General features: G+C 44.6%; 34 protein-coding genes, 4 long non-coding RNA genes and 2 other non-coding genes across 72 annotated transcripts; 25 read left to right on the forward strand and 15 right to left on the reverse strand.

The window, feature by feature from the left end:
* Positions 1–3,928: 3,928 nt before the first annotated feature.
* LOC108154105 (serine/arginine repetitive matrix protein 2) lies at positions 3,929–7,548 on the forward strand. Its single transcript, XM_017284228.2, has 3 exons — positions 3,929–5,157; positions 5,233–5,349; positions 5,413–7,548. The coding sequence occupies exons 1-3, from the start codon at positions 4,544–4,546 to the stop codon at positions 6,110–6,112; spliced, it is 1,431 nt and encodes a 476-aa protein (XP_017139717.1). The 5' UTR covers positions 3,929–4,543; the 3' UTR covers positions 6,113–7,548.
* A 95-nt stretch (positions 7,549–7,643) lies between these two features.
* Positions 7,644–10,065, reverse strand: LOC108154108 (Bardet-Biedl syndrome 5 protein homolog). The gene is made up of 5 exons (XM_017284231.2): positions 9,410–10,065; positions 9,190–9,338; positions 8,933–9,128; positions 8,634–8,871; positions 7,644–8,571 (listed from the first exon to the last, which is right to left on the reverse strand). Exons 1-5 carry the CDS (start codon positions 9,499–9,501, stop codon positions 8,098–8,100), a joined length of 1,149 nt encoding a protein of 382 aa, XP_017139720.1. The 5' UTR covers positions 9,502–10,065; the 3' UTR covers positions 7,644–8,097.
* A 202-nt stretch (positions 10,066–10,267) lies between these two features.
* On the reverse strand, positions 10,268–12,338 carry LOC108154109 (mannose-1-phosphate guanyltransferase beta). The gene is made up of 4 exons (XM_017284232.2): positions 12,108–12,338; positions 11,764–12,042; positions 11,171–11,705; positions 10,268–10,857 (listed from the first exon to the last, which is right to left on the reverse strand). Exons 2-4 carry the CDS (start codon positions 11,941–11,943, stop codon positions 10,457–10,459), a joined length of 1,116 nt encoding a protein of 371 aa, XP_017139721.1. The 5' UTR covers positions 11,944–12,042; positions 12,108–12,338; the 3' UTR covers positions 10,268–10,456.
* A 1,369-nt stretch (positions 12,339–13,707) lies between these two features.
* LOC108154092 (E3 ubiquitin-protein ligase TRIP12) lies at positions 13,708–39,740 on the forward strand. 7 transcript variants are annotated; one of them, XM_017284202.2, is made up of 11 exons: positions 13,708–13,796; positions 23,142–24,003; positions 24,447–25,565; positions 28,953–29,582; positions 30,310–30,396; positions 31,108–34,269; positions 34,333–35,321; positions 35,383–37,242; positions 37,312–37,500; positions 37,561–37,762; positions 37,836–39,724. In XM_017284202.2, exons 2-11 carry the CDS (start codon positions 23,400–23,402, stop codon positions 38,294–38,296), a joined length of 9,303 nt encoding a protein of 3,100 aa, XP_017139691.1. In that variant the 5' UTR covers positions 13,708–13,796; positions 23,142–23,399; the 3' UTR covers positions 38,297–39,724. The 7 variants fall into 7 exon arrangements, with proteins under 7 accessions (XP_017139691.1, XP_017139693.1, XP_017139695.1 ...); XM_017284204.2 differs by having other exon boundaries at positions 30,313–30,396; XM_017284203.2 differs by lacking the exon at positions 13,708–13,796 and adding an exon at positions 19,452–19,541 and having other exon boundaries at positions 37,836–39,740.
* LOC108154111 (checkpoint protein HUS1) lies at positions 13,711–17,238 on the forward strand. Its single transcript, XM_017284236.2, has 2 exons — positions 13,711–13,796; positions 16,302–17,238. The coding sequence occupies exon 2, from the start codon at positions 16,302–16,304 to the stop codon at positions 17,139–17,141; it is 840 nt and encodes a 279-aa protein (XP_017139725.1). The 5' UTR covers positions 13,711–13,796; the 3' UTR covers positions 17,142–17,238.
* LOC117187038 lies at positions 25,572–27,820 on the forward strand. Of its 2 annotated transcripts, none has more exons than XR_004471838.1 (2): positions 25,572–26,412; positions 26,489–27,820. It is a non-coding gene; the product is annotated as an uncharacterized LOC117187038 (long non-coding RNA). The 2 variants fall into 2 exon arrangements; XR_004471839.1 differs by having other exon boundaries at positions 25,572–26,408.
* A 1,060-nt stretch (positions 39,741–40,800) lies between the features above and the next one.
* Positions 40,801–43,973, forward strand: LOC108154096 (coiled-coil domain-containing protein 39). The gene is made up of 3 exons (XM_017284215.2): positions 40,801–41,156; positions 41,212–43,168; positions 43,238–43,973. The coding sequence occupies exons 1-3, from the start codon at positions 40,905–40,907 to the stop codon at positions 43,906–43,908; spliced, it is 2,880 nt and encodes a 959-aa protein (XP_017139704.1). The 5' UTR covers positions 40,801–40,904; the 3' UTR covers positions 43,909–43,973.
* Positions 43,974–44,561: 588 nt separating this feature from the next.
* Positions 44,562–46,887, forward strand: LOC108154104 (zinc finger protein 628). The gene is made up of 2 exons (XM_017284227.2): positions 44,562–46,191; positions 46,264–46,887. The coding sequence occupies exons 1-2, from the start codon at positions 45,090–45,092 to the stop codon at positions 46,764–46,766; spliced, it is 1,605 nt and encodes a 534-aa protein (XP_017139716.1). The 5' UTR covers positions 44,562–45,089; the 3' UTR covers positions 46,767–46,887.
* A 6-nt stretch (positions 46,888–46,893) lies between these two features.
* On the reverse strand, positions 46,894–48,846 carry LOC108154103 (RNA polymerase II-associated factor 1 homolog). Its single transcript, XM_017284225.2, has 3 exons — positions 48,694–48,846; positions 47,668–48,634; positions 46,894–47,606 (listed from the first exon to the last, which is right to left on the reverse strand). Exons 1-3 carry the CDS (start codon positions 48,765–48,767, stop codon positions 46,968–46,970), a joined length of 1,680 nt encoding a protein of 559 aa, XP_017139714.1. The 5' UTR covers positions 48,768–48,846; the 3' UTR covers positions 46,894–46,967.
* An 820-nt stretch (positions 48,847–49,666) lies between these two features.
* Positions 49,667–50,502, forward strand: LOC117187037. The gene is made up of 2 exons (XR_004471837.1): positions 49,667–49,773; positions 50,083–50,502. It is a non-coding gene; the product is annotated as an uncharacterized LOC117187037 (long non-coding RNA).
* A 5,699-nt stretch (positions 50,503–56,201) lies between these two features.
* LOC108154098 (solute carrier family 22 member 3) lies at positions 56,202–75,874 on the forward strand. 2 transcript variants are annotated; one of them, XM_017284219.2, is made up of 4 exons: positions 56,202–56,658; positions 72,321–73,267; positions 73,328–73,651; positions 73,714–75,874. In XM_017284219.2, the coding sequence occupies exons 1-4, from the start codon at positions 56,512–56,514 to the stop codon at positions 74,702–74,704; spliced, it is 2,409 nt and encodes an 802-aa protein (XP_017139708.1). In that variant the 5' UTR covers positions 56,202–56,511; the 3' UTR covers positions 74,705–75,874. The 2 variants fall into 2 exon arrangements, with proteins under 2 accessions (XP_017139708.1, XP_033244623.1); XM_033388732.1 differs by lacking the exon at positions 56,202–56,658 and adding an exon at positions 59,357–59,805.
* A 4,200-nt stretch (positions 75,875–80,074) lies between these two features.
* LOC108154099 (tensin) lies at positions 80,075–84,805 on the forward strand. The gene is made up of 2 exons (XM_017284220.2): positions 80,075–82,326; positions 84,057–84,805. Exon 1 carries the CDS (start codon positions 80,102–80,104, stop codon positions 82,259–82,261), a length of 2,160 nt encoding a protein of 719 aa, XP_017139709.1. The 5' UTR covers positions 80,075–80,101; the 3' UTR covers positions 82,262–82,326; positions 84,057–84,805.
* Positions 84,806–85,894: 1,089 nt separating this feature from the next.
* LOC108154094 (F-BAR domain only protein 2) lies at positions 85,895–97,594 on the reverse strand. 5 transcript variants are annotated; one of them, XM_033388730.1, is made up of 13 exons: positions 97,506–97,594; positions 91,781–92,147; positions 91,156–91,722; positions 90,894–91,089; positions 90,405–90,824; positions 89,343–89,585; positions 88,698–88,803; positions 88,277–88,632; positions 88,043–88,215; positions 87,247–87,980; positions 86,841–87,176; positions 86,548–86,777; positions 85,895–86,478 (listed from the first exon to the last, which is right to left on the reverse strand). In XM_033388730.1, the coding sequence occupies exons 2-13, from the start codon at positions 91,808–91,810 to the stop codon at positions 86,381–86,383; spliced, it is 3,489 nt and encodes a 1,162-aa protein (XP_033244621.1). In that variant the 5' UTR covers positions 91,811–92,147; positions 97,506–97,594; the 3' UTR covers positions 85,895–86,380. The 5 variants fall into 5 exon arrangements, with proteins under 5 accessions (XP_033244621.1, XP_017139700.1, XP_017139701.1 ...); XM_017284211.1 differs by having other exon boundaries at positions 90,234–90,824; XM_017284212.2 differs by having other exon boundaries at positions 90,234–90,824; positions 97,500–97,589.
* LOC108154097 (lysine-specific demethylase 3B) lies at positions 92,828–97,594 on the reverse strand. 3 transcript variants are annotated; one of them, XM_017284216.2, is made up of 2 exons: positions 97,506–97,594; positions 92,828–95,628 (listed from the first exon to the last, which is right to left on the reverse strand). In XM_017284216.2, exon 2 carries the CDS (start codon positions 95,608–95,610, stop codon positions 93,004–93,006), a length of 2,607 nt encoding a protein of 868 aa, XP_017139705.1. In that variant the 5' UTR covers positions 95,611–95,628; positions 97,506–97,594; the 3' UTR covers positions 92,828–93,003. The 3 variants fall into 3 exon arrangements, with proteins under 3 accessions (XP_017139705.1, XP_017139706.1, XP_033244622.1); XM_017284217.2 differs by having other exon boundaries at positions 97,500–97,587; XM_033388731.1 differs by lacking the exon at positions 97,506–97,594 and adding an exon at positions 96,980–97,065.
* Positions 97,595–97,719: 125 nt separating this feature from the next.
* Positions 97,720–98,764, forward strand: LOC108154112 (39S ribosomal protein L47, mitochondrial). Its single transcript, XM_017284237.2, has 4 exons — positions 97,720–97,823; positions 97,890–98,163; positions 98,224–98,501; positions 98,559–98,764. Exons 1-4 carry the CDS (start codon positions 97,720–97,722, stop codon positions 98,707–98,709), a joined length of 807 nt encoding a protein of 268 aa, XP_017139726.1. The 3' UTR covers positions 98,710–98,764.
* Positions 98,756–100,250, reverse strand: LOC108154106 (serum response factor-binding protein 1). Its single transcript, XM_017284229.2, has 2 exons — positions 100,158–100,250; positions 98,756–100,100 (listed from the first exon to the last, which is right to left on the reverse strand). Exons 1-2 carry the CDS (start codon positions 100,185–100,187, stop codon positions 98,775–98,777), a joined length of 1,356 nt encoding a protein of 451 aa, XP_017139718.1. The 5' UTR covers positions 100,188–100,250; the 3' UTR covers positions 98,756–98,774.
* Positions 100,251–100,308: 58 nt separating this feature from the next.
* Positions 100,309–102,839, forward strand: LOC108154114 (ras-like protein 1). The gene is made up of 4 exons (XM_017284239.2): positions 100,309–100,529; positions 101,224–101,444; positions 101,504–101,760; positions 101,846–102,839. The coding sequence occupies exons 2-4, from the start codon at positions 101,306–101,308 to the stop codon at positions 102,017–102,019; spliced, it is 570 nt and encodes a 189-aa protein (XP_017139728.1). The 5' UTR covers positions 100,309–100,529; positions 101,224–101,305; the 3' UTR covers positions 102,020–102,839.
* Positions 102,840–104,461: 1,622 nt separating this feature from the next.
* Positions 104,462–109,573, forward strand: LOC108154100 (heterogeneous nuclear ribonucleoprotein M). Of its 2 annotated transcripts, XM_017284221.2 has the most exons (5): positions 104,466–104,642; positions 104,769–105,413; positions 106,784–106,922; positions 107,875–109,030; positions 109,108–109,573. In XM_017284221.2, exons 2-5 carry the CDS (start codon positions 104,779–104,781, stop codon positions 109,161–109,163), a joined length of 1,986 nt encoding a protein of 661 aa, XP_017139710.1. In that variant the 5' UTR covers positions 104,466–104,642; positions 104,769–104,778; the 3' UTR covers positions 109,164–109,573. The 2 variants fall into 2 exon arrangements, with proteins under 2 accessions (XP_017139711.1, XP_017139710.1); XM_017284222.2 differs by lacking the exons at positions 106,784–106,922; positions 109,108–109,573 and having other exon boundaries at positions 104,462–104,642; positions 107,875–108,068.
* A 326-nt stretch (positions 109,574–109,899) lies between these two features.
* LOC108154110 (SAP domain-containing ribonucleoprotein) lies at positions 109,900–111,196 on the reverse strand. Of its 2 annotated transcripts, none has more exons than XM_017284233.2 (2): positions 111,087–111,196; positions 109,900–111,031 (listed from the first exon to the last, which is right to left on the reverse strand). In XM_017284233.2, exons 1-2 carry the CDS (start codon positions 111,114–111,116, stop codon positions 110,111–110,113), a joined length of 951 nt encoding a protein of 316 aa, XP_017139722.1. In that variant the 5' UTR covers positions 111,117–111,196; the 3' UTR covers positions 109,900–110,110. The 2 variants fall into 2 exon arrangements, with proteins under 2 accessions (XP_017139722.1, XP_017139724.1); XM_017284235.2 differs by having other exon boundaries at positions 109,900–110,962; positions 111,087–111,171.
* Positions 111,197–112,166: 970 nt separating this feature from the next.
* LOC108154117 lies at positions 112,167–114,791 on the reverse strand. The gene is made up of 4 exons (XR_001774931.2): positions 114,714–114,791; positions 113,268–113,353; positions 113,137–113,214; positions 112,167–113,075 (listed from the first exon to the last, which is right to left on the reverse strand). It is a non-coding gene; the product is annotated as an uncharacterized LOC108154117 (long non-coding RNA).
* A 319-nt stretch (positions 114,792–115,110) lies between these two features.
* Positions 115,111–120,434, forward strand: LOC108154113 (ras-like GTP-binding protein RhoL). 2 transcript variants are annotated; one of them, XM_033388734.1, is made up of 3 exons: positions 115,111–115,305; positions 119,504–119,774; positions 119,870–120,434. In XM_033388734.1, the coding sequence occupies exons 2-3, from the start codon at positions 119,529–119,531 to the stop codon at positions 120,194–120,196; spliced, it is 573 nt and encodes a 190-aa protein (XP_033244625.1). In that variant the 5' UTR covers positions 115,111–115,305; positions 119,504–119,528; the 3' UTR covers positions 120,197–120,434. The 2 variants fall into 2 exon arrangements, with proteins under 2 accessions (XP_033244625.1, XP_017139727.1); XM_017284238.2 differs by having other exon boundaries at positions 115,112–115,322.
* Positions 120,435–121,672: 1,238 nt separating this feature from the next.
* On the forward strand, positions 121,673–123,096 carry LOC108154107 (syntaxin-18). The gene is made up of 2 exons (XM_017284230.2): positions 121,673–122,718; positions 122,793–123,096. Exons 1-2 carry the CDS (start codon positions 121,741–121,743, stop codon positions 122,979–122,981), a joined length of 1,167 nt encoding a protein of 388 aa, XP_017139719.1. The 5' UTR covers positions 121,673–121,740; the 3' UTR covers positions 122,982–123,096.
* Positions 123,024–160,110, reverse strand: LOC108154093. Of its 4 annotated transcripts, none has more exons than XM_033388727.1 (7): positions 159,914–160,110; positions 157,543–158,184; positions 126,205–129,853; positions 126,067–126,138; positions 125,271–126,011; positions 124,329–124,472; positions 123,024–124,055 (listed from the first exon to the last, which is right to left on the reverse strand). In XM_033388727.1, the coding sequence occupies exons 2-7, from the start codon at positions 157,951–157,953 to the stop codon at positions 123,775–123,777; spliced, it is 5,298 nt and encodes a 1,765-aa protein (XP_033244618.1). In that variant the 5' UTR covers positions 157,954–158,184; positions 159,914–160,110; the 3' UTR covers positions 123,024–123,774. The 4 variants fall into 4 exon arrangements, with proteins under 4 accessions (XP_033244618.1, XP_033244619.1, XP_017139699.1 ...); XM_033388728.1 differs by lacking the exon at positions 159,914–160,110 and adding an exon at positions 158,690–158,740; XM_017284210.2 differs by lacking the exon at positions 124,329–124,472 and having other exon boundaries at positions 125,313–126,011.
* On the forward strand, positions 143,068–145,446 carry LOC108154102. Its single transcript, XM_017284224.2, has 9 exons — positions 143,068–143,445; positions 143,506–143,669; positions 143,726–143,911; positions 143,972–144,087; positions 144,150–144,243; positions 144,300–144,476; positions 144,533–144,825; positions 144,888–145,033; positions 145,093–145,446. The coding sequence occupies exons 1-9, from the start codon at positions 143,172–143,174 to the stop codon at positions 145,374–145,376; spliced, it is 1,734 nt and encodes a 577-aa protein (XP_017139713.1). The 5' UTR covers positions 143,068–143,171; the 3' UTR covers positions 145,377–145,446.
* Positions 160,111–169,978: 9,868 nt separating the features above from the next.
* Positions 169,979–171,688, forward strand: LOC108155282 (protein FAM114A2). Its single transcript, XM_017285998.2, has 2 exons — positions 169,979–171,089; positions 171,143–171,688. The coding sequence occupies exons 1-2, from the start codon at positions 170,080–170,082 to the stop codon at positions 171,543–171,545; spliced, it is 1,413 nt and encodes a 470-aa protein (XP_017141487.1). The 5' UTR covers positions 169,979–170,079; the 3' UTR covers positions 171,546–171,688.
* A 288-nt stretch (positions 171,689–171,976) lies between these two features.
* LOC108155284 (uroporphyrinogen-III synthase) lies at positions 171,977–172,831 on the forward strand. The gene has a single exon (XM_017286001.2). The coding sequence runs from the start codon at positions 171,993–171,995 to the stop codon at positions 172,755–172,757; it is 765 nt and encodes a 254-aa protein (XP_017141490.1). The 5' UTR covers positions 171,977–171,992; the 3' UTR covers positions 172,758–172,831.
* Positions 172,832–173,198: 367 nt separating this feature from the next.
* LOC108155285 (acylphosphatase-2) lies at positions 173,199–174,135 on the forward strand. Its single transcript, XM_017286002.2, has 4 exons — positions 173,199–173,399; positions 173,472–173,488; positions 173,553–173,662; positions 173,735–174,135. Exons 1-4 carry the CDS (start codon positions 173,222–173,224, stop codon positions 173,847–173,849), a joined length of 420 nt encoding a protein of 139 aa, XP_017141491.1. The 5' UTR covers positions 173,199–173,221; the 3' UTR covers positions 173,850–174,135.
* On the reverse strand, positions 173,878–184,592 carry LOC108155286. The gene is made up of 2 exons (XR_001775040.1): positions 184,503–184,592; positions 173,878–174,068 (listed from the first exon to the last, which is right to left on the reverse strand). It is a non-coding gene; the product is annotated as an uncharacterized LOC108155286 (long non-coding RNA).
* On the forward strand, positions 174,305–183,221 carry LOC108155281 (mucin-5AC). Of its 7 annotated transcripts, none has more exons than XM_017285990.2 (9): positions 174,317–174,495; positions 175,624–176,700; positions 176,780–178,064; positions 178,685–179,166; positions 179,240–179,572; positions 179,850–180,183; positions 180,245–180,361; positions 180,438–181,860; positions 181,926–183,221. In XM_017285990.2, exons 2-9 carry the CDS (start codon positions 175,833–175,835, stop codon positions 182,535–182,537), a joined length of 5,454 nt encoding a protein of 1,817 aa, XP_017141479.1. In that variant the 5' UTR covers positions 174,317–174,495; positions 175,624–175,832; the 3' UTR covers positions 182,538–183,221. The 7 variants fall into 7 exon arrangements, with proteins under 7 accessions (XP_017141485.1, XP_017141486.1, XP_017141479.1 ...); XM_017285993.2 differs by having other exon boundaries at positions 179,853–180,183; XM_017285994.2 differs by having other exon boundaries at positions 179,240–179,518.
* LOC108155283 (techylectin-5A) lies at positions 183,870–185,242 on the forward strand. The gene is made up of 3 exons (XM_017285999.2): positions 183,870–183,959; positions 184,022–184,460; positions 184,524–185,242. The coding sequence occupies exons 1-3, from the start codon at positions 183,933–183,935 to the stop codon at positions 185,228–185,230; spliced, it is 1,173 nt and encodes a 390-aa protein (XP_017141488.1). The 5' UTR covers positions 183,870–183,932; the 3' UTR covers positions 185,231–185,242.
* Positions 185,243–189,152: 3,910 nt separating this feature from the next.
* On the forward strand, positions 189,153–197,426 carry LOC108155098 (serine/threonine-protein kinase PAK 2). Of its 2 annotated transcripts, XM_033389774.1 has the most exons (3): positions 189,153–191,951; positions 192,016–192,088; positions 195,764–197,426. In XM_033389774.1, exon 1 carries the CDS (start codon positions 190,105–190,107, stop codon positions 191,821–191,823), a length of 1,719 nt encoding a protein of 572 aa, XP_033245665.1. In that variant the 5' UTR covers positions 189,153–190,104; the 3' UTR covers positions 191,824–191,951; positions 192,016–192,088; positions 195,764–197,426. The 2 variants fall into 2 exon arrangements, with proteins under 2 accessions (XP_033245665.1, XP_017141215.1); XM_017285726.2 differs by having other exon boundaries at positions 189,153–192,088.
* A 631-nt stretch (positions 197,427–198,057) lies between these two features.
* LOC108155099 (methionine synthase reductase) lies at positions 198,058–199,666 on the reverse strand. Its single transcript, XM_017285727.2, has 2 exons — positions 199,506–199,666; positions 198,058–199,454 (listed from the first exon to the last, which is right to left on the reverse strand). Exons 1-2 carry the CDS (start codon positions 199,608–199,610, stop codon positions 198,189–198,191), a joined length of 1,371 nt encoding a protein of 456 aa, XP_017141216.1. The 5' UTR covers positions 199,611–199,666; the 3' UTR covers positions 198,058–198,188.
* Positions 199,667–199,870: 204 nt separating this feature from the next.
* LOC108155101 (tetratricopeptide repeat protein 1) lies at positions 199,871–200,928 on the forward strand. Its single transcript, XM_017285729.2, has 2 exons — positions 199,871–200,515; positions 200,577–200,928. Exons 1-2 carry the CDS (start codon positions 199,980–199,982, stop codon positions 200,863–200,865), a joined length of 825 nt encoding a protein of 274 aa, XP_017141218.1. The 5' UTR covers positions 199,871–199,979; the 3' UTR covers positions 200,866–200,928.
* A 93-nt stretch (positions 200,929–201,021) lies between these two features.
* Positions 201,022–205,389, forward strand: LOC108155097 (protein CLEC16A homolog). Of its 2 annotated transcripts, XM_017285722.2 has the most exons (12): positions 201,022–201,471; positions 201,528–201,667; positions 201,733–201,881; positions 201,945–202,087; positions 202,145–202,231; positions 202,294–203,078; positions 203,225–203,227; positions 203,322–203,438; positions 203,502–203,963; positions 204,031–204,604; positions 204,661–204,858; positions 204,925–205,389. In XM_017285722.2, the coding sequence occupies exons 1-12, from the start codon at positions 201,266–201,268 to the stop codon at positions 205,241–205,243; spliced, it is 3,183 nt and encodes a 1,060-aa protein (XP_017141211.1). In that variant the 5' UTR covers positions 201,022–201,265; the 3' UTR covers positions 205,244–205,389. The 2 variants fall into 2 exon arrangements, with proteins under 2 accessions (XP_017141211.1, XP_017141212.1); XM_017285723.2 differs by lacking the exon at positions 203,225–203,227.
* A 63-nt stretch (positions 205,390–205,452) lies between these two features.
* LOC108155103 (28S ribosomal protein S33, mitochondrial) lies at positions 205,453–206,001 on the forward strand. The gene is made up of 2 exons (XM_017285732.2): positions 205,453–205,675; positions 205,738–206,001. The coding sequence occupies exons 1-2, from the start codon at positions 205,556–205,558 to the stop codon at positions 205,957–205,959; spliced, it is 342 nt and encodes a 113-aa protein (XP_017141221.1). The 5' UTR covers positions 205,453–205,555; the 3' UTR covers positions 205,960–206,001.
* Positions 205,972–207,202, reverse strand: LOC108155102 (armadillo repeat-containing protein 7). 2 transcript variants are annotated; one of them, XM_017285731.2, is made up of 4 exons: positions 206,992–207,202; positions 206,758–206,925; positions 206,483–206,701; positions 205,972–206,379 (listed from the first exon to the last, which is right to left on the reverse strand). In XM_017285731.2, exons 1-4 carry the CDS (start codon positions 207,098–207,100, stop codon positions 206,009–206,011), a joined length of 867 nt encoding a protein of 288 aa, XP_017141220.1. In that variant the 5' UTR covers positions 207,101–207,202; the 3' UTR covers positions 205,972–206,008. The 2 variants fall into 2 exon arrangements, with proteins under 2 accessions (XP_017141220.1, XP_017141219.1); XM_017285730.2 differs by having other exon boundaries at positions 206,265–206,701; positions 207,055–207,201.
* A 27-nt stretch (positions 207,203–207,229) lies between these two features.
* Positions 207,230–208,896, reverse strand: LOC108155100 (protein farnesyltransferase subunit beta). Its single transcript, XM_017285728.2, has 4 exons — positions 208,706–208,896; positions 208,376–208,632; positions 207,640–208,311; positions 207,230–207,578 (listed from the first exon to the last, which is right to left on the reverse strand). Exons 1-4 carry the CDS (start codon positions 208,802–208,804, stop codon positions 207,332–207,334), a joined length of 1,275 nt encoding a protein of 424 aa, XP_017141217.1. The 5' UTR covers positions 208,805–208,896; the 3' UTR covers positions 207,230–207,331.
* Positions 208,897–210,766: 1,870 nt separating this feature from the next.
* On the reverse strand, positions 210,767–213,157 carry LOC108154344. 4 transcript variants are annotated; one of them, XM_017284608.2, is made up of 6 exons: positions 213,070–213,157; positions 212,875–212,954; positions 212,631–212,821; positions 212,133–212,555; positions 211,150–211,521; positions 210,767–211,091 (listed from the first exon to the last, which is right to left on the reverse strand). In XM_017284608.2, exons 2-6 carry the CDS (start codon positions 212,918–212,920, stop codon positions 210,882–210,884), a joined length of 1,242 nt encoding a protein of 413 aa, XP_017140097.1. In that variant the 5' UTR covers positions 212,921–212,954; positions 213,070–213,157; the 3' UTR covers positions 210,767–210,881. The 4 variants fall into 4 exon arrangements, with proteins under 4 accessions (XP_017140097.1, XP_017140095.1, XP_017140098.1 ...); XM_017284606.2 differs by lacking the exon at positions 213,070–213,157 and having other exon boundaries at positions 210,767–211,067; positions 212,875–213,012; XM_017284609.2 differs by lacking the exon at positions 213,070–213,157 and having other exon boundaries at positions 210,767–211,078; positions 212,875–213,012.
* Positions 211,579–211,652, reverse strand: Trnat-agu. Its single transcript has one exon. It is a non-coding gene; the product is annotated as a tRNA-Thr (tRNA).
* A 6,521-nt stretch (positions 213,158–219,678) lies between the features above and the next one.
* On the forward strand, positions 219,679–219,752 carry Trnat-agu. The gene has a single exon. It is a non-coding gene; the product is annotated as a tRNA-Thr (tRNA).
* The last annotated feature ends 19,635 nt before the right edge of the window (positions 219,753–239,387 follow it).

Below are 239,387 nucleotides of genomic sequence, written 5' to 3' on the forward strand. Positions count from 1 at the left end.
TTCTATTACTCGGTTTAAATTGTTTAAAACTAAATTATTTAAAAGCTAATTAAAACTTAAATTAAATAAACCCTCGGCGGGGATGATGCAGGCACGAGTGCTGTCGGCCACCCCGACGGAGGGCAGGCCGTGCTCCTTGCACATGGCCAGGAGGTTTTTGTTTGAGAGTGCATCCAATTCCATTTTCGCACAAAACGGAAAACAGAAACAACAATCTAGAGCTCACAACCGACTTCTCTGAAAACCAAATAATGCTCCCAATCGCGTCTCGCCTGGAGTATTGTCATCCGAATATAGTATATTCGCATACATTTCGAATGCCACGGCATGGCTGCTGGTCGGGCCGTCGTCCTTCACCTGGGCGGCGTCCTCATCGATGGGCCGCTTAAAAATTGTCTCGAGACGGGAATCGGAGGTCGGCGTCTTGCTGGGCTGCTGGAGCCTGACATTTGCAATTTTTTACAGAATGATTGAATATTTTTGAAGATCGGGCAGGAGTTTGCAGGGCGCCCGCCGACAGCTCCCCTAGCGATGGTGGCAACTGCCCGCTGAATTTTGTTGAGGCCATTCTCCCGAGAATCTCCTCGGCCTCCACGGCCTTCTCCAATATATATATATTATATATAAACGCATTTCCTTACATTTCCCTACGTCTTACCTGTAAGAAGATATTGGCGGGGCATCCGTCGCTTATGATGGCCATCAATCGCGGGTCATATCCACGTTGCCGAATGTTGTCCAACACATAGGACATGCCCATGACATCCTGCGATCCCAGGGCGAGTTTCTGATGCAAAAACTTGAAGTTCGACCCATCCAAGCAAAAAGCTGCTATTGCTAGCCCCTTCCACTTGATGGTTCCGCGCCTATCCCACTTCACATGCAGCTCATCGTATATCACTACGAAAGGAGCATTCGCATAATGCTGGAGGTTCGAGATCAAGTTGATCATGCCACCAGTAGGCCGTACCGAACTTTTGAAATTTCTTTTTCGAACCGCGTCCCCTCCCCCCTCTGACCAACAAGCTGTTAACCGTTATGTACAGCCTGGTCAGCGTTGGCGTTCTATTTCCATAGAGAACCCTTCCCATACCCAAGCCAGGGCCTTCACCCGTCCCAAATAAGAAGTTATTTAAGTACATATGTACGTATATATTCTTTATTTATTATACATTTTTCTTGAATGTGCAATGAATGCAGCATTGAGCGTCCTGCGGGGCCTCATCAGCGGCTGCCGGTGGAGCAGCACGGACCGCGTCTCTTGCGATCGCGGCTATAGCCCTACGCATACGGCGGTTTAGCCCTCCTTGGGAGCCGTGGGCACGCCCTCCACCTCCACGGGCACCTTGGACGTAGTGGGCACCGCGTCCTCGGCCACCATTTACAAAATATATCGCCTGAGGCATCTGAAAGTATAAAAAAATATTTAAATAAAAACATTAATAAAATAAATAAACTTAAACTCACCTCTTAAATTTTTGACATTTTTTTTCTCGCGTTGCGCCTTGGTTGTCGGTTGGCTTTGAATAGAAGACATCGGAATCCGATAGAACCTAATATCGACATACAAGTGCACGGTTGCATTTGACAATATTTTTTTGCAATTTCAATAAAATTGGAATTAAATGGCTTGTAAACAAATCTGAAATGCAAGAAAATAAATTAAACAAAACGTTAGCTGTACCTTAATAAATTAATTTGGTTGTTTTTTGGCAAAATTTTTTCTATTTTCTAATTGGCATATGTGCGGGTGGATCCGATGTCGGTATCGATAAGCACCTTCACCAACAAGTGCGAAAAGCAACGCTAATATTTAAATTTTACTTAAATAACGTGAAAGTGTTAAAAACAAAGTGACAATGTTTAACATTTGGTAGGTTGGAGTTATTTCTTCAATTGGACGCAATTTTTGCATGCAATTTTACATTTTTGTGTTAAAATTTCTGTTTTTCATTTCTGTGTGCATTTTTTTGCGCGTCCTTAGTATGAAAATTTGTGGGTGCGAGTGAAATTTATGCGTGCAACGTGCAATGATGGGCAGAAAAAATGTGGGTGGAGCGTACGCTCCCTCGCACTTTATCAGCAGTTGAAGTAATGCGGATGTTTGTGGCGATGAGAAATAATGTGCCTGGAAGTGTATTTCCTTCCCTTAACGTCCTTGAAGTTTTTGTGGAAAAATCAAACTCAAACCAAAATTAATTTAAAAACTATTTCATTTTACGAATTTTCCATACAACAACTTGCCTTGAGATTCAGTTCGTCTGTACTCAATAAATTAATTAACTTATATTTATTTAAAAGGTTACTAATTAAAATTATGTTTAATTTTTTACATAAGCCATTGCATGAACTTTCGCTCAGCAAAAGGCAGATAAAACAAAAAGTAATTAACAAAATTGAAAATCAACTGGGAATCTGTCAATATTGTCATATTAAAAACAGTAAATGAGGGAAATATTTCCCAAAAAGAAGAAATAAAAAAATTTTCAGTGAAAAATATGTTCACAAAATAAATTAAAGTTGAAGAAACTTGTAAATAAACTGAATTTTACAGAAATTGTGCACTCATGTTTGATGAGATGATCATCAAACCAAAAATCGAATATATGCCCAGCGTTGACTGAGACTCCCAAACAACTGGAATGTTGACATTTGTTATGTTATTTTAACTCAATTTTTGTTAACTAAAACGCAACACCATTACGCCCAAGCCATTGGTCTGGCAGTCAAGTGCTGCACTACAGCCGGCTTAAATATCCGTGCTATAGTTTGCAATCAGGCAAGGGTAAATACAAAGGCTCTTGAAACATTAGACAAGTAAAGATTGCTCAATCCGATTGCGTACATCTGTTCAAGAGTGCTAGAAACAACTTCTTGAAACATGGTATAATTACACCAATATAATTACAAAGCGACATGGAAAGTAATTGAAAAATTTCATGAAGCTTGGCACCTAAGTTAAAGAAAATCATATCAATCCGCAGGGATATGATAACATATAAACCAATTTGGCGGTTTCGAATTTTCGAATACGGTCAGCACAGGAATTAAAATGTTGGCTGATCGTGGCAGTTTTGAAGACAAAGATGCAGATACATCAACGTTTTTAAAAAGTATGAACGATGGTTTTGATGTATTGAACAATACATATTTCCGTGCCAACAAAAAGTGTACCAATTGCATAGATGAATTCGTTGTTATTTGGGAAAGATTAAATTCGGCCTGGAAAGGCTGATTCAAACTCGCAAAAGAATCAATCATATTTCAAAATATCTTTTAGAGATCAAAGATATTGAAAAAGTAAACACCAGTGGTTTCAATCAAGATTCCCTGGAAGAATATTTTGATAGTTTAAAGCGCAAAATTGGGTGGAAATATGGTGGCCCAATAGCAGCTCAGTTGGGTCAGCGCCTGCCTCTAGAAATACCTGAACAGGTAAATTTAAAGGAGAACGGTGGAAACCCAAAAACGGCAAGTTTGAATCGCCCAATTAATAAAATGGCAAAATTCGCTGCCGTGAGTGGGTCAAAAATAAAATAGTAGAAATAAAGCGTAGAGAGGTGGAGGAACAAAGGAAAAGGAAATGGATGAAGGAAGGGCACTTATGACATATTCTGAAAAGAATAGCCCTAATGCCAAAAAGATAAAGTACATAATAAACAATGGCTTCTGTAAATAGAAAATATTAAGGAAAAAAAAACCTGAAAATTCTGCAGAAATGTAGGCTGTCCGGTTTACCTTCATTTTCTTCATTGAGAAAGAAAAGATCGCTTATGAGGAAGAGTTGTGTATTATATGATTTTAAATTGTTATTTCAAAACAACAATCACAAAATCGACTCACTTTCGTCGGTATATTTACGGTATATTTTTAAAACGAGACGGTATATTCCGGTATATTTCTGAGGGTCGATGTCGATAGCCCACAGCTGCTTCTGATGAATGAACGTGTGCGGTAGTAAAAGCGTAAAACAGAGCAAAAAACGGAATTCGCAAAACCGTTTTCTTGTTGCCCCGCAGACATAATTTAATAAACAATTAAATGGTCTCCAATATTAGAGAATTATTTTCTGTTGGTGATAGCTGCCTGTAGAGACAATTTAAGGGGCTTCCTGGACCGGCGACACACAATGGAAATGGATGGGTAAAATAAAGGCAGCAAGCGAGTAGTGTAGTTGTAGCAGGAGTGTGTGTTCGTGTGCGTGTGAGGTGGTAGTGCGTGTGTAGTACGAACGAGCGTGTGTAAGGTAAACGCAAAACGGTGAAGCGAACCAGGGGAGGCAGCAAACACGCAAAAGAAGTCCCAAATTGTGAAAAAGAAAACAAAAAGAGAACTAATTTTGTGTTGGGGAGAAAAAAGACAAATGTAAAGTGAAGATGGAAAATGTGTGGTAAATGAGATAAGCGATTGCAGCCCCACCGCTAGAGCCGGGCATGTTAGTGCTACTGGTCCGAGGAGCAGAGGCAGAGCAGCATCCATCCAGAGCCACAGTCCTCCTGCCCTTTCCCCTGCCACAGCCCCAGGCCCAGCACGCACAGCAGTAATGATGCTGGCCGCAGCCGGTCTGCCGGCCTACGATGCCGGTAAGATCAACAGCAACCCGAGCAACGGGACGGGCGGTGGCGTTGGTGGCACAGTGGGCACTCCCTCGGCAGTGGGTGCCTCGCGTCCTAGTGCTGCCAGTGCACTGATGAAGACCCTATCCGTGCGTCTGCATCGCGGCACCGAATTTATCAAGGATACCGTGCAGAAGGCCCTCGTCATGTCAGCGCCCGCACCCGTGGCCCCGGCCCAGGTCCCATCACCAGCCCCACCACCAGTTGGATCCGCTGTGCCGCCGGCAAAGCCCGTAACGCTGACCAGTCAGACGCTGAAGCGGAAACTGGCCGGAGCGGGCGGCTTGATGGGCTGCGGCCCGAGTCGCATTACATCGATCACCGCCAGCTCGAGCAGTGGACGCTTCATTCTGGCCCATGCCAACAGGAAGCCCGCTAGCCAGGTGCCGACGGAGGCGTACCTTAAGGTCTACACGGTGGCACCCACTGAACTGCATCGCTCGGCAGCGGCCCGCGTACGTAATCCCAGCACTGATAGCTTACTCATGGATCTATGCCAGTTTAAGCCCATCCGGCCCATGCCTTTAACGCCAATAAAAATGTAAGTCTTGTAGATCTATTTGGGGAATCGATCAAACAATATACTCAAAATCTCTATCGCTCTTTGCTCTGGCAGCAACAAATTCCGCGGCTTTGAACTGAAACGACCCAAATTTGTGCCCGCCGTGAATGACAGCGAAGACGAGGACGACGACGAGGATGATCCAGAGTCACTCCAAAAACCAAAGCCTAGGTGAGTATTGAGCATAATCGTCAAGAGCACCGTCTTGAGTAAGTCTTTTGTTTGGTTCCTCAGCTCCGTGATATTGCTGCCGCATAAGGGTTCGGCGTTTGTGCCGATGCCCTATATAGCGAGCCCCAACACCACCGCCGCCGCCGCAATCACCGCAACCGCCACCGGCACCGCCACCAGGAGCAGATCTCGCTCACACAACACTCACACCTCAGGCACAAGCGCAGACGAGCCCAAGCCAAAGCGTCGTCGTCGCGGTCCGCTGCTCACAGCCAGGCGACGCCGCACAAGAGCTGCTGCTGCTTTTGTGGCGCCCTCACCAGTCAACACATCAGCCTCTCCAGAAGAAGTAGCAGCCAAATCTGTAGCTCCTGTCAAACGCAGGGCAGCCACAAAGAGTGGACCAGCGAAACGCAGTCGTGCTGCAGCTGCCAATCCCACGCCAGTCGTTGCCACATCAACCTCGCCGGATGAAGCATCCAAGGCGCCTGGCAAACGCAAATCATCAACGAAAAGGGAACCAGCGAAACGCAGTCGTGCCGCAGCTCCCGCAGCTGCCAATCCCACACCAGTCACCACATCCACCTCTCCGGGAAGAGCACCCCGCGCACCGGGCAAACGCAAGACGGCCCCAGCAAAGGGCCCACAAAACGCAAAACGCAGCTGTCGTGGCTCCTCTCCAGCTCGTCCCTCGCCACCCATGACGCGTCAACGGGCCCGTAAACAGATCTCCGCCAGCAGCTGCCATAGTGGCAGCACTTAAGTTTCATCTACAATCATCTCGGATGTTCGTTCAGTGGAACGTAATCCGATGCGGCAGCAGCAACAATGGGAAAACTCTCCAAGTTCTAAGTCTTTTGGTTCTAGTTACTGTTTATGGCGAAGTCGTCTCCGAAAGCGCCTATTCGTGTGACCTTGTTCTGTAAAAGTGGGAGTGTAATGTAAACCCATCTCCATTCTGTAAGAACCATTTCTCCGAAAGGTTTTTGTTTAAGAGTTTGCCATTCAATGCATTGTTCTAGAGAAGATTAGGCTTTACCACTTTCAGATAGATATTCGGTTTTACTTTCAGCCAAAGAGCGGGCTGAGAGAGATAGAAATCCAGGCCTTACTTTCCCCAAATTCAAGAGAAAGATCCAGGCCTTACTTTCCCACATTTTCACTTTCCTTGAGTAGATAATAGATATATGTGTTGCGGCATCAAAATCATTATGACTTGGTCTTCAAGACTGATATAACAACAAAGAATCCACTAACGAATAACGAATATATGATATGATACTGATAATGATATGTATGCAAAAAAGAAAACAGAAGATTCAAGAATTTATGTTTAGCCACAGTCCTCATTAAAACGAAGAACTTTAAGCAGAAAAAGTATTAAATGTATAAAGAAACAAAACCATGTAAAATGTAAGCCATTCCTGATATTCATATTTCAAATGAACAAGTGTTTTATTTTATTTAATTTTGTTGTAACCATGATTATGATTATTTGTATTTGTTCGATGTACAAACAGAAAAATTGCAATGCTTTCGATTCGATTTTGTTCTATATATGTTGGCCTTTGAGGCAAAAAGATATCGATATCAAGATATGAGAGAGAGTTAGGAGAAAATTGAGAACAGGTAGATGAAGATGAAAAAGATTATGTAAACGCCACAACTACAATTAATTTTCCTACTTTAATTAAGTTTGTTAGAATTTATAGCTTAGAAAAAAAAAGAAAAAAAAAACAAAACTAAACTAAACGATCCATTCATTAATCTAAATATAATAATAATATAATACTACCTAAATCTATCTGTAAGAGCAGCATATACATATATTTAGAGGTCAAATCAACTGTGTGTTGTGATATGAACTAATTTATAATACCAAGCAAAAGACAACCAACCAACCAACCGACCCCCCAAATTATAAATTGCTTGATCCCAGACAACACATATCCATCCCACTCTCAGTCTCGCAGAAACCCCATTCATAGCAGAACAGATGCAGAAAACGTTGATATCATTAAAAAGTAGTGAAGGAAAAAAACAAAATCCAAAATTAAAATTTTCAAAACAAAAACCATGAAAAATTATAAAGAATTAGCCTTAAGCTAAAGACAATTTCCAGAGATTCCAAACAAAAGCAAAATTACTTAAACACACAGCGAGTTGTATGCGATGCGTCAATAAAAATCCCTAAAAATATTTACAACACTATCCATTTGATTGATGTACGGACGTAAGTGTGGTTCCATCTTCAATCTTTTTTTTATACCTTGCTATTCCTTCAAAACCTTTAGGCTTCATTGAATCTTTTCTTGAAATATGCGAAATCTTCGATCCAATGATTGATTTCAATTACGGTCCTTAAACTTTCAGTTTCCTTAAAAGTTCTTTCTTTAAATCATTTCATATCATCAATTTCACTTCAATTTTTGTTCTGGAAGAAGAAATCTTCTTTTAATTACGAAAATCTTTGACGAAATCGTTCCTTATTATCTGTATTAACATTGTCTTCGGCTTCGACTGAACTTTCTTGGATTTCATGCTGAATGCCTTTATCCTTAAATATATCTTTCCAAAATCTTTAGTTAAATCTTTGCTTTCCAATGTATATTTCAATCTAATCTATACTTTATTAACTTAAGAGAAATATTGTTTGTTTTCAATAATATACTTCTATTTATGTAAATATTACCTGCCATTCTTTCAAATTACTTTCCTGTCTATATTTCTTTTGATCTCTCTTCCAGATCACTCCTCGAAAGTCTCCATTTTGGTGGGCATAACATTCCACAGATCCTGCAGCTTGTATCCCTCCCGTATGCGCTCCATTGCAAAGCCCAGCTCCTTGCAATACACCGGCTCCCTGTCCGACTGATCCGTATTGTTGTTCGACACACAACCCTCCGCCAGATAGCTATTCAGTTTGGTATTGATCTCGCGCTCTTGCCGCTCGTCCAGCTCCTCGAAATTCTCGATCTTGAATTGCGTAGCCTGGGCCGCTTCCTCGGCGGCATCCGCCAATCGCTGGCGTGCATCCTGGGCATCGTAGTGGATCCCAAAGTTCGGCTGCTCTATGTATACGGTGTGCAGCGAACAGAGCTCCTTGAAGAGTTCGTTCAGCCGCTCGGCGGGATCGATGCGGAAGCCGAGTACATAGCCGCCTCCAGTCTCGGCTGTTTGGATGACCAATGCAGGACCATACTTCGACTCTCGGACACGTAGCTGGAAAGGGAAATGCAGTGGGAGATTGGGAAGATTCGAGCCAGAAGGATGATTACACTCACGCTTTCAATCTGAAGATAGGGCAGGCTGATGTTAAAGGTCTCATTGGCATCAGCGAACCACACAAGACGTATGTTGGAGACAACAAAGCTGCCCAGATTTCCCTGATCGCTGGATAGATTCCAGACGCCCTGTACCTGGCTATAGACCTGCTCATCGGGCAGGATAATCAGTTGTCCAGAGAGTACGATGGCTCCTCGCAGCTTTAGGTCGCGATAGAGATACGTACGTTGATATAATCTACAGGGAAACATCTGACATGTAGAGAGTTTTATAAGAGATTACCCCGTATTCCACTTACTGATACACATCAAAGACGCTGGCAAAGATGGGCTGTTCACGGCGCGCCGTCTCCCCGGACACATCCGTGAAGAGGAACTCGAAACGCGTCTCATTGCTGATGGCCAGAATGTACAATGCCTGACTGGGCATCCTGCCCTTGGAGTGCATGTGCACAATGCGGGTATTGGTGTTTCCAAACCTAGCAAACCCAATGGCTGAAAAGTGGAGGGAGCGCCTTCAGTCTGATGTCCTAGAATCCCATGCATAGTTACCCACATAAATTGTACTTTTTGTGAACTAAGGAATGCCAAATCACTCGAAGATTGGTGACCATTAGGCGGCCCGTGTCCCCGGGATTACCCTTGCTGTCCTCAATGTGATATATGTAGTCCAGCACCTTCTCTCCGGTGCGTAGTCGAGTGTGCCTGGAATTTATATATCCACTGATAGCTGGGGGATTCTTCTCCACCTCTGTCTCTCTCGCTGGATGACTTACAGATGAGGCGTATCAAACTTGACATCCTTGTCCTCCCAAAGAAGCTGCAGCTGTGGCTGCTGGCCATCGGTCTGTCCCAGAGATTTCAACATTTTAAGAATGAAATTTCCACTTTTGTTGTGTCTTCCTCCTTAAAACCGTTGCTAGGCAACTTTGTATACCCTTTGAAAGGTTATTATTGCCTTTAACAGAAGCTTGTCATTCCGAAACGGCAGCTTTTCTGGATCAATTAAGTGGGGTATATAAGAATGAACCGGTACACGATGTATCTTTAATTCAAAAATCCATATTAATCAAGTCTGTTCATCTCTTCACTATGTTTCCATTTTGATGGCAGTCTAGCAATAACAGCAATATACGAGCGGGAACGTTGTGAATACAATTTCATATCCGAACTGAGTTAATTAATTTCTATGTAGTCTTATGATTTACGTATCCAATAATATATATTATCATGTGTGATGGAAGCCTGTACTACCAAGAAGCCAGAAAAGATTACCCGATGGCCCTTAGACGGTAAGCCAGACTGTTGGCAAGAACGGGGCTGCACACGATCCTCATAGTTGTTTTTTTTTTCCTTTGGAAGAAACTTCCCAGTGAAATGCTTTACCTCCTCATTCCACCTAATGACCTATTTGAATAGAATTTAGAACAATTAATTCCAAATTTTGTATTTTCATACATATATGTACGTATATATTTGACCAAACTGTAGAATAATAAGTAAAAAACTTATGCTCTGCTTACTCGTATCAACGTAGAAAAGGTTCGGCTGATCATATACTTATACTCAGACTATAAGTCAAGATTCCCTAAGAGGAAATGGTGCCTTAATTTATAAAGAATAGCAAAGCTAAATATTGGAAATGTTTCTCATTGTTTTTCGTTCATTGTTTAAAATATTGCAAATCGTTTGGCTTAAACATTAGGACTTTCATTCGGGGGACAGACAGTGGCAACAGAAGGCAATTGGGGTGGACAAATGTCGAATACCGAAACGAAACTAATTCATACTTAGACTACAGCTTAAAGTGAGGAAGATCCCTCTCACATGATGATCTGTGGCTCGGGCACACTGGCCGCAATGCTTTTGTGGGGCAGCACTTGGCCCCCATTCACATAGAGCTCATCCTTTACAATCACATCTTCGCCCAGCACTGTGATGCCCTCGATCCGCACCCAACGACCCACGGTCGAGCGCCAGCCTACGATACAGGAGTCCAGCCAGGAGTGGGAGCGTACAATGGCACCTTTTAGTATGGTGGCACGCTTGATGCACACCCCATCCTCTATGATTACATCCGGTCCGATGGTTACATTTGGCCCAATGCGGCAGCCTTCGCCTATCGTGGCTGTGGGATCCACCAGTACATTGCCGACGACTCCTGGTCCAGTGTACAGCTTAGGTGATTGCTTCTGACGCAGCGAGCTCAGGTAGAGGCACATGCCTAGAAGAGATATGCAGGAAGAGGGAGATCAATAATTGTCTTCTGTTCCTATCTGGAGCAGGGGTCTTCCCACGCGCGTAATCTACGTAATGAGCCTCCACTCAAACACTCAAACAAAAATCGCTCTATCAAACATTCTACGCGGTATTAGCTCTTCCGAGAAACATACAAGGAAAAGATAAATAAAACTCGAAAGAAACCAAAACATGATTAAAGAACGCACGACACTACGGTTGGCGATAAGGGTAATGAGGCAATTGAAGATAGGCGCCGAGACCCAGTCCACCACCAGTAATTCAGTGAGTCATCCTACCTGTCAGAAAATCTTTGGGCTGCCCAATGTCCATCCAGAAGCCGGTCAGATCCATGGCATACAGCTCCTGTTGCTCTGCCATGGCCGGAAATACCTCCTTCTCGATGGATGTGGGCTTGACCTCAATCCTCTCGAGCACCGATGGATTGAAGATGTAGATGCCGGCATTGATTTTGTTGCTGACAAACTCCTGCGGCTTCTCGATAAAGTTCTTTATGCAGCCGTCCTCGTCGTACAGCACCACACCATATTTGGAAGGCTCCTCCACCTTAGTCACGACAATTGTCCCCTCTTTGCCGTGATTTCGATGAAACTGCACCAGCTGCTTGAAGGGGAAATCACAGATCACATCCGAGTTAAGCACAAAAAAGGGTTCGGGACTGGCAGACAGTATCGATTTGGCCAGGGCCAGTGGTCCTGCTGTTCCTAGGGGTTCCGTTTCATGTGAGAATATCAATTCCACGCCCAGTTTGTCTGCCTCCACCTTCAACTCCTTCTCCATTTGCTCAGCCCTATAGCTGACGGCGAGTATGACCTGAATGAGCCAATTATTGGTTTATATAAATATATTACTCATAGTATTGCTCACTCACCTGACGGCAGCCGGCATCGACAAGCGCCTCCAGCTGGTGCAACAGAATTGGCTTATTGGCGAACTCCACCAGCGGCTTGGGCGTGCTGAGGGTGAGCGGGCGCAGACGGGTGCCATAGCCACCGACCAAGATGAGGGCTCGGGTGCCATTGCCGACAGTTGTGTTTGGAGAACCGCACATTTCCGTTTTTAATGTTAAGGTCTGTTCTGTTGAGCACTTGTGACACGTCAGAAATTCCGCAAGCAATGTTTTCCTCCGCACTGCTCGGGCGGATTGGGCCTGACGAGCAAGTGAAGTGAGCGGGGCGAACGTTTTTCTGTTTGACTTTAATTAATATCACTTACTGTATTTTGTTGTTGTTTCTGCTGATAAGAAGCTGATTCGTTTTTTATGACCTATTGCATTTGTTGGCGCTTTCCTATTGGGGGTGGACGTTGTGGGTGTGTGCGCCTGTAATCTTACTTTAAGCTTACTTTACTTTATGCTTAAAACTCTAATTTAACGTAAGGACACTTTGTTCAATTTAATATCAAGTCTGTTGCTAAAACTTCGGATTTTCGAATTTTCGGATGAAAAACAAACTAGAAAACAATTAAATAAATAAGGACATCGATACTCACTAGGGCTGCATTCCATCCATCGATAGCAGAGTCGATGGTATCGATTGTTTTGTACGTTTTTTTTAAATTTTGTTAGTACATCTTTTGAAAACTTATAAACTTTATAATCAAATTGAATCGAATTGCTCTCTTTTACAGCGAAACCCAAGTTTCGAGGGCCGTAGAGGATTAACAGAGTATTGGATAGTGATCGTTATGAGGTTGTCGTCTTTGAGGACTGTTAATGGACACAGATGCCATTCCGAAGTATACTAGAACCAGCGAGGCTTAAACCCTGTGTAGAGTGTAACGCTAAAACCATGACCTTATTTTTTTAACAGAGCAGCATTGTCCCGCAACATGGTCCGCATTCTGCATACCCTAGAAAAATGTATATTATGGAGTAGAGGAAATGTTTGTCGTCGCAGGCTCCAATATATGCAGAAACTGTCAGTCTCTGTTTCAAAGCTATTAAAAGGATATTTTGCAGTTTATTGTTTTCTTATGGAGTCTTATGTATATCGGGATCAGGATGTATACAGGAAACTGATCAAATGATTAAAGAAAATTTCTTTATTATTTACGTTTTAAAAACAGTTTGTAAAACAATTTCTTCACAAAATTAACTAAATAGGGTATAAAAACGCCCCTACTCCGTTTTTAGTATTATTTAGTATTTTAGTATATAGTATATTTTAGTATTATTTTCCGCGGTTTATATCAAGTTGTTATCTTGTTGAAGTATACAGTATAAGTTTACAGTATATTTCGGTATTTATGTCAGTTGTCAGGTGCTCGGCAGGGTGACCGTTTACGGTATTTGCATTAGTTTTCGGTGTTTCTTGAGGTCAAAATTGAGCCGCTGGTATATTTACGGTATATCGGTCTATAATGCTATATTTTGTCAATTTCATAAATCTATTAAATTTCATTCTCAACGGTGTATAGAAATCGAATTAAAGCAAGTATTTAGAATAGGCCAGTCAAGTAGAATATTGTTTCACTAATCGGATAAAATTATGTAGACATGGCTGAATGTTATATCTAGCTAATAATATTCGACGGAATATCAAAATTAAACAATAGGAACCTCCTTTTACGCAAAATGCAATAAAAGAAAGTATTTAGAATAAGCCAGTTAAGTAGAAAATTGAGTCATTAATCGGTTAAAATTATGTGGACATGGCTAAATGTTCTATATAGATGGTAATATGCCACGGAATCTAAAAATTGAGGAATATGTACAATAGAACATGAGCTCGTCAGTATATTTACGGTATATTTTTAAAGTATGACGGTATGCTTGGGTATATTTCTGAGGGTCGGACCGTATAATTTTTAACGATAAGTCCGCGGTCACACTGTTGCTCGGGTCGTCGGAGGTCGGGGAATCTGTGAAAATTGTGCAAATAATAATTAAAAACTAGCTCAAAGGTAAGTGGAATGGCAGGGAAACGTGAATAGACCAAATGTGTTATGTAAATTGCAGTATCAGCAGTTGTGGGTGCTGCGGCTGAAAGTGGGGGCTCCGCTGGGCAGAGTCTCAGGAAACGAGATACACATACATTCTCATACGGGCATACATATTTCGTCAAATAAGCAGCAGCGAGACAGAAAACAAAATGTCGACCATTTGCATTTTTCTTGTATTACTTTTTCCGACCAATTTTTTAATAATTCGAGTGCATTTATGGTTGCTAAAGGCCTGTCCCAAGTACTCCTTAACATATTATCCAGACTCGGTGAAGTTTCAACGTAATAAATTGCGATTTAAGAGTGGGTAATATTTTGATATTGATTTTTACAATGGCTGCCTCTTCGGACAGTCAGGCCCCTGCCCTGTGGAAATAGCCCAAGGAAAACCTATTGGTCATTGTATACATTATGCATTGGGTAACAAGTATTCCGTCTGGAATAATGCCTTGACGCGTCGTCACATGGCTCTACAATATCTGTCCAATCCTGCCTGCCAACACTTTTCAGCAGCAGCAGAAGTGCGGCTGCGGGTAGTGTAGGGTATCCAGGAATGTATGTGCTCTTTTTTATTTGTTCTATTTCGAATTGATATTTCCTCTTGCTGTGGTGAGGGCCTATACGCATCTTGTTAAGTTTTTACTTTCTCTTTTATTTTTATGTTGCAAACTTCATAAGACCCGCGGGGGCAGAGAAAAATAGTTTACTCTCATGTGTGTGTGTGTGATTTGTGCGTTCGTGTGTGAGGGAGACAGTGATAGTTCTTCCAAGCACAGCATTTATTTAATTCTTTGGCCTCTTGTCAGCATTTTGGTATTGTTCTCTTCTCTTTCTTCCATATACTACATATTTGTTTGGCCATTTAATATATTCGAAATTGCATTGAGTTTCGTTTTTGGGGCCTGGCGGAGGTTTTTTTTTCACAATTGGCAGCTCTACGCCTCGTGCTCGGGCACATTATTTTTTTTGCAAGTAATGCAGCAAAAAAATAAAAATGAGTGAGAACATCTCTCGTCCAATGAGTGTTTCTAGGAATGTGTATGCTTGCGTGTCTGGATGAAATAAGCTATATAGATGAAGTATGTGACGTCATGGGTGGTGTATAACAGCTGTTCCGAGTGGACAACACTGTCTGTAGTACTATCATTATCGACTAGCTGTTTGCGCATGTAGAATCGAGTCCCCGTGTTACACTCATCGTTTCTAGAAAGGTCCGTGTGACGTCATTATTGGATTTCCAAGCTTCTAACATCTTCTAGAACAATGGCCGCATGATAACGTCTTGAAGACCAAAGGCAACCTTGAAAGTTGATTGAACTGCAGGAAAGGAAAATATTTTGACCCCCAAGCCGGAGCAGGGCCTCTTCCCCCTCCCTATGCAAGACTCGACGCCTACGGTCGGGCCACATAATTTGATTTCCCTTGCCATCCCGCTCTATCAGTGTGTGAGTGAGAGAGAGAGAGAGTTGTGCCTGGAGGCCTGCCTGCCGCCTCGCCTGTCTCGCCGCAGCCTGCCCAGCCCCATTCCTTAAACCACACAACTCCTCTGCCAGTCCGTTCTCTACTCTCCCTCTCTCCTTTAATTTGCTAGCCAGCGCAGCGAATAAAAAAATCCTGTTGTGTCTGTCTGCCCTGCCTGCCGCTCTTGATGATGACTTTGTATGCAAGGAGGAGAGAACCTGGCACTGTGTATCTGTATGTGTACATGGTGTATGTGTGTTTAATTTCGTTCGAGTTGCGTTTCGTTTGCTCTTTGCACACCGCTTTGCTCCAACAAAAAAAAAAAGAAAAGAACAAAAACAACAAAAAGCCAAAACACAAGTCGGAACTTGCTCTGCGCTTTGTTTGCCCATCGCCTGGCTGACTCTCTTCGAGTGGTGTGTGTGCCTGTGTATGTGTGTGCGATTGATGAGTGAGAGTGTGTGTGTGTGTGTGGTGTGTACATTGAACTCCATGAGTTTTGAGCCGCCGCCGAGAGGAGAACGACAGAGCTGCTGCCACCTCCACTCCACTCACTGCCCTTCTCTCATCAAAGGGTCTGATTTTGTTGGCAATTCTCTAACTCTGTTTCGGGTATAACAGTTTCTCTACTCTTGGTGCAGTTGTGTGGGTAGATTAGCCGCCCTTCTCTCTTCTGAGAGAGGTCCATCACGTTGACAGGGATGAGATGACCATAGTCTCGTTTTTGTTGTTCTCTGAGCTGTGTTTTCACAGAGTATGTATATGTGTATGTTAAATATGCGTCGTAGAGTATGCAAAATCCGCTCTCGAACTTTCTTCTCTCGTTTTTCCCATGAAGGGAAAGAGTGCAAAAGAGATCGGTGGATAGAGACCAGAGCAGAGGAGCTGTAGTTGTTGTTGGCAGCCGTGTTTGACTCCTTTTTTTTGTTTTGTTCTCTTTTTCCTTTTCCGTTTTCTTTGTGTTGCCTCCTGCTCCTGGTACCGATATCGCTTCCCGCTGTGCAGATGAAGTTCCGCGCCCTGATGCAGGATCCGCTGTACATGCGAGAACTCCAGAATATAATCGCAACCCTGGCAAAATTAGCCAAGGATTGTATCATGATACTGGGAGCACAGCAAATGCACTTCATTGTGAACGAAGACCAGAGCTCCACGTCATCACCGCTGGTGTGGGTGAGCATCGCGGCCAGGGACTACTTTCCCGAGTACAAGATGGAGGCCGCCCGCGCGGATCAGGAATATATTGTGCTGACCATGTCCTCGGCGAATCTGGGCCGGGCTCTGTCCGTCCTTCGTGGCGGAGGCGTCAACAGCTGCAAGCTGAAGCTGCAGAGGATTCAGTTTCCCTGCATATCGGTGATCGCCTCGGTGCTGTCCACCTCCTCGACGGAGGCTCGAGAGGTAGTCCACGATGTGCCCGTCACCATAATCCCCGCCAGCGACTGGCCCACCTATGTGGTGCCCCGCGTGCCGGCCTCCCAGCTGGCCCTGAGCCTGCCTTCGCTCCGCCTGCTGCGGAGCCTGATCGACAAGCTAAAGAATGTGTCGCCGAGCCTAGAGTTCCAGGCCAGCTATGACGGGGAGCTGAATGTGGTGGCCACCTCCGAGATGTCCACGGTCACCAGTCGCTTCAGGCGCCTCCTTCCGCGCTTCCAGTCGGCGGATGAGGAGCGTGAGGCCTCCTGCTCGGTGGATTCGCGCAAAGCCTCCGCCTTCTTTGGGGCCCTGCAGTTGGCCAACGAGGAGCTGACCATCGGCATCGATCGGGAGCACTCGATTCACCTGCAGATCGATGTGCGTGAGGATGTGGTGCTGCACTCCATTCTGCCCGCTGTTTGTGCATAGAATTTCATTGCGAGTGAGCCACAAAGGCTATAATAGTTTAGTTTAGTTAGTCGATAGTTGCCGAATAAATATACTCCCCTTTTTGTGTTATCGATAAGCGAAAGCCTCTCCTCTGCTACTCTTCTTTTCGCCCCAAATTTGCCAGCAGCCGTGGCCCCATTTCGCACTCCTCTCCTCTCATTGAGAGCTGAATTTCCATTGGACTTGCAGTGTGTATGCCTGCACTTGTGTGTGTGTGTGCGAGAGGAGTGAGTGATACGTGTAGTATGCATATTCATTATTTGGCATTGTTGTTACTGGTTTTTGTTGTTGGTTTTTTCGAAACATCGTGCACATGTTTGCTCTTGCTCACACTTGCAATTGACTTTGTTGTTGCTTCTGCTTCTGGGAAGGCGACGTCGACGCCAGCGCAGGTGAGCGAGCGAGCGCTGCCTGCTGCACGCTGCCTTGCTGTCAACTAGGCCAGCTGAGACGTCAGCAGCGACGTCGACGTTGTTGAGCAGCTCTCTGCGTGGGCCGCTCAAATGCTCTCCCCATCCTCCATCGCAGCATGATTGAAAGTGTACACAGACCCAACAGCTGTTTGGATTTTGAGGCCAGGCCAGCATAATGCACATTTAACTTAAAACATATATGTATGGTGTTTGAATGTTTATAATCAGATGTTTCCTTATCTGTGTATGTATTTCCCTCACTTTCATGATTGCGGTCAAAAGTTGGTTTCGATTCTGTCCCCTGCTTTGGTGGACAGTGTTATCGTTGTCTAAGCAAATGGCCGACCATTTTTATCAGCCAAATGGCAGCCCTTGATAGTGTGGTGGTTCGGTTTGTATGCATCGTCGTGGTGTGGTAGATACGTGGTTTCTTTTTCCCTTAAATGTTTAAAATGCGAGAAGAGACGAGGTCAGCTGAGTACATATGGTGCTACGACCCTATTAGATTTTTCGTTAATTGGTGAAAGACAGAGTGAGACTTTTCTCTTTCTCACTCGCAACTCGATCAGCTGATATAACGGACGGACTCACAGGTAAAAGGAACAGAAGCGAGGGCTAAAGAAAGCAGCAAGAGTGAAAGAGCCGGACAGAGCAGCGAGTGTCGGCCAACCAACCCCCAAGTATAATATGATTTCTGACAGTCACTCTCTCTCTCTTTTTGCCTCTTCCGTTGTCATTCTCTCCTGGCCACACAGCCATTTTGAGTGGAAATGAATCAGGAATTTCAGCTTATTTTTGTACATTCTATATATTATGTATGTTTTTAATTAATTAGTTTACCACAATGACACACATGGCACTGACTAGCGTGTATATTGGAGACCAGGCCAATGATTGAGAGTTGGTTGACCTCATTATCAGGGGTTGAGTGACCTGTTTTCAAAACCACACCAAGTGACACTTACTCAACAGGAATGGAATGTATTGTCTGATGTATCCAATACTATATTTTTACTAAAAGAAGTATTTTTTGTTTTATTAAAAATTGGTAAATAATAAATCACATATGGGCCGGCTGCCCCTCTCAGAACAACTCTCATTAAACGCTACTCGTTCCACTCAATGCTCTCTCGCTCCCAGTCGTCGCCATAACTGCACTGCGTTCACTCTCGCTTAACATGAGTTTGTTGTTTCGTTGGAATTGAGCACAACCTAACCAACTCACTCATGTTAAATAAAAACTGTTATGTTAGGGATTACGCGGTGCAATTGCAACTACATATATATAATACATGCAGTATAGTGGAAATTCGTCTTAAAATTGAACTTAATTTTTGTACAAATGTTGGCCAATACATAAAGTGTAGCAATTTTTAGTATCCGGGAAAAAAGTTAGACTGTCATCCCTGCATAGATTTTAACATAACACAGCACTGTAACTCAATTCTGAGAACTGTTAAGGACGGGAATTTTAAGAGAGAGAGATAGAGAGTTTCTTCAATGCTTCAATCTGTTTCTTCAATATTCCATCCATTTTGGCGTCGAAATTGAGTCGCAGTTATAATGATATATTTTATCAATCTCATCAATATATAAAATTGGCAGTAATATCCTTGTCACTCGTATCTAGTCGATAGTATCGAAAGCCGGTTGTTGGGATCTGCTCATTTTCTAGGTGGGATATCCTCTCTTCGTCAAGGGATTTTTCATCGCAGCAATGTCCCTACATTCCACACTCACTTACACTTTATGAGGCTGGCAACATTCAGTTTGTATGGACCAGACACATGTGCCGAGAAGTGAGCAGCAACATGAGCACGAGCAACATCGTCGAACATAAAGTAAATAAATAAGTAAAAACGTTTTAGCCAGCCCAGAGAGTTTCGTCAATGTTTCAATCTGTTTCTTCAATATTTCATCCACTTTTGAGCTGCGAGGTTGCTGCGCTCCGCTCGTCGAACATAAAGTAATACATAAATAAATAAGTAAAAACATTTTTCTTTGGATCCACTTCGCAGGCATCGGTATTTTCGGTTCGTCTCGAATTATTATAAATCAACACCCTCCTCGTCTTGATATCGTGTCTTGTTGTGCCTTAAAAAATAAGAAAACGCAGAGAAATGGAAGGAAAAGGAAATTAAATGCAAACGAATGTATATTTTTTCTGTATATACTTGGGTACATACCTGAAAAAAGGTGCTGCTGGTGTTTATATAATTATTATTAAATTATTACGCTGCGATAGCATGCAAATTGTTGAAATTGTGTATGCATTACGTTTTTTCCTTCTCATTTTGATTTCGTTGTGTATTTTTTACTTCTCTACGCTTTTATAATCGAGTCTTTGTCTGTATGTGTGTGTGTGTGTAAGTGTGTTGGTGTGTAACGTCGTCATGCGCTTGCCCTCGTGCGTTCTCTTTCATGCACATGTTCGAACATGCAGCTCTGCCAGCGCTCTTTCGCTGCTGCGGGCTGCCTTTTTCTGTTTTCTGCGTTCAATTCCGTAGGAAGGCTAGCAGCCCGCATAGCAGTCTTTTTTTAATATTATAAATTTGTAATATACATATGTTCGTAATGTATCTAAATTAAATTAAATAATTTCCTAGAAAATGCAGCAGCACAGCTAAAGTAAATTTCGAAAGCATCTTCGCGTGTGTATAACTGTATATAAGCAGTGCCGCTGCCTGCACGTGTGGCTGTGTGTGAGTGTGTGTACATAACGAGTTGTGTTGTGTAAAAGGCTGTAGTCCGTCTCTTTCCTATATTTTTCTATTCTTGCTCTTTGCAACAAGTTTTTTAGGGAACTTTTACTATTCGTTCTCGCCCTATTTGCCCCTGTAAAGAATTGGCCTTGTATGAAATATATTTCCCAACCTTCAAGAGTTAGAAACTACAATTGCCAGCCGACATCCAGGGTTTTTCGCTTTAATTGTTGCATGTTGCCGCTGCCTTGCCACGGGGCCATCGCCACCCCCCGCGAGCCCGTAGTAGGGTTGCCAAGTCAACCATTTCTATTGCGTTCTTTCTTAAGGCTTTCTCTTCCTGTGTAATTCCTTTTTTGGGGGAGGGAATGTATCAGTAGGGTAGCAGACAAGAGGAAAGCTGAAATGTCCCCATTTACAGTTAGCTGCAGAGTGAGTAAGTGCTTGGCATCCCGCTCGCACGCTCAGCTGTGCGTAGGCAGGTTTCGTAACAATGGCGGAAAACGGGGAGAGGGTGGGGAAAAAGAAAACGACAGGGGAACACTATCCAATATGCTCGACTGAGCTTTTACAACAACGATATTCAAATATGTTCCAAACAAAGCCAACAACACGCACAAGGCATAACGAGAGGAGGGAGAGCACACACACTCTCTTAAAATTGTTATCATTTATGCTGTTTAGGGTTGTCATCATACCTCATGAGGGTTGCCTAGTCTAGCCCCCGATACTAGAGGTAATTACATTCGCGTTTCTCCTTTATTTTTTGTTTCTTTGCTGCCCTTAACTTTTCCCCATTTTCAATTGTTGATAAAAAGCAGCAACAACAATTGAACCCGCTGCCGCCATATGTTGGAGTTGCCACACGCAAAGCAGAAATGTCTCACACACCCGTACTCAAACACACACACACACACAGACAGACGAATCCAAAACAAATACAACAAAATAAAGGCGCTGCCATATTTGTGGCCTCGCATATACCACAGTAATTTTTGTTCGTTTCGTCTGTGCTTTTTGGTGTGAAAAACTTGTGGCATTATAGGCTATAGCCGAGACTAGACTAGTGGTGGGTCACGATCAGAGTTGTTCCAATCCAATAACTCCATGTTAGAAATATATAAACATACAAGCTAATGTATAACAAAACCTTCAACATGATGTCGAAGCTCTTTTTCTTGATTAGTTTGAATTTAACCTCTCGCTGTACTCTTGCTTCAGTGAACATACTCTCTTTTTGAGTGTAGTTCGTGTCACGCTCCCACCTCTCGCTTGATAAAAAAAAAATGTCGACATACAATTGAAAAACCAAATACAACTAATTTTCCTCAAAAGCTGACGTCGTCGTTTGGTTTGCTGGTCCCATTTTGATGGCCTTGAACTCGATTTATTTTTTGTTGCAATTTTGCAGCTTTGGCAAATGTTTGGCGTTTGTTTAAGCTATTTTTTGTTGTTGGTTCATGTCAAATTTGAGTGATTGTCTGTCAATGTGGAACCACAAAAAGTGGTAGTGAAAAACCGATACAGTGTCGTGTCAGATTGAATCGTAAAAGGGCAGACAAGTTGAAACTACGCATTTTTATTTTTTGTGGTATGTACTTGATTCATATCGCTTTACATATGTAACGTTTTCCCCCTATATGTACATAATGTAACACTGCCCTGCGCTGACGTCGACGTTGCAAAGGGCACTATATACAGCAGCCGCAGCACACGTTCAGGTCTTATTCGCTGCCTCTCCAGCCTACACACACACACAAACACACGGACACACACTTTTGCTTTGCTGCCTTTTCATTTCATCTTCTATTCTGGCAGCGAAACAAGCATGGCAACTCACACATACACACACACGCGGCTCTGTGTGTGTCAAAACTTGTTTCTCGCTCGCACATAAATAGGAAGAAGGGGGACACAACCACAAGAGCAAAGCAGCTAGCACCTTACTGGCAGCAGCAGCGCAGCGTAGGATTACGAAAAGCAAAATATAAACAAAACTGCGGAAAACAGCTGACTTGGGCCAGCTGTGAGCGAGTGTGAGTGAGTGTCGAAAATTTTCCACTCAACGTGACACTCTCACGTTGCTCTCCCATGCTTCTCTCTCTTTGACATTCAGACTCACTCGTTCTCTCTTTCTCTATCTCTCGCTCTCGCTCTGCACGTGTCGTTGGCTGCTGGCGAACAGCTGTTAACTTATTTACAGTTTTCATATGTTGTCCCCCACCTCTTCTCCGTGGTGATTCTTTGAGTGTGGTGGTGCGTCGTGTGTATTTCCCTGCTTGGTGGTGTTTTCCATTGTGCTCGGGCAGTTTTCATTTTCCGCTGGGCTGGGTGCGTGCACTTGGTACCTGTAAATCTGGCTCTTTGTGCGTTTCCTTATTTTCGCCAAGTTCCTTTTTCTTTGTATCCCTCTCCGTGCACACCCTTGATTTGTGCTAAGCCGGTTTTTATATTTTTTTTAATTCATTGAACTGTGAGTGTTGCCACTCTTATCTTTGGTTTGCTGGCAGTCGGCAGTCGGTCTCTCTTTCTCCCTCTCTTACCTACATACATCGCTGTCAGCATTTCCTGTCTGCGCCCGCTGATCGCGCTTCGCTGCCTACTGCGCTGTTTGCCTATTTGCTATCTGCTGATGTCTGGCTGCGTCTCCATTTGTATTCCTCGAATGTGACTCTCTTTCCCCTCCCTTTGTCTCCTTTGTGGCTATTTTTAAGAGGGTGAGCCACAGAGAGGAGGGAGAGCAACTTCTGACACGTTCTAAAAGCTTGCCCTCCTCTCTCTCTCTCTCTCTCTCTCACACACTCTTGAATGCAACGTGACTACTTTTTCTAACCTTATTTGCCCGTCCCTTTCTTTCTTTGCAGCACAAAACTCTACCCTTCGAGCACGCACATGAACGCACCCAAAAGCAATATCGGAATAAACCAACTGTAAAAGTGAAGTGCCAGATCCAGCATTAACAATACATAATTAAACAAAAAAAAGCGAGGAAAAAAAAACATTGAAATATTAAACATTAGACAAGTATTTTTGTGAGTGAAACAATTTTGAAATCAATATACCCGTTGGTTGTGTGTTGGCATGTTCAGTGTGTTCGATGCCGGTTCGGTTAAGTGTCGTCTATGGCCGAATCCGTTAAAAGTCAATCGCTCTCTGCATTGACGGAGGGGCAGCACGACGGTAGCACAGCAGCAACAGCAGCAGCAGCCAATTGCAGTGCTGCCGCAGTCCATACCAATTCAAATCACGGCTCGCATAAACAGCGCCGCAACAACAACAATAGAAGCCATAATCGCAACAAAAAAAGCTCCACCGCCGCAACAACAACAACAACAACAAATAATAATAATAATAATAATAGTACCAGTGCTGTCAACTCCTCCGTCGCAGCTGGAGCATCCGCAGAAGTAGCAGTCTTCGAAGCCGCCTCTAATACTACCTCCGCCTCACGCCGTTCGCGCAGTCAAGGTCGCGTCAGCAGCAAGCAGCAGAAGCAGCATCAGGATCAGGATCGGGAGACGTCGGAGCTCGCCAAAAGGTCGTCCGCTTTTCGAGTAACCAGCTCACGTTCGCCCTCTTCGCCAGCGAACGCCAATAGCGATCAATCTATATCGCCCGGCAATCGAAAGCGCCAGCATCACCGCCAGCATCAGCAGCCGCAGCAGAAAAGCAGCAGCAACAACAGCACCAACAAGAAAGATAAAACCAATCGCAGCAGCCATCAATGTAAGTAGTCCATCACCTGTAACCGCTCTACCTCGTTCGTGGATGCCATTGCTGGGCTCCCTCTCAGAGAGAGGGATATTGTCCGTCTGTCCGTTTGTCACGTTAATCGATATTAACCCATTCGGACCCCATTAACCCTCTCCACCCTGTGGGACCTACTACTGTAAAATCCTTCAACACAGCAGCAGTATGAGTTTTCAATCATTTCCAATCATTCATTCACTAATGTCACACTCTGCCGACAGTATATCAACCGACTAAAATATATATAAAAATAGCTGAGCATTATTTTCGACGTTTAATTATAAAAGTTTGTCTAAATTTGAAACACCCGGCGGGCGCCACATAACCACAACAATTATTCAGCCCCAGCTGCAGTTGCATCTTCTTCGAGCAAGTATTAATCCCATTTTGGGCCTGTTTCCCCACAATGCCTTTTTCAGCGGCACCCGGTGGAGATCAGCTGGTGGAGATCACATCGCCGCCTAAGAAGCGACGCCTCCAGCCATCAACGCCCTACAACAACAATAATAACAACAACGAGCCCGTATTTGAGAGAGGTGGTGGAGGAGGAGCAGCAGCTGCCGTCGCAACCGTAGGGGACGGTGAGCAAACCACACGCCAGGCATCCGGCGGCGATTGTGTGGCCCAACGCACTCGCTCCAAGACCGTTTCACCGGAGGAGCGTCCCAGCACCAGCAGCGCAGCGGCCGCAGCACGCCAGGGACTACTCGGGTGCAGCCCCAGCAGCACCTCTTTGCCAGCAACCCTCAAGCGCAAGTCCAACGGAGGACTGGACAATAGCGCAACTCCCTTGCGCGGGGCACACACAACTGGAACAGCAGCCCCTAGCAATCTGCTGAACTACTACCGCAAGACGCGCAAGGTCAGCCACAGCCGCTCCAAGCAGCCGCAGGACCAGGACCAACAGCGAGCCAGCAGCAGCAGCAGCGAGAATCGTCTGCAGGCAAGCGGTTCAGCTGTGATTGCAACAGCAGTGGCCATTGAGGCCGCGTCGAGCAGCACCACCGAATCGCCAAAGAAGTCGTCACCGTCTTCGTACACCATTATCAAGCACGGGAATAACCGCAAGAGCTTGCGCCACTCGCAGCAGCAGAACCTGGTGGAGGCCGGGGGAATTGACCAGGAGGTGGATAACAAAGACGGAAATCTGGACGTTGATAGCCTGCCGCTCCCGAGCACGTCCGCGGCGGACAGCGCCGAGGTCAAGCCAACGTCGTCAACAACTGGCGCCGAGGGAGTAAACAACAGCTTTGAGGCGTCCAATTCAGAGGACACTTCGGAGGATCAGGACGACGAGGAGGAGGAGGACGAAGACGAGGAGGAGGAGGTGAGCTTCTACGAGATTGTGAACTCTGCCGACTCTTCGTACGAGGAGGACGCCCAGATCGTTGCCGAGGAGGACGAGATCACCGAGGACGAGGACGTCGACGAGGACGTCGACGACGAGGAGGACGACGATATTGAAGAGGACGAGGATCTCGAGGAGGAAGACATCTCTGAGAGTGAATTTGCCCAGCAACTGATCGGGGAACTTGGTGGTGAGTCCTCCCCTTGACTACATTTTACAAAGCGCACACACACACTGCATCCTGCATCCATCTTCTTTAGTTCTAAGACTTGGTCCTTGTAATTGTATGTCTATATGGTTGAATTTTCTGTGATATTTCAGTTGTATATAAGTAGTATGTAAGCCGTTGCTTCTCCCTCTGTTGTAGCCATAGATTGTAAACAGTTTTCTTTTATTTTTAGACCGAATTTATACTTTCTATTGTTGTGTCCCCCTCCCCTCCCCCGTATCCTGTGTTCTTCTTCCCCTGCATGTTACCATTTGGCTTCGGACCTTTTCCAACACTTTTCTGTGAAATTCTAACGCTTTCGTGTTTCAGTGTTGCCACACTGCTTTCGAAGGGCAAAATTAATTGCACTTTCTCGTAATGTTTTTTTGTTTTTCCATTTCTTTATTGTGTATCAGTTGGCGCATTTCTTATCAGTAATGACAAAAGCAAAAACAACAAAATAAATCGTATACATACTATATGAAGAAGCACTTCTTCCACGAGTACGAGTGCGCCGCCTCGTCTTGCCGTGCTATTCCCCGGTGTCTAGTATATTGTTTTTGCAATTTTGATAAAACAAAAAGGCAACCAACCAACCCAACCAATTGTTTTTTTCGCAATGCCAACGCACTCCAAATGCCAGCAGCGACAAACAATCGGACCCTCAGTCTTGAATCGTGCATTGCGCTGTCTAGAACAATAAGACAATACATAATCTATATATATATATTCCGCTGATTAAATACGGAATACCTCCGCACTAATGGAAATACGTGTGCTTAAAGTCTAGTCCAATCGACATTCCTTTTCCTTCGAATATTGCATGTATGTACGTAACTAATATTTAACAATGTCCTAGTTTTGTGTTGCGCGAAATGAATAATTTAGGGGAACCTTTTCTACAGTTCTCCGTGCTGCCACCACACCACCTCTTGTGCCCCTCCACACGCTTTCCACTTACTTTACGCCTATTCATCGAACTACTGAAATATACGGCCCACATTGTTTTTACTTAACCCCACATCTGTTACACATATTACCCATACACCCACACACACATCCATCCTATTTGTACTATGATATATATTATTTGTTGATTACTTTTAATTATGCTCTGCACTCGATGGCTCGATAAAATCCAGTGCCCGCCCAGTGTGTCCCCATGCTATGCCATAGGATATTGTTTCCTCTTTTGTTCTACTGCTGGTCGGTCACACTGTACCCCGAGTACGTTGTAGAACGCGAAACATGTGCAACAACGAACATTTTTCAATTTCAAATACGATTAAAACCCACCCCCCCTACCCCGGAAACCCCTTACCCCTCTGCCGAAAACACACAAAATTGTTTTATTTTGCACGTTCGTTCGTTGTTGTTGTTGCAAATGTAGTTGTTTTATTTTCAAAATCAAATTTAAATAAAATCAAACTTTACATTTAAATTAATTTCTCATTGTTGAAAGAAAGTTTTATATGGTTTTTTTTTACAACTAAAAAAAAAAAAACATTTCTTCTTCTAACATGATTTGAGTCGTATTACATAAATATTTAATGCTGATGCTTCTCTTGTGTTGTTGATGATGATGATGATGATGTTGTTGTTTTTGTGCGGGAAACAATACAATAGAAACAAAAAAATTAATCACCATAATACAACAAAATTCGGTGTTTACAAAGGAAGGAGACGGATGGCAACTGTGTGGCACAGGCACCGACACCGACACCGAAAGCCAGCGATAAACAGAGAGACGAAGAGACGAAGAGACGGAGAGTCGGAGAGAGAGAAGCAACTAGAGCAACACAACATTGTAACAACAACAAAAGCGACGAAGCAAAGGTGTTTTCCAGCACTACTAACTGAAGGAAACGAAAAGATAGAAAGCAATGGAATGGAAGATGGAGCTTGTGCTTCTGCTTGTGCTTGTGTGGGTGTATGCGTGGTTCGTTCACGCTTTTGCGTGCTTAGATTAGTGTGTGAGAGAGTGACATCAACAACTATATAGCTACATAGCAACATAGCTACAGGATTTAGCTAGAGAAGGCAACAGCGACAGCAGCAGCAACATCATCATTGTCAGCGACAGAAAGTCGTGCTCAGTGTCCCCCGTTCCCGTCCCCATCGTCTCTCTTCCACCCCTTGGCCTCCTACTCTACTATCCACATACTGCGCTCAAAAATACAAAAAAAAACCAATATTTTTGTTGCATTACATTACAAAAAAAAAAAAAAAAAAAAAAAGAACAACAACAACTAACTCCAGTAGTGTAGATGCAAGAAATAACAAAATAAGACAAATACAATACCAAAAAACCATCCAAAAAGAATGACAAAAATGAATGAATAAAGCTGTTTAACTGTTGTCTCCCACTACTCTCTCTTCTCTCTCTCTTTCTCTCTATCTCTCTCTCTACGCCCCCTGCCCACTCTCTCTCTCTCTCAATCTTAATCTCTCTCTCTGTCTGAACGTGAATTGTAAAAGGATCTAACAACAACAACAACAACAACAATAAACCACAAGACAAGAATACGACGACAACACCAACAACAAAGGCAAAAAAGCTTTCAACAGCAGCAACGACTACAGCAAAGCACCATTCAGCGATAGGTGCAGAAAAGCTTTCAACAACACCAACAAAGGTTACAACAACAAGTGCAACAAAGTTCTCAACAACAGTTGCAAAGCATTCATCAACAACAAGTGCAGCCATAAAGCTAACAACAAATTCAACAACAGCAGCGGCAAAGTTTACAATAACTTCGACAAGAACAACTGTCACAAAGCTTTCAACAACAACTGCAAGCAGGCATTCAACAACAACAACCACTACAACAGAGTCAATAGCAACAGCAAAAACGTCGTCAGGCTATCACCAACGTGCCGCCCCCCATGGACAGGGGGCGGGGCCAGCTCCAGGTGCTTCATCAGCTGGTGGTGGCGGCGGAATGCTGCCACGTGCCACACGCAGCAACAATAGCCATAATAGCCACAACAGCCATGGCAACATAAGCAATGCAATTGTTGATTATAGTATTATGGGCACGCCCCCGACAGTAGTGCCACACATGACAGCCACGCCATATGCCTTGACAGTGCAACAACAGCCACCTGGGGCACCTGGAGCACCGCCCCAACCACCGCCACAATTGTTGCCCACACATCAGTTTGCACATTTGTCTTCCTTTGTGACACCCACGGCGGCAGGGCATTATCCTCCCTACTTTGCACAGCAGCCGCCACCGCCGCCGCCCCAGCAGCAGCATCATCATCATCATCATCATCCCCAACCGCACCAGCAACAACAGCCGCACTACTACCACAGTTCTGTGGCAGTATTACACCAACCGCCACCACATCATTATACCTCCACAGGGGCAGGACCACCGCCGGCACTGTATCAGCAGCAGCCGCCGCCACAGCTGGCGCGCTACACGGGTGGTGGAGGCGCCACAGCTACAGCGACAGCAGCCACATTTGTGCCACCGACGCAGCAGCAACAGAGCTACAATCAGCAGCAGCAACAGCAACAGCAGCACTCGTCCCTGCGACGCAGTTCACGTGGCAAGACGGGTTCCTGTGTGAGTTCGGCGGCAGCGGCACAGCAGCAGCAGCAACACCAATCACTCGGCAACGCTGCTGCTGCTACTGTTCAACAACAACAGCAACAGGCACACCAACAGCCGCAGTTGCTGCCACCGCCGGGCACCTATCAGTACCAGCAAGTCGGTGGCAACACCGTTGTTGTGGCCGTGCGACACCAGCAACAGTTGCAACAGCAACAGCAGCACTTGGCTCTCCAGCAACAGCAACAGCAGCAGCAGCAGCAGCGTGCCACAATCGTGCAACCGGGATTCCTCTTCAGCTATCGGAGTAACCATCCCCAACAACATCCGCCGCATCCTGCGCACCCCTCGCAGCAGCAACAGACGCTAGCAACTCAACAACAGTCGCAGACAACTCAACAACAGATCCATCAGGGGCCCAAAGCGACGCATAGCAGTGGTAAGAAGACGATGATGATGAAGAAGGAGGAGAAGGAAGAAGAGGATGAAAGGATGAGAAACCGCCAGCAAACGAAAGCAGGGAAAAGCGCCCCAAATCATTGTTTAGGATTGGGATTAGGGTTATTTTGCCGGAGGGGGGGGGGGGGGGGGGGGGGAAAAAGGGAATTTCCCATTCGTGAGCAGAAAGAATAAGCTAAACACACACACACACTCATGCACGTACTCTCTCTCGCTCTCTACCTCCCTCCCTCCCTCACACACACACACTCTCACACCCGTACTCTGCCCTAGGATTTAATGATACCAGAATACAGTCGTGGTCCGCTGTAAATATATACATATGTACAAATGTAGGTGTTTAGGGTCTCTCGTCTCCTATTTGTGGTGCTGGTTATGGTCTAGGAAAAAGCCCAATCCCCCCACCCCCGCCCCGAACTGCACCCCCAATGCCCTGTCCTACTCTCACACTGTCGCTCGAAGGCTGGCTCTCTCTCTCTCTCTCTCTGTCTTTGCTCGCGGTGTCTGGCCCACTCTCCTCCAACCAATTCTATCCGCAATCTCCCGTTAAATAAGAAGAAAAACTAAATACCGTTTTGCATTTATATCTCTCTCTCTCCCCAACGTTTTTGCTCTCTCTCTCTTTCTCTCTGTGTGGCTGTCGCGCCTCCTCCCTCGCCTCCACCTGTGTCGTGTCGTGTGGCATAAACAACAAACATTCTGATTAGCAGCTTCGGATGCTTTAACCTATAGTTTGATGGCACAACAACCGCCAAGTGGACCGCCGCATGCAGGTGGACAGCAATTAACGCCAGGTAAACCATATATCCGATCAGTTATTGCACACACACACACACACACACCACGCACACACAACACACCCATTACACCCATTACACATTTTGTCTTGATTTTGATTTTGATCCCGCACCCCACACCCCACACCCCACACACATTTTGCTTTGATTTTGATTTGTACATACAACCCTCCCACAAAATCCACGCATTTACAGGGTGACCCTCTCCCCCTCTACCCTCCCCCATCCTCCAGGTGGCAGCACACTTAATTGTTATCGAAATTCGACCAAAACTATGCTTTAATTGCCTTATTTTGTATCATTTTATCTAGTTTTTATTCTTTTGTTTGGTTCTTTTTAGTTTTTGATTTTAAGTTCTTTTCGATTTCTACTTTTATGTATCCTCCAATCGATTAACAGCTTATCGATTGTTGCCTTGCCTATCGAAATTCGTACATATCTTATTTTACCACGCTTTCCAACACTGTGAAGTTTGAGACAAACTTTAAATTTGAAATTTTCCAAAGAAAAATAACGAACAAAAAATGAAAAAATGGAAAAACTTGATTGCCTAATCCCCCGTTCCTTTCATTTCACTGTCGAAATTTCTGTTGAATGTTTTTTGAAAACCAAAACTCAAAACTCAAAACACAAACACAAACACACACGTCATGTCGGACTATGACTATTCTAACGATGAGTTTTCTTTGTTCTTCGATGCCATCTTAGGTTCCAACTCGACCAACCTCAGCATCGTTGCGGCCGCCTTGAGTGCCGCCCGGGACGTTCGCGAGTCCATAGCCGGCGTAGGAGGAAGCAGCAGCGGCAGTGGTGCCTCAGGAGCAGCTGTAGGGTCTGCTACAGGAGGTGGATCGTCAGCAGGTGGAACCAGCGCGGTGGGCGCTACCAGCAGCAGCAGCGGCGGTGCCGGCTCAGCCAGCCAAAGCAACAATGTGACTTCTGGCGGCGGATCAGTGGCAGGCGGTGGCTCTGGCTCGGCCACCACCTCGACCACGAACAGCACCACCACCCAGCATGGAGCCGCCGACTCGGAGAGCGATGACAGCGAGGTGGGTCGTCTGCAGGCCCTGCTCGAGGCCCGCGGCCTGCCGCCGCATCTGTTCGGCGCCCTGGGGCCCCGCATGACTCACATCCTCCATCGCACGATCGGAAACAGCAGCAGCTCCAAGGCCAACCAGCTGCTCCAGGGACTGCAGTCGCACGACGAGTCCCAGCAGCTGCAGGCCGCCATCGAGATGTGCCAGATGCTGGTGATGGGCAACGAGGACACCCTGGCCGGATTCCCCATCAAGCAGGTGGTGCCGGCCCTCATCAATCTGCTCCGCACGGAGCACAACTTCGATATCATGAACAACGCCTGTCGCGCCCTGGCCTACATGCTGGAGGCCCTGCCCCGCTCCTCGGGCACGGTCGTGGAGGCTGTGCCCGTGTTCCTGGAAAAGCTGCAGGTCATCCAGTGCATGGACGTGGCTGAACAGAGTCTCACGGCCCTCGAGATACTTTCGCGCCGCCACAACAAGGCCATCCTGCAGGCCAACGGCATCTCGGCCTGCCTCACCTACCTGGACTTCTTTTCGATTGTCGCGCAGCGCGCGGCCCTCTCGATCACCGCCAACTGCTGCCTGAACATGCACTCGGAGGAGTTCCACTTTGTCTCCGAGAGCTTGCCCAACCTCGCCCGCCTGCTCTCGCAGCAGGACAAGAAGTGCGTGGAGAGCGTCTGCTCGGCCTTCTGCCGGCTGGTGGAGAGCTTCCAGCACGACAGCAAGCGCCTGCAGCAGATCGCCAGCGCGGATCTGCTCAAGAACTGCCAGCAGCTGCTGCTGGTCACCCCGGCCATCCTGAACACGGGCACCTTCACCGCCGTCGTCCGCATGCTGAGCCTCATGTGCGGCAGCTGCCCCGACCTGGCCATCTCCCTGCTGCGCAACGACATTGCCGCCACCCTGCTCTACCTGCTGACAGGGAACGCGGAGCCGGCTGCGGCCAGTGCCACGCACGTGGAGCTCATCTCCCGCTCCCCCTCGGAGCTGTACGAGCTGACGTGCCTCATTGGGGAGCTGATGCCGCGCCTGCCCCTCGACGGGATCTTCTCGGTGGACGCCCTGCTGGACAGACCCACGCTCAACACCCAGGACCAGGTGCACTGGCAGTGGCGCGACGATCGCGGCGCCTGGCACAACTACTCGACCGTTGATTCGCGCCTCATCGAGGCCGCCAACCAGAGCAGCGAGGATGAGATCAGCCTCAGCACCCTAGGACGCACCTACACTGTCGATTTTCATGCCATGCAGCAGATAAACGAGGACACTGGCACCACCCGTCCCGTGCAGCGTCGCATGAACCACAACTATGTGGCGCCCATGGCGGCCGGACAGGATCTGACCACAAACTCCTCAGCGGCGGCAGCAACAGCAGGAGCAGGCTCAGACCCAGCTGCAAATGGAGCCTCCACATCGGCCCAAGCAGCGGCAGCAGCAGCTTCTGCATCAACGTCCACGTCCGCATCCACAGCGACAGCTACATCCTCAAGCAATGCCAACAACAATAATAATAACAACAACAATAACAATCCACCACGAAGCCAGTCGAAACGTCGTCCCTCGCTGGACGCAAGGATTGCCTGTCTGAAGGAGGAGCGCGGCCTGGCCGCCGAGTTCATCAAGCACATATTCAACGTCCTGTACGAGGTGTACAGTTCCTCGGCGGGGCCCAATGTGCGCTACAAGTGCCTGCGGGCACTGCTCCGGATGGTCTATTACGCCACACCGGAGCTGCTGCGTCAGGTGCTCAAGTACCAGCTGGTCTCGAGCCACATTGCCGGAATGCTGGGCAGCAACGACCTCCGCATCGTGGTGGGGGCCCTGCAGATGGCCGAGATACTGATGCGCCGGCTGCCCGATGTCTTTGGCACCCATTTCCGACGCGAGGGCGTCATCTATCAGTTCAGCCAGCTGACGGACCCCAACAATCCGATCTGCTCGAATCCCTCGCCCAAGCCCCTGAGTGCCACGGCCACGCCCACGGCCAATGCCAATGCCAGTGCCGGAGGCTCACAGTCGGCCCCCGCCTCGGCCAACAGCCTGCAAGTGAACCCCTTTTTCATGGACAGCAGCAGCGGCAGTGGCAGTGGCGCCCCAGGCTCGTCGAGTGCCTCGGCCACGCCGAGCAGCAGCAAACATCATTCGTACAGCGTGAAGAGCTTCTCGCATGCCATGAACGCGCTCACGGCCAGTGCCAAGTCGTCACCGTCACCCGTGCCCGTGCCGGTTTCCACTGGATCTCTGGATGGCACAGCCGCCTCTTCCACGTCCGGATACAACTACAGCAGCTCGGCCCCATCCTCGTCGTCTTCGACGGCGGCCGGACCGCAGACCGCCTACTTTGTGTCCACGCCGCAGGGGGATACGCGCCATTACGTGCACTTCCAGCAGCCGGCAGCCCCTGGACCGCCGCCGCCACAGCTGGACCTGGTGCCCAGTGGCATCCAGCAGATGTCCCAGCAGTTGCTGTACACACCGGCGTCAGCAGCCGCCGCACTGGGAGCACATAACAATTACGCATCCAATCAGATGGTGGTGGCCTCCACAAGCAGTGCCGCCGCCTCCGGCTCCACGGCCGCAGCTGGCAACAACTCATCGACATCGTCCTCGTCGTCATCAGCCACGGCCCTGCAGCACAAGATGACGGACATGCTGAAGCGCAAGGCCCCGCCCAAGCGCAAGTCGCAGAGCAGCGGACGGGTCAAGTCCCGGCAGGAGGATGCCGTGGTGGCAGCTGCCGCCGCCGCTGCAGCAGCAGCAGCATCCGGAACGGGAGGAGGACCACCCACCAGTTCGGCCATGCACGATCTGCTCAGCCGGGCCACAAGTAAGTCCTAGGAATTCCCTTCCCGCTCTCCTCAGATTCTAAATGATTCTACTTTCGTTTCAGGTCTCGGCGGCAGCTCTGGGGGTCGCGGTGCAGCCAGCTCGGGCAGCGGCTCGGGAAGCTCCAAAAGTCGCTTCAATGCTGGGAACGCCACCAACGCCGGCTCTACGAAATCTTCGTTCTTGGCCTCGCTCAATCCGGCTCGCTGGGGCCGCCAGACGGCCCACCATCACCACCATCACCAGCAGCAGCAGCAGCAGCAGTCGGCGCTGCAGCACCATGGACTGACCAAAGATTCCGGCAATGCCAACGCCAGCGTAGGAGGATCCTCCCCGGCTTCGGCCCTGGCCTACTCGGTGAGCCAGCACGGCGGAGGAGCCGTTAGCGGATTGAATGCCGCCGCCGTGGCGGCCAGCATCAGCAAGAGCATCTCCCATGCCAATCTCCTGGCGGCGGCCAATCGCGAGCGGGCCCGCCAATGGGTCCGCGAGCAGGCCATTGACTTTGTCAAGCGCTACACGCAGCAGGAGGCGCGTCGCAGCAAGGCCTCAAGCGGAGGAGCAGCCTCTGAGAGCAGCTCCTCGACAGCCTTAAACAAGCAGCTGTCGACGGCGGGCAGCACTAATGTCCTGGAGCGTCTGTCGAGCATCCTGCTGAAGCTGAACGGCAGCTACCATGACTGCCTCGACGCCCTGCTCGAGCTGAAGACGATCCTGCTGGAGAGCGACATCTCCCCGTTCGAGGTGAACCACTCGGGCCTGATCAAGGCAATGCTCAACTACATGACCAGCGAGTCGGGTCTGGTGGACCGCGACGCGCGTCTGCGCAGCTTCATGCACGTCTTTGCTGGACTGCCCCTCGAACCCTTGACCCAGAATGTGGGACAGTTGCCCGCGATCGAGTCGGTGGCCTTCGGGGCATTTGTGGCCAAGCTGAATGGGTGCGTCACCCAGTTGGAGCAGTTCCCTGTGAAGGTGCACGACTTCCCGGCGGGTCCCGGCGGCAGATCCAATCAGAGCGCGTTGCGTTTCTTCAACACGCATCAGTTGAAGGTGAGTCTGGAGGCTGCTCTTACTCGTGGATCCCTTTGTAATCCTCCTTTTCTCTTTCCAGTGCAACTTGCAGCGCCATCCACAGTGCAGCAATCTGCGGCAATGGAAGGGGGGCACCGTCAAGATCGATCCTCTGGCCATGGTCCAGGCCATCGAACGCTATCTGGTGGTCCGCGGCTATGGAGGCATTCGAGCCGACTCTGACGATGACAGCGAGGATGACTTGGACGACAATGTGGCTGCCGTGGTGATGACCCAGGCAGGCTTCAAGCACAAGCTGCAGTTCATGATCGGGGAGCACGTGCTGCCCTACAACATGACCGTATACCAGGCCGTGAAGCAGTTCTCGCCGCTGGTCAACGAGCAGCCGGAGACCGACAACGAGTCGGAGACGCTGCTGGGCAACGCGAGCATCTGGGTGCAGCAGCACACCATATACTATCGTCCCGTGGAGGAGGAGGCATCAGCTGCTGCCCCGGTCTCCTCTAGCAGCAGCTCCTGCAGCAGCAGTGCCCAAAAGCACCAGCAGCAGGCGACCAGCTCCAGCTCCTCTACCCCGAGCTATGCCAATGCCTCGTCCTCGTGCTCCTCGTCGGGAGCGGCGAGCGGCTCCTCTTCGAAGAAGTCGCACAAGTCGAGCAGCAAGTGTATGCGCAAGAAGACGGAGCTCTGGCACGAGGGCATCGCACCCAGCGTGGTGTCTGCCCTGAAGCCGTTCCTCAACAGCGTGCTGCCCGCCGACGTGGTGACCGTGCAGGACGCCTCTCTGGACGCCCTGTGCATGCTGCGCGTGATCCACGCCCTCAACCGCCACTGGGAGCATCTGTACGGCTGTGTGGTGCGCCAGAGCATCATTCCGCAGTCGGAGTTTGTGCACCCGAAGATCACGGCCAAGGCCAATCGCCAACTGCAGGATCCCCTCGTGATCATGACCGGCAATCTGCCCCAGTGGCTGCCCCAGATCGGCATGGCCTGCCCCTTCCTCTTCCCCTTCGAGACGCGCCATCTACTGTTCTATGCCACCAGCTTCGACCGGGACCGCGCTCTGCAGCGCCTACTGGACACCACACCGGACTTGAATGCCGCCGAATCATCGGAGCGCGTGGCGCCGCGCCTGGACCGCCGCAAGCGGGCCATTTCCCGGGCCGAGATCCTCAAGCAGGCCGAGCACATCCTCCAGGACTTTGGCCATTCGAAGGCCCTGCTGGAGATCCAGTACGAGGACGAGGTGGGCACCGGCCTCGGCCCCACCCTGGAGTTCTACGCTTTGGTCTCTGCCGAGCTGCAGCGCACGGATCTGGGCCTCTGGAACGGCAGCGACAGCTATCGCCAGAACTCTGTGACCATCGTGGATGTGGTCAAGTCCAGCAATGCTGTGCTTCACATTGAGGATGCCCTCGAGGCAACCACCATGGATCAGTCACCGCCGGCTGCCACTTTAGTCAGCAGCAGCGGCACCACCACCACCAGCACGACGACAACAGCGACAACCCAACAGCCGCCAAATCATCCACATTCACATCCCACCCGCTCCAGCAGTCGCTCGCACTCCCTGCGCAGTGGAGCCGGACAGCAGCATCAGCAGCAGCAGGCGGAGCACAGCTCCTCCAATGCCGGCTCCAATGAGAACGCTTTAAATATGATAATCGCACAGCAAATAAGTGATATGGCTGTTCAGAATCAGAACGATACAGCCACTACGACGACCAGCACAACAAACACCAACAGCACCACCGTGGCAGCGGAGCAGCCCCCACAGACAATCACAACCACCACCACGATGAGCTATGTGAACGCGGTGCATGGGCTGTTCCCCCTGCCTCTAGGCAAGTCCTCGAAGGTGCCGCAAATGACGAAAGCCAAGACCAAGTTTAAGTTCTTGGGCAAGTTCATGGCCAAGGCTGTGATGGATAGTCGCATGGTAAGGATATCCTTAAGGCCCATTCCCAACTGTATCTAAACTATAATTAACCGTGTGGGTTCTCCTTAGTTGGATTTGCCCTTCTCGTTGCCCTTCTATCGCTGGCTGGTCAGCGAGGAGCACTCGATTGGCCTGGCCGATCTGATGCGTGTGGCACCGGAGGTGCAGAACACCTTGGTGCGTCTGCAGGATGTGGTGCGTCAGCGCGAATATCTCCTGTCTGATCCCAATCTGGATGCCATGGAGAAGACAGAGAAGGTGAGTGTTGATGCCAAATGAACCCGCAAATAAGAGTTCTAATTGTGGATATACTCGTAGATTGAGCAACTGGATCTCGACGGCTGTCCCATAGCCGATTTGGGGCTGGACTTTGTCTTGCCTGGTCACGCCAACATTGAGCTGTGTCGCGGGGGACGCGACACGCCCGTGACTGTACACAACTTGCGACAGTATATCTCCCTGGTGAGCTACTGGTTCCTCATCGAGGGCGTACAAAAGCAGTTTGAGGCACTGCGTGAGGGTAAGACTTGAGACAAATGCGATGAAGCCTTGAGCGTCGATCTAACTTGTTTCCCTTGTGGTTTTCGCGATAGGCTTCGATTCCGTCTTTCCCATACAACGCTTGCGCATGTTCTATCCCGAGGAGCTGGAGTGCGTCTTCTGTGGATCGGCCAATGAGCAGCAGCACCAGCGCTGGGATGCCAAAATGCTGCAGGACAGCTGCCGTACGGATCACGGCTTCCACCAGGAATCTCAGGCCATACAACATCTGTACGAGATACTCTCCTCGTACAACCGCGACGAGCAGCGCGCCTTCCTGCAGTTCGTGACGGGATCGCCACGCCTGCCCACCGGCGGCTTCAAAGCCCTCACCCCGCCGCTGACCATTGTGCGCAAGACCCTGGATGGCAATCAGAATCCCAATGATTATCTACCATCTGTGATGACCTGTGTCAACTACCTGAAGTTGCCCGACTACTCCAACCGTGATGTGATGCGGCAGAAACTGAAAGTGGCCGCCAACGAGGGCAGCATGTCCTTCCATCTCTCTTAAGCAAATCAAAACCAGCAAAGAGCGGCAAAAACACTACCAACTAAGACAACACCCAAGACCAGAGAAAGCAACTACTAAACAAAAGAAAACCAGGGCATAATGGCATACTACATATATACCATATAATATGTAGTCGGTCCTCCCCCGCCCCAAAGTCCACGGGCACCATTTCTGAATTCGTTTCGGTGCCGTTTCACAAATCTTATTTCTGATCGTGTGGCTACTGCACCCCCTTCTCGTGTCCCTCTATTCTTCTCATTTCCTCCAGAGATCTTTCGATAGTAGCATCTCTGACTCGGAAAAATTCGCCCAGCTTTCGGCAAATTTTGCTAAATTTCAATATATGGATATTTCTTTTGATGCTTCTAAATTTCGGGAAATTGGGAATAGAGGGAAGTCCCAATCGACCATTGAATTACATGAGACACTGTTAAGCACCCCCCCCCCCCACACGCGAAAATGTTCTTAAATAAATTGCATAGTTAAAGAAAAGCGGTTATTCGGAAGACGGTATATAATTACAACCCCACACCCCACTTAAATTCAGAGCAGTTTATTCTTTTGATGTGAGAATAACGCTCGCGTTGTAGTTGAATTTGTTTTGGGATTTTTCTTATGCTTATGGTAATAATTTCATTAAGTTTATTTTTATTTGTTATGTCAAACAATGTGCTCTGGCGTTTAAATATGAGTTTAATTAATTTCTAAGCATACCTACCATGTGCATAAACGCTTATTAGTACCGAAGGATCGTAGAAGAAGGGTGATAAACGGAATACAAGGAAGTAGTAGCAGGAGGTAGAAGCAGTTGTAGCAGGCGGCTGGCGATCTCTGGATAGATCTCGCGCCAAGGCAAATGAGGATTAATTCAGTGAAGCATAGACATTTGGAGGAACACGAGATCCACCCTTGAGAAGTTACACTTAATGAATACATAATAATCTAATATATCTTCTAATCGATTGAAAAAAAATTCTGTGTTACAAAAGAAAAGTGAAGAGAAAGGCAGAGGATAATGGATAATGGAGTAATAGATAGGCAGTTTTTGTTTAATTTTGAAAAATCTATGAAAAGAAAAAGATAAAGCGAAAGGAAAAGAAAACGCGTCAACTGGAGTTTAGAATTTAGTACTACATCCCCCTCCCGTCTTATACCAACTATGCATATAAATTACTTATATATATATATATAGAAATCAATATATTGTATCGTAAATTGTAACATTACATAAACGTATTGTACTGGAAGAAGAACCCCAAGCATAGAGAGACGCACATTTCGTGTGATCTGAAAACAGCAGTAGTAAAAGAAACGGAAGAATCCGAAGAATCAGCAGGAAAGCTAATAAATAATGCAGTTTAATATTAATTAAAAAAAAAAAAAAAACAAAAAAACTATCAAATGCGAAACCGATCTTACATTACAATATAGAAACATAAACCTTTTTGCAGTACTGATTACTGATTTGGTACGACACGACGAAGCCCGATACAAGTAAATATATATATATAAATAATATATGGATAATATAATAATAATTATTATTAACTGAATTCAATGGCATCTCCTGGGATGCTGGTCAAGTTACATATATAACAAACAAACATGCTAGCATTAAATTATCAAATAATATTAATATTACATATTACATTATGTAGTAGTTACACCAACAACAAATACAACAATTGCTATATAAATAATAACAACAACAACAAGAAGGAACAACAACAACAAGAAAAATCAAACAACCAACAAGCAAAATAAATAAAAATAAAACAAAAAAATAAATGCAATTTTATTTTTAATGCACTTTCTAGGTCCCGAAGTCTCAAAGGTGAGAAGTACAGATTGAATGATATGGAATATCTTCAATATGGTCAATAGGGAATTCTCTTTTGCAGCATTCGCTTGGTCGTCTCGAGTCAAGCATCAATGTATCGTACTTGATGGAAATGACAAGCTTTTTTGGCAGACGAGAGCGTTTTAACGAAAATGTCAGTGTTTGCAGTACATAGGTGGATAATTATTGAGTTATAAATCTATAATCTAGTTATGTTAACATACAGTAATCATAATGATTCTTCGGCGGCTGGCCCAAAAAAAAAAATTATCTAGCTCTACTGAAAAAATTGTCACCCTCAACTGGTGAGATCTCCTACCATCACTCCTTCGTGGTTTACTTAGTAGAATCTAGAATCGGGAAGCAGCCTGTCTATTTCAATTTCTTGAGGTGATTGCTTTGGACCCTGGGTCTCATTCTTTGCTCAACTGTCACTCAGTTTTTGAGCAAAAAGAATTGAAAGTTAAACACAGTGGCTATTGTTGATGGATTGTTGATTTTATGTTCTTTATAGATACTATAGCAACCAAGGAAGGGCTCCACTCGAGTAATCGATCCCTTAGAATATGTCCGTTTTTCCTAACAAAAAGTTTCCCTGGGTAACAGTTCTGTGGAAACCTGGCTTCCCTTTGAAGCAAACATGGATACAAAATAGAAAATCAGAAATACAAATCAGAATAGTCTCTAGCGCCACATACAAACCGGAAATCCTAGAAGTTTTAGAATATTATATATATTACCCCCGAGCAGGCTCTATACGCAATAAAGATGAATGAAACGGACGACATGAAGACGTCATCGCTGAATGACTTCAAGATGGAGGCAATGGCCTCCATGGGGTGGACAGTGGATGCCGATATACCCATGGCTAATGCCGAAAATCTGGCCATACTGAAGGAGCTGGAGGGCATGAGGCTGCTCAAGCTGGAACTGATGCATCACATGAATACGCTGGATGAGCGGGATCAGGCGGTAGTTAGGCACACCAAGAACATTGAGGGAACCATCCAGCAGAATCTGGTAAGTAGACGGCAACAGCGCAGCAAATATAACCAAATAGTCTGCTCCCTTGCAGACGCTGTACAATTCGATGAAGAAGGACGTGGTCAGGGAGGCGCATAAGGTTCAATTGGTTATACTGGAGCACAACAAGATCAAAGAGGATATGCGCAAGACGCAGAAGGAGCTCGAAGAGTACACCGAATATGCAGAGTTCACTCAGCGCAAGATCTGCCTAAACAAACGGGAGATCGATGAGCTGACATCCCGCATCAAGAGCGCCAAGACCACGCTGCTGGAGTGGACGGAGGCCATGGAGGATGGCAACAAGGGCTACCAGTTGATCGAGAAGTACTATCTGGACGATCAGCAGAAGGCCCGAGAGCTGAACACGAAGCGCCAGCAGCTCCAGGCGGACATTGACAAGCGTCGCAAGTTGGTCGTCCAATTATACGACGAGCAGAACACCCTGGAGAAGAACCTGGAGCGGACGGCGTGCCTTTATAGGGCTGCCCACCTGGAGCGCCGTCAGATGGTGGACACCTGGAAGAACGCTGTCAACCAGATGACCCAGCGCGAGTATGACATCCAGCGCAGCGAGTCGGATTGCGACATGCTGATGGAGGAGGCGGCCGTCGTTACCCAGAAGTACAAGGAGCAGGACCAGCAGTTGGACGAGGTCATCGAAAACAATCGCCAGGTGGAGTACGCGATCGAGGGTCTGAACATCGAGACATCGGACATGAAGAACATGATCCAGCAAGTTATTGATGCGGCTATACTCAAGGATCGCGAGATCGACTCGCTGCGCAAGGAGCTGGAGAATCTGTCCAACAGGGTGCACGTGCAGCGCATGGAGAACCGGAACTTGGTCGCACAACGAGAGGCCAAGAAGCTGGAGATCGAGGGCTATTCGCTTGTCCTGGAGAAAGTAGAGGCGCGCCTGAAGTCAATCGAAAACAAGGCTCTGAATGCCGATCAGCGACTGAAGATACTCGAGGATATGATGGAGAGCGAGGAGGAGATGCTAAAGAATCTAGAAAAGGAGCAGCAAAACGTCAACGATCTACTCTTCCGCACCCAGCGACAGGTGTCAGAGCTGCGGGACGAGGAGAAGACCCTCCACATTCAGAACGAATCCCTCGCCTGCACACTGGCGGCCCTGAAGCGGAGTCAACGCCAAGTCACCCACGAGCTGCAGCGGCAGACCGAGATCCACTACAATCTGTGCTTCAAGTTTCTGGAAGTTGAGCGAAACTACGCCCTGATGACCGGCTCCCAGGAGGATCCAGAGGTGGAGGAGCGCAACCTGAAGATCCTGGCCAATTTGGAGCTCGAATTCGAGAAGCTGCAGCGCCTGATCGCCACCACGGAGGCGCAGAACAAAAAGCTCAATTACAACATGAACAACATGGTCATCCAGTACAACGCCGACGAGAAGGAGCTGGACATGGGGCGGTTCAAGATCAAGGAGGCGCAGGTCTACTGCGAGGGCACCGTGAAGCGACTTCGCATGAATCGCTTCGAGAACTCGGAGCGGATCGTCGAGTTGAATATGGTGAAAATGCGCTGCAGCGACCTGGAGATCGGCATCAACGGCTGCGACCAGGGCGCGTTTGATTTGGATAAGCATCGCCTCACCTTCCGGCGGGCCATCAAGGACCGGACCGTCGAGCTGCGCAGCCAGGAGGATGTCCTCCAGCTTAAGCGCAAACATCTCAACGAGGAACTGAGCACCATGAAGGCCGATCTCGGTGAGCGCAAGAAGCATATCGAGGCCATGCGATCGCGGTTCGAGCTCACATCTCGCCTGTTGGGCAAGAACGATGATGGTACTCTCGTGACCAGCACCCAGCTGAAGGTGGAGAATGCCCAGAACCGACAGCTGATGGCCGACGAGGGGGACGCCTTAAACAAGAAGGTACTCCAGGCCGAGCAGGAAGTGACTGCCTTGGAGAATACTTTGCGTCAATTCGATCGCTCAAACAATAAATACCGCAAGACCTTCGAGCCAACAGATGAAAACTCAAGGGGTAAGTCACCATACCGATCGATAGTATCACCTCTGATCGTCCTAATCTTCATTATCTTAATCTGGCTAGATCGGGAGCGGATCGAACAGGAGTTGCAGCTGATAGAGGAAGCCTACGCTCGCGATGTGGCGACTTTGAAGCATCTGCGTTGCAAGAAGCATCGATATGACCAGAAGTTCATGGCCTTGAAGGCCGAGGAGGATGAACTGCTCACACGCCTCGAACAGGCCAAGAACCAGCGGGCAGAGCACTCCGATGAGCTGGAAAAGCTGAACCGGGATATGGACGATCAGCGTTCGAAACTGGAACGGGCCAACCGCGAGATCCGCATGGAGCTGCGAGAGATCAACCAGCGTCCGATCAGTGACGATTTCCTGGCCAATTTCGAGCGGGACCTCAACCTGCAGGAGCTGGAGGCGCGCAACTCCAAGGGGCTGAACATGCTGGTGGACATGGCCAACAGAGATGAGAATGGCCCCGAAATCATTGACCTTATACTGCAGAAGGGTCTCAAGCTGCCCCAGCACTTGAAGCGCACCCGCAGCTGCGTATCCTGGAAGACTCCCTCGTCGTCGTCCCAGGATGCTGGCTCCTATATCAGTGTCTCCGGCAAGGGCTTCCTGGCGGGCATCAGTGCCCGTTCCTCGGTCTCCGATTTGAGTTCCCTCAAGGACGACAGCTCCAACGCCTCTGTCTCGGGTGTCAGCATTGTATCCCTCGAGTTTCCCACGCAGAAATGATTTAATTCCAATTACCTTTCTTTTGTTTTGTTTGTTTTTGAACTATGATATCATAATTACGACTATATACATTTGTTTTGGTATTATTTTCTCCGGGCCTGGGCTTCACGTGCTTGGCCATCGAACTGTTTACAAATGGACCGTCCAAACGGAACAGCAGGGAAAATGCGTTGCCAAAGTAGGCCCAAACAAGAGAGCAGCCATAAAAATAGCACCCCAACAAATCCAATGGGGCTACATAGGTACTATATTTGTTCGAGTGCCTGTACGAGTATTGGTGTCGCCTAGGGTATGCACATTTCTTACAAGCCACATCCGATGGATACTCTACTTCACGGCAAAAATCCATTCAGATCATCAGAATTGGTTTAAGAGTTCATGAATTTCTTAATAATTGATCGCCAATAAATTTAAAGGGACAAATCCATACTTGTAAAAGATAAACATCAACAATATATAGCTTAATATGGATGCTGAGAGTATTGTTCATTATAATTCAGTCTCTTCTCTAGTTATGAGGACTAAGAACGTGTGGTTATCCCCTGAACGCCTTGAGCCCCATAGCAGAGTCACTAATAGAACCATCTGTCTTAAGTTATAAATTGCGGGTGGCTTTTAAGTAATCTGACAAATCTGACATACATACGAGTATATCATATACACATTGGCCCCTTGATGCGTTACAAAGACAGCCACAAAGGCAATGAGGCCGCAACAACACAATATATCGGACAGATACTATATCTATATATACTGTCTTTCGAAATACGGTGCCCGCCGTAAAGAGAGAGGAGACAGCGAGAGTCGGATCGGAAAGAAACGGAAATGTTGGAGAGATGTGAGCATGAGTTTTCAGTGTGTTTTCGAAATTCTTTCTGTCGATTCGGCGGCGATCAGCACCGGGCATTTCATTATTTTTCATTATTTTGCCCCGCTGGCATCATCGGGGCCGTGAATCGGGCGGAGATCGCTCGCTGTGATCGGTTGGGCCTGAAAGTTTTTAAAAATTTTCCTTGCAAGTATTTTTAGAAAATATTCTGAAAGAAAAACCGATTGGGCATTCAGTGTTCGCGTTGTGGCATGGACTCCTGAGGAACCGAAAATCCCCAGAAAAAACCAAACAAAATTTGAAAGATTTGCATAAGACGCGTGTGAGTGACTGAGTGAGTGTTCGGGTCGCTATGTGCTCCACATCGGTGCTGTGTCCACTGTGCGCGGTGCCCAGTTTCGGGAGCATCGATGCACTGCAGCAGCGACTGATCAAAGCGGCCAACGGCCCCTTGGCTTGTCCCTTCTCCAACTGCAAGGAGCTGTTCCTTGGCCTGGACAAGCTGACGATTCACCTATTCACTCATACCAGTCTGATGACCGAAAGTCCTGCTGCCACAACCGCAACCACAACCACTGCCCCTGTTACCCCGCCAGCAGCCCCAACAACGGCTGCGACTCAGACGCCGACTGCGACTTCTGCACCCAAGCGCAGGGGCAAGCGATCGAAGGCAAAGGCTGTAGAGCCGGCGCCCGCGCCACCTCCACCCCCACCAGTGCCCGAGCCGCCGGCCAGCTGCGATATCTGCGAGTTCAGTTTCCGGAACAACGAGCTGCGGGACATGCATTTCCGGCTGGTGCACGAGAACGGGGATGCAGAGGAGCAGCAGAGGACGGGTCCACAGCCGGAGAAGGAGCCCCACCAGGAGCCCTACAAGTGCCACCTATGCTCGAAGACGTTCCGCATGAAGGGATCGCTCCGGGTGCACCTCAAAGTGGTGCACATGATGGGGGTGCCGTGCTCTAGCCAGAGCGGGAATGGCAGTGCCACTACCAACGGCAGTAATGCTCCCTCGCCGAAGTTAAACATTTGTGACCGCATCCGGCACAAGGAGGCGTCGGCCAGTGGCAGTGGCCCCGCCTCCAGCAGCACCAGTTCCCAGCCGTATGCCCTCAGTGGAGCCCTGAGCATGCTCCAGCAGTCGCCAGCCTCGCCGGAGCCCGCCAGCAGCACGCCCAAGGTGTGGGAGTGCGATGTGTGCACCAAGTCCTTCACAACCAAGTATTTCCTGAAGAAGCACAAGCGCCTACACACCGGGGAGATGCCATACACGTGCGAAATCTGCGCCAGGACATTTACCTTCCAGCAGTCGTACCACAAGCATTTGCTCTACCACAGCGAGGTGAAGCCGCATGTGTGTGGAGTGTGCGGACGAGCCTTCAAGGAGCTGTCCACGCTGCACAACCACCAACGCATCCACAGCGGCGAAAAACCCTTCAAGTGTGAGGTGTGCGGTGAGTACAGCTGCAGAATATTAACCTGATCCGCCAAGAGCTAAAAGAAATGTGTACCATGTTTTTTTACAGGAAAATGCTTCCGCCAGCGGGTATCCTTTCTAGTCCACACCCGCATCCATACGGGCATCATGCCCTACAAGTGTGAGCTCTGCCAGAAGACGTTCCGCTACAAGGTGTCGCAGCGCACCCACAGATGCCTCAGCGACAACCAGACACCGGAGCAGCTGATCAAGGCATTTCTCGAGGGCAACGAGTCGCCGACACAGCCCTCGCCGGCCAGTGCCGAGATTGCGGACATCAATGGCTGTGGTGTGGCGGACCCGGACCAGGAGGCGTTGCTTTCCCAGACCATCGACGACATCGTTGTGGAGCAGTGCCAGAAGCTGGGCATCTGTGGCGTTGAACCACAGCTTGCGCAGCCAGTGCCCCTGGATGTGGCCGGCATGCACTTCAATGGCAGCAGCTCGCCACTGCAGCAGCTCCAGAATCTGCGCCTCTATTCCCCGCAGCAAATGGAGATGCCCAGCTCGGATGGGGACATCTTCAAGCGCTTCCTGATGGACGCCACGTAGTCGGCCGTCCACGAGATTTTCTTTTCAATGTTACTGTTTCACTTTAGTGACTCGTCCGTCTTATTGATTTACATTTCGTTATGATTCTTGAATGCCCAACGATAAATCGGAACAGACCCGACTTGGCTGGGCTTTTACTCCTTGAATATATTTAATATTTACTCATTTATTTTTTTCTATATTTACTTTTTGAAAATATCTTCATTCCTCGTCTGAGGCGCCGCTGCCTGAACTGGAGCCGGAGCCACTGGGCGATCCACTTCTCGAACGGCTGGGCGTACGCGAGCCAGAACCGGAGCGTGAGCGAGAGTGGGATCGCGCTTTTGAGGGTGAGCGAGAGCGGGAGCCCGCCTTGGAGGGTGTGCGAGAGCGGGAGCCGGATTTGGAACGTGATCTTGAATGCGACCGCGATCTCGATCTGGCAGACCCGGCGCCGGACTTCTGGGATCCCGCTGGTGAATTAGTGCGCGATCGGGAGCCACTGGGTGAGCGTGTGCCAGACTTGGAGCGGCTGCTTGCCGGTGATCCAGAGCCAGAGGCAGATCCCGACCCCGAGCTGGAGCCGCTGCGACTGCGAGTTCTAGTCCTGGATCTAGACTGCCGGTCCCGTGCCACCTGGGCAGGAGAATCGGTGCCCCCGGCTGGCTTGGGAGTAGCAGGGGCAGCTTGTGCAGCCTTCTCTTTCTCTACAGTGGGCGCTGGGGTCGGCTCTTCATCCACATCCATTTCCTCGTCCACCTGCACCTCCCCCTCTTCCTCCTCTCCGGGAACCTCGAGTTGACGCTCGCGATATCGTTGCATACGATGCTCCACGGCCTCCAACGGGCGATGGTGGACCACCTGTGAGGAGGAGAAATTAATTATGATTGGGTCTACACGAATTATTCTAGCTAGTACTCACCAGCTTCGTATTGTTAGGCTGCTGGCCGACTTTGACGCGTCGCTTATTGAGACGGACACGTGTCTCCAGCTCATTATAGTAAATGCCATCCTGCCGCATGACAAAGAAGTAGTTCTCCTCGTAGCCCTTGGAGGCCTTCGTCTTGACATTCCAGTTGTACTCCCGGGCAATCTTGTATTCGTACTCCGCCTCCTCGTTGTACAGTTCCCCGGCAATGAAGTCGGCGCGTCGCTTCTCGAGGGTTTGCTCTGTGGGCAGGAAGTAGGCGACAAACTGTTCGCCACTCTCGTCCATCACACCACGAATCATGGCCTGGGACATCTCCTCCAGCTGGGATGGCACGTTCTTGCCTACCGGAGCAGGATCGCTGTCGAAAATTACCTGGGCGCAAGGATACTTCCAGTTGATGAAATCGGGGAAGACGGGTAGCACCTCCACGGGCACCACATTCGGCTTGGAGTAGTGCTTGGTAATATCGGCCTTTGTGTCGAGGAAGGTCTTCTCGATGGCCTTGATTTGGGCATCGCGATCCAGATAGAGCGTCTCCTCGCGCAGAGATTTCTTGACATTGTAGCCCACCTTGGCTTCGATGTTCTCGAGATTTTGCGGCTGGAAGCGGGTCTGTTCCGTGGAAATGTACTCGGACTTGCGCAACCAGGACACGGTACGGGAATGTTGGCGGGAACGCACGGAATCCGTGGGCGCCAGGGTCTCTTCCTCCAGCAGCTTCTCATCGGCAGGATCCAGCAGAGTCATGGAATCCGCCTGGTATAGCTCGCGATTGATCAGGTCCACCGTAACGCCCAGATCATGCTCCGTCAACACATCGTACTTGAAATTCCTCTCCAGGGACGTGGGATTGTACTGCACGAAACGGTGACTATCGAAGGGGTATTGCAGAAACTTCAAGTCGAAGGGTATGTCTGGCAGATTGTTGCCATATTTGACACGGCAAATGATTTCAGATCTGCAAAAAGAAACATTTTAGCTAAATGTTTTGTTTCTGCAATGGATTTTTTCACGTACTTGCGTTCCGTTTGCCGTTGCGGACGTTTATCGGCAGTGCTATTTACCACTGAATTGTTGATAGTGGGCGGCATGTTGGGTTTTCAACTCTCTTTTGTGTTAAAAATGGATAAAAAACGCATATAAACTTTAAAAAGAAAATTTTTATTGGCGATAAAATATACCGTGCAACCCTCAGAAATATACCGAAACATACCGTGCATATACTGACGAATTCAAGTTCCATATTACATATTCCTCGTTTTTGATATTCCGTGGATTATTACTAGCTATATAGAACATTTAGCCATGCCCACATAATTTTATCCGATTAATGAATCTATTTTCTAATTGACTAGTTTTTTTAACACATGCTTTTATTGCATTTTGGCTAAAAACCAGGCGCAATGTTGCTGGTATTTTAAAAATGATGCGCACATAGGCCTTTGTATACCCTATTTCCTTAATTTTATATGAAGATAAAACGTAATTTATAAAGACCTTTTCTCAAATCGATATGTTTTAGACATATTCATGTATATAATTAGTATCTTGTATATATTTGTCTCGATCCTGATACCTACGGAGCCTTGGATGACAAACATTTTCTCACTTCTATAACATCCTTTTCCCTAGGGTATGACCATTAATGTTGCCGGCAATCATTGTTGTCAACCGGTTATTTACTCGTTTTTTATTTTCCGTCGAATATTCCCAGCTTTATAGAACATTTAGCCTTGCTGAAATAATTTTATACCATTGATGAATCAGTTTTCTACTTAACTGGCTTATTTTGAATACTTGCTTGTATTGAAAATGAAAAATAGATTGCTGAAATTGACAAAATATACCATTATATACCGATATACTGTAAAAATACCGTCGGTTCAATTTTGACTTAAAAATACCGAAAAGTAAAAAAATACAAAGTATGAAAAACAGTGTGACCGTCAGAAAATACCATAATATATACCAAAACTCTGATACCCACAAAGTCACTACATATTAAATACATTTTTTTCTAATTTTCAAAAGCAACAAATGAAGGAAATTCGTGAACGTTTGAAAAAACGTGGCTCTTAATTAGTGTGTTGCTCATAAGTGAGTGAACAAAAAAGAGTTGTTCACTTAAGTGAGCAACTAGACTTGTTCCTTCCAAACTGTTCTTTTTTGTTCACTTGTTCTGTTTTGCTCACTTGTTCTTTGTTGCTCACTTGTTCTTTGGAAGTGAGCAACTGAGCAATCTAAGTGAGCAAGTCAGCAACTGAGCAATCTAAGTGAACAAGTGAGCAATATAAAAATAACTAAAAAACGTACTAAACAAGAACAAGTGAACATGTTCATCAAAATGAGTTATGTTTACCCAACACAGATGTTCTGATCCTAAAAAATATATCGTCTCGTTTTCAGGATATACCGAGAAGTATATAATATATCGCAAATACTCACCCAGTAGAAAAGTGCAAGAGTGCGATAGTATCGATATCGATACTTACGCGGAATTTAGATTTTGAATTAAATTTTAAATCGAGCTGCAAAATATTGTTATATAAATCAATCTGTTTAAATCAATTCGATTCGGTTATTTCAATGCTGGCACATTTCAAATGAGTTAAATCAAATCGATTTTTAATCTAATGCTATATAATAAGTAGGTTCAAAATTCAAGAATGAATACATTTTTCAGCGCTGTCAATGATAGGATGATGGGACTTTTGGAATTTATTCAACATTTGGGCATCTGTTATCTGTTCGTTATGTATCATCCTAGTCAAAAGTGGACTAAAAACGCAACAATAATCTTTTAATAAACCATATAAATTGCAATAATTAGCAGATCATTTGTTTATTTTTTTCCACAATGCCGTGACGCCCTTTTTTTTTAGTGACAAAAATGCCTCGATTCTTGGCAAAGGTTTTTATTTGGATAGGACTTTGCGTGGCCTTTCTTCCTGCTGGACTTCCTGTCAACACTGGAATCTTTCGCCGCCAGAATACCATGATGAAAAATCCTAACTACATCAGTACGAACAGGTTTTTCGATGATTTAGCGGATCTTGTGGACATGGGACCATTGCCACCTCCGCATCCAGGATTTCGGACTGATGAGTAGCAATTTTCCCTGTTAGCCTTTTACATTATAGCCCATATATCATAATGATCTGTGAAACGGCAAAAGTAAATAGTGCCAACCCGACAGATTCCTAAAGCAAATAAACACAAAAGATCGCTAACTAATTGAATTATCGAAAAATATTATTTATTTATTTTTTGTGGAACAAAATATTTCTGTCACCTATTTCTTCGTGTATCCACAACCATTTAAATTTTTTCTTTGCACATTCCCATCGTAAAGCGCGCGATTGAAAATTGTTTTGAAATAAATGTAAAACTAATTTCATATATACATACATACATACATATATACATATGTATAAATATTTATTTTTGTATATATATTTTTTTTCTTAGATCGTAAACTATTTAAATATATCATTATTTTAGTTCAAATCACTTTTTTATATGTGATAAATACCTATACATTCAAATAAGTTGGAGGCACAAAATAAAACAGAAACCCAGAACAAAATATTTTTATATAAAACAATCTGTTCAAATCAATTTGATTTGGTTATTTCGATGCTGGCACAATTAAAATAAGTTAAATCAATTCGATTTGCAATCTTATGCTGTATAATAAGTAGGTTTGAAATTCATTTTTACAGTGCTGTCAATGATAGGATGGTGGGACTTCTGGAATATATTCAACACTTGGGCACCTGTTATCTGTGGGTTATGCTTGGTCCAAGTCGAAAGTACTTTGAAACCTCAACAATAAACTCTTAATAAACCATATAAAAAGCAATGATTAGCAGATAATTTATTTATTTTTTCCTCAATGCCGTGTCGGTCATATTTTTTTTAGTGACAAAAATGCCTCGATTCTTGTCAAAGGCTTTTATTTGGATAGTACTTTGCGTAGCCTTTCTTCCTGCTGGACTTTCTGACGACAGTGGAATCTTTCGCCGCCAGAGCACCATGATGAAAAATCCTAACTACATTAGTACGAACAAGTTCTTCGATGAGTTAGTTGATCTTTTGGACATGGGACCATTGCCACCTCCGCATCCAGGATTTCTGATTGATACTGGGGACAACGTTGATAAGGGGACCACTCTTTAACGGAGTGGTAACAATTTTCCCTGTTGGCCTTTTACATTATAGCCCATATATCATAATGATCTGTGAAACGGCAAAAGTAAATAGTGCCAGCCCGACAGATTCCCAAAGCAAATAAACACAAAAGATCGCAAAATAATTGAATTAGCGACAAATAATATTTATTTATTTTTTGTGGAAAAAATATGATTGTCACCTGTTTCTTTGCGTGTCTGTAATGGGTATCACCTACATACATACATACACATGTGTATGGGTACTGCGAAAAAGTTCCCTCCTGGCGGGTTCAATAACAAGGTTAAGCATATCTGAAGGCGAGCGCAGAGAAATATTGTATCTGTGCGATTTTAAAAATTTATTTACATCGAATATTAACGCTGACAAAATAATCGTCACAAGGAATTAGCAATGGCTTGTTGATTGATAGCATATCTGAAGCAAAAAATTAAGAAATCAACAAAACAGAAATCAAAAGGGAATTTGTCATCGATGAGCATAGATCTGAGAGGTGAAGGCTGGGGGATTGAAAGAAAGAAGAAGGAGAAATATGTTTTTCGTTAAATGACATGGGTAGAAAAATGTGTATTTAACCTTAAATGATATAATTTCTAATAGTATGCTTTTGAAATGTTTATGCAGATGCCGAGGGAGACGTATTGAATAAGTAAATTGAGAAATACAAAGTATGAAAGCTCAAAACCTGTACCAGAATGTCAGGAGTTCATAAATCTTTGTATATAGTTTCTGTCGTACGTGTCTATATCTAGAGTATTAAATGTTATATGTACTGATTATATTGATTCTCTAATAAACGTGAGTGTGATTTTTGTACATCCCCCTTAAATCCCATGTACGATTTTTCCCCTAGTTCGCTTGAAATTATTATAATTTTTCATTGATGGATAACATGATTATTCCAAGCAATTAAATTCAGCTCTCTTTCATATCAGAAAGGCAGGGAGAGAAGTTTATTCAAATATATCTAGAACAATGGGATACTTGGGCTTGATTATTTATAGTTTGTTTGGTCTGATTGCCTACGTCATCAAATTGTGTTTATTTCTCCTTTAGCCCGTGGAAACGTGACCCGTTTTATCTCTTGTGTTTTGTTTTTCGGCGTAATTAATAATTACTGTCAATTAGTAATTATTGTTTAATCAATATGTCACATGATGGTCAAGACACTGAAAGTCAAAATGCAAAAAAACCGAACCAGTTAAGGTTGAGTTTTTCGAAGATCAACCGTTCAATCAAATTAGTCAAAGTAACTAATCAAAGCAGATCCTAAAAAGTTGCAAATCAATCGGGCATGCGCAGCGTGCTGCCAATATAAAATATAAGAAAATTTCCATGCTCGTTACCAATCCACGAACCCCAGACTTGCTTCGTGATATGACGACGATCCCGACGATCGGCGTTCTTCGGTTCTCCAGATCGCAGTCTCTACAGATCTCAATCCAGATCGAGTGGCGCGCGCTCGACTTCAGTTTCAGAAACGGTTTAAATTTTGCAACAAGCGCTAAATTTGTTGAGCAAACAACAACGGGCTTTACGCGTATTCGCAGGTTCACCCCGAGCGCCGTTCTTTTCGATCCGCGTTTATTAACATACATATTTGCTTAATATATATACTAAATACACAAGCCAGCTGGGCGACATGCCCGTGTCGGTGTGTGAGTGGAAACTACTAGAGTTTTTGGCACTTCAAGTGAAGTGTGAAGAGAGGCCACGGATCTGCCATGAGTTCAGTATCCGTTTAATGTTCACAGCGAACGGTAGCAGGAGTGAATCCCCCTCATCAACTATCAGTAGTGCCCGCATATCCTACCCAAATAATGATTACCAGAATAGGAAACTCCTTCTGACTGGATATCAGTGATCTGGAATAGGTAAGCTTGCTGTGCCTTCAATTGTTTTGAAAGTGCATAATCGTTTTAATTAAGTGCATTAAATTTTTCCATACAAATTTAAGCAAAATTAACACAATTACATATTAATTAATTAAACTTTCGTGTGTGAACAGTAAATTTATTATACATTTATGAAGGTCGAAATTTCAAGTGTTTTCGGGACTGATAAATAATTTATTGTCCTGCTAAAAGTTATACTGTTAGCGGAGGAAAGTTTTAAATATTTCTCCTGAAGTTTATTGAATAGGATACATACATTGAATGATTTATTGATTTTAGTAGTTTACATGAAGTTAAGGAATCATTTGAAGTGTTATATTCCTAGGCTTGCAAGGTGTAAAAAAACTGTTTCCATTGAAATATCATGTGTAGTCCCGTATAGTAGTACCTCTTCTTGTAAATATTAAGTAGTTTGTACAATGTAATATCATTTTAACGATACTACTTAGACCGCCTGCTGAACAATATGAATCACTGATCTACAAGTAACTGTTCCCGTAAACCTGCACTTTACTTGATCTATTGCCACAATAAATCGCTGATTTAAGGCTTCTTAAATATAGATGCGGCACAAGTGTAATTAATTATGCATCAAAAATTTATAAATAACTGTGGGAAATTACAGGGTTCTGTCGAAACCGACCTGGAAATTCTCCTGAATAATGCATAGTGGAAAGTGAAGTGTGAATCTCTGGTTTAGTTATTGTTTCAACTTGAGAACGGCCGGACAAAACGTGTTTGAATTCATTATGGGGTCAGTGGACTATCAGTTATGGGGGAAGTCCGCATGCTGCATTGCGTTAGTTGGGTTAGTCGATTCGATTTGTGGCTGCCTTTTACCAGGAAATTTGCCCAATCATTGGAAAATACATATTGATGTTTATAAAGGAATTATACGAGTGACTGAATTTTAAGTACTAGCAAAAAAAACGTGGGTACAGTGTGTTTCGAAAATATAAGACCAGGGTTTTTACTGTGTAATTGGAATAAAATGATAAAGTAAGAGGAATCCCTAGAATATAGAGCAGTTCCCAGAATGGTTACAATTTTCCAATTAAATTTTATAAGAAAGAGAATCACATCCGATTTTTAACCGATCAAAAGGTAGAACACTCGAGTGGATTCTGGAAGAATATTAATACTGACCCATTCTTATAGCTGCGAAACGCGCTGTATGTACAGACGTCTGTGAACAGGTGTCAGGGGAACGCTTATAAGTGGCAATAACCCTCAACGTCACTAGAATTATGCTTTTTTCTTGGCACTGACTCAGCCAGCTACTGGATCCATTCCCTTGCTGATTTTTCAGTAGTCTCATAGACTCGGACTCACTCTGATTTATTCCCATTTGATTAATGGCAAATAGCCCCACTACAATGTATACTTAATTTGAGAGAGATTATGAGGTGCTAGCATGTGTTGGATGCAAATGAAGAACATTTGTAATCAATGCTGAATTCTATATTCTATGTAAATTGGCGAACGGCTAAGGAAATTTCAGTTGCAATCAGCTGTGGGAAGCTCATGTGGCAAAGAGCGTAAAAGATTCTTGGGGGAAATAACTAAACGAGCATGTATTTTATAATAATATTGTATACACGCAAGAGCAGGCAAGGTACTGCTCTAGCTTGCGGTTAATTATAAATAATTTCTTTAGTTTTCTTTATGCCTTGTTTACATTTATTCAGATGAAGCAATATTTTTACCTGATATATGTCTAAATATTAGGTTCAATTTTACAATAGATCCCGCTTTAGGCCACCTGAGGAGTCTGTTGAAACATACGAATAAACAAAATGAGGAACAGTCCGAAAGAAAACACAAATAAAGTGTCAAATAAATACAATTTTGGGTGAAATGAAATAAAAGCAGAATGGAGGAGGGAGCGTAGGAAATAAAATAATGAAACACTTAAGCAAACAGAGACAGAGAAAAGCGAAATGAATTGCGGGTACGACATGGCGTATGAGTGTTTTTTTTCTGTTTCTTTATTTCTTTTTGGCAAGAGTACATAGATTCTGTTGGCAGACCTGAGAGTGATACTAGTATATGGGATGCTAGATACTATATCGATGAGCACAGGGGAACTCTCGTTCGGTGGTGGTGTCTCTCAGTCTTGTTAAACTTGAACTTGACTTTTGGTGAGCGAATAAATCGGATGGGATGGGATGGGATGGGAAAGAGCCTGTGGACAAGTGCAATTGTCAGAGCATCTAATCGAATACTGATTTGGACACTACACTACACAACTACACTACGGCCTATTAATAGAAACCCTCGTAGTGCGCCAGTGCTACTGGCGGTGGCAGTGCTACTCTTTAGGCGTCAAGCGGAAATCGAGTCAACCCGCAAAAAGCCAAACGCCAAACGGCAAACGCCAAAAACCAAAACCAATGAAATTTCTTTTCCCCATTGCGATTTCTTTTGTAGTTCGAGAACGGCCCTTGCCTCCTACACACATACCACAGAACAGCGAGTGCTCTTACGGATAAATCAGTTTCGTTTCGTAGCGTAGATTTCCAAAGAAATCATAAATATTCAGCACTTGAGATATTCCCAATTAGCGATTGCTTTACCCCGCCAAAACGAGAATCGCGTATTCGGTTGATTTGACTTGATTTGTGGACTGGCGTTCGTGGGTGTCGTGATTATATAAATTGAAATTGCACAACTAACGCGGCGCAGCAGCGGCATTATGATTCCCTGAACCGAAAGGTTCCGCAATAATCAATCAAATAATTAACCAAAAATGAGTTTCATCCATCCCGATGATAGTTTAATGGGAGGTTCTAGAAATGTTCCCCAACCGATTAAGGAGTCCCCTGCGGAGGCGCCTCATCCTAAGAGTGCGCCCAACGATCGTGTGGAGATCAAGATTGTGATGCTGAAAGTTCAGGTGATTTATGAAGACTATACTTCATTCTGTGCTCGTTTCATACTTCAAAACATCAACAAATGAGTTTCTGAATTGGCCTATCATAATATCACGCATACGCCATGTATGACAGGGACTAAAACCGAAACAACACGCAAGTTGCTAATTTTATTTAAACTTTTTGTCTGCTTCCAACTTCAAAACTCATTTTATTTTTTCATAAAATGTTTACATGGGTAAAAGCAAGAAAACTTTTCCTTTTGTTTCTCTTCGCCGTAACACGCGGCGTATGCGTAATCAACGTAACATCCACATTCAGAATAACAAGGCGGAAAGGCTGGACTTAAGCAACGAAGACTTACATACCCTTGTTCATACGGGTCCTTTTGTCCTTTTGAGAAGGATCTGTACACTGTTTCAGTCAGTTTTGTATCAAAACCTGGCCTCTCGTTAAGATGGAAACAGAGAGAAGGCTAGATGGATATTTCTATATCTTCTCAGATATTGATGGAAATATACTATAGAAACCATTGTACCCTCCTGTAAGGGTATCAGCCCTCAGCCAGAACTTTCCGTCTAATTTGTTCGTTGCGCGTGCCAATCGCGGGTCTCCGTTAAAATAAAGATACACGCGTAGCCCTGCCCTATCTCCGAGCTCTCCGAGCTATTGTTGATGTAAAATTTATTAGCACTCTCGTTCGAACAATGATTATATGACAGCTGGCGATGCAAGGCGGCCGGGGGTGCGGCTGTCGAATTAGATTTGTAAATAAAGCAACAATACGAAGGCACACAAGTGCATGACACTAGAGCTTACACCAGTCGATGCTAATTGGAACAATAGCAGAACAATAGCTATCTGGAGCAACTTCTGACAATAATTGTAAGGGAGGTGGCAACAAGTTTCGAGAGAAATTGGCTTGGGAACTTTGTTTTCGAGCCCTGCAATTGATTTACGGGTGTGACTTTCACTTCCAGTTTTGGAGGTGACAACATTGAACTTGTTTCCTTACATACCCTTATTATTGTTTTAAGGTTTTGACTAGTTAGAAACTGGCAAATCTGCTACTCAAAAAAGTCAATTAAAGAGTCAATTGGTTGAGATATGTGTCTATTCTAGTCAAATGCCTAAAATCATTCCGAGAAACTCGTATTGAAATCTGAAAAGATCAGTCAAATTCGAATGGCAGATGGGTGAGGGAAATCCTCAATGAATCTAGAAGTTATGGCAACTCTTGGATACAAATCTTTTCAACAATCATTTCATACATTTTGCCTAATCCCTGAAAAAGTTACTTCAAGGTTAAGGCACGTTATTAAGCACGTGTTTCACTACCTGTCCAGCAATCATCGTATGCCTCAATCCTAAGTGGTCTTTTAACTTTAACTTATACCCCATTTAGCCTTTTTTTAGACCTATCCTGCTCTTATTACCATTTTTATGAGCTAATGAGCGTTGGGAGCGTAGGGAGATGGCACAGAAACAGACACAGTACGAGGCACGCAATGGCACGTGCGTCATCAGTTTCGGTGTTTTATTCTTCCAATGACAGAACCACAAAATTAGCAATTAATTGAGTCAATTGGTTGAATATGTATATTTAATTTGTCAAACCATTGATATGCCCAAATAATTGCTGCTAAATGAAATAAGTGATGATAGAATAAGCGCATTAATAAAAGTCTAAGGGAAGGTCCTCAGCAGGATTAACCTACACACGAGGAATGGATGGGGGACCAGAACTGGGACTGCGACATCCAGAAACAAGTTGAGCAACAGCTGCTCGGCAAACCTCGGGCTGTAGTTTTAGCCCCGGATTAGGGAAGGAAACAGGATAGGTGCTCGGCTAAAGGTGCAGGAGTGGGGAGCTGCCGGGGAGTGAAAGTGAAATAGTTTCCAACACGTGACTGGCCCCATTGAAACATTGCTCGTGAATGAACTCTGGTCTGAAGTTTGCCGGAGCACCTACTGCTGGCCGAGCGCGGAAAAGCTTTCGCTTTCGTTTTCGCTTTCACTTCGGCGCGAAAAACTGCAAGGAAAAACGAAGTTCCGTGCCATTTAGGTTCAGCTGTGGGAGCTTTTCCCTGTGTTTCGGAAAATCAGTTGCGCGTTGGGCGAACGCCAGCACCAGACGAAAGATTTCACGGCGCGGACCTCGCAGCGTTTTCCGTAGTTAAACAGAGAATTAGTTCTCCAGTTTCTTTTGTTGGCCCAAAACGTGTTTCATTTAATTGTTGATTTTTTGTTTTAGAACTTTTTATGCATTTTTTGATGGTTGTTTTTTATCATGGAAACTCGACGAAAATGAATTAAAAACTACACGATTCAGTGGAAGATAATCGGCAAAAATCTCACAAATCTAATTGCTTAAAATGTTTAAAGTTAAATTAATATATTTTGAAATATTATTAAACCTAAAAATTGGTTAATGTTAAAACCTAATGGCTTAAAATTCGTCATTTTTAAATTTGTTGTATTGCTTAAACTATTTTTAAATATTTATTAAAAATATGAAAAATATTTTGTTAGTCCCTTTTAGTTTACTAATAATTTAAAGGCTTTTCCAAGAATACTTCTAAACATTTTAAAGATTTGTATTCAGTTATGTATGAGTTTGGCCGAACCACGCATCGTATGCGTGATATTTTCTTCATATCAAGTATACACAACGTTGTTTGTATGTGTTTGCAGCGTTTAAAAAGTTAAAAATGTTCCTCAAAATGAAATAAACTATTTGAAAAAAACTAAGACACTTATAGTCCCACAAAATTGTGAATTAATTAAACAATCAATCGATAAAATTGTGCAAAAGTGTGAAATTAAATGCCCTGACCATATTTCGAACCCTTGTCGAGCTGAACATTCTCTCGCACTAGAGTTCATATTTCGAACCGGCTTCAGAGCGCAGTATGCTCCCGGACATTGGCAACAGTAGCGGCGTTAACGGTAATGGTAGCCATCATATTGGCAATGGTCATGGCCTAGTCAGTGGCATCCACTCGAGCGACTCCTCCAGCGGCATCGCGAGCGGCAGTGCGAGCAGTGAAAAGTTGGCAGCGCGCACAGATGAGGCGAGCCTCGATAAGGGAAACGATGAAGGAGACGCCGATGAAGATGGAGATGATGACGATGATGATGATGAAGATGAGGATGAAGATGAAACTACGGTACATACTCGTACACACATATATGTTATGTTATATCTCTCTATATTCTGTCGTGGAAATTAGCTGTACTTAAGGGAATACGTAATTTTATGCCGAAAGATAATTAGAAAGTCTTAGCCCAAGAGCAAATGGTGTGTGTAAGGAAGATAAGCTCTAAAAAGGAGTCAAAGTACGGGATAAAAGTACTTCCGAATGAAAACGGAATATCCACCACTTTTAAATGCTTCTATGCATTCAGAAACACACTTTCCCACTGAAACATTTTCCAATTTGTATCCAAAAGTGGAGGAGGGAACGGTCGTCATCTCTCAAAGGAGTACTAGAATGTCAGATATGGTTATTGGAGTGTAAACTCTACTAATGTATCACTTCAAACCTATCCCAAATTTATCCCAAGGGATAAGCTTGCTCTCAACCCATTTGCTTGGCTAATTTTCCTGCCTTCGCTGACCAAATAATTCATCAAATCCATTCAATTATTCAGACAATCATTCACAGATGCGAGTGAGCACCCATTGGGGAGCATTTTCAGTAGGGTTTTGGTTAGAGGAACATTTCTGAGAGATTTCTTTGGGGTGTGAAATCAGAAATCCAGAAGGGCAGCCAGAAAAGAAGAAGAGCAATGAAAATGTGGCCAAAGGCAAAAGCTAAATGAGGCAAATGACCATTTAGGCCTGCCCTCGTCGTCCTCTGTGATGTATAAATTTCCCACAAGAGTTGTCTTGTTGTTTGCTTTGACTTCGGCACGTATATCTCCTCCCCGACATCTACAGATATTTCGCATTTATTTTGCACGTTTCTCCTACTGTTTTTTCCTTGCGGAATTTTTTAATTAAATTTAGTCATTGATGACGTCAGGCAGGCCCCAAGTGAAGTCTGTTTTGGGTGCTGGGTGGTGGAGCTGCCTAATTAAGTTCAAGTTTAAAACTAAACATGTTTTTGTGCTCCCTTCTGAGCAATTATATAAGGTGTCTGAGCTGTGGTTGCGATAACGCGGGGTTACGATGGGGTATACTTTGGGGAAGTAAACGTAAGCCCAGTCCCAGTCACCAGTCCCCAAAAACACGACTCATTAAGGTAGCCATAGGCCCGACACACGTGCATTTCAAGTCGTGCGTATTGACTTAAGAAACTGAAAAACGAGCCGAAACAGGTGACTGATAGAATTTGTTTAACATGCGAATGCGATAAACGTCAAAGTTGGAAGCATGTATGCCATACCATACACTCCCCAGATTATGCAAATTTTTGCCTCCTTTTTATTTTAATTTTCCCAGGGAGCCTTATGCAAATTAGTCAATACAGGACACGCGCCTCGGTCGTGTGAAAATAACCAGCAAAATATCTATATGTACATAAATATATGCAAAGTATATACATACCTATGTGAAAGAGATAACATTGATAAATTTGTTGAGCTTGAAGGGTATACATTTACAGATCGAAGTTCTTGATGGGATGGGATGGCTCTTGGCTTAAGGGAAGACAAATCTTAAAGAAAATGCAAACTATTTATATTTATTGAGGAAACTTAAACTTGACATTGGGGAAGATGTGGGAGCTGGGGACAGGAAATCCACTCAGATTTTTTATTGATTCTATTAGTTAACCAGATCCATCAGTGATAGGCGTCTCTTTGCCCTTATGATTCATAAGAACTTTTTGAGGATCTGAATCGTCTCTCTGATCCTTCTACTGCAAAAAAGATTTAAATCCCAAGTCAAGTTCAGTTCCAGTACCCCATTCTCTGATAGCTGAAAAAATTAAAACCCTCTACAACCTTTGAACCCAAGCCCGACTCCAATTTGTCACCAGGCAATTTCCTCCAGACAGGCACGCAAATAATTCCCTCTCCGAAAACAAGCAATCAACGAAAAATTTCCAATTCAATTTGTACGACTTCAGGGCCCGCAAAACAGTCGCGTGTCTCAATTGGCCACACTCGCCCCCTCCAGAGCACAAAATCATGTATTGATGTATACCCATGTCTGGCCGAAACTAGCCCTAATCGTCCAGTCAACTGAACAATCTCTCAAATATCTGACTCTCTGAATGTCTGACTGGAAAACAAAGCAATTTGCATGAGGCTGTACCCGAATGAATTTGCATTCGAGGGAAAGCCGTGGACCTGAATCACAGTTCCTGTGTGTTAACGAACTTTCCCCACATCAATTAGAAATATTTTTGGTCTGAAATATTGTCTGGGGGAGTATGGGTATAGGCGGGAGTTCTCCCTTCATTTATTATACCATTTTGGTTCTGGGCCGGAAAAAAATGATAAAGTTTATTCGGTTTGGCGGGATGCGATGCGATGGGATGCCGGCCAAATGCTACCCAAATAAACGTAAAGCAAAGTATGTTATAAAAGACAAGTCGTAAACATACGGGCCACAAATCTCAGCTAACAAGGCACAGTGGACGTGGACAAGGGGAAATGGTGGCATAAATTGTCAGGAAATTGTGGTATTTTCTAATGTGAAGTGGATAGTCTGGAAACCGCTTAAGATGAAGCTCTGTGAATGCTTTAAGATTGTAAACATATCTTAAAAACTTTCTATGATTTCGAGAGGTCACTTTTCCACTCCTCGTCTTTGAAGTTTATTTTTGAGACAATAAATTCAATATTCTTGATTCAATTTCCGCTTTAAAATGTTTTCTCATTTTTCCATTCCACTGTATTCCTGTGTTTCCGCTGGTCACTTTTTTCACAGCTCACAAAATGAAGCTTTTATTGGGCAACGAAACCCTTCAAAGGGTTCGGTTCGGTTCGTTCTCTTCCTGTTTCTTCTTCAGGTCCGCATCACAGGCTCTGATTCCAGTTAGGGATTGACCACTTTAAGTCCTAAGCTGACCAAAAATGAACAGAAAAAGTTACTCGGGCTTGACCAAGGTCAAAGGACAGCCCAGTAAAAGTTCGGGCGGGTTTTAATTCGACAAAATCGTTAATTATTTATTAAAATTGATAAGCAGACAGAGGGAAGGAAGAGATGGGGTTGTAGAAGGCTCCTCTTTCAGCGGATTTTAATTGGTTTTCTGGCTCGAGACGGGGACCTCTCGAATCTGCCTCATTTGCATTTGTAAAGTGCCTCGAAGAGCGTGGCGTGGCCTAAGTACAGCGAACTTGAGGCAGGAGTGGAATGGCTAGACTCGAGTAGAAGTTAAGGAAGGTAAGTGCTTGGGTCAAGGACTTTACGGGGTTCGATGTGGACTGAAAAGTGTCATAAAAACTGCTCATAAAGTTTCCAAGTGCCAGCGTAAGCGATAATCGCTTTTCAATTACGATTCAAGGCAGAAGTTTCTCCCTTTGATTTGAGAAAGTTTAGTAGCCATGGATTTCTATAAGATTTATGTCAATGTTTTTCAGCTTTCACTCTCACTCTCACTTTCTCTTCCCGCTTTCTTTCTTTGTTTGCTCGGAAAATTTCTCATTAATCAGCAACAATTTTCGTCAACTTTAATCAGTGGCTCTGCGTGCCCTTGGGGCTGTTAAAAAGTCTGAAAGAGAAAACAATTTTCAAACTATTTGAAGGAGTAAACGGAAATTTGATGCCCCAGTTGTTAAATTAGTCAAGAAACGAAGAGAAAATTAGGGAAACTTTCCCCCGGAAAAGGCAATTCAAGACTAATTGCCCCTGACCTTTGCTCAAGTTCAGCCACAGTGCAAAGACCTCTTTAAGGTTCAAACCCTTTAGTTTTCTTATGTTACGGTCTTTTTGTGGTATTTTGGGAAGTAAACAAAATAACATAGAGCACGCCTCGCCTGCTTCTCAAGTACTCGTATTAAGTGCAGTCAGTACACAAAGTAATTACAGAAAAGAGGAGCAGAAAGAAAGGGAATGGAGGCGGAGCCGAAGCTTGGGATACCTTTTCGGAAGTGAGAGAGTTCAGGAAAGATAACCGAAGCCTTAGATACACTTTCGAAGGTGACAGATAGGTCATGGTATCGTCTGTTGCTTTCGATTAAAAATTCATATACATATGTACATGCTTTTTAGATAAAAAAGTACTTCCTTCTTTACGTTGCAATCATCTTGTGATAAATATTATCCCCTCTGCAAGTGTAGTCGTATACAAAAGCAGAAAACCAACGCAAACAAAAGACAATTGTGTAAATAAATGTGAGGAAATAAAAACAGAATGGAATAATGACAGAATGGGGAAAAATGGGGATTATTGGCGGGGCTGGTCTGGCTTTCGGGGTGGGGGAAAATACAGCAATTAAGCTTGTCAGCGTGTCCGCAACGGAAGTGCCTCCAACACCCATAAGGCAAATGCAATTGGGCGGAGCTCGGGTGTTAAAATATCATTAAAATTCAATTGGATGGGTGGCAGCAGCAGTCCTGGAGATGAGCTACTTCTGGGGCTGCTGTTGACAATAATGTTTTTTGTCTTCCATCTAATTGAAATTATGTCATAACAATTTTATGTAGCATACATTTCTGCTGCGATGAGCAATATTTCTATGGAGAGACCTAATAAATATAAACAAAAATTCCAAGAACACGGAAAACGTTAGGAGACAGATTCCCGGAATGTCCCCAATTGATTGATGGGAACAATTCCTGCATGAATGCTGTAATAATTTTGTGAAATTATCTATTTTTCTAACAAGATTTCGGAGTAGCGTCGGAACATGTGTTCCCAAAGAGGAGATTCCTAGAATTTACCCACATATATGTATGTCCAATTACTCCATTAAGCTGGCGAATATGTTAACTAAGGGATTCCTTAATTTTCAGTAAATTTCGATAAGGGTATCTCCAAGTCCCTCCTTTGTTGAGCTTCTGTGCTTTTTGTTGTTATTAATAATTCATGCCGAGCACTCAAGTGTGACACATTCTTTTTTCTGGGATCTTTAAGCGTTAAAATGAAAATTCAATTTAAATATTTTTCCGCCCTGCCAACAAAAAAACCACATTATTGGGGATAGGCACGCAGCACTTTCCATTTAATTTGGTTTTCATATTTTCCTTTGCCACCTACGTCCAGGACCCAGGAACCTTCTTTATCGGGGATAACAACAGTTATGAGGGGGAGGATATTTTCTGTGACAGATTCCGATTAAGGCGATTGACTGTGGGTGGAAAAGCCAAAGCCAAACCAAATTCGAAGGCTTTCCATGGCGAAGGCCAACTAAATTTTGTGCTCCAGGCCTATTTATGTTTTTGTCTTTCTGGCTGTCTCACATATTTGCCCTGTAATTCCCGTCGCTTTCGGCCAATATTCCTCACTCTTTTAGCCACTTTTTCTCGTTCTCGTTCCCTCTTACTCATACTCGTATGTGTATTTGTTTGTTTGATAAGCCGCTTAGTCGTAGTCCTGAAATGGAAACAGAACTTCCATTTATCTGCTTAGGAATTGAACGGGACGGTCGAAAGCGCCCAATTGTCGAGGGACAGCCACAGTGGTTGACAGCTGAGGAAAAGAAGGAGGAGAACCCTCTAGGATTAATAATGATTTCAAGTATAAAAACATATGCGTTCGGTCCCTTGAAGCAGGTCCACTTTTTACTGATTGGTTGTTCCGTCTTTCCCCTTTCAAATAAATGGAGTTCCACTGTTCCCGCTTGAGGGCAAAGGTCAGCCATCTGGCAGTTTATGAGCTATGACTGGACCAGAATATAATACAATTGCTAGCCATATGAGAGCCAAATTGCATATGGTATAGAGGTAATCAGAAAGCAATCAGGCGAATATCGTTTCAGAGGAAATACTAAACAAAAGAATATATATATTTGATATACATACATAGTTCCCGTTTTATCATTCTCTCCCAACCGGCCAACGAATACTGTACAGATATACCTCTATAAGATATAATAAAATTCTAATTGAAAAAGTCTTTCAATTTATACGGAAAATATTTCATTGTTCATTCATGTGTCAAAATCGGATTTTTCCTGTCAACGAATTCCCCAGCTTAAATCACAGAAAATCCCCACCAAAAAAAAAATAAACACCCACAGATAAAAGGAGATACAAAGAGGAAAAGCTTTTCCGCCAATTGAAATGTATTCGTTGAGATGGAGTAAAATTGCCAAAGGAACATTCGTACGAGTAAATGTAATGTATGCAGACGCGTATCCCTCATCTAAGAAGGAACAAAATGGTAACCATTCCGCGTCGACCAAAGGCAAAGTCCGTAATTTCAGGCATCTTATGTAGAGCCCCAGTCTCCAGGCATTGAAATGCCTTGGGAGACAACCCCAAACGGAACAACAACGACCTGCCCCAAATGGGCTTCCCGTGGGCGAGAGTTGTCGGATTCAATTGTTGGGGCACATAAATCAGAGACAAAACTGAAGAGGGAAGCAAGTCATAAATTGTGGCATGAATTTGCTGGGGATCACGACGTGGCAGGAGAAGGAGATTTCACTTACTCTCAAGTTAATTGCCGAAAAGAAAAGGGGAATATACCTTTCTCGAAGTGTTTTTGGAAATCGCTTCTGAGAATCGTTTTTCCCTTTCAAATTTAAGTCTGGAAATAGTCTCTTCTGCCCTTTTTCCATCCTGAGTGTGCTTTTCTCTCTTTTCTCCTCATTTATTTTTGGTCGCAGCTGGCAAATGAAATTTTTATAACATTGAGAAATGATTTTTTGTGTCATCGTCGGAGCAAACACAATTCACAATTCTTATTCAGCAACTTCCATTTGTCACCTTGAAGTTTTGCAAGTTTTATACATTTATTTAGAAGGTCTTCTGATGCTCTTTTTTTCCATTGATTCTCTTCTTTGGCCATGAATGAAGTTGGTAGAACACTTGGTTAAACAGAAGGCGAAAACAATATTAAAACACTTTATAGTCGAGACCATAAAAGAGGCAATTAAGGAGATAATTAAAGTGAGATATACCCAAGATATGGACGACTTTTATGGCGCTGATAAAAGTTGCTCGGCTTAACACTTTTTGGGGGTGAGCACACATATTAACTCCTGCGGCTTCTCACTTATAGGGACTCCCGCTCGAATCCTTCAATATGCCATAACCAAACACTTACCATTCGAAGCAGCATCAGCAGCAGCAGGAGCTGGAGCATCAGCAGGACCACTACACCCACGCATATAGGAAGACCCATTCCATATAAGGCCGCATAAAAACAATCTGCAATACATTACGCATACGCCATGCTGTGCCAAATGGTTTCGACAGTTCTGAGAGAATGTGTATCACTCTCCGCCATAGAAAGCATTTGCATACACGTGCAGATGAATACATACATATATGTATATATATCGAACCATCCATCAATACTGTATACTACATATGTGTATTACATACGTGTCAGACACTCAACTCCTTAATATTGAAGGGTATTCACACATTCTGTCCAGAGTCAGAGCCAGAGCCCACTCGAGGGGCAGTCGAACTAATCAAATATTTATGCTCGCTTTCGTCTGGGCCGAAGTCTAGTCACGATATGGTGACGACACTTACTCAAATAGCTCATATAGTCAGAAGTATCTTAGGCATACCATAGTCACAGTGTTAGCAACAAGTAATGGCAGTCTGGGCCTGCGGACTCCATTGCATGTCTCAAGCCTGAATATAATTGGATTTAGTGTTTGCCATAAAGTGGTATAATATTTTCCAGGACAGTTAATTAAAGAGAACCGAGCCTATATTTATCGAGAAACTTTCTTTTGTTTTTTTGTTTAATGTAGAAAAATAGGTATTTAACAATATGTAATAATCTTCAAATATGTCACGAATGTCCAGCTAAACAGCACCCAAATAATTTCTTAGTAAGGTCTTTTTTTCTACACTCCAATAAAACGTCCCAGCTCTAATGTCTCATCATATTACCCTTATTTTATGCTTACTTTCCTCGACCTATTCGGCTTCCCAATTATGAATTCTCATCATTATTTCTCAAAATGAACAGCACAACTGTACTCCGTTCCTATTAAGAGTATTAAGCAGGGTACACAACTGTACTTTATGGCATAATCCTAACCTTGGCCCAGCAGGAACTTCATTGATGCTTAAACAATATTCAGCAGACGGCTGTCAACAGCTTGGACATGGACTTGGATTTTTTCCAACGAATAATACATAATACCCCTTCCACTGGCACTCTCGAGCCACCTGCTATTCATTCACCTGTTAGCCAGGGGGCACAAGCAGCAATTTCTCTCTCTGGCTTTGCCCCAATTAACTTTGGCGTCTATTGTTGTCAACGCTTCATATTTGATGGGGGCCTTTCTGTCACTTTGCCTCAGCTAATCCTGCAACATCAGGCATCACACTCCTTTCTTTACCTTCCCTGAAACATCTGCTTCTGTTGCAAGTTTCCAAGTATAGGGGTCTACATATGTACATGTTGTTGAGCGAGGAAAAGTCTTGGAAAAGCCAAGCTGTTGTCATCGTTACCTGAATACTGTTGGACCAAAAACAATTAATAAATCATCAGGCAACGCTAATGGGTAAATGATACACTCACTCAACCATGAGGAAAATGTTCTTCTTTGGGGTTTCCTCTAACCAAATGTTATTGTTAAGGGTTGACTTTTGATGGATAGAACTGAGAAGAGAAGAGCTGAGAAAAAGTTTAGTTGACTCAATAAACAACAGTCAGCAATAAATCATTGAAATTTTTTTTGGAAGTAGAACATTTTATGTTTCCATTAGCTATTGAATATTTATTTATTGTCTGGAATACATATTCTAATTAGGAGAAACCACACTTGCGTCAGGGATTATTTGTACAAGGTGAACAAGATTTAATAAGCAAGCAAATTTCCCTCGGGAAATTAATTGATTGATAAATATGAATAGAAAAGTGTGTTAATTGTTAGAGAAAATGTTTGCAGCACGTGAAATTATAAAAATAAATTTTTAAATTAAATATTTAAGAGTTAAAGCACCTCTCAGCACCTCTGAAAACAAATTAAATATATAAAAAAAACCATCTTTAAATTTCCTTGAAGTTGTTTTGTATTTCTTACTTCCCTTTTAAGGACAAATTAATTTGCGTATCAAATAATGAACAATGTATAAACAACATTTCCTTTGAATAAGTCTTCTGTTATGAGTTTTTCCGCCATTACAACGCCCTCGAAGAAAACTCGTATTACCAGCCTTCAAGGCAACAGAGCTTTTCTCCTTCCTTTCGGTTTCAATTACAAATTTTCTTTTATGGCACACAATGGAACCCAGATGGAACATATGCCCCCAAATGAGAGGAGCCTGCTTCCTGATAAACAATCAATTTCCATGTCCTAACATTGTACATTGAATTATGAAGAGCAATAAATAAGTTAATGAAATATAAAGGGACGAGAGAACTCCCCCAGGATGTGGGGGTAGAAGGAAGAGCTTAAATAAAAACAATTTCCTGTTTGTCTCCTCAACTAAATGCTTCTCATCAGGGAGCTAATTGGAATAGGTTGTGGGCAACAAATTTTCCAACTGGACAGTTAATTAAAGTAGATAAAACAGAGCCTCAAACGGACTGAAAGAAATTGCTTTAATTATGGACTTGGCTTGGCTTTAAGGCCCTTCATCAGTCATCGACCCATGGGACAGCGAACCTCAACCTCAAGCTCGGTCTCATCTTTAGTATCAGTCTCAGAATCAGTCTCCTCCAACCAGTCATTCATGCGACAGGGACTTATGAATAATTTATAGCTGGATTTTCTGGGCTTTGTGCTTTATTAAAAAATTTGTTGTAACTGGTAGATGTTTGGGTAGATACCCTTGGGTGGGGCATAATCAATGGTTTAAAGATTGGTCAGTCATAGCAGGATTCATCATCATTGAATATTCTTTGGTTTGAAATTGTATACTCTATTTGAACGATTCTATTCCTTAAGTAATTCCCCAAATTCTTCATCCGCCTACTGTTGAAATATAGGGTACAGAGACTTCCTTATGCCATGTAAAGTTTCTACTCTGTTTCCTCTTTAAATAATTTTCTTTTACACAATCGCTTCATCATAAATTATTCTTTTCAAATTTTTAATTTAACAAAATTCAATTACAAGTTTTGATAAGCAAGTATAAAATCCTCAGCAAAGAAATTGATTAAAATATTTCAAGGTTATTTGAGAAGCTTATTTAACAGACTTTCAAGTCAAAACCCTATAAATAAAAAACTGCTGTTCTCATAGGGTTTATAGCCCCCTATCCTGCCCAAAACGAAATGAAATGACGTAGGAGAATGTTATACAATCTGCAAGCTGAACAAACGCCTATTACATAAGTGATTCACCTCTGCGGTTAGTGTATTGAACCATCCGTCACGTGACTATAAAATTGAATACGAGTATAGCCGTAAGCCTTTACCCATCACCGAAAAAAAAAAACAAAACCCGAACAAAAAGAAATGAATAACAGACGCAGGCAATCGGCATTAACCTTGGCCAAAAGTATTTGCACAACTGCTGACAGTCGGCAAAACAAAAACACAAGCCGAAATAAATAAAGAAAAAGAAACGAATTCATTTAATTGACGCATAAAACTAGACAAGAGACACGGCTCTGTTGTCTCTGTTGTCTCTGTTGATGTCAAGGAATATCATAGCCGACTCTGCTGACTAATAAAATTATTGCATATTTAGGGGCGTCTCCAAAGTTTATACCTCTCCGCTTGGAGATCCTTCAGCAGTTGCTGGTCCTGACAATAGAACGACCTTCAGGTTCAAAATCAAAGTTATTTCTGTTTTGCGAATTGTTTTTCCGTTGGAAAAATGTATGCAACGGCAACAATCGGAGAGCGCAAAATCGGATTAATGCATTATGCATAACACTTCAACCGCTACTACCATCGGGCCACAGCTTTGTGTGGATTTCTGTTGAGGCTACCATTCTTAATGGTGCCTTTGGGTGCTCTTAACGCTTTCAATATTTAATATTCCGTCAAAGGGCCTTCGCCTTACCAGTCTTCTGGCACGTTCATGCATGAACACGCTTGGCGACAGTGACACGCATATACGGTCACATTAAGTGACGACACAACACGAATGGCAATACTTTAAAGAGAACATTTGTTCCAGTCAAAATGGGGAGACGACAGCTGAAAACAACAGAAAAGAAGCGAAACACAATTGTGCGCAATTGTTGGTCATGAAATTCGGAGGAATGGTGTGTTGTGTAGGGTAGCAATGAGATATTTAAGTTGGGAAGGTCCTTCTGCTGCTGTTTTCCCCTGCTTCAGAGACATTTGTCAACCCAAAAATGCTAAAAACAGAAGTCGTAAATTGTTCGGAGGATTCTCATTTGGGGGTTTCCTTTTTATTAAGGGAAAGTACTGGTATATATTCTGGTCAAGATAAAAAAGATACAGCAGTGTTATTAATTAGAGATGGTAATTAGTCTGAATTATGATTTGTATTTTGTTAAAATATAATTTTACTTTTCCTTTAGAGGTCTACATAATTTGCTTTGCAAATTAAATACAAAGTTTGGTTGAATGAATTTCGCAGTAATTCGCAATGATATGCACATCTCTCACTTATGTAAACCAGAAAAAATTGTTTCGGTTTTGTGGTCAAAAACTCTGTGTGTGTTGTACAAATTTCGTGTAAAAAGGTAATTAATTTTTTTGTGGTCATTCTGTGGGGTGACATTTCAGGCCAGATGCATATAAGCAAGCAAATTAACATAAAACAAGCTGGTGATGGAAAATAAGTAGTCATATGCAAAGTCCCCCGTGTCGTATACGTAATGAGTGCAAAGGCAGATGCCAGATGCCAGAAATACTGTGTAGACGCTTCCATTTAAGCAACCCGATGAGCGGCAAAAGGCTGCAGGAGCTCAAGTTTAGCCATGAATCGGATAGATCCCTCTACACATAGATAGTTTGTTCAATTACCGCTGTGTCTGCTCTGACTTTGGGGGATTGAAATAAGTTGAATGGCAGGAAAAGAGGAATAGTTGGAAAAGGAATGGGAATGGGAAAGGGAAATCAAGCATCCAAACCACTTTGCAGTGCAATTTATGTTCATTATACAGCCAGCTGCATCCGGGGGATAGCCATGAATGGATAGCACTGGATTGGCATGTGTGCCATGTAAGTGGGCGACACATTGCGAGCTCCTGACACTGCAGGCTCCCAGCAATTGCTCCACTCGGGCTCGAGTGCCATCGCCTCAAGGCCACTCTGGGATAATCTGGGGAATGCCACTGAATTATTGCCTTTTGTCTGGGGTATTTATGGTCTCCAGTTCAAGCTGGGTCAGAGCCATTCCTTTCGAGTGGATATCGAGAGTGAAATGAGTCGGAATTGATTTCAAAGAAATTTTGTTTCGAAATTGAAGTGCTGGAAATCAAATGAAAAATGAATGATACACGGGTGCACAAAAACAACCTGAGCTAAACCAGGTTTGTTTGGATTTTCGTTTGTTAAATAAGTGGTAGACTAGAACCTAATTTTCGTTTAACATTTTTCCATTTAAGTGGTGCAGAGACTTTTAAAAAGCCTCGAACAAAAGCTTCTTGTTATTGATATTAATATTTCTTCAATTGTTGAAGTTAAATGCTGATCTAATCTTTATCAAATCCCTCTGTATTTTACAGGCAGAATCGCCCTTACTGCCCCTGAAGGAGAACGACGCGACACTTCCTAGAGTCCACAATTCCTCGCACATATCAGCCACTAGGTCACCGCACGAGTACTCCTCCTTAGCCAGAGATTCCGAGCCCGCCCTCACGCCCACATCCACGACTGCCACGCCCAGGTCGAATGAGTGCAGACGTCGTAGCTCATTGACCAACTGTCCAGCACCCCCACCCGCCTCCACCGAGGGAAGTTCACCGGGCGAAGCCAACAACAACACCAGCAGCAGCAACCACAACACCACGGAAGACTTTTACACGACTTTGGGAAGCAGCACGCCCAGCCACAAGCACGCCCACGAGCACGAGTACAAGCTCTACCCCAACGACACATTCGCCCAATTGGAGGGAAAAGCACCAAAGCCAAACACCAAAATGCAGACCAAAGTGGACGCAGTGGGTCGCATCACGGGCCAGTGGGGCAAGTGGCAGCTGCGAACAGTGCTGCTGATCTTCCTGTGCAAGATACCATCCTCGTGGTTCATGGCCTGCATCATCTTCACGGCTCCCGCACCCAGGCACGGGGAGTTCTTCTGCAAGCCCCCGAACACAGTCGGGGCCCAGAACCAGACGCAGTGGATTAAGGTTTCGCATCCGCAGAAGGAGGAGAGCGAGGATCAGGAGTTCAACATTGACTTCTGCAACGTCTACCAGGATGCGCAGGAGCATGCCCATCACTACTACAACTACGAGAATAGCGAGCAGGAGCCGCGCATCTGGGAGAAGCCCCTCAATCGCAACTCCAATGTCATACCCTGCACGGAGTTCCAGCACGAGTCCAGCTACCACTCGGTGGTCACTCAATACGATCTGGTCTGTTCCCGGGACATCCTCGTCTCTGTCACGCAGTTCTTCCATCTGTTTGGTGTTCTCACCGGCGGTATACTGGCGAATCAGCTGTTGAAATAGTAAGTTCTTCGAGAATATCTCTCTCTTTAGTAGCTCACTGTTATCTCTTTTCTTTCCAGCTTCAGTCCCCGGAATGTGATGCTCTTCGGCATGATCACCCAGATCTTCTGTGGCAATCTGACGGGTCATGTGGCTTCCTATGAGCTCCATGTGTTCTTCCGCTGCCTCTCCGCCGTCTGCTGTGCGCAGATGTACACCGCTGGAGGGATGATCATGGCCGATATAACGGGTGGCAAGTATCGCACTTGTGTCTCCACTCTCTTCGAGCAGTTCTGGTCCATTGGCGTGATGATGCTGCCGGGCGTGGCAAGCTTTTGGTCCAGCTGGTCGCATCTCTACATGGCCATATCCTGGCCAACAGTGATACTGATCTACCTGTGGCAGTGAGTACTACAAAGACTCCCCTGTGAGTGCTCTCATCTAACTCGTGTCCTTCTTCTTTCAGATGGATACCCGACTCCCCACGCTGGCTTATCGCCCGCGGTCGTGTGCAGGATGCCAAGAAGATCTTGCTGCAGTGCGCCGATATCAATGGCACTCGGTACAGTCTGCCCCATGACATTGATCAGCAGCTGGAGCTGCAGGCACAGACTGCCATGGATGCCCCACCGCCGAGTGGCTGGTGGTCGATGTGGAAAGGAGAGCGGGCCGTGCGTCACATGATCTGCGTCCATCTGGCCTGGTCCCTCTACATCGTGGTCTACTATGGGATGCTGCTGAACATCCGTTCCTTCAGTCGAGAGCATCTGTACATCAACACGTTCTTTGCAGGCTTGAGCGAGATGATCGGCACCTTTATCGGGCTCTTTCTGATTATGAAGACGACTAGGAAGTGGCTCTGGACGGGACTGTTCAACATGATTGCCGGATGCATTGCCTATTGTGGTTGGCTGGTGCCCAAGCCAGGCGTCATTCCATTCGATGCCAATGTGGCCCTGCTGATGTGCTCCGCTATGGTCTCCAAGATGGCTATATCCACCACTCTCTCCATACTGACGACCTGCACCGTGGAGCTGGTGTCCGATGACAAGAAGAAGATCACCTCGTTCTCGACCATCTGTTGGGCCCGCTTCTGGCTGCTGGGTGCACCCTTTATTGGATCGACTATCTTTTTGGGCCAGCTTGTGCCCCAGACGGCCTTCGCGTCCCTAGCCATTTGTGGTGGCATCTGCACCGCTCTGATCACCAGCCCGCGCACGCATCCCATCTCCCGGCCGACATCTTCGCCGACCGCCCAGGGTGCCCAGAACATGGCCTCTGCCTCCCAGTTCACCATCATCGACGGAATGGACAACAAAGGCTATACGCCAAGCTCGAAGCCCATTATCTCTAGTAATACTATTAGGAAACTGACCACACCACAATCGAATCTACCTCCACAACTAATGCCCGGGATTTGGACGACCAAGATACACGAGGATTGCCCACCAAAGTGATATTCCCGGACAGCTGTGCCGTAGAATGGTGTTAAATGAAGTGACGCGAGTGAAGGTTAAGGTTGGCTAGAATATTTGTTTTGTACACTTTGGTGGGGCTGTGACCTTGCAAACAACTACAGTCTACAAAATTTGATATACTATACTTATATAGCCTGTACAGTACTTTAAGGCCAAGGCCATCCCTTTTGTAATGCACATAGGGCAAAGTTTATTGAAAGTAAAGTGAAATATCCGCTCTTCTCGCACACATTCTATGTAGGAGCTCAACTTTACCCCAAGACCGCAAACTAAATGCTCAAAAAATGAGAAAAAAAATTACAAAACAAAACCGTGACAAATGCTACATTTTTAAGTAGGCAAACTTTAAAGCTTAGAGCTTAAGAGAATGATCCTTAAGCAGTTTCAACTAAAAGGAAAAGACGTTCGCAAAGGAAAATAATATTTTTAAATTAATCTAATTTTAGATCATAATTAAGTAGAGCCTTAGTTAACCCTCGGAAGGGCGCGCAGCCATACAGTAGTCTCGTAAGTAGGTCGAATGTGGAACACAAGCCCAGTATTACTCAGTTGTCGCTAATGATCCGAACCGAACCGAACCGAATAGGACCTCACATACCGCACTTGATTCCCTATGGATGTAGAACCAATAACATAAACTACACTTACTCGCATAAACACAAAACCAACTGATAATGATGATCCTTTTAAAGGCCTGTTTCGTAAGATCCCCCAAAAGCTGTTCCACATTTAAGTGATTGTGTTGTAAACACCTGGAGAGAATTACACGAAAAGACATATAAAATCTAGTTACACAATAATTATTGAAAATTTTAATTAATTATCTCTCGGTAAACAAAAACAATTAATTAATTATTTAAAGAAAAAGAAAACAATAATTTTAGTGTACGCATAAATTACTTTAATACCATTATGTATTATGTATTACCAAGCTAATTTAATATAAATCAATTATAAATTAGTAGTGTTTCAGGTCTTACCTACTTAATTATTGCATATGATACATATATTTTCAACAATTGAAATATTTATCTAGTGAATGCGCTTAGGAACTCGTTGAATGTTATATGATAATGGTTACTATATGAAAGGAAATGTTATGCATGGCAAAAAGAGCAATATTTTTCTAATAAAGCATCCCAAAAAACATTCAAGCTCTTTAATTTAAAATTATCCTTAAATACGTGTTTCTTGTTTCATTTCATTAGCTGGAAACAGGCTTTCCGGTCCCGCAAGATCTGGGTCACTCCCTGCTCGTTCTTGCTGAAAGCGTGCGCCAGCTCAACTTTTAACTCAGCTCCTCAGTTTTCTCGCGGCTGGGTATGCAAGTAGGAGAGTTGGCTAGACGTACACGGATCCCGATGCCTCTCGAGCTCTTGGACTGTTTGACCGGACTATACTACGCTAAAAACTTGACTGCCGTATCAACGGGATATTCAGATGCTAGCAACTTCGCCATAAGAGCAGGAGTTGCCTTAGGGAATATATTGCTGTAATTTCGCTTTTCCATAACCATGTAGAATGCGTTTTAGTGTTGCCATCGGACGTCTCTTCTTCCGTGCTTATTTGTTTGGGTTTCGTTTTCTTGTCCGCGTACTTTGCAATGGCGTAGAAGGTTACCGGAAAAATAACTTTTCCTTTCTGTCAATGGTCGAGAACTAGCCAAAAATGTGTCATACATTTGATTGTACTTATACTTACTTGGCCTATTCATGCTGAAACTCTTCGGGCGAATCATCCTCTTCCTTTTTTGGCATACTGAACAACTTGTCCTTCATTCGTTGGGGACAGGCGCACACCTTAAACTGGTATCGCCTTGGGACCTGGGGTCCTTGTAGAAGGCATTGTGTTAGTGGTAACCTGGCACACTCGACCAGAGTCTTTTCGCTCCATCTTCATCCGCAGCTTGATCGCGATGCACCTCAAATGCAATATTCGGCAGGTTCTCATTACATTTTTAAAGTCTTTAAAAGGGAGTGCTTGACCTGCTTCCCGCGAGGACAATACACTTCAGTATGCAGAGATTTTCAATCATTTTTAGCTATGCTTCCTGCTTACTATTTAATTTCTTCGATGGAACCATAAGAGCTAGATTCTTTGGCTCGGTGCGCGAGAATATCCGAGGCAGGGCCATGCGCCGCAATGAAAAAAAATATCGGGCAAATCGTCTGCACCATCGGCACAGGGCACATCATCGTGGACATTTCACAGTTGTTACAGGTGGTACCATCTTAGATCAGAGCCTTGTCGCTGCCCTCGGCTGACTGTCAGCTGAATCCGCCGGGCAGTCCTTTCGTCACAGCGCTAGAAGGCGGATATACAGTCGTTGTTCATGTCTATACTCCCGCCACTTAAAATTATCTGGCCGCATACACGCCGTAGTTCTCCTTGTATTCCAGTAGCATCAGATGCTTGGGGCACGAGCAGACGTCTCACCCCGCTGGCCATGCAGATGTGGAAACACTTTGTGCGACTGTGCCGACATCTGTCGAGAAGAGCAGACGCCTCGCCTTCATGCTCCAGTCGCTCCAGTACACGTCGTCCTAGCTGCCAACCAGTAGAGGCGTCTCGGCTCCTGTTCGAATATAAGCTCCGGGCCATGATTGCTTGCAGCTCGGATTCATCCATCGTGGCGCGGCGTATGGAGTCCGAGGCGACTCTGTCCATGTATGTACATATGTACATGCACCCGCGACGCGTCGCGTGCTGTTGCTGGTCAGTCCAGTAAATGCACCCCTCAGCCAACGACACGTTTAGGGCGTGCGCATCGCCCACATCCTTGAAGGGTATCCGCTCGTCGCCGTGGTTCCGTTCCCCTCGCTGTATTCGGTCGAGAAAATACTGTAAACGATCACTCTGGATTAGTGTTGGGTAAACATTGCTCATTTTGGGGAACATGTTCACTTGTTCTTTTTTAGTAAGTGAGTCAACTCACTCATATTGCTCACTTGCTCACTTGTTCACCTAGATTGCTCAATTGCTCAGTTGCTCACTTGCTCACTTGTTCAGCTAGATTGCTCAGTTGCTCACTTGCTCACTTAGATTGCTCAGTTGCTCACTGTTCACGCACAGATCACTAAGCAACACAGATTTTGACACAAATAAAATACGTTACACTTAAATTGTAATCAAACATTAAAAAATAAAAAAAAAAAAAATTTCGAGTAGAGTAGAGAACAAGTGAGCAAAAAAGAACAAGTGAACAAAAAAGAACAGTTTTGAAGGAACATGTTCGCGATGTTTCGTGTAAAATACATGTACAAATCATATAGAAATGTAAGTATTTTACAATGGAGTTGCCAGACTGTGGTCTGAGAAAAGAGGTGGCAGCTCATCGACTTACTTCGCGCCAATCTGCTATTTCAAATGTGCAAAAAAGTTTAAGCTGTATATACTTTCGCTGAATAAATTAAATTGCCTCTTTGCCGAATTTAAAAATGAGATAATCTTATACAGAATTAATTAATTTATCAGATATCATTGAAATTTATATCAATCTTAGCGGTTGGCGCATCTAATTGATTTAAAATTAATTGAATTTGTCCGTTTCAGTCCCGAAATCCGCATTCATAAGAGACTTGACCATCTTTGTGACTGTTTCTCCTTGTTTTAACAACATTAGATGCACGCTGGGATCTGCAATCTCCAGTTGGCACAGCATATGGCATAGCGGCTAGCTATGATTGGCATTCCCGAATTCCACATGCCTCGACTCCGTTTCAGCGGCCAGATTTTGCAACAACAACCAACAACTGGAACAGATGTTCGCAGAAAAGCAAAAAAAAAGGTAAACGAGTTGCCAACTAGGGACTAACTAAGGCCGCTCAATGAAAGAGAGAGAGAGAGAGACAGACAGGCAGTCGGGTCAACGGAGAGAGCAACTTGTTTGTGTGCCAGTGCCAGCCACAGCCACCCACCCACAACTGAATGCTGGAGAAGATCACCTCTGCGGGCAGCGTTGCTGGCATTGGCAGAGCATTTTTGCAGCTTTTTCAAGCGAATAATTTATTTCATATTACTTTTTTCCCTCTCTGACGTCACACCGTTTGTGGTTGTTTGTGCCCACCGCCAGCCACCACTTTCTACGAGAAAATGTTGAGAAATCAAAAAAGATGCGACTGTTTCTTCTGTGTATGTCCACATCTCTGCACGTGTGTGTCTGGCTGCTTCGTCTGTTTGTGTGTGTTTCTAGTAGCCGCAGAAGTTCATTGGGAAAGTGCAACCTGAACCTGCTGGGAAAATGGGCAATTCACTGATAAGAAAACCCATTTGAATGCAAACAAAGTCATCTCATTCAGATTTAATTGTAGGAAAATCATAGAGATGCAGTCGAGAAACGTGCGTGGCCTGCACACTGAGGGGGAGGGTCAGACGTAAACAGTGGGTATGGCAGGAGAGAGGGAGATCCACAGCTGTTATCAATTGAATTCCGATTCGATATTTTCGGTGTGCAGCTGAAGAGAGACTGCTGCGCATTCGAAATAATATTCGAAATGCAGCATAAGTGCAGGTTTTAGATCGAAATGTGCGGGGGATCGGGATCTGGGGGGACTCTAATCGGTATGTGCTTCGATTGCCTGTTTTGATTAGTTCGCCTCTTCTGTGTGTATTCGTAGATTGGTTTGGATGACATCACCGCCACTTCTCTCTCTCTCTCTCTCTCTGGCTCGCTCTTCCACTCTCGCTTGGGGATCTCTCTCCTCTCGGCATCCAACACCTTTGCAAAGCAGCCAGCCTCATGCGTGTGTGTGTGTGTGTGTATCTGCGGTACGAGTACAGTGGTCCAGATCTAAAGAAAAATCTTGAAAGGATGTTTTGCAGCTCGAGATAAATAAATATAAATAAATAATAAATATACATATAAGCACAATTTTATTACAGATATCATACCAGATATTAACTAATATTATCCTAATTCCGATACTTAATGAGAATTGCCAGATTAAACTAACTGAAATATCTATGATTTATTTATGGCATGATTGTATCTTTCATTGTTTAATTAAAGTATTTACATCTATTCAGTTTCCTAAGAGCCCTTCACTGGTTTCTAGGCCCACAGCCCCATAGTGCACCGCCTATACAGACGCAAGCGACTTGAAGAGGTTAATATTTTTGTTGGCCGCGTCTTGGACGGACCGAGAGAGACACAGAGATACACAGAGAGCGCGCATAGCGCCATGGGAGCGAGAGCGAGAGAGCGTAAAAAGCGCCAAGAGCGAACGCCAACGCTGACTTTACATTTTGTTGTGTCTTCTGCTGGTGTTGCTGTTGTTGGTATTGCTGCCGCTGCCGCTGCCGCTGCCACCATAGAGTATCTGTATCTGTGTTTCTGACGAAGCTAAATTTTTTCAGTCAGTTCGAATTCGCGAAACAATGCGGTCGCCGTACGAAGATAGTGCTGCCGTATCGACGGACCACAAATACCAATACAGCAGCGCCAATCATAATAATAATAATTACTATAAAAACTATAATGTGAACGGCAATGGCAATGGAAATGGGAATGGGAGTTTGAATGGGAATGGAAATGGAAATGGCATACCTTATCACGCGCGCGAGAACTCTCTGCCATTCAGCTATGGAATTGCCAAAACGTCGACACCGTTGCGCAAAACACCGACACCGACGCGAGCGGATAGTTTCCTAGACTTTGATTTCGGCAGCCATAAAAATAGTAATACTAATAACAATAATACCAATGATATGATAAAGCCCCAACCTCGGCTGACGAGCCCTTTGCTGGTGCGCAAAACACTTGGGAACGGAACGAATACTACACCAAACGCGGCGGCGAGCACCAACACCATAGCCAATACGTACCACTACAGGTCGGGGAGCACGACGCCAACGCCATTGAGAGATGACTTCGAGCAGCTGCTGCGGGAGAGGCGCGATAAGGTGTTTAGCGAGTACCGTGAAAGGGACGGCAGGGAGAGAGTGCCGCCCACTCCGCCGCAGCGCCACTATTACCCCAGCCCCAACGGGCAGGGAAATGGCTATGGAAACGGCTATGGCAGTGGAAACGGATATCGGAGCAGTCATTCCAACGGGCAGGCCAGCAAGTACAACTACGATTTCGAGTTCAATCTCCACCTGGATGACCTGAGTCCCGAGCGTAGCTCTCTGCCAGCCCCGGCGCCCTACAATACGCGCACCATTCAGTTCGAGGATCAGCGGCGCGAGCACAGACACGATCAGGATGTGCCAGATGGCGTGGTGAACCGCCGCTTGGCATCCACAGCTGTGGAACGCAATTATCACACAATTAACAGCATGGAACGACCTCCATTGGAGGCGACATACAAACGACAGTTGGAGCCGCAACTGCAACTGGGTGCTGTTTATGGTCAGAGCAACCTGGAGACACTCACGCGCACTCGTCGCGAGGTGTCCACAGCCACCGCCACAGGCAGCTCCACATCGCCATTGCCATCGGCATCATCGCCCATCTATGCCACCAGCACAAAGAGAGTGAACAACCCAAATACCAATGGCTATGTCTATGGCCAGACGACGCCTAGTCCCACAAGCAGACCAGAAACGCCAGCCTTTCCGGTCACTCCTCGGACGCCATTTGGGGGTACGGCTGGTACGGCGCTCACCCAGTTGGGAGCCGAATCCATCTACCAGACAGCTCCCAGGCAGCAACAGCAGCAGCGCCTCAGCTCGCCACAAGAGCAGGCACTTTCGCCCATGGAGGTGGCCGCCGACTCTGTGCGATTCGCCCGCAGCTCCGCCAAGTTTTGGTACAAGGCCAACCTGTCACGGGAGGATGCTATTGCTCTGCTGGCCTCTGCACAGCCCGGAACCTTCTTGGTGCGCGACTCGACCACGTACAAGAATGCCTATGGCCTGGTGGTAAGGGTTGCTCAGCCGCCGGCTGGTTCCCAGGAGTTGGTGCGCCACTTTCTCATCGAGCCCACTAGGGGGGGCGTGCGGCTTAAGGGCTGTGACAACGAGCCGGTCTTCACCTCGCTATCGGCCCTGGTGTTCGAGCATTCCATCAACCGGTTGGCTCTACCCTGCCTTCTGCGCCTTCCTGAAGAAGATATAGTGCCGGGATTGGTGGCAACACCAGCCCAGCAGCATCTGCTTACCCATGGGGCTGCCACCAATGTTCTGTGGCTCTATTCCTCCGACACGGAGTCGCTGACCGGAAACGAAGCCATCCGAAAGGCTATTCGGCTGATGTACGCACAGCAGAAGCTGCCCGAGCCCACTGAAGTCCATTTCAAAGTCACGTCCCAGGGCATCACCTTAACGGACAACACCCGCAAGAAGTTCTTCCGAAAGCACTACACGGCGGACGTAATCTCCCACTGCGCCATTGACCCCGAGAGCCGGATGTGGACCAGCGAGGGGCAGACGGAGAAGAAGACCATCTTCGCCTTCGTGGCGCGTCGCTCGCACAGCTCCAAGGATAACCAGTGCCATGTGTTCTGTGATCTGTCCGTCAGCCAGCCGGCGGCGGCGATTGTATCCTTCGCCAATCGCACGCTTCCCACCGAAAAGCTGCGCAACTATGTCCTATAGAGTGGGGCGTGGCAGACAGCAGGAACACTCTACAGAGGAACCCAACACACACATAGCCGACACAGGTAAGATGATTGCTGGGGGCGCAGTTTTGTTGGCCATAAAAGAGCATTATATGATGGGTGTGTGCCGGCCTTGGGAGTCGTGACTGTCGAGAACAGTAGTTATTCGAAACGGTGAACCAATTAAGTATTTTCGGATTTCCTCGTCCCTTCGCCAAAGCACTGCTTGTTTTTAAGCCTCTGAAATATAAATTAAAAGAAACAAACCTCTACGATCCATTGAAGATACTTTGGCTCAAATAAAGTTTGAAGATTCTAAATTCATAAGCGGGGGTTGGGATTGGTTTGCCTTGGATACGTATGGACAACAATCCAACAAATTTGATCCATTTGTGGGTTGAGCTTTTGTTGCGCTACCGAGAACTATCCGTATATGCAAATTTAATTCTTACCAGGCACCCACTGTATCCATTCAATCATTCTCCGCTCAAAACGGAAAACTATTAAAAACGTTTCAGTTTCTTGGGCCCTTCCGTTCGGTCGTCTTCGTTCATTTGTTTACTTTACATAATGCCTCGAACTTTGTTTGTTTGTTTAACGGTTTCCATATACTGCTGTGCACACATTCTCGTATGGGTATAGATAAAGATATACCTACGTTCATACATATGTATCCATAGATACTTTCATATGTATAGATAGAAGCATTTGGCTAACGTTTCTGACTATACATTTTTGCGCAACGGAAGTTTCTGTCATGAGTCAGTCGTCTATAAATGATTGAGAATTCCAATCGAAGAGTTTTTTCTAAATTCTGGAGAGCCACACCTACATGCATTCCAAATATTTTATGTGTATTTATTTGGAGTATTTATTTTGATTTGATTAATTTCCCCATTTCAAGGCCTACTGCTGAGGTCGCCTGATAAGAACAGAACGCTTAACTGTGCATTGCCATGCCATGCTACTAGTATGCGGAGATATTTTTGTGTCACTCATTTTCGTTGAGTGGTTTATCAGTCGGCTGGGCGATCGATCCAGTAGTGCCGCACATTTGTCTGGAAATAACGTCTGGAGGTGGTTGATTTGTCTGGAGGTGGGGTTTGACTATGGAGAAAAATATCGTTCATGAGGAAAACTATGTTTATTCTACACACATTCTAGATCGCTGGCTCGTTTCCACCTTGAATTTTTGTGGAATTTTTCGCTCGAACTATAAAGAGAAAATATGCAAATAAACAGCCCAGCCGTTCATAGAAATCGATTTTACGTGTGTAGCACAAAAGTTTAAATTAATTCATTCGAACCGGCGGGCGTCAAGTGCGCATTTCTAGCAAAACCTCAGCCAAATAAATATTTATTCCAGGCGCGTTTGAGTTTATTTTGTTAGCATTTGCTGCTACCCTCTACCTTTCCTGATAAAAGTTACCGTAAATACAACTTTAAAAATAAAATAATATTAATATTTATAGATACGTCTTTTATATAGAGTTGGAATGTATTTATCCTCTGTGTATCCAACAGATGTGCAAAATCAGTATATGTACCTCTTAAGTGCGAGTGAATGGGGAAAATGTTAGCTCTCCGTCTCTGCCGGACTGTCTGAATTGAGGCCTGGGGGCCCCATTGGTTGTTCTATCGATCAAGTGATCTATTTGATCTGCAATTAAGCAATTAAACATGCACAATAGTGCTTATAGAGTACATTGAAATTTATGACCTTGTTGTTTGCAATTTAAAACATATTTCCTCTTTCATTTCACTCACTCTCTCTCTCTCTCTCTCTCTTGCAGGCAAATCAAATTTGAGTCTGCAATGCAGTACAGTAAAGGCCAGTTGTAAGATCTACTACTAAATCTGTTTACGAAATGTGTCGCCTTGCGATATGGAGGTTTAACTGCGAATATGTTAACAGCAATGATGTCAGCTTTAGTTTATTTAGAGACGCACACACACCGCACCGCACCGCACCGCACACCGGCAATCGACCATATTTTTATGGCAGAGCTAAAACGAATATTCGAATGTACACATGTGTATTATCATCATGAATTGACTAAATGCACGGTGGGACAAGAGCGTAAACGTCAGAGAATATTTTCGGAAATTCCCCTTCATATCGGTTTATATATCCAAAGTATAGACCTCTGAATGAAGTTTTTTGTGAATTATATAATGAAAGAACAGCTCTGTATTAGGGCAAAAACGCTGTACCCATAAAATGTGGGTGTGTATTTCTTCATCGCTATGGCTACAGAGGGTGCGTGCTTGTCAGACGAAACGAATTAAACTTATCCAGCTAATAATTTTAAAATGATTAACCTTAAGTAAGAAACTTGTTGAATAAACTCAGTTTAGGGCTAAAGAAACCTTTAATACAAATCAAAGTGCAAGCCGTAAGAAACCCAGCTTGTCACCCAATTAATTTATACCAGTAATATCTACAAATAAATATAATTCTAGTACATGATGTATGTGTATGTATTAAGCTCTACTAATGCAGTCAATCTAAATAAAGTGCAATGTTGTTAAACAAAATTAATGGCATATTACTCTTTCCTTCTTTCCTTTCCTCCAGCATCTGGTAATAGTTTGTTATCTAATTGAAAATACAGACACTGCGTTATATGCATTTTAAGCGCTTCAGGCGACTGTAAATGACATACATCAAACAAACAAATAGGCGAACTGTTGCTTTTGTTAAACAATTAATTGTTTTATATTCATACAGCGCTATAGTAGTACGCTATGGGTATGTAGACATACATATATAGAGTCTGCTCCAACTTTTGCACACAACAATTGTTTTGTAATTTAATCTTATCGTGTGACAAGAGATGTTAATGTATAGCACACACACGATTATTGTATATGGTATATATGGTTAGGCGCAACAAAACAAAATTGTGGAGCACTCTTCCCATCTACAAAGAGAGCATCATCATCATCATCGCATCCCGAAGTGCCTCGTTTTATGAGTAAATGCAATTTATTCAGGCATCCACTGAAGCAGCCACAACAACAACCGAACCCTCCCTGGCTATAGAGCAGCAGCCCCAAGTCAAGTGTGCCAAGCAAAGCCAAGTGAAATGAAAAGGCGTCCGACGACTCGACCTTGAGATCAATTTGTTAAAGAGTGACGTCATCGCCTTCGTATTTCAGAACAGCGTCGCGACGCGACGCGACGAACGACAGCAGCTGTTGCTTTCATGCTATCCTATCCGAAATTCTTACAAAAGTTTACACATACAATTTGAGGCTAATGCCTCGCAGATTTGTGTTTTATGTGCACCCACAATTAATTGATCGGATTCCGTTCTTCCAAGCAGCCATTTGTGGTACGCGCTCTTCTACATTTTATTTGACTTTTTATTCTATTCCGAACTGATTGCTAATTTCATATATGTATACATATCAGACGCACATATGTATGTTTGTACATGCTTATACATATATGTACCATTTGTCACGAGCCAGAGAAGCCGAAACCTGTTTCGTCATATTCATTGCCTAAATTTGATAATTAATTGATCGACAAAGAAACAGCAGTCGTTCGTTTCGACAAAGACAAAGTCCGCAGAGCGAAGTTCATGTCGTATCCCCCCCCCCCTCCCAATAAAATCTCTCCAAATGAGACGCAATGCAGGTTTTGTATCTTAAATTTAATACATTTGGATTTGGTTGTGTTGTTTGTGTGTGTGGTGTGTGTGTGAGTGTGTGTGTGTGTACAAAAGTGAACATAAAATCAACGTTCTGTGTGATTAGATATCTACATACATCTACGTTTACATACATCGTATTCAGTTAAACATAATAAATACATAAATTTCAATATATACTCGAACTTGTATATATGTATAACAAATAATACCTTCCAGATCGGAACCATTTCCACTTCCAGATAGATTCAACATTACGCGTGAAACAGAACATAATGAAAAGCTCACAAGAAAACTCGAGAGGCGCAACGCTACTGTGATAAGTGTTCGTTTGTGTGGGTGTTTTTGTGTTGCTTTAGTTTAGTTACAAAATTTCTCTATGTTTTCACGAGCCTATTGCCATATTGCCATTTTTCATTCCCGCACGATGTCATGTCGATATTGAATTTGGGGAAAAACTAATTTGATTTTGCCGAATACGGACTTGTAGAGCCCACCGATGGGGGTGTGGGTGTCGCTCCACTACGTATACCATCGCCCTCGCACACATATTTTCCTGTAATCCGATAGAGAAAGAACAAATGTTATATCTTAAACATTCATCATCATTCGCTTAAAAACTTACCAGAAACAAAGCGCCGCTTGACCAACGATAAGCGATATCCACTCCCCTGGAGCTCGAACTCGATGCCCGACAGAGTGGTGCCCTCGCAGTTGAACTGAGTGGCCAACAGGGCTGGTGTTGAGGGACCATCGTTGAGCTCAAGGCGAGCTCTCAACGTACCGACCCCACCGTCCTGGGAGTTCTGCGATATGTCCGTAAAGTTCCATACCAAACGATTTGATTCGCCCAACCTAACAACACAATATAAAATAACCCGAGTTGTGGGATTTGCGGATGAGAGCGGTCTTGCTTACCACGCAGAATGGGGTTTGGACTGCACATTACGCACAGAGCCATTGACGGGCACGGACAACGTGACGTTCAGGAGAGGCGAGGCACTGGCCATGGCATGGTTATTGTACTTGTAGTCTACCTTCAGGGCTGTATAGCTGGACTCGCACTTCCAGTAGCTCACCAGCTGGAAGGGACACGAGCTGGCCCCCGGCTTGGTTCGCACTTGGTACTTGAGTATGTCCACATTGAAATAGGAGGCCGTGGGGTTGTTCTCCGCCTGCCTTCGCAGAAGGGCCGTCAACGCTCCCATATTAAACTCTAGCATGGTGCTCAATGCGCTCGACTGCTGTCGATCTCTGGGAGGAGGAGAATAAACGATGTTGAAACAGGAACGTAGCATGAAGAAAAAACGCAATGGATACTCACATTTGCACCAGTTTCCCATTGGGAACAAGATTCTCAAGATTCTGTACATGCTTAATGCGAAAACCCAGCTTGGCTGGATTGGGATTATTGGCTAACAGGCCGGCAATGCCGGCTGGGAATGATAGCATCATATCACCGGACACCTTCACCTGGCACCGCGACTCATCACTGCCCCGGAAGTAGGCATGTATAATCTCATGGAAGGCCACCGCCAGCGGTATTGTGTCCGAGATACCAATTGTCAGCGGAGATGGGCCCCGGGAGGAGCCCACTCCCCCAATGGCCGTGCGGAACTCCAGGCTGCCAATGCTCTCGGCTCGATTCATCGGAGCTCCCGTGACGGGAGCCGGAGACATACGTCCGCGTCCAGGGGCCGTGTTCGTAGCGGCTGGTCCAATTGCAATCATATCGGAGCGACGGGAAGGCGGACGTGGTATGGCTATGCTTCCACCCGCGGACGTTGGTGTTGGTATCTGGCGTCCCCCTGGCTTGCCCAGGGTGGCCGATGCCGGGGCAGACATGCTCATGTCGCCAAGCTCCGAGAAGATATCTCCCAGATCCGCATATCGATTGTTGCTGGCATTGTTTGCGTTGTTGTTCGACAACGTGGGACTCTGCAGCGGTGCGTAAGGATGCACGCTGGCCGTGGGCGTTGAAGCATTCGAAATCTCGGGAGATTGCTGCCGCGAGGCCGGAGCACCTCGCGCCCCCTGCTGCAGCTGTTGGCTGTGATGCTGTTATAATGGAGGTATATTGATTAGAGAGTCATCTGGAATAGAGAGTGGGCACAACTCACTGAAAAAACTCCAGTTGGAGACAGGGAAATGTTCTCGACGGTGGCCCGCAGCTCATCAACGCTTGCCGACATCGGCGCCTGGCCGTTGTTCAGAGGCTTGATCTTCACATGAATCCGCCGCTCCTGCTTGTCATTATCAGAGTCCGTATCCGAGTCGGAATAGAAACTGCCAGCTAAACGGGTTTTAATCATTAGTATTTGTTTTTGCAAGGTAACATTACTTGAAATTCTTACACTTATCTTGGCCCTCCTCCCAGGCGATCTCTTTGGCCGGCTGTATGCTGAAGCCCTCCTCATCCACCTCGTAGCCAGTCCCAGTTCCAGTAGCGCTCGAGCCCCCCGCAGGAGCTGTGGTCGAAGCCGACGTAGTAAGAGCCGCTCCCGCATTTGGTAGGCTGCCGCCACTCGCCCCGGCAACTCCTCCACTGCCACCCATGCTGCTGGCCCCAGCCGAGTCCACGCTGCCCTGTGCGGAGGTCACAGACAAGGCTGCCAATCCACCGCCAGCGCTGCTGCCACTGGAGTTCTGTGTCTTCATGCTGCGTCCGTGATCATCGTAGTCGAGCAGGGTGTTATTGGCCCTATCCACGCTGGCAGAGCGAGAGTTAGAAGAGTGTTAGCAAAGAAATGAGGTCGATTTTATCTGGCTCCCTACCTGGTCAGACGCTCTTCCTGTATGTGCTCGGCGGCCTCGTTGTCTTTCTTCTTTTTGGATTTTTTAGTTTTCGTCTTGTCACGGCGACTCCTTAAGATGCCCGACACTGCCAGCGAGATTTGGATTATAATTTTTGTTAGCTATGAGATGACTTAGGATAAGGCAAGCTACAGGCTAATAGAACACATATTAAATACATAATTGAGGGGAGCATAGTGGAGAAGAATATGCCCCACTCGACAATGAAAAACAAATACTTTCGAGATATTTCAGGACACACTCGAAACTTTACGCAAATGGTTAGTTCTTATAGAATAGTTTATAGTTTACATCGGAATCTTAAATGCAACTATTTCCTCGGAACTCGTGACTCAAACACCGCCGTAAAGTGCTCAAAATGGTTTGGATGTTAATCAGGTATGAGGGTACAAGCTGGTGCACACAGAAAAGCCTTTGAAATTGTACATATTTAACCTAAGCTTAAAGCATGCGTTTCGGATGGATGGTACAGGTACAGCTACAGGTACCGGGTAAAAGGGTACAGGGTGTACAGGATCTTAGTGGACAGGGCAAGGGCAGGGCAGGTCTGGGCAGGGCTGGGCAGGAGCAGGACGGGTTCAATCACTTTCATTGAGATAAATTTACCCTGAGAGTTTGATGTGAATATATTTAAAAGTGACGTTGCACGTCTGGACGTTGTCGTTGTGGTGGCTGCTGTCGTTGCTGCTGCTGTGGTGGCGTTTCCTGCTGCCGCTGTCTGTTGGAGATGTTCTTGCTCATTTAATGATTTCGATAATTGCTGCTCGCTTGTCGTTGCATTCAGTATTTGCTTTTTGCCGCCAGCTGCACTGGCAGTTGGTGTTAAGGCCTCGGCCGGCTGTTGCTGATCTAAAGTTTTTGATTTTGATTAGTCGATCAGTGCATGGTATGGATGATGGGTTTTGATTTGGGGTGAACGATGATATAGAGACGATGGTTGATGATGGAGGTTGTAGACAAAGAGAAGAGAAGCATAGAGAACAGATGGCGATAGTTAGATAGACTCTTGGGCGTTCATGTGATGCGGGGTGTGCTTGTGTGTATATTTGTGTGCATGTTCATAGGTAGTCCCTTAGTCTCTAATGTATTTGGTTGATTGATTGGCTGGTGTTTGAGTGTACCTTTGCATAGATTGATTGATAGAAAGGAAGTAACTAAAAATAAAAAAGGAATCTATAAGCTGTAGATATAAATGAAGGACAGATGGACTGGGAAAAGTTCAAATACAGATTAATTTACAACATTTAGATCAAGAAATGGAACCAACAGTAAAAACCAAGTACAAGAAAATTGGAATAAATGAATATTGAAGCATGACTGAACAAAGGTTACTCCGGTATTACGCCCAGTGTCACGTACATAAATAGTTTTAGGCACAGATGTGAAACATATTACAAACAGATCAAACAGTATAGAAATAATGCATATAATCGAAGAACTACAATCATAAGCAACAAAAACAAAATAAAAAGTAAAACAAAATCAAAGAGAATGAACCTTGATTGCTATTGTCCTCAGAGATAGGAGAGTTTTTGGTGATATTGGTGGTGAGATTATTCGTGCCAGTTGTTGCTGTGTTGCTACTGTTCGTTGCTGTAGTTGTGGTGGTTGTGTTGGTGGTATTGTTGTTGTTGGTGGTGCTGTTGATGCTTCCACTGCCACTCATACCGAATGTTCCAGCGCCCGTCGGAGGCTGAGGCTGCTGTTTTGCTGTGGTCATGAACCACGAGCGCAAGCTCTTCACCGTAGAGGTGGCCCCGCCAGCTGTCTGTGGCTGGCCCACCACAGAAATGTCTGGGGAAGTGGGACGCGGCGACGCCAGTGAGCCGGCTCCGGCCCCGAGTGTGGCGTCCTCGGCATAAGGAATACTGCCGCTGGCCGCACTGCCACTGCCCAAAGAGATGGCAGCCAGCGCATCTCCTCGCTGATCCATGGACACAATGCTGCCAGAAGCGGCTGCTCCACTGCCAGACCGGAGAGCTGCTTGAATACTGGTGGCTGAGTTCGAGTTGGATGCGGTGGCAGAGGCTTGCGGCTGTTGCAGCCGGGATCCACTTGAGAGAGCAATACATTCTAGTTCAGGCATTTCTGTCAGATACAAGACGTATGAGAGATATAAGAGATATGATTATATTGGGATGCTGAAGCTGGTCTTACCTGGCTTCTCCAGGCCCGTATACTTGTTGAGTACAAACTGTTCCAACAGTTTGTCCACAGACATGTCCACAAACTGGCGCTTAAAGTCGGAGTGCACTTGCCCCACCATGTCATGATTGTTTTGCAGCATTTCCAAATAGGTGGACAGAAACTCTTTCATTTGCCGCAGATGAACTTCCTCGATCTCTTGGAAACGCTGAAAGGAGAAACTGTTAGCCAGAAAACAGGAAGACAGAAATACAGGAAGGAGGGTCGCCTTTACCTTGCAGGTCTGCGTCATGCGTCGCTCAAATTCGTTTTTAATGGGATTATGCTTGTCCAACAGCGACTTGTAGTCCTCGTGCAGTTTCTTCAGTTTGCTCTCCAGCTTCTCTGCATCCTTGTGTGAGCCATTATCCTTCCGCAGCTTCTCCAGCTCCAGGACCTTGCTGGCATAGAGATCGCGCAACTTCTGCACCGCCACCGTCGACGTTTGGATCGCCTGAACACACTCCAGGGTCTGCGACTCCTCCTCCTTGACGGTCTTGTGCTTCTTGTGCAGCTCATCGGCATACTTGGCCACGTCCTTGACCAGCTCCGTCAGCTTCTGCACCATTTGCATGTGAAGGGTGGAGAGCTTCTCGGCAGAGGTGCGCAGTATTGTCCAGACCGGGGCAAAGGTGCTGTTCAATGTCCCAGTGCTGGCCTTGTGCGCCAGCTTGGACATCATCTTCGAGTTCTGCTCCTCAATGTTGGACTTCTCGCGCAGGAACTCGGACAGCTCCTTGCTGGCCACCAGGCCAAATTTCATGTTGTGATATAGAACATCGAACCCATTGTTCTTCTCGCCCTGTAAACGTGATAAAGTTGATCAGAGGTTCTTCAAGTTGCTGAGGCCTGAGGCATACCCAAAAGTAATCATTGAAATCCACCGTCATCTTGTCTGTCGGAATGCTTTCCGTCACTTGTACTTCTTAAACTTTAGTTTACTATTATTTCCTTCTCCCCTCAGTCTTCGTAAAGGCTTGGCTTGATTGCTTTCTAATTGACTTTGAAGTTGCAGCAGCGGCAGCTCCCTAGTGGCTATTACTCATGTGCAGCACCATGAACGGATGTTGCTGGTAGTGTTTGTCTGATCCTGGCCCTGGGCAGGAGTCCACATCAGCAGTTTCTGTTTCCGTTCCCGTTGCGTCTTCAACATGCATGGGCACTGGTCTTCATGCGATGCTGATGCTCTCTACATGGACGTTCCCACTCTTGCTTTCCACAGTCACTCTAAAATAAAATGAAGTAGATCTTTAGTTGTAGGTGATTGGTTCCTTTTCTCTAAAATCTATTAAAATTTGGAAAAAATTAGAAAACTTTGGAAAAACAAATTTGCGTTTCAAAAATGTCTTTACCAAACACGTCTGATTGCATTGATAGGTTACAAAATACGAACACATTTCTCCTTAAAAAATGTAATCTCCTTAAATTTCCACAAAAAGGGAATTCCCCTAAATTTTTGCTCTCTAAAAATGGTTTGACCAGTAAATTACATACTATATTTGAGCATCCCAGAAGATTAATATACATACGTAAGAAATGACACAGACTGACAAACTTCAGATAAACCTCTTTTTATAACTCAGAGAAAGACATAGCTGTATCGAGTTGCCTTTTGATGCTGATTTAATATACTTTATACTTTATGAGGTCGGAAGCGCTTCCTTCTGTGTGTTACACAGATCCACCGCAAAACATACATAAATCCTTCGTATCGTTTAGACAAATTAAAAATTTGAAAAAAGCTCAACTTTATTCTTATTTATATTCATGCAAAGTTTGGAAGTCGCTATCATTAATTTAATAGATCCAAAATATTGTGCATTGGAGTAAGGTTGTAATCGTTCATTTTAGTGTTTCTTTTGTCACTATAGTCCATAAAAGGAGATTCAATAAATAAAATAATAATATATTTGGGTTGATTATATTTATTGAATGCAAATCTTAAACTTTAAGTTGACAACAGACAAGTACAGAATTTTTTGAGACACTTACTGAATAAAGTTCAATTCTCTTGATTGCCATATTTACTGAATTAAACTTTAAATCTTAAGCTTAAAAAAAATGTAAATGATGATGGAGAAATCTAATCTCCCTGTAGCTTGGACATTTCCACTTCAATGCGTTCGTCCAGTGCCCGCGTCAAGATGTGGCAGCAGTCCTTGATGGCATGGTAAATAATATTCTTGATCTGCAACTTGTCCTCGTGGTTGGTGTGCGAGTGCGAGAGGCGTCGGAACTCGTGCGTTAGATGATAGCAGTGAGTGATGTTCTCCGGCGAGACAAAGTCCTCGGCCACCTTGATGCAGTTGTGCAGGTTCTGGACCTGGTGCGGGGCCCCAGCGGGTATGAAGACAGCATCCCCCAAGCACTGCACAATGGGATGACCCTCCACGCCGTATTCCTTGAACAAACGGGCCCGCAACTTGTCGTCCAGATACCAGTTCTGATCGTGTATCGGATCATGATCGGGCTCCAACCGGAAGCCGTTCTCCAATGTGACGCGATTAAGTAGATCGCGGATTTTGTCGGCATCGCGAGCCGGGAAGATGTGCCACAGCGCTCCGGGAAGTACCTCGCTAGACTGGCACCGGGCCCGCGTGATATAATCGCATCCGCCCATGGCAATGGCTCGCTGAGTGGCCGCCAACTGGGGTTTGCTATCCTCGTCCTGGGGTATTCCCACATAGACCATTATGTTGACGGCATCCGAGATGTCCAGATGGAGGTTGGTCGTTCCCTTGTCGGGATGAAGCGCCGATCCATACGCATTGTACATCTTGGGCCCAAGATCGGGCGGCACAAACATCTTCGGCAGGCAGCTGGCAATGTTCAGATTTCCCGTTCGCAGCGTGTACTCCGGCATGGGCAGCCCCTGCATGAGATCCGCAAACCGAGTGGGCAGAATCTCGGCAAAATCATCGCCCGGCGGCCAGTCCTTCAACTTTAGCAGCATGGGCTTTCCATTGGAGTCCAGTAGACGCTTGCTCATGCACTGGAATCCCTCCCAGAAGTGCCGCATGGGCTGATTGGGCACCAGGTTGCCATTGAGGCAGTTGATCAAATCGTTTGGCTTGTCGCCAAAGTCCCGACAGAAGGCCTCCGGACGCCACAGATCCAGGTTCAATGAGCGAGCCACCTCTGAGATCATCACGGGCTGGCCACACTTCCATACCTCCTGATAGAGCACACGATTGTCCGGATGCATTGCATCCGTGAGCCTCAAGAGCTTGCCATCGCACAGCCATTCGTGGGGCACGCCCGGGGCCAGCTGTGTGGAATGGGCCAGGGTCATGGCTCTCGGAGGCAGAAACCTCCTCAGACCGGCCAGACCCTTTCGCAGAAAATTTATGTGCTTGAAGTTATCAAACGCACTCGTGATTGGATCCTTTCCGAGGGTCTCTTTGGTCCAAACCCGACCCGGGACGTAGTCTATGCCCCGTTCCCGGGCGAATTCGAGCTTCTTGGAGTGCAGCTGCTCCAGCCTCTGCTGCTGGTGCAGTTTCTGCTCGGTGGCCAGCGAGGAGAAGCTCGTGTGCTGCTTCAATTGCGACTCCTTGATCATGTCCTGTATGAAGTCATTCAACTGGGGGTCCTTTACCTCCTGCTTGCTGAGCAGGCAGCCGCAGACCTGGGGCACCTGCCACAGGGTGCGCACCTCGTGCAGCAACCTGCCCAAGACGTTCAGGGCATCACCGGCAATGATCTGCGTCAGCATCAGCTCGGTTATGGCATGCTGCTGCGGACCACTGGGATCGGTGCAGAGCCCCCAGTGGTATTCGTCGCATCCCTTCTGCAGGGACGTCTCCACGCGCCGCAGGCGCTGACCTTCCTTTCTGTCCTTGAAGCAGTCCAGACAGACGCCAAAGCCGCACTTGCAACAGGTCCAGTGATAGTTAAACAACGTGGTGTCGCAGACGTCGCAGATCTCCCGAATGCCCTTTACAGCCTTCTTCCAGGCGATGGTCCCTTCGGAATTCTCGTGCAACTTCAGAGCCTCCGCTTCCTGGCGCCACAGATAGCAAAACTGATCGCCCGCATGAAGGAGTATGTAACGACACACTTGTATGTCCATGAAACCACTGGTGGGTGCCGTCGTACCATCCGGCTGCCAAATGCTGCAGTCCTCCTTTGTGGGCTCGATGTAGGGGTTCGGGAACCCGGCCACACTCAGCTCCCCCTTGCCGCTGTACTGGAGGCGTCGGAATTCGTAGAACCTGCAATAGACATCGTTGTTGGTGGCGTCGCTCTCGCTGGGGGAAGGCGCGTCGTGTCGCTTGCGGCATTCGCGACACTTGGGAACCTCCGCTACCGCTACTGCTGTATCTCCCGTGGGTTGCTGCTGCTGCAACTTAAAGCAGGGCAGGTCCTGTAAAAAGATAGAGCAACTCTCTCGGTACTGCTTATGCCGGAGCTCCTCCTCATCCGTCAACAGTGTTTCTGCTTGACTACTGCTGGAAGGTTTCAGCTCTTGGTCCTGCTTCGGCTTCGCCTCTGGCGTTCCATTTCCACTCTGCGTCTCCAAGCATAGTTTCTTTGTCTTGTTCTCATTCGAAATGTGTATCTCAATAATCGATTTCGGATCCGATCTCATGGACAGACAACTTAAAGGGGATGCCGTGCGCTTGCGGCTTGCGGTGGCAGCAGTTTGAGCAGCAACAGCTGCTGCCGCTGCCAGTTCGTTCTGTGACATTCTGTGTGTATCTCTGGCCTTCGAAAATAAGAAAAAGGAAGGAAGAAAAGAGGGTGGGTTGAGCTTTTCGGTTTCTGTCGGGCCTTCTTTTTCCCCTCTGCACTGGTAATGCTTCTTGAGTGAAGTGGCTGATGCTGCGTGCTCCTCCATGCTCCTCAATGCTCCGTGCTCCCGATCTTCTTTTCTTTTTGTATTTCTTTATCTTGATGTATATTGCTTGCCATCTTGTCTCTTATTGATCTTTTGTCTTCTGTTTAACACTCTCGGCGTGGTTGCAGACTGCAACTGCATATCCGGTAATGTGGCGGACAACTTTCGTTGGCTTTTCTTCTTCAATGCACAAGCACATCTTTCGTGAACGAATCGAGCAGAGAGCTTCAAGAGAATACAGCACAACTACTCACTGCCTCCACATTACCTGGCGCAGCGGAGAGCCTTACTTAATACATAGCATGCATCAGGTTAATATAGATTTTAATTAGCTTGTACTATTATAGACGTTATCCCACATCCCACACACACCGATATACACACATACATGCATACATTTGTATCCAAAAATATATGGTTATTTCGATAGGACGCGGTAATAAACCTCGGTAATAATTTGACTGTCCATTGATCAACTACGCCACAAATTGGGACTGTGGGCGTCGTATACACCCCTTTCTATGCGAGTATATTATACGCACAGTCGACACAGAAATGCAACGGTGGGCAGTCTTTTTGGAGCAGTCAACCACAACGAAAAATGGACCCTTATCAGCGAACCACGATACGAGCATCAATGTGCACACAGTCATGTACGTTCCGAGTCGGGCATCACTCTTTAAGCGTTCACTGTACAACAAAATTTTTCAACTATTTTTTGCTATTTTTAGGAAGAACGTGATAATCAAATTAAAAGCGAATCATAGTCAAAAAGGTTTTCGAATGATATCTGAGGGGCTCTGGGTCTTAACAGCTCTGTTAATGCTAACATGCCAATTTACAGAATCAACAAGTGTCGCTGGGCAGGCAGGCAGACAGAAATTCCGGGCCGACGGATATGGAAGGCAAGTGCCTTCCAATTATATGGTCATATAATTGAGGGGACATTGGGAATTGACCCTGGATGACACAAGAACAGCCGTCCCGTCCCGTCCATATGTACACACGAACGTGTGTACGGTCGGGCGGGTTTGTTTGTGTTTTTGGGCGTTCACCGCAGAGCAGAGCCAGCACAGAAGTCTTACGAAACACGGCGAAAGAGAAATGGGGAAAAACATGAGAAGCGACGACAGAAAACCCTACAAGCGACTCGCTCTCCACACCTCTTCCCCCTTTTGCAAATTGATCAATCAATTCACTTTATGGGCGCTTGCCTGACCTTTTAATTCAATGAAAGCCCGCACTTTATATAACACCACCACTGCAATCAATAAACAGTAGAGAACAATGGAAAACACGCACGACGTGCAGCGAAGTTTAAATTTTTAAATTTACTCAACGCCGTCTGATAACGCCGACTCCAGATAAATATTTGTGTACATTTACTACTATTTTGAGGCGCTGTGCGGTGGCACGGCAGCACTGGCCGATTACTACATCGCTCTAGATTTGTTTTTTTTTCTTCAATGAATTTGTTTTTGCCCCGCCTTTAGGAGGTGCACAGTCCATGATTTAGGTTTGTTAAAGAACAATAATAAGCACTTTGGTCACCAGGAAACGTTTTCGTTGTTGCATTTTTATCAATTTAAATTTGTGTACTGAGCATTACAAACACCATCGCATTACACTACTCACGCACACACACACACACCACATAAAAAACTTGGCGTTCAAAGTGGATAGAACAAACAAGCTATCAACAGCTAATTTATACGCTTTGGAAGGTCATTGCAACTTACACTTACTACTTATTGCATGTTGGGAAACAGTCCGCCATTTCTTTTATAAAACTCTACTCGTGAAAATCAGTACTTTAATAAAGAAATTCGATTTTTCATTTGCACCAGTGACTTATCGGTAAATCGGTATCGGTCTGACGAATGGAATAAGGAACTTAGCCCACTTAGGCCCCTTTTTTTAAACAACATCGATGATATCGCAGAGCTCTGTTGACTGAAAATGTCGACTATTTTAAAGAAATGTTTTAATTTGGCTAAAACTGTGAGAACAGCGACGATAACGAGTCTTCTTACTGCTCCAAAGCAGCAATGGCAGGCCTTGAGGTGGGTTTAGGCAGTTTTAGTGATTTTATTGGCGTACGCTCATCTTTGTTTTTATGTAATACGTAGTGCTGCCGCCTTCCAAACGCCGCATGCTCAAATGATGCACACCAGCCCGATGCGGCATGGTCTGATGGAGTTCTTCGATGACCCCAAGCACTGGAGCGAGAACGATATAAAGGTGGGACGGGCCTGGAGGACGGATGAGCTGCGCATCAAATCCAACAAGGAGCTGCATCAGCTCTGGTTTATATTGCTGAAGGAACGGAATATGCTTCTTACTATGGAGCACGAATGCAATGACAAAATGGAGATCTTTCCCAGCCCCGAGCGAGTTGATAAGGTAACTGCCCAACCTTTAGCTTGTTGAGCATGTAAAATATAAAAAGCCATTTATTCATAGGTGAAAATTTCCATGGACAATCTTGAGAAAGTGGTGCGGGAACGCAACACGGCCTATCATTTGCTGGAAACGGGTGAAACAGGCGAGCGACCCCAGAAGAGGGTAAACAACGCGTTTGGCTTGCAGGTCAACTATAAATCCTGCGAGCATGTCCTGCCACCCTTCATGAACCTCAAATGGATAAAGTCCCGCAATATTGGCTTTGGCGGCAGGGCCGTGAATAGATTTCTGCTCAAGTACCGCGAGCAGCTTTACAATGCCAAGCGCAAGGCGAAGAAGTATGCCATGGTATAGCAACAAATAAAGACGATATCTAATAATATTCTTTGTTCCAGCCGCTCTCGCAACGAGGTAATGATGATTCTACGCCGCAATCCCAACTTTGATCTGGAAGTGCTGCGCCGTAAGTTCCCCGATGTGGATATCGACAAACTACGCAGTGCGGATAAGGCCCGAGGACACTATGTGCCGAAGGTTGGCGTCTAACTTTGCATTTTCAGTTATTTAGTCATTAAATCGAAAAAATACTGTGTAAATTGAACATCTTGACTTTAATCTTCGTCAAACTTAATTTTAGTTCCCTGGAAGGCGGCTATTTTTGGTTTCCACTTTTGTTTGGCAATCCAAGAGGGATGCATGCCTTCCATGGAAGTGGGAGCGGATGCAGGAGCAGGAGCAGGATGCTTAAAAGCTGGAATATCAATTTCTGCGGCTTGCCCGTCGTCACCAAACTTGATCTTTTTCCCCTTAAAGTGCCCGATAACTGGCTTCTGTTGCTGCTTGGCTATCCAGGATGGATGGAGGTCCTCTGTGGGTTTCTTTTTATTGATCTCCGGCCTCCGCTCCCTTTCCCCCCGGTTGTCGCTATGTCGGTGTTCGTTCCGCTGGCGCTTGGCAGGGTAAGGCATCGGTTCTTGCTCGTTTTCGCTTTCATTATCCTCTGAAAGAACCACAGCGGTGGATAAATACGGCTGACCAGATTCTGTGATGAAAAATGGATCTATGACATGCGTTGGACGATCTTTTTCAGCCGTGGTCTCCTCCTTTTCAATGCTCGGCTCCTTCTCTTGTGGTCGCTTTCGTGTCTTTTCTTTGACATCAATGGGTTTCGGACTAATTTCGGGCTTCCTATCCTTTTGCTGTTGCTTCTTTTCTCGTACCTTTGACTTTTCCTCTTCTTTGACATCAATGGGTTTTGGTTTAATTTCGGGCTTCTTTTCATTTTGCGTTTGCTTCTTTTCTCGAAGCTCTTTCTTCACCGAGGCCACTTTAGGAGTACGCTGAAGCTTTTCTTGTTTGGGTTTCTTCTCTTCCGCTGTTTCCACCTCACCAACCGCTGGCTCTGCCGCTGGCAATACATCTGTTCCAGCCACGTCTCTATCCACTTTGTTCTGCTCCAACCATTCTAGTCGGTTGCGCGTCTGGGCCTTCTGGTCTTTAAGTTCCTTGCGTTGTCTTTTCTTCGCCTCAGTGCGCTGCAGCTTCACGCGTCTCTTGCTCGTTTCCAGAATCTCTTCACGCCACTTGGAATCCTTGTCACTCTCCAGGCCCAAAGTCTGGCGAAATGTGTCAACCAGCGCTTTCATCAGTTTGTTGAGCCCCAGCATCGCAAGAACAACCTCATCTGGAGTGGACCGGCCATTGGTGAGCACTGCGTTCGGATTTTTACCATCCTGTAGGAGCAGCTGGCGCATTATGTCCAGACTCTTCAAAGCCTTCAGCTGGGCCACGCATTCGCTGCTTTTGCGCAAGCGTTCCTTGTGTTTCTCATCGTCCGGTCGTTTGGCCAGGACATCTTTGACATTCCTCAGCTTCTGAACGAGCTTGGAAACCGTTTGCGCACGTGCTTGCTGGATGACTTTCTTGTTGGTAATTACCTGTGTGTACGAACGGAGTAGTTACTATAAATAATACGTCTTTTTTCATTTATTTACCAAATTATTGAATTTCAGTTTATCAAGCATGGTACTGCAGCTGGAGAAACATTGAAGTTCCGCCTATCGCACCAAACTATTCACAATGTATATATCGATATATTGATTCAATATATATTTAACATCCCTAGCCAAAATGGCGACATAGTGCTGAAGAAGAAGCAGCAGCTGCAGAAATAAGTTACGAATTTATTGTTTTCTTTTAGTGGTAAAAGTTTAAAAGTCGCGTAATTGCCCGTAGTTGCGTTAAACCGTAAATTGTGACCCCGAAACGTGCCAAGTGAATGCGCTGCGCGGTTCCGCGAACGAAACTCGACAGACGCAAAGAAGAAAAACAAGGAGGAGCTAATAGAGAAGGCAGCAACAAAGAAGGTCTGCATTTGTGCAGCCCCGGCAGGAAAAAATCAGAACAACAACGTTCACAGCAATGTTCTGCATTAATTGGCTGCTTTTTAATTAATAAAATTGTGCAGTCCTCATCAATATTCCAAATCGTGACTATTCCGATGCTCGGACGCATGAAAATTAATATCCATAAAGAACCTGAGGGCTGCAACGCGCTTGAGTCATTGATCTCTTTTATTGTGTCTGTGTGCATACTCTGCCTACAGTGGCCGACAACAGTCTGCGTGCGACCCCTTGTTTTCAATTTCCTGTCTCCTGTCCTGCGTGATTTCATTCCACCTGGAGCGGGATATTGTGAGGCATGAATAGATGATTTTAATTACAAATATACATTAGCAATTATTTAGGTATACACATGCATGTACATATGTATGTATGTATGTAGGTATAATGGATAAAAATCTGATATCACCGAATATGAACTTATAGCCTTTCTTTATTTTCGTTTTTTGTGATACGTTTTTGAAGTTGAAGTTCTGTTGGCATCTGTAACCTTTTTCTCTCCAAAATGGGGTCGTGCGCACAAATTTGTCCGCCACTGTATGCATCTGTGGTAGAATAATATGGAAGCCAAGCGGATACAGTCTTGCATTAATTTGTGCCTAATTATGCGTTTAATTTATTTTAATCATTTTTAATTATTAATTTACTTTACTTGCAGCCCTGCGGAGACATAGACATCCAGACACCACAAGCACCCCCAAAGACTGCAGACACAACGGCTAATCAAAAGCGGAATACAAATGACGGAATACAAATTGGTTGTTGTTGGTGCGGGAGGCGTTGGCAAATCGGCGTTGACCATCCAGCTAATTCAGAATCATTTTGTTGACGAATACGATCCCACAATCGAGGACTCGTACCGAAAGCAAGTGGTCATTGGTGAGTTTTTTCACTCGCTGCGGAGTGTGACATGTTCTCTGATGGCTATGATTTGGCAGATGGAGAAACCTGCCTTCTGGACATCTTGGATACCGCTGGACAGGAGGAGTACTCGGCAATGCGGGATCAGTATATGCGCACGGGCGAGGGCTTCCTGTTAGTCTTTGCGGTAAATAGTGCAAAATCCTTTGAAGACATCGGCACATACCGCGAGCAGATCAAACGAGTCAAGGATGCCGAGGAGGTGCCAATGGTGCTAGTGGGCAATAAGTGTGACTTGACCACGTGGAACGTTAAAAACGAACAGGCAAGAGAGGTGAGTGGTGGTCAGTCGAGTAGCTCGTAACTCGCATCGTTGGATAGATCATTTTTAAATACTCTTTTTTTTTTTTACTCTCAAGGTGGCCAAACAATACGGCATTCCATACATTGAGACATCAGCCAAGACGCGCATGGGCGTTGATGATGCATTTTACACACTCGTGCGCGAGATCCGAAAGGACAAGGACAACAAGGGGCGAAGGGGTCGTAAACTTAATAAGCCGAATCGTAGATTTAAATGTAAAATTCTCTAAACGGGCTTGCAGTGGTTTATTAACTTTTTATTTTGTTCAATGTCGCCTGTTGTCTGTCTGTCTGTATGTATTCAGTGCTGTTTTCGTTGGGCAATCGTGTCAATGATCGTGACAGGATTGTGGATCCCCCGCGAGTGCAGCAGAATAAAAGCACACACACAGAACGAAAGCACACACATTTGTATGGGAGCGAGTTAGTCGGTGCAATTGTCAGATGAAGAGAAGAATTGTAATTAATTTAAGTAACTAGAGTTTTATGTACGGTGAAATGATTTTTGTGAATGTGTGTGTTTTGTGTCGTTTGAAAGGCTGCGTGGCGCCCTTTTAAGAGTATTAACAATAACGAAAATGAAAACGAAGGAAAGCGAAACGAAATGAAATGAATATGTACCTCTCTACATATAACTATGAATACTGTTGTAACTGCCTTGGTTCAGCTGCTTTAACCATTTGTTTTCAATCACCACCAACCACTAAACTGGAGTCAATGTCGTTTGTATTTTACCGTAGAGGAGACGGAGAATCTGATCTGTGCTAAACTCCGATACATATACCGCTATGCATGCAAGACTAGTTCTAATTACTCTAATTCCTTGAGCTCTGTTGTAAATGGTTTGTTTTAATGCGTTTTTAGCGTAGCCCGTCTTCTGATTCAAATTTTCTCACACATATACGCACGAACAGAATTCCATTAGTATTTTTCACTAGTAAAGAACAAACAAAACATATGAAACGAACGGCAAAGTAATTTTCGCACAAACGAGCCGGTTTGCTTGTCTATGCTGCCCAAACTAAATAAATTTATGTTCATTAAACACAATCAATTGTTGTGGTGCTATAACGCAAACATTTAATTCATATGAGTTGTTCTTAGAAAGCATTTCTTTCTACCTACCTTATTGACAGATCAATCAGAGAGAAAACAAGCAGCCAATTAAATTTACATTATATAGTTTGCTTTAAGCTTTTTATACATACATTTAATATTTAATTTTTTTGTATTAATTTTTGCCATACAAAAAGGAACGAAATAAAACGATTGTGTGTACTATTTAAACAGAAAAATAGTTTTGTTTTTCTCTGCTTTTTAAACACTGAAATATATTTAAATGACAAACCTGCATATATTTGAATGAACCGGTATATACGTATGTGTCTACCACATCGTCTAGATATGGGCAATTTAAATGATCGAAAATTAATAATAAATCGAATGAAACAGATTCAAAGTTCAAATAATAATGAATAATAATTCAATGGTATACTTTACCAAAAATAAAAAATAAAAACGGAAACATTTTCCTCGCCGAAATGAGAAGTAAATCATATTTTATACAACAAAACGAATCAACCCAACCCCAAGTTTGGCTTGGGCAACAATAGTTTGAGTCGTGCTAACAGCCTTGATCTTTAAAAAAAACTTTATTTTGTTCTGTTTTTAGTTTTTTAAAACGGCCAAAACGTTAACTGTCAACTGTTTTAATCCTTGTCGCTGACATTAAAAAAAGTTAGATTTGGCGCGCACCACTCGTAACCAGTCGATAGTATCGATAACCGAATTTGAATCGGGTAAGGACCTCTTTTACCCGATTGACAGCAATGAGTCCCATTCCATGCACACATACCCTGGGGGAAATGGATGTTATAGAATTGTGAATATGTTTGTTATCCCAGGCAAAACCAATTTATTTTCAATATATTTTAATATTATTCAATATTATTTAATATTATTTTCAATATTACAACGATATTTTAAAGCTTATTGTCTTCTTGTAGGGACCAAGAATAGGTATCAGGATCGAGATATATATATACAAAACACTCATCATATACATGAATATGTCTAAAAAAGGTCAATTTGAGAAGAGGTCTTTATTAGTTACGTTTTATCTTCATATCAATATATACACCTTCATATACAATTAACAAAATAGGGTATATAAAGGCCTATACTACGGCTTACACGCAATATAGCGACTCTTTTTTTGTTGATCTTTTTCGTTTAAACCTTTTTTTACAATAAATACAATAAAAGCAAGGATTAAAAACTATCCAATCTTGAAGAAAATTTATTCATCAACGGCCTAAAGTTATGTGGGCATGGCTAAATGTTCTATATAGCTAGTAATATTCGACGGAATATCAAAAACGAGGAATATGTGTAATAGGACTTGAGTTGGTCAGTATATTAACGGTATAATTTTAAAATGTGACGGTATATTTTGGTATTTGTCTGAGGGTCGGACCGTATATTTTATCGATAAGTCCGCGGTCACACTGCTAGCGCCATTTTTGAAAAACCCCAGGAAAGTGTGCGTTTGAAGTCGTTGAACTGTTTAAATATAGGGGGCTTAAGTGGGCTAAGTTCGGTTTTTCATCGCTATATTTACGATATATGCTGACACGATACCGATATACATCGGTATTCTTGATTGATAGTTCCGTGGCCATATCACAATGTGATAATCACATCACTAGCGCCACTTTTTGCAAAAAGAACTCCAGGAAAGTGTGCGTTTATTGATAAATTGTTGGCCTTCGATATAGCCAAATACTTGATTTAATAGCTTGGACAAAGGAAGCAGCGTTTTGTTCGTGTTCCTGCAGAAAAATCATCAAAAAGGTAAATTATGTAAACAATATGCAAAGCAAATCCAATGGAGTCGGTCGCCATTTTGTTTTTCCTGACGCCGCTGCAGAAAAAATGTTCTGTACATGACGAAAAGTAAATGGTTTGTTAAATTTGCAGTCCAACAACCATGAATATGGATGCGAACAATGCAGTGGAGAATCGGGAGAAGGAGCGCGACCGTCGCGGCCGTGGCGCCCGAGGATCTCGGTTCTCTGATGCCGATGGAAATGGAAATGGAAATGCCGGTGGCGGTGGCGGTGGCAATATTGGCGGCGGGGGTGGAGGTGGTGGCGGCAACAATGTCCGAGACAGAAGCCGCGAACGGCGCAATTGCCGAGTCTACATCTCGAACATTCCCTACGACTATCGGTGGCAAGACCTGAAAGATCTGTTCCGACGCATCGTCGGCTCCATTGAGTACGTGCAGCTGTTCCACGACGAGAGCGGCAAGGCACGCGGCTGTGGCATTGTCGAGTTCAAAGACCCCGAAAACGTGCAAAAAGCCATGGAAAAGATGAATCGATATGAGGTCAACGGCCGTGAGTTAGTCGTCAAGGAGGATCATGGCGAGCAGCGCGATCAATACGGAAGGATTGTCCGTGATGGCGCCGGCGGTGGCGGTGGAAATGTCGGCGGCGGCGGAGGAGGTGGCAACAACGGCGGTGGCAACAACGGCGGTGGCGGAGGAGGCGGCGGCAGTGGTCGCGACCACATGGACGACCGGGACCGCGGCGGCTTCTCCAGACGCGACGATGACAGATTGTGAGTACTTTATGTGTTCGTCTATCTCTATTGTTTTTCTCGATGTTCTAAGCAGGAAAGCAAGGTTCGTAGCACGCAAAAAGTATTGAATCCTTACACACTTCTCAATCGGCAGTCGTTTCTATGAAGGCAAATCAATCGAATCGTATCAATCTGCAGAAGCGGTTTTTGTATCCACCCACGAGTACGAGTACACGGATACTTCGCATACTTGTCGAGCGTAGGCTCTAGGAAGAACTCTTATCATCATTTATTTATCTGCCATACAATTCCAAAAACTGTACACTAGGATCTTTAAAATACCAAATACTCTTAAAATACCTGCCACGAATTGAAAAACTTATCATTAAAAGGATTTTCGGATTTGTCCAGCGTAGGTTGTAGGCTCTTTTACTTACCATAAACGTACGAGTATCTGCTATGAATATTCCATTCCCATATTTTTGTCCAGCTTAGGCTATAGAATATATTACCTACTGTTGAGAGGATTCCGAACTGTAAAACGTATGTCATAGGGTTCCATGAACAGTTGTACATTTAAAGGATTTGTGTCGGATATCTGTCGAGCGTAGGCTGGTAGATCTTTTACCTTTCGTTATTGCAGCAGTTCCGCAGGGAATTATTTTTCTATTTCCAGTCGAAGTAAGAGTACAGATAGTCTTCTATTGCAAGAGCTACCGTATAATCATATTCATATGTAGACTAGGATGATGGCAAGTCAATCGCAATCGCATTTTTGCGCGTGAAAAGAGAAGTTAATTTTCCAGTAGAAGAACTTTTATATTATGAATGGGCTACTACCAGAGACTTTAATCAAATAGGATCTGCAGTTGATTTTGTATTTGTCCTATATTGCTATGGGTTTTGAAGTAGCATAACTTTTTGATCGAGAATTTATTTCCGGCTCGCACTACTGTGAAGAAAGATCAGAAAGGCACTTTCTAATATATGCTACCTATGGAACATGGTCTCGTCTCGGCATGTAAATATTCTGTTAGGTAGTGTGGGACGGAGGAGGAAGGAAATAAACGTTTAAGGAGGAGACTGCGACTGCGACTCCGACTCGTTTTGTCATCGGTATCGGAATCAAAATCTTCTCAGCTGAAATTGTATTTCGAAGATAGACAACATTTACATCAGTGCATAATTATTTTCCATCATTTGCAAAGCTGCTATTATATCAACTAAGGAATTGTGTGTGATGCGGTGCGATGTTTGATAGAAGAATGGGAAGGAAGGTAACAAACAACTTTTAGACGTCTGCAATCGTGCCGGCTTTCTTGGCATCTCTCTCATTCTGTCGTAGCTGAAGCTTATCCTTGCTATCCTTTTGTTATTTTTCTCTCTGGATCTTTGGCTTCTTTTTCTAGATCTGGGCGTAATAATTTTAACATGATGTCAAATGATTATAATAATTCGTCGAATTACAATTTGTATGGGCTTTCTGCTTCGTTTTTGGAGAGTCTGGGCATAAGTGGACCTTTGCATAATAAGGTTTTTGTTGCTAATGTGAGTATATAGTAATTTTAATTTCCAATAATTCCAATATGTATTCTGTATTCGACCTGTACCCGAACCGAACCGCACGGCAAAAGATGTGCGGAGTGTGCTCTGCTGTGCATATGGAAGTTTCTTATGGGGTCTCGTCTGTTTCGTATTTATAACCCACCCAAACATAGGCCATATTTTTGGGGCTCTGTTTATTTTTCCTGCCCCTCGTACTGCTGATATTTAAACTGAAGAATAACTGAAGACTGCAACCCTTTAATCCCTTTAGTTTTGATCACGAGCATCCCCCGAATGCGGGTTTGGAAATGATTTACTTTCTAAACTGCCCAAGAAATAGTTGTTCTGGATCATGTTTGCGCATAGAGTATTGGATAAAACATAGATTATTGGACAATGTCTAATAATATAAGGAGCTTCATTCGTACTTTGGTGTCTAAAAAAATTCAATTAAAAAAAATAAGAGAGTAATTTCGAGATTCTCCTTACCCTCCAAAAGAGCAACGGCATTGCTGTCTCCAACAAATTTCGTGTTTCCAAATCAACATTTAAAGATTTGTTTTAAAATTATTGGGCTTTTCAAACAACCTCTGTCCTCTGTCATTATTCTATAGACAGAAAGGTAATGGTGTGTCCTTCGCGTGTCCTATTTCCTATTCCGTCATTTTGTTCATCAAATGGGTTATAAATATGAAGCAGTTGCGGTTCGTACGGCAGTTCAAACGTCGACTTCTTCGTCTTGGGCTATCGACTATTTTGCTTCCAGTCAACTGGAATCAAGGCTGGAATGATTCAGTGTGTCCCTGGTCCTGATCCTGCTCCTGCTCCTGATATTGTTATCTTTTCGCAGCAAAGCTTCTGGTCTTCAAGGTCGGCTTTTGATACGATTTCAGGGGCCGAGATACATGTATATGTAGATTGCACGTGACTAATTCGTTTCAAACACTCTCTTCAGCTGGACTACAAGGTGGATAACAAGAAGCTCAAGCAGGTGTTCAAGCTGGCCGGCAAAGTGCAGACCGTGGATCTGTCCCTGGACAAGGAGGGCAATAGTCGCGGCTTTGCTGTGATCGAATACGATCATCCCGTGGAGGCAGTGCAGGCCATTTCCATGCTGGATCGTCAGATGCTCTTCGATAGACGCATGACCGTTCGTCTGGATCGTATTCCGGACAAGGGTGAGGGTGTCAAACTGCCCGAGGGACTGGGCGGTGTGGGCATTGGCCTAGGTCCGAACGGTGAGCCACTGAAGGACGTGGCCCACAATCTGCCCAACGGCGGAAACCAAGGCCAGGGCCAGCTGTTGGGAAATGTTCAGCAAGGCGGACAGCTGGGCTCTGTGGCTGCTGGCCAGGGAGGCGGTGGCGTTAGCAATGCCAGCAATCTTCTGGGTAGCCTGACGGGAGTGATGTTCGGCAACAATGCCTCGTCCATCCAGCCCACCCCTGTGGCCCCAGTGCAGAAGCCCAATCTGGGCAACAACTCGGGCGCCGGCGGGCTGAACTTGAACAATCTGAACCCCAGCCTTCTGGCCGCTGTGGTCGGCAATCTGGGAAACCAAGGTGGCAGCCTATCCAATCCTCTGCTCACTTCATCCCTCAACAACTTGGGCCTCAGCCTGGGCAACTCTGGCGGCAATGATGATCCCATTTCTTCGGGCATCGTGGGTCTTTCCAATAACTATAGTAGCGGCGGCAGTGGAGGTGGCAATAACTACAGCTCTGGCGGAAACAATCCCTACAGTGGCGGCGGAGTTACCGGCGGGAACGTTGGATATAATGCTTACAGCAGCTCTGGGGGTGTTGGCGGCGGCAATGGAGGAGGCGGCTTGGGCAACCAGCAGGACGGCAACGACTACAATTCTGGCAACAATCTGGACATTTTTGGCGGCGGTAGCAATGTGGGCAATGCCAATTCTGGTGCTGGCAACGCAGGGGCTGGCTCTCGCAAATCGGATACGATTATCATTAAGAATGTGCCCATGAGCTGCACCTGGCAGACGCTGCGCGACAAGTTCCGTGAGATTGGGGATGTCAAGTTTGCCGAAATACGTGGAAATGATGTGGGTGTTGTGCGATTTTTCAAAGAGCGCGATGCCGAGTTGGCTATAGGTAAGTCTTTTGCAATTATGGACTGAAAGTGCAGGTGAACTAATTGTGGTTTCTTCTACCCTGTTCCCCCTTTGCAGCGCTCATGGATGGCTCTCGTCTAGATGGTCGCAACATTAAAGTAACGTACTTTTAAGTTAGCGGTTTAAGTTTAAAGTGTATTTACTCTGTAATAGTTAAGCGAAAAAACATGAAAATGAACCACAGCCGCCGAGCGCCGCATTGTTTGATGACCAATGAACGGACTTTCTTTATTCCACAAGCAATACAGCCATGCAGCCATACAGGCATATGTATGTGAGGCACAGACACAGAAGATTTCATCCCATATACATTTTATTCTCGTATAACTTTTATATATATATAAATTCATATTATTATGTACTCTAATATTAAAATAACTGACGTTCCAAAACCACAGCCCACAAATCCGAAGACGCAATTCTAATGTTATTTCTAAGCGATTGAATTACAGCCAATAAAACAATGTAAAATCCCATTGTTAAACATTGTTCACGTTCAAGTTAACAATTTGTGGAGTACGAATGTTAGTTGAAATGTTTTATTATACTCAAGGAAGTAAGGATTGGATTGTACAAGTTATTGATCTCGGAGCCTTTTAGATATTTAAGCCCTCGTCTGCAGGCATGGCTCCGTCTCTCTCAACGAGGCCTTAAGGGCAGTAAAGGCATGGTTTCCATGACACTGCCACTGCTCTTTCACCCACCGCTCGGTAAGTACAGTTCACACCCGGAAAAAAACAAAAAATAATCCCACCATCGTAGTCGCTCCCCAGATATAGAACATCTCAGATTCTCTACGTCTATAGCACTATTGATCATGTCCGTCTGAACTCTCTTAAAGCAGTAAAATACATTTGTATAGTCGCATAACAACATTGGGTTTGCGGTGGGGTGACATTTTGTGGAATAGTAATGTTGAAATGTTATCTTTTTATTTATAATGGTTTCTTAATCTCTACAAGCATGAGTGACTTGAATGGTCATACTATAAGACTGTCTACAGGGTTTCGGTCCATGAGGATTCCATCGCTTGTGTAAATGGGAAAGGTATACGATGTTCCTACTTTGTGGGAGCGGCTGCCGGCGCAGTCTTGAAACGTTCCAAGCGTGCGCGCGCCTTCTCAGAGTAAATGGCCTTTGACTCTGGCGTAGCAGCAGCAGTAGCTGGAGTCCAAGAAGCCTCAACTGCTGTGCCAAAACGCTCCTTGCGCTTCAGCAGGCGCTCGTCGGCCAGTGTCTTTGTGGTCTTCTCGGGAACCACACAGCCAAAGCGTTCGGCGCGACGCTTAAGAGCTTCCTTTTGCTTTTCGTCCGTTTCCTTGTTTCCTTTATTAGCCAAAATTGATGCGCTCGAGGACTTGTTAATTTCAGTAGCAATAGACGCAGTTGCGATAGTGGGGGTGATGCCGAATTTCTTGGCCCGGAGGTTCAAACGTTCTTCTGCGGTTAGTTCAGTGAGCTTCTTGTCCGCGGACTTTTCGCCTTCCTTGCTTCCTCCAACTAAAATGGGGATGCGTTTGGTTTTGGTTGGAGTTTCCTCTGGCGCATCCTTATTAGCTGTGGGAGACCCGTTCTCCTTGGATGCAATGGTGGGCGTCGTTTTACAGCCTTCTGTGGTCGATAACAGCTGAGAGTTATTTCTTTTGAGCACAATCTTTTTGGCAGGCAGGGCTGCTGTTGCAATCGTTTCCTCGTTGAGGGCGCTGTGTCCATCCAACAGCAAGTCGGGTACTATTGCAGCTGTCGGCGTGCCCACCGGGCTCTTGAGTAGCTCATCGTCATCGTGCTCGTCCCCCAGCAGCTTGTCCTCATCATCGTCGGCCAGGGAAACGTCATCATCGTCTATGGCATCTGCTACGGCGCTGTCGTCAAGCGAGATATCACCCTCCAACAGGGCCGTCTGCAAGCGATCCTGCAATTCATTTTTGTTTCCATTAACAGGCAGCCCACGCATTTTCAGCTCGCGCTTCAAATCAGCAACCTTAGGGACGCAAGCAATTAGTTGCATTTTTTTATGGCTTAGCTGGTCAACTCACCTTCATTTTGGTAACGTCGCTTTCCGGCATTTTTCGCTGTTTTTTGCTATTGACAAATGTGAACTAGAGAACTAGCGATGGCACTATCGGCACTATCGATGGTGCCAACTGTCGATTCATGTTCAAATCGTCTCTGATAAGAGGACTCGCCTTAAGGAACAAAATATTAATATGTTCCTTTTCTTAAACGAGGTGGAACGTTGTGAGTTGCTGCGGACTAAGTCAGTATGGCTCTCCTCCGGCAGACGCCGCTAATATTGAACCACACGACAAAGAGTGCGTGCGAGAGAGACAGAAAATCAGTCTGAGCGTGACGTCGGGCGCTGCGTAGCCACTGAAAATTGATTTCTTGCTTTTGGCTACAAAAATGATCCGATCTGATCCAGATTCAGCAATCTGATAGATATGGTCATTATCTATGATTCTGCGTTTTTAGTTTTCTCGAATGTGCAATATTGTGGATGCAACAGATTTTCGTCTTTTGTGGGGGCGGAAGGGGGTGGGGCGAAATTCTGAGATATACGTTTTATAGTGAGATCTAACAGAAGTGCGGATACCAAATTTGGTTACTCTAGCCTTACTCGGACGGACGGACGGACAGACGGACAGACAGACAGGGCTCAATCGACTCGGCTATTGATGCTGATCAAGAATATATATACTTTATGGGGTCGGAAACGATTCCTTCTGGACGTTACACACATCCACTTTTACCACAAATCTAATATACCCCAATACTCATTTTGAGTATCGGGTATAATAAGAATTTCTGGCTTATAAAGAAGTAATATTGCTTAAAACAAATAATTAAATTTAAAAAAAATTCTGTAACTCAGCTCGAAAACTATCTATAGACTATCGATGTTTTTATAAAAACTATCGTTCATTATCGATAGTGCCAACCGAAATAAGACGCTATATTTTTAAAATATACCGACTAAAATATACTGACTAAATCAAGTTATATTTTACATATTCCTCGTTTTTAATATTCCGTGGAATAAAATAGCTAGATAAAATATTTTGCCATGCCCAAATAATTTTATCCGAGCAATGAATTAATTTTTTACTTAACTGGCTTATTGTAAACACTTGCTTTTATTGGATTGATAAAATTAACAAAATATACCACTATATACCGATGAAAAACACAATCTTAGCTCACCTAACCCGCCTCTATTTGAAAAGGCGACCAACTTGGGTTAAACCACGGAAAATCCAGTACAAACCCAAACCAAAAATGTAAAAATAAGTTTATATGGACATATTATAAGTGGTGTATACCAGTCCGTCCTGGGTCAGTAAAACTGACCAATATGGCATGAAGGCAGAAACGACCACGGACAGAATGTTTGGATGTGTCGTGTTAATATTCCCCAATAGTTGAGGCATATTCACCCTTAGCGACACTCTTGTCTCTAGTTTTCAACTATTCAACCAAACATTCAGGGCTGGGCCAAAGTTCACTTTTCGCCAAAAAACATTCTGAATCTGTTTCAGCTCCTGAATATGAAAATCACGTACATTTTCCGTTGGGTTCACCTTTTCAATGGTTGGGAAATGCAGTTCCAATCACCACCATAAGTCGATCAAAGTAGAGTATATAAGTACATCATTTAAAAGTATGGAATAAGACTCATTGTTCAAAGAAAGCGAAAAAGAGTGCATTAACCGATTTGAAAAGAGCCAATAACCGTTTCGAAGGAAGCAGCTCGGCCATCGATACTATCGACTGGATAATCGATGGAGCTGCGCGCCAAAGTCGAATTGTGTGAAAGTGAATGAGAGTCAAGTGATTTAGAGTGGGAAACACTTCCTGCGACTGTGCAGACACGTGTGATTGCGCATGGCATGGATGTCGGCGATCTGCGGCAGACGCTGCAGCTCCGCGGAACGACGACGTTGACAGTGATCCGGATCGCAGAGTGTTCAGCCTAAAACGCGGTAATGTTGATCTCCTGCAAGATGTGCATGGAAACAAGGGGTTTCCTGTAGAGAGGAAACAGGAGATTAAACATGGGTCCAGAGGATCGCCATACTCGTTGCTAACTTGTCCTAAGTTGGCCAAGAGGCTGACCTTTGTGCCATTTGCCAGCGAACGCTTGATGCAGTGAACTCTTCTTTCGATCTGGAAGAAATTAAAAAAGGATAAGGGGCGCTCAGCATCTTGGTAATCCTTACCTAGTAAATATAATGCGCGATCGGATATTCTTGACGGACAGCGGGCAGCCTTTCGTATTTTAAAATGTTCATTGGCGTGAATTAAACTAACAAAATATCAAAAATTTAATTATTCAATCAGCTTTAATAGTGTCATATCAGCCAGATTTGAACAGTGTCATATCAGTCAGCTTTATTAGTTTCATAGCTTCTGACCCTTAAGTCAGTGCTAACACTGAAGGCGCCAATTTGAGACGCCAATTCGGCAATAAATAAACAATCGTATCTCACATTTTGTTAGATTTTTTAGATTCGCATATCAACTACCTGGAACTGAAAGGCTTTATTCCAGAACACTCGTATAACTTTGTACTGTGGATTGTTATTGGATCTCATAATATTTGTTTTTGTCACTTCAATTTCGGTCGCCCTCCCCCTCATGTTCTCGCCGATGCGGACGGAGACGGATCCCGTAGATAAGATATAATATATGAGTGCCGTTCAGAAATAGCACCCGTACACCCTACACTCCACCCATCGCCCGAGCAAACGCAAGCCCCGACCGGAAACGGGAAATGGAAACGCAATGCAATATTATCTTTTGTCGCCTGTTTCTGATGCTATTCTTAATCCCTGTCCGTCCCTTCAGCGAATCGGATTCGTTGTGTCTGGCGCTGAAGACACTGGTGCATGGCCTTGAGAACAGTGCAGTTTTCTCGCTTACATCAATTCAACGTTCGCCAAGTGCTCCTAGTAGCTGCACCTGCTGGCTCTCCTTTAGGTACGCCTACCCATTGCTCCTTTTTTCGTCTCTCTTGGTATTTCCATCCCCACGCTCCCTGTTTCTCCGTCGCAACTGCACACATGGCATGGTTGCAACATGCTCAGATGCAGAGGCAGATGCTGGCGTAAGTAAGTTCGAGTGGCTGTACCTAATTGGCACTGCTGCACATTCATATTTATTAATAATTTTCCGGCACTTCTGTTTGCTTTGACCGCCAGGCTTGGAGGTCGCAGCCTTTGTCACTTAACCCTCGTGCCTCCAAAGAGTGGCACGGCCAGTGCAGTGGTAGTTCTAATTAATGTAATGCTCCATCAACGTGTTTCCTAATTGAACTCATTTGCCGCCGTTCCACATAATAAACGCCACGCCACTCTTTTGGTCATACTCGTAGACGGACAAGCCAAGTATGGTGTTCTTAGCTTTAATTACAGTTACAGCCGCCCGTCACAAAGCTTTGGGCACACACGCACTCGCTGGACAATGCCGTTGATTAATGGCTTATGACAGATATTTGAGTTTGGGCTTGGACAGAGCCAAGCAGAGGGATTACGCAAGCGGATTTACTCTGTTCTGTCCGGTTCTCTGCAAAGATACTCGTACAATTCGTTCCCTCAAACATTTTAAACCCTTTTACAAAGCGTAACCCCTGCGTAACCAGAAGTTAAGTTCCTTTCCTTCCTTACCATCGATCCTCACTACGGTGGCAGAGGCATTTTTGCAAAGTATCTCAACTCTGTTCTGCGTGTAAACAATGACTAATTGATAAGTGCAATCGGCTGATAAACTCTTATTTCAAGTAACATTTCTCTCACTCACTCTCTCTCTCTCTCTCTCTATCTTTCTCTCAGCACTTCTTAGAAGCCCGCCCACAACCAACAAAAAAGAGGAACGACTGTGCGCTTACTTATCAGACCTACAGCATACAGTTCGCTCCCGCTCTGGCCAGCTGATAAAGCGAAAGAAAGCCCCCAGAGGCAGGCAGTCAGGCAGGCCAGAGCCAGAGCTAGAGAGCCGAGCCGAGCCACTGAAGCAACTGGTTCTCTCTATTTGTGGCGTCGTATCCGTCAGATACAAAAACGGCTGCCTCTCAGATGGCTTGCGACTGCACGAGTGATCGGTTGTGTTGTGGTTTTGTGTACGTTGATTTTTCCGCTCTCGTTCGCGCCGCTGTTTGTACGCCTAATCTGCAGCTCCTCCGCCCGTTGGCTGCGATCAGTTCGGACGTCATCGCCAGACGTGTCGCTCGATTGATTATTGCAAAAAGAAAAGCTTCGAGTACGTCGTATCTAAAAGTACGTGTCTGTGCAAAGTTATACGCATGTGAAATCAAGTTCACTTTAGATGCAGCTTGGCCAAAAACAAAGTTTACATCATTCGATATTCGAAATCAACAGCCTTCGACCTTGCGTGCTTTTGTGTGCTGTTCTGTGCTCTTTGTGCTCTCTGTGCCTGTGTGGCTATAATATTGTGGCTATATTTTGTGTAAACATTGTTAGCATAGATCAGTGGAATCAGTGGATGTGGATCCGTGGGAAGACGAGCTCCTCAAAACTGGCAGGGCCAGCGCCCGTGCCCGCTCCCGAGAGGCTTTCGTGATCGTTTCTTTATCACCTGAGTCACTTTGTATGGCGCTCACGTCACAGCCAGCCCCCCCAACGCCCCCGCCTCTGTCTGGTCTGGTCTGTGCAGCTCTGGAATGTCTCTCTCTTCTCCGCTCTTCGCTCTCCCCTGCCGACTGTCTCTCTCGCTCACTAGATCTGTGCGCCTTTATGGGTTCGTCCGTTACCATTTTTAGTTAACAAACAATTATATGGTTACACACAGCCATTTAGAGGCCATTGCAGGAAACAAAATACGTGCCTCCACACCCCCTACTCCACCAGGTTCGACCCCCACCCCCCACTCCCCACTTCAACAGGCCCATCCGCAGAGACACATCAAATCAGTAATCAATTTATTCCGACCTATGGCACAATAAATACTCCGTATTAACCTCAATTAATTTAGCTAATTGAGAGCGCGTGCCCTCGCAATCTGCCATTTGACTCTGTTCTGAATGCGTCGTTCTCTATGGTTCTCGCCTTCGACCAGGTAACAGTAACGGCAACAGTACGGTAACCATAGCCGTAGTTCTAGTTATCGCCGTTGCTTTTTCAAGTCCAATTCCCTATATATGCACACTCACACCCATACGGATCTATTATCTTATCTAATCAGTTTATTAAATACGAAAACACAGCGAGAAACCATAAAAGAACCCACACACACACAATTCCTCATTTATTTTTGCGAAAAAAGAGGAAGACCGCTCCGCTACCACAGCTAAACTTTTGTGCACAAGTAGGGGTAGAGATTGGGTGGATAGCTTTGGAGCACCAATAAAATCTAGTTTTAGAAGTGCAGATTGTGCTTGGCCTAATGAAAGCACTTCAGACTTTCTCCTGAATTCCTGGGATTATCCTCAGCTATTTAGCTTCTAAAGAATAGTTTCTCCTGTCTCTCATACGTCAAATATGACTACTCTTATTCTCAGTTAATCCAAGAAAGATAAGTTAAAATTAGAAAAATTGTGATATTGAGTAATCCCGGTTGGAGATTATGGAGTTGTGAGTAATATATTGACTAGCTCGCTGTTGGAAAACTGTTTATTTATGGATGCTGTATATGGGAAAGGGGAACGGAACGAGAGTCTAGCAGCTGAATGATGCACCCATTTACTGAGACTCACAAGCAGGGCGCTGATAAGGCGCAGTCCACAAAGGACTGAAGTGAACCGAGCTGAACCAGACTGGCAATTGCACATGAGTCTGCTCTATAGTGGACATTAAGTGTCGTTTAAGTCAAATAAAAGCTTCAAGACCTCCCTCCTCCTCCTCCTCCTCCTCCTCCTCCTCCCCATCATCATGTGCAATGTCAGTGGTCTGGCCAACGAAAGACTGCAGCTAGAGTGTGAAATGTTGCAAGTGTTCCAAGAACACTCCAACAACAACAAATACGTAACTTGATATGTAAAGTAAAGTTTACAAGAGGCCAACCCCACAGCAACAACAGCCCAGAGTAGCCCAGAACAGAACAGATAACAAAGCGACGGAGCGGAGAATATTGTATATGAGTTATAATACACTCCCTCCATACAATACACTCTTTATATTGTATACAAGGGTATTACAAAAAGAGCTCAATTATGTTTAAATAATTTATTATGAGTATTAATTACAATGCAAGCCGGAGCGGCTTCCCGGCTTGATAAACAGTTTCCGTTTATTTTCGGCTCTATGGGAGATATGTATGTGGTATGGTACTCGGATTATTTATAGGGCGTATGGAAATTCTCTGCAGGAGTTTAACTTGCACTTTCCATCCCTTGCCGTTGGCTGTTCTCACACCTGTTCTCTTATCCCCAAGCTATCCGAAACAGTATTGGGAATGTTCCACTCATTCAGAAGTTTTCGGCGGTATTGCTTAATCAGCTGGTTGTATAAATAGCAAAGCATATGTATGCCTGGTAGCATTGGGACTTAATTATTTGCACGCTCTTGTAGTCACTAAAACAGCTCCCAAAAAGCTGTTCTGTTTGTTTATAATAATTTAAAATGCGTCCAAAAAAAGAGCCAAATAGAAGAGGCTAGGTTTGCTGTTTATTTAGTTTCGTTCCTGCTCTCGGCCCCAAGTTTGTTGTTTTGTGATTTTTGGTAGTGCTGCGGCCTCTACCTAATGGCTAATTGTTCGGACGCAGTTTGTTTAGATTTTTGAGCGAAAAAAACCTGTTTCTATTTGTGGATCGCTGTTGCTATTTTTCAGGCACGAACTCGTCCGATTTACTGTTGGTAACGTCATTCAATCAAACTTAAGCACATTAGTGCATATTTGGGTTCAAATTTCCATCAATCGAAAATATATCAAACTTTATCGTTCATTGAAATATATTTTCCAAAAGCTAATGCAATAGAAACACAGCACTTAACCTTAACTGCAAATGAAGATCCCCCTCCATCAATGATTAGACTTAATTGTGCGGACCCCGAGTATCAAAGTGCTCCCAGTCAAAGTTCAGACTCTGTAGATCGCGTGCCAATAAAGCATAAAGCAAGAGTACAACCCAATTAACCCCAAGTTTGCAAAGCACAGAAAATGGATCTGAATAACTAAGTTTACTTATATACATATATCTTCCCCGACACTGATCAACCGATCGGTTTGATTGCTAGAAAGAGTGCTTAAGGTGATTTTTCAGGGTATTGTAGCTGTGGGTGCTTCTTTCCAAAGTTTTCGGATCGAATGGGCTAAAGTTCAAATGAAATCATTCGGGTCGAACGGTAACATGTTGATGAATGTCACAACGGAACCGGTTCGGTTCTGTTGTTTTCCTCTTTGTTGTATCAGCTGTGATGCGGCAGGCTGCTGGCTTTCATGTGTGGGCTGGTCTTCCACCTTTCCGTGGGATGAGTCACTACTACAATCTGAGGAACAGCAAGGCAAGTGTGGTCTAGGCCTTCTATTAGAAGCTCCACATTGAGTGTGTGTAATTATATTCGGTTTGCATTGTCCGAGATTCCATCCCAGTGACAGGGATGAGTCATATACCTACAAGATAAATAATTCCCGGAATTCCGATGAGTTTTCTGCGTACGGAGAGACCGCAAGATTCCCCAAGCCCAAGCCCAGGTTCAGGCCCCGGCCCAGCCCCTAGTGACAGCCTGGAGTGCATACATACGATATGTAAATTGGCCTCAAAAGTCTTTTGATTTCGGTGTTATTTATACGGAGTATCTGTTTTGTTTTGTTTGGAGGCTGGTGGGGAAATCTAGTTTATGTTTTGGGTCAACTGGAAACGGAAAAAACCAGTTTTAATTAAAAAGAAAAATTTATGAAACGAATGTTGGTTGTTTGCTTGTTAGTGGTAGTGTTTTTGTGGCTTGACAGATGGTGAAAGTCTATTAGTTTTAGCTGTGCTTTTATTTAATTGTTATATAAGCCCGAACCACCATAAAAGTGAACCTATTTCCATTGTGGAATCACCATTCGCAGAATCAATTGCGGCTGATAGAATTGGAATCCAGACCAGACCTCGATTGTCGTCGTAAAAGCTCAAATTGCTGTCCCATTCTGGCCTTCGCTACATTTTTTGTCGTTGTGTGGCCTTTTTTTAGCTGTGCTGTCGATTAGATTAGAACAATTTTGAAGTTCAAGTGTCTGTGGCGGTACCGAGAACTCTGCTACCATCAAGCAACCATCGGCCTTAGAAATGGAAAGAGTTGTATGTATGGATGATGTATGGGGCAGGGCCAGAGATTTCCGGTTGCCACAGCCGCAGGATGAAAGCCGTGCACGCGGGTGTGGGTGTGTCAAGATAAACAAGCAGAATCAACATCTGCCACCAAATGGTGCAATATCGCAGACAGAACTGTCAAGCAAGCAACAGCAACAGCAACGAAGCAACCCGCCTGACGCCTTTATTTTGCTTTCTTTGCAGTTTCTCAACAAAGACTTAATCCGGAATGACGTCGACGATGTCGAAGAGTCCGCGCCCTCTGAAAATTACTATCGTGGGCGATGGCATGGTCGGTAAAACCTGCATGCTGATAACCTACACCCAAAACGAATTTCCCGAGGAGTATATTCCAACAGTGTTCGATAACCATGCCTGCAACATCTCAGTGGATGATCGGGAGTACAACCTAACGCTGTGGGACACGGCTGGGCAGGAGGACTACGAGAGACTTCGGCCGTTAAGCTATCCAAATGTGAGTTGTGGCTGTGGCTGTGGCTTCGGCTGCGTCGTAGGTGTTATGCAATTAAGCGGGGCTAATCAATTTCGTTTCGTTTCGGGCTCTCACAGACGAACTGTTTCCTGTTGTGCTATTCGATCAGCAGTCGCACCTCTTTCGAGAACATCAAGAGCAAATGGTGGCCAGAGATTCGTCATTTCTCAAACAACGTGCCGGTGGTGCTGGTCGGCACTAAGCTGGACTTGCGCATACGGGACTCGGAGAAATTTGTCACCACACAGGAGGCGAAACGATTGCGTAAGGAGATCCATGCCTCCAACCTGGTCGAGTGCTCCGCCAAGAAGAAACAGAACTTGCAGCAGGTGTTCGAGGAGGCTGTCCGCGCCGTCGAAAAGAAGCCAAGGTCGTCACCCAAGCCATCCTGTACATTACTGTGAACTAAGTGTATGCTTAATGTTTAATATTGTTATTATACGTAATGTATTATGTAACTAATTTGTCTGACTCTTTGTGCTTCGTTTTCCAAACTCTATGTAGAAAATGTACCGTTAAGTTCATATTATTTAAGTGCTTGCTGTGTAAAAACAATCCATTTTCCGTGCGACCAAAGTGCATTTCTGTGTAAGAAAAACAAAATCAAAATCAAAACAAAAACAATATAAAATCAAAAACCAATATATACATATATATACCATAAAATATAAATAATTGAATTTAAATGCATATGAAATGCAAACAAAATCGTTATTGTACATATTCAATAAAAACCTAGTCATTAAAATCAGTTATTGGGTTCTAGTTTTCAAAAAGTCCCGCCAATCGAAATAGTTTCGCTGCCAGTCAGTCTTTTGTGTTTTTTCTTTCCTGCCCTGGAAAATCGTACGATAGTATTATCGATATTTGTGTATATATTGGGGACCTCCGCGAATGTACGTTTTGATGTACAAAAGAGATAGAAAACAAAAATTTTAACTGTTTTAGGCGATTCGATAGAATCCAATTTTAGTTTTAACGCGGAAATAGCTGAACGCCAAACCGAAGACCCTGGGATCTAATCAAGATATTTCGTTTGTGACATGTATGAACTGGCACTTCTATGCATGGTTAGTGGTGTTATTAAAACATTATTTCAGACACAATCTAATAAAAGGGAGTCCCTTGTGGAAAATAGAAAACGGACAGAGATCGATTAACCAATTACACTCCACGAAAATTATGAGACTTGAAGAATTTTAGCGTAAGTGAAAGATATTTTGGAAATTTTGTTAGTAGGGAACGACAAATGATGAATCTGCAAGGGAAATTTAGACAACTTAGACGTGTGAATGCAATATACCTGAAGACAAAAAGCCGATTTCATTTCCAAAGTATATTATGCAAAAGGCTTGGATTTTACCTTTCTGGGCCGTTTTGTCTGTTGCCATACCCCTTTTTCATCCCATTATGTACCAAATTTGTTGTTACTGTGTAATTGCAGCAAATGTAATCATAAAAAAGTAGAAACAACAATAATTTACGGAATCTCTCTCAATCGTACATCCGTGCATAATTTTTTCTAATGGATTGCATTTAAGTCCATTTCGCTTATTCACTTTCAAGCAATTCGACTTTGGCGCGCAGTTCTAGCGAACACTATTTACGTTTAATGCTTTGACGTTTTTTGTTTAAACCTTATTTTGGACAAAATCCAGTAAAAGCAAGTATTTGAAATAGACCAGTTAAGTAAAAAATTGATTCATAAATCGTATAAAATTATGTGGGCAGGGCTAAATGTTCTACATAGCTAATAATATTCGACGGAATATCAAAATCGAGGAATATGTGTAATAGAACTTGAGTTGGTCAGTATATTTACGGTATATTTTTAAAATGTGACGGTATATTTTGGTATTTGTCTGAGGGTCGGACCGTATATTTTGTCTGTTTACAATTTGCAGTGATGATGTGGAATTTTAAATAAATTAAAAAGTTAGCAAATAGGATGGACATAACCCAGCACTTTAAGGCGAGTGTCATGGCGGTGCGCCTGCAGCGTAAGACTGAGCTGGCTTCGTCCGGCAAAGGCAAGCCCACGGCAGGACCATCGAAACCTACTGGGCCCCGGGATGACTTCGCCATTGAGGCCAAAAAGGTGTGCAACAAGATCACAGATCTGCGCAATCTTCTCACAGAGAATCGCACTGCCTACATGAGGATTGGCCAGCACTTGAAGAGTGCGGCGCACATGACAGATGCCCAACGCAATTTAATCGATCGGGAATCGGAGAAATTCGTTGCAGTCTACACGCAGCTTCTGGCCAAGATGCGTATCGAATGGAAGAGTGTGAAGCGGAAGCCCCAGGAGCAGCAGCACATCGAGGCCGTGCTCGACTTGTTGGTGAGCTATCTGCACGGCGTGGAGCAGATATATCTGGATCAGAAAAAGTACCGTGTCCAGCATGAACTAGAGACATACAGACTGCTCAAGCTGGCGGCAGACAAAAAGAAGATACCCGTCCGTCCAGCGGGCGGACAAAGTGCTAAGATCGGTAAGCGCCAGCTCAGCAATGGCAGCGCCAAAAGCAATGAGGCGTCGCCGTCAGACGATGGCGATTGGAACACCGATGGGTGGGGCGAATGGGATGACGACGAAGATGAGAATGTGAATGATGATGATGGACAGCTGGAGAGCAGTGCACCTCAGTCAACGCGACACAAGTCGCGAACGCGTAAGCACAGCAAGGACAAGCAGGCTGCCCTAAACGACTCTTCGGCCAAGGTGGCACTGGATGAGGATATTCACAAGTCCGCACAGGAGCTGGGTGACGAGGAGGATTCCCTGAGCGCAGAGGATGTACAGCTGTTTGAGGCTGAGAATGTCCACATGTATAATTTCCTGCAAGGGCTCTCCGAGGAGGTAGAGCAGATTGGGAAGAATGTGGTGGACATAGCCCAGCTGCAGGATATTTTTACCGAGAAAGTATGTCGATTCATTCCACAGAAGATGAATACTCTCTCAGATCTTGTCTAACACTTAATACAATGCACTTTCAGGTCGCCATGCAGCAGCACAACATCGATCGGATCGTCAGTGCCGTTGTGGGCAGCACGGAGAACGTCAAAGATGCCAACGAGCAGATCCGCCAGGCAACCCAACGAAACGCCTCCGTTCGTGTCTATTTCCTGTTCTTTTTGATTGTTATGTCGTTCTCCTTGCTGTTCCTGGACTGGTACTACGACTAGTACAGGCCTGAGGAGAGCCGCAGTAAAACACGTTTTATGTAATCGTTGGATCGTACTAATCGACATAATTCGTTTATTGTATAGTTTATAAATAAAAGGAGAAATTAAAGTGTGATTCAATTGCTTGGTTTCTTCAATGAAACGATGTCAAACAACTTGGAATTAAAATAGATTTGAGCTGAAATCGAACTTTTAGGCTTAAGGTTACACGCTTAGGGGTTTAAGTGGGGGTGGCGGGGGTCGTTTCTTTTATGATCTTTTATACCTAGGTCTTACAGTCTAATGAAGTAATTTGTTCGTTTAATTAGTGGCTTCTCTATATCAAGGAATACGTGGTTCTACTACGTGGAAACGTTAACTCAGACTATGCATAAGGCTTATTCCTAGAATGCAGAGTCCGTTTCATTGACCTCGACTGATATTCATTGCATGAACGTCTAAACGTCTAATTTCTACCTAACTTAACATTTATTTATGTGTTACCTGTGGATTGTTACGGAGTGTTGTGTGTGTTGTCTGTGTGTTTGGGGGAGTGTATTCATGGCTTAGTCTCTAGGTTTTTTATGTGCAATTATGGATTGCATTCGATGCAGTCTGCTGGTTGGTTGTTGGTTGGTTGGGCTGGTCTGGTCTGGGCTGAAGAACTCTTAAGGTTGACTCCAATGGAAGCTATCCGCTAGAGCCACTAAAAGTAGCAATAGTAGTAGGAAGGCGCCGCTGTAACGTGGCTTGGTTGTTGGTAATTGTAATAAACGCAATTATTGTAAACTAAATAATAATTCGGCCACGTGGGTTATGGCGTTGTGGCAATCGAATCTAGGCTAGGAAGACTACGTCCAACCAAAGCACTGCTCTCCGCCGAATTGGAGATCGGGCAGCATTCGTCTGAATTGATATTGATATTGCTCATCGGGGTCAGCGGTGTCTCCTCCATGATGGGTGTGGCTGGCTTCTCGCTGGACTTGTCATTGCGGACGATACTGATGCTGGTGGTGGTGCTGCAGTTGGACGACGACTTCAAAGCGGTCTCCTCGTTCAGGAACACTCCAAGAGGCAGATGGGAGTTCATGTGAGCTAGTGATTGGAAGTGTAGCAAAAATCAATAAGTGGCTTGTCTATTTCGTCAGCGATTAAATGGTTTATAGGTGCATCTTAGGGCTAGGCCATGCAGGAAGGCAGTAAAGCATTCTAAGCGTGCCAAGGATACTACTACTACTACTACTACTACTACTACTACTACTACTACTACTACTACTACTACTACTACTACTACTACTACTAATATTATATCTAGGACTAGTGCCAACAGAATGTTGGTTTTTGCTTCTTATAAACGAGAGTCTTTACCGCGGAAGCCCATGAAATGCAAGAAGGAGCGTGGACAGAACTCGCACTTGTAAAACAATTCGCTGTTGTGGGTGCGCCGGTGCTTGCGCAAATCTCTGAGATACTCGAATGCCTGATCGCACTCGTCGCACTGGTAACCGAGCTCTGGAATAGACAATTAATTGGTGGCCTTCTGCACATAGTAATTGGGAATAGATGGGAACTTGGTGCAGATCGAGTGGGAGCACTCGGTAATGCTTGGGACATCGTGAACACGGCACAACAGAGGTTGGAGGAACACCAAATACATACGAACACAGTGAGGTATGTAATTTGTTATTTATGGAAAGTGCGGAACATTTGCGGAGTAACTTCTCAAAGGTTGAAGCACACGTGCCGCGATATAGTGATACTTGGGTGCTTGGGTGTTGAAGCGTCATGAAAGATCCGATCATGGAATTCATTTCCCGTAGGATCAAGGCCATGTTAGTTTTACAAAAGTTCTTATTGGAGCTTCTTCCATGTCCGTGTTACAAAGATACAACTACGAGTGGATTTTTTACTTAATATTTCGATTTTAAATACGTTTTGTAGGTGCACACAATTGTTGGCAAGCATTTGCTGGGTTGGGGGTTAGTTCATGCAATAATGGATTCATTGTTCGATTCAGTTCGGGAATGAATCGAATCGAACAAGGATCAGAGGTCGAGAGTGGCTTTACCTTTGGAACATACGACCACGGTGGAATACACTGTTTCAACGATAACGATAACGTTTTGGTGGGGATTAGTAAAGGGTTACGGTTGCACAAAGACAATCACTACGACAGAACATAAGATTAGTTAAGACTAGGACTAGGACTAGGATTAGGACTACAAGCTACTAGCTGCCGCTCCCGGGTACCCATTCCCTTAGTATGTTAGGCCACCGCATCCGCATGCGTGCGAGCACCCAAAAACTTACCACCGTGAAACTTAACGTGCGTCTTTAGGGCGCTCTCCGTACCAAATTGTTTGCCACACTCGTCGCAGGTGTGCGGCTTCGACAGCAGATGGACGGTGATCTTGTGCAGCGTCAGCTGCGAGGGTCGCGGGAACCGCACATGGCACAGGTTGCACTCGTACGGCCTGCCCTCCACATCGTGCGACTCCATGTGCCGGTGCAGGGCCGTCCGCATCCGATAGCCCCGCTTGCAGATGGTGCACACGAAGGGCATCGAGGTCTGGGCCCCGTGGGCCAGCAGGTGGTGCTTCCGCAGGGCAATGTCGTTGGTGAACCGCTCCTCGCAGTACAGGCACTGGTGGCTGGTCCGCAGTTCGCTGACCTGCACGGAGGCCGAGGCAGAGGCGGAGGCGGGCGTGTTTGGAGCCGAGTCTATCGTGGAAGAGGACGGCGACGACGAGGGCGAGGGTGTGGGCGAGGCCACGGGAGTGGCCAACTGCAGCGACTGGCTGAAGGCTCCGGCTGATTGCGGCCCCCCAATGACGCCTCGTTTGCGGAACTGCCGCAGCGTCGTGGTGGAGTCCGGCTCCGACTGCTCTGGCGAGGGCAGGGTTATGTGCTGATGTGTGCTCGTCAGGGGCTGCGGGGAAGGCACCGACATGATCGTCGAGGGCGGCGTTAGCGACGTTGGCGGTGCCTGCAGATTGATCTGCACCTCCTCGTACTGTCCCTGTCCATGGCCGTGACTGTGGCCAGAGGTGCCTGCAAAAAAGCGGTATTTATATGGGAATCCTCTATAAATCGGGCTTCCACTTACATTCCTCGCAGTCCGGACAGCAGAGAATGCGCTGCCTGCGTCGTCGTGGCGTGTTGCCGTGTAGCTCGAGAGCTACAGGAGGATAGAGGGGAACATTAGCGGGGATTCTCCCTTGGAATGGGTTCAAGTAGGGCTCACCTTTTGGATGCGGTGAGTGCTGCTGCTGGTGCTCGTTGCTGATCTGCAGTTGAACCTCCTCCACGCGCACACCAGCGCCCTTCTCTGCGCCGCCCGTGTTGCTGGTGATCTGCATGTGGAAGCGCTGGATGTGCAAGTCCAGGGCTCGCTGGGCGGGAAACACCTGCGAGCACTGGCCGCACTGGTACTGCTGCACCACGTGCTGGTTGAGGATGTGCTGCGAGCGCTTGCTGCGCGCCGCAAACGCCAGCGGACAGTGCGGGCAGTTGAATGGCGCCACCGCCGGATGCAGCTCGATGATGTGACGACTGTACTCCAGGCTGTTGGAGAACCTCGGTCCGTTCTGGCAGAAGCGGCACTTGAGCGACACTGCACGGCCCTTGGGCGTGGTGGCAGGCATTGGAGAGGCTGCTGCTAATACTGACTGATTTTGTACTTGATGCTGCTGCTGTTGTTGCTGCTGTTGATGCTGCTGCTGTTGCTGGAGTTGGTGCAACTCGTTGCTGATGGGCGCACCGTAAAAATGCATCGGCGCCTGCTGGGGATTACTGGCCGAGGCCACTGGCTGCTGCAGCTCCGGCTGCTGGATCAGTATCATGATGGGCTGCTGTTGCTGCTGCTGCTGCTGCTGCTGCTGCGCCTGCTGTTGCTGTTGCTGATGATGGATATGCTGCAGCTGCTGCTGCTGCTGATGGGTGGCCTGCTCGAGCATGTAGTTCTCGTTGGGATCTAGCATCGTGTAGGTGGTCTCCAGTGGCGCAGCCTGCTGCTGGTGCTGGTAGAGATCCCCGGCACTGATGTAGTACGTTGTGGTGCTTTCCGATGGACCAAAGCTGCCCTTGATGGCCTCCAGTCCGCCCACTGCTGACCATTGCAGATGTGTCGTGTGCTGCTGCTGCTCCTGGGACTGATACTGCTGCCATTGCTGCTGCTGCTGCTGCTGCTGCGGATCGATGGGAGCTGGCATCAGTTGCAGCTTGCTGGCCGACTGCTGGTGATGATGGTGATAGATCTGCTCGTAGGAAACGGTCGTTGTCGTCTCCTGGTGATGCACTTGGGGCACCTGGACCAGCTGAGGCTGCTCCAGAGCTTTTGCGACCGTTGGCTGCTGACGGACATGAATATGCTCTAGAGGTGGTTGCTGCACCTGAACCTGAACCTGAGGCTCCGCCTGAGGCCGTTGCTCGACCAGAGGCGGCTCCACCAGATGCTGCACCTTAGGGGGGACTGCGACTGCGACTGCCTCGACCTGAGGTGCCGCAACCTGCACCTGCACCTGCACCTGAGCCCCCGGCGACACCTCCGTTGCCTGTGGTCCCTGCTGGGGCTGCAGTTCGTTGAGGAACTGCGTCAGCTCCAGATGCAGACTCTGGTCGGGCTCTGGCGAGGCCTCGATGTTCTCAAAGCAGGGTATGTCATTCTGGAAGCCAATCAGTTCGTTACTGAAGTTGCTGTTATCGAAGAGATCCTCCTGCTGCCTGGCCCCTGGTTTCTCCCGCAGCGGCGATACGTTATCCTCCGTGGCTGCCACTGCCACAGGGCTGCCGTCGCGGGAGGACTCCTGCTCCTGCTCGGGCTCGGGGTCGCTGAGGGAGGCATAGTCGGCGGGGGTGAGGAACTCGTCGATGTGCGGACAGGTCGGTGTGTACATGTGCTGGTCCTGCATCTCGTTGAGGATGCCGTTCAGCGTGGTCTCCACGTCGTTCATCTCCACCTCGAGCTGCTGCTTGGCCTCCAGGTCGTTGAGGGCCAGCGGCAGGGGCTCGGCTCTGGGCGTGGGCGGCGGCGATGGGGCCGGTGTCGTGGCCCCGATCTGCTCGAGACCCTTCTCGCAATGCTTCTCGAATTCGGCCAGAAAGTCCATGGGCGTGGGTCCTGTCCGTACCACTGGCAGCTCATCCGAGGACGAGAGCGAGTCCTCGTCGACATCCGCTGCTGGTGGTGGTAGTGGCGCCCCATCGGGGGGGCGGCCTGCGTTTGCTTCAATTTCGTTTGTTTGGAGTGCCACAGCAGAATTGAAGCTATCTGCTGTAGCACTCTGGCAAAAATTCTCATCGTTGGCATTGTTGTTGACGTCGTCGGGGTGGTCAGGGTCCTGCTGCTCCTTCTTCTCCGGATCCTTGTCCTCCTCCTCCTCCTCCTCGTTGTCCTGCTCCTGGTCCACGCACAGTCTGCGCTGCAGATCCTCGTTGAGGGCCTCGAGGGGTATGCTCACAATGATCTCTGGCTGCTCGGACTGTCCTGCTCCATCCGGAGATTCCTGCTCCTCCTCACTGACTGTGGCTGTAGCCGTGGCCGTGGCCGGGGCTGTGACCTCTGTGGACGAGGTCAGCTCCTTCGACTGAACCTCCATCGAAGCTGGACTGGCCGTGACGGCTCCATTCAACATTGGTTCTCCTTCAATTTGTTGAGGGGACGGAGTCTCCTCCTCATTTTTTAGGGTGCTCTCGTCCGAGGCATCACTCGATGACGACAACTCCTTGATCGATACTGCCGATACTGGGTTCTCCCGTATCCCTTCATCGCCGCTGGTCTCATCCTTGCCTTGACTTTCTTGTAGGACCTCCACGTAGGATGATTCCGTATCCGCATCTGAAGTACTGATGTCGCTTGCCTCGCCGCAGGAGGAAGACGTCTCCACTGGACGCAGCGGAGTTGGACAGTTCTCATCGATCTCGGACTGCGGTTCCTTTGGATCCTGGCAGGAGATTTCCTCATCAGACTTTGTGCTCTGCTCCGGACCGGACTCAGCTCCAATCTGATGATGGAGTAGTTCCTTCCCCATCGACTTATTGCTCACGGATCGCCGCTGCCGCTTGACGGGCATGTAAACGGGCGAACTCCGGGGTCGACGGCCGCGTCGCAGTGCGGGCACCGCTGTGGGCGATCGTCGGGGGAACTTGAGGACCGATGGCGCTGAGGTGGAGGAGGGACTGCTGTCGCTCTCGAAGCCACAGAGTGGCTCCACCGACAGATCGCTCAGATGCTCTGTGGCCGCCTCACTGCTGGTGCTCCTTCGGCCCTCTATCTCCGAGGAGGGGGCCGGCGAGGAGCTGGACCACGACTCGGACAGCTGCTTCCTCGCAGCCTTTGTCTTCCAGGGCATGCTGCTGGGATCAGCGTGGGTCGCTGGTCGTTCCACTGGATCGGGAACGGCATTCGCATTCGCATCCGCATTGGTAGCCGCTTCCGGAGTTCCCGCGGACTGTGTCCGCATTTTGCGCAATCTCAGCTGCAGGCGGCGCTCCTTGGGCGGGGGCAGGACCTCCTCCGTGGCGGGCTGCTCCGTCTTTACGATTTTCGGCCGCGACGTTCGAGGGGATAGGGATTCACCCTCCGATTCAGAGAAGATGCGACGCTTTCGCTCCATCTGTGACTCCGGCAAATGCATGTAGTCCGACGAATTCGCATCCGTGTCCATATCCTTCGCCTCCTCTTCCCTGGCCTGCTCCTGCTGCAGTGCCTGCCTTTGTTGCTGCTTCTGTTTTCGCTTGGCCTGTCTGGCGGCCTGCCGGTCGGATATCTCCTGGGCGTAGTCCTGCAGGCGATGCTGCATCCGCACGCATTTCCTTCGAAATTTGGCCACCATCAGGAACTGGGCCATGCACTGGCGGCAGATCTCCTGCGGAAGTCCATCGTCGCGGCTGACCTGTGTGGAAGGAGCGAAAGGAACGAATCATTTATTAGATATCACAGCTTTTAGATGTTAAATTTCGCTTAAAGATTGATCATTGAGCCCAAAAAAAGGATTGGAATTTCTATAAAGACATTCCTGTAAGCCTCGTGCACAACCATTACTCCTATTTCTGACATTTCACAGACCCACAAGCGAAAAGAGACGGAGAATGCTAAAACAAACTACATGTCGTGTGCATGATTTAGCTCAAATCGAGGCTGGGAACGAGTGAAAGTCCAGAGTTGTTATTTTCTGCTGTCCCCAATTCCAAAAGTGTGCTTTAATCTGCTGACACGTGTGGAGTATCAGTATTATCAGTATTCATGAGTGCTAAACCCTCTACTTAGTGCACAATAGAGACAGGCACAAGTAGTTAATGACTATTGGGGTGAATGGAGGCAATCGAACGCTTGGGCAAAGGGCAGGGCGATTCCTTTCTTTCCAGTTTCTTCGCTTTCGTTGAAACTACGAATCAATTAACTGCCATTGAAATTGTTAAACAATTTGCCTATTAATAACTGTAGTAAGTAGCAGCCTAACGAGCAAATTGGAATGCGAATGGGTTATGGCCAGTTGGTCAGACAATCCAATGGAGGAAGGCTGCTGGTGGCAGGTGGAAGGCGGCACACCACAGGCTGGTGCCCCCATTGGAATGCCAACAAACTCTGGCGGTGCTGGCCGTGCTGGCGGGGCCGTCGGCACCTTCGTTTTCCGTTGTGTTGTGATTTGGAGCAAATAATTTGCTTTGTTTTCCAAATGAACGACTTCAGTAAAGAGACGTAGGCTGAGGCATGCCACAAAAAGAGCCAAACCAGACACGAATGCTCGGCATAAAACAACAACAACAACAAAAACCAAAACACATACGAGTACTGAAGACCTGACCGTAATGAAATGATTTCAATTAAAATTTCAAATGCCTGTGGATCCTGATTGATATTTTGTTGAATATTTATACGGCCTTCTCGTGTCTTTCGTTTTTGTTTGGGCTTGAGGGCATTGAAACAACTCAATACAGTACTATATACATAGTGTAGATCAATTGTTTTAAATTGTATTTGAATTATGGATTTTAGGAGATCAACAAAGGTCAGAACGGATATGCTGGACACTGTTTTATTCAAGTGGGAGGCAATTCTTGGCTTTGAAACGGAAGCAAGCAGTGTAAGCAAATGCAGGAAACGTTTATCTTTAACAGAGACAAGAAGCAGTAAAGTGAATCATGTGGGTATGAGTATTACAGAGACTCCCAGTATGGCCTCTCCTTTAGCAGGGAATACACAGAATACACAAACATCAACAATTCTACGAATAAATTCCCCTGTTCCCCAGCAGAATATTCCTCAGAAGAAAACAGTAAACTGAATGTCATACGGGTATGGAGTGAGAGCACTTCTTGCCGGCCTGCAAGCAGTTCATTTAACCCCAGACAAGCAGTAAAAGAATGTAAAAGTGAATGTCATATGGCTATGATTATGAGTGAGAGTATTACCGCTCTTTCTAGCGGCGGAAAGGGATAAGGGGGATTGAAAAGAAAGAGCATAAAAAATCAAATCACAAGTTCAAGATCTCTTTCGTAAATAGTAGACAACAAATTGCTTGGGTAAGGTGAAAGGCGAGCGCACACAGAACTAAAGAAAAGCAAACAAAAGAAAAGGTGGAGAATGCTGATACAATTTTCGCGAAGCAACAAAAAATAAAAAACTAAAGAAATAAAAGAGGAGCGGAAAAAAAGCTGGCAACGTGATTTGGTTGGCGATCATTGGGTAAACATAGTAGTGAGGGGTAGGGGGTGGGGGGTAGGGGGATATGCTTAGGCTATGGTAATGCAAATACAGTTCCGAAAATGACATAAAGCCTTCCACCGCACAGCACCACAAGAGACGAGACCCCCAGAAATTTATGCACAGCTCGGCGAAAGATCGCCAGGGAGCCGGCAGGGACGGAAATTTGAACGATTTCGAATGCACAAGCTGCCGACAATGCATAACTGATGAGAGAGCTGCTGCCTGGCCAAAACAAAAACAAAAATAAAAAAAAAGATCAAAACCTCGAGCCTCGGTCTGGCAATGAGAGAGGGGAGAGAGAGAGGAAACCCTCCACCGCGACCCACCGAAACCCATCGGCCCGACGAAACGGACTACTGCCGACGGCCGACCGCCGACTGCCGTCAGAGACGTCGTCAAGTGTAAATGACAATTGAAGTAAATGCCGTCCGGTTGCGTTGCGCTGCGTTCATCTGTCCGCGAGAGTGTGCGTCGAAGGAGGGGGGAGGGGGGGTGGAGCGGTGTCTGTTGCCTGTGTAACTGTGTTCGCTGCTCGAGTGGACCAGGCGCATAAAAATAGACGCAAATGCGCTGAATACACTGAAATAAATAAATAAATAAATAAACTTGCATCGCGTCGCCGTATCTAATAAAAATAACAATCGAGGGAGCGAGCACCTAGCGCGCACCCAGAGGCCGGCCACCGCACACCAAGTAACGGAAGAAAAGGACGGGGGAAAGCGGAGCGAATCGAACGAACGAGAATCTGCACCGAAAAGCAAACAAAACAAACACACACAAAATGAAAGACCCAGAACTAGAATCCCCGATAGAAGGATGCAACAGATTTGTGTTTTGTAATGCCAAAAACGAATACAAATTGATTGATTATCACCAATAAAACATCTTAATTAGCGGTTGAGATCTCGTCTCGAAACGTAATACATTTCTTCATTAGTCATAAGTAAAAAAAAATACCCAGAAAATATATATAAATATTTATTGTAAATACCGCGATGGGGAAAAAGTACCCAATGGCTGTCGGAAATTTTTACACTTTTTGCCATTGACAGCAAAATAATAATTGTATACAAGTAATAGAAATATGAGAACGAATGACTGAGTACAAAGGCTACAAGAAGATCTACTCCGCGAAAAAAAAACCAAATTGGCAATCCTTCTTCTGGTTTTTGAACATTGAACTTTGAACAAATACCCAAGAAATCTGCTGTTTTTTGAAATAGTAGAACGATGGACAGACCCGTAATTTTTCGACGACTGACTTTTGGATACGACAAAACGTCTATCTCTTCGGATGCAATACCTAGCGGGTTTTTTTGAGAGTATTTTTGGAATCATTCTGAAGAAAAGAGTCAACCAATAGGCACAAAGAATATTGTTACAATGCGACAAACATCGACTATCATTCGTTCATCAAAGTTCCACCTCGAACATTACGCCGTACCATTAATCAGCACATTTTGAGGCTGAAAGTGGTTAAACGGCAGCTACAGTTTTTCCCAGTTTATGCAACGCGAAAAGTAAATAGAGTTCCACAAGGCTCTCTTATCTAATAAAAATTAATAATATTATCATAAAATCAATACCCGATAACTGTTATTACTGAAATTCGACTAGATATTTCAATATTTACCATATATAGGGTATATTTATATGTGGATCTATTACTGTGATTATTCATTCTTTGGTTTTAGCCACAGTCTGGCCATTGAATGCCAAAGAGATCGGTTCCCAAATGGTTCTTAAATTGTTTAAAAATTGTTGGCAAATGCTGAGATAAATGCAGACAGACAGACAGACAGACGGACGGATACATTTTGCTGTCATAATCTATTTTCAGACGGATACGGAGCTCCGTTCCGCAAGTAAATGACACAATCATCGATTCTGTTTTTGTCTTTTGCGAAATTGCAGAAATCCAAAGCGGACAAATAACCTAGAAAAACAGAGCCACAATTGAATGATTAGTTCAAGATAAATGCAATAAATGCCTGCCCCTCGCCCCGGAGACCCCGCACCACACAAGCAACAATCATTCCGATCCATCGGCAGCATGCCCTCAGACTCGATTTGTCTTGGATTGGATTGGATTTGGATGGTGCTGCCTATGGTGCCGGGGTCCCCATTAGATTCCCCCTCCACTCGCTTTCTTGGGCAAAGAAAATTGTACAAGTGGTGTGCCCTTTCGCTCGCTTCCTAGTTTCCCACAAGCGAGAGAAAGGGGGCGGGGTCGGAGGCGGCTAAACTGAAGCAAATGGGAGGGAAACTTCAAACACGCCATACAAATTGTGCTAATTTGCACTCAATGTGCAACAAATTACAGTACTCGAAAAACTCAGCGTCAAAAGAAAAGGAAATTAAAACCAACACAAGAAAGAAAGCAAGAAACAATTTCCACCATCGAAACTTTTGATACCGCTTAACAATTATCAATGTTTCAAATGGTATATGGTATAAAACTATTAAACTTCACTTCACTATTAGTAAAGATTCTGCATTTTTTGGTGCGAGAATCTCTGGAAAAAAAACAACAGCATTCAGATTCATTCGCAGCATATTTACTAGATGATAGTTTATCCATTTTAATGTAATTAAAAAAAAAAGAAGCGGTATTGACTATACAAAATAATTGCTAAAAACCAATCCATTCGCACGAAACAAATACAGAATAGATCCAACGATGCAAAGGCCGATTTCAGCGATACCTGAGGCAATATTTCTGTGTGAATAATTTTAGAATATTGCGCACTGATGTCTCTTAAAAATGGTTTTGAATTTACCCAAAAATGATTTATATGTATTTTTATTAATTAAAATTATCTTGCCAAAAAATACTGCAAAAATCAACCTGTGCGGATTTTAATAGGTTTTAGACATCAAAGTAAATGAAATTATATTTAAATCTAGAAAATAATATCGGGACAGAATTATATGGCCATCTGATTTTATTGACTTTTAAATTTTAAACTTCATGGACATTTCCCTGAAAATACTCATATTTAATCGCTAATTAAATGAGTGGCACTTAAAATTTTGACGCAACATATTCTAGAATTTTTTCACATCCTTCGCATTGGAAATAAGATTATAACTCTCTATATATTTAGTTATAGTTATTTAGTATTATATTTATATTTAGTTAGCAATTAAAACTATCTAGTAAATAGATGGAATTAATGGCAAAAAAAAAAAATTTATAGTATGCAGTTCCACCGATATTTCGAAAGCGTTTCCTTCTGCGTGCCGACACGACTATACTTTCCCTGGTTTCTGCTAAAACTATTTTATGTGTGGTCTATGGTCGTATATCGTCTCTTAGAGGGGTTATAAAAACGGAATGACAAAAGGAATGAAAATTAACACAAAAGCAAACCCAAAAGCCGTAAAATCTTTTCTGTTTTTTCCCCCCATTTTTTTTAACGGCTAGATTGCAATTCGAATTGATGACGGTACAGGAGATGAAGCAGAAGAAGAAAAATTAATAATAACTGTAAACTGTTGCGAGGAGAGCCAAAGCCGAAGCCATAAATAAAGACGGAGCGAGTGGGATGGCCATAGACAGAGCATAGAGCCGCAGCCCAGAGCCAGGGAAAAGAGCGAGAGTGAGAGAGATAATAAATCGCTTGTATGCAAACATAAATTTACATTTTTGATGATAATTCTTGCCACCCGGTGAGCCGGGCCCCCCCTTCCATTCTCCTGCCAGAGCTGCGCAAATTAAAATCGAAACAAAAGTCAACAGAGAAGAGAGACCAGGACATGGACCATCCAGCCAGTAGCCAGTGTCAGCCAGTAGCATCCAGCCACTCAATGGAAAAGGTTTAAGAGAGTTTGACAATGGCAATGTTTAACTAATTAAGAGATGAGACGAGAGCAGAGCTTTTCATCTGGAACAATTTGCGACTCTAATGGAGCCATAAAAAAAACCACAACGGACAGCTGCAGAGACAACGAAAATTTGTAATCAAATTGTAGCGAACATGGTGCCCCCAGGGAGAGAGCGAGAAGGAGTCAGGAGAGGTGTGGGTGAGCGAGACCCCAAAACAGGCACTTAATAAATCATACCCCCGCCGCAACGGAAAATTAGACAGGGGCCCCCGAAGAGCAGAGAGAGAGAGAGAGAGACAGAGAGCACAGTGTGGATGAGCGGAAGAGAGCGGTAAATGGTTAGCATTTTGCCAGCCAACCCAGAGACAGGGGGCGAGCGGGACTTTGTGGGGGGTGCGAGCTGCTGGTGTGGGATGTGTTGGCTTTTCGCACATAATCCAACAACAAAGCAACCCACTTGTGGAACTTGTTGGCTTGGACAATTTTGGCTTAATTGCAGCGGACGCCGGGCGCAGAACCGAAAGGGAAACACCAGAAAGGATGCCGAGTGCGAAATTGTCTCTTTCGCACACCGAGCTGTGCTGCCGCTGCGTGTTCGGGCGCGTGTGTATGTGTGTTCCTGCTCGAGTGCATCTGTGTGTGTGCGCTAATAGGCGGAGCAATAAAAGCCACAGCGAAACGGAAGAGTGGACGACAAGTGGACAAAGAGGGAGGCCGGCCCGGCCCGGCCCGGCGAGACACAAACCAGGCCACCAACGGGATTCGGGCCAGGGACGGACGCATCTGGGTGGGGAAGGGGGTAAGGTAATTGTGTGTGCGCGCGGTATAATGAAATGAAGTAAAAGTGGCCTGGGGCATATTGATTAAGAGAACGAACGCCTGCCTCTGGAAAGTGAATCAATGGAAATTCTCAAGTGAATTGCAGCAGCCTCAAGTGCAGCCATTTAAAGCGGGGCGGAACCAGAAATAAACCCTAATGTATTCAAATGTACAAAAAAAGACACAGGAAACAATCAAAAACAACTAAAGTTTATTCGGAAAATAACTATCTTTGAAACCAAACAAATTACGTGCCAAATACTTAAAATATACTATAAAAAAAAACTTAAATTTAAAAATATAGAAAACACACCTTTGAGAATAAAAAATTTAATGAACACCCAACAAAATAAATAAATATACTTTAAACATAAGGAAGAATATTAAAAACCATACTGAAAATGTACAAGCGCACTAGATATACTAAAAAGATACTAAAAGTACTAAAACCATACCGCAGATCTATTTAATGAAAAAATAAGAATTAAAGTAACGTTATCACGGAAATAAATGACTCTACAAAAATATACTCGTACTGAAAATTGTAATACAAATTTGGAAACCACTATACCATGTTTGAAGCCCCATTGAAGGGTGTTTAAATCAAGTAAAAATTCCTGAACTGTGAATCAAGTGATTCAGTGGAATAGATTTCTGTTGTGTTTTTATTAGAGTTCTGCTGAATAGTTAACATTCATGAATATAAAATGTATATATTCGACCCTGAACCAAATCAGAACGAAATCAGAATTTGAAAACTGAAATTTATTGTTGAAATTCTTTCAACACAAATTCTCACTGAATGCGTAATCTTAAAAGCAACTGTATATGGCATTACATTTCCAAAGACCCAAACTGAATCGAATGATACTCAAAAAAGTACTTTACTTTACCAATTCCTACAAATTATAAACAATAGTATTTTGGGAACTTCAAAATAACAAACAAAGAACAAGGAAGGTCCAATCTAATGGTTTTAGGAAATTTCAAAAGGAAAATTTGGTCCGCTCCAAAAAACGATCTCAAAATGCCATTCCGAGAGACACACAAAATTTGTTTAGATTAGCAACTTAATTTTAAAATTGTTGTGTTATCAGTGAACCCAATGATCTCCCCACCGTTTTCCCACCGTTGAGATGAGTCGGCCCTCACCCTTTTCTCCTCCCTGTAAGGCACTTTGTCATCTGCCTCTGAGTATTTCTCTATTCCCCCTATTCGGGCATCTGGCTTATCTAATCTGCTGCTTTTGCTTCGTTGCCTGGCTCTGCCGTTGCGACACTTCCTAGACACTAGCGAGCGAGATCAGCAATTCATATGAGCAGCGGCAGCACTGCTTCTCTACTGCTCTGCTCTGCTCTGTGTTTCCTAGGCAAAGGTCAGTTGTAATTATTTCTGTTTGCAGGGTATTTGAATGCCCTATAGCTGGAACTGGAGCGTTAACGGAAACCGAAACGGAACTCAGCTCTCCTCTCTGCTTTGCCGACGGCACAGCAAACCTTTTTACTTAATTTGATTGGAATATGCGCACAGGAGGGCCGGGCAGGGCCAGGCAGGGCCGTCCGTCGGACGGTCGGTCGGCATGTCAGTGGGGGATTATCACGCAGCAGCATCCACACACAATTTGCTCAGCTCTCCCGCACACTCACACTCCCGCTCTCCCGTCGGTCTTCTGTGTGTTGTCTGTGCTGCTGCCGCTGTCAGGTCTGGCTTGCGCTGCGCTTTGGTTGGCTGATTGTTTCTCTGCCTCCCGTTCTCGTCCTCGTGCTCGTGCTCTCTGCTACTTCCTCTCCCTTTCGACCGCTCTCGCTCTCTTCCTTGCTTCGGTGGCTGCCAAATGTCAAAAGCGGTGAAAAATGAAGCCCTCGGCTTTTGATGTTCTCCTGGTGTGTGGCGTGTCGTACTCTCTCTTCTGTCCTCTCTCTCTCCCCCCCCCCACCCGATCAGTCACCGTGGCTGGCACCCTCTGCATTAATTTTTCATTGGCGTGTGTCCGACGGACGGGGGGCGGGGGCGGATGGGACGGGACGGCAGGCAGGCGAAAAACCAACAGACGGCATGGGATAAATCCATAAAACAATTTGAGAAATTAAACAATCAAAAGGCGTTAAGTGTTGCTGACTTTTCCTGAGGGGTTGGTTTTTCTCGGTTTGGGTTCGGTTCGGTTCGGGATTTTCTGGTTGTTGCTGTTGATTACCGTTGTAGCTGTGTGGCTGTGGCTGTGTGGCTGTGTTATTGTGACCCAGCTGCTGGTAATGTCCTTGTTTGCTTAGTTGATTAACCCGACTAAACGGGGGGCGGGGCGGCAGAGAGTACTGGTGGTAGACGGAAGTCGGTGGTAGTCTCAACAACTGCCGGAATAGACAGCTGCGAGAGCGAAAAGCATTTGGCTTGTCACACATCGTAGCGGTTTATGTTTATATTTTTATATGTTCCCGGACTCATCCAAGCCGACAGGCACTTCTACCCACCACTTGGGCATCTCATCACTCTTCGCGGGAGTCGAGGAGGGGTGTGAAGCAGTTTACTTTTCCGCATTTTATTAGATTTTATGATACACTTGACTGACCCGGATTCGGTCTGAGCCTGATCCCCCCGATGGCACATACACCACTCCATACCAACTCCACTCGGCAGCAATTGCAGCATTATTTGATTACATTTGCCTTTGATTGAGATAAGTGGAATATTCTGTTGCAACATGATAAACGGCGGGGTGGGGGCTAAAAGGTACATACTCTTACATAGTATTTAAGGGCATGCCGCGCACCCTTTTTTTCGGTAATGCCGAATGACAGATGGCAAGGCTAAGGGGAAACGATTAATGATAATAAAAAATCAAGAAATGCGGCAAACTTTCATATACTCGTACCACTAGCCCATTCGGATTTATGTGTTAATAAAATTTAGACGCGTGACCTGAGACGGAAAATGGATTGAGTGGAACGGGCAGCCGGGAGGGCGGGGGGAAACGATGGTTTAAGAGGTACTCCCACATGTACTATAATTGTATTAAAAATACATAAATAATGAAGGTGCACGGTGCACAGTGCAAGTGCTCTAAAAAAAACAAGCAATAAAAAACCAATAAAATACAAACAACTGTAATGATTTTATGGTAACATCTCAAAATTAATAAAACATACAGCACATACTGAAATGTAATAAAAAATAACATTGTGAGATATACTAAATGTAGTAATAAATTTAATACCAAAAACATACTCAAATCTATTGAAACGTTTTAAAAAGGACTTTAAAATTACTCGAAATACATAAAAATACCATAAAAGGCAAGAACAAATATCCTGAAATCTATTAAAGTTCACAACAAATGCTGAATACCGAAGAAAGTCTGCATAAGATAATGAACTGATAGAAAAATACCGAAATGCGACAAAAATATAATAAAATATATCAATACAAACTAAAACAATTGAAAATATAACTAATTCTGAACAACATACTGAAATATAAAAATGATATACACCGAGAGTATCTAAAATACTCTGCAATAAACCAATATGTACTGAAAAATACTGAAAAACTCTCGCACCTAACCAGAAGTCTGCATAATATACTAAAATTTAGTCGAAATACCATAAAAGGCAAGAACAAAAATCCTGAAATCTAATAAAATTCATAAAAATTGCCGAGTACTAAAGGAAGTCTGCATAAAATACTGAACTGATAGAAACATACTGAAAAATGCACTAGCCAACATGTACCGCGATATACCAATGTGTATTTTTTGTAGGATAAACCAAAAGCTTGTTTATTAAATGTTTATGCAGAAAAGAACGTGTTTATACAATTTCCACTTCCGTTTAGAGAACAGAACAGAGAAACATCCATCGAATGATGCTCCCTATACGCTCCCAAACAAAAAGCATGCCACGATGCGACGCGACGCGACGCCCTTCCGCAAGTCTTCTTTGGCATTCTTTGAATTCTTGTTTCATCTAATTCTGCTTCTGTTTGCCACATTGTTGACATTAATCACATTTTAATTATAAGGCCAGATCCGCAAAGAGCGTGCCAGAGCCAAATTCGATTGTTTATTTTTTTGCTGTATTGTTGCTTCTTTGGGAGGTTCAACATCTCATTCTGCGCAAATGCTTCTAAATTGAATGTGCAATTGGCCGGGCGCCCAACTTAATTAAACAAACAAATAGAAACAGAAGCAGACAAAGTACAAGAGTACGAGGGTACGAGAGTATATGGACTGTATCTCTGGCTTTTCTCTGCAAAATCATAGAGTGAAAATGGATAGTGCCGCGCCCCCCACAATTTTGTGGCTGCCACCTGCAATTTGTGTCGCTCTCTCCCCCCACTCCCACTCTCTCTAGGGGCTTAACACTTTGCTACACAGACTCGACAGACTCTCCAGCTGACATTTGGGGATTTGCGGGGCTCTAGGCAAAAGTTTGCACAGAGAGAAATTGGATAAAGGCTGCAGGAAAACGAGAAGTGGAATTACTTTCGTGGCTTTCGTAGGAGCAAGTTTTGCTCTAAAGATGTAATAGAATTCATACCCCAAATTACACACAATCCCAGGCCCAATCCCATGAGGGAATTTTCTGTTCTGGACGCTTTGGAGCCGCTTTATTTGATTACGAAAATAGTTTTGTGTCCAGCAGCAGCAGATGGCCAAATGGGATAATGTGGGCCAGCAGTATTAGCATACAAATTCCATACGACAGATCCCCTTGGCCAAGCATATCTCAACAAAGTTATTTAAATAGATTTGGTTACTTTATTTAAATGGATTTAACTGCAAATAAAAGCATATTTGGCGGGGAGATTGGCTAATGGTCGTATTCCATTAGACTGCGCTGAAAGGCAGAGGATAGAAAGGAATACAACGAGAAATGAGTGTTGGTAGCCTTCGCCGTTAGTCCAACACTAAACGATGTTTACCAACACTAAGTACTTCTCTCGCTCTTCCTAGTTTTTAGTCTCAACCGTCCTCCAGTTAGATCTACAGTCATAACCGCAGAACTTCTCAAGCGGTAAACAGCTTTTCCTGCGGTGATTAATCTTAATAAATTATGCATTTATTATTGCTCTTGAAAATACATATCTGTTAACAAAGGAATCGTTCAGGCGAAAACCATTTTTACCCAATTTATTCAAACGAATTTTTTGAGTAGAAGCAAGCGTGGCGAGACACTAAGATACATCCGAAAAGACTCTTCTTTTAACAAGTTTCCTTTAATACCTCATTATCCATAAGAATTTAGCAACGTTTTCAGTGATAATTTACATAGAATAAATTAAAGTAAGCTTTAGCGCTTAAGTACATTAACAAATGTCTCCTTTAAGCCTAAACAGACTGTGATTTTTCGCAGTTTCAAAGAATTTTCACCTTATCCTCATTAGGCCGAGTGCTAAAAGCTGATGAAATGTGCCAAAGATCAACATTGACATGAACCAAATGTGACAAAAAGCGCTTTACACCTCCATATGTGTGTACCATACCATGCACTATCCAACGACCATTTGTTTTAGCCCCTGGCTGTAGAAGCTGCTAACAGAAAAATGTGCTAAAAATTAAATTAAACATCCACGAGATATTTATGTTAATACCATTCGGAATAGAAGAAAAGAATGGGAAGGAAGCCAACAAGTTCGGGGGCCACAAATTTTCAAGAGCATGACGTAAAAACATTCTAATTGCTGCGCCCCTTTCGAGTTCTTTACGGGGAAAACATTCCCCGAGTACATATTTTAATTGAGTCTGAATTGGCCTTCTTACTCGGAGACTTCCAAAAATGTTTATACAATGTATCCCATAAAAAAAGATCCCATCAGATCCCCTCGGAGCAGAGTGAAAGTGTCGGCTTTGGGTTGGGTGTATCCGATATGCCAAGATATATGGCATTTAATATTATTTAGCAGCTGGCAAACCGCTGAAAAGAGACTCACGAAATCCCGAAAATAAGTCAATAAGAAATCTCTTTTCTCTGAAATGTTTTCTCGCGAAATATGTACATGTCGTCTTTTTTCGGGGTATAAAGAGACACGGCAGAACTCTGGATATTTATTTATTTTTTTTGGTGACTGAAAGCTGTCGCCATTGACCTTAGCTTGGGGTCTGGGGATCCGAAAAATGCTACGGGTATGAAACGATGACGCAGTGGAATCGACAACGATGATAGCGTCATTAGCATTATGGAAATGAGTACAAAAACGTTTGGCTGTTGTTTCTTTTGGAACTTGTCCAAGTGGGTTCTTCATCATCGTCTGCATGGATCAGAGGCTTGGCCATCGTCGTGATCATCATGATGGTTCGTGAATCGTCTCCATTGATTCACAAAAAGGGGCATCTGCACGTGTGAGGGGAGGGTATGTGCCAATGGCCAGTGCCCAGACTTGGCTTTCATGCGGTCTGACCAGCTTCGGAGTTCAATAAACTATGGCTCCCAGCCAGATATCGGTTGAGCACCGAACTTCTTGGGCAGCACAGGCTACACTTTCTCTCTTCAGAGAGGCGACAGTTGAGGGGAGGATACCCTTGCAGAGGGCAGTATACGTTGCACAAATTTCCCATTAACGAACGGATACCCAATCGTTTCTGGAGCTGGAGTTTCCGACTCCCTTTTACATTTTTGAGTTATGACTCTCCTTAACTTGATATAAATCGGACAGATATGTCACGTGGCTGTCGTTCTGGGGGCAAAGAGTGTAGCATTTGATATAAAGTCATTTTTTGGACATTGAAAATTCATTTTAGTCATTATGTTCTAAGAACTCATACAACACACAACAAACAAACCAACAAAAAAAAAACACTAAACACGAAAACAAAAATACACAAAAAGAAATAAATTTTAAAAATTAAAAAATAAAACCCGATAATGACGTCAATAGTTCCGACACCGCCGGCAGGAATCGGAGCTGCCGTGCCAGTGTGGATGAAAATCGATTGGAGTCCTGAAATAGAGCATGACATTTACATGGACTGGGGCTCGTACTACTCCCACCGGCGGAGGGAGAACATGGCCATGTACTACTACAACAAGGCCCTCTCCATGATGCCAGAGGACTATGTGACCCTTTACCACCGGAGCCAGACTAAGCGGAAGAATGCCCAAACAGAAGGCGCCCTAAAGGACTGTGGAGAAGCCAAAAGTATGTTCCTGCTCGGAGAATGTACGCCTAATACTGATTTATGGATTTACTGATTTACAGGAATTTTAAAGAGACTCAAAATCGAAAACGCTCCGATTAATCTGGAAATTTGTGATGCTCTCTACGAACTGAATCAGTTTGAGAATGCCAAGGCGGAATTGCACGATAATACTCGGCTCTTCAAGGGAAACAAGATCAAAGCCTTTGAGAACCGTCTCGTTGTGGTATGATTGATCTTCAATGCGTTCTCCCAAGGATTCCGTTTCATTTATGGTTTTAGGTTGACGAAAATATCAAAAACTGTTGTGGAGAAGAGCTGACACAGTTTATATCTGCGAATGAAAAGCTGTTGATCCAGGTGAAGGAAATGGAGCTCAAGGCCCGAAGTCAAGTGCAGAACAAGCCCCTGTGGAAAGTCCTAAAAGAGCAAAACAAATGCGATGTTTTGAGTATCCTGGAAATCGAAGTAAGTTCAAGACCTTTGAAGTTTTTTCGCCCAACAAGACTCTCTCTCAATTCCTTTAAGGACGAATTACTGTCCCCACTGGAAATCGCAAGACGAAATCGGGCATTCAATGTCTTTAATCAGATCTACATGGACAAGTCATGGATTGACGTGGTTTTTTTGAAGAAATTGCTTAGGTAACTTCGTTTTAAAACTAAACCATTGATCGTCTGATCATCTGGTCATCCACTTTCTTCAGGAACCCCACTCTACTTCTCGAACAGTGTCGAAACTCGAAATATTTTTTGGGAGCTCTAAACAAGAAGAAATATGAGGAAATCAAAATTTTCTTGGTATGTATACATCACGCCTGGAAATATTCACAGATTGTACATAAATTGTGTTACAGAAAATGCTTCATGCACGTGCTCCCATGTACTACATTCAATACAACAAATTCACGAACAAAAAACTGATGGACAAATTCCGGGAGGACTTTCTGTTCCGTAAGCAGTACCAGACAGGTCGGAACATGCGTTCGGTGTTGAGGAACATTCGACATCTTCGGGCCGTCGGTAACGTGACGGTGAGTTTTTCATAATTTTTGGGAGCCATTGAGGAAACCATTATTGCTGTCTACAGAGACTCTCGAAGTACGTGGAGGAGGTTATGGGAGACTACGTTGTCCTGAAAACTAGTCGGATTATGCCCTGGAAATTTGAATTCATGAACGAAGTGTACAACACATTGGCTCTGGCATTTGCCGAACAGTGTGTAGTCCCCCCCGACAAGAATCGTCTGGAGGACAAGGCTGCTCTTCTCAAGCTGCTTCGCCTTCCCACCGACAAGTCCTGGGATGTTCAACATTTCGTGTTTGGAGACCGCTCCACTCATCAGGCCTCCGATGTGACGGATCTGTCCATGTCGAAATCGAGGTAAGAGTCTCCCTCCCACCAACCCATCAATGTCACTATTCCAGAAACTCGTAATCCTCCAGGCAGTGGATATCCCGACTGGAAAAACGAATGCTGTTCGCCAAGTACTCGATCGAGAAATGCTATCTATTGCATCAGATTGGCAACACTCATCTCAAATCCAATCGCTACGATGAATGCTGCTTTATAGCTAGAAAGGGCATAACAGGTAGGGCTTCTTCTTCGTAGTTATAGCCATATCTGACTCAAAAACTCATTGTTTTCCAGAAACCAAGAACTGCAATAGCTTGATATGGAAGTTTCTGTGCACTCTTCTGATCATTAAGTCCAATGCAGCCCTCCACAAGGTGGAACGGACCAAGGAGTCACTGATTAAGGCTCAGAAAATTATAGAAGAACTTGCTTCTCCCAAGCTTTCCCATTTCGTGGACGTTTGCATAGCCTGCAATGAGGAAGAATGTAATCTAAAGAAACAACGCGGTAGTTTCTCAAGGCGTCAAAGTCCGGAGTCCATGCACAGCCTGGACACTGAGCCAAGTTTTAATAATTAATATTCACGGCCTTCAATTGAATACAGTATCAAATACATGACATACATTAAATATCCATATTCCTCCCATATTTCTCAATTCAATGTTACAGAAACGAGCGGTAGCGTTGTGAGGCGCGGCAAGGGCCGCGGCTCTTCTTTCAGTCTCTTTCGGTACTCAGTCTTAAATAAGAGCTTATGATTTCGGATTAATCTGAGCTGACGATTGCCGCATGATCTCTCTGTAAGGAAGGGGGGAGCTCTCTGCATTATATTTGAAACTCAATAGCCAAAAAGGTTTTCTATGGGACCCCTGATATGAAACCATGAAATGAAAACCTATTAACATCTCAACTTTTGGGGAGGGATCCTCGGAGATCTCCTTTCCAGCTGACACTAGAAAAACGATCGCTGTAACAGAGGGTATATACAGTGTCGATCTCTCTAGCCTTTTGCTTTCGCGCCTTGCTTTATTTCCCATCTTTGTCTGCAGAGAGTTCGAGTACCTTCGTAAAAATGGCTGTTGTGTGTGAAAGCCGTAAGAGGCGTATGCAAACAGACGGAAACAGAGATATTTATCAGGCTGTTGTGTTGTTTTGGCCCAAAGAAGCTGCAAATTGAAACACAGACTCCACAGACTTTTGTACATATTTAACAGATTTATGTACATATAGACCGTATAAAAGTTTTGGAGCAGAAAATGTCTTCTCAGCGCTTACCAAAGCGGAACTCTTGTCTTTTGGTTTATTAAATCAGAGTCGAAGATAGAACCAGCCAAGATCCCAAATACGAGTGTTTTTGTACCCTTTGCGGGCACCGAAGCCTAACCTGATAATCGTTCTTTCACTTCGGGAGAAAATGACATCTCTACGAGTCCCTCTAATTGGCAAATTGTGCAGTCACAGTCGGCAAACCTCCTCGTGGCGTGGTGGAGAATTAAATTTCTTTGGCGTGTGATCCACTTATTTTTGCTGCCTCGAAAATGACATAGAACTTTTGTGCAGAGTTCCATTGGATGCACATTATGTCTGGATTCGCTGTGCGAATTTCACACAAGCGATCGGACACATTAGTTTCAAACGACATAATAACGAGATCATTCGCTATGAGCGATATGGGATTTCTTTGGATTAAATCCGAAAAATAAATGTAAAATAATAAGTCCAAACACCGACTGGAAGTATTTTAATAATATTTTCTTCGAAACCTTTTGGTATTTTGAGTAATTTTCTAGTATTTTTGTGGTAGTTTAATGCGTATATGTTTTAAATTTAGAATTTTGTATTTTTTGTATTTTGTGGTATTTTAATGATGATGTTTTAAATTTAGAATTTTTTGGTATTTTCTTAAGTATTTTTTATTTTATTATTAAATCCGAAACAAAAATATAAAATAATAAGTGGAAGTATTTTTATTATATTTTCCTCGTAACGTTTTGCTATTTAGTATTTTTTCTTTATTGTATTTTCCGTATTTCTTGTAATTTTAATGAGTAAATGTTTTAAATTTAGAATTTTGTGGTATTTTCTTAGGTATTTTTTATTTTATTATTAAATCCGAAAAAAATAAATATTAAATAATAAGCACAATATTTTTAGTATATTCTCTTTGGAATTTTTAGCGATTTATTATTTTTCTAGTATTTATTTGGTATTTTAATGAGTATATGTTTTAAATTTAGAATTTCTTGCTGTTTTCTTAAGTATATTTTCACTAAACCCCGAAAAAAGGAAGAAACAAAGAAGAATCGTACAGTGATACAGTGAAATACCCCTCCGAGACTCCAATTTTCTCCCTTATTCGATCATAGTCCTAAGTCGTTTAATACCTAAGTGGTTTACCAACGCTTGAAATGGACGGACGGGTGGTGCCATGTCAGTTATGTTCTCGGTTTCAACAAATTGATCATCAAAAATGTACAACTGTCATGATTTAAACACTACATTATGGACAGAATGGACATTAAATTGTACTAAGAGGCCCCATTATTTACTGTGACATTAAAAATGGTATCTCTAAATGGGTGACCAACCAGTCCGTATAAATGGACTAGCACTTAAACTAACTAAACGTCGAATTTAGCTCTCCTTCCCCCTCCAGCCACTTCCACTATTAGCATTCTTTATTTGTTGCCATTTGTTGCCTCTCGGCATAAATCATATTATGCTTTTGTCTTATTAGCCCATTGACATGTGAACAACATGAAAGAGATAATTTATACGCTCAAGTCCCCGGAAAGTACTTCAGAATCAATTTGAAGAGGCCAAATCCCAAGTGCCTGGGGAGGGGAACCATTGAATGGATGGAACAAACCTCTATAACACTCACACGATGCCGACCGATACGCCCATTTGATCAAAAAATGTGGGGTGGATGCGGTGTCGGGGCTGGGCTGCGCTTCCGGACATCGCACAATTGAGTGTCTTTGTGGGGGGCGTCCAAAAACGAACCAAAAAAAAAAAGGAGAGACAGCCCCGCGAGACAGGAGGGGGAGGGTGGAGAGTGGCGACTACGGAGATCCAAGAGCCGAGACCCAGACATGAGACAAACGTATAATGTGGCTTACATTAACAGACACGCAACTTAAATCAGATTAACATACAATATAAAGGCCACCACCGAAAAAGTGAATTCAATTTCCACTCACTTTCCTTATCGTTGTTGCTGCCCCCCCCCCCCCCCCCCCCCACCACTCCTCCTTCGCCTCTCAAATGGGGCTTACAATTGATCAGGGAGGGGGGGGGGGTGGAGCTGCAGATTATGTAATTTCTTCTCTTCTACTTCCATCTTCTCGCTCTCCGGCTTCTGTGCTTCTTTTTATGTGTGGCCATAACAAATTAATTAAGATAAAAAGAAGTTTACGATTTACGGTCGGGCACATGAAGATCTAGTCCAATAGATTGCCGCAAGAGAGAGGGGGAAAGAGAGATCTGCTACGGGGCTAACCCCAATTTCTCCCCCCAACCATATTTGGTGAGCTCAGCGTCAATCGTATTGAGAGCATATTCCGGACAAATACGAATACAGCCCACGCACGTACTATCCCGGAAATAATCACAGCTACTAAAAATAGTCCAAGCAATCTGCAGTCGAGCATCTGTAAACGGAACCTAGGAAGCACTTCATTATCCTGACACACTTTGAAACCGTTGTGCGAGAGGGTCCTTCAGTTACCAGTTCCCCGTTCCCCCTGGGGTCCCACTCCACTGGGGCTCATTAAGTGGGCCAAGCGACACCAGGCCGAAGCTTGAGACGAGCGAACTGCAGGTGGAAATGCAGCACAGCCGGCCGGAGGGCATTGTACATAGTATCTATGGGATGTCCTACCATTGGACGGGCAGTATCCCTGCATCTTATAAAGAAATCATCAGCCAAAATGTTGTCGAATATCTCCTAGGAATGTTGTATGCGCTGTCTTTTCGATTTATCATTATTTGACTGTAATTTCTTTTTACTTTCCATCTTCCATCGAAAAAAAAAAACATTAATCATGGAGATATGGAGGCGGAAATGTGAGCACTAATATTAAATAGTAAAAAAAAAAAAAAAGAAAGAGAGAGAGAGAGGGAGAAAGATACACCAACAACAACTTAATGGCTCCTCTAGTGGCAAATGAAAAGTAAAAGTCAAATAGAGCGCAACAAATGCAAAAAGCCGCCAGACAACCAATAGACTACAAACCAACAAAAGCAACAACAACAATTTCAAAGTTACGTATACACTGTAACTGTAGATATAAAGTAAACGTGCGGCGACTCGGCTCTGTAAACCGGCTCTCGGCTACAACAACATCATCATCATCGACGGCGTCGTCGTCATGTAGAGGAAACAGCATTTGAGAAGGAACTGAAGCGGAAGGTGTGTCCGAAACCCAAATGCCCTGGCAACAATAGATTAATAGAGATATACTCTGAAAGTACTCGACTCTGCACAGGGGGCCCCACATACTTATTTATTATTAATGGAGGGAACTTCGACTCAACCGATCGGGTGCTTTCAGTGGAAATATGGTGGCACCTACGTTTCTGTATTGATAATTTCCACAACAATAATATTAAGTGTTTAGCGATGGCTCTTTAACGAGCACATAAATCTGTATAGTTCGGTAGTTTGGATATTTTTGTGTTAATATTCCTCTATTAATTTGTTTACAGAGCCATAAGCATCTTTGCGCTTCAACTGACAGCCGCTTGAAAATTGTAGAGCAAGCACAACACAAATTTCAGGGTGTGCCGCAGCAACGCAGATTGATTGAGTTGTTTGGGGAATACAAAACTCTCCAAAATGAAGGGGAAAATATATAATGTAAACAAAAGCAACATACGAGTAGGCATGTTAACTAATCGGGTAAATCTTCAATCAATTTTGAAGCATGTTGTGTGGCGACTAACCTTCAACAGAAACTCAATTAGAGCAGAGAATCAGTTGAGTGGAACTAATGTTCCCATTTTTTTTGTATTTTTTTCGGGGAGGAGAAATAAATCAAGTCACACAAATTTCCCAAAGTTCATTACTATTTGGTTGTCATACCACTATGACACTTACTGGACACTTGAGTTGATGTGAAAAACTTGGTCGGGCGAACAACTATAATTATGTTAATCGAGAAAGTCTATAGAATTCTTTTGGTACATTATAGTCCAGCCTTAAGTGAGTGTCATACGTATATATTATTTTTCAGGCGAAAGAGAACAGTAACCATAGCAGGAGGTAATTTGCATGCACGCATGCGAGCAAATATCCCTCATATCGATCCCCAGTAGCCAGTAGCCTTGGGGTAATTTACATACATGTACATCAGTGTGTGCGGAGGGAATATTTTTGAAAAGTCCCCTAAATTGATCCCCAGCAGCCTTGGGGTAATTTACATGCAAGCACGCATACGAGCAAATCAGTGTGCGCGGAGGGAATATTTTTAAAAAGTCCCTTAAATTGATCCCCTAGTGCAATGCATTCCCTGGTTACAGTTAAATTGGCAAAAACTGATCCCCCTAGTGGATTTCCCGCGGTCCCGTCCGTTCCCGCTGTGCGAGCGAGTCACGAGTTCAATAGCCTTCACTTTTCAATTGCCTCTCTTTTCATTAAACCCCCTAAATCAATGGGAAAATTCAATTCAAAAGAACCGGAAAAACAGTACAGGCTCTGACTAACCAAGCGCCTAAAACCAGCTAAGGCACTACAAATAATAGGGGCAACAAAACGAATCTCAGCAACAAAAAAACAAAAACCAACAAGCACTGAAAATGCCAGAAAGTAAGTGAACGGACAACAGGAGGCCTGCGGCAGCAGCAGCATAACCACGTGGGAAACGAATTCATTCAGCAACAAAAAGCAAAAGAAAACCAGCAAATCAAGAAACGGCCTGCATTTTATGACCCGGCAACAATTACGACAACAAAAAAACACGAAAACGAAAAGAAGAAAACGAAAAAGCTTTCGATACCCTTTTTGTAGATCAGATCGGACATTTCTATAGAAAAGGTATGAGGAACAGCGATCCATTTGCATTATGGAAACTCCACAGAAACATCACAATACCCCCGGAAAGGGTATGGGAGCTAAAATATCATCTCCAATGACAAAACTGTTTGAGCCTGGTTTAAAGTGGGGGGAGGGATGGAGGCATGCAATAATAATACCGTGGAAAATGGGTTAATCAAATAATTCGCTTCCCTACGCGTGAGGTAAAACTAAACAACGAGAAAACGAAATTGCAAAATAATATTGTGCGAAAAGCTTGGATTATTAGTTTTGGACTGTTTGCCGAGCGGTTAAGCCTAGGGCTAAGCCCCAGCCATATGCCTTTGTTGGCAAATCGCAAACATAATAATGCAGAAAATCGAATACCGATCGGAAAAGGGGGAAACCAAAAAGATATACCGTTGAGAATGAAGAACAAATAAAATGCACGGCTGCATGCGCCCCGTTTCGTCCCGTTTCGTTAAGTGTTTTTGTGGTTTTGACAGGAGAAAACGAGATGGATAGAGGACATTGAAAAATCCCCGAATCAAACCCTGCCGACAGCACGTACATCGCACCCCTGCCCTGCCCATGAGAGCGGATTTCACCTCATCCATCGTCCCCCCCCCACGACCGTCATCCGTCATTTGCCCTCTCTCTCTGACTCTCTCGCTCGGGCAATTCCCATTTCGATTGCAATATTTATGAAAAAGAGCACAATTCCTTTTGTGCGTGTCCGTGCGTGTATCTCGCCGCCTTTGTCCGTATTGGTGTGTGTGTGGGAATTGTGGATTGGGCATTACGGGATTCCAATTCGTTTGCGTGTCCCGCCTTCTGTTTGCCTTTCTGCCGCCTAATTGAACCGTTCAAATTGCACTATCAGATTAAACAACAACAACAAAAAACAGCAGCAGCCACCACCTGCGAAAGTAGTCCTCCCCCTCTTAAGTTCCCCCTCCGCCTTGTTTGCGTTTGATTTTATTTTCGGCAAAATTTTATAGTTCCCGAGGTACTTGGGATATCTAGCCGGTACTCCAGATCTCCCTGATCCCCTCTTTATATTTTTTTTAGATTTCCTGTGATCAATATTAAATGAGATGCAGCCATGGCTGTCGGTACGGACAAACATTGAGATCTACGGGTTACCTTATACCTCAATAGATAGTAGGGTACTACAGGCGATACATTCGTGATTTTGTATTATGAAACCCCAAAAAGATATCAATTTTTCTCCAAAATATGTTTCTTCTTTTGTAGAAGTATCTCTTTAGAAGAATACCGATAAGAAATTTCCACTTTTATAGGAAAAATACCAACAGTAAATATTTAAGAGATTTTTTTTCAATTGAATCGATAAACCCTTTAATACTGCGCTCAGATGTTGCCTTCCTTTTATGTTATTTGAGAGAAGATTGTTTGAATAATTCGCATTTCTTATTAGACCTTTTATTCCAGGAATCAATCCGACGGATGAGATCAGCTTCACGGCATTACAATGAAACTTGAACTAGTGATAATATACATATGTGCTTATACTCCAATGGCATATCTGATATTCGATTGCATGTTTTGTTGAGAATGAAAAAGTCGTGTTTGTGTTTTGCATATCCATCCGTCAGATTGAATTTCGGAGTAATAGTAGACGACAAGGGTTTGTACTTAAATGCATTAAATGCCCAATAATATATAATAGCACACATGTAGGTGGATCCAGTGTTTAATTAACACACAAAAGAGATTTCGTTTGTAGGTTCATTGACAAAAAAAAAAAAGGTCTTGCTCACTCATACCCATGCGCTTTGATAAGCCCAAAGGCAGCGCCCGAAAGCAGCCAAGTACGCAAATAGAATCATTATTAGTAACTTGATCTTGGCATGAATTTGACATTGTGTTATCGTAGTAGAGCTCTCCCTATCAGCGGCCTCTATCGCCAATTGCCAAACGGCAAAAAAAGTGTCGCCCCGCAGTTCCTCAAAGGAGGTCACCAGCAGCGACACATCCACACAACCAATAACTCATGACGCAACGCAAAAACTGTTTTGATTTCATCTGGCTGTTTGTATTATTTATTTTCATGACTTATTAATTTATGCGACACGTTACGAGCCACCAAATCAAACGGACGGGACGGGACGGGACGGTAGCATCTATTTTCATATTTAATAAGTCTGCAGCAAAAATGCAATAGATGCCGTCAAAAGTTGCCAAATTCCACTCAACTTTAAACTGGAGCAAACCAAAAACACAACACAACACGAATAACTTTCATAATTTGTGTGGCGATCCCGAGATATGTTGAAAAATTTTCAACTCAAGACTTGTTTATACCGAAATTAGCCGATAAGTGGCGGCGGGCCCCACAAGGAGTGGATTTAGTGGCGTTGCCAGGTCAACAAAGTCTTTTTGGAGGAACAGATAAGGGGCCCTGCCAGTCATTGAGTCGAGTGCGCGGGCTACCATTTAAACTTGAACTGAAATGTGATCCGAATACAGGCTGATACATCCGAATCAAGGCAATAAATCTAATACAATCTGGAAAGAGGAAACCCATAGTTTTTGCCAGATTTAACTGCGAAAAAGCAAAAAAGCAGGCCTAGAAATTGTGCGAGACCTTTGATACGGATTTCAGTACTTTTTAAGGCATTTCAACGATCTTTAATACCACATGAAGAAACAATAAGAGATAGAAATGCCCTCTGCAAACCTATTAAAATATTCCTCGCTTTTGCATCACAGAGATAAAGAGCACCCGAGAAATGCAGATATAAAGATAGATGGGCAGATAAGCAGATAGAAAAATTTCAAAAATTTCTTCACTCAAATCTGTGGGATCTGTTTAGGTTATGCTAAGTATAGCACCAAATACATTCACACCTATTGCCTAGACGCTCTCTTTTTCGTCTTTTCGCGGGCCTCGTCTTTGATTTGTGGAACTTTTCTTCACTCGTATACGGTACTCGTACCTATAGTATAAACTTTTATGGCGCGATTTGTTGTTGTCTAATCAACGAACACGTGCTTGGCAATATGATAAGAATAGTGCTACAGCTCTAGATTCAATTTAATTTCGAGTGGAGGAAAGAGAACAATCCAATAATAGATGCGTATTATCCAACAATCTACCAAACAGAAGCCTGATAAAGAAATAATAGAATAGAGTTGATTCCATGAGCAGCGAAATAACCCGAAATTAAGTTTTCTTCAAGTGTTTTGATAAGAAACTGAATTAAATTTCGTCAATTAGGTTTTGTGGGTTTTCAGCTTCCAAAAAACCCAGAACCGCAAGTGGCGTCAAGGTAGTGGCATTCTTAACGAGTTTATCCCTTCGCTTATGGGAAATTTTAACAGAGAATCAACGTGCGTCATAGTGGAACAACGGACCTACCCCCTATGGTGACATTTCGGCTTTTCGCTCTTAGAATTCCATGAGAGATTCGCACGAATACCTGGCAAATTCGCAAAATTCTAAATATAGAAGGCCTACGATTTGTTGCTTTAAAATTTGTGAGATATAGGGTTTCATTATAGCATTTGTTACAATTCTTGATAATATATTTTCATTGGTAGTGCCGTAGTAGGAGGAGAACCAAGAACAAAATCGGAATGTCAAACCCTCAGGGGGGCAAAAATAGAAATTGTATCCAGTGCCTACATATAGTATTTTATCTGCAATCTGTATTTACTCACACACTTGTTCTGATTTGATTACAGCTTAGTTTATTAGGAGGCCGAGAATTAAGCCCAATTGTTATGCGTGGGGTGTACTATTGGGGTGTCGTAAGCGTAAACGTGGGCTAATTGCCGTTCGGCCTAATTGAGTTTCTCGCTCGACAATTAATTTGACAATGGAAAAGAGTCGCTGCTAATCGTTTGCCTCGCTCTAGGACAGAGTGAAATATAGGTGAAGAAAATCATCATCATATCAAGGGGGTGTCACGGAGTCACAGTCCATCCGTCCGTTTCCGGAATCCAGGCAGATGGAGATATAATCTTTTCGAAACAAAAAACCACTTTAAAAGATTGCTGGGATACGGATATCCTTCCATTTGCCTGGACATTTCTTGGAGACCTCTGTAAATTTTGCTTTATTTAATCAATTCTAAAAGTTCAGTCATAAAAGAACGAGTAACGGGATTGAGTAACGAGAACGAATAAAGAACGAGTAACTTCTTGAAATGGGCCCCATGAAATGGGGAAATTTAGAATGGGTTTCCAATGAAAAATAAATCATAATTACAATTGGTTTTTCCCCCCATTTATCAAATTAAATTAACAACAAAAGTTGAGGGGGGGTCAAGGGTTATTCGATTATCAAAAATGTTTTCAAATTACAAGAGATACTCGCAATGAGAGATGCTTCTTGGAACCTTCTTCTTTCAACCTCTATTAAAACCGAAACAATACGAAAAAATGCCCCTCGATAAATCGAAAGTGAGAATTCAATGAAATAAATCATAATTACAATTTTTTCCCATTTATCAAACGAGCGAGTACGAGTTCAGGGGTTAAGTGTGCTTGAGGTTAAAGCCATTATAAAATTTCTTTGAATTCTTTTGAGAGAATCTTCAAGCCTCAATTTAAACCGAATCAAGAGGGAATCCCAAATAATTGAAAGTGAGAATCATAATTATCATTTATCAAATGAAAGAACAATACAAATAACCGATCATCAAAGATTTCGTCTGGAAACCGAAAAAAAGATATGAATTTCCTATTTTGTGGCGATTTTTACAAAGTTTCATCATTTGTGCCCCTTTTTGGGGGCTTTGTTGGGCTTTGTAACCCAATTATGATCCACAGCTGCCCCTGCCCCCCGCAGAGAAACGCCTTCTTTGAGAGCATCATCATTAGATAAGAGCACGCTCTTGCTCTCAAAATGCTAATGGTATTTTTTCAATCGCAACAGCCCAAAAAAAAACGACGATGCAGTTGGACTCATTTTTCATTTCGCTTTCAGATCGGACTGCTCTACTACTCGTAATAAATAATGGACAAAACGAAAATGAAATTGTATAATGAACGACTCAGACTGGGGACCCGGCCCGACCCGCACGAGTCGGCGGAGAGTTTCTTAAGGTCAAACAATTTTTCATGCAACACCTTGAGAATCAGCGAGGCACCTACAAACCCCCGGCCAAAGGCGCGGACCGGCGCGCGGCGTCTCTCAAGAAACCAGTTTTTTCAGTTTCAGGCGTACGCCTCGGTCTTTTATTGGTAATGGGTAATGGTAGCTGGGGGAATGAATGGCTAAGAGGTGTGCTGGTGCCAGTGCCAGTTCGGGGTCCGTCAATGGGCCAAAGCAGTAGTCTGGGTAGCGGCAGTAGCGGGTGCCGTATAATTGGCCGGAAAGTAACGTTGACGTTGGCCACTCTTTGCAATTAAAGCTTGGCCATAAACTCGATTCCCAAGCCCAAAAGGTTCTCGGAGCCAGTCCGGACCGGACTCTTCCCAAGAACCATACGTGCAGGCACCTCGTGGCTTGTGGCACGCAATGTGCCAGAATGCCAAGAATAGCAAATAGCTCTCACACACACACACACACAACATTATTTACAATGGAAAATCAGTAAAAGGAAAAGCAATTCAAGCAAATGCGTTTGCCAGACCATTTTTGGATACTCTTTGCGGAAATGGGGATGAAAAATTAGACATAAGAGTTTCCTCTTCAGGTGTTCTTCATTCTGATAAAGAAAACCGACAATATTTGCTAAGAAAATAAAGAAAAAGAAAAGTTCTATCTAAAAGGAAAAGATAAGAAACCAGAAACCACACAATCTATGGAAGAAAGGCTATCTTCGAGGGCTGTAGCTTCAGAAGTTCCCCTCAAAAAGGAGAGGAATGCAATATTTTCTCTCAAGTGTTTTTGAGTCACTTTTGGTAGGGGGGGGGGGGGGGGGGGGGGGGGGGGGGGGGTGCGGGGTGCAGTGCCTCTGTATATGGTCGGCAATGCAGCGCAGAACTTTCTCTCTTTTAATAATTTTATTAATTGCCGTCCACACCTCTTTCTTTGGGCACACATTAACAAATTAGTATTCAATTGGGGGAGCCCATATTTACGATCATTAAAATTTATGGCCAATTTCGGTTTAAAAGGTCAGCCCAAAAGATCATCGTAAAAGACCAGCAAATATATGGACCATATCCGAATCAGATACGTACCATCAGGGGCGTAGAGCTCTTCTAATCTAAATGGAGGGTCATAAAATGCGAAAGCAAATAAATGAAATGATATTCCCGGGCCTTGATTACGATAAGATAGGAGGATTATCTAAGTCTAGATACTCGGATATGCATTCGTACGTACATATCTATCCATTTATACATTGTATATTATATTAATTTTTTGGCTGTAGCGCTGCCTACTCTGGATGGGGGGGGGGGGGCTTCACTTAAACGATGCCTTTTTCACCGACGGACATTTAACACTTTTTGATCCCGTCGGTGAAATGAACTGCTGGAAGAGCATTGAGGTTTATTTATTATTTATATTGCTCTTTCCTTCGCTTTGTTTTGTGAAAATGTCCAGACAATTTAATTTATTTCCCTGCATTAAGGACAAATAAAATATAAGAGGGAGGGCCAACGGTACTTCAAAGTAAATGAGTCCGACACGTGTGTGTGTGCGTGCAATAAATCACATTAAAAATTAAACGCAAAGAACAAGTTTCGAGTGCGTGAGAGAGAGAGAGAGAGAGAGAGAGAGCGGGAATGAGAGCTACTTTACTTACATTGAGCATCCAGATGATCATCTCCTCGAGGACAATGTCCATGCTGCTGTGGGCACCGCTCAAGGCGTAGTCCACGGGATTGCCGTTGGTGCGATCACCCAGGGCTGCTGTGGTGGTATCGCGGCGTCGCATCTTAGACGTGGCTGTGGCTGTGGCTGTGGCTGTTTCTGTTTCCGTCGTTTCTGGGGAGGATATGGTTGGTTTGTCGGCCCCAAAGAGGCTAAGGAGCTCCAGATCCCGTTTGCAGCAGCAACGGCATATGCGCGGCATTTCCAGCAAACCACCTGCGACGTCATCGTCCGCCGGCAGAGAAAGTTGCGCCGCCGGCTGCTGCGGCTGCAGCGGTTGCTTTTCCGACGACCAGCTATTGCTGCGTCTCCTGGTTCTGCTGCTGTTGGCGTTGGCACTCATCCCGGCGCTATTTCGGGTTTTGTTTTGTTTTGTTTTTATTTTGTCGAATTAATTAACTTTTTATCGACCGCAGAATTGCAGTGGATTTGGGGTGGCTCGGCCTCGGCTCTTTCACTTGGCCGAATCTCAATAGAATTTTTCACTTCACACACTATAAAATGCCTTTTTCTGGCTATTTCTTATCTGTTTTATTTGCTTTTGGCGCTTTCGTTTTGACCACGAGTCGGAGACCTAAAAAAAAAAAAACCAGAACAGGCCAGAAAGAAACATGTAAGAGAGCAGATTTGGTAAGAGACCTTTCGCGCGCCGCGCTTGCCTATGTGTGCGTGTGTGTGTGTGTGTGCGAGCCACTTTCTTTTAGTAGGCCAACAAGAATCGGACGCGGAATACCAATCAGAATGAGAAATCCACAGAAAATGATGATGCCCTTGTGAGGATATCAACTATAAGCAGCAGACCTTCCCACCCCTCCCCTCCTTCCACCCTCTCCCGCCACGACAGGTATTTTTCTAGCCTTTTTAAATGGCCAGGGCCGCATGCAACGCGTTAAAAAAACAAACAACTAGAAAGAAAAGAGGCCGAAAGTGTCACCTCCTCTCTCTCTCTCTCTTTGGCTCTTTGATCAAAAATTATTTTTGGCGGCGGCAGTTCCGTGGCGGCGCCGCATTCAGAAGGCACTCTTACACACACACAGACAAGCCGTTAAATGAATGAATTTTTGTATTCTAGTACGCACACAAATTCACTTAATTGCAACTTTTGTTTGACAATATATTTTTTGGTGTAATTTTTTTACGGAAATACATCGGATATTTTTTTGTAGCATTTATAAACTTTAGCGCCGTACCGCTTTTCTGAATTCAGAAAATGTACACAATTTCAGTTGTTTACTTGTCCGCGAGTGGGTTTGTTTTGGGGCGGCAAGGCCGTTTTCAAATACGCCCGCCTACGAATGTTGCTAGGGCCTAAAAATGTTGTCCGGCAACAAACGAGTGTTGCTAAGGAAAAAAGGGTATGGACAAGAACCAAAACGGGCCAGGAAATAACACGCATGCAATGTAAAATCCACCCCAAAAACATACCTTGATTGTTAGCAGAACTTGTATGCAATCACAGCATATTGTTGATCAAAGTGGGTAAGGTAAGATTCGGATGAGCCTTGGAATGTTGCGAGGCGGACTTTCCCCATCGAGCATACCTTTCCATGGCACAGTGGTTCGAGTTCGCTCGGCTGGTTCGATCAAACCAAAGCAACTTTCGTGTAGCCAGAAAGCATGTTGCCGGCAACAATGTAAAACAAACATTCATCATTTCAAATGAATGGGTTTGAACCCAGTATTGGGAAGGATTAATTTCAATTGTAGCGTAAGACCTAGAGCAGGATGCAGATTGGGGAAATCAACTTATGGAAGATTAACCGGAATAAATATTTCCAACAAACCTAGCCTCCTTAGGCAAGCAGCCTCACCTTGTCTATAATAATACCATGGAATCAGCTGTTCTCGGAGGGAAGATAAAAAGAGAGAGAGAGAGAGCATCTCCATCACCATCTAAACGACAATTATGCAAAAGGGAGAGGGGCTGATAATAACTGGTAGCATTGTACAGGCTCAGGCTCAGACTCGGAAAATTAATTTGCATGCTGCGCGTTGCTCGAGCTTCTGAAACGGCGTGGGAATGCAGGCGGCATGCTCTGTTATTGTTCCCCCTTACACTTTGAATTTCCGCTTCGCTCTTTATGTTTGGGTTCTGTTCTGTTCTGTTGCTTTGCCTGTCTATCCGTAGACCAAAAAAGGGTTAAAATGGAATCTTCGAGGACAGGACGTTTACTTGGCACACATTACAAACACACGCACAGAAAAAAGCTAAATATGATATATTAATTGTAAGAACCCACGTTTTGCTAGTGCCATTTTCATATTTCACACAATTCGAAGTGCAAAGCGCTATTTTTACTTACATTTTTACCGAGATCACGCCGCCAGCATAGCCGGCGGCACAGTTAGCTTCGCCCATGCAACGATAATTTTATATATTCTTTCACTTCAAGTAAAAACAAATTAAGCCCGGATTTATTGTGAAAATTTTGTTTAGTCAATGTTTTTGCTGATTTTTTTCCCGCAGCACCGCGTTAGTGTTGTCGACCGTGTGACCGACCCTCAAAAATATACCGTCACATTTAAAAAATATACCGTAAATATACTGACCAACTCAAGTTCTATTACACATATTCCTCGTTTTTGATATTCCGTCGAATATTACTAGCTAGATAGAATATTTAGCCATGCCCACATAATTTTAGGCCGTTGATGAATAAATTTTCTTCAAGATTGGTTAGTTTTTAGTCCTTGCTTTTATTGCATTTTGACTAAAACAAGGCTTAAACCAAATAGTTCAACAAAAAGAACAGTCGCAATGTTGCTGGTATTTGAAGACATGATGCGTGTATAGGAATTTTTATACCCTATTTAATTAATTTTATATGAAGATTAAGAACTTTTCTCAAATTGATATGTTTTAGACATATTCATGTATATTATTAGTGTCTTGTATATATTTATCTCGATCCTGATACCTACGGAGCATTTGATGACAAACATTTTCTCAGTTTTATAACATCCTTTTCGCTAGGGTATGACAATTAATGTTGCCGGTAATCATTGTTGTCAACCGGCTATGACGATTAATTCTTGGTTATTCTTTCTTCCGTTGAATATTCCCAGCTATATAGATCTCTCAGTTTTGCCCAGATAATTTTATATTATTGCTGAATCAATTTTAATCAGGATTAACTACTTTTAAGTACTTGCATGTTTTTTGTTTTGACAAAAACACGGTTTCAACAATAGTCGCAGGCTGTGACGTCAATGTTGCTGGTATTTGCAGACTCATTTGTTGTCAACCAGAGTGTGGTCATTTGTATACCCTATAACCTGTTTTCCAACCTGCTTTCAAACGTAATTAGTAAAGACCTTGTCTTAGATTACATTTTTTTTGGTCTATTCATGCATTTGATTAGGTGTTTGTAAATAAATCCTTGTAAGTATTTTATTTTGACTAAAATACGGTTTTCAAGTAAATGTTGCCGCAACTTTTGTGTATGGAATGGGACTCATTGCTGTGAACCGGTTATTACCGATTCATACCCGATTCAAGTAAATACCGAAATATACGGTCTCATTTTCAAAATATACCGACGAATTATTCATATTCCTCGATTTTGATAATACGTCAAATATTACTAGCTAGATAGAATATTTAGCCCTGCCCACATAGTTTTATCCAGTTAATGAACCTATTTTCTAGTTGATTGGCTTATTTTAAAGACTTGACTTATTTTCCTGCTACGGCGATTGCTTTGATTGTTTTTGCCTTAATTTTGGTTCCTTAGCATGAAGAAACAAGCTTGACCCACTCATGCCCCCTCTTTTTAAAGAGTTCAACTATTTTAGGTAAATGGCGAAAAATATTAACGATATTAAATTCTTCTTGTAGAGCCATGCCATCTTTCATCTGAAATTTAAAAAAAAAAACACGATATCTTTAATCTGAACTGCGCTAAAATGATCAAATTTGCATTATTTTCAGTGGAATGTTAAAATACCCCCTTGGTTTACAATGGGTTAATCGTTCTCCTTCAAGGATTGGAAACCATATTCCTCAATTTTTATATTCAATTTGATCTTAATAGCTAGGTAGGACTTCCATACTTGAATACATAATTTTATCCAATAGATAGATCAATTTTCTACAAGATATTCTTATTTTAGGGACTCCTTGTTTTTGGATTTGGTAAAAGAAAAGAGTAATTGTTCCTATTGCTTAATTTTGGTATTCTGTAGAATAATGCTGGGGAAATAAAACCTTCTGCTCTGCCCACATAATGATGAGTAAATTTCCTACAAGATTAATTACTTATAAGTACTCCCATTAACATATTAAGACAGAGCCTTTAACCGATTAAGAGAGAGCGAAAAAGAGCCGAGTGGCGCCGCCACAATATGTGCTGTTGGGCGCCAAAACTTTCATCCAAAATTTTGTAGTGGACAACGGTTAGTAGGACTGATGTTTTCCTCAGAGGTCGACCAGCACGCTATCATTCCGGCTACTGTCTCGTCGGCAAAAGGGTGGTGTTCTTTTTATTTGTCTATTAGCTTCCCCTTGTTTGTGGTTCCCCTCTGCTGTGCCTTCCCCTTGCCAGGTGGATTTATGTTGAAGCGGTGCTCTTTTGCCTTGATATTACACTGAGATTATTATCGCCTCTGCTGTGCTCTAGGTTCCCCTTGTTTAGGGTTCCCCTCTGCTGTGCCTTCCCCTTGCCAGGTGGATTTATGTTGAAGTGGTGCTCTTTGCCTTGAGATTTAACTGAGGCTGGGGCGCCAAACCTAAGGGGTAGCAAAAGTTCCGACTGCTTGAATAAATGTACTGCTGCGGCGCTGCAAAGCTCTCCTCCACTTACCCGCGGATCTGCCCCAATTTAGCAGTGGAATTTCTTTGCTGACTGCTTTTCTTTCTCTTTTTAGCAAGCTCGCGCACTTTTCCGAATCTAAGCAAAAAAATTGTCCTTTACTCTTCACACTTCACTTTAAACCGCTAGGTTGATCAACGTACCTACTTCCTGAGCTTCACTAGAAGCTACCAGTTGGCTCAGTGTCCAAGACGAAAAAGAGCGAATGCTATTCTGCCTCGACACTCGGACCCTACTTTCTCTGCTCGACCCTTCAACTGTCAACTTCCATTACTCTTTCCTCAGATACGATCCTTGACCTATAGGTGGCGCGTTTATTTTTTCTTTTTCTTCCACCCCCAGTGCTGTTAGGACGCACAGATGTACCTGAATTTTGGTCTGCCGAGAAGCTATTCTATTCCCCGAGTGAATTTCCCCAAAGCTACAGGGCACTTTACAATTTTAGACCTAAAAAATTCAAAAATTATATTAAAAACCTGCGTACAGACTGCACCTGGAGCCATGTCCCAGGCCACATCGAATACTAATTCGTGATCAACATCGATAGTGCTTTCTTCTTTATCGGGTGCAGCCTGCCAGATTCGAATCTCGGAATCTAGCCCTGTGATTTCCCACTGGTCTGACACGCCCGCATATTTCAATTTCAAGTTTAAAGTCCATTTACTTACTGCTGCTGCTGCCTCCATTTTATTGGGCGAGCTGCTGTCATTCGCGGCCACAACTAAAGTGGGTTTCGGGTTTGCAGTCTCATAGATCATTATCAAATGATAAGATGGTGTCGTGGGTGCCTGCTAGTGTTGCACTTGTACTTGCTGGGCCGTCTTCTGTGCCTGAGCCTGCACCTTCGATTGACCGTAAGTCGGCAGATGCTGCTGCTGCTGCTGTTGGTGATGTGGCGACTGTTGGTGTATGGGCGATTGATGCTGCACTTCTTGTTGCTGCTGTTGTTGAGCTGTTCCCACTCGTGGTTGCGGCTGTGCCGCCACTGGTGGCACAACCACTTGTTGCTGTCGCGTTGGCTGTGGTTGCTGCTGCTGCTGTGCAGCGGGTAGTCGTGCCTGTTGCGCCGCCTGTTGCTGCGCCGGCGATTGGTTTTGCTGCTCCTCTGCAACGGAACTCCAAAAAGCCATCATGTCTTTTACATATAGTTCACTGACACTCCGAGCAGTGTCGACGATATGTTGCCGATAGCTGTGGGGCAGACCGGCTCCCGGTGGAGCTGCGCGCGGCACATACGTTTGGGCGTACTCCGCTCTCACCGCTGACGGAGGCAGAAGAGGAGCAGGGCACGGGTAGGATAACAGATCCAAGTTTTGCGGACGTGCTGCAGTCCAGCTCTAAGCTTCAACAACTCTACAAAAGACTGCTAGCGCGGAAGAAGATAGGCCACAAGATGAAATCGAATGAGGTATGTCTACTATGCACCGGAGCTATCAATATGTACAGAAAGGAAGGACTTCAGCTGATATTCTCCCAATGTAATGAGCTGGGCAGGCAGCTGTTGGAGCTGTGTCCCCACGAGGGGGACGTTTGGTGCCCGAAGGTGGGAGCTAATTGTATATACAATCGGATTCGTACTCTAAGGAGAACCCCGGAACAAAAAGAACGGGTAAGTTGTAACTGTAACAACAAAATCGTACAAACAATTAATGCAAATTTTCACCAAGCAGGATGCCTTGCGGAAGCGAAGAAAGCGTGAGGAAGAAAAACGTTCCTCTGCCACATCTGCCATGACCAGCGACTGGGATCCTGGGACATTGCAGGACACGCCACTTTCGTAATCTACCTAGGAATACCTAGGTAAGATGTTATTTTCCAAAAGTTCTTGGAATTCGAATTTTTGTAGAGTTTATTTAAGAATATATTTTTGATATTTTGTGCCTTTTAAATGGCCATATACATCTGCAATCTAATTGTATCTGTGCTTAATTATTATTTTCAAATAGATCTAAATGATTGTTTGCGATGTCATTTTCAATGAATATATTAAGATCTCAGGAATTCTCCGTTTTCACTTTATGGACAGAAGTATTTAATTTATGATTTTTTTAACGTAATCCAACTCTGAAATAAAGATATGAATTATACCTTAAAGGGTAATTATATTGTATACATGTACACATACAGACTGCAGGGGTCGATCAATTTAGCCTCCTCTTCATCGGAAAATTCTTTGCGCTCTGCCACCAGAAAGCCGTTGCCAAATCGCACCTGATTGATCTCGCTTATCGTCGAGTCCACGTCCGCTCCTGACTTCAGGTGAACCATGCAGTAGCGCGGCTCCAAGCGACTGGGCACACCTACATCTCTGATTGCCGGGGATAGTCCAGCCACCATGGCTGTGGATATTTCAGGGTCAGGAAAAGGAATAACCAGTACAACAGAGGCGGTATCTTCGCAAGACTTCGAGCCCAACTCGCGCTCCAGCTCCAAACACTTGAGCGACTCCATTCGACGTACTCTTGCCATCTCCCGCCGCTACAGTTTGTTCCCGTGAATATCTGAGCCAACAAAATGGTACTCCTCATTGGTACTCCGAATCTTGTACCCAATTATTTATAAACACAATCGTCACTGTCGATGCTTCTTGATTAGGGATCGGATATAAGAATACATATTTATTTCCACTGTCACTGGTTGGGAATGGGCCTGCTATATCCATTGCGATCCTCTCAAACGTTGCTCCTGATTGTAATAAATGCAATCGGCCGTGTCACTCGAGAGGGGCATTCCCATGATATGGGAGTTGGTGTGATCAACTTGATCTCCAACCTCCACCATTATGGAAATGCTTAACGACGAAATACATTTGAAGTGGGACGTGCGTGGCAACAAGTGGAAGGTGCTAGCGATAGCAGCCTTCAACTTGGATGGAAGGATTTTCCATTTCCTCCACGTGAAGCTGGTAATATTCATTAGAATGAATATTTTTTGGTATTCTAATCAATTAAATTATTGGCAGGCCCTCGTAACGCATGAGGTCTTGGGCAGCGATCCGATCCAGTCCGGTGTGTCCTTTGTCCTCGACAACATTCGTCGGCGAGGATATGGCCCGCGACTGATGGCCATCATATGCGATGGATGCCTCGGCAGGAGTACCCTGTGCTATGGGATAGCGCGTTCACCTGCGCAATCTATAGGCGGAGGAGATCTCGGTGACGGACACGGTGCTGGAGCAGCTGTACTACCTGACCTTCACAGCCAACCACTGGCAGGACACTATCTATCCACCGATCCCGACGTACCCCACAGATCCCGACAACGTCGTACGGAACCGGCTTACCACGGAGGTGGCACAGGTGAAACGCCTTGTTCAACGGGTTGTTTCGTATCCGGTCGCAGCTTTCACCACCTTGTGCAGGCTGGACAGCACAAACATGGAGCTGCACGAAGATTTCACCAGAACCCCTTATAAAACCGAACCTTGCTACGGCTCGCGTATTTGATGGCCCCAATAAAAATACAGGTGATGTCAATTTTAAAAGAACAAACTGCTAGAGGCAAGAGACAGGGGCTCAGGAGGAGTGCCACCACTACAAACAGCAATAGCATCTACACATCCGCATGACGATGACAACGACGACGGTCAGTGGACCGACTACGATCCTTTCTATGAGCTGGATGGCCTGAGCCAAGTGTGGAGGGCGCAAATAAGCAGCGCGCATTCCATCGACGCTATACTGGAAGGAAACAGCAGAAACTCCTCGCCAAAACACAGGGTACCGTTCGAACTTCGAACTCTCGCCACAAATGTGGCCGCGACCGGTGGGCGTGTCGCCAGCAGTCAAGAGACCTCAATCGGAGCCGAAAACAGAACCAATGCCGCAGACTAAACCGAAGCCACAGACAGAACCGAAGCCGAGCACGAGAACGACGACAGCCTGCGAATGTGCACTATCACAATCATTTGATACTGGACGGAGGTGAGTTCACCCAACCGGGAACCTATGCCGATCTCGTCGAGGATATGCAATTCTCCACCGGCTCCACAATAGATTGCATTCTGGATGCTCGAGATCTCCAATTCGACTCCGCGTGCAGTGTGTTGTAGCTCACGTACCAGGGTGCATTATTGATTGCTCTGAGGGCTTTGTGTTGTAATGTTTGCAATTTGTCCATTTTCGTGCTTGATGTTAGGGGTCCCCAGACTGGCATGGCATACTGCCACATTGGGGCAACCAGTTGCTTGAATATACTAAGGAATGTGCCGAAAAGAAACTGCACACTTACAATCGTCAATTTCTCGCAGTGCGAGCTTTCGATCATGCCGTTCGATGCACCGTTAGAAAGCTTGAGAAATTCTGCGTTGTTTGCATGTTCCTTTTTCACTATTCGCTTATCAGTTTCAAGAGGAAGAGGAATTGAAGAGGAAGTTCGCAAAAAAATTGTGCACAATTATTGCACAGAAAAAGGTGTGTCTTACAGACAATTAGCTAAACGCTACAAAGTTAGTGTTAATAGTGTTAAAAATATTATAATTAAGTTTGGAGAGACATGTTCTTTAAAATATTTACCAAAAACTGGGAGAAAAAAGGGTCCAAGGGATCAAAATATTGATGAAAAAGTATTAGCCTTAATCCACAAACATAACACGATGTCCGTTCGAGAATTGGCAAAAAAAGCGCGAACAACAACAATTCAACAACAACAATTCAACAATTCAAGTTGATAAATTTGGGGAGAAAGTGCTAATATGGCAGGCCATTTGCACCTGTGGCCTAAGAACCAGTGCTTTTTTCACAAAAGGGACAATCAACGCCGATGTGTACATGAAGGAGTGTTTGAAAAAGCGTCTTATACCTTTTTATGAAAAACACAATGTGTCAAGAATATTTTGGCCAGATCTGGCGTCCGCGCACTATGCCCGCTCAACTTTAGCGCTACTTGACTCAAAAGGCATCAATTTCGTGTCAAAAGAGGAGAACCCACCAAATTGCCCAGAGCTCCGGCCAATTGAGCGATATTGGGCATTAGTTAAAAGAAATTTAAAGAAGGATGGTAGTCTCTCCGAAAACATGGAAGATATGAAAAAAAACTGGATGCGTGCGACCCGTAGGATAACCAAAGAGTGTGTGCAGAACTTAATGAGCGGTGTTAAGCAAAAAGTTCGATCAAAAATAAGAGGCTAGACATTTTTTTAAATTTATTAACAAAATTGAAAGTTAATGTTTTTCTCTAAAATTAAAAAAAATTAAAATTGAAATCGGAACGAAAACATCGAAGTTATAAGAAAAACAAAGTGTGCAGTTTCTTTTCGGCACATTCCTTATATTCGCATATATTTTCTGGAAGCAAGTGTATCGCTTACAGTTTTCATCGATTCGTTTCCTCAAAGGTTTCAGCAAGAGACAGCCGGAAAGAGAGACGAGAGATGCGTGCAAAGAAAAAAGTTGTAGGCAAAGCTAAAGCCGGGAGTGGGGATACAGGATCTGCAACCACCGCGACCAAAGGAGCGAAAGGGGAAGCGTCCAGGAGTGCGAGACAGTCGGACCGATTTGCGGCGTCAAGTAGTGGACCGCAATTTAAATTGAACAGCACAACGATGTCATAGAGCAGACAGCCGAAGCCACAGACAGAACCGAAGCCGAGTACGAGAACAACGAAAGCCTCCGAATGTGCACCAACAGATTTTTGTTTTTGTTTTCCGTTTTGTTATTGTGCGGAAATATCGGAGCTCTCGAAACTGTAGACACTTTCAAACAAGAACCTCCTGGCCATGTGCAAGGAGCACGGCCTGCCCTCCGTCGGGGTGGCCGACAGCCCCGCCGAGGGTTTATTTAATCTAAGTTTTAATTAGCTTTTAAATAATTTAGTTTTAAACAATTTAAACCGACTAATAGAATCAAAAGCCATGCCCCCCGAGAAGAAGATTCGTTGCGGAGGTTCAATTACGCTCCAAGAAGTGTGGTTGCGGAGGTTCGATTACGCTCCGAGAAGTGTGGTTGCGGAGGTTCAATTACGCTCCGAGAAGTGTGGTTGCGGAGGTTCTGGGGTGCCATGGTGCGCACGGTGCTGACTCCCTCCGCACTAGGTTTAGAAGAGAAGATGTTTACAGTAAAAAAAAAAAAAATAAAGTGGCGTGGATTCGACTGTGCCTTTTTATAGCAATTGGCAGCGCCGCCATTTGCGAAAATGACTTCGAAGTAGCGCAGTCGCGCCGCCGCAGGTCTGCCTTGCAAGAGCGAGAGAGATATATCGGCTGTCGCTGCATGTGTGAGATTTTGTATGTGCTTGCTTCTGAGTACAACAAAAATACGTCAGCCGACAGCGCAGCCGCAGCTGGTGTCTCTCTGTCTCTCTCTCTCTCTGCTTTTGCAAGATAGCAGAAAAGGGTGGGTTTTGTGTTATATATTTATTGTATACTTACAGTGCCGCTCAACTGAATAGGTTCAACAATTTTCCAAAGTCAAACCGCTATATCTTTTTAACCAGCTTACCGATTAATATGAAACAATTGTTTGTGCATAGATTGATTCATTGTTAATAAAGCAAGAAAGTTTGTGGTTTCCAGGACACGTTTTTAAAGCTATTTATTAATTTTTTCAAAAACATTACAAACGAGGGGGAACGTTGTGAGATAATGTTAAGCGACGCGACAAAGAGTGCGTGCAAGAGAGACAGAAAATCAGTCTGAGCGTGACGTCGGGCGTTGCGTAGCCACTGCAAATTGATGTGTTCCTTTTGGCTTTAAAAATGATCCGATCTAATCCAGATTCAGCAACCGGATAGATATGGTCATTCTCTATGATTGTGCGTTTTTAGTTTTCTCGAATCTGCACTATTGTGGATGCAACAGATTTTCGTTCTTTGTGGGGGCGGAAGGGGGTGGGGCGAAATTCTGAGATATATGTTTTATAGTGAGATCTAACAGGAGTACGGATACCAAGTTTGGTTACTCTAGCGTTAATGGTCTCTGAGATTTGTGGATGTAAGCCGTAGTATAGGCCTTTGTATACCCTATTTTGTTAATTTTATATGAAAGCATAAATATTGATATGAAGATAAAACGTAACTAATAAAGACCTTTTCTCAAATTGACATTTTTTAAACATATTCATGTATATGATGAGTGTTTTGTATATATATCTCGACAAGATGCTCAGTGAAAAACAGGAACAAAAGAGAAGTGAAAAAATCGGTCTTTGCTTGAGAGAAGAGCGAGTTGAGCAAAAACAGATTTGATCGGGTCTTTTCAGTCCATTTTCTCAATGTGTCCGTCAATGAGAGGTTTTTATCAGACACGCCGAAAGTGTCAACAGTTATTTGCGAGCTATGAATGGGACTCATTGTTGTGAACCGGTTATTACGACTAATTCTTGGTTAATCTTTCTTCCGTCGAATATTCCCAGCTATATAGATATCTTATTTTTGCCCAGATAATTTTATATGATTGCTGAATCAATTTTGATTAACTACTTTTAAGTACTCGAAAATCTTTTATTTTGACAAAAAAACGATTTCAACAAAAATTTTCAATGTCGCATATATATTTTTAAAGCGGAAATAGTCGGCTGTTATGTTGTTGTTTTTCGCAACAAAGTCGGTACTTTTTACAACAGTGTGGCAACTCTCTTCAACAGCTGTTCGTTTTCAAGCACACTGGCAGCCCCAGCCATTGGACAGCAAAATCTACGTGGAGCAAAGTGATTTTCGAAATTATGGCAAATAAACTAGAAAAGCATGAGGAGGCGTCTAACGATTGGAATCAGAGTGATGAAGACGACAATTGGGATGACTGGGGCGATGACGATGATAAGTTTGTTCACGTGGAGAAGGAGCAACCGCAGGAAAGCACTGACGACAGAAGCAACGCAAAAGGAAAAGAGGAGAAACCACTGGAGCAGCTAAAATCGCAGGCGGAAACCACAGCTCCAGCTCCAGAACTTTCCTCATCTTCCTCGTGGGGCCTGTGGGGAGGAAAACTGAGCTCTGTCCTCCACACGGCCACCGAGGGATTGGGGAATATAACCACACAAGTGAATCAGGGCTTGAGTCAGATTATAGGTGTACCCGATCCAGAGGAGCTGGCACGTTTGAATGCCGCAGAAAAGGCAAAAGAGGAGACGACCGTCGTCAGTCCCAAAAAAACACCATCAGCGACACCAGTCGATCCCAATCAGGAGAATGCATTTGGTCTGGGTTTCGTCACGAATCTGGGTTCCAAAGTCCTAAACACGGGACTGGACACCCTCGAGGGCATTGGCAAGAAGACCATGACCATACTGCAGGACAACGATCCCAAGTTGATGAACAAAAGGAAGCTTCTGGGTCTCGAGGCGAACAAACCCAATTTGAGTGCATTGCTGCTGGAGGCCAAAAAGGATGCGGATCAAATGGAGGAATCGCTGATGCAGCTCCAGTTGGAAAAGAAAAAGGCGCAACTACGCTTTGAGATTCTCTTCGAGAACTACTGCGGTCTGGTGCACTACGAGGCATTGGAAATCTTATCCAAAGAGTCGCGCCTGAAGCTGGACACGCTCTTGGATGCGGTCAGTGGAAATGCCCTGGCCGATCTGAAAGAGACCATTAGCGAGGTGAAGGAACTGCTGGAACTGGAGGATCTGGAGTGCGAGAGCGAAGGCGACTATAAGCCCGAGGAGCTGGGCGAACGTCTGTCGGCTACCATAGCAGACGCCGAACTGGGGATTCAATTTGAAGAGGTGGCAAAGTGAGTATCTGGCTGTCCCCCAGGAAAAGCTTTCAATAAACTCATTTTTCCAGCCACTGGAAGCAGTCACTCACTTGGTTAAAGTCGGAAGAGGCCACCACATCAGATCTGGAGCAGGCCTATGCCAAGAGCATACACGCCCTGAGCGAAGCCTGTGCCTTGGAAATGTGTAAGCTGCACAAGATTGCCGAACTGCTGCTGGTGAAGCAGCATCACAGCACCGCCAATGAGGTCGACGGCATTGTCAATCTCTGCAAGCAATGCAATGGCCATCTCCAGGGTCTCAGCCATCGCTATGCGGCATTACTGAGCAGCAAGGGTGCTTCTTCCCCCGACACTGCAGAGGAGTCCAAGGAGAGGGTCAACACATTCTTTGCCGAAATGTTTGCCGCCGTGCAATACGTCGAGCAGGCCTACAAGCTCTTTACGCCCATTTTGCAAATGGGGGCGGTCTAGCGGGAGATTCTGATTGTTCTGATCTATGAATTTTATATTTGTTGTAATTCATACAATTATTAATATGATTGTTTAGTTAATCTCTCTGTAAGTCTTATTTGTTTTCCATAAATTACTATAAATGTACACAAATTTTGAATCTATGCAGATTATTGTGATAACACATTCCAAGACGACACATTTTGAAGAGTTTGTTTTTAGAAATGATGTATGTATTATGGTAGTTCTAAGAAAGAAAGGAATATGTTCCCCTTCATATTACATTCCCCTGTCATAGATCACACTTTTTCAACATCATGAGTGCTATGACAATTTTCAAACAAACAACAGATCCGATACCCATCTGAAAACTTACAATTCATTACAATTCAAACAAACAACCGATCGGTTCTGTTTCCAAACAAAAATTAACGTTTTTTTTCGAGCTCTAAAAATTGTATTACAACAATGGCTAATCGCCAAAAGCGAATAGTTATCCTATTGAAGGGCCACACCGCGGACTATGATCGGAGCCAGGCAATGCGTCAGAGTAATTTAAGTCCCATTTACATACCCCCATCGCAGATTGTGATGAAGAACCTGGGCTTGCTGAAGGCCAAACTTGAGGCGCCGCACAGATATGCCGGAATTATCTTCCCCGGACCGCGCAGTGTCCAGGCCGTGTACGAGGCACTGGGCAATAATGGTGCGATGCCAAATTGCTGGCGTGCCTTGCATAACTATGCCTTGGGCGCAAGTACCCATAGCAGGGCATACATGACTCTACGAAAGTTTCCGACGCTTGGAGATCGTGTGGTGAGTGCCCACAACCTGTGCGACCTGATTGTGGAGACCATTGGACCGAAAAGAGACTTGCCCTTTCTCCTGCCTTACGGGAATGAGGCCGGCAATACGCTGCGTATCCGACTGGTGGCTCAGGGGTTTCGTGTGGATTCTTGTGAAGTGTACGAGAATCAAATCCATCCGAATTTTACAAACGACATGAAAAAGGTGCTCAAGGCCAAACAACTGGAGACCATAGTGTTCCACAGTCTGGCCAGCGTGAGGAGTGCATCGGAGTTTTTCAGCAAATATAAGGTTTCTGTGAACGATCGCAAACTTATTGCTGTGGGAGCTGCTGCCCAAAAGGCCATGGCGGAGGCAAAACTTCCTGTGAGCGCTGTGGTGAACTCCTATAGCGTAGATCAGTTGATAAAAGCCATCAAACACTAATTTAGATGGGAAACTGTTGCCATATTTCATTAAAATTTTAATTGTTTTCATTTCTGGTATATGCATGAATGTAATCGAAATTTTATTAATGTATCAAGGAAAGATATCGCCAAAAGACATAAATTATAATCCAAAGAGATAAACACTTAAATTTATCGTTATATTTGAAATTCGGATTTGGTTGGTCATTTTAGAATCGTAAGGTAACACTGTTATTAACCCTTATGATGTGTTATTCTAGTATTACTATTATTACAACAGTAAATGAGATAATTGTGCTTATGCGCTTGCCCTACTTTTTAATTATTTAATTTTAATGATTAACTTGCAGCAAATACGTCATTACGAACATAGTTTCCCCAAGCATTTCTGATCAATTATCTCCGTAGGCATACGTCAGAGTGAATAGAGAACTGCTGCCCCCCGAAGGGTTAAAATTGATAGAGCTGCCACCGCCGGTCACTATGGCATCGCACTATAATTCTTTCGTAGTAAGTTATATATTTTTGTCGCTGCTGACATTTCAAGTCAGCATTTGCTTATCCCAAATCCAAATATATTCGAACGAAACAACCATGGCAGCATCTGCAAGCGCCAAACCGCTGTTTGCTTGCAATTTTGAGGTGTTTGGACGCGTACAAGGTATTTCTGGCGACCTGGTTTCACCAGATATCCGCCTGGCCATGATCTAATTAGTTTCTCTTGCCATTTCAGGTGTTTTCTTCCGCAAGGTAAGTGATGAATGGCTTAACTGGCCGATTGACTGATCAGCGGGGTCACTATCACCTAATCTAGCACACGGAGCGCCAGGCAAACAGCCTGGGCGTAAGAGGTTGGTGCATGAACACCAGAGAGGGCACTGTTAAGGGACAATTGGAGGCACCCCTTCCCCAGCTGAACGAAATGTAATGCAGGTTTTTGGATTAGTATTATCTGTCTGATGCTAACTATAGTGTCCCGACACCAATTGTTTTCAGGAAACATTGGCTAGAGACCAAAGGGAGTCCCTCGTCCAGTATCGAAAAGGCAACATTTACGGCGGCCAAGGAAATTCCCGAATATACTTTCAGTGGCTTTTCCATCAAGCGCTAGATCGCAGAACACTTTTCAAGCTAAACACTTAATTTATATTCGGTTTATTTAGAGTTCCTTAAACTATATACATATGTGTTGTGGTTGCATCGACCACCTCTCCTATCCTCCATCCAGTAGACACAATTTCAAAATGTACAGCATATAACGGCCTCTCTCGTCGCCCAGAAGTGCTTCAGCACAAAGCAGCAATTTCAGTCATTCAGTTCAAATCGGCGTCTGAAAAAAAATAACAAATATTATTGTAACAAAACAAACCAAATACAAATCGAGAGACACCGCCACAGGGTTGCGTTTAAAGTAGTTAAATAGTTAGCGTTGCCACATGCCAAAAAGTACCGATAGGTATTTAATTCAAACGACATCTCGCTCGCACGCACGAAACTACTCGTACGCATTTTCAATTGCCGCGGCATAGGTGTGAGCGGGACAACCGGTTGTTTGGCATGCGTACTTTGCTCTGCCAGGGCATAAACGAGTACAGCTTCGATACACGTCGTTTGGCAAAAAGCGTATCAGCCAGCGATGAAAAAAAATAAATGAGGAAAAAATTGTGCGAAGTGAGAACATTGAGACGAAGTCCACGCCATTGTGTAAGACGAAAAAAATTAACAATTGAGTGTACATCTTGCAAAACGGTTAGATTGTGCGTACAACCAAAAATACTACATAAATTTTAAGCAATTTACAAATTCTTGCGTGCTTCTGCTTCCATTGGTGAATGTGTCTGTGTGCCTGTGTGAGTACTTCGACAATACTTTCGCGCTGAAAACGTTTTTCTACTACCTTTTTTTTCCGCTCGATTCTAATCGTCCCAAACAGCAACAAATGAAAAAGATTACAACTAATTAAGCATTTGTAGGGCATTTCGTGATTGTGAGATGTATAAAAAATGCGATTGTGTAAATAACCGAAAATAGTGGAACATTGCTAGACCCGCACCCACACACATAAGCGCGAACACTCTTTGTATTTGTTTGCGTGTGCATGCATATTTTTGAGTCTTCGTATGTGTGTGTGTGTTGTAAAGGCGCGAGGTGCTGTTTGCCCACTAATTGTGGATCAAAAAAAATTCAATAAAAGAAATTATATAAAAACATGGAAGCCGAACAGCATCGCCCAGCACCATGCGCAGAAACAGAATGCATCTGCTAATACGTTTCTCAAGCATGATGTAAAGTTGAAGGAAAATTGTGATTTTCATCTAGGGAGCAAAACGATTCCGTCAGTATGCAAAGATGTGTGTTCGTCTGTCTTCTATACAGTCTTTTTTTTTATTGCGCATCATTGTGAATGAGCAATAGCAGCAATAGCGCGCATTCTGCCAGGCCTGCTGTGTCCGCACGCTCGCGCGCTCAGTCTCTCTCTCTATCTCTCTCTTTCTTCGAGTATTTGTTCTCTCACTATCCGTATGTGTGTGTGGCCCTAGAGTGGTGTGAGTATTTTGTACATAACACGCCGGAAAAGACACTTTTTATTTTATTCCCATAAGAGCTGGATTGAGATAATAAAAATATTTGGTATATATCAAACAAATGCAAGCGGCTTTTGGTTTAAAAGAGTAAAAGAGTGGGATTGATATGACATTACAGTTAACGCAGTATGCTCTGTCAGTTCATATGCATGTGTGTATTCGGTGTGTATGTGATTTGTTGGGCATGTATTTGTGAGCTGCCAAGCGGAGAGAACGAAAAGTGTGCTTAGCATTTTCCATAAAAATATTTAATTTTCAAAATCATTTTGGATAAAATAATATTTGTATTGCGTCCAAAAGCGAGTTGTCGTCGAATCGGAACGTACCTTCAACGGAAGATCCGGTAGAAAATTGAAAGGGAAAAGCGAATCAGGAATCGGCGTGCGAGCCCCTTGGCTACCATTGGAGCTCCACTCGGGACCTGTGGAACCGATGCGAATGCATCACCATCACCAGCAAAAGCAGCAGGAGCAGGAGAAACAGAACTGGCCAACGGCATCGAAACTACTATGGCACCAGCGCTCACAGCCGAGCCATTAAGTACAAAGGAGAAGCTAACCAGCGCAGCATCGCCTTCGGTGGTGGTGAAGAAACCAGCGACAGCAACGCCGGCAACGGCCACAACGCGTGTGACGCGTTCCTCCAAGGAGGCGGCCGCCACAGCAGCAGCCACAGCTGCCAAAGCTGCGGCTGTAGTCATCCCGCAACGCGTTCCATCGAGCAGAATCAGCAACAAGCGTAAATTAAGCGCCGGCAACAACAGCAGCAACAAGCAACAAAATAATGATCCAATGGGCCTAAGCACAGCTCCTACCCCACACACAACAACAACAACGACCACTGGATCGGGGGTCGCAGAAGCCGAAGCCGAAGCAGAAGCAGCAACAGGAGGAGGCGTACCACCCATCGTTGACGCCGCTGGGGCATCAACCAGTGCTACGGGGCTCCTTGAAAGCCAATCGCCTGCTCTCCCACAAAGCGATTCCCAAAGCACTGACGTGCCTTCTGTAACGCCTACCATCGAGAGCAACAACAACAACAACAACAATAGTGGTCGTAGTCCAAGGAAGGACAATTCCACGGCACAGCTGCTGGCAGGTCTGACCAGCAACTTTGAGGAGACGATCTCGGCTGAGATCTGTCTGCGCAAGACCCTACCCGAAGTGAGTCTCAGCAAGGAGCCAGCAGCACCATCCGCTGTGGCAGAAACTGTAGTTGTAGCAGAAGTTGAAGCAGAGGTAGTAGTCGTAGGGGAATCCACAACGGGTGAGCCACAAATCGATCTGCTTGAGCCGATGGAATTGGAGCAACCAGCGAACACGACGACGTCGGCGCCATTAGAGGAGTTGCCAAAGATCGAAACGGATGATATAGAGGGTAAGTTAGAGAACGGAAAGACGAGAGAGAGCACTTTCCATTCATACTCTCTTCTACTCCATCTGCTCGATTTTCACAGAGCGCCTCAGCCAGTTGGATGGCAATGCTAGTGCCATTTTGCCTGCAGTGAAGGAGCAAGAGCCGGTGCAGGAGCAAGAGCAAGTGGATGTGAATATGGTCGATGTGGTGGATGTGGTGGAAATGGTGGTTCCAACAACTCCCACAACGCCCAGCCGGCAACAGGTGCAACAGGATCCAAGATCCGAGTCATTGCCCGCTACCCTGGCCTCGCCGCTGCCGGGCCAGAGGCAATCCACAGCTGCGTCAGCATTGAATGCATCACAGTTGACGCCTCAAAGTACTTCCAGCTCCACAAATTTTCTCAAAGATGCAGCAGGCGGCGAGGTTCTGGAGGACACCGACATCGAGGAGGTCCTCAAGGCGCTCAAAACGTTTGAGGGCAATCACGTCATCAATTCGGACATTAATCCGGACATGTGTGATTTCAATTTCTTCAACGAGGTGTGGGAGGAGCAGCCGTCAGCGACAGCTTCGGCCCCTCACCCATCCGAAACTCCACCGTATCCGAATCCCATTGGCGGCACCATCGGCAGCAGCAGCACCCCTCATGTCCTACCAGCAGAATCCATGGCGGAGGGTCAAAAATCAATAGAGCAGCAGCAACAAATTCTTACGCGAAAGATCGACCATCTGTTCCGGCGTATGCGGAAGTTCCAGGCTCGCTATATGTGCAGCCACACCAGCGAGGAGGTGGCTGGGATTATGGAATGGGCGGCACGCACCTCCCACAAGACCCCGAATCCTGTGAGAAGTGATACGCTCAGCGAGCAGGAGACCACCGTGCTGTCGATCGTCTCCGGGCGACCGAAGCCCGACTTTTGGGAAGACCAAAAGAAGCATCCCGTGCCAGCCACCCAGATGGGCAGCCTCCTTCGTAGCATCGAAACGGCTGCACGGCACCAGCAGATCTGTCATACGCCCAGCGTTAGTTCCGCCACCTTGGCCCCATCCTCGACATGGTACAAAAGTGCCGGCAGCACTGCAGCAGTGCCTGCCAAGGTACGTCGTGGCAAGAACCTGCTGGATACATCAGCAGCCGCCACTTCAACAGCAGCATCGTCTGCCGCGGCCATCGAACAGAAAGTGCCCGGTTTGCATGAGATTATACCCTGCTTTGACACACATATAACCAACGAGCTGACCCACGTCTCTGGGCTGCTGCACAATGAGATGCGGGAGATACAGAACGCCCTCGATTCGGATGCAACAGAGTCCAGCTCTGGCGGCGAGTCTGCCGACGAGATGGTCATCTACAACAACACCCATCAGAAGCCGCTGACGATGTAAGTAATTCCTCCTTTCCTTCCATATTCGCTGTGGGAGATATTCACACTTTAAAAATAGTTTAAATTATGAGGGTTTCAATTTTGTTTGTGTCAGACTTTTTTTGTTTTCTAGCAGAGAACTTAATGACTTTTATGACATTACTTGAATGCTTAAAGCATCAAATTCTATCATTTCTGGCAGCGATTAAGAGTTTTAAGTAGATTTGTAGACAACCATTCGAACATTCCTTTGGCACGATCAGGATCGTAAGACCAGTCATTTGAAGGGGAAAAGATAAACCGAAACAAGAACAGACAACTTGACCAGGTCTAAAAGATTACATATTAGATTTGGATCAAGTCCCCAAGAGTCCCTAAGCCTCGCACTTCAATGTCTCTACGTTTCCCTATGTTTCGAAGACTCACCCACGCACCTACATTCCTGTATTTCCTGTCCTCCCGCTACGTTTGTGGAACGAACAGAATTTCGAAATATTCAAAAATACCCGAAAATAAAACACAAATCAATAGGACACATAACTTTCTTTAAAAAACCAAATGAAAAAGACTACTTTGATTCGGTATTGGCTGTAGATAGTAGATTTGATAGTAATTTGTATCTGCTGGATGTATTTCAGCGCCCGTCGAGCCGTGTGGACATACTCCAAAGATCGAGCCAGTATTGCACTGCGCTGGTCCTGGCTCTGCTCACAGATGGCCGAGTTGGAGGGCAGGAAACGCCAGTATCGTGATCTGTATATGGATTTGAATCACTCAAAGGGCGCCGTGGAGCTGGAGCAGCTGCAGGTGCAGCAGCCGGCGAATGGCTACAAGGAGGAGCCATCCAGCGAATATCAATGCTGCCGCGCCCGACCTCTGATGCTGTCCAAGTTTCGGAAACGCAGTCTGTTCCAAACCACGGGCATTCACGCGATTTCCAAGAAGGCCGCACGCCCCAGCAACATCAAATGCGGCTGCCAGTGGCCACAGATACCGTGTGCCCTGTGCACGGGCCGATCAGATCCGACAGCGCCGCGCGAATCGGCCGAAATGATGATGCCGCCAAATCGAGTGGCGCTCCTCGATCCGGGCTATCATCCAGTGCTCAGCTTTGTCACGGGTAAGGGATACACAATCCAGAAATCCATACAAATATTCAATAATCGATCGTCTTCCCCCCCCCCATCCCCTAGATGTCACACAATCTGTGCATTTTGAGGCCATTTGCCGGCAATCGGACTGGCAGCAACGTATGTCGCGCACCCTGGCCAAGACCGTTGTCAAAGGTGTCTATAAGGCGGAACGCGAGGCCATTGCTGCCAGCAATAGTGCTGCTCGTCGTCCCGGCGATCTGATCAAGCGTCGCTACATACGACGCAAAGAGCGCAACAACAATAATAATAATTCAAACTCAACTAAAGATGCAGCGGCAGCCGGCACGGCAGCGACGGGTCTAGGGGACAGCGGAAACGGTACAGCAACTTCTACTTCTTCTACGCCTTCTACAACGCCACTTGTGGCCAACAGTAAATTATTGTAAACATGACAAACATTCGATATTTGTTATTAACATACAACAACAACAATCTTTTGCATCTCTTCTTCTGTTTCTTTCCATCCAAACCAAAATCGATATCAACATAAAAAACAAAAAAAAAAACAAAAAAAAAAACAAAAAACTGAACCGAACCGAACCGAAAACCGATACCGATCCTTCCTCCAATCACCAATCACCAATCAATACAACATCATCAAATTGTTTATTATGCCCTTCGTTTCTCTCCGCACCCTATGGGGATGCAGCAGCTGCGAGCAGGAAGAAACAGCAGCATCAGCAGCAGGCGCATCAGCCACCAACTGGAGTGAACGGCTCCAGATTGCCGTGGCCCGACTCTCGCCAACGCCAACGACAGCGCCTCCACAGTCCCTCCTCAGCATCTCAGATCTCGAACAGCGACGCTAAGCGGCGACGCATATCCAAAAACAACAGAAACAGCAGCAACAGCAATTCCAACACACTAAATAACAGCCATATGAATGGGTATAGCGATCAAAGCGGAGGAGGTGCAGGTGGAGATGTGAGAAGCGGTAATCGTAGTCGTCATGCCTCGCCCACGCAAAATCAACGTTCGGAGAGGTAGGGAAAATGGGCAGCTTCCAGACCAAAGGATCTACCAACTAAAACTTAAAACTTTCAGAACAACAGAGCGTCGTCATCGTCCCGTTTATGATATTGATAATATTGTTATACCCTATAGTATTGCGGCCCAAACGAAAGTGGAGATACTGCCCTACAAAGAGATACCCACACCCAAGTATGTCCCCCCCTTTTATCACTCTTTTGCTGTGCAATCATTCTCATATCATCTGTACTCTTGTTGGTTTTTGTAGATGGCGCGTTGTCGACAGCGAGACTGATAAGAACACACCAGTACAACCAGCAGCATCATCATCTGATGATTCAGCAGCAACAGCACCACTAGCAGCAACACCAACAACACCAGCACCACCACCACCACCACAGATCAAAGCCGGTGGCAATGGCATTGTGCCAGCGGCAGCAGCAGCGTTAAATGAGCAAAAGCCGCAGCCACAACCACAGCCACAGCCAGTGCTGGTGCCTGTGCAACCTTTAAAGGTGAATGGCTTGAAGAAGTTACAGCAGAAGACAAAGCAAAAAATAAACAATAATAACAACAATGGACTGGTGAATGGTAATGGCAAGAAGGAGAAGGATGCTCTCCTGCAGGCAGAGGCTAGTGAGAAGAAGGATATTCCCCCAAAGGAGCTGGAGAGCGCGAAGGAGGCTGTCGTCCAGGGGCTGGCTGTGCAGGCGGAGGCTAATGATAAGAATGATATCCTGTCAGCTGTCGGCTTGGAGAACGATGCCCAGTCATCATCAGCCGCTGATAAAAAAGATATCCAGTCCTCAGATGCTGAGAAAAAAGTTATCCCTTCACCAGCCAGCGACCAAATGGACATTCAGTCAAAAGCCAGCGATCAAAAGGACATCCAGTCCACAGCCAGCGATCAAAAGGACATCCAGTCCACAGCCAGCGATACGAAGGACATCCTCCCATCAGCAGCCAGCAGAAAAAAGGCTTCCAGGGCTAAGAAAAAGGGTCTCAAAAGAAAGAAGCATAGGCCCAATGGGAAAATCGAAAAGGCAACAGCAACTACAACAAAAGAAGCTGCCGTTGCCGTTGCCGCTACTCCTTCCGCTTCCGCTTCCGTTGATGCTGCTGCTTCTGCTGCGATAAAGGGCGAAGCTAAAAGCAAACCCCATTTGATTGAAGGCGTCCGCATCGCCGTGGTGGAGCCAATGGCCAAGCGGCCCAAACTACAGCTGGCCAAGGCCGGAGAGGGCGACAAACCCAAGACGAATGCCGGCCAAGCAATAGCGCCTATCGTACAACTGGATCCGGAGGAGGACGAGGAAGATGAGGACACCTCCGACGAGGCGTACATTGTGCGACATCAGCTTGCCCTGATCGAGGAGCGGCAACGCTTCGAGACGTATCTCAAGTTTCCGTGGAGCACGCGACCCCGAGCCAATCGCCGGATAGACAGTCGCGCCGAATCGAGCGGCGCCAATACGCCGGATTCGGCCTCGCCAGCTCCACATCTGGCTGGTGGTGCGGGAGCGGGCGATAACGAGAGCATACCCTCGCCGTTGGCCCATCCACTTGAGGGTTTCAACGAGAACGGCGAGATGTTGGGCGCGACGTCACAACCGCAGTTACGCCGCAGAACCACGTCCAGCAAGCTTAAGGATCAGGCGGAACGCCGTAGTGCCACGCCGGACATAAAAGATGTAAGTAGAAGAGATCAGAGCGAGGTAGGGAGGAACAAGCTTTACAAGTTATATTTTCCAATCAGACTTTTGTGGAGCCATCACCCTTCGAGCCGCTGATTTTTCCCCTGTCCGAGGAGGTCTACCAAAAGATGCTGGCCGAGCGCTATGCCCCGCCCAAATATGAGGTGCTGAAGCCGGAGGTGAAGCGCACCAAGAGCAAGTCCACATCCTCCAATGGCGATGGGGGATCAACGGGTGCTGGGAAGAGCAAACGACGCAGCAGCAGCAAGTTGAAGAGCAAGCTAGTCAATGTTCAGCAAAATGGCCATCCAACGGCGGATGCTGCTGGGAAGGCGGCGTCAGCATCCAGAGCGGGCAAGGCAAAGATCAATGGCGGTGGCGGCATTGAGGAGGAGGTGGAGGAGGAAATGGACGATGGCGTGGACTACGATCCAGAGCCGGAGGATATGCTGTGGGAGGAGCTGGAAGAGGACTATCCCAAGCATCATTTGGCACCGCTCGATGATGACGAAATGCTTCATGGCTCTGACGATCTCCACAACTCTGCGATCGATTCTTATTTGGATGATCCGGAGGCCCTAGAGGAGGACATGGCCGATGATCCGTTTGGCGACGATGACCCCAATGATCCGGAATGGAAGACCCGCAGCGATGGATCGCGCAAGCGTCTCTAAAAAAGCCAACCCAAAATCCAAAGCAAATAACTTTTCATTCTCCATATTTAAAAGCAGAAGAAGATATTTTATCAATTTTAAACAGAACACACACACAATCCACACCCACACCCACACCCACAGATGAGATGACATGGTGCGATCGAGTATTTTAACTTGTTTTAAAATATGTTTTTTGTTGGTTTTGCCGAGTTTGTTGTCGTCCCCGCTGGGCTGATGACCGACAGCATAGCAAGGCGTACTCTTAAACAGTCTTCTAAGTTATTTAGTTCTACGACACACACGACACAACACACACACTCACACAAAATATGCGCCGAGATGATGGAAGAGAAGAAAACGAAACAAAACAAAACTCGTAAATAGAGAGAATACACATGTAAATAAAAAGCAACAAAATTATAGCGAATAAGCGGATTAATTCTAAAGAAACGAAAAACAAGAAAAAAACAAACTGTAAACTATAATGTAATCGATAATAATAGAGGTACGTTGCGAATGCGATTTTTTTTTCGGCGATGAAGAATCGAACACACCCACCACTCTGGCACTCTCCAAATGCAACACTGTCTTGTGTATGTGTGGTGGTGAGTGCGTTCGGTTTTTTGGAGCGCACCAGCAGCCACCCACCACTTGGGCTACAAGCCAAAGTGCGTTCAAGAATAAAGGATTTAAGCTAATCTACATATAAACAAATACACTTATAAATATATAATATAACAACAAAAACACACACACAAATATCTATATATATGTACACATATATATATATATATATAGATATAGATGCCGTTAGAGCAGATTTATAAAGCAGATGATAAGAAATGTAATCGCGCGCACGTGCACAACAACCAATCGACAACCAACAACCTTCTCCTTAAGCGGGCATTCAAAAGGCTTGCTTTCACTTTTTATTTGTTAAGAGAAAACGTTATGTAAAAAAGGAATTCTGGCAGAGAAGAATCGAAGTAAGCGAGGTGAGGAGAGGAGAAGTGTGAGGGGTGCAGTGGAGTGCAGCACGTATATGTATATGTAATGTATTTAGTCGCTTAGTCGTTTTCATTTCTACCTTAAACGTTAGTAGATATTAAACATAACAAAAACAAAAAACAACACGAAAACGGATAATATGCGCCGTATAAATGTTTATTCTAATTATTTTTTCTCTCGTTAAATACTTGAAGAAAGCAAAGAAAAAATTGTGAAAGATTTACTAAGGATAGCAGAAATACAGAACTCTATATTCGTAAATTACGAGCCAGAGATTGTGTTCTTAAATTTGCATGCTTTACTTTATGGGGATATATGCCTAGTGGGTGGAAGGGGGGATAACAGATGTGGTAATTATTGTCACCATGTGTTTCATTCTACCAATCCATCAGTTGAGTTCAGTTGATGATCGAACAACGCCACGAGATGATGGTAAGAGAAGAGCTAATCGCCGAAAAAAGAGAAGCGTCTAACGTCCAAACTCCCTAAACCAGATATCATTGCTATTCCTGCTGGCACTCAGCTCTACTTTCCATAGTGGATCCCTAATGCTGACGACTGCCAGATCGGAGCCCAGCATCAGACAGTTGCTGAACAAACAGCAGCTGAAGCTGACGAATCTCGAGTTTACTCTCCGGCATGTCCTGAGCAAGGTTGTGTTTCTCAGCGATGCCGATGTGCATGCCCCAAGAAGAGGGGATTCCGATCCCCTTGTGGAGCTATCAAAGCGTGTGACTCAACTGCTTCAGCGACTGGCAGAGAGTGAAGAGAGGGCCGCAGATATTCTCAGCAGAATAGAAGAAAAAATCAGTGCACCGGGAAGTCTGGGACCTGCTTCAAATGAGACTTTAGGGGTCAACAAAACAGAGGTACAGTTGGTAGAGGTAGAGGTAGAAGAGGTGGAACCCAAACAAAAGGAACTACCTAAATTGGGTAAGCGAGAATTTGATAATAAAGGGAATCCTTCGAACTCACCTGACAATCAATCCACTCCAGATCCAATGCAACCCGCCAAGGCCGACTGCTACGAGCTCGAGGACTTGACACGACGCGATGGCATCTATCGATTTCTAGTGCCAGAACTGAACGAAGTCGGCCGGGATTTCAATGAGCGCTATTGCGCTTTCACTTTGGATGGCCCCGCCTGGACGGTGATACAGAGTCGCGGACCCTACCAAACGCAGGAGAACTTTAATCGCACCTGGGACGAGTATCGCACAGGGTTCGGCAGTTTGGAGAGGGACTTCTGGTTTGGCAACGAATTCATACACAAGATTGTCTATCGCGACGATCACATGCTGCGCATCGAGCTGGAAGATCAGGAGGGGACGCGAGATTGGGGCGAGTACGCGGTGTTCCGGCTGGACAGTGAGAGCTACAACTACCAGTTGGTTATCGATGGCTACCAGGGTTCCATGCCCGATGCCCTGGAGTACCACAACAAGATGGATTTCAGCACTTGCGACCGCAGGAATGACCAAAGCCCGCGCGAGAGTATCCCCTGTGCGGTGCGCTTTGGCAGCGGCTGGTGGTTCGATCGTTGCCAGGAGTGCAACCTCAATGGGATCTACACAGGATCGGGCAGTTCGGGTTTCATCTGGGCAGACTGGCGGAGCGGTAATTATACCTTGAAGACGGCCCGCATGATGATACGACCCGTACGATTTGTTCCGGCCACCGCGGAGGACATTTACGACGAGTAATCCTGGAGCACTTTTAAAATTTAAATAGAGTTTATCATAATTTTGATCGCCTTTTTGATCGTTACCGATAAGTTGTTCCTCCTGATAAACGTTACCGATAGGTATCGAATCTATTGGTCTAAAGTCCATCGAACAGATGATCTAAAGTCTTTTTTGTTTGACATTTATTTTGAGTTACAAGTTCTGGCGGAAAAACAGTCCGAAAATATACATATATTTCAAAATATTTGACAGGCTTTTTTTTTTTGTACCTTCATTGCATTTTTAGGGCAATGAAATAAATTTGTATATATTATGGTTGTACTGCACTACACTTCTGTTTTAATCTAGTATGGAGGACTGAGATAGCACAAAACTAGTATTGGTACCTGTCTGGCCACTAAAAGTACAGTAAAGCCGAAAAGTTCTGGGATCTGTCGCAGTAATTGTGCTTGGACGTTTTTGTTGTGTGAACTGGCATCATAAACTGGTATAAATTTCTGCGTTCCCAGTAGATCGATTTCTCTCATTCCCACTGCATCTCTTATCAGAGATGAAGTGTAACTATTTATTCCAATGGATTGCCTTTATATCTGTGTCAATCATTCACTTTCAAATCATATCTCTTTGGCGCGCACCACTCGTATTCAGTCGATGGTACCGATATCCGTTTCGTGGTGACAAATACGTAATTTATTATATATTTATGTATATCACATTATAAATATATACATACTTTTCGTACAAAATCCTTTGCGGTTAAAAAAACTTATGGCCATCTTTAATAATAACATGAATAAAAAACACCGAACAATTATGCATTGAAATCATCAAACGATTCAAATTCAACAAAACACCCATCTCTTAATCTCTTTTATCTATTTTATAATGCTAATTATTATATTCGCGAATATAAATGGCACGAAAACAAATTTTCTTACTAACTCTATCGACGCTAATATTTAAAAGAAGAACATTCTGCATACCCTAAGAGAAAAGGATATTGTAGAATTAGGGAAAGTTTGTCATCTCAACGAAATTTTGTATATAATAAAATAAGGTATACAAATTGTAACAATAACGTTAACATTTAAATTTTATGCATCGACCTTTTTGCTTAAAAGGAATAAAGGAAGCATTAGGTTAGGTTAGGTAGAGACGGCCGCCAAGCTCGCTCGGAGCCCAGCACACTTAGGCCGGTTTCGGCCCGTTGTGATACCGCTTGGGATCATTCCCTCCCTGTAGATGAGACTTCATGTCAACAGTTGTCCCATCCAGATACCCTTATAAAGTTGACGATCTTTCTGGGACATAGCGTGGACATCTCCGAGATGTCGTTCAGAAAGGCAGAGCCCAAGTGATGCAGCCTCCTTCTGCTGAGAGCTGGACAGGAACAGAACAGGTGTTCCACTGTTTCCTCCTCGTCCTCGTCTCTGCAGCTGCGGCAGAAATCATTGTATGGGGCACCCAGCCTGTTTGCGTGGGTGCCTACTAGCCAGTGTCATGTGAGGGAACGTATGACTGCGCTGCACCTTTCCCTGCCTAGTTTTCAGAGCTCTGAGGTGCGCTTCTTATCTATGGTCGGCCATGTTTGCCGAGCTGTGCGACAACGTGGCCCTATTTGCCACTTGTCTATCAGTCGCGTGTACTGCTCCTTTATGATGACCTTGCAGGTGGCCATAGGCATACAAATATCCTCCTTATCTTGGAGAAGGGGGGTTGTAGTGCCAGATCTGGCCAGCTCGTTCGCTATGCAGTTGCCCTCGATATCCCGGTGGCCCGGGACCCATATAAGGCTGATAGCAAATTGCTGAGCCATCTCGTGAAGAGATCTGCGGCACTTCGCCACAGTAGCCGAGTTCGATGAGATCGCGTTAAGTGATCTGATCGCAGCTTGGCTGTCGCTGTAGATGTTTAGACTGGTTGCCGTGGTGGTAACCGTGTGAAGGCAGTACAGAGCCTCCCTGCTTGCTGTAACTTCCGCTTGGAAGACACTACAGTGATCCGGAAGCCTGAAAGATTGCCTTATGTTAAGTTGTTCAGAGTAGATTCCTCCTCCAACCCTGCCGTCCAGTTTTGAGCCATCCGTGAAGATGCTTATGGCCCCGTCTGGGCCGGGGAGTCCCTCGAGCCAATCGTCTCTATGAGGGATGATTATGCTGAATGGAGTCTCCGTGTGCTCCATTGGAACTTGATAGTCCGTTCTTGCTGGGACCATGTTGTTTTTATTTAGTATAGATGAGTGACCTATGTTCTGGGGTACCCATTGTTCAGAGTCCCTAAGACGTATTGCTGCCTTTTTTGCCCGCTCCTTTCCTGCAAAGTCAAGGCTCTGAAGGCATAACATGGCGTTTAGCGCATCATTTGGTGTAGTTCGAAGAGCTCCACTGATGCAGAGGGCGGCTGTTCGCTGAACCTTGCCCAGCTGATTGGTGATTGTCCTTTTTGTTAGGGCAGGCCACCAGACAGTAACTCCGTAGAGTATTATAGGTCTGACTATTGCCAGGTATATCCATCGAACTATGCTTGGGTTCATGCCCCACTTTAGGCCGATAGCTTTTTTGCAAGTATAGAGTGCTGTCGTTGCCTTCCTCACTCTATCCTTGACATTCAGGAAGCATTTAAAATTAGCCAATCTTGTACAAAATTGAATCATCAATTGGATAATGTGTAAGATTAAACTACAATATGTTCCAAACCGTCTTTTTTCTCCCATTATGTTGAAAATGTGTAATAAATTGGGCAAAATCTAAATATTTCAAGAGCTGGAAACAGGACGACCGCTTTCGGTATTTTAAATACTTTTCGGTATTTTTAGTTCAAAATTGAGCCGGCGGTATATCGGTATATAATGGTATATTTTATAAATTTCATCAATCTATTAAATTTCTTTCAACATTATATAGAAATCCAATAAAAGCAATTATTTAAATTAAATCAATCAAGTATAAAATTGATTCATCAATCGTATAAAATTATGTGGGCATTGCTAAATGTTCTATATAGCTGGGAATATTCGACGGAAGATCAAAAACGAGTATTTATTGGTGAATAACCGGTTGACAACAATGATTACCGGCAACACTAATTTTCATACCCTGGGGAAGAGGATATGATAGAATTGAGGAAATATTTGTCATCTCAGGCTCCGTAGGAATCAGGATCGAGATAAATATATACAAGATAGTAATTGGTTGTAGTGGGGCGGATCGCTGCTCAATTCTCCAACGACGAAGTTGACGATCCAGTGAAACCTCCTAGTGGCCGTCGCAAGAAATGAAAAGCCGTTGTGTGTCGTGGTATATATGTATATGTAGGTGTGTTTATTGTTTGGCGGGGTCGCGCGGTAGATCGGCCGTTTAAAGCGGGGGTGAAAACGTAACGCCGGGTGGATCGCGGATCGTAAATCTCCCGAGCGCCCCTCCGAGCGCGCGAGAGCGAGTTGGGACCGGAGCGCACGGAGCTGGCACAGTGCTCGTCAATTATTTGCTGCTGGCCTGAACACTAATAATATACATGAATATGTCTAAAACAGATCAATTTGAGAAAAGGTCTTTATAAATTTCGTTTTATCTTCATATAAAATTAACAAAATAGGGTATACAAAGGCCCATGCGTGCATCATGTCAGCAAATACCAGCAACATTGGGAGTGTTTTTTTTTGTTGAACTATTTTGTTTAAGCCTTGTTTCAGTCAAAATGCAATAAAAGCAAGAGTTTAAAAAAACTCGTCAATTAGAAAATTGATTCATTAATCGGATAAAATTATGTGCGCATAGCAAAATGTTACATTTAGCTAATAATAATCCACGGAATATAAAAAACGAGGAATATGTAAAATGGAACTTGAATTCGTCAGTATGTTTACGGTATATTTTTAAAATGAGACGGTATGTATCGGTATGTTTCTGAGGGTCTGACGATATATTTGATCGATAAATAAAACTTGTATTAAATTGGGCAAAATGTAAAAATTTGAAGAGCTGGAAAGTAAAGAACTGCGGCGCGTCGTCGAAAGGAAAACTTAATATTATTAACATAATATGTGCGTTGGCGTGTGTGAGTTTGTGTGTAAAGAAACAAGCAGAGGCAAGAAGCAGAAATAGCAAAAGGACACGGCAGCTCCAGGCCGATTGCAGCGTATTTTCAGTATTTTTCAATTAAAAGAAGTTTTTTAATTATAAAGCAGAGCTTTACTCTAAAAATAATAAAATTAAGTGCCTGCCGCCTTGTATTTGTTCTGCTTAACCATGGCCTACACGAATGGTTGAATATAGCAAAAGGATTCCTCGGCACTGCCAATTTACAAGAACAAACACTGAAAGAACGACGGCCACTCCTTTTGTGTCCGACTCCCCTTGATGTGGATGTGTGTGCGTGTTCGTGTTCGTGTCCGCGTCCGTGTCCGTGTTTGTGTATTGTAATTGAAAATTGTGATTACTGTATGAATTAAGGCTGCAATATCGTAATAATTAAGAAAGTGGCCGGGCAATAAAAAGTGAAAATTTGCTGCGTTTTTTGTGTGTGTCTGCAGAAACAAAAACAACAACTGCAACTACAACTACAGTTAGAGATAAGAAGCTCTCACTCACACATACACACCTACGCTACATTCACACGCGAGCAGAACAGAACGAGTGTAGTGTGCGTGCGTGTGCCTGTTTTTATGACTCACGGCTGGGCCAGAGTGTGGGGGAGCGAGTGAGAGACCGATAGTAGCTGAGCTGCTTGACTACCTACGGCAACAAAACAGTTAAATTTCCCAAGCTGAGAGCGTAACTAATCGCGTTTGGAAGAAAATTCCAAAGTCTCCGCCGGAGACAAAGGAAGAACGAGAAACGAAAGAGAGTGAAAAACCGACAGCACAGAAACCCAAACAGAAAAACATCACGAACATGAGTTTCGCCAAGTGGTTCAAGAAAAAGGAGCAGATCTCCGAGATCGGTGCACCCACAAATTTCCAGCGGCACTTCCATGTCTCCCGCAACCAGGAAACGGGCGATCTGGAGGGTCTGCCCGCGCCCTGGGTGCGGCTCATGAACTCACAGATCACCCGGGACGAGCAGGACAAGAATCCCGATGCCGCCTACCATGCCGTCAAGTACTACAACTACTCGATCAAAAAGAAGGAAACCGAGGTGTTCAAGCCCTTCATCACCGAGGATGTCATTCATGAGGAGTCAAAGGAGATTGAGAACTATGTCAACTACAAGAACAAACACAAGTCCCAGGATCCGGAGAAGTCGGATGACGATGGTAGCTCCACGGCCACCGAAACGGAGACCAGCAGCGGCTGCGGCTCCTCCGCGGGGAACAGCAACAGCAGCAGCATCAACGACAGCAGCCAGCAGTCCCATGGTCCATTGGACGGCCACAGGCCCCTCGATGAGATGTTCAAGGAGCTCAAATCGAATCTGGAGCACCGCGAAACGCTGAGGGCCGCGCCAGCCATGTCCAACAGCCTACAGGAGCCTCCGCCAGTGCCGCCCAAAAAGTCCACGCACACGATGCCGCCCAAGCCACAGATCAAGCCAAAGCCCCGAGTCACCCAGAAGTTCTCGCGCTCCTCCGACCTGCGGCGGGAGGATGACGACCACAAGATCAACACAGACACCATCATCATCAAGCCGGCGGCGCCGGGCCAGCATGTCGACGCCTCCGAGGACAATCCCGACGAGACGATACTGCGCCGGTCCAAGGAGAAGCGGGCCCAGAAGACCGATGCCGAGATCTACGATGAACTTCGAGCCATCTGCAATCCCGAGGATCCACGGGAGCGCTACAAGACCACCCAGGAGGTGGGCAAGGGGGCCTCCGGCATCGTGTTCATTGCCGGCGATCTGACAAACGAGTCCCAGGTGGCCGTCAAGACGATCGACATGAAGAACCAGTCCTCGAAGGATCTCATACTCACCGAAATCCGGGTGCTTAAGGATTTTAATCACAAGAACCTGGTGAACTTCCTAGATGCCTATCTGCTGGAGCCCGAGGACCAGCTGTGGGTAGTCATGGAGTACATGGACGGCGGCCCACTCACCGACGTCGTCACCGAGACTGTGATGAAGGAACGCCAGATCGCCTGCGTCTGCCGCGAGGTGCTCTATGCCATTAGCTTCCTTCATGCGAAGGGCATCATCCACCGCGACATCAAGTCGGACAACGTGCTGCTCGGTATGGACGGGTGCGTCAAAGTGACAGACTTCGGGTTCTGTGCCAATATCGAGGGCGACGAGAAGCGCCAGACGATGGTGGGCACCCCCTACTGGATGGCGCCCGAGGTGGTCACGCGAAAGAAGTACGGCAAGAAGGTGGACATCTGGTCTATTGGCATTATGGCCATCGAGATGATCGAGGGCCAGCCGCCCTACCTATACGAGACGCCGCTGCGAGCCCTCTACCTGATCGCTGCCAACGGACGGCCCGATGTCAAAAGCTGGGACAAGCTGAGCCCCAATCTGCAGGACTTCCTTGATCGCTGTCTCCAGGTGGAGGTCGATCGACGGGCCACCGCCGATGAGCTGCTGAGCCATCCCTTCCTCAACGACTGTAGCGAGGTCAAGGCCCTGGTGCCCAACATTAAGGCAGCCAAAAAGGTCCTCCGTCGCAACGTATAGTTAATGTGCAATCATCGGGCGGCGAGGCTGCTCTATGCGTGATCGAGACCACCACTACAAAAGCCCGATCCCGATACCCAGAGCGCCCCCTGACCAGCCCAGCCCCCTGTGTATAATGAGTTTTCAATGTAAATTTGATTTTGTGTCGAAGAAACTGGAACTGGAATAGAATGCTGATTATAGTCTTTGTAGAAACCCCGTAAAATAGCAAAAACAGGAACTGCAGCAGCACCTAGGACTGGATGAACTCCCCCGTTGAAAACAGGTAAGTCCCAATTCCAATCCCAATCCCCTTTTCCCAGGTAGCTTGGATTCACACACATGTTACCCTAGTTTTTCGGATTATTCATGCGCGAACGAACCCATCTCCATTTCAATGGAAACCTTTTTTCGCAATACCACAAATGAGGAAACATTCCATTTGGGTTTATTGGTTGCTGCCGAGTTAGTTTTAAGTGCGTTGTTCGAAAGTTGTCAAAAAGAGCCCAGGCAGAGCGGCCCCAAAGAGCGGCAGTTTGCTATTTTTATAGGTTTAATCAGTATCTGGAGATTACCTTCGATCAAGGTTGAACAGTGTGTGCACGAGGTCTGAATGTTGTTTGGACACTTTGCAGAGGGTATTTGGCGTTTGTAACAAAGAGAAGGAGTGGACAGGCGCTATTTCTTTGCAGAAAAGTGGCTCAGATTTACAGAATTCAGTTTTAAATAATAAAGGGGGAATGGATCAGCCCTCAGATGTCTTTGTGAGGAAAATAAAAAAGATGAATCACCTACAGAGCAACTAAAGGGTCGACCACTGAAGTTCTCCCTTTTTTTCATAGCCTAACAGCCATCTCCCTCCCACTCTGTTGCATACTCTCTTGCATTCACATCAGCCCGGAGAGCAGAGCGAGCATGACCCGTTAGTTTACGTGTACACACATTTGTAGTGTCATCTCTTTTCGTTTGCCTACAGTATTACGTATGAAGTTTGGTTTGTTGCTGAAAAAGCAAGAAAAATCCCATTGAAAAATGACAAACAATACAATCAAAGAAAGAAGAGCAGTGGCAGCAGCAGCAGCAACAACAAACAACGCAAAGTACGCAATTTAACACGCTCGTTCGCATTTCCTGTTTGGAATATCGCTTTGTCTGGCCAAAATAATATTCATACATAATAATAATAAAAAAAAAACTTTAATTCACACACATATGCAGCAGACGGACAGAAAAAACACCCACACTCTTCCGGACTTTCAGCAGAAAGTTATCTTTCTTTTGCTTATCACACCATTCTATAAATGCTATTGTAAAGCCCCCTGGCTGGAAATCAACGCGAATTTGTCAAATTCTTAGGACAATTTTTCGTGGCATTTCAATATATGATAAGAACAAAGGCGATCGTAGAAGAGAATATGAGAGATAGCTGGGAGAGAGGAAGGGAGCGAGCAAGTCGAAGTAGAGTCGTCCATGCGTGTGCGTGTGAGCTGCACAAAGAATGAGAGTCTGATTCTGATGGCGGTTGCTCCGTCTCCGTCCCGGCATTCTGTCTTTCTCCATGTCTTCGGCTCTCACCCTCCCACTTATTCAATTTAATTGCTTGTGCAGCAGTAGCTGTCAGAGGGGGGAAGACAGCGACCGTCGCGACTTTACTGCGCTATTTATACTCTCTCCCACTCCCACTTTAGACAGTGTTCTTCCCTCTCCTATCCAGAGTTATTTTCCCCTCGCCAGAGGTCTTGCCTCGCTTGTCTGCGTGCCTCCTCTTCTTTTTCTACCGGATCTCCTCTAGGCTCTTTATTTGTTTAGTTTACTTTTGCTTTCCGTTTTGCCTCACTCAAATGGGGTGGGAGGGAGAGCACACAGTAGCCGATTATCTGTCTACTTCTTGCTCACTTTAGATGCGGATATTGCGTTTTTTTGAATGCCAAGAAAATAAAACCGAAAGAAGGGATAAGAATATTGCAAATATTGCAGTTCTATAGGAGCGTCGGCGGCTGCTGTTCCTGGTAGTTGCGCCGCCTGGATCCCGCCCCGCTGCATGATGCCGGGGTTAAAGTACAATTCCACGCGTGCTAAATGTGTGTGTGTATGAGTAAGCGAAAGGCAGAGCCGCTCTAGCATGAATAGATTTGTCTCTGAATCCCCTTCCGCAGTGCCAAAACGTCTTGTATTTTGACCAAGAAAAACGCCCCGAAAACACAACCAGACCAGAAATGACTAAACCCCATTCACATTTAGTTCGATTTCGAATGGCGCCTCTAAACGATAATTTTTCACCTTGCGCAAAGGTTTCTGTCTTTCCTCCAGTGTATGCGTGTCTGTGTGCTTCGTTTATTGAACCACATTGTTTGTTGTTTTTGGTGTAGCTAGTGTGCGGAATTTCAGATGATTCATTCATTATTTTTTCGGGGCTTCGCAACGCGTACGGACTCAGAGGGCTCTTTTTTTCCTTTATTGCCAGACGGGGGTGTGTGTAATATCCCCCACTTCCCACTCCACTCTGTATCACGCAATAAAACAATGCAAAACTTGTGTGTTTTAATGTAATGATTTTCAGCGACATTACAAACGAGTATTTTGTCAGAGTTTCCAATGTCTGGCAGCGGCATACTCATCCAAACTCATGCACACACACACACACACACCCTGTCAGAGCGCTCTCGCATGCATTCGTTGCATTCACAATTACAGTTACGATGCACATTTCTTTATTGTGCGACTCATTGGATGCTATGTTTTGTGGTATGCATTTTGTAGGTACATGATCCACATGGACTCCACACATGCACTCCACATGACACAGGCCGTTGAGGTGGGGATGGAACTTCTTTTGGCCGCCCCAATCGAATCTGGAGCATGCTCTCATTTGCATTCAAACCCAACAATCAGTTAACTTTTAAGAGAGTGGATAGAGGGTGCAAGTACGAGAATTATATATTGCTATGCTATACTACTTGATGCAAGAATTTCCGATCAGCATCAAAATCTCTTTTTCCCTTCTTATGACTACTTGCATATAAGCATCTAACTTTTAAGTATCGGAATACTATATAATTTAGCTCCCATTGAAAGAGAGTATTTTTTTGTGAGAGTATCCAAAGCTTCGGTCCCCCTCTTTTTGCCTTTCTTTTTTGTTTTGTTTTTGATTTGTCGATGGAAAATTGTGTGGAAAACTGTTGGAACAATGCCACAGGCCCCAGTCAGATATTGTCAGACGTTGTTTCATTGAAATTTAAGCGTGACTTTTTGAGCTGGTGCGCTGTTGCTTGCTGTTGCGCTTCACATGCTGATAAATATAAACAATTATTGCGCTGATAATTGACTCCCCATTGCTCTCCCATGGCATAACACAGTTCTCTCTCCCTTCCTCTGTCTGTTTCTCCTATCTATCCGATTTATATGCAGCGCACTACGTACATATACATATACATATATAAAAAAAAACTGAAATACAAAACTTGGTTGAATGATACCAAAAGATTATGCAGATAGCCCAAGAGAGTATGTGGCTTGGGGCTATTGAGGGGATGGGGTGCCATAAAGTGTCAATGATAATGCATTATTAATTATATTATGCAGTCGCACCTGACCTGTAACCGAACCCCAATGGCAAATGGTCTCCTCCCCTGAGTGAAGCAGTCTATTTTTAACCAACTTTGCCTTTTTCCCCCAGTACACCTAATCAGCTGTTCCACTGTTAAGAACTGATAACGCAGGTCTCTCGCTGATAACAAGAACAAGTTGTATGATTAATACACTTTACGTGGTTTGGTGTGCTATTGTGTACACGATATACATATGTGCATACCACACGAGGGTATGTTCAGGGTGATGGCAATTATTAGAGGTCGAAATGTTAATTATGCCCCAATTGTTGACTGTACTGTTTTCTTTAACAAGTTGGCAGCCCCACAAATATTAATAATATCTCTTTTCTCTCTCTCTCTCTCTCTTGTAGCATCAGCAGCACGTGTGACAGCCGAGAGCAAACCATCGCCGTGCCCGCGCACTGGAGTCTTCGTTATCGCTCTCTCATGCAGAACGGCGGATGGAGCGGGAGGAGTTATCGCTTAGATTAGATTGTCCTACGGCAAAAAAATTAGCTTATTTCGTACATTGTAAAAATGTATGTGACCACAAACACACACATATGATATAGATATTGTATTATTAACTGTTTTGGACATAAGTTGGATTAATCTTGATATACCCGTATATATACATAATTGTGATTTAAGCGATTTTATCAAATCTGCATTATGCAATTCTACATAAAATTCGTCGTAGTCTCTAAGTTAAAACAAAACCCTCCCACACATATACGCGCAAACACACACAGTAAACCCCTTGCAATACTTGTTGTAAATTACCAAAAAAAGAAAAAAACAAAAAAAGGAAAAAGAATGGAGTAAAGCTTGAGACATAGCAAGTGGAGAAAAGAGTGTAACAAGTGCCATTAGGACTAGAGCTAGCAGCAGCAAAGCGAAAAAAACTAACTAGAAGCAAACAACAACACAACAAAATTATCAATACAATTTATGTCTTTCGCGTAACGAAAACACAGATATCAGATAGCATTACAGAGATTAGAGAACTAACAAAGAAGCATATGTACTATACGTATTAGCTGATATCCGCACAATGTTCGATTGATTGTAAAACTTGTTCGATATTCCATTTTAATTAGTACAAACATAAGACTAACGACAAAACAGTTTAAATTAGATATCACCGTTCCTCTTCTCGATCAAATTTGCCATACGCACAAGCAAAGGTTAATGTAGTTCCAAACTGAATAATACGATGATAGACCAGGAATTGTAATTCGGAAGATGGAGAAGCTGTTTTGATATCAGTAATGTGTGTGTCAAAGTTATAAAAAGAACAAAATATTAACAAAGAATATCCTTAAAGAGAGTATATATGCATACATCCATAGATGTGGTATCCATACACTAAACCTAATCCCAGCGGGAAATTACGAGCAATGCCAAAAGAGTAATTGAAGAAAGTAATCGTCAGCGGCACACCTTAGCCTAAATATGTACTTCTGTTTGGCATCCGTTTTGTGCTTAGTTTAATTTACTTGAGGAAGCTCTTTCCGGAAACTCTAGATTTATCCGAAAACTTATGCCCCTCTCCAGCTAGTCCCTCTCAACGAATGGAAAGAGTACATTTGAGGATCTTTGGGTTAGCTTTCCTTACTTGTTATACATACACGTACATATACGTACATATGCCCATACAAATTGTGTGTGTGTGTAGGATTCTTAGTAGGGATTATTCTTTTACTTGCTATTCTGATATTAGTAGCCAATCGACTGCGACTGCTGCTGCTGCAGATCGGTTCATAGATACAATTTTATACAAAACGTAATACCATTCATGATTTTGAAAGAGCTTAACCGATTTAACGAAAATTTACTTGATTTTCTTAGTTTAGCTTAAATATGATGAGTATTAATTAGGCAAGGCAACGAACGGAAGGGAAAAGAAAGTATTCGATGGATGGATGGGCCCCTGGAAGAGAGATAGATGGGCTTTATTGGAAACACGAGACATACCCGACCTTACATATTCGCAAAAAACGCATTTAAGACGAAAGCAAAGATTGCAATTAATAACGTAAATATATATTATAAAAAAAGAAAGAAACTTAAGTCTTACAAAAAACGAAAAACAAATGGTAGCATAAATTTTTTATACGCAACTTTTATTGCAATTGTAAAGAGACGACGAGGAAGGAAGTGAAAGTAGAAGCTGACATCAATTTTGATCGATTCGTAATTATACATAGTAATATATACAACAAGAATTGGCGCTATTTCAATTAAAACTTAATGTAGTTCGAGACACAGAAAGCATATTAGAAAAGAGCAAGGCCTGGACATGGCTTGCCGATAAATAAACAGTATGATAACAGTACGAAGATATGGATATTGGGGCGATAACGATAGGCGCTTTGATGGTAGCTTCATTGTTCGGTTACCGTTACGTTACGCACCGCAACGCACAAAAAGTAAAAGAAATTCCACAATAAGTTTTTATGTTTTTCTAAAAAATGCACATGTATTTTTTTGCTTGCAAAAAACCTAAGTCGTAATCGTATATTGTCTACTCTTATTTAGAATTATTTTGCAATCTAGCATTTAAATGTAATTTAAACACACACAGAAAAACATTTAGTTCTTGTCGTCCCACCACTTTAATCATTGAGGCCGACAATGCCGAGATGTGCCCCTCGCACCATTGTATGTATTTAGTTTAGTCCGCTGCACTGTAATTTTTATTTTGTGTTGTTAAATATATCGTTATTTACTTATTCGACCAAAGCAATAGCATTATTTTTGTGTTTCTCATATTGTTCTCCACCCACCCATCCCCTACAACCATAGATCCTCGCGGTATTTTCCCTGTTCGCGTAGCTCTTTCAGCTGACGAGTGGCCTCCGTCTCGTCCAGATGGAGAACCTTCTGCAGGCAGAGGCAGAGTCCGCTGGCTATGGACGTGGATATCTTGGCGCCATCGGCACAAATGTAGAGCACTGTATCCGGTTTGAGTAGCAGCTTCACCAGCTCCTCTGCGTCTTCTTCCAGCAACTGTTGCACGTAGCTGGGAGATTCCCCGCGAGAGTGGCACATACGTAGACGCTGTAGCACTGACGACTGTTGCCAGGCTAGCAGTTTATTTCGTTTGAGAACAGCTTGCGGGGTCTTGGCGCCCACATATAGCCAGGTTTGACCCTTGGCCGGTTGCTGCTTCTGATGATGCTCCTTGTGGGCCAGAAAACCGAGAAAGGGGGCCAGTCCTGTACCCACAGCAATGAGTATTTGGTTGCTGCATAGATCCTTCTCTGTGTAGCGGAATGTATTGGTCAGACGTGGATAGATGAACACCTTAGCTGGTTGCTCCTGCCGCTGGCATTTTGCCTCCAGCATACTGGTCGTCACTCCAGCCTTGGGACTCAGTACAGAATAGATGATACGCAGCTCCTGTGTGCCGCTCTCCAAAGGACTATTGGCTATCGAGTAGGGACGCGGCAGTAGGCGTGGCAGGTGCTCCACCAGAAACGCCAATGGAGGCTGACAACAGGCACACAGTTCGAGAATGTCCGGAAAGCGTAGACCTTGCTCTAGGATCAACGAATTGTAGTGTGCGGTCGCCTGTTTGGAGGAGAGGCAGGCCAAGAAACCGCGCTCCTTGGCGTCGCTGGTGTAGCCCGCCAGGGCGCTAAGGAACTGCTTCTGGAGAACACCATTGAGAGCCAGGCAGTGGGTGAAAATCTCGCGTGGGCACGTCGAGTCCGGTATGTGAGCGGGAATCTTGGCGCTCTTCTTGGCACACTTTAAGGCAAGTTTTATTTGGCAAATGGTGTCTGCCTGATCGATCAATCCGAGGCGATTCAACAATTGCTCCACCACTGCCGGTGCATTGCTGGGCAGTACGCCGATTGTGTCCCCTGGCTCATAGTCAAAGTCGTCCGACTCCAACGTGAGTTCCACCACACGCTTAGTTTCTGTTGCCTTATCAGCTTCCACAAGAACCTGGCTGTGTTTTATGCTGGCCGCTGTTAGTGAGCTGCTCGCCTGGGCAAATGGGAATTTTAGAATAACTCCGCATCTTCGCTGTCCGCATTTCTTCGACTTTGGCTGCAAATTATACGTTTGTTTGAGGACTCTATTTACGCTGGACATCCTTACCTGTTTCCTGAGGGTAAAGTCCACCTCTAGGTTGCTGTCTAGCGGCTTAGCGGGGATAAATTCATTCAAAATAAAGGCCTCAATGTCGGTCATTTCTATGCCCATATCGCGTCTCTCTCTCTTCACATTCGCAGTTAGCGTGACTTCAAACGAGAGTGCTGCCAACTTTTAAAAAGAAAAATAGAAGCAAAAAGCTTTAGGAAGAGCCAACTTTTTTTAGCAAAAAACTTTCTATCTATTCATAAAACAGGCACTATATTTTTTCTCGATGCGAATTCACGGATCGAATTGCTAAACTTGTATATTCAAAGTTTTCTGGAAACGAACCCAGAATGACACTAATCAGCTGAATTGGCATCACTAAATCAATCAGTTTGATAATCGATTACCAGATCTATCGAAAGCATGCAAAACACAATTCATTGCTAGGAACGAAATTTCGAGTAATTTTATTAGACACACGATCCCAACAGCATGGCAGACAAGGGCAGCAGCGATGACGAGTTCCATGATGCTCTCACCGGAGAGACCACCTGCGAAAAGGAGGCCAAAAAATCCCAGCTGAATGAGAAAGACATTGACGAGATTGTTGAAAAGCAGAGCACGCTCCAGCTGGACGATGACGAGGAGGAGGGTGCAGCCGCCGCCACTGTTGCTTTCGGCGGCGATGGCGACCTGGAGGTGAAACAACCTGATGGTGAAATAAGCCTCGAGGAGCTGCGCGAACTGGAGAAGCATCTGAGTGTCGAGGAGCTGGCGGCAAACAAAGAGAAGGCCGCCAAACTCAAATTGGAGGGAAACGAGCTGTTCAAGAACGACAACGCCCAGCGAGCCATCGAAATCTACACAGAGGGCCTTAACGTGTGTCCCTCGGACAGCAGCAAGGAGCGGGCCGTGCTGTATGGCAACAGAGCAGCTGCCAAAATTAAGTTGGAGTCCAACAAATCAGCCATTGATGACTGCACAAGGGCCATTGAACTGTGGCCGGAGTACGTTCGAGTGCTATTGAGGTGAGGCTGCCAGATCTAAAGTTCAAACTCTATTTGGAGATGCATAACCATCCCCTTTCAGACGCGCCAAGCTCTACGAACAGGATGACAAGCCGGATGAGGCTCTGGAGGACTATAAGAAAATCTATGAGATTGATCCCGGACAGCCTGAAGCGCGTGAGGCTCAGGTACGTTTGCCGCCCATAATCAATGAGCGGAACGAGAAGATCAAAACCGAGATGATGGCCAACCTAAAGGACCTGGGCAATATGATATTAAAACCTTTCGGCCTGTCCACACAGAATTTCCAAATGAACCAGGATCCCAACACGGGTTCATATTCCTTTAATTTTAATCAGAATCCAAGCTAGTTAAAATGTGTGCGTGTTATTGAGCAAATAAAACTGTTTCCAAGAAACTAAAAAATCGCGAGATTGTTTTTGACTTTTTATTTCGACCAATATCTCAGTCGGAGCATCACTGGCAACAACCGATAAACGATAGCGATGAAGCAACAGCTGACACTTGTGTGGGAAGAGGAAGAAACATTTTTGGAAAAATCGCAATTTGCAAATTACAAAATTAGAATCGTGTAATTAGTCAATTTGTATGGCCAGACTCTGTGGCGCCACTGCTACAACCGTTGCATGAAAAGTTCGAACAGAAACGCGACGCGGACTACTTTGATGCTGCGCCTGCACTGCTATTAGCTGAGTATTAAACAATACGATACACCCGCCCACTAGCCAGTGGTCAGTAGCCAGCCAAGCAATGTTCCGCAGTCGAAGCTGGTTCGGCGGCCCCTGGGGCGGACGACCCAAGAATCGCCTGTCCCTGGATCATCTAAAGTACCTGTATAGCATTTTGGAGAAAAACACAACCGTGTCGGAGAGCAATCGTGGCCTGTTGGTGGAGTCGCTGCGCTGCATTGCCGAGATACTGATCTGGGGGGATCAGCACGACTCCCTGGTGTTTGAGTATGTCCCCAAACTGTCGGCTGTAACCTTGGTTAATTTCATGTTTGCTCTTGCAGCTTCTTTCTGGAGAAGAATATGCTCTCGTATTTCCTGCACATAATGCGACAAAAGAGCGGCGGCTCGAGCTTTGTATGTGTGCAGCTGCTGCAAACGCTCAACATTCTCTTCGAGAACATACGCAATGAGACGTCTCTGTGTAAGTTGGGCCTCCTAAATGTCTTTGTTTTTGACTCCTCGACTAAAGCTCATATTTATCTTTAGATTATCTGCTGAGCAATAATCATGTAAATTCCATTATGGTGCACAAGTTTGACTTCTCCGATGAGGATGTTATGGGCTACTATATACTCTTCCTGAAGACGCTCAGCTTGAAGCTAAACACCCACACCATTCACTTCTTTTATAATGAGGTTTGGTCCGCGCTTTCTTTTCGCTTGTAAGGCTCCATTAAATCGTTTCATTTATGTTTGCAGCACACGAATGATTTCCCTTTGTATACGGAGGCTATCAAATTCTTTAATCATCCCGAGTCTATGGTGAGGATTGCTGTGCGGACCATTTCCTTGAATGTCTACAAGGTGCAAAACTCCAGCATGTTGCGTTTTATCCGAGACAAGTGAGGATTCCTCTGAGCACTTTTAGATGTTAGGGCTAATGGATTTGTATCTTTCAGAACGGCAGCTCCTTATTTCAGTAATTTGGTGTGGTTCATTGGCAAGCACATCCTCGAATTGGACACCTGCGTGCGCACAGATATAGAGTGAGGCTTACCTTGCTTCAATCTCCCCATCGGAACTTACCTTTCCCCTATCTTCTTTTCAGCCATCAATCAAACCAGAAGCTGTCGAACCTGGTGGCCGAGCATCTCGATCATTTGCACTATCTGAGCGATATTCTACTGCTTGACATCAAAGATCTGAATGCAGTGCTCACCGAGCATCTGCTACATAAGCTCTTTGTGCCTTTGTATATATTCTCCCTGACGCCAGCACCACCACCGCCCTCCCTGGCGCTCGTCACCCAGAATCTGGCGGCTGTGCTGAATCGTAATGTCGATATTGACATCCAGGAGATGCACAATCCGCGCGTTAGTTCCATTGTGGCCCTCTTTCTGCTGTCGCTGGTCTTCCTGGTGGTCTCGCATGCCCCACTGGTGCACGCCCTGGCCTGGGTCATCCTCAATGGCGATCATAGTGTGTTCAAGGAGGGAGCTGCCGAGATTCTCAATTCGTATGTAGAGCATCGTGAGGTTGTGGTTCCAGGCTTTGGCGAGCCCAATGAGAGCCTCGAACAAGCACTGGACACGGTCACGGGACAGTCCAGTGTCTCCAGCTATGCCTTGAGCGACGACAGTGGTGTGGAGTCGTCTTCTCCGGCCACCACAGAAGTGGACGCGCAAGCGGAAGTGGATGCGGCGACAAAACTGCGCAACATCACCGATGAGGAGAAGGAGCTGTTGCAAAAGTCCTCAGGCTCTGGTAAGGCGGACTTTGGGGAGCTGGCGAAACCGTTTCTGGACACAGTTCTGCAAGCTTTGGACTGCACCGAGAACGATTATCTGGCTCTGTTGTCCCTCTGCCTGATCTATGCCATGTCGCACAATCGAGGTGAGGTCCCCATCATCTTTCTGTGTCTTTCTGTTATGTCTGGGCTAACATTTCACTGCTCTAATCACCCGATTCATGCTCCATTTCAATTACTTCTTTGTGTGTCTTGAACTTTCACATTGTGGTACCATGTCCTAACCCTTCAGATGGTATGTAAACTTGTCCATTTGCTTTACTAATCCATTAGTTTACGGTTCGCACTGTGGGTTTTCTAATGCTTGATTTTATTTTCTCCTCTAACAGGCATCAAGAACGAATGGTTCGAGCAGGTTCTGTCAAAATCCACGCGTGGCTCTTTCAGCTACAAGACAGCCCTGATTGAGCACTTGTTGAATATAATCACACAGTCCAGCCAGCCGTGTAAGTAGCTCATATCACTGCATCTTTCTTTTATCTTAATTTATGCCAAAATCCTTTGTTCAGCCTGTCGCATACGCTTGATTACTGTGGAGATTGCCCTGGAGCTGTTGGTCACCTTCACCAAACCCAGTTCGGATGAGGCGCGTTGCATTACGACGGGACAGCAGGATCTGCTATTTAGTGCCCGCAATCAGTCGATGCTGGTCCTGCGCAACTTCTACAAGTCTGAGGATATATTCCTGGACCTATTCGAGGACGAGTACAACGAGATGAAGAAGGCCCAGCTGAACGTAGAGTTTCTGTGCATGGACTCAGCTATTCTGCTGCCGCCCACGGGCACGCCACTCACTGGCATCAATTTCACACGCCGCCTGCCCTGCGGTGAGGTTGAGAAGGCACGTCGAGCGATCCGTGTCTACTTTTTGCTCCGTCGTACGTGCCAAAAGTTCCTCAACGAGAGGGAATCACTGCTGCCGCTGACGAATGTTGTGACGCTGGTGCAGGTGGACAATACCCTCGATCTGAGTGAGTATAGCAGGGATTGATTGGATGGTATAATGACTGACTGACTGAGAACCTTTAATCTTTACAGACAACAGCGACCTGATTGCCTGCACTGTGGTGGCCAAGGATAATACCAAACAGAGGCGCTTCCTGGTCATCGATGCTTTGCAGTTGATACTCGTTGAGCCCGATGCCAAGCTCTTGGGCTGGGGAGTCGCCAAGTTTGTGGGTTTCTTGCAGGATGTCGAGGTCCAGGGCGACAAGGATGACTCCCGCTGCCTGCACATCACCGTCCATCGCGGAGGTGTGACACATAACCGCACGCCGCTGCTCTCTGCCAAGTTCCTGTTTGATGATCACATCCGCTGCATGGCCGCTAAGCAGCGCCTGACGAAGGGCCGCAGCAAGGCGCGCCAGAAGAAGATGTATCAGATCGCGCAGCTTATAGAGATACCTGGACAAATGGACTCGCCGGTGTATGCTGTGGGTGGCACAACGGCGGCGCCCAGCGGCAGCAGCAGTGGGAGCAGCTCCCGAAGTGGCCATCATCGCCCCATCTTCTCCACGGCCAATCGTGTGCCCGGATTCGCTGCTGTCTTAAGGAACAGCAACACTGCTGGTGTTAGTCGCACACAAATGGCCCAGAATCGCTCCATAGAGGGGTAGGTCTTCAGTAAACAGAACTAGAAATGGAACTTATTTGCGGTATCTCCCACAGCATTCGAAATGAAAGCGCTGGACGCTCACGTCGTCGCAGTCCCAATGGGACGACTCTGAGGGCGGACCCCTCAGATCGGGACAGATCGCCCAGTGTGAGTGCTGGCAGCCACAGTTCGTCGCAGTCGCGCGAGAACTCTCAGCCACGCAGCTCGGGCAACCGATCGCGTGAGAGCAGCCCAAGGATGCCCAGGCCGCGGTATATAATAAACCACCAATGATTGAACCAAAAATTGACTTCGAATGGGTCTTGTTTTCCTTCCAGGTCAGAAGAGATACCCCTGGAGGACTTCCAACACTCGCGAAACAACAGCCCGCACTCGCGGGGGAATGCTTCGCCTGCCTCCCGCTCGCATACACCCGTCCGGGTGCTCCAGTACGAGATCTCTGTGCACAGTGGATCGCCCAGAGAACCTTCCCTGGTGGGCACGAATGCCTTGTTGAGCCAACTAAACGGTGTGCCCCTGGCCCGAGAAGTCCTGCCAGTCCAAAGCTCTGAGGAGACCTCATTTATAGGCAATGATGCGACTGACGGCGGAGGCGGTTCAGATAGCAGGCGAAAGGGCGCCATAGAAACGGTTTAAATTAGTTGTAAAGTTTAGTATTAACGTTTAGATGGTTGCTAAAATTTTATTATTCCAATTGATTGATATGGTGTGGTGGCACATGCTCTAATTTGATTTTTTGATTTAAATCGTTACAAATAAAAAGTTGATTTGACGAATTTAAATTCAACCGCGTTGGCAGCTCTACTCGTTAAAGTCAACGAGTTGGCATCACCAGCCAACAGCTGTGGCTTGTTTTTGTTTAATGACATAACCGCAATTTTGGTTTCGACACAAAAAGAAATAAGTTAATGAAAATTGTGTTTGAATCAAAGATAATACTAGTTAGAGATGTCCCACAAGTACACGGAGCTCATTAAGCTCGGCACGCAGTATGCCCGGCGCATGAATTACCTCTCAAATCGCATTTTCGGTGAAGTGGCACGCACCACCAACGAAAAGTCAATGAAGGTTTGACATTGTTTTTTTTTAAGCAACCAACGTGTTTACTAGTCTTTTAATATGCTTTCCAGGTGGTTCGCATGTTCTCCGAGGAGCCCATCCACAAACGGGACTATGTCGTGAACTGGTATCCCCGGCATGTGGAGACGCATCTGCTGATGAAAAACCTGCGTGATTACGGCCTGTTCCGTGACGAGCATCAGGACTTCAAGGAGGAAATGAAACGTTTGCGCAAGTTGCGTGGCAAGGCGGCTCCCAAGAAGGGAGAGGGCAAGCGTGCGTCCAAGAAGTAGACATAAATAAAATAAACAAAACAACCTTTTTATTAATCAAAATCAAAACTTAATCTATGTGATTACGGGTCAACAATTTGGCATTGCCCGCAAAGACAATTTCATCGTTTTGCCGACAATCGTATTCCGCGGTTGAGATTTTACGCGATTGCAGCAGTCGCACAGTCACCACTGTGTCGGTTTCTATGCGACAGGGTTTTAGGAACTTGAAGCTCTGTTCCAACACCACAGTGCCCGGTCCAGGAAGCTTCGTTCCCATAATGCCTGCCACAACGGCATTGAGCAGGGCTCCGTGCACTCGTCGCTCCTCCACGGGCAAGTCCAAGGTGTGTATGTAGTTGTGGTCCCCCGTAAACTGGGCAAACTGCTCCAGATCATTTTGCGTGAACCGTTTAACCACTTGGAACTGCTGCAGACTGGCTGCTGCTGGTGCACGGCTGCCCAGGTGCCGGTAAAATTGGCGGAACATTTTGTAGCTCGATTATCTCTGTGCGCCGAGCGAAGTCTTCCAGCAACAGTTGACAGAGCTTCACAATTCGTTGGTCGTGGGACTTTTGCCGCCACTCTTGTACCCCTTTGAGCAGTGGGGGTGTCAGCAGGAGCTCTTTGTCGACTTGACCAGCGTTAAGGAGCTGATAGAAGAGCGCCAGACTATGGAGCACTATTTCCGGGTGATCTGTGCGTACAAACAAACCGCTGATGATGCTCAAGTGTTCCCTAATCAATGCGGCTGCAGCTTTATCTGCAATATAAAGAAATTATGCATCTTATGTAAAGAAAACTGTTTCCTTGTCATACCCAAGCAGATGTTGCAGATAGCCGCAATTCCGTGCACTTGAAGATTTTGATTTTGTACTTTTAACGATGCTATAAACACATCGAAGGCCTCTGCTTCATGCAGATGCGGCCAGTTGATCGGATCGTAAGCAAAATTGGCCAAATTCGCAGTGACCTGCTCGAGGGCCTCTGCAAAGCACACAAACAGCGGAAGATGAGATACGAGTTCAAACAACAACCAAATGGACGACTCACCGACGTTGGTGGTCGTGTAGTATTCATCAACCAAGTGACCAATATACTCCCTGCGATCTATACCCTGGTCCGGTGTGCGTCGTTTCAAATGGCGGTGGCTGGAGAACATAAAAAGGGAGCAATTCTTTCGTTTTTAATTTAAAATTTTATAAATATCCATTCACAGTAGTGATGACATTTTGCCATGCATTCCTGTACGCAGCGATTACAGTTATCGAGAAGAAGAAGCATAAGCCGCTACTATTTGAAATAGATTTTATTAAAGAAAATTTAAAGTTTTTGTAAAATGTATAATTTTGAATCATCTGTAGCTTTAGAAAGTTTTTATAGACCCTAGACCCTAAATATCCTGTTCTTCCTCTCTATGACAGTTTCCATCGGAGGTGCTGGCAAAATCTGTGTCATTGGAATTCTTAAAGTGGCTAACGGCCGCGGCCACGGACTTCGGTGGGATGTTAAATAGTGGATGGGTGGGTAGCAGTTCGTTGATGGGGTCGCCCAGGACTTGTGGACAACTGGCGGATTCCGAGTGCTGGGCAATGGAGACGCCGCTTAGGGTATAGCATGTATGATAGAGATCTTGTGGTCTGCAATCGAGATAAATTCCAGATAAGAGATGTACAGCAAAGCAGGGCTCACATTACTTACTTTCCCGGCTTGTCGATCAAACCTCCGTTTTGCTTCTGGCAGCAGATTAGAATGTACTCCTGCAGGGCCTCAACATCAAATAGACTGTGCTCCATTTCCTTATCGCCTCCAGACAGCGTGGCCTGCGTTATGGGTATGGTGGCTCCTACCCAAAAGGAGTAGCAGCCATCGACCAGTTTATTCGTTCGGCCCTGGAACCCTCCTTCGTAGCTCATCTGACGTAGCAGTGTCCAATGGAGCAGCGCCTTTTTGTTGCACTTGTGTGCCTCGTTCAGTAGCGCCAGGCCAGCGATGCCACAGAATGTGTAGCCCCCATGGGCCTCCAATTCGGGGGCACCGCCGAATCCTCCCTCGTACGTCTGGCACTTGGCAATCCAATCGCCGGTGCCGCCGAAAAGTTCCTTCATCACCAGATCGGGAAGGTTCAGCAGCTTGGCGCACGAGATGGCACAGTACGCACCGCGCACATCCGTCTCCCCATCTACATGGAGCCGGAAGGAGCCATCCGGTTGACGAACACTGAACAGAAACTGGACAAGGGTCGGACGATCGATGGCGCGATAGGCACTCTTGGTGCCAATGATGCAGAGGCTGTTGACCGCCGCATATGTGGGCGCCAGATGGGCATACTGTCCTGGTCCACCGCCAAAGCCGCCCGTTGGAGCCCGGCATCTAGGAAGAGGCAAGAAGGCGAGAAGTTGTTAAGACAAGCAGAGTGGGGAAAAAACCAACCTACTTGCTGAGAAACTGTACGACCCTATCGAGGGTTTCATCGTCAAAATTGAAACTAAGTAACTGGGCCGCCTGCAGTATCCAGTAGACGCACCAGGGTCGACTGCTGTCCAGGCATTCGTAGTTCGAGGGAAGCCGGCGCAGCATTGCATCCAGATAATACTGATGCTCTAGCCGGAAAAACTGGGTGAGCCGTGGATGGGTGGACTGCAATTCCTCGAACCGGTCGAAGCACTTCTCCACCGAACTCTCTGTTTTTTGCTGCAAACACACATGTCATTCAGCTCTTATCTGTTTTTTTTTTCTTTTAACCGCCTTGCCCGCGATTACTCACCTGCTCCCTGGACGTGGTTGTGGAGGACTTCTCGTCGTCCAATTTGTAGCTCTTCAATTGCTGGAAGTTGCGAAAGAGTAATTCGTCCTCGGAATACATGCTTCCGTTAGTTTTTTGTAATGTTTGTAAATTAAATGAAATAAATAAAAATAATTATTCCGATTGAGATATGAACAGCTGATCAGTGTGACCCTCATATACTATACGGTCTCATTTCCAAAATATATCGACGAATTATTCATATTCCTCAATTTTGATATTCCGTCGAATATTATTAGCTATATAGAACATTTAGCCATGCCCACATCATTTTATACGATTCATGAATAATTTTTCTTCAAGATTGGCTAATTTTTAGTCCTTGCTTTTATTGTATTTTGGCTAAAACAAGGCTTAAACAAAACAGTTCAACAAAAAAACAGTCGCAATGTTGCTGGTATTTGAAGACATGATGCGTGTATAGGCAGTTTTATACCCTATTTAATTAATTTTATATGAAGATTAAACGTAATTTATAAAGAACTTTTCTCAAATCGATGTATTTTAGACAAGACATGTATTCATGTATACCGTTTCAAAATCATTCAAAGCCGGTTCCGTTTATATGTAAACCTGTGGAAAAGGTTACCCAACCACATGAAAAAAGCTTATATGGATATATTATATGTGGTGTATATCAAATACATATTAAAAGTAACTTATCAATACCAAGTTTTAGTACCAGTTCAGTCCTGGGTCCGTTAAACTGAACAACAGGTAGTACCCTGAATAGCCTTTTCGTCGAACAACCTTCTGAATCATCACCATATGTCGAGTACAAAAAAGAAAATTTAATTCGGCTCTGGTGTTCGGCTACCGAACACATATAAAAAAGTGATATGAACTGAAATAATTATATATTTAAATATAAGATCTAAGAAAAAAATATATATACAAAAAAAAAATATACACACAAATACATATATGGAACTAGTTTTAAATATATTTGAAATCAAATCTCAACTGTCTGCGAAGTCGAGCCGTTCCAGAATTAATAGAAACCCTGAGCCAATACCCAAGCACCGGGATCTTGCGGAATCTTGGATCTTGGAGCGAAATTAACTTTTATCCCAGCTGCAAGATGAGGTAGCAAACGGTATGAAACTACAAAAAAGACTGGATGAGACTGGGGGACCAGGGGGCCAGTCCCACCCAGTCCGATGGAGTAGTGGTTCCCAATTGTACCATCTGTTTCGAGAGCTGGTACTCTTCTTGGCCACATCGCATGATCGATCGACTCGTGCAATCGAGAGTATCTTCGGAGTGTAGGGTACCATTGTCCCGTACGCCGCCAGAGTGCTATCGTCTATGTGAATCAATTAAATGAATGATATCAGTTCTACATTATTCAGTGCTTTTATACATAAGTGTGTGTGTTGGAATATTGCAAATAAAGTCTGTTTAATATTCAATAAGAGATCCTCTATTAAATAGGCTAGAAAACCGGCGAGTGAAACGAACCCGAGAGCGCTGAAGCGCTTATAATAACTATAAGAATTGTCCATGAAAGTATTCAAGGTGATTCCCATCTATATACTGTATTTTTAGAGATTTGACGGAAGAGAAGAAACCCTGCAGGGTGGAAATCGCTTTAAAACAGAGATTGACTAGTTTCTGCCTTCATTGGAGCCTGGGATGACAAACATTTCCGTAATTCTATAATATCCTTTTACCTAGGGTAGAGTGTTGCAGAATGTTGCCTATGTTGCCGGGTAGATTTATTGGCACATAAGTTTGGACCATACAATTGAATGTTGCCTAAACATAAGTAGGGACATTGTTGAGCTTAAAAAGGACATTGTGGCGAGGAAAAATCCCTCAACAAAGAGAGGATATCCTATCACAAAATAGTTCCCCCAAACTTGAGCGCCAAAGTCGAATTATTTGAAAGTGAATGAGTGACGACATGAACGAAATCCAGTTGAATGATGCACAGAAATACGATTTGAGAGAGCGAAAATTCCAAAATCCTGCGTATGGATGGATTTCTATATCCCTTGTTCTTAAATATACATTTAAAAATTAAACTTATTAGATTGATTGATATTGACATATAACGTTTGACACCGATTGGCCACAATAGATGGACAAATGTGGGGTAGAAGTAGTAGTAAAAAAGAACAAAGTAGAAAGGCAACTATAAACGGTGCGACATCAAACTCTCTGAGGTAATGATTTCAATGCGGTCTTCGTCTATTTTGGGCTTCAGTTTCTTAGCCAATTGGTCGGTTGTCGTCTTGGACTTCCTGATTTTGCCCAACAGATCGAGGAAGCCGTAAACCAAAAAGCACACAAGCAAATATGCCCCACCGGTGATGGCCACCTGAAAGACAACTGTCAATAAGATCTGAAAGAATTGATAGGCAAAAATTTAATTTTGGAGGCGGACGGAAATGCAAACTTACGAATGCAAAGCTCCTTAGAATCACCAACAGCAACCCGTTGGAATCCACCTCGGCAAGCCATGTCAAAAGGGGCTGAGATCCAGATGAGACGCTGCCACTGTCCGGGTTGAATTCTTCGTCGTCGGCTCGCAAAGGCAAGTACCAGTCGTAGTAAAACTGCTTAAACGGCGACATCTCATCTCTCTTGGAATCTGGAGCATCTGGTGAAAAGTTTTCGTGCAGACTTTGCAAACAATTGTTGAAATCAGCAAAAGATCGTCTGGTGGATACTGAACATTTCTCGTCGTTTGATGGGCAGGTAGCGGGTCTGGGCGTTGGAATAGGTTTATCGCACTTGGCTTTTGGCTGGGGGTCCGGTTTGGCATACTTGCACTAACAAAAAGAGGAAAAAGAGTTGGCAAAATGGAAATATACCGATTTCTTGAACAAAGGCCCCGGCGAGATTCGAACTCACGATCTCCTGTTTACTAGACAGGCGCTTTAACCAACTAAGCCACGGCGCCATGTGGCCATGCTGTGATAATTATGCAACTTGTACGTCGCGAGCTTGGGTGAAATGGTTTGGTTTGTGTACTATCTTTGGTGGTAGGTATTTTTGTCATCTCTAGAAGTTCGATAAGTATTATCGTTATCTCTAGAAACATTTTGTTGGAGGCAGATGGCGCTCGTGTTTTAGTTGGTTAGTACCAATTATTGATGACAGATGTCGTAACGTTTAAAAATGATCCAGGTCCAAGGCGTACCCATGATTTCGCGATGGGGGAATCCTGATCTCTGACCATGCGTGATTTATACGCGTAAGATGTTAATGTTATATGTTTTTAGAAGGATTGATTCATTTCAATTAAATTTACCAAAAACAATTAAACAACAAAAGCATAACAAAGGGGGGCGGGGATCTTCCCCTTGTCCATGCCTGAATCTATATCTTTCAATACAGCACGGACAGTAAACCAACAGTAAGCCTAGAGGCATTTACTCACCCCAGGAGGTGGCCGCAATTCCAGGATATCATTAAACTTTCCCTGCCTGATCTGCTCGAGCTCCTCGTCTGTTATGACATTGTTGGGATCCACACATTCATTACCATAGTAGTCATAGTACTCGCCAGGCTTCGAGCATCTCGGCACCGGCTCGCACTGCTCCGTGGTGTAGTTGTAGAAGCTGCGCTTACCAAAGTAGCGCTCCTCACAGATGACAGGCAGGCAGTTCTTAAAGTATTCTTTGTCCCAGTTCTTGCAGTCAACAAAGTCCTTTCGCCTGCGTAGTGTACGATTTTCGGGGTCCAGTGTCTCGAATCGAGTGTCAAAGTGCAGCAGTTGCTTGACTGCAGCCGGGTGTGGCTCGCCCAAGGGACTCAAAGCATAGATCACGATGGGACAATAGCCCACACGATTGTACAGCGACTGTTGTTGGGTGGTTGGTGGGGAAGAGGTTTAACAGTTAAAGAGAATTTTATGAGTGCCTTTCGATATACGCACCACAGTCGGCCACACCAGGGAGACGGTTTCACGTTTTCCAGACTCCAAGCTCCCAAAGTTACCCCCGTAGATGGGACCCACTTGGACCTTTTCGCCTTTAGTGGTGTTCACCGTACATGGCCCATCCGAGGACACAATTAAATCCAATGTTAGCTTCCTCTCACCGTTGTGCCGGTTGACCACCGTCATGTCTGGACAGGACTTAGAGCTGAAGAGTGGGTCAAGAATCAGATGATGTCCTTACCAAAGATCAAACCAATGTCGTTCTCCCGTGGCACGCGCACTATCATATTGGTAATGCATAGCTTTCCATGGATACTACGGCTGTTGAGTAGAATGAAATGAATCATTAGATATTTTAACATTTTTTGATTGAATTCGCTCTGGGACTGTTCACGTGAACAGAATTTTCAGGATATTTACAACGTTTGCTGCTTACCCATTTTTCTGCCTTTTTTAGTCCTTGGATCAGTGGATGATACATATCTGGTTAATTCCAATCGGTAATGATGGTCTAGAGAATTCTTACGTCCCTATAAAAGAATTTCTTGAATATTACAACCCCATAGCACATCCATTTGCTCCGTCGAAAGGGGTTCCCTAATGGCTCCTTGCTGTTTAATTAAGTGTAATTTTAGTGCCAGCGCAACCCCTAAGACTGGTCCTGGGCCAGCTCGGACCTCGTCCTGGTGCTGGCTGTGTACATGGCCCAAGTTTTCTGCATCCATTGCAATTTATGTTTTAATCATCAAATGCGACCCAATTAATCAACGTTGCTGGGCTTAATTTATGCGGCGGAACAATGTTTTGAAGTAACCCGACTCGACATCACACGACAGGTGACATTTCCCAGCAGAAGCAGAGAGAAGTACCACTCGAAGCGATCGGTGGATATGTTGCATATTCATAGGATTGAGCCAGCCCGTACAATAATTTATTCCAAAATTCAAAACTAATTTGACAGGAAATAATTAATTTGGGATCGAAAAAATGCCAAAAAAATAAAAGTGCTGCCAGCCAGCAGTCCCAATTAAAATTATTTCGCTTTCATTACCCAATGAAGCAGCCGTAATAAAAGTCTTAACCAAAAAAGAGAGAGAGAGAGAGACCCCAGCAAACCACAACCCAGCAGCAGCAGCAGCAACAGCACATCCAATCCCAGAGACAAAGACAACGAAATAAAAGGCGAAAACTAAGCAAAAAACTTTAAATAATGAAATCACTTCGCACCATCTCGAAATTGCTCATTAACATTTTGTGTTTGCGATATCAACTTGTGAAAATCACAGGGCCAGCAACAGACTCCGGCTCCGGACTCCAGGCCCAGGCCCAGTCCGAGGTCCCAGCAAACACCAGACACTACCAGAGCCAGACCCAGACCCAGATGCAGACCCAGACTCTTAGGCAGCAGCAGCAGCAGCTACTTGGCTTTTATTTATTATGCCATGTGGTTTTTGTTGGTAGTACGGTACGTACTGCTGTTGCCTTTCCTGTTGCTGTTGCTGGAGCTGGAGCTGCTGTTGTCTCTTGATGTTGTCGTTGTAGCTGACTCTTATTAGTTGGGTCAGTCTGTCTCCTCATTTTTTCGTTTTTTTTTCTCCTCCTCCAAGTGGAGGAGGTGTGAAATATGTTGTACTCTACTGGCCAGACGTCCAAGCGCTGCAAACTCTTGGTCTGTTTTCGTCTTCGGGTCGTGATTTGTCTGCGAAAGACACAAACAACTTCTTGGGGTCTCAGCAATTTTTCTAAAGGTCGTTTGCTCTGTCTTTACATTTGCCTTTACTCAATGAAATTGGCTCAGGTCCCAAGGGACACGGGGAGAAAAGATTAGGGAAGTTTATCGGCATTGATATCCCTTTTCTTTCGAATTCTTCTGCTGTCCATCTTTCAAGCACTTTGAAAGAAGATTCTTTCTTCTATATGTTCCATCTATATTCCATACTATTAAAGTTCATAGGTAAAACCCTAATTTAATACATAATACTATATGACTATATCTTATCCTAGATCATAATGAGAATCGTCTATCGATTCAATTGATCCAATCCCAATCCATCGGGCACTCTCTCAGTCCATTCTTCAAATTCATCCCTTACCTTTCCTTTGTTACCCAACTTTTTCGCTGAGTGCATGGCACAACCCAGCAAAAAACCGAAGTCAAAGTCAGAGATAAGCCCCGCATTGACTTGGGTGTATTTCAGTAGCCATTCGATTTATGTTAAATAAGCTGGAACGCAAGCTCTGTTTGTTGTAAAATACCAATTGCCGGACGACCAGCCTCCACAGAGACAGACAGAGAGAGACAGAGACAGAGGCAGAGACAGAGAGAGAGTGCGACCGAGGGATAAATATATAAAAAGAGATAGATGGAGAGCTGTGCGAGTGGGAGAGCGATTCTTTGGGGATTCACGTTTCTTCTTCATCCGTTGCAGTCGTTGGATTTTCTTGTTGCTGTTGTCGTTGGCACTGAATCAGATTTCTTAATTTAATTGGCTTTATGCAAGAAATTCTTCTCGCTTTTCTTAGCCCGGCTCCGATTTTTATAGACAAACTGTCTGCCGTGCATAGTAAATGTGTACCCACATATGCATATGTATGTACCTTCATGTCCAGCACCAAGTCCAAGTCCTGCTACTGGTCCTGTTTCTGGGGCCGGCCTCATTCCATCTTCCGCAGAACGTGGGAATCATCATCATCTAGCTGTTTGTGTGTGTGTTTCTGGTGTGTGCCTGATGCAAATGCAAAACAGCTTAACCCAATTTTTAGTTGCTTCTACACCACACAGAAACTACAACAAAAAATAAATCAATAAAAAGAAACAAAAGAAAATTCAGCACGTAATTGCAAGTTATGAGCAGTAGTCTGGTGGCCAGAATAAAATGAAAATCGTTGAAGTTTTCCATCATCGCGTGCAGCGTTTTAAGAACAATTGTTGGGCATTTAAGCATAAATGCAGGCGAAAAGTTCGCGTCTCGCGGTGAATGGTTATTATACCTGGTACTCGTTGTGGATGAGGGTATATATTGTAGCCAGTCAAAGCGTTTCTCTTCAAACAGAGTGGCCGTCTCTATGCCTTTGGGAACATCTAGATATCGGAGACTGCCTATTTGGTATGTCCCACAGATTCTGTGGTTGTCACTTCCTTGCTTCAGGTTGCACTCGTGCTCGACTCGGACGCACAAGCGAATACGGCTAGAGAGAATACCCGATAACTTACAAAACAACGTATATTGCGTGTGCATGACAGGCTACATTGATGCTCGCCTCATTTCAAAAAACCTGCGCACCAAAGGACTCGAGGGTATCATATAGTCGAAATATCAATCACATACTTCTTAGCGACTCTCGTTAGAGTGAATCGGGGGTGTGTGTGTGTGTGTGTGGGAGCCACTGCGGTTGTGTGGGACACTTAATCATCAGCGTGAAATGAAGAGAAAGAAAGGCCCGAGACGAGGCCAATTGTGCATTTGGCTTCCACTCTCCACACTTGTACTCCTTTGTGTTTGTGTGTGTGTGTGTGTCTGTACATATATAATTAAGCCATAAATTCTGTTTTTATGATTTTCCACAAAGTTATGAATTTATGAGGAGCACCAGCACCACTCACTGCACCGCATTGCCACTGTGGCGGTGCTCGCATACATAAACAATAATTTGCGGGAAAAACGGAAGTGGAATTTAAATGCGCGCGCATGCGAAATGGAAGCTCCACTCCTCCTCATCCACTCTGGCACTACCCTCCATCACCATCCTGTGCATCCAAGACCAATCGTAGGCCCCGGCACCGGCACCGGCCATGTTTGGGCCATAAATGTCGAGCACTTTGCCCAGACCTCGTAAATTTAACGCTTTTAAGTTTTATTTCTTTTAGTTTTTGCTCTCTTCTGCGCTCTCCCTCTTGATGGATGGCTGAAGGTAGGGCATCCACGGGGAGAGAGGGGCCTAATAAAATTTAAATATTTATTGTACTCTATATTTTGTTGCCATGCAAATTTCGCTAGGGTTCAAAATTTATATACGGCTATCCATTTTCGTGGTCTCCTGTTCGCTTCGCAAAAAAGTACACCAAATTTCCAGTATTAATTGCATAAAATTGTGGACTGTCGCTGGATATTACGGGTATGAATATCCTTCCCCAACAGGCAAAGAGAGAGAGGGGAGGGAAGGGGAGGACTCCTCACTAGGTCAATTAGCATAATCGCTTTTGAAATTGCAACCCAACGTTGAAGTCGAGTACCTTGAGGCGCTGCTACTGACGCGTATCTTGACGTTCTTAATCGCCCCCTCTGCCATCGCCATCGCCATCGAGACTCGAGGGTTGTCAAGATCGTACTGTTCTCGATATATGTACATATGTACCTTTTCATATAAATTAGTAGTTTGGGGGCCTGCAAAAAATGAAAAACACACACAAACAGTATTAATATAATAATTACGGCAATTACGCAAAATGCTCATGACTGCTCGTGTCATGGCTGCTTCCTAATGCGAAAATAACGTCATTAATTTTGGGCCAAGGAGCGAGAGCAGAGCCGCTCTATTCAACATGATCTAGGCCGCTTTACCGAGTTGCACCCTTGGGGACATTCACTGAATACTACACTGCAATTAGTATAGCCCTTTGTCACTTTTTGTATTCTCTGAACGAACTTTTCTTTACTCTATATAGAGGGTAAGAAGAGAGCTTCTAGCTATCTAAAACAACGATATCTAGCAACGATATATTAAGCAATAGCATCGATAGGTCTTTCAAATACAGTTGTGTGTCCTATCCCTAAGGAACAATATATTCCTGAAATCAAAACGAAGAGAAATTTATTGAAATAGTGCCTATATGGTTCATAAAAGTTCAAGATGATACTTATTCGATTTCGTCTGGTTTTACCATCTCACCTTCAGTATCGATATTCATAACTAAACATATGATTTATCTATTATTTTCTGGAGATTTCTTAATCTACGATGACTAATTCGAAGTCTGGCCAATTAAAAGCGTATGAGCAAGTCACCTTTCGTTGGCTGTCCTGTAAAATATCCCTTGCGAGTATCCTTTGCCCAGAATATTCAAAATGACTTGTCACTAGCGCGGCATGCGCTAAATGCGGCAGGTGCAATTTGGGGAGACACTGAGACGTTGCGACTTCCTCGTTGACGGTGTTTTTGTTTTCATAAAATTGCAATATTAATGCGGAAAATCTTTGGGGAGGGAGCAGCAGAGCAGCAGAGGCAAGGTGTTCACCGGGCCATCAATTGGTGCTCCTTCGTTTGCCTTTTTTTTTTGTGTGCCCTGAGAGCCGCTCTACATACTTGACATTGATGCAATTTCATTTGCCTGGCAGCTGACTGTAATCTACCCCTCTCTGCGGCATTGCCAACTTCTCACCCAAAGCCGTACTTAGTCGCAGCAATTAAACGAGATTAAATCGCCAGCGCAAAGCTGCTCAAAATGGAATACCAGAACAGAACAGAGTGCGGTGCGGTGCAGGCCATGCTCATGCCCGGCTCGAGTCGCAATTATATTTGAAAATGCAATAAAATATGGCCAAAGCGGCAACAAAGCGCAGCTCAATTTGCATAAATATTTTCTGTTGCACAAAGAGAAGTAGCTAACAATTTCATTGTTGCCACTGAAGAGTGGGTCTGCCCTGGATTGGTGTGTGTGTGGCAAGGTGAGCCGAGCCAAAGGCATAAATTACACTCATGGCAAGGCAACGAGGTTTGGGGCAGGTAGAAAAGAGCTTATCTCGGACTCGAAATTAGCTGATAATATGCAAAACACGTCAAGAAATTGCAGCCTGTGCCAAATATCCAAATTATTACCCTTGGACAAATCAACACGAGCATGCGCCACTGGCAGTAGAACCTGATTTAGAGCTGAAGGGGAAACGACACTCCATAGAGTCCTGTAAAGCTACAGCTTATGTCCACCCTCTAGCTGTAGCTCCTGAAGATGATTGGCTTTCTTAGGGAGGTCTACCTGTACTTGGTCTATATAGCCATTAGCAGGCTGTATTTGGGCAAGTGCATTTTTGATTTTCTTGCATTTTTATGACATTTTAATAGCCTTGCAGAGAACTTAACAATGCAAAATTAAATAAAACTAATACATAATTCATGTGCAATCAACAAAACCAACTGAAGCTATAACTCGCCATATGACTGATGTTGAGAGCTCACGTATGAGCTATGTACATATATGGTAATCTAGAAGAAGGCTCAACGAGGTGACAAAAAGTCACTCAGTTTTGGTTTAGAAAATCGAATTACTTTCGAAAGAAAACTTATAAGTTTTAGGTATAACGTTTGGTTATATGATTTTTGCTTTAGATGAAAGATTGAATGGGTAAATATAAAGCTAGTTGTAGAACAGCGGCAATTACTTGGACCCATAGCTCCCACGCGGTAGATTTATGCTCGACCCGAGACACACATGCGAATGCTTTATAATCTAGAATTGGAAAAACAATATACATTGCGTGTGCATGACGCAACACATTGATGCGAGACTCCAGTTTCGCTGTGGTTTTTGTACTTATTTCTGTTGCTGTTGTTCTAGAAAAACTTCTTTCCTATCTAGAAACATATAAATATGTATATAGTAAATATACAAAAATATAGTCCTTCTCTGCTAGTATATAAACACTTGCTTTTTTAGCGATTAGACTTCGTAATAAAAGATTATATGGAATATTTCTCCCCACAGATATTTATCCCAACCAAAAGTATTTCTATCTCATCTCTATTTAAATAATTTCATCACAATTATATATTTAAATTCTAATAAAACCTGAAAATACTGCCATTATCATTATCCTATTAAAATGCTCATGTTGAACTAGTTTAGTAAATTGATTGCATTGCATGGGTTTTAATTGAATTATCAGCCAGGCCAGCTGCCGCCGCTCTCAGTGTTATCATTATCTCCCAATCATTGATTATGATTTTCCATTAGCTAAATTAAATTTTTGAACTGAAAATGATTGGAAAAGTTCCGGGTTCCTCAGAGGTGGAGACCTCATGAAGAAGCACATTCTTTCAGAGATATGTGGGCGCCGTGGCTTAGTTGGTTAAAGCGCCTGTCTAGTAAACAGGAGATCGTGAGTTCGAATCTCGCCGGGGCCTTTGGTTAAGCCATAAATATATATCCTTTTTGCTAACTTGTTATAACTATCCTCTCTTTTTGTTAGTGCAAGTATGCCAGACCGGCCCCCCCAGCGTCCCATATCAAATGTGAAGACGAAAGAGCGGGTTATTATTTTTCATTTTCTATGCTTTATTTTTCGAAAAAAACATTGCGTTGTGAGCACTTAAATGGCATACAAATTGTCTCATTTAAACATTGAAACGCTTCTGATTTCACAATTGCAACGTCAATGGCAATTTGTAGTGTTGTCAGTTTGTGGAATAGAGATTCTAATGAGTTGATTGAAGGCTAGCTGGGTAGCTGGATGGATGGATGGATGGATGGATGTATGTTCTACTACTAGTCCCTCTCTCGCTCTCCCAGGCTATTTGATTAGTGGTCCCCACAGCAAAATTGACTCTAGCGAAACGGCAGCGGCGGCAAATGTCCATCAAATGTCACGATCTGACTGTGCAGATCAATCGATCGGTTGCAATCGATGGATCGTGCAACGGAGTGCTGCTCGGAGACAAGGCAGGGTGTATAATTACACGAATCACGCAACTGGAATGGCATACCAATACACGTTTCCCTAGGCCTAGCACTGCCACTGCCCCGTCGGGGTGGCGTACTTTCGCTTTGACCTTGCAACCGCATTTTCCACTCCAATCAACTCCACTGCCAGAGGGATGAGGGATTTGGCCAGCTGTTCTTACAAGACGTCCCTATACCTCTCCCTATTCTCCCTGTCAGTGTCAAAGTCGAAGGGCGTTGCCTCATCATCCGTTGCTTATCCGGGATTAACTTTGCAACACATGACTGACCGGCCCGGTCCGATCGTTGGCACAGCCAAGTGCAATCCATAGGACCCTTGAGGGGCTTAACATGTGCATCTTTGGGATACATTGACAGGTCCTCTGGGCCGCAGAAATTATGTTGCCAGTGAGCCGAGCGGCGGGGCAGCTACAGTCTCCTGCAATTATTTATTATCCTGTGTGTGCCCGCAGCCATTGCCACTCTTGTTCTGCCTCTAGAGGAGGGGGGATCTGCCACAACCTCTTCATCTGCAGCACCACCTTCCTCTCCTGAAATCACTGCCGCCAAGTCGTCGTCGTCGCAGTCGTCCGTCGCCATTTAAGTTTATTCTTTCTTTTTTTTTTATGGTTCCCTCCACTTTTGTGTTTCATAAATTTTCGTGGTTGATTTTTTCCCATTGCCTTTATTGTTGTTGCCAGAGCGAGATAGTTGTCCTCAGAGAGGGAGAGCGCACTCTGGCGTGGATGGTGTCTCCACCCATATTCCAGTGGCTCATTTCCACTGGGTGCCTCTTTCCCAGATTTTGAGTGGCATTTTGAGTGAGACTTTGACTGCCTGCCGATTGAGGCTTGTGTTCGTTCGGTGCACGAGTATGATTTTACCCAGATATCATGGTAATGAATGGCTCTAACAGATCGTACGCGTAATGTTAGTGATTTTAAAACGATTTTTGGAATTTACACTAATTTACACAACAAATTATATGGAATCTATCCGGTAAAGATCTATAAACCGATAATAATATTTCGTTGAATTGGTTTCTTTACAGAGTGATAATTGAGGGGAATTAAGGTTAAAGTTTTGGATTAGAAAATCGATGTTTCATCCCAGTAAAATCTCTACTAAAAATATTTAGCGCATCCGTTTTTGGACATAGGACATCTGAATACCAGTTCGTCTTCCGAATACATCGTAATTTCGATTACATCGGATTTTTGACATTTTTAATCCCAGATGGTTTTTTCTGCTGCTAAGTTCTTATCGCTTAGTTATCCATCTATTCGGATATTCCTTTTTTGAGCAGCCATTCGATTTTAGATACATGTTTGAAAGTTTATTTTCCATAATTTGTTTAGGGACATCCTAGTCTAGCGGGTAGCTATCATAATCATGGGCTTTGGAAAGGATTTCTATACTTTTCTTGGGAATTTACTCTATTTTATGCATCGTGAGGTTTACTTTTAATGTTACTGGTTTGCTTGAACTATCCACTTTACAATTAAGGTTAATACCCTGACATAATTTGACCTCAACTTTTTCCCATATCTGTAAATACCGCCCACTATTTATGAGCTCTTTTATTTAACTTTTATCGCTTTTTAAATGTCTTATTCTCTATGTAACATGTCTAAGGGCCTCACATCATATAACATATGGGGAGTAGATCTTTCCCCCTTTTATTTTCATATTACATCTCCATAATTTTCTTAATGAACGATTTTCTGTGTGAAGGTTGCCATTGTCATTGTGGCGGAATGTGAAATGAGGACAAAAGTCGGTCGCTCCAGTGCCTTGAAAGTGCGTTGGACAGAATATTAATGGTATTCCAGCTATTATTTTGGATTTGCTTTAGATTTCGTGGAATAGATTTTCCTTACAAAGAGCTAAGGGTGAGTTTATAATCGATAGAAAATGCCTATCAAAAGTTGTACAAATCTAAAGGAAAGCCAAATCTCCAGCAGGAATACCATTATTGTTTTTACTCGGCTGTTGCCAATTGCACACACACACACATATGTAGGTACAGGTCTGAAATGTGCGTGTGTGCCCCCTACATACCCTATGTCCCCCACCTTTGGCTCCAACTCCTCCTCCGCTGTTGTTGAATGCATTTTCAATGGCATTTGTGAATTGCAATTGGCTTGTAATTGCTATATTTAGCGTAATGGCAGTCAAGAACCTCGCATTATGTAAGCATTACGGAAAACGTATACGGATGCATGTAATCGGTTGCAACTTGTAACCCACCACCCACCCACCCACGCACATACACACACACACACAGGCATACACACAAAAGAGTGCTCCAATAGAGGCCCTACCTCTTGGGACTTTCAATTTCGATGTCATTAAAGCGGAAACCTTCAGTGAAACTGGGTTACAGTCCACCGGAAAGAGGGCCCTCACATAACCTTTAAAGGAAAGAAGGCCCCCCAATAACCTCTATGAGACCGCTGCTCACTTTTTTTTAGACATTGAACTTTAGTTTGAGCACAAAATTACAAGTTCATAAATCACATAATCATTCGACAAATATTTGTGTGTTTCGGGTTTTTATGGCATACAAATTCTCACAGCATCGACACTGCGACTGCGACTGGGACCTGGGACCTGGGACTTGTCCCCATGTCAAAGTTCTTCGATGTTTGGCATTGGCCGCGCCAACAGCTTCTGGGCAAGAACAACAGAAATAAGATGTATAATATGCATAGCGAAATATGAATACTCTATAGGGAAATAGGTTGGTAATATTTTTACTACCGAAAGTTATCCCTAGGGATCTGTGGGGAACTTTACTGTAAAAAGGTGTTTACGAGAGGAATCTGTCTCGATTATAAAGATGATATAAAGTGTATCGAACACAGATAGACCCTAATACATTGATTTCTCACACCAAAGTAGATGATTACTGGAAATGACCGCTTAGAAAGCATTTCCAGAGATTATCTATGCTAACAACTATCGATAGTTCTTTAAGCTTCGATACTTAATAACTTACTTTAATCAGGTTTAAGCCATAATACCACTGATATCACCCAATACAACATATGTACTATGTAAATTCGCTGACCAACCAAACACAAACCAAATACAGATACACCCCCGTTCGTGTTGAGGGCATGCCAACAACAAATATTCAACACATGTCCTGTGTCCTCAGTGTAGAGATTGGAATGAGGTCTGGATTCCGGGGGCCAGAAGACACCAGCAGCCGCAGCCGCAGCAGCAGGCAGACCTCGACAAGCGCCAGTCACCAGTGGAGTCTCTGGCTCCGACTCTGAATCCGACTCCAACTCCAACTCCAACTCTGACTCTGACTCTGGCGCGGCTTTTCGCCTTGTTTACGCTAAGATGGCGTATTGTATAACATCATTATGTGGACTTCGTTCATGTTCATGTCATAATTTTGCTTTGCTCTCTGGCTATAGAGTCAGCATCGGAGTCAGATCAGAGTCAGAGACTCCAGAGGAGCTTCACCAGCAGCCGCAGCAGCATTCCAAGCGCCAGCCTCAAACCCAGTCTCATCTCCAGCCGCGTCTGCGCCTGGAGCTCCTCCAGGCTTTGGTTTGAGTCGCGAATCGGGAATCGGCATCGGTATTGGCATCAGAATTTTGCGGTCGCTGTTTGTGCCATGTTTGGGGCTGCGTAATTAAAAATAAATTTTCGCGCTCTAAGCGAACAGGAGCGGAGTTTGGGGCTACTTCCAGGCAGCTTTGAAGAGAGAAACAGGTGTAGTATTTATTTATTTTACTTCGATTTAACTGATCGGATAATGATAAGGAAAAGATCAAGGTATTGACTAAGAATCTGGAATATATTAGACATAAATTTAAATCGCATCGTTTACATTTTCGTACATATTTCTTAATACCTTAATTTGATCACATTCTTTTGGGGATAGATTATATATTTTATATATAATTTCCCTAACTTTACCTTCATCTAAAGGATATTCCTCCTTATGCTCAAACTATTCGTATAGATCTGAAATAAATAATGATTAGATCTTAGCTTTTCTATATTTTTTCCTTAACTTTTTTGTATTCTTTCTTGATTTGTGCTCTAATATCTTCTATAAGGAAACTCTAAGAAATTGCTTTCCCACCTGTTCCTTTGCCTTTCGTAGTTTCTCCGATACCAACCTTCGAGAGCGCCCCTGTCCGCCATAGGCTTGCACAACATTTTTTGTTACTTTTTTAATTTAATGAATATTCTGGGACAATTTATTGGCGAACATATTGATTTCAGCGTTTGCCGTGTTTCATCGTTGTCCCATGTGTGCGCCTGCCTGGCTATGGCTGAGGCTGTGGCTGTGGCTATGGGCCCGAGCTGCACGTTGTTGTTGCAAAGTTTATACGGTAGTTACCAACATAAATAGCAGCAATTTGGCCAGACACCCAACAGCCCAAGCCCCGGAGAGAGGGCAAGCGAGAGCGAGCGAGAGAGAGAGATACCTGGACTCGGACTGGACTGAACACTGGGGCCCGATCCGGACGCAGTCGCAGCTTGCTGAACAAGCGTACAATTAATATGCCCCATGCCTGCCGCCGTCGCCGCCCGCACCACAGGCGGTCCCTCACACACAGGTCCGCCGTCCAACAGTCCCCGCGATCCTGGTGAGAGACTTTTCGAAAACTTTTCAGCTTCGAGTTGAACTCTGGGGGAGCGCTGTTGTTCCACAGTTTCAATCCTTTTTTTTTTGCCATTCTTTGTTTTTGGTTTTGGTTGCATTTCGTTTTTTGGATCAGTCGAAAGCTGCTGCTGAGTGCGATTTATAGCTCTTAACAAATTGTTAATAAATATTTTATTTATATTGATGAGACAACACGAAATTATTCACAATTTACTCACTCGATTTGTGCGTGTGTGTTGGTTACCCTCTGGGATTACCTCCCGCTACTTTTATGCTGCTCCTGATCTTTATAATTATACCCAGTGTTCTGTAATCGAAAGGGGGTTTAAGGCATACGCAGTGTTATGGGATGTAGATGGGAATATCAAGCTTAAGTTGTCCTGCCGTTACCTTTCTGTAATTGAATTTATCGAACTTAATATCGAAAGCAACCCGAATCGATAAACCTGTTTCTTTAGGTATCTTCCCAGCGTCCCAAACCGAAGCCAAGGCCGAAGCTGCTTCCACTAACCCTCCTACCCTGCAGTTAGTTAGGGCATCCTCTAGTCCATCAAGCTTTTGCCCACTTGTGTATATACTTTCCTCGAAACTTTCAGTTGATGAAATAATTTCTGTACACAGCTGCGCATTTGTTTCAATTACAGAGCCATCGGGTAGTCCGGGAAGTTGCTATCCCGTTGTGGTCTACCCATATGATTGATCTGTGTCCAGTGCTCCAGTCTTTCCGATGGCACCCTGTAATTAGCGCATGAAATGTTTTCGCTTTATTTATTATTGCCTTTTTTCGGCCAATTGAAATGGAATTTAAATGAGTTTAGTTGCGGGCACTCTCCACTCCCCCAGCACACCAGCACACCACCTCCTCATCCACTATCATGGTCAGCGGCTGTCAATCACAATGATTTATGTCGCCGCTTCGTGAGGAGAGAGAGAGAGAGAGCAGATCTGACAGATCGGGAAGAGATATCTCTTCACTCCTCACTGAGTGTGCATTTGCCTACATATCAGCGGGGCAATTTATCTTTCCGCAGTTGCAGCAGCAGCAGCAGCAGAACTCATCAGGCGACGGCGGCCTCTTTCTTCCATAATCGCTCACCTCCCCAGCCCCGTTTTTCCTCCTCCTTCTCCCTCTGGAGAGGGGGAGGGAGTGGTACACAGTCCCAGGCCCCCATCCATGGGTCTGGCGCTTATGAAACTTATTTTTCATTTGAATTTCATTTCATTTCATTGCTTAATTGTCGCCGCTTTTGATGAATTGTTTGTTTGGATTTGCCGCGACATTTCTATAGTTCCCCCAAGACCCCACACCTCCTCTTTTTCGTTTGAACACATGTCATCGCGAGGTGGGAGGTTGAAATTCGCACCAGGGCTGCGTAGCTCAGGAAATCAAAGCTTATCGTCGATTAACAATCGATATATGAACGATGACTTGCAGGCTCTTTGGCATGGCATTGCTTTTCGATATTTTCCCCGAAATCCATAGCTAAACAAAGCTTTTCAAAGGGATGTTCTAGTAGCCATTAAAATGATTCTATGGCCTCTTATTTAAGTGATTGAAACTCTTCTGACCGTTCTTCACTTTCGAAACTTGCAAAAGTTTCCTCCCCTCTCCGATAACCACATGTCATTGCGAAATGTGAGGTTATTTTCGCACCAGGGATGCACAACTCACCAAATCAAAGCCTATCGCAAGGCAGCTTTTGTATCCATTAAAATGATTCTATGGCCTCTTATTTAAGCGAATGAAACTCTTCTAACCGCTCTTCTCCCTTGGTGGACTTTCGAAGCTTGTAAAAGTTTCCTGCTCTCTCATGTCTGCTTTCCACATGTCATTGCGAAATGTGAGGTTATCTTCGTACTAGGGGTGCACAACTCGCTAGATCAAAGCCTATCGCAAGGCAGCTTTGCTATCTATTACTCAGACATATAACCGTCTCCTGCTTTGAGGAAACTTCTGTAGAATCATAATTTTAGCATTGCAGCCCTGCCCTTTTGATAGCATCTTCTGCCTGGGGGGGCCTTTCATACTCGTTGCCTGGCAGATGTTTCCCCTGTAATTTGGCATTGTTAGCCGTCTGCTTCGATCTGTTCCTCTGTTCGTGCTGCAGTCAGTCAGTCGGTAGTTTTGGTCGCCATCTTGGCTACCTACTGGAGCCATTTACATTCGTCTGAGACGGCCGAGACATTATCGTTGCTGGCATCTCAATTTACCAATCAAATAACAAATGCGCCGCCAAAGCTGCTTATTAATGGCGGCCAACGGTTGAAACGCGGCACCGTCAAAACTCTACCAACTCCATTCCGATTCCCATTCCCATTCCCATATCCATCTCCCATCTACCAGATTCAGCTTTCAGCTTTCAGTCTCAGCCTCAGTTTCAGCCACAGCACAGCCTTAGCTTCATATAATTTCCACGAAATCTCCATTGTCGATAATAATTGATTTGATTGATGCTTCGACGGCTGCTGATGCTGCCCCTGCCACTTCCTCCGTTGCTGCTACTTCTGCTGCTGCTGGTGCTGGTGTGGTTGCGGCTCTTTCCATTGTTGATTGGTCCCCACAGATTCGATTCCCTTCTTTTTGTTTAGGGAGCAATTACGTGGAGCTTGGTTTTGATCTTTGATAGAGAGACCAAAGAAAATGGCGTTATTCAACATCCAATCGATGAATGGAAATAGATTTTTATATGAAATATAGAATAATTTTAGATGAAAGAGAGCTATTACTAGTCGGGAATCTCCCGAAGAGATACCAATTACTGCAAATGGAGTGATGGATATTATACCTTAATTATGATGTGGTTTAACCTTTGAAAATGGTTAATTTGGCACCGCTGCCAACCTTTTATTCCTGTTGATTTCTTACTAAATTTTAATTTTCTTTCAAACCCTTTCCCATTCAAATTCAAATTTCAAAGCCTTAAACATTAATTTGCTAACCGCAAGATTATCTCCCTCTAAAGCTCAAGACCTGGATTCTAGCCGGAACATTCCCTCCAGCTGACCTCCTCCACTGCCAATGCTTGTTAACAAATTACCTCAGAACAGAAATACAACGATCGCCGTAGGGGAATTTGCATGCTCATCACGAGGACGCCAGCTCAGATTACGATCGACATTCCTGTCCGTTGTCCGTTGTCCGTGGTCCGCTGTCCGCCAGCTGACCTCAAGACCGTGTTTTGGGGGAGATCTAAGGAAACAAGTGTAAAATGTTTTGCAGGCAAATTGAGCAGATCGCCGGCACTGCATCGAGTAGTGTGAAGAGGCATTGCTATCGCCCATCGAAATTGTTGGTGTAGTTTTCACACAAAACAGGGAAACAAAAGCAAACTGACCCGACGCTGAAATTCCACTTAAGTCCGGCTCTATATGCCTTTCAAAACGAAATTAATCTTCATTGGAAGCAATCGACAGGATGGTGGGGAAGAAGATCTCTTCTCAGATGTTGAGGAACGATCTTCGCTTGGATTGAAGCCGCCAAGAAAAATTAGCGCAAATGATTGACAGCCTAAATGAGAATTTAATGGTAAACTTTAGTTTTTTTTGTAGCTGTTGCTGGGGCTGTTCTTTGGGGATCCAAGACTCAGGGACCCCAGGCCCAGTTCGCTATAATTTGCCCAGAAATAACCCTGAAGGATTGTTGCTGTAAAAAGTAAAAGCAAAATTGTTTCCAACCAAAAGAACAAAATAAATTGATACCAAATTGATGTTTTTGCAAAAACAATTTTGGTGTGTTCCAGAGACCCAGGGACCTCTATAACGGTCTTTCTGTTGGGAGAAGCTTGTAGAAACTCTCCTTTAATTATTTCGAACCCTTTAGATACTCCTTCTTCTTCGTTCCTTTGGTTCTCTGTAGGTATTGTCCCTCTCTTCCTGCACTCTTCCTTCCTTCATTGGATTCCTGAAGGTAGTCTCCCCCAATTCGTGTGATCTTTCTTCTTGTGGACACTCTCCTTCCCTCCATGGGATCCCTGTGGGTACATCGTAACCCTGTAGGCACTCTCCCTATCTGTTGGCATTTGAAATGCTTTATTTGCATTTTGATGCGACGAAAAGTTTCGGAACCGCAGGGATAGCTACGGGGTATGGGGTAGAGAGTTTAGGGAGGAGTGACAGAGCAAACATACAGAGGAAGGGAGATGGGAGACAGAAGTGCATTTTTGCACGCAATCCTTGCACCTACTGCAACAACTGCTGGCTGACTGACCTGACGTCACTTGATGGCGGCAACGGCACCGTCGACGGCAGCAGACAATTTATGCGCCTCTGCGGGCTGCCTTTTGCCTTACCTTTTGCCTTACTTCACCTTACCTCTGTCGGGCAGTCAGTTATCGATATGTCTCTACATGTTGGAGCTCCTCGGCGCAGAGCTGCAAGAGCTCGACTGAGCCGACACTGGCTCTGGCACTGGCCTGACTCTGGTTCCACGATGTGCGTGTCATCAAGTTGGTCTAAAGTGACAGTCGCGATTTAATGGCACAGAGTCGGTCAGCGAAGGCGTGCCCCCTCAGCACAGATAGATATGTACGTACGTACGTGTACGTGTGTATAGGTATCGCACTCGTACTCGTATACTGAATGAATAATCAATCGATTTCAGTTCAATTAGCACCTTTTAGTGTGCAAAATAGCGCTACCCAAACCCCAAAGACATCCCACTCGAAAGTACCTTTGATAGCTGCAACTCCTGGACCCTGCCTGTCCTGCCTGTCCTGTTCGGCTGTCAATTTCGCTGTCAGCGTTTGTCAAAAGTTAAGTGCAAGTAATACCTTCGATATCACCTCTCACTCGGAGCGGGGGAACACACGGGGGCTGCGGCAGCGGCAGCGGCAACGGCAACGGGAATCAGTGCCTCAATGTCAGAGATATATAAACATATAACTGCAAATTATGTGTTGCCATTGTACGAGTATGGCTTTGATAGAGCCGCAACCTTCACATAGAAAATCTTTCAACAAGAAAATTACAGACGCACAGAGGCACAAAGTCGAATGCGTGGCACTAGGAGGGGGCAACATTAGGTAGGGGATTATGTGCACCACAGAGCCACAGAATTTTGTTTTGGGAAAAGGTAACAGAAACAGGAAATTTTTAAAATTATGATTGGCTTAGAGTGAAATTTTGTTGGGTAATTATTTAGACGAAAATTGAGGTCTCTCTGGGGGATCTCGGATCTGCTGTTGTGCCATATTCTGCGGTTTCCGGCAGGGAACACACAAGAGTCCAGATGCCTCCTGTCAATCAAACAGGGTCTCTCCCCTTTTCTGTTCTGTGGAGTACCTCCACTAAGTCCCTATCTGACGGCGCCTATCTCAAAAGAAACCTAATCAGAGACTAATTAATAAACATTAATGTTTAAGACGGCGCAACGTCGCGCTTTCGGCTGCCGTTTAATTAATAATTATGCTATTTACATAACTAATTTAAATGAGTTGGTGGCAACATGTTCATGCCCAGTTTTCATTAGTGTTAGCTGCCTCCCATCTCTCCACACTCGCCCCACCCCCTGTCTCTGGCCTGTCTGGGGCGGCAGACAGATTTCATTAGCCGCCTTTTTTTTTTTTTGACTAAGCCAAGATGTAACTAAACCAGAAAACCGGATAATGTAAGCCAATTTTGAATGCACGGCTGGTATCTGTGGGACTGAGACGAATTGGGGAGTACCCTGGGATTGTAAAAGTCTGGGAATTAAATGTAAGAGCAATCTCTGAATGAAGAAATGAAAGGAAATTACTGGGCTGTGTATTCTATACGAGGTCTAACAGTTGGGTATTTTTATTGTATTTCAGCGCGATGCTCTTTCTAGATTACACACAATAATGAGCTTGGAGCAAAGAAATGATCTAAGGATAGCATTTAGGTCTTTCTTTATCGAACTTCTATGGAAACTGTTCTACTTCGTGGAAAAGAACATTCGTTTTCCTGCTCTCTGGGCTTCTTCTTGGCTTGTTTGAAACAAATTTGTGATTTTCAGAATTTCACATATTTTTAGAATATACTGGATCAAAATTACTTAAAAAAAGATCTCAATTTCTAAATTGTTTTTTGTTTGGGTTCAATCATGTTTCATTACACTACAAACATTCAAAGTTTGATCACAATGGTTCCAAAAACAGTTTTTCCTTGTGGTAAAATCGATTTCCCAAAGCCTCAGTTCATCCTTATAGGCCACACACCCCTCCCTGAATCTAACCCAAGATCTAGAGCACCAACATCAGCCAATTAAAAGTATGTTCCCCTGCGGTTGCTGTTGCCAAAGATTTGCCAAGTCTCGGGCGTCGGCTAATTGCAATTAATTATTGCAGCAATCCATCATAGCTACTCAGAGACCGACCTGGGCTTCCAGTGAGTTTCGGGCTCCGGCCGCGGGCCTTGGTCTTCGGGCTCTGGGCATCGTCATCTGCCATGGCGACGGCGGCTTCTTTTTGGGCAAAACCACAAACAGAAACTGAAGTGGAAACACGCGAATGTCGTATAAGCAATTCCTTTTGTTTCATTACATTTTCCTTCTTTATGCCTTTTTGTGTTCGGCTAACTACATACATATAATGCAAAATGCAAATTAGTGCAGCCCAAACGAGTGGCCAAGAGAAGAAACGTCATAAAAATTCGCTCAAAGTCAGAATGGATTACGAATTGCATCATGAAAAGGTTTTGTTAAAGGCAAAGATAAGGAATGTGCCAAGGGAAATGGCCAAAAAGGGAGGGACTGTGGGGAAGCAGTGGTAACGGGGAGGGGCAGTTATATTTGGGAATATTTTACTAGTATTTTGGGTTGTTGAAATCTTAAACTAGTCCAAGATTGCAAAATAATTGATTTGTTTGTAATATTGAACCTTTGCTATGAAATACAGAAAGCGAATGGTATATTTTACTCCTTTGGAAATTTTAAGATTTATGTCATGGAAATCAAACTTAGATCCAAAATGACATTCCACGGCCTTCAGAGAACCCTTTGGTTGTTCCTCTATGCTGCCCACGTGTCCTTGTACCTCCGTCAATAATCGATGTATCAAAATAGATATCTTACAAATCGATATGATATTTTCCCACGAGCCCCAACAGAACTCTTTCTTTAAGTGTCTGTACATCCACTTTCTTCGAGGTCTATGCGTGTTTCCCTACTTTCCTATCAATTTCGCTTTCGATTGAAAGTTTTCTTGTAAATTGAAATGGAAGATTATTTAATATTGTGACGTGTACTTAGGTCTAGCCTTACCAAAGAACGCACTGAATTCAATGGGGGCCCTGAATGAAGATTAACAATTGTGTGCGACAATTGTCAACTTTAATTATTTACTAATTGTGACTGAATTATGAGGAACTCTGGCGGCGGCGGACGCTTAATTGTCGGGTAATTAAACAACAACAACAATTGTTACAAAAACCAACAAATTGTTGGCTTGACTTTTAGTTTTTTTCTTCTTTTCTTTTAGTTGTTTTTTTTCGGTTACAAACATTTTTTGGTTACATGGGAACAAAACAGGGGAATAAATACTTGGGGAGTGTATTTTAGGCCACGCCCAGCGAATCGTTTCGTTGTGTGCACGAGCGAGCGGGAGATAGTCACCACGGCAACAACATGGCGTGGTTCCATGCACTGGAAATTTGAGTGAAACTCAACTCTCGCCAGCGCATACACATGCACCCAGAGCGACAGATGGAGAGAGAGAGAGAAAGAGAGAAACGATACGTTTCAACGCCTCTCTCTCCAAAGTGCAGACAACCTCAGAGACTGAAAACAAAGGTAACAATTGGAATTATACATCAACGATACGAACTCTCGGGTGCGGTGCCAGCAGAAACCTGTGCTGTTCTCTCTGGTTATTAATTATTCTAGTTTACACAATTGCACTTGCCCTGGCCCTAGCAATCCCCTCACTCTCTCTCCACCTCTGTGTTTTGGCCAACAAATGCAATTTGAGTGTAAACACATTTAACTACGTTAAAAGGGGCATGAGGAGGGGCTTTAGACTGTATCTTGATGTGCGATCTGCGACCTGCACATACGAGAGTTCCCTTGCCCTTCCAGCTTAAATGCAGCGCAAATTGCTCATGTTCCCTGGACAGAGACACAGATAGACAGGAAAGAGAGGGACACCTTTGCCACCGAGAATGATCTATGCAAATCTGTAGATTTTATTTCCACGATGAGGATGATGGGAACAGAAGAGGATCCTTTCAAACTAAAAGATCTCTGAATTTGGTTGAGTTTTTTGGAAAACATAAAGAAAAGAGAGCTAGGCAGAGTCATAGGAGTAAGGGACATCTGTCATTAGCCCTATCCAAATAGACCTTTCGGTAATTGCGAGCATTTGTCTGGTAAATGTACACCCCAAGAGTGCTCGTAAAACTTCCTTTTGGCAGTCGAGTGGCGACAATTAATATTTCATTTTAATTAATATAATTTGTTTACGACTATTGGTAAACAAAAGTTTACCAAAGTGGAAGTGGAAATTTGCGTGTTACATTTTTGGTAATATTTTAGTTAATGGCTTTATTGATCTGCAGGTGGAGTTGGGGAATGTCCAAGCCGGGGGATGGGGATGATTCAGTGGTACCTTTTTCACCCTCTCCCCAAGTTGTGTCCCTTTTTGGAATTGAAAATATCTCTCCTTGCAAGCGTTAAAAATGCTTTTAGCATAATTTAATGGAATTTAATGGAAAAACATGAATTTTGCATTTCCATTTATAATGAGAGTGGAGAACACATTTGTGCACCTCTATACCTTTCTACACACAGTATTTCTACCCTACGTGATCCTACCTTTCCACAAGGTATTTCCATTCATCTAAAACTCTGTTCCTGCCACTCCATAAGACAATTAAAATGTGATAAAATACTGTGAAAAATGGTATAATTTGTGTATATTATTAAAAAAAAGCAAAACATACCAGAGAGGAGACCCACCTGAAGTTTGGGCACATCTTTCGTCCCCTCACCACCCCCCGCCACCACTCCCACTCCACTACTACTCCTCTGTCAGTCCATCCATAAATAATCCAAATAATTTTTGTATAAAAATGCAGCACCATCTTAAAAATAAAGTCATAATTTTCGAAATGATTTATGAATTGTAGAGAGAAGAGGCAACCAGCGCCAGCCAGACAGGTGGAGAGGGGAGATCTCTCAACGGGGTCTCTCTTTCTCTCTGTCGTTCCCTTTGCGATTATTACACATTTTATTTAATTTCTTTTTGTTGTTTTGCTGTTAATGCAACGCTTTTTAAATTAATTTCTTCAGGGGAATGCATTTTCAGGCTCCGACTCGAGTCGCGGGGCTCAAGTTTTATTTCAAAAGAGTGGAAAAGATGGCAGAATAGAGAGGGTGAGGAGAGTAGGGAGAGTGGTACCCTGTACATTAGCATAACCCGGCACGCATGCCGTCTGGTGTCTGCCTCCGGATAGGGCCGCGAGTGTCGTACAATAGCGAGGGCTGGGCTTGCCTCCTTTTGACCGCCTTTGGCTGGGTGCTTGTTAAATTTCGACATGGCCTCTTATGATTAGCTGAATTATGCTTTTAAAATTTGCATTGTGATAAGATCCGTGAACTTAGCGCCGACTGCACTATCATCTGAATGGTGCTGGAACTGAGGTGGAGTAAAGGTGAGGCTACAGATAGTGTGGAGTGCTGCCAGGCAAGGGTGCTGGAACTATTAAACAGTCTTGAGAAGGCCCTTGGCTAATTGTGCACAGTGGAGGGGCCTTGGATTTCTAAAATATCCACTCTATTCGTCGCATACAAAGTGTTTAGAGAGAGTGGCACTTACTAGGGAAGATCTAGCCTGCACTTTGGGCTAGATAATAACTCTGATTGCTCATACTCCTTTTTCCTGCCAAATCAACTATTTCTATTTCGTTTGAGACCATGCCTTCAGAATCGCTCATCGTCATAGTCTAAAGAACCCTTCACGTGCTCCTATATATGTGAGACATGTAAAATCTGCAAGAAAAATCGCCTTCAAAGACCCACTCTGGCTAGGCGGCTTATCTTTCTATAATTTTCCAGCCTTGGCAATTACGAATGCAAAATAATTTCTTTTGCTGACTGACCGCCGCCGACACCCGTCCCATGCCCCTCTGCTGCACAAGTGGCAATTAAGCCACTAAGAAAAATACTTCTTTTCTTTTGGCTTTCAACAGAAGTGAGAGGAGGAGGGTAGAAGGTGGATGTAGGTAGGTAGATGGATGTTGGCTAGATCCACGCCCCGCCTTGCATGCTGAAATTTGCATTTTAAGTTGTGTTTAAATATAATTTTTCTCCACCGTTTTCTTTGCACAATTATTTATTGCTGAAAGTGCAACTAGGCGTATGCTTAACTTTGTTGATAATTGGAGTGAGAATAAATTTATAATTTATAATTCGTATACTTATATTTTTTTTGTTTGCCTTTGCTCGCGATTCGAAGTGCACAAAACATGAACGCTAATTAATGTGATTTTTAAGCGTTGAAAAATTGCAGTCATTTGTATATATTTCTCTTTCTTTTTGCCGATTTTTTGTGTGCCATATATACAAACGTATGTCCATATTTTCTACCACATTTGCTCGCATTTTTATTCAAGTTTTTTGTTTGAGTTTTTCCCCATTTTTGTGGGCGCCAAAAAGGCGTTGCAGACTTTGGCTGTTGGCCAGTGGAATAACCCATGATTATAGTAGGGGCACTCAAGTCGCCGGGTAATGGCCCCCATCAAGCCCACCTAAGCCCAGCCAACCACCCACTCGCTTTTGGCATTTTCCACCCTTCAACCATCTTTGTAACGTTTGCACTTTTGCCATTTGTCAGCTATTTTGCATTATAGCAACCCCTCTACCAAATGAATCATTAATACAAGGCGCGTACAAGGCTCTCCCCCGTCTCTATATGTATATACCTTCTCACTCCCCAGGGTGTCAACGTGTGTGGGCGTCAAATATATCGGTTACTTTCGCACCAAGCCCAAGCCCAAACGAACCGAAACCATGCAGGGGCAGTGGCAGAGGAGTTGGCAGTAGCTGACAAGCCAAAAACCGCACAACTCCAACTCAAAATTCAATTCGTGTCACTTGAAAAGGGGGGACACCACTTGCTAATCGGTTAAATTAGCCGTAAAAGAATACACAAGTCATCGGGTTACACATGGATCGGGGGCGCTGGCGCTGCGCTTCCAATACGAGTGATACTCCCTCGCAACGTGAGAACTTCGGCCTCTGTCAGGTGAAGGCCAGCCGAGAGGGGGACGAGGCGAGGCGAGTGCCTGACTTATGATAGACGTGTGCCATGGGTGTCAGATCGGGATACCCAGAAAGCAGTGGCGTAGCTGGAACCGGGGACAGTTTCAGAGGGAATGGATTAAGATTATTGCAAAGGCAAGATTTGAAAGGAATATATATGAGAGAATATACATATATCCATCCCATAACTCATTGACAATTCGACTTGTCATTATCAAAAGCTTATCGATTCTTGCCGCCACTTATCGCTATTTATCTCTACTTAACGATGATAATTCATCACTCACATAATCAGCTTACTGGAAGGGTATATCATTCATTCAACTCCTCAGCAAGGAACCTTCCCTTGAGCTTCAGATCTGATCGATAGCTCCCCCGGTCGTTCTACGCACCTGCATGGCGCAAAAACAAAAGCAGGACCAGAAAGCAGGCACAGAAAATAAGATATATGTCGCAGAGGGGAGAAGCAATAGCCATAGCAATATCAATACCATTACCAATACCAATATCAATGTCAACAGGTTTCTGGCTTTCTCAGCTGAGGATCTCTCTCTCTGCCGATGCATTGCTGATACGATCTCGAGTTTCGCGCGACTCAACCGCGACGATCTGCCGCCGGCGGAGCTCAGGTCCCTCACACTCCTCCTTCTCTCTGTCTGAATGACTGGGCAATGGGTACTGGGTGCTGGGTACTGGCCCTGGAACTGGGACTGAGACTAAGACTGGGCTTTGGGACTGGGATCCCGGGATCCTTTGGCATCTTAATCATTGTTATTTGGAGCCATTAGCCTCAACGCTTTGGCTGCTGGTGTTTTGCTTCGACGGCAATTATGTTGACAATTCGGACGACCCCAAAACAGATTACAGCCAGAATGGGTCCATCCCCAGAGCTGGGGTTATCATTAAGAGCAGTTTATTGAATACGTATAACATTTTTGGCCTGATTAATGGTTTCTGCGCCTTTGGGACAGGTGGTCGGGGCGTGGCACTGCCCTGATGTCATCAAACAGGAAGCAGAATAATGAGACCGTTTAGACCAAATAAACGTCGCCCCAAAACGCATCGCATAAATTCTCAATTATCGCCCACGCCTGTGCCTGTGACTGTGCCAGCTCTTGGTCTTGGGACTTGGGCAATTTTCTGTGGTTTTATTGGAGCATAAATAAAAATGTTTAGACTTCTTGGCTATTTAGACATCACAACCTGAGCGTCACTGAGAGAAATAGGTCTTCGGTTTAGACAACTCTTAGCTATAGATGTGCCACACTCTTCTTTCAGTGTGTTTGCCCAGTGTGTTCCGCAAAAGCCAACTGTTTGCAGATTGAATCGTTTAGAACCTTAAATACTTCCATAATATAGAGCTACAATATCATTTTGTGGCCCTGCGGCTGCTGCAATTGATCCAGGAGTACGAAGAGTGGGTTTTTTAGCCAGGAAAATGCGGAAACGTGCCAAGCGATTCACATCGCACTCTCTCTGTGGCTCTGTGGAGTGGGGACTGCTGGACGGCTGGACGCCTGGACTCTGGGGCTGGTGTTTGGTACGAATTGAATAGGGGGTTTTGTTTTTCTCTGTTTCTTATTTTTGTTTGGTGTGCAACAAATCCATCAAGGAGCAGGCCTTGGCAGCGCCATCTAGTGTTTGGACTAGCCTTGGGGCGGTCTTGGGCATTAGAATGGATCGAAGCCGGCACCGCAACCCCCTCTCCCCATAAGTAAACACCCACTAAACGGAGTCGAGTCGGATTCAGAGTCAGTCTCCAATGGTTCATAAATCATCGCGATAGCAAATTACCGCTGCTGGATGGATACAGGCTCCAAAGAGGAAAGGAATGGGATACCTGGATCCCTAACGAAAAAAAGCATGGAAGTTACAAAAGATCAATCTTATTTGCGCCCCGAAAATAGCCAAAGTTTGTGCTCGAAGAGGCGCTACGTTTGCCCAGGCCCCGGACTCCGAGCTGGAGTCGCAGCCTGTTCGATTAATTTGGTTTGTTTGGGTCTTTGAACATCTCTCTTTCTTTTGGGTTTTGTTTTGTTTTTTTCTTTTTTGCTGCAGCACTCGCTGCATTATTATTATTATTGTTATACCCTGCCTGTACCCTGCCGTTGTGGTCCGAGAGCCTGCTCCTCCAGCTAAACAAACTTACAATTTAGATTGAATTTATTTGAGCGCATGGCCTAGACGAGGAGCAGCCAGTGAGGCAGTCAGACAGTGAGGCTGGCAGCCAGCTAGCCAGCCCATTGAGATCTTCATTTGCTGATCTTTCTGGGAACATCTTGGCGGCGTTGACCCCAAAGGCAAACTGCAGCTCCAACTTCGACTGGGACTTCGACTGCGTACGATATCTGGGGCTGACCGACCGACCGACCAGTTTGCCCGCCTGCCTGCCTGTCTGCCTTTCGCTTTGTGCCGTGCGTTCGCTTATCCCTTTCCCCTCCACCCATCCTCCATCTGGGAGTTTGCTTTTTGAACTCTATTAAACTCAACGGATTTATTAATTTTGCTGCCGATTAACTGTTTCAGATACCGCTTGACCATTCCTGAACTGAACCGGGTCCTAAGTCGCATCGTATCCGTTAGCTGCATCGCTTCATAAATCATATTTCGGTTGGGTCTCGGAAATCGGAGTCGGGCAATCGCATAAAGAATACTTTTAAACGCCGACAAAGATTGACATTCGCATAATTAGACAGTCCGGGATAGGATGGGGAAATGGTATAGGGAGACGGGAAAGGGTTTGTGTAGCGAGAACCTGGTGAATCGATGGGTTTGAGGGTTAGCTTTGGCATTAGCTCTAATGACAGTGTCAAATACACGACATGACAATAGCCATAAAGCCACGACATGAAGCCATAACATTAACTACAACACAGGCCACACATGTGTATCTGTCAGATACGGCTCCAAGCACAGGGCTCAAAACAAACATCAGGCAGAGTGTGAATTGCTCACACCGGTGTTCAGGGATACCCTAGGAAAAATCGTTTTATATTGTATCAAATATGAGAAAATATAGTCCTAATATTTAGATGAATTTGGGCTTTAAATTGTGAGACTGTAACGAATTTCAAGTCATAAGAATAATAACAAATTAGTTTAGCCTTTAAATCTACAAATGTACCCTGGGAAAATCCTTCAGAATTTCCATAGTAATAGGGAACTATTCCCTTCTTTGGTGTCTTATGTATATGTACATTTATATGCACTTAAGATTTTGATCCAATCTTGATCTTATACGTATGCATG

Source organism: Drosophila miranda, chromosome 2 (assembly GCF_003369915.1).
Source record: "Drosophila miranda strain MSH22 chromosome 2, D.miranda_PacBio2.1, whole genome shotgun sequence".
Classification (NCBI taxonomy): domain Eukaryota; kingdom Metazoa; phylum Arthropoda; class Insecta; order Diptera; family Drosophilidae; genus Drosophila; species Drosophila miranda.

What these genes read in the sequence shown, in the direction of transcription:
- LOC108154092 (XM_017284202.2), top strand. Translation starts at nt 23,400, where the DNA reads ATGGCCGAATCCGTTAAAAGTCAATCGCTCTCTGCATTGACGGAGGGG. An exon ending in ACTGATCGGGGAACTTGGTG is followed by an intron (nt 25,566 to 28,952) that starts GTGAGTCCTCCC and finishes ATACCTCCACAG; the next exon opens with GGGCAGGACCACCGCCGGCA. An exon ending in CTGTGATGGATAGTCGCATG is followed by an intron (nt 37,243 to 37,311) that starts GTAAGGATATCC and finishes GGTTCTCCTTAG; the next exon opens with TTGGATTTGCCCTTCTCGTT.
- LOC108154098 (XM_033388732.1), top strand. Translation starts at nt 59,548, where the DNA reads ATGCTCCCGGACATTGGCAACAGTAGCGGCGTTAACGGTAATGGTAGC. An exon ending in AGGATGAAGATGAAACTACG is followed by an intron (nt 59,806 to 72,320) that starts GTACATACTCGT and finishes TGTATTTTACAG; the next exon opens with GCAGAATCGCCCTTACTGCC. An exon ending in GCGAATCAGCTGTTGAAATA is followed by an intron (nt 73,268 to 73,327) that starts GTAAGTTCTTCG and finishes TTTTCTTTCCAG; the next exon opens with CTTCAGTCCCCGGAATGTGA.
- LOC108155285 (XM_017286002.2), top strand. Translation starts at nt 173,222, where the DNA reads ATGGCATCGCACTATAATTCTTTCGTAGTAAGTTATATATTTTTGTCG. An exon ending in CTTCCCCAGCTGAACGAAAT is followed by an intron (nt 173,663 to 173,734) that starts GTAATGCAGGTT and finishes AATTGTTTTCAG; the next exon opens with GAAACATTGGCTAGAGACCA.
- LOC108154114 (XM_017284239.2), top strand. Translation starts at nt 101,306, where the DNA reads ATGACGGAATACAAATTGGTTGTTGTTGGTGCGGGAGGCGTTGGCAAA. An exon ending in CCGAAAGCAAGTGGTCATTG is followed by an intron (nt 101,445 to 101,503) that starts GTGAGTTTTTTC and finishes ATGATTTGGCAG; the next exon opens with ATGGAGAAACCTGCCTTCTG. An exon ending in AAAACGAACAGGCAAGAGAG is followed by an intron (nt 101,761 to 101,845) that starts GTGAGTGGTGGT and finishes TTTACTCTCAAG; the next exon opens with GTGGCCAAACAATACGGCAT.
- LOC108154107 (XM_017284230.2), top strand. Translation starts at nt 121,741, where the DNA reads ATGGACATAACCCAGCACTTTAAGGCGAGTGTCATGGCGGTGCGCCTG. An exon ending in AGGATATTTTTACCGAGAAA is followed by an intron (nt 122,719 to 122,792) that starts GTATGTCGATTC and finishes ATGCACTTTCAG; the next exon opens with GTCGCCATGCAGCAGCACAA.
- LOC108155283 (XM_017285999.2), top strand. Translation starts at nt 183,933, where the DNA reads ATGATCGAACAACGCCACGAGATGATG. An exon ending in AACAACGCCACGAGATGATG is followed by an intron (nt 183,960 to 184,021) that starts GTAAGAGAAGAG and finishes TCCCTAAACCAG; the next exon opens with ATATCATTGCTATTCCTGCT. An exon ending in AAAGGAACTACCTAAATTGG is followed by an intron (nt 184,461 to 184,523) that starts GTAAGCGAGAAT and finishes AATCCACTCCAG; the next exon opens with ATCCAATGCAACCCGCCAAG.
- LOC108154105 (XM_017284228.2), top strand. Translation starts at nt 4,544, where the DNA reads ATGATGCTGGCCGCAGCCGGTCTGCCGGCCTACGATGCCGGTAAGATC. An exon ending in CCTTTAACGCCAATAAAAAT is followed by an intron (nt 5,158 to 5,232) that starts GTAAGTCTTGTA and finishes TTGCTCTGGCAG; the next exon opens with CAACAAATTCCGCGGCTTTG. An exon ending in CTCCAAAAACCAAAGCCTAG is followed by an intron (nt 5,350 to 5,412) that starts GTGAGTATTGAG and finishes TTGGTTCCTCAG; the next exon opens with CTCCGTGATATTGCTGCCGC.
- LOC108154100 (XM_017284221.2), top strand. Translation starts at nt 104,779, where the DNA reads ATGAATATGGATGCGAACAATGCAGTGGAGAATCGGGAGAAGGAGCGC. An exon ending in AGACGCGACGATGACAGATT is followed by an intron (nt 105,414 to 106,783) that starts GTGAGTACTTTA and finishes TTCTTTTTCTAG; the next exon opens with ATCTGGGCGTAATAATTTTA. An exon ending in CGATGCCGAGTTGGCTATAG is followed by an intron (nt 109,031 to 109,107) that starts GTAAGTCTTTTG and finishes CCCCCTTTGCAG; the next exon opens with CGCTCATGGATGGCTCTCGT.
- LOC108155097 (XM_017285722.2), top strand. Translation starts at nt 201,266, where the DNA reads ATGTTCCGCAGTCGAAGCTGGTTCGGCGGCCCCTGGGGCGGACGACCC. An exon ending in CACGACTCCCTGGTGTTTGA is followed by an intron (nt 201,472 to 201,527) that starts GTATGTCCCCAA and finishes TTGCTCTTGCAG; the next exon opens with CTTCTTTCTGGAGAAGAATA. An exon ending in TGCGTGCGCACAGATATAGA is followed by an intron (nt 202,232 to 202,293) that starts GTGAGGCTTACC and finishes TCTTCTTTTCAG; the next exon opens with CCATCAATCAAACCAGAAGC.
- LOC108154344 (XM_017284610.2), bottom strand. Translation starts at nt 212,995, where the DNA reads ATGTTAAAATATCTAATGATTCATTTCATTCTACTCAACAGCCGTAGT. An exon ending in CCCTGGTGTGGCCGACTGTG is followed by an intron (nt 212,556 to 212,630) that starts GTGCGTATATCG and finishes ACCCAACAACAG; the next exon opens with TCGCTGTACAATCGTGTGGG. An exon ending in TTCTAAGGAGCTTTGCATTC is followed by an intron (nt 211,092 to 211,149) that starts GTAAGTTTGCAT and finishes CAATTCTTTCAG; the next exon opens with ATCTTATTGACAGTTGTCTT.
- LOC108154103 (XM_017284225.2), bottom strand. Translation starts at nt 48,767, where the DNA reads ATGCCGCCCACTATCAACAATTCAGTGGTAAATAGCACTGCCGATAAA. An exon ending in CAACGGCAAACGGAACGCAA is followed by an intron (nt 48,635 to 48,693) that starts GTACGTGAAAAA and finishes TTCTTTTTGCAG; the next exon opens with ATCTGAAATCATTTGCCGTG. An exon ending in AGCCTAACAATACGAAGCTG is followed by an intron (nt 47,607 to 47,667) that starts GTGAGTACTAGC and finishes TCCTCCTCACAG; the next exon opens with GTGGTCCACCATCGCCCGTT.
- LOC108154099 (XM_017284220.2), top strand. Translation starts at nt 80,102, where the DNA reads ATGCGGTCGCCGTACGAAGATAGTGCTGCCGTATCGACGGACCACAAA.
- LOC108154094 (XM_017284211.1), bottom strand. Translation starts at nt 91,810, where the DNA reads ATGACGGTGGATTTCAATGATTACTTTTGG. An exon ending in GCATGACGCAGACCTGCAAG is followed by an intron (nt 91,090 to 91,155) that starts GTAAAGGCGACC and finishes TTCTCCTTTCAG; the next exon opens with CGTTTCCAAGAGATCGAGGA. An exon ending in CAGGAAGAGCGTCTGACCAG is followed by an intron (nt 88,633 to 88,697) that starts GTAGGGAGCCAG and finishes TCGCTCTGCCAG; the next exon opens with CGTGGATAGGGCCAATAACA.
- LOC108154106 (XM_017284229.2), bottom strand. Translation starts at nt 100,187, where the DNA reads ATGCTTGATAAACTGAAATTCAATAATTTG. An exon ending in AACTGAAATTCAATAATTTG is followed by an intron (nt 100,101 to 100,157) that starts GTAAATAAATGA and finishes TCGTACACACAG; the next exon opens with GTAATTACCAACAAGAAAGT.
- LOC108154104 (XM_017284227.2), top strand. Translation starts at nt 45,090, where the DNA reads ATGTGCTCCACATCGGTGCTGTGTCCACTGTGCGCGGTGCCCAGTTTC. An exon ending in CTTCAAGTGTGAGGTGTGCG is followed by an intron (nt 46,192 to 46,263) that starts GTGAGTACAGCT and finishes GTTTTTTTACAG; the next exon opens with GAAAATGCTTCCGCCAGCGG.
- LOC108155100 (XM_017285728.2), bottom strand. Translation starts at nt 208,804, where the DNA reads ATGTATTCCGAGGACGAATTACTCTTTCGCAACTTCCAGCAATTGAAG. An exon ending in CAACCACGTCCAGGGAGCAG is followed by an intron (nt 208,633 to 208,705) that starts GTGAGTAATCGC and finishes GTGTGTTTGCAG; the next exon opens with CAAAAAACAGAGAGTTCGGT. An exon ending in TTGATCGACAAGCCGGGAAA is followed by an intron (nt 207,579 to 207,639) that starts GTAAGTAATGTG and finishes TCTCGATTGCAG; the next exon opens with ACCACAAGATCTCTATCATA.
- LOC108154111 (XM_017284236.2), top strand. Translation starts at nt 16,302, where the DNA reads ATGAAGTTCCGCGCCCTGATGCAGGATCCGCTGTACATGCGAGAACTC.
- LOC108154108 (XM_017284231.2), bottom strand. Translation starts at nt 9,501, where the DNA reads ATGTTGAAATCTCTGGGACAGACCGATGGCCAGCAGCCACAGCTGCAG. An exon ending in AAGTTTGATACGCCTCATCT is followed by an intron (nt 9,339 to 9,409) that starts GTAAGTCATCCA and finishes TATAAATTCCAG; the next exon opens with GCACACTCGACTACGCACCG. An exon ending in AGCGTCTTTGATGTGTATCA is followed by an intron (nt 8,872 to 8,932) that starts GTAAGTGGAATA and finishes GTTTCCCTGTAG; the next exon opens with ATTATATCAACGTACGTATC.
- LOC108154096 (XM_017284215.2), top strand. Translation starts at nt 40,905, where the DNA reads ATGAATGAAACGGACGACATGAAGACGTCATCGCTGAATGACTTCAAG. An exon ending in GAACCATCCAGCAGAATCTG is followed by an intron (nt 41,157 to 41,211) that starts GTAAGTAGACGG and finishes GCTCCCTTGCAG; the next exon opens with ACGCTGTACAATTCGATGAA. An exon ending in AACAGATGAAAACTCAAGGG is followed by an intron (nt 43,169 to 43,237) that starts GTAAGTCACCAT and finishes TAATCTGGCTAG; the next exon opens with ATCGGGAGCGGATCGAACAG.
- LOC108155098 (XM_017285726.2), top strand. Translation starts at nt 190,105, where the DNA reads ATGAGTTTCGCCAAGTGGTTCAAGAAAAAGGAGCAGATCTCCGAGATC.
- LOC108154102 (XM_017284224.2), top strand. Translation starts at nt 143,172, where the DNA reads ATGACGTCAATAGTTCCGACACCGCCGGCAGGAATCGGAGCTGCCGTG. An exon ending in TTTTTGAAGAAATTGCTTAG is followed by an intron (nt 144,088 to 144,149) that starts GTAACTTCGTTT and finishes CACTTTCTTCAG; the next exon opens with GAACCCCACTCTACTTCTCG. An exon ending in AGCTAGAAAGGGCATAACAG is followed by an intron (nt 145,034 to 145,092) that starts GTAGGGCTTCTT and finishes ATTGTTTTCCAG; the next exon opens with AAACCAAGAACTGCAATAGC.
- LOC108155103 (XM_017285732.2), top strand. Translation starts at nt 205,556, where the DNA reads ATGTCCCACAAGTACACGGAGCTCATTAAGCTCGGCACGCAGTATGCC. An exon ending in CCAACGAAAAGTCAATGAAG is followed by an intron (nt 205,676 to 205,737) that starts GTTTGACATTGT and finishes TATGCTTTCCAG; the next exon opens with GTGGTTCGCATGTTCTCCGA.
- LOC108154109 (XM_017284232.2), bottom strand. Translation starts at nt 11,943, where the DNA reads ATGTGCGGTTCTCCAAACACAACTGTCGGCAATGGCACCCGAGCCCTC. An exon ending in TCGATGCCGGCTGCCGTCAG is followed by an intron (nt 11,706 to 11,763) that starts GTGAGTGAGCAA and finishes TGGCTCATTCAG; the next exon opens with GTCATACTCGCCGTCAGCTA. An exon ending in GCCCAAAGATTTTCTGACAG is followed by an intron (nt 10,858 to 11,170) that starts GTAGGATGACTC and finishes TATCTCTTCTAG; the next exon opens with GCATGTGCCTCTACCTGAGC.
- LOC108155099 (XM_017285727.2), bottom strand. Translation starts at nt 199,610, where the DNA reads ATGGGCATAGAAATGACCGACATTGAGGCCTTTATTTTGAATGAATTT. An exon ending in ACTTTACCCTCAGGAAACAG is followed by an intron (nt 199,455 to 199,505) that starts GTAAGGATGTCC and finishes TATAATTTGCAG; the next exon opens with CCAAAGTCGAAGAAATGCGG.
- LOC108154093 (XM_033388727.1), bottom strand. Translation starts at nt 157,953, where the DNA reads ATGAGTGCCAACGCCAACAGCAGCAGAACCAGGAGACGCAGCAATAGC. An exon ending in GCACTCACCGCATCCAAAAG is followed by an intron (nt 126,139 to 126,204) that starts GTGAGCCCTACT and finishes ATCCTCCTGTAG; the next exon opens with CTCTCGAGCTACACGGCAAC. An exon ending in CTGTCCGGACTGCGAGGAAT is followed by an intron (nt 126,012 to 126,066) that starts GTAAGTGGAAGC and finishes GCTTTTTTGCAG; the next exon opens with GCACCTCTGGCCACAGTCAC.
- LOC108154112 (XM_017284237.2), top strand. Translation starts at nt 97,720, where the DNA reads ATGTCGACTATTTTAAAGAAATGTTTTAATTTGGCTAAAACTGTGAGA. An exon ending in GCCCCGAGCGAGTTGATAAG is followed by an intron (nt 98,164 to 98,223) that starts GTAACTGCCCAA and finishes ATTTATTCATAG; the next exon opens with GTGAAAATTTCCATGGACAA. An exon ending in GCCAAGCGCAAGGCGAAGAA is followed by an intron (nt 98,502 to 98,558) that starts GTATGCCATGGT and finishes TCTTTGTTCCAG; the next exon opens with CCGCTCTCGCAACGAGGTAA.
- LOC108155102 (XM_017285731.2), bottom strand. Translation starts at nt 207,100, where the DNA reads ATGTTCTCCAGCCACCGCCATTTGAAACGACGCACACCGGACCAGGGT. An exon ending in CTACACGACCACCAACGTCG is followed by an intron (nt 206,926 to 206,991) that starts GTGAGTCGTCCA and finishes TGTGCTTTGCAG; the next exon opens with AGGCCCTCGAGCAGGTCACT. An exon ending in CCAACGAATTGTGAAGCTCT is followed by an intron (nt 206,380 to 206,482) that starts GTCAACTGTTGC and finishes CACCAGCAGCAG; the next exon opens with CCAGTCTGCAGCAGTTCCAA.
- LOC108154097 (XM_017284216.2), bottom strand. Translation starts at nt 95,610, where the DNA reads ATGTCACAGAACGAACTGGCAGCGGCAGCAGCTGTTGCTGCTCAAACT.
- LOC108155282 (XM_017285998.2), top strand. Translation starts at nt 170,080, where the DNA reads ATGGCAAATAAACTAGAAAAGCATGAGGAGGCGTCTAACGATTGGAAT. An exon ending in CAATTTGAAGAGGTGGCAAA is followed by an intron (nt 171,090 to 171,142) that starts GTGAGTATCTGG and finishes TCATTTTTCCAG; the next exon opens with CCACTGGAAGCAGTCACTCA.
- LOC108154113 (XM_033388734.1), top strand. Translation starts at nt 119,529, where the DNA reads ATGACGTCGACGATGTCGAAGAGTCCGCGCCCTCTGAAAATTACTATC. An exon ending in GGCCGTTAAGCTATCCAAAT is followed by an intron (nt 119,775 to 119,869) that starts GTGAGTTGTGGC and finishes GGGCTCTCACAG; the next exon opens with ACGAACTGTTTCCTGTTGTG.
- LOC108154110 (XM_017284233.2), bottom strand. Translation starts at nt 111,116, where the DNA reads ATGCCGGAAAGCGACGTTACCAAAATGAAG. An exon ending in GCGACGTTACCAAAATGAAG is followed by an intron (nt 111,032 to 111,086) that starts GTGAGTTGACCA and finishes TGCGTCCCTAAG; the next exon opens with GTTGCTGATTTGAAGCGCGA.
- LOC108155101 (XM_017285729.2), top strand. Translation starts at nt 199,980, where the DNA reads ATGGCAGACAAGGGCAGCAGCGATGACGAGTTCCATGATGCTCTCACC. An exon ending in TACGTTCGAGTGCTATTGAG is followed by an intron (nt 200,516 to 200,576) that starts GTGAGGCTGCCA and finishes ATCCCCTTTCAG; the next exon opens with ACGCGCCAAGCTCTACGAAC.
- LOC108155284 (XM_017286001.2), top strand. Translation starts at nt 171,993, where the DNA reads ATGGCTAATCGCCAAAAGCGAATAGTTATCCTATTGAAGGGCCACACC.
- LOC108155281 (XM_017285990.2), top strand. Translation starts at nt 175,833, where the DNA reads ATGGCACCAGCGCTCACAGCCGAGCCATTAAGTACAAAGGAGAAGCTA. An exon ending in CGAAACGGATGATATAGAGG is followed by an intron (nt 176,701 to 176,779) that starts GTAAGTTAGAGA and finishes CGATTTTCACAG; the next exon opens with AGCGCCTCAGCCAGTTGGAT. An exon ending in CCACGCCGGACATAAAAGAT is followed by an intron (nt 181,861 to 181,925) that starts GTAAGTAGAAGA and finishes TTTTCCAATCAG; the next exon opens with ACTTTTGTGGAGCCATCACC.